This window comes from Ictalurus furcatus, chromosome 5 (assembly GCF_023375685.1).
Source record: "Ictalurus furcatus strain D&B chromosome 5, Billie_1.0, whole genome shotgun sequence".
Classification (NCBI taxonomy): Eukaryota; Metazoa; Chordata; class Actinopteri; order Siluriformes; family Ictaluridae; genus Ictalurus; species Ictalurus furcatus.
Window position 1 is genome coordinate 19,008,468 of NC_071259.1, and position 233,752 is coordinate 19,242,219.

General features: G+C 38.8%; 8 protein-coding genes and 1 pseudogene across 13 annotated transcripts; 4 read left to right on the top strand and 5 right to left on the bottom strand.

Annotated features, from left to right (window-relative positions):
• The first annotated feature begins 31,305 nt into the window (after positions 1-31,305).
• On the top strand, positions 31,306-47,964 carry smarcad1a (SWI/SNF-related, matrix-associated actin-dependent regulator of chromatin, subfamily a, containing DEAD/H box 1 a). Of its 3 annotated transcripts, XM_053625029.1 has the most exons (23): positions 31,306-31,758; positions 31,914-32,013; positions 33,924-34,053; positions 36,583-36,649; positions 36,845-36,921; positions 37,026-37,136; positions 37,220-37,301; positions 37,844-38,316; positions 38,479-38,675; positions 39,184-39,274; positions 39,612-39,711; positions 40,805-40,864; positions 41,011-41,086; positions 41,230-41,365; positions 41,530-41,661; positions 43,279-43,374; positions 43,472-43,589; positions 43,770-43,885; positions 45,175-45,363; positions 45,463-45,581; positions 45,698-45,880; positions 46,134-46,240; positions 46,323-47,964. In XM_053625029.1, exons 1-23 carry the CDS (start codon positions 31,620-31,622, stop codon positions 46,382-46,384), a joined length of 2,961 nt encoding a protein of 986 aa, XP_053481004.1. In that variant the 5' UTR covers positions 31,306-31,619; the 3' UTR covers positions 46,385-47,964. The 3 variants fall into 3 exon arrangements, with proteins under 3 accessions (XP_053481004.1, XP_053481006.1, XP_053481005.1); XM_053625031.1 differs by lacking the exons at positions 31,306-31,758; positions 31,914-32,013; positions 33,924-34,053 and adding an exon at positions 35,954-36,365; XM_053625030.1 differs by lacking the exons at positions 31,306-31,758; positions 31,914-32,013; positions 33,924-34,053 and adding an exon at positions 35,954-36,073 and having other exon boundaries at positions 36,304-36,649.
• A 5,746-nt stretch (positions 47,965-53,710) lies between these two features.
• On the bottom strand, positions 53,711-60,493 carry prf1.5 (perforin 1.5). Of its 2 annotated transcripts, none has more exons than XM_053625033.1 (3): positions 60,406-60,493; positions 59,439-59,982; positions 53,711-55,900 (listed from the first exon to the last, which is right to left on the bottom strand). In XM_053625033.1, exons 2-3 carry the CDS (start codon positions 59,972-59,974, stop codon positions 54,877-54,879), a joined length of 1,560 nt encoding a protein of 519 aa, XP_053481008.1. In that variant the 5' UTR covers positions 59,975-59,982; positions 60,406-60,493; the 3' UTR covers positions 53,711-54,876. The 2 variants fall into 2 exon arrangements, with proteins under 2 accessions (XP_053481008.1, XP_053481007.1); XM_053625032.1 differs by having other exon boundaries at positions 60,223-60,484.
• Positions 60,494-63,537: 3,044 nt separating this feature from the next.
• mpeg1.1 (macrophage expressed 1, tandem duplicate 1) lies at positions 63,538-66,341 on the bottom strand. Its single transcript, XM_053625034.1, has 2 exons — positions 65,855-66,341; positions 63,538-65,407 (listed from the first exon to the last, which is right to left on the bottom strand). The coding sequence occupies exons 1-2, from the start codon at positions 66,302-66,304 to the stop codon at positions 63,707-63,709; spliced, it is 2,151 nt and encodes a 716-aa protein (XP_053481009.1). The 5' UTR covers positions 66,305-66,341; the 3' UTR covers positions 63,538-63,706.
• Positions 66,342-82,552: 16,211 nt separating this feature from the next.
• tspan36 (tetraspanin 36) lies at positions 82,553-87,378 on the top strand. The gene is made up of 7 exons (XM_053625035.1): positions 82,553-82,697; positions 85,322-85,513; positions 85,656-85,730; positions 85,918-86,010; positions 86,131-86,277; positions 86,415-86,498; positions 86,638-87,378. The coding sequence occupies exons 1-7, from the start codon at positions 82,638-82,640 to the stop codon at positions 86,710-86,712; spliced, it is 726 nt and encodes a 241-aa protein (XP_053481010.1). The 5' UTR covers positions 82,553-82,637; the 3' UTR covers positions 86,713-87,378.
• Positions 87,379-92,391: 5,013 nt separating this feature from the next.
• On the top strand, positions 92,392-111,447 carry mapk4 (mitogen-activated protein kinase 4). 2 transcript variants are annotated; one of them, XM_053625036.1, is made up of 7 exons: positions 92,392-92,687; positions 95,290-95,361; positions 96,194-96,774; positions 100,152-100,296; positions 104,032-104,193; positions 104,305-104,491; positions 107,984-111,447. In XM_053625036.1, exons 3-7 carry the CDS (start codon positions 96,232-96,234, stop codon positions 108,909-108,911), a joined length of 1,965 nt encoding a protein of 654 aa, XP_053481011.1. In that variant the 5' UTR covers positions 92,392-92,687; positions 95,290-95,361; positions 96,194-96,231; the 3' UTR covers positions 108,912-111,447. The 2 variants fall into 2 exon arrangements, with proteins under 2 accessions (XP_053481011.1, XP_053481012.1); XM_053625037.1 differs by lacking the exons at positions 92,392-92,687; positions 95,290-95,361; positions 96,194-96,774; positions 100,152-100,296 and having other exon boundaries at positions 103,796-104,193.
• Positions 111,448-112,036: 589 nt separating this feature from the next.
• slc20a2 (solute carrier family 20 member 2) lies at positions 112,037-148,300 on the bottom strand. 2 transcript variants are annotated; one of them, XM_053625039.1, is made up of 11 exons: positions 147,981-148,299; positions 127,232-127,800; positions 126,624-126,764; positions 126,388-126,473; positions 125,420-125,516; positions 125,001-125,120; positions 123,149-123,358; positions 121,930-122,527; positions 121,097-121,282; positions 116,652-116,736; positions 112,037-113,649 (listed from the first exon to the last, which is right to left on the bottom strand). In XM_053625039.1, exons 2-11 carry the CDS (start codon positions 127,518-127,520, stop codon positions 113,485-113,487), a joined length of 1,977 nt encoding a protein of 658 aa, XP_053481014.1. In that variant the 5' UTR covers positions 127,521-127,800; positions 147,981-148,299; the 3' UTR covers positions 112,037-113,484. The 2 variants fall into 2 exon arrangements, with proteins under 2 accessions (XP_053481014.1, XP_053481015.1); XM_053625040.1 differs by lacking the exon at positions 116,652-116,736 and having other exon boundaries at positions 113,462-113,649; positions 147,981-148,300.
• Positions 148,301-166,875: 18,575 nt separating this feature from the next.
• Positions 166,876-177,381, top strand: hsd17b3 (hydroxysteroid (17-beta) dehydrogenase 3). Its single transcript, XM_053625041.1, has 11 exons — positions 166,876-167,468; positions 171,515-171,561; positions 171,693-171,768; positions 171,974-172,081; positions 172,208-172,275; positions 172,884-172,928; positions 173,080-173,114; positions 175,119-175,200; positions 175,903-175,968; positions 176,183-176,332; positions 176,544-177,381. Exons 1-11 carry the CDS (start codon positions 167,327-167,329, stop codon positions 176,637-176,639), a joined length of 915 nt encoding a protein of 304 aa, XP_053481016.1. The 5' UTR covers positions 166,876-167,326; the 3' UTR covers positions 176,640-177,381.
• A 7,657-nt stretch (positions 177,382-185,038) lies between these two features.
• Positions 185,039-202,325, bottom strand: ercc6l2 (excision repair cross-complementation group 6-like 2). Its single transcript, XM_053625042.1, has 18 exons — positions 202,263-202,325; positions 201,494-201,860; positions 201,287-201,403; positions 200,257-200,450; positions 199,867-200,028; positions 199,560-199,767; positions 199,097-199,354; positions 197,321-197,440; positions 196,759-196,830; positions 196,435-196,580; positions 195,319-195,414; positions 194,794-194,893; positions 194,395-194,547; positions 193,295-193,366; positions 191,155-191,896; positions 190,846-191,000; positions 188,986-189,152; positions 185,039-187,945 (listed from the first exon to the last, which is right to left on the bottom strand). Exons 2-18 carry the CDS (start codon positions 201,719-201,721, stop codon positions 187,078-187,080), a joined length of 3,858 nt encoding a protein of 1,285 aa, XP_053481017.1. The 5' UTR covers positions 201,722-201,860; positions 202,263-202,325; the 3' UTR covers positions 185,039-187,077.
• Positions 202,326-209,325: 7,000 nt separating this feature from the next.
• On the bottom strand, positions 209,326-211,579 carry LOC128608268 (crooked neck-like protein 1; annotated as a pseudogene).
• Between the last annotated feature and the right edge of the window lie 22,173 nt (positions 211,580-233,752).

Consider the following 233,752-nt stretch of genomic DNA (forward strand, 5'->3'; position numbering starts at 1 on the left):
CATTATCTGCTACAAGTTGTGTAGGCAACAGTTCTCAGATTAATTGCTTCGCTCGTTTATTACAGGGGTCCTCGCCGTCCATATGGTGCTACTGTATGTTTCAACATCATAAATATTCACAATCAGCCCCTTACCAACTTATTTATCTCTGCAGTTATTTGGCTTAGAAGTGACCGACAAATTCTCAGTATAGCCTGAAGTGAGTCTCAAAGCCGAGCTAAAAGTTTTGAACATAAAGAGTTGTGCGCGCGCGGCTGCTGTAGTGGTGTATATTAATTGGCGCGCGCACTGTTGGCAGGCTCGTGCGCGCGGTGTTGAATGTCTTTAGAGTAGCACGCGCTGTCAGCTGGTGAGCGCGCCACGTACTTACACACCGCGAGCTGCCGTGTCCCTCAGGACCTGACTCCAGAGACACACACACGCCCGCCAATACTCACCGGGTGCCCGTACACACACACACACACACACACACTGCAGTCTAGGTGCCCATGCACGCACTTACAAACCAGCAGACGCACGCCGTGCGTTCTCTCTCTCTCTCTCTCTCTCTCTCACACACACACACACACACATACACACACATTTACATAATTTAATTGTTTACTTTTTTACTTCCATGTAATATTCCGAAGTGTTTTCCCCCACGCTTTCACGCTTGCAAAAACATTTCACTGGAAAAGCTAACAAATTATTAACGACTATGCTCTCAGTCCTTGGCTTTATTTTACATTCCCGCCCCTTGTTTTGCCCAATCAGATTAGCATGTGGATAATAACAGGCAATATCATGTGCACCCTTGCCGTGATCAATTATTTACAACTTTTATTTTTATACCTTTATCTTCCCTTGAACGACCGAAGCCATCTGCATTGTTCCTGTTACATGCGACGCTTAAACGACAAATATTCTCAAATTTCTTTTTGGTGTTCTAAGAAAATAAAGGTCTAACCTGTAGAATCTTTAACGGTTCTTCAGTAGTGTCTCTAGAGGGAACTCCTAAATGTTCTCTGCAGTGTTTCAGCGAGGGTAACTCACTTTTACAAAGTTAATAACCCTTAACTATACAAAAAGAACTATTGAAGGACCCTCGAATAAGAATGTAGTCTTTGTAACACTGCAAGAAAAATGCCTTTGTGGGTTTATATGATTGTGATACTTGATTGAGTTAATTGATTTTAAATTTACTTTGGTTTACCTTAATTGCAATTTTCATTTCAGACGCATCTCAGACGACTATGACCTTTTAGTTTTATTTGTATGACTTGAAACAGGCATTTTTTTTTTTCAACCTGTTAACTAAACAACAAAGTCCTTGTTAACAAAACAGCAATAGGCTACTAATGCCCTTAGTAATTCAAGTAATTGCCCCCAGCCCCCACTGCACGCACCAAACTCCAAATGAAAATGCCCCGGCTGCATCGACGCTGTTGCTTCATTTTAATTGTGCAGTGTTCGTGGTAACAGCTGGGAGACTGCATAAGTTGAGGTTTCACTATTCATGAAATATTGAACAAGTATGAGCGTTGAAGGCAAAACGTAAACAGCACGCCCTTCCCTTCTTGCGCTCGCGCTGCGTGAGTGTGTGTGTGTGTGTGTGCGTGTGTGTGGAATGAGAGAGGCGGCACATTCTAACAGACTCTAGCCTATAAAACCATCAGCAGTTGTTCATTTCAATTGTTCAACTTCTTACTCACCGTTCACATGCTTTAAATGGTTATTCTTGGGCGTAAACACAGCGCGCATAAAGCGTAGCCGCTTCTCAGATATCTGATATCTCATAAAAAAATGATGTCCATAAAAATTAATAGAATTAATTCGTCATACATTTTAATCACCTTCCTTCTCTTTCAGACATCAGACTGAAAACTGCTACTTCCCTTATCTTGTATAATCTCAGTTATTTGGCAGCTAGTTGCTTTGACAAGACGTTATTTGGGCAGTTAGGTTCTTAGGCAGGGCAGTTAGATTTATAGCATGTCCCACTAAATGTAATGCGGGTAACAATGTTACAGTGACTTGTGCAACCGGTTCTAAACGAAGAATAAAATTCTGTACTGCATAATAAATTATTTATCAGGAAAGGCTGGACTGACTAGCCTTAAATATTAACCAAAATTACTAACACTTTAACAACTTGTAAATACAGTGTAAACATTAAAATATTGAACTTATTTAACCTTCTTATTCTAGAATATTATAATTGTATATTAGCATATAGCACGTGACCTATTAATCAAATAGAGTAGGTAAGAGAGGAATTTAAGATTAAGCCAAACTTTAACAACTAGTATGAGGCTTTACCTTTACCTCTTTTATTTATAGTGTTTCAAATTATTTCACCCTGCTTCATGCATTTATTCATTTGTTATCAGATCCTCGTTATGAATGCATAAATTGATACACATGCATTTGGATATTCTGGACAGTAAAAAAAAAAGAAGTCAGTATTTTTCAGGGAGCAAATGTGGACAGATACATGTTTGTTTCTGTGCTTTACCCTGCTGAAAAGCAAAGTCCCTGCATTTCATAAGAGATAAGGAGCGTAGGAGTCTGAAAAAAGGGCTTGGACTCTCTTGGGACATCAGAACAAAAGCTAAAACTAGGCCGTACTCTCCATCTGCTGCAAGTCTGAGCAACAAGCAGAGAGAGAGAGAGAGAGAGAGAGAGAGAGAGAGAGAGAGAGAGAGATCATGGTAGTGAGAGATAAGATGCACTGAAGGTGGAAGTCACACCACAGGAGGAGCAAGAAGTTTATCTTCACATATACTCTGACACATCTAAAACTAAGTCTTAAGCACCAGGTTCAGTGTATCATTCCCGGCCCAAACAGGTTTCATTGGGCATCTGTTGTTCTTCCAGTAACAAAAGGATTTGGATCTCAATTTGAAGAGGCTGCATAAAACTTTAATTTCATGTGGCATGAAAGCACACTATGTGTACCTGTGGATGAACCACAGAGGTAAAAAACAAAAAACAAAACAAAAAAAGAAGCTGGTGCCTTTTTAGGAAGATCATTATCTGAGCAAGCAGAGAAAATAATAGAAAATGTCACATGAGATGATGACATGAATAATGCATAAGCTTTTCACAGCAGTCTGTAGCCCTTGATGATGCATATCAGTGTAGAACAGTGAACAGTGTAACAGTGTAGCATATCAGTGTAGATGTCATCTTATATGAGATCTGGGCCAGTGTTTGCTGCAAAAATAATACATTTTATTTTTATCCACATAATATTCATTCCAAAATAATATGGATGGTTTATGATAATACATATTAACAAGTTTAGGAAAGTCACTAACACAACTCTTACTAGAAGTCATAAACTATAGCAGCAGCAGTCACAAGTTGCATAAAAGTGTGAAATTATTCTAATTGTATCTAAAATCTATTAAGTTACGAGTCTTTCCTAAACAAAGCCTTTGATTGTAGTGTAAATATTAGCCTGCACCATAAGGAAAAAGGAAGTATGAACTGTTTATTAGACAGCATTGTCCACTTGTCTTTCTTCACAGTGCCAAAGGAAAACTGAAAGAACACTGCAGAGCTCTCTCATCTTTGTTCCTCTCCAGGCTGACCTTTTGTGTCTGCAAAATGTTCAAAGCAAATGTACCTAGACCAACATGAGGCTTCTTGGGTAACCATCCCATTCAGAAGCTTACAATGGCGAGGCCAATTATAATGTCGTTCAATGGCCTCTGAGTCTCAGTTACATTCATTGCAAGGATTTGGATGTGTGTGTATATGTATAGGAAACACCTCAACTGTAGGGGTATTTACTCTTTACGGTGACTTCCTCACAGCTTGGATTACACCCAGCACGCTGTGCCACTTCTGAGGTGTGAGGAGTGTGGCCACTGATGGTGGGTCACTACTGTCAGAGTTTACTACAAGACACTTACACCTTAGAGCATGAAAGTGACTCTTTTGTTTTAAAGAGAAGTTATGTCAGGTATGAAGGTATACCAGAATAGGTGGCATATTAGATCATAAATCTGGAATAATCGGAGTTGGTAGGTATAAACTTGGAGAACAATTGACTCCTGCTCCACTTGTTGTCATGCACTTGAATATGGTCACACTCAGGTCTCCAGCAGTGAACAGTTGATCACTTCAACAAAATAGACTTCATGTTAAAACTAATTGAAATGAATTAGGAAATAGCTCTGATGTTCATATTCATAAGTTGCTCATACGTTCCTGGTTACACAATTGCACTTTTGACTATATGGTATACAGTTATAGAAGATAAATGATTTACAGCCGCTCTATTTATTGTCACCCAGATGAAGATGGGTTCCCTTTTGAGTCTGGTTCCTCTCAAGGTTTCTTCCTCATATCGTCTCAGGCAGTTTTTCATTGCCACCATCACCTATGGCTTGCTCATTAGGGATACATTCATAAATGTAAAATTTATATCCAGAATTTATATATTTCTGTAAAGCTGCTTTGAGACAATGTTAATTTTTAAACACGCCATACAAATAAATTTTAACTGAATTGAACTGAACTTTTGTGGTCCTTACACTATATGTGGGTGCAGATAGTAGTAGTATCAGACAGCAGCAGTAGTAGACAGCAACAAACATTATATAAATCTTTTAATATATCTCTCTTATATGAATTAGTATGTCAAAAACATTCAGAAGAACATGGATGATATGGATGCTTCACAATTCTGAGCCCTCTCTGGTCCTGCTGCTTGGAGCCTTGAACTCATTTAACTCCAACAAGATCGGAGAGTGCTGTCAGTCCCACCCACTCACCTGTGAAGGCCCCACATCTATTAAAGGACTCTTGCCCCCATTGTACAGTGACTGAGCAGATAATATTTCACCTGCTAGCCCCACTCTAGGGATGGATACTGTATATTGTTAAGATTTTTTCTACACTCGCTCTCTCTCTCTCTCTCTCTCTCTCTCTCTCTCTCTCTCTATCTCTCTCTCTCTCTCTCTCTCCTTTCACGGCCACTGAAAGCCTCGCCTGGTGCAGTTCCTGCAGTTCCCCTGAGACCCCCACTCTCAGGTATCGCGTGGGCGGAGTAAAGGGGAGCGGGTCAGGCTGGGAGAGACAAGGGTATCACTTTCAGGCCAGTGCAAGACAAGCAATTCTCCCCCCAAACCTTCCACCACCCACCCCTCACTCACACAATTAGGGGTACATGTCTGAGTCCAATTTCATTTCTCCTCTCTGTTCCCTTTGTTTAGCCCTGGACAAGTATCTCCAACAATGCAGAGTTGCAGAAAAGCAATTTTACAAATCGAAAAACCACAAGAGGGACATCAGTTGGAAGCTGCAATCTGATCTGTGATCAGTTTAGAGGTTTTCCTTACAGCAGTAAAGGTTGAGATTTGCATATAGAAAGTTGGTCACAGATCACTCTGAAATGGTACAAGAAGGTTCTGAGTCACTTCTGCACTCTCATGGTCTGTTTTTAAACACACCAAATTTTATATGGCAGATTTCAACAGCACATAGCCGTTGAGTAACAAGCAGCATTGAGTAGTATTGTGTATGTTTTTGTAAAGGTGACTCATGATTATCAGAGAGACTAATAGACAATAGAAAATAATTGCAGTCTCAGAAACTCAAAGGTATAAATGCTGTGTGGAAAATCCTTTTCAGTCTTATGATGACTCAGCTATGAGAAATTGTTACTTCAGTATTATTTATCCACAGAAGAGACCCAGAAATAGAGAGGTGAGTGTCAGTGCCTGGGGGTGTTCTTAAAATAAATGCTCCTCTCTCTGAACCAGTGTACACCATAACACCAACACAAAGCAGCTTCCTTTCTGCATTATCTTAGCTCATGGACACCAGGAAATATGAGTAATTTGTGCACAGAAATCAGAGTAATTAGTCAACAAGTCTGACTTCTCAGAACCAATTAATCAATCAGTCAATTACTCAACACTTTTCCACACACAACACCACAGTCAATTAGACATTTTATTGTGCAACAAATTCCAATGTGTTATTTTATAATAATTTCTATCATATTAAAAGACATTAAAAATGGCATAGAAAATGAAATTACAATGAAATGTAATTTAAATCTTTGCACAGATTTGGTCATGCTAAATGAAAAATGTTTAGGTACTGGGCTTTAATGTAATAAACTAAAAACTCACCTGGGAAAGCTCTTAGTGTTTCCCACACTTACTTGCTTATCTACCTTATCTAGCAGGTTAACTTTTGCATCCCTTGTTGTCATATCTTTAAGCCCATTCCACATCCTCCAGCTCCTTCCCAGACTAGTGCTGCTTCACTGCACCTGTCAATCAATCAAGACAGTTTAATACACAAATTCAAACACAGTGCCTAGGCAGAGTTGGGTTGCTGTATTCGAATTACTTTTTCTGTTAACGCAGTAATGTAACACGTTGCGTTTTAAATTTATATAATTTGATTACAATTACTGATGTCAATAAAATTACGTTACTTGCGTTACAAATTTACTGTTTAGAAAACAATATTAAGTAAAATGCATTTTTACAATAAATCACTTTTGGGGGGCTGCCAGGGGCGTAACCTGGCCTGGGCATTGGGGGAAGATTTTTTCTTTAGCCCTGAATAATTCTCCACTTGGAGCAGTTCGTCACTATGTAACTGAACGTCAGTGAAAGAAGACGGCCTGTAATTTTATAACTTCAGTGAACAGAAGCGAGACCAATCAGACAGGGTTGTGGATATACGGCGATTTTTGTTTTAAACCAGTAAAGGAGTTGAAACTGAAACAGTAACATCCTCTGATGCTGAGCAGGAAAACAAGGTGTGTAAATGTCTATGAGTTCCAGTTTACATGAATATGATATAAGCAGGGCATAAGGAAAGATAATGTACTTTGCATAGCACTGTAGCAGCTAAACACATACAGTGATAGCTTAGCAGTGCCTCCCCTTGGCTGGCGACACCAGACTAGCCAGTGTTATGAAAATGAAACTTTTTCTGATACATACAATGTCATACATTGACGTGCGCTATAATTAGCACTAAATGAGTTTCATTTCATAGTGTATTTTTGTAGGTTTGATAGGTTTTGAAAGTAACTTTAAAGTAAATTAATTAGTAATCCGATTACTTTTTACATGCAGTAATCAGTATTACAATTTTAAAGTTGTGGATTACTTTTTTTTGAGTAATTTACCCAACATTGCCCATAGGCTTCGTTACCTACCAAAAAGGCGCTTATGCTTCAAGAATTTGAAACAAATATAGTCAAAAGTTTTCATTTCCCTTTCTGAATGTAATATAAATATCCTTTAATAGCTTGTATTCCCATCATTTTGATTCTGCCAGATTTTTAGTCTTGAGACCAAGATGATAAAAAAAAACATTCAGGCTTCTGTTGACTTTTCTGTATGTTTTAGACTGCTGTCTTGTTGCAGATTCACTGTCCAGTTTTATCATGTTTTATCATAGAAGTAAACGTATTTCATTGATAAATTGGAAACTAAGCTACAATTTCCTTTTTTAACAGAAACCAGGGAAAATGTCTACCTTTGCATGCAACTATGTGTTCTCAACCAGTGAACTGTACACACTTTTTATTGCACTGTTTTGATTAATTTGAATATGCTTACAAAACATTTGCAGTGGAAAGAGGTTGTTTTGTTGCTCCCTCATGTCCCCTGATGCAAAGACACTCACTTGAATAATCCCTCTCTCTCACTCCTTGTCCCCCACCCCAATCTAAAAGTGTGCACTTTGGGGATGAGCATGTGATGCAAACACTCTGCACTCTGCCAGAGAGACAGGGGCAAAAAACAAAATGGCATGGCTAACAAAAGGGCCTGTATCCAGGCCGGGCCCGGCCATTGTCCCACACGGGGCCCGCCGTCGAACGTGAGACGATCAGGCTTCCCCCCTCCCACTAGGCTAGAGGAACCTAATAGGAAATCAAAGTTCTCGGGGAGAATGGGCCGAGCTCAGAGTTCCTCTCCCTTGGGTCCTGGTGAAAGAGGAGTGAAGAAAGAGCTCTTGCGGGCCTGCAGAAGGTTAATGCAGTGGATAGTCTTTCTGCTGCCTGCCTCTGTGAGTCCCTAAGTCTCCTTCTGTCTGTTGGGATGGACACCGTCCTACTATGTCATGAAAAATCGAATTCATCAGTACCTGTGCTCCTTTGCAAATAACCAAGTGTTGCATGTGTCATTTAAGTACTCGCTCAATGCTCATTCTAAAATGAATCTTTTTTTAGTAAACCTCAGACTACTACTCTTTAACATTTGACTGTGATATAACTACATATGCATGCATGCAAGTATGTGAGTGATGTATTGTAGTATGTGTGTAATGTGTATATTCTTCTTGGGGGTGATAAGTCAGAGGTCAAGGAGTAGAATAAGTTGAACATGTGAAAGAAGCAGATAATGTGGTGGATGTGGCTATGTTAACCATCTTAAACACTGGTTAAGCCCTGGGACACAGTGTTAAAAGTGAATCGCCAGAGGGGAACGTTTTCACCAAGACACAGGCTATTACAGTCTCTGGGCCCCCGAGTCTGTTTCTGGGTTAGCTGCTGGAGAACAAGAGCTTTTTACAGTTCAGATTCTTAGAAGGTGTTGGATGACTGCAGTGTCACAACCAACAAAACCATTTGAAAACAAAGTGGACCAGTGAATACAGTGCTGCAACGCGATCCCAGGTCTTTTATGTAGCTGGAGAAAATGTCCCCTCAGAAGCAATGGGGAGAGACACCATTTAATTCTGCAGATTTAGACCCTTTTAAGTGCATGCTTCAAAGGTGAACATGTTATCTGCATAGGAGCTCTGTTACCTCACAGACTGAGGTAGTCCCACCCTCAAATCTGATTGAGAAGTTCTGCCTTTTAGTATCTCATGAGACGAGTCACACTACTATGCAGCCCTCCCTGGCATACTTCAAACCTGTCTAAATCTCCATAGTAAATATGTAATATGAATGATTTTATTTAATATTTTTTCTATTTGGACAATTTACATAATTTTATGCAATTATTTGACAACTTTAAAGGAATGTTTCTAAATAAATTCTATATACATTCTTTAATTCATTCTAAAATTCTAAGTAGACAAAGAAGAAGGAGTTTTATGAACAAAAAAAGTAGTTGTGCTCTAATACTACAACCATAGGCATTGATTTATACATATATTTGTATATATTAGCTTATTCTGGCTTATATCATTCAGTGGTGATCTTGTATCCTACTGTTCTGTACTATTGAGACTGACAGTGATGTGACTGCTCCTTCCACTTTGCCTGTTGCCCTCAATTCCCTGTCAGTCAGCTAGTTAATTACTGCCTCTGCCACCGTGTGAAAGCCTGTGGTGGGATCCCTGACCCATGGGTTATGACTCCCATCTCTTTCAGTGGAGCCACTATGAGTGACACACAGCTACAGATCACTACTGACCACCTGCCAGAAAACACTGTTACACACACTCATCTCTATAAATGATGACTCTTACATGACTACATTTATATGTATGTGTGATAAGAGGTGTGTTTGTGCAGAAGTAACTACTGGTAGAGACTGAGGAGCTGGACCTCTGGGACAATAGTCTAACATCCAAACAATGGGGCTTCTTCAGTAGGGGGCCTTTGACTGCTTATGACTGAGGCATGGAGCGGAAAATAACACAGTGACATGTTTCATTAAGCTTGTTAAGGCTGTCTCACACACCCCTCTCTGTCACACAACTGCAATAATGTGAGTAAATTGACCATTTGGCTAGCCATTTTGACTTATTTATTCATTTATAATATTAAATAATGATTTTAGAAAAGCAACATAAAAATTGTAATAAGACTGAAATAATTATTTCAGTCTACTTAAAAAACAGCAGTGGCTTGATTAATTAAAATCACAGTAGACAACCCTAAAAAGCCATTTTGCAACAAAGCACACAATTGTTTCTCTCATCAGTTTCCATGACAGATACTCTTCTAAGCTAGTTACTGTACCAATCCTATAGGAGCGAAAAGGTACTAAAAGCTTAGGTTACAAGAATAGAAGCATATTTGTATTGATTCTACATTCAAATCCAACAGGCATTACACAAAATGCATCAGTTTTAGAGAAAAATATTGCAACTGCCCTGCAAGCAAGAAATGACCAAACCACCAACTATACAGTATACAGAAGCACTGCAACTCAATATTTTCAAATGAATAACAAACACATTTATTACTAGCTTGTCTCATCTATACAAGTTACTCCAAGAAGCAGGGAAATATCTGCAATAACATAATCCCACCAAAAAAACACGCTCCCTACAGTCCCTGGGAGAGCAGTAATGCCATTACCAATGACATAACCAACCTGTATCTATGTTGAAGGCGAGAAAAAGTGGCAGCTAACTAAATAAGTTATAATACAAGAATGAAAATTAAAATGCCATTGCTTCAAGCCAAGATGAAAGATAGACGGTAAAAGAAAGGCTTTAGAAATAGATTGAGTTAGGGTGACTGAAATCACATCACTAAAGACTTGCCCTCTCGCAGTAAATTTGATCCCAAGCAATAACTGCAGCTTAAGAGATTTCTTGGTGGGTATTCGGTAAAATTCAAAAGCCCACTGTGACTATGGGACAGGGCATGATTGGATTAGAGGGTAGAGCAGGAAGCTGACCACTGGGGAGGCATACTGATCAGAGAGGGAGAGAAAAGGGATGACTAGCAATTCCACAACCCTGGCTGGGACTGAACACAATGTCTCTCAGCAGGATCTCTAGATAAAACTCAGATAAATCTGAGAACATTTTAGACAGAAACAATCCCTTCAATATGGGATTGCTTCTATACAGTAACTATTTTGTGCTAATCTAAGTGTGAAGCATCATCATTTTATTTAAGAGGTAACCGACTGTGTCTAAGCATGTTTTCTTGAGTCATTTCAAAGTTTATTTAGGGATCTTCGGACAGATATTTGCTTAAGCTAAATTGTCAAATTTAGCGAGTGTTCGAACACTTAGGGTCTTGAAATCCAATTAAGACATCATAAGTTGTTTTAATTGTGTACAAATGAAAATTCTTCATATTCTATAATTTGTAAAACACATATATAATTTGTTAAACACAATATTAAAGCTTTTAAACATGGCTCTTTATGCCATTGTTCATGCCATTAACCACTTAAACATTCCTGCCTCATCAGTGGATCCAGACTTATATTCCAGACTTATATTTCTTAATAATATCCCCCCCTCCCCCCAATTATTCCAGTATATAATTCATAATGGTTGTCACTTAATATACTTTTAAGATACTTTAGGAGGTTTTAGAGATACATATTCAGATATACACTATATATGCAAAAGTTTGTGGACAACTGGTCATCCCAGCCATATGTGGATCTTCCCCAAACTGTTGCCACAAAGTTGTAGACATACTTGTATATGCTGTCTTTGTATGCTTTAGCATTACTATTTCCTCTCACTGGAATTAAGAGGCCCAAACTTGGTCCAGCATGACCAGCATGCTCACTGAACCAGCTTAAATCCCCACAGACATGTTTCAAAATCTAGTGGAAAGGCCTCCAGGAAGAGTGGAGGCAGTTATAGCTGCAAAGAGGGGGACTAAATCTGGAATGGAATGCTCAACAAGCACATGTGGGTGTGATGGTCAGGTGTCCACATACTTTTGGCCTTATAATGTATATCTTGCTTTTCAGAGGCTTGCCCCCAACTCCTTTTCGTTTTTGACTCTGTTTTGGAATTTTAATTTGACTCTTAAATATGAAATATATAGTTACAGTCACATACAGAAAATTTGTATACAGTTGTATAGGTTCTTATGAAAAGCTTACGTCTCAAATTGAGTATACATACTGACATAATAGTGAAAAACTCAAAATGACCTCAAAGGCAAGAAGGAGACATTTGAACTTTGTGAACTTAAATTACTTAAAATGTAAACTGATCAGCAGAGACTGATAGTATACAGAGGTGAGTGAGAATGAAAGGTGAAGTGCAGTGGGTCTCCAGTCTAGGGGCCTCCTTGAGCTCCCTGTGAACCCTAGTGTCCTAAGTCCCCTTCTCTGATTTCTTTCTGACAAATTGTCTTATCGGACCTGTGGCCGATTGGGTGAATAAAAACATGACCCCGGCTGGGATCATCCTGACATTCACACAGGCATCTCAGGAACAACTGATGGGACAGATAACGTGGATCAGTGCAGCCAGTGGAGTGGCTAACAAGCTGCCATTAGATGTTCTTTTCATGCACGCTACGGAAGGGAACTGACGGTCAGAAAGACACTTGGAGGTGTAGAAGGGGGAAATGCAGCAAAGTAACTTTTCAGGTCTGCATCATTGTTTGCCTTTAAGAGCCATGGCCTTTGTCCCAGGGAGCTGGAGGAGAGGAAGGTAAGGCAGGGAAGGCTGGAGATAAGTAATTCTGATTCATGCTCTACTACTCCTGCAGGAGCCAGTGGGGACAGAGGAAAACAGAGAGCAAGAGTGCGAAGGAGTCAGAGACACAGTGGCGGCTTTGTGACAGTAACGGCCCCCTGGTTAAGAGTGGAGAGAGAGAGAGAGAGAGAGAGAGAGAGAGAGAGCGCAAAAGCAATGAGAGCAGGAATCCATTGGTGGTGTAAGGGAAAACAAAAGTCTCAGCAAGGTGGACATGCTTGGGAAGATTCAAAGTGCACCTTGAGGATACTAAGATTGTTGGCAGAGAGACCTGAGCACTCAGAGGTGGAAAGAGATAGAGAAGGTCAGAGTAAAGGGGATGGGCAGAGTGGATGGGTGAAGGTACCAGGTCCAGCTAAATATGTGAACTTGAGTTACATGCAAGCAATTTATTTTTTGATGGTGCGTCAGATGGAGATAAAAGAGAGAGTAGATTTGCAATACTACCTGCTCTGTTCACTGAACTGATAATCACACCTCTCAACAAGGGCACTAAACTGATGCTGTCACTCTATATCCAGAGGCAGGATATGTACCATTTTATGTTTGAATGGGTCATCACAATATTCTTCCTTAATAACTATGTAGTTACATTTGTTATAAACATACATAAAAATATTTCATATATTGTCTTATCAGGTAGTCATGTCTTATGCAGGTATCTGTCTCATATCACTGTCTGAACCCAATAATGATCATCTGAGGTATATTGCATTTCATAAGGAGGTCATTGTTGCCACTGATGGACTTCAATTGAAACATCTATTGTGTGTTTATAAAGATAAATCAATCACTTTATAAACGTGTTATTGCATGCAGACTTCTTTGGCAGTGAAAGCAACTGACTGAGAGACAAAGATCGATCACACGCACAGGGGGAACTCTGGAAGCCATGATGGGAGGCCACACTGGGAGAGGTCATGTCAGACATCGGCCCCCACAGTGGGCTGAACCTCCTCTGCTGTGGCTGTCACCACCCCCCTACGGTGCTCATCCCACTATGACCAACCCCACCAGTCCGCACCAGTGGAAGGGGGGGTTGGGGGGGGGGGTTGGTGTTGAGGGGACTCATCTCTCATCACCCCCCTGTCTGTCTGTCTGCAGGTCTCATCCATCCCTGATCTTGTCAGAATTGTCTGCTTCACGCTCTCTTATGGCTGATTCATGGTTTGAATAGCTCTGAATGCACAAGCATGATCTTGTCATATTATTATCCAATTGCTTTTTTAAATCCCACTTGAATCAGTGTCTTTTGAAATTCAGAAAGTTTTCATTTTGAAATGGAGGCTATACTAAAATGTAGCTATTAAATAATGGCTCCTTATAAATGATACCTATTCCTGTCATGATGCTAATTTGAGTGTCACATGACTGAGTAGTCAGTCAAAATGAATGCATTCTCTGCTGAATAATGTGCTGCTAAAAGTAATGATCACCCTTTATATGTAGCCCTGCTTATGCATTTAATAAAATCACTTCCGAGTTAATTCACTTGCTCAATATAACTTATAAAGTCCCAAAACTTTTGTAATATAACCTTTACAACTAATATAATGATAATAACAGCAATTACTCATATATTGACGTCTTAGTTTTGATTCAAATCTTCCCATCTTTCATTCCTTGGGAATTCCCACAGTATATAAGCATCAGTATGACACAAAGAGGAGACCCAGTGAGGAGGTGCACATTCTCTTCCCACACTGCCTTTTACCCCTGGAGATTGTCAGATCCCCCACATCAACCATAGCAGCCCCCTCCCTCCTCCTGCTCTCCTTCATTTCTGGTTCATTGTGGTCTGATTTAATTAAAATCCCCAGCAGCACCATCCTGGGCCTCCACCCTGCCAGGGTACGACCCCTCACTGGACTGTAGGGAGTACCTTACTGTGTACACACATACAACATTCTCACACATGGGGTGGACTATCATGTTCTCACTGTCCTGACTGGACAACATGGAGTCTATATACATGCTCTTCTCACCTACACCGTTCCAAATTCTATATGTATATGAGTCATAGCATGTTATACTAATGCTTTTTACATGGACAAATATAATATAATATAATATAATATAATATAATAAAACATAATAAAAGTTCCAAAAAATCTTATCCTTACAAATAATCATCATGCTTGGTGAGTTTGGACTCTTAACTCTTAACACAGTGATTGTAACCTTATTTCATGCAGTTGTTACCACTTATATTGAATCAAAACAATAATTTTATTATCACGATCACTTATGTTTAATTGCTTAATTACACCAGCATGTCAACATTGTTCATTCACATCATCATTAGTATCTATTAGTATTATCCATCATCATTTTTAACCCTGCCTTGACAGCTGTTAGATAATGTATGATGGATGTATAGTGAGACAATAGCAATTAATTTTTTGATGATCTTGCTGCTGGATGGGGGCTGCATTGTGTTTTACAGAATGGGGGGGTGGATGACATCCCAGACATGTTGCCACGGTGATAAGGTAGTGCCCGCCGCCGTCGGGTCTCAGACATGGAGCCATGGAGACTGGATAGTGACACAACTGGCGACTGCAGACTGGCTAGTGACACACTTAGGGACAAGAATAGAGAAACAGCATTTAGCTCCCTTTTGCAAGCCTCCAAAACAATTCATATTATACTTTGCTCTTACTTGGTCCTGGTCCCACCTTGGTCCTGGAAGCACAACATTTCATTCCACCATGTAAATGTTTTTCAATGCAATGGCAATCATCCCTGGACTTATTATGGATCAATTTAACATGCATTCTCTACACTAAATGTTTTACAACTCTTTTTTTCTATTCACCTTGCTACTTTAGTATCCTGAGTAGCACTCTGTTGACTAGCTAACCGTAAGGACGAAAGTATCTTGCCCAAGATTATTTATTTCATTACATTACCCAACGTAATGTGAAATAACTTTCAATCATTTTCAAAACTACATGAATCTGGACACATTTTACACATGGAAACACGTGGTTGCATAGTGGAAGCATCATATTAAAAACTTTACTTCACTTTAGATATGCAAATAAATAGACTAAACAGTATTTACAACACTGATTTAAAACAGCATTTTAGTGGCACTTAGAAACTTTTGCAGATGTTTTTTTACATCTACATTTGTCAGAACTGCAGATGTTCACTGAATTAATTATTTTCATAAAAGTCTGTTATGTACATCCATAGCTCTCACAAAAAAACAGAATTAATTCTTTTCACAAAAGCCTTTTATGTACATCTATAGCTATCTGTATGCTCATTTGTATTTCTGTATATTTATTTAGATATATCAGTCTTGGGCTATAGCCTTCATTCTGAAGCTTATCTGGGGAAATAAGATGCAGAAAGGGGAGTCATGATTTGAAGACCTGCTGTGAGAGGTCAGAAGTCTGATCAACCTTAGTGTCAGAGTGTCCATTGTTTGCATGGCACTGGTGTAAGTTATAGGTGTCTCCATAGAGACAAGCAGGGGGCGACTGAGTGGCGGCAACATAGGCCAGTTAGCACAACTAAGAACTGTACACAGTGCTGAATATACTTTCTTGGCTCAAGTGCAGTTGGCCCTGTTGGTAATGCCAGTCATTGCTCCAAAGATTTATGCCAAAAAGAGTTTGATTCTATATTTGGGTTCAAGAGCAAACATAAAAAATAATATCAATCATAATTTACTTTGTAAAAGCATGAAAGCATTTAACAATTTGCTTGCTTTTTAATTAAGCTTATACAAGACTAACATTTAGCAGGGTTAATATGGACTTATATGGCTGTTATAATTGTATTCTTTATAATTATTTTCTTTATAATTATTATCACAACTTATTTTTCTCATGATCTTGGAAAAAGTCAAATCAAGTCAAGTGGCTTTTACTGTCATTTTGGTGTCATTTCAACCACATACAGCTGATACAGTACACAGTGAAACGAAACAACGTTCCTTCAGGACCCTGGTGCTACCTAAAACAACACACTAACCACATGAGACGACACAGAACTAAATAAGACCTACATGTTCTACATAAAGTGCACTTGTAAAGATGTGCAAACAACACAAGACAGCACAGTAACTACTAAAACAGGCCAATGGGCACAGTAAGTGACAGTGTAGCACCGACCAGTACACAGTTCTAGTGTGAAAGTGCCAGATATAACAGGTAGTGCAGAAAGAATAACCATATAATTAAAAAATGCTGTGAATATAATCATAACATATTATGACATAAAATTCAGCAGATTAGTTAATACCATATATGGACATAACATTTATTGTGGTAGCAGCCAGGTAAAGTGTATAATAGTGACAAGAATTTAAACATAATATTTTTATAAGTACCGTAGCAGCAAAAGTACAGGTAGTCAGTACAGAAATGTGCAAAAATTGCAAGGGGAGTGAAATGGTGTTCAGTTCAGTGTGTGTGTGTGTGTGTGTGTGTGTGTGTGTGTGCGTATGCGTGTGTGTGTGTGTCAGTCCAGTCTCTCAGTATTGAGGAATTTGATGGCTTGTGGGAAGAAGTTGTTACACAGTTTAGGCGTTCGGTACCTTTTTCTAGACGGCAGGAGGGTGAAGAGTTTGTGTGAGGTGTGTGTGGGGACATCCACAATGCTCGTGGCTTTGCAGATGCAGCGTGTGGTGTAAATATCTATGATAGAGGGTAGAGAGACCCAGATGATCTTCTCAGCTGACCTCACTATCCGGTCTTGCGATCTGATACGGTGCAATTTCCGAACCAGGCAGCAATATAGCTCCTCAAGATGATCTAAATGGTTCCTCTGTAGAATGTGGTGATGATGAGGGGTGGGAGATGGGCTTTTGTCAGCCTTCGCAGAAAGTAGAGACGCTGCTGGGCTTTCTTAGTTATGGAGCTGTTGTTGAGGGACCAGGTGAGGTTCTCCGCCAGGTGAATACCAAGGAATTTGGTGCTCTTTTCGATGTTCAGAGGAGAGTGGTCGCTCCATGCTCTCCTGAAGTCAACAACCATCTCTTTTGTTTTGTCCGCTTTCAGTATGCTGACTCATCATTCTTGCTGATGAGACCCACCACTGGCGAGCCGGATGATGAGACTGGAGCTGTGTATTGCTGAACAGCCGTGAGTCAGCAGAGCGAACAGCAGTGGACTGAGCATACAGCCCTGGGGGGGCCCAGTGCTCAGTGTGGTGGTGCTGGAGATGCGATGCTGTTTCCGATCCGGACTGACTGAGGTCTCCTGTTCAGGAAGTCCAGGATCCAGTTTCAGAGGGAGATGTTCAAGCCCAGTAGGTGTCCTTTTTGTCCAGGTGGGTGAGGGCCAGATGTAGGGTGGTGGCGATGGCATCATCTGTTGAGCGGTTGGGATGATATGCGAATTGCAGAGGGTCCAGTGAGGGGGGTAGCAGGGTCTTGATGTGCCTCATGATGAGCCTCTCAAAGCACTTCATGCTGATGGGTGTGAGTGCTATGGGACTGTAGTCGTTGAGGCAGAATACTGAAGAATTGTTCGGCACGGGGACAATGGTGGTGCCCTTGAAGCACGTTGGAACAACGGTGCTGCTCAGGGAGATGTTGAAGATGTGGAAGAACATCTGCCAGCTGGTCTGCACATTCTCTGAGAACTCTGCCAGGAATGTTGTCTGGTCCAGTGGTTTTCAGTGGGTTGACTCTGCATTGAGTTTTCCGCATATCAGCCGTGGTTAGACACATCACCTGATCGTTGGGAGGAGAGGTGGTCTTCCTCACTGTCACATTATTTTGCACCTCAAACCGAGTGTAGAAGTTGTTCAGTGCATCTGGAAGGGAGGCATCACTGTCATAGGTTGTCCACTCTGTGACGTTGTCCTGTAGTTGCTGATGGCCTGAATGCCCTGCCACATGCGCATTGTGTCACCGCTATCTGTGAAGTGACTGTGGATTTTCTGGGCGTGTGCACGCTTTGCCTCTCTGATGGCCCCAGTTGGGTTCTCACTGTTCTTAGGGCCACCCTGTCACCTGCCCTGAAGGCGTAGTGTTGGGTCCTCAGCAGTGAATGCGTCTCTGCAGTCATCCACTGCTTCTGGTTGGAGCGTGTGGTGATGGTCTTGAAGACAGTGACATCATCAATGCACTTGCTGATGCAGCTGGTCACTGATGCCGTGTATTCGGCCGAGTGATGCCATAATTGCCGAGTCATTGTCAGTTGCAGCCTTCCTGAACATGTGCCAGTCAGTGTGCTGAAAACAGTCCTGAAGAGCAGAGATGGCTCCTGCTGGCCAGGTTTTCACCTGCTTCAAAACCGGTTTGGAGCATCTGATGAGCGGTCTGTATGCTGGGATTAGCATAACAGAGATGTGGTCTGAGTAGCCAAGGTGGGAGCAGGGTTCTGTCAGTGATGAAATCTCCAGCGATGATAAACAGTCCATCAGGGTGTGTGTTCTGCAGTTCATTAATAGCCCCATACAGTTCACAGAGCTCCTCCTGAGCATTAGCACAGGGGGGAATTCCCCTGGTAAATAAAAAGATCTGCATCTAACAGTCACAAACTCCACCAGCAATGAGCAGTAACTAGAAACTATCACCGAGTTCTTGCACCGTTCAGTGTTGATGTAAACACATAAGCCACTCCATGAGCCTTACCAGATAGAGCTGCATTTCTGTCAGCACAAAACGAGGCGAGCCCGTCTAGCTGAATGGCAGTGTCCAGAACTCTGTTTCTGAGCCACGTCTCCATGAAAACAATGATGCAGCAGTCTCTAAACTCACGCCGTGTTGCCTGCTGGAGTAGGATGTAGTCCAATTTATTGTCCAAGGAGCAGACATTGGAGAGCAGGATAGACAAGAGAGCTGGCTGGCTAGGGTTTGTTTTTAGCCTAGCCTGGACCCCTGCCCTTTTGCCACTCTTCAGCTTCCTCACACACTGCTTACGACGTCCCCTCCCCTGGCCACCAGCATCAAGCGACACCATGGACTGGAGGCCTGGTCCAGGGATGCCGAGATCGCATAGCTTCTCATGCAGGTTGGTTATTGCATGATTTCTGTATTTTAGCAGTGTCTGGAGATGGTAGACAAGAACATAGATTGCTCCAATGTCCATGTGCTGTAAGAAGTCGAGCAAAGGAACAAAAATAGCACCCTTTTGGATCCAGATAGGCCGCTTCGTATTACTGCCATGCACCATCTTGCAAGTGGACAAATGTTCACGACAATAGTGGGCATTTTTGTTCATTCTTTTAAATAATTACATGAGTAATTAAGCTTGTAAATGCATCATAGATAAGCACAATTGACTTTACATCAATAACCTTTATGAAAATTGGTCAAAAGACTACATCTTAAGGTATAACAGCTTTTAAATGTTAGTCTATACATAGAACAGATAAAGATAAAAGCTGTTAAAGAATCCTAGTTTCACGAGTTTTGTCCTTCGATTACCTAATTTTTGGCCTAACTAGAAAGCTGAGTCCATTTTTCAAACTCCTTTTGCTGAGGTGATTGCTATCAAAAAGGCATAAACCAATGAATGAAACCCATTTCACTTCAGCATCCTGCATTAGTAGCAAATGAAGGTACCTTGTTCCCTTTAAAAACGCTCTGATAAATTTGAGAAACTATCCAGCGTCCTGTGATGTGCTGCAATGGCTACTACATACACCTTTGGTGCAGTCATTGTTTAGCAGGCTATCATACTAGGAACATGGCATGTGCACTATATTCAAATGTTGCAGTGCACAACAATAACAGAACAGCTTCCACCTGAGGCCCACATACTAGGGGCTCCTGCAATCAGGAGTGTTTCCTGGACTGAAGTCTGTACTTCATCCTGTACTTCACTCAGAACCAAACCCACAGGAACAGATAACCTGGCCAAGTGTCCCAGAAAGATGAGCTTCAGTTCCAGCTGGTTTATGTGTTCTGATCTCACACTAGGGTTTCACATGTGCCTCTGTGGCATTACACTGCACCCCAGCCAGTGAGGGAAGTCTCTGATGGGGCACCACTCAAGAGCCAAACCCATTCAGAAGATAAGCCTAACATCTCCAGCAAGGTAGAGCTTGTGCCCCTCTCACTGGATAAGAAATCACCTCTGTCTGGGGTATTTGGGGTTTAGCCTCAAGCTCATAATCCATTTCTGGAAGTCCATTAATTCCATCAGGTCCAATGTTACTACTGCTGCAGTTGCAATCAACAATCATAGTCTCATTAGCAGGGAGTGACCTCCATGAATTTTATCCATAAGTTTGATAATGTCTGCTGTTGGGATTCCAAAATGACTATAATTCCCAACAAATAGAATGTATGCCAAAGTTTTAGTGTCAGGAAGTTCACGTCACCATGAGACAAATACCCGAATGTGTGTGAGGGGGTGGATGAGTTTTGCTCTCTGGTGGAGGCACATAGGGGCTAGTCATTCAAATACGACAGCATCCAGATGCCTCTTCATATACACCTCGAGAACACTCATAGTGCTAGAGAGAGGCTGAAGGCTTTTTCAACCTGGGAAAATTTACATGGTGAAGTTTCCACCAAACTACAGAACATTGGTCTTCCTCAGTGGTGTCATAAAGATGTTGTACAGCTCTGTTTCCATGACTTGACAAAACTGAACAAAGAAGTCTGAAAACATGGAAGCACTCTTACATTTCCCAAAAAAAATGACATCTTAGCAAGTGAAAGCACCTTGAATATAGTCAAAGCCATACAGAATTTCAAGTTTAACTATTACAAGATTACAACAAACCAAATATAAGATTACTAAAACCTATTTCTAGACATTTTTTTACTGTTTCAAGGTCGAAATAGTCTTGCTCTAATAGCAGATAATGATTCTAATTTTATGCATTTATTTCTAAAATGAAGCAAAATTATTTGGCAATAGAACAAGAAACTGTGTGGGGAGAGAATGTCTCCTTTGATCAAAATCTGATGTTTTCGTCTTATATACAGTATCTCACAAAAGTGAGTACACCCCTCACATTTTTGTAAATATTTGATTATATCTTTTCATGTGACAACACTGAAGAAATGACACTTTGCTACAATGTAAAGTAGTGAGTGTACAGCTTGTGTAACAGTGTAAATTTGCTTTCCCCTCAAAATAACTCAACACACAGCCATTAATGTCTAAACCACTGGCAACAAAAGTGAGTACCCCTAAGTGAAAATGTCCAAATTGGGCCCAATTAGCCATTTTCCCTCCCCGGTGTCATGTGACTTGTTAATGTTACAAGGTTTCAGGTGTGAATGAGGAGCAGTTGTGTTAAATTTGGTGTCATCGCTCTCACACTCCCTCATACTGGTCACTGGACGTTCAACATGACACCTCATGGCAAAGAACTCTCTGAGGATCTGAAAAAAAGAATTGTTGCTCTACATATAGATGGCCTAGGCTATAAGAAGATTGCCAAGACCCTGACACTGAGCTGCAGCATGGTGGCCAAGACCATACAGCGATTTAACAGGACAGGTTCCACTCAGAACAGGCCTCGCCATGGTCAACCAAAGAAGTTGAGTGCATGTGCTCAGCGTCATATCCAGAGGTTGTCTTTGGGAAATAGATGTATGAGTGCTGCCAGCATTGCTGCAGAGGTTGAAGGGGTGGGGGGTCAGCCTGTCAGTGCTCAGACCATATGCCGCACACTGCATCAAATTGGTCTGCATGGCGGTCATCCCAGAAGGAAGCCTCTTCAAAAGATGATGCACAAGAAAGCCTGCAAACAGTTTGCTGAAGACAAGCAGACTAAGGACATGGATTACTGGAACCATGTCCTATGGTCTGATGAGACCAAGATAAACTTATTTGCTTCAGATGGTGTCAAACATGTGTGGCGGCAACCAGGTGAGGAGTACAAAGACAAGTGTGTCTTGCCTACAGTCAAGCATGGTGGTGGGAGTGTCATGGTCTGGGGCTGCATGAGTGCTGCCGGCACTGGGGAGCTACAGTTCATTGAGGGAACCATGAATGCCAACATGTACTGTGACATACTGAAGCAGAGCATGATCAGTATGCAGTATTCCAACATGATAACGACCCCAAACACACCTCCAAGACGACCACTGCCTTGCTAAAGAAGCTGAGGGTGAAGGTGATGGACTGGCCAAGCATGTCTCCAGACCTAAACCATATTGAGCATCTGTGGGGCATCCTCAAACGGAAGGTGGAGGAGCACAAGGTCTCTAACATCCACCAGCTCTGTGATGTCGTCATGGAGAAGTGGAAGAGGATCCAGTGGCAACCTGTGAAGCTCTGGTGAACTCCATGCCCAAGAGGGTTAAGGCAGTGATGGAAAATAATGGTGGCCACACAAAATATTGACACTTTGGGCCCAATTTGGAAATTTTCACTTAGAAGTGTACTCACTTTTGTTGCCAGTGATTTAGACATTAATTGCTGTGTGTTGAGTTATTTTGAGGGGACAGCAAATTTACACTGTTATACAAGCTGTACACTCACTACTTTACATTGTAGCAAAGTGTCATTTCTTCAGTGTTGTCACATTAAAAAATATAATCAAATATTTACAAAAATGTGAGGGCTGTACTCACCTTTGTGAGATACTGTATATGACTTATTTGAGTAATTTACTTCTATATTACAAGTCTATATATAAACACCACTTTAGCAGCTCTAACAATGCATTTCTGAACACCTTCTTGTGTATAAATAAACAAGATATGATGTTGACATATTTGTTTCTAATGTGGGATTTTTTACATTTTCAAAGGGTAAAAATAACCCTGAAAATGTTAACCCATTTATGAAATTAAATTAACCCAGCATTTTTGCAAAAATGAAACCATCCTTGGGGTTGGAAAAACAACCCATTTGCTGGGTTAAAATTAACAACCCAACTTGATGGGTTAGTTTAGCCCCAAATGTGTTCTGTCCTATATATTTACCCAGCCATTGGGCTAAAAATAACCCAATTTGGTTTGTTTTAACCCAATGTTTTTTTTATAATGTAAAGAAATACAATACAATACAATACAAAACATAAACCACATATTTACAGTGCATCCAGAAGGTGTTCACAGCGCTTCATTTTTTCCACATTTTGTTATGTTACAGCCTTATTCCAAAACGGATTAAATTCATTATTTTCCTCAAAATTCCACAAACAATACCCCATAATGACAACGTGAAAGAAGTATGTTTGAAATCTTTGCAAATTTATTAAAAATAAAAAACAAAAAAAGCACATGTGCATAAGTATTCACAGCCTTTGCTCAATACTTTGTTGAAGCACCTTTGGCACCAATTACAGCCTCAAATCTTTTTGATGCTACAAGCTTGGCATACCTATTTTTGGGCAGTTTCTCCCATTCTTCTTTGCAGGACCTCTCAAGCTCCATCAGGTTGTATGGGGAGCGGCGGTGCACAGCCATTTTCAGATCTCTCCAGAGATGTTCAATCAGGTTCAAGTCTGGGCTCTGACTGGGCCACTCAAGGACATTCACAGAGTTCTCCTGTAGCCACTCCTTTGTTATCTTGGCTGTGAGTTTAGGGTTGTTGTCCTGTTGGAAGATGAACCTTCACCCTAGTCTGAGGTCAAGAGCGCTCTGGAGCAGTTTTTCATCAAGGATGTCTCTGTACATTGCTGCATTCATCTTTCCCTCGATCCTGACTAGTCTCCCAGTTCCTGCTGCTGAAAAACATCCCTACAGCATGATGCTGCCACCACCATGCTTCACTGTAGGGATGGTATTGGCCAGGTGATGAGTGGTGCCTGGTTTCCTCCAGACATGCCGCTTGCAATTCAGGCCAAAGAGTTCAATCTTTGTTTCATCAGACCAAAGAATTTTGTTTCTCATAGTCCAAGAGTCCTTCAGGTGTCTTTTGGCAAACTCCAGGCGGGCTGTGGCTTCGGTCTGGCCACTCGATCATACAGGCCTGATTGGTGGAGTGCTGCAGAGATGGTTGTTCTTCTGGAAGGTTCTCCTCTCTCCACAGAGACACACTGGAACTCTGTCAGAGTGACCATCGGGTTTTTGGTCACCTCCATGACTAAGGCCCTTCTCCCCCGATTGCTCTGCTTGACAGGGGTCCAGGTCTAGGAATAGTCCTGCTGGTTCCAAACTTCTTCCATTTACGGATGATGGAGGCCACTGTGCTCATTGGGACCTTCAATGCTGCAAAAATGTTTCTATACCCTTCCCCAGATCTGTGCCTCGATGCAATCCTGTCTCGGAGGTCTTGGACTTCATGGCTTGGTTTGTGCTCTGACATGCATTGTTAACTGTGGGACCTTATATAGACAGGTGTGTGCCTTTCCATATCATGTCCAATCAACTGAATTTACCACAGGTGGACTCCAATCAAGTTGTAGAAACATCTCAAGGATGATCAGTGGAAACAGGATGCAGCTGAGCTCAATTTTGAGTGTCAAAATGCTGTTAATACTTATGTACATGTGCTTTTTTGTTTTTTATTTTTAATAAATTTGCAAAGATTTCAAACAAACTTCTTTCATGTTGTCATTATGGGGTATTGTTTGTAGAATTTTGAGGAAAATTTTGGAGTAAGGCTGTAACTTAACAAAAATGTGGAAAAAGTGAAGCACTGTGAATACTTTCCGGACGCACTGTATCTTATCTTCAAACCCGGGTCACAGCAGTGAGAGCACCACTTGCTAGCCACTTGTCCACCAGTGAACCGGTTAAATAATTAAGTTCACTTGACTTAGTTCCCTTACATAAAAGGTGTCCCAAAAGTCTCCATATACAGGAGAAATTAACACTTTTTAGCAAAATGTAACTTTACAAAACATCCTCTACATACTGCCATTTCTTTGTAAACACACACATAGTCATCCCTCCCAATCACGAAAGGACCACCTTTAGTAATTATCTACTAATCAGTATATTAGTTCTCTTGTTGCCAGGCAGAACTCCTTTCATGGCCAATCACAACAAAGACATACCAAAGTGAGCTATTTTAATAAATCATGATTTTGAGTTCATAACACTTGAAATCTTAAGTTTATATATTTTGTAGGTAAATAAGTTAAACAAACTTAGATTTTTGATTTATGGATCCAAAACGCAACATTTTAATGAATGTTTAGTCATGATTACTTGATTGTTTGAGTAAAGACAACATTAGGTTTTACAGTGTACTTCAACACATGCAAATTACTCACCTGCCATGCTCAAGCTTAAGGCACCCCATGACACGAGACCCGCTGGTCATCTGAGTACCCATCATCCACCTTTTTGGGCAGGCCCTAGACAGGTAAGGATACAAAACTAAAAAGACGATGAGGATACACGTCAAAGACAACAAACAAACAGGCTAAGATAAGAATAAAATAAGGGGCTAACAGTGAAATTAAGAATATCCTAAGAGGTGAGAATTGGTGGGTCTTAAGGTTGTTTCTGGAATGACAGAAAGAGGGCTTCTGTTTTTTTAAAAAAAATTATTAAAGTAATAAATATAAAAGTTATTAAAGTAGCTATAATAGTATTTAAATATATAGTATAATCGTATTCAATTAATCAGGAGATGCAGTGGACTGGGTGCATGTAGTTAGGAACAAAGATGCTCCAAAAAATAACTTGCTTATAAACATTGCAAATCGCTGCATTCATACACATTTAAGTTGTTGTTATCTGAATTTTACACTGTGGCACTTATTCCATAACAAGCACCTAATTTTAAATCTAAATATGTAAATATCAGGGCAGCCTGTTCTTAGTAATCAATGTTTTTGCCATACACAACCATATTTAAGTATAAGAAAAGTTTTTCTAAAATGTATTATTATTAAGCTTATAAGGTTGATAATAACTTGCACAGACAAGCTAACGATAATTAACTACAGAACATAACAAATAAATCATATAATAACAGGATTAACATTTCATGGTACCTCAACTGAGTTTGACTGATTACTTCTACCGAAAGAATAATTCCACACTAAACATTATTTATTTTATTTTTTTAAACAAAACAAACAAAAAAAAAAACACTGCTTTCCAGCTGGAAAGCATATTCCTCATAAGCCAAGTAGAAAGCTTATTCCTCATATCTTAGAAACACATCTGATGTACAGGCATGCTAAAGCTAAGGGCCCCAATCAGCACTTTAGAATGAAAGTGTGCCACCTAATGGACACCCTACTACTTTTTCCATCTTTCCACTGCATATACTTATGTTTCAAAATTAGTAATAGCAAATAAAATCTTGACCTAATAACACTGATAGCTTTAATCCATCTACAGAAGGTAAAGTTAATCTTATCACCTTCAGTTTTGGGAATGCACATGTTGTTGAAGGCATATGGTTGACACATTACAAATTTGCAATGCAATAGCACAATTCAGTAGCAAAATTGGTAAGTTTGTGGAGTAAATGATAGATGGACAAGCTTTCTTTAATTGCTTTCCTGCAAGCTTTCCTGTGTCATAAAAATAGACACGTCAGGAGATTGTGGGCATATTGAGAATATTACTCATACAAACACAGTAATGCATAATGGGGTCAGTGATGGCTTGGCGGTTAAGGTCAGGGGTTCAAGCCCCAGCACTGCCAAGCTGCCACTGTTGGGCCCTTGAGCAAGGCCCTTAACAATCTCTGCTCCAGGGGCGTTGTATCATGGCTGACCCTGCGCAATGACCCCAGCTTCCTGACATGCTGGAGAATGTGAAGAAAAGAATTTCACTGTGCACATGTATATGTGATCAATAACGACTCATTATCATTATAATATTTTGAAGAATGACATTCTAGAGCAATTTACCAACTTCCAAATCTGCCAGCTTTTATGTACTGCCAACATGGTGGCAAATCCAAAACAATCTATTTTACTGGGCACCATTTTCCTGTTTTACATGCCCTGTAGAGGGGGCTGTCAATTAAATTTCTTAATGGAGACATTTTCATTGGGAAGTGAGGCAGTTTTTATTTATTTATTTTTTTAATATTTCTAAATATTTGAATGGCTTACTCATTTACTCACTTCTGATATATTTGAATGGCTTTCTCATTTACACAATAAAATTGCAAACTGTGATAACAATAATCTATTACAATTTGTAATTGAACCATAACATTAACAACTATCATCCAGGATTTGACTTGTGGAGCCCTACTGAATAACCCCCTGATAAATTTGACATTTTGTAGTAATTTTCACTATTTAAATTAACAAAAAAAAAAAAAAAAAGTAAGTACACCTATTTATCACACCTTCAAATCCATAAAATGATAATCAGGTGTTCAAGATTGGGTGCCAGTGATTAGAACCTGCTTAGGACGTACAGGTGGAACCTGTCTTATTTAAACCCCTCTCATATCTAGTGTCTGGTGTTCCCTTTGCTATTGAGGTATGTGGTGTCATCATGCCAAGATCTAAAGAGTTCTGTAAGGCCTTCAGAATAAAGGTTATGGATGCCTATGAGTCTGAAAAGATATTTAAGAAGATCTACAAATGATTTGAAATACATCATTCCACTGTAAGAAAAATCATCTACAATTGGCAGAGTATTAGTCCAGGACTGGCCATCTCAGCAAATTCAGCCCAAGAGCAGACCGTCTGATGCAAAAACAAGTCTCCAAGAACCTCAAAATTTCAATCACAGGATCTGCTAGTAAGTCTTGCAACTGTTGTTGTCAAAGTGCATGCTTCTACAATCAGAAAGAAATTGCACAAATTTGACCTGCACGTGAGGCGTGCCAGGAAAAAGCCTTTGCAAGACTACAGTTTGCCAATGAGCATATAAGCAAAGACCAGGCCTTTTAGAATGTGCTCTGGACAGATGAATTAAAGTTAGAGTTGTTTGGCCACACCAACAGCAGACATGTTTGGTGCTGCCCAAGACAGATTTTCAGGAGAAGCACCTCATGCCAACTGTGAAGCATGATGGTGGAAATGTTATGGTTTGGGGTTGCTTCGCTGCCTCAGCGACTGGACAGCTTGCATTTGTTGATTCAACTAAGAATTCTGCATCATATCAAAGAGTGCTTGAAGAGAATGTGAGGCCATCTGTCCAAAACTTTAAGTTAAACAGAAAGTGGACCTTTCAACAGGATAATGATCCTAAGCACACTAGCAAATCCACCAAGGAATGGCTCAAAAACAAGAAATGGAGGTTTGTGGAATGGCCTAGTCAAAGCCAGGATTTGAATCCTATTGTTATGTTGTGGGGGGATTTGAAATGGGCAGTACATGCAAGAAAATCCTCAAGCATCTTGCAACTGAAAGAATATTGCACAGAACAGTGGTTAAAAATTTCAGCAAGCCGATGTCAGAGACTGGTGGACAATGATGCAAAACGCCTTCAAGAAGTTGTTCTGTTAAACTTTCTGCTTAAAGTACTTACTTTTACCACAGAAGAATATCACATCTATTGATATTTCTGTTGAATAAATGATTTAAAAAAAGCTATTTTCCCTTGTGGTTTTGTTAAAGTATATCAACCTACTATATCAACCTACAACCTATCAACTGTTTCAAAGATGATCAAATGTTTGCTTTTCGAAATAGGTCAAAAAAGCCAACAATTTCCATGGGGTGTAGTTATTTTTTTCATGTGAATGTGTGTGTGTATATACTGTGTATGTGTATATATATATATATATATATATATATATATATATATATATATATATATATATACACACACACAGTACAGCAAAATTCTTTTCTTCACATAACCCAGCCAGTCAAGGTCAGAGCACAGGGTCAGCCATGATACAGCACCCCTGGAGCAGAGAGGGTTAAGGACCTGACAGTGGCAGCTGGTGGTGCTGGGGCTTGAACCCCCAATCTTCTGATCAGTAACCCAGAACCTTTAACATTGCGTCACTAGAACAGGCAATGGCCTGCTAGCCCTGAGAACTGTCAATCTGTCATAGTGTTAAGATGCAAGCAGCTCAATTGTCTAAGCAGTCAGAGGCAGTCCCACTGGATGGGGGATGTCATCACCCTGGCTTATAGGCAGGATGGACACACAGCTCCGGCATGCTAGTCTACAAGGTGCGTCTCCTCCTCATGGGCATTACTTACACACAGTGCCTAAATTCTTTAAATGAGTAGGGAGTAGACCTACATGTATCTCTACTTAATTTTGACCATCAAAATAATATGTAAAATGATTGTGCAATGTGTAGTGTTGCCCCCTCGTAGTATCATGGTCCCCTGTTCAATCCTAATCTCAGGTTACTATCTGTGTGGAGTTTATGTGTATGTGCTCTTGGGTTTTGTTTTTGTGGGTTTTCTCTGGGTTCTTTCACTTTTCTCAGACATCCCAAAACATGCAAGTAGATGGATTGGCAACTCTAATGCTGCATTTCACTTACCTTGGAAGTGGGATGTCAGTTCAGTAACTGCTTTATATTGATCAGTATTGACCTATCTCAGGCACATATATCCTATCACTTATACTAAAGGTTTATATTAAATATTTTGTCACATAAATCATGGAAGTTGTCAACCCTTTCAGTGCCATTCAAACAATTATTTGATATTGAATCCAATGGATTTAAATTTTTTTTTTTTTACATTGTTTTGAAAATTAAGTCCTACTAATTATAATATTTTATTAAATAAATTCAATGTGAAAGTAGAGTTATCTAAAATTATGTTGAGTACCTTAAAAAGTTACTAAAAGTGAAAGGATTTCCCCTTTTATTGTCACCTCACAGCTCAGAGGTCCCCTGTGCAATCCTGAGATCAGGTCACTGTTTTCTTGGTGTTTCTGTGCATGTTCTCTTGGGTTTTGTTTACATGAGTTTCCTCTGGTTTCTCCAGTTTCTTCCCACCTTCCAAAAACATGCTAATAGATGGAGTAGAGGAGACCATCTAAAGTTCCAGAGAACTTCCGGTGAAATTGGCATACCTGCTTCTGTTTCAACTCCAAATGACAATATTTCATAGTTTAAGTCAAAAGTTGCATTCCTGAAAATGATCATATGCCATGTCTGCTGATGATGTCAGTAACACTACTGTAGTAACTGTTTCGAACAAGGAAGTGGAATTGTATGCAGTGAGCACAGACGACTGGAGTGATACACACAGTGAAGCATCCCAACCAATCATATTGATGCTTGTTTGGTTGGGGTTAGTTGGTTGGTGTGTGTGTGTGTGTGTGTGTGTGTCTTGTGATAGACTAGCATCCAATTTAGAGTCAAATCTTGCCTTGTGATGTGCACTACGTTAAAGTGGTTACTCATGTTGTATGAATGAAAACAATGAATATAAATTAATTTACCATGGCACAAAATGCGAACCTTACAGCAGTTAAATGCTATAAATTATTTAGCATTCAAAAGGATTTTATAAACGTATACATTCATTTATAATAACTTTAAAGCTGCAGTACTGAACGTTTGCCTCTCTATCCCCATCTCTGTTTGAAACATAAAACTGCAACTTGCTGAGTATTTTTTTTCTTGGTTTCGACAACAGCTGATTCCCAAGATGTCAGCCATGATTGCGTTTAGATCTATCCAGATTAAAGCAGCCATCTAGATGACAAGTTTAAATTCTAAGCAACTGCTGTAAGAGCAGTCTACAAAAACTCCACCATCCTCAGCTCCCACATGCAATATAGTAGCGTCTTTCTGCTTACAGATGTGATGTAACCATGAAAGAAGAATGATGTCAAGTAATATTTCTCCTGAAATCTGACTGACAGCCCAATTTATAAATCATTATTATAAGCTTACCGTTAGGAATCAGGGTAAGGTAAGGAGACAGTTTTAAACACTGATTTAAAAATATATATATATATATATATATATATATATATATATATATATATATATATATATATATATATATGTACTTGCTCAGTAATAGATTTTTTGTTCATTTAAAAAAATCGATACTGCAGCTTTAACTGTATCCTTTTATACAAGCGTTTCACTATTTCTTTGCAATCTGGCAACCTTCACAGGACTCACGCTCCTCTGATCTGGAATAGGGCTCTGACCGAGGTCTTTGTTCCTATTGGCTCGTGAGACGTGAAGAGGAAATGACGCAGGCTTATTAGTGGCGGGAAATAGCCACACTAACACTGCCGGGGAGGTTCTTCTCTTGGACTGTTGAATTTTACACCGGCGAGATATTGTGGTTTGTTTAGTATTCAGTTTAGTCATTTGTGGGGTTTTTTGTTACGGATATGCATAAGTGAAAAACTTTGTATTTTAGTAGAAACCCCTGTAGTATTTTACTTCTTCTTGTGAGCGCCAGAGTGGTATTATTTACCCGGTTAAATCTGTGTATAAGCTTCCCTACTGTCTAGTTAAGTAGCCGCTCGTTATACAGCGATGAGTTTGTTCAACCTCGAAAGGTTCCGTTATCAGAAAGAGAAGACGGTGGAAAATGTCTCGTCGTCGGGCAGTTCACTCAAACCAGAGCAGCGCAGGCTGGTGAATAAAAGTAGCTCTGAGAAAGAGAATTACCCAGGTAAGGGTTTACAGAGGCGGTGATGGAGCTCAGTTACACACCGAGCTGTGTAGCTGACTGTTAGCATCCGCGCAGCTGCTGTTCTTCACGATGCCCGTGACCACTTTATTGTGATATTATGTGGAGTAAGCCTTTATTTCTGTCTGTATCTGCAGAGCGCCCAGTGAAACCGGATGGCAGACGAGGAAGAGGAAAAATGCCACGCCATGCCCTGGAGGATGTGTCCTCTGATGATGAGGCCTGTAAGAAGGCAAGGTGAGGTGATGTAACATGCCTCACCAATGTACATAGGCTCGCAGTAAGATCATGTACAATGCGATAAACCTAACACGTTTTTTTTTATAGTAACAACAAGCACAACGTTTATTATGTTATTTCCTCGCCAACCAATTCCTTTGAACACTAAGTTTTTTTTCTAAGAATTTAAGATTCCAGTGACACAACTAAATGCTAAGCATGTTCTTGCATGTCCATGTCACGTGGACCAAAATCACTTCAGTCAGCAGTATAGGGTTTTATTTATTTATTTATTTATTTATTTATTTATTTATTTATTTGCCTCCTAGGAATTTACAGGCTTTCACTTCAACACTTGGAAATAGGGCTGCATGATTATGGCCAAAATGTATAATCATGATTATTTTGATCAATATTGAGATCACGATTGTTCATTATGATTATTCATTGATTTTAGGGACAACATATTTTTATTGTACTTTCACATTTAATAAACAGACCGCTGCTTTCACCTCCATGTTTTGCTACATTCCTGCTAATGTACAAATCTTTGCATCAAATTAGACTGGTGCTTAAAGTGCATCATCTCATAGAAGCAAAGTATAAATAAAATTGTAACCAAAAAATAATATAAGTAAAAATGCCATCAACCAAATGAAAATATGCAATCCAATATAACAATATGCAACCAAATGAAAACAACTCATGCGAATGCAGAAAAGGCAATAACAGTGTTTACAGGAAGAGAGATGCAGCCAAATCACCCAATAGAGTGGTGCAGGGATGACGTCATTTTGTACCGGAACCGGAAGTTAGCATCACACTGGTTCCCTCGACAAAAACCCACTAGGTTTTTCACATAGGCTTTTGGATTATTGCATAAAATAATCTCTGTGATCAACAGAAGTTTACAATACTGACACGTTTTGTCCATCAAGATAATTTTCACAAATGAACACAACTTTTATGCAGTTTGAAGCCTAGATACAATAGCCAGAAATAAAAAGCTAACCATATGCTATAAACAAACTACACCACAGTCACTCGACTTCACCGTCACCATCACCAAGCTTCCGACAACTTTTCCAAACATTTTCCATAATATAGTAGATGCTGTGGATGAATCTTCATCAATTATTTTTTGGGGGAATTGTGCACAGCACACCTGAACCAGTTTATCTGCGAAGTTTTTTCCTGTTTGGCATGATGTTTAATGTCTCTGACAACCTCTGTAGTCCCATTTAGCAGTTTGTTAGTGTCACGATTTCCCCTTACGCAAAGCACTGGAGCTTGCAGCTCGCTCTGAAACCCGAAGCGAAGCTTGCAGCGTGTGTTCCGGGTTTTCTTCAAAGACTTCGACAGTGGCAAACAAAACATTTAGTTAAATTAACTTAACGAAAATTACAGTGAAAGTTACAGTCAAAAATTAGTCAATGAAAATCAACCTCCTACACCCCCCCCTTCCCCTCCACCATATGTCCTACAGAGTCTTTTTTATTATTATTATTATTTATTTACTTATTTCATTTTTAACTTGGCAGTAATCAAACTTGGGTTTAGAATGTATATAAAATAACAGATTAAGTTGGATATGATCACTTGCATAATTTAAGTAATTACTTCATTTCCTAGTCTATCAACTGACTACACAGTTTTATACAGAGTTACTGCATGCAGTCTGCTGAATTCAACACATGATTTGAATTTGTCGCTGTAATCTGTTATGGTAATGGGATTGACAAAATGACTATAAACTTCATTTGTCTTGTACTTGGGCCACTAATGAAAAGAAACAGTGCTGTGTTTTATAACACTTTCTACAGAAATAATTTTGCTAAAACATCAAATGTTTTAATGGCCATGTCCAAAATCAAAAACAGTTTTAACATTGTCTGTTTGAAAGTGACTAAAATGAGCTTGTCGTTCAGGGTTCCTACAGTACAATCATCAGCCAGGAATGCCACAGAGTGTGAAAAGCAGAAAAGTCTCGAGATGGAAGAGAAACTGGCCAAGCTTCTGGAAATGTTCCCTCAGAGGAACAGAAGTGAATTGCTGGAGGTAACTGTGTTTTTGTTACTAACTCAGTTTTTGAAGAAAGACATTTTTGTAGCACTTTGTGTTTATTGTATTATTTGTACTTGGTATTACCTGATTCAGTTATGTGATCTACACAAAAATAGGATTTGACAAGGATCTTGGGAGTGGCATGAGGTAGTTACAGTCCAAGTGGTGATGTTATTTGCAAAGAAGTCTTTCCCAGAGTAAGAGAAATACAGATATTCAGTTTCTGCACAGAACTGAAATAAATAATCCATTCCGATGGGTTTCCGGCATACTTCAGCAGACTTATGCTGGGAAGAGAAACCATCATCCTTAATCACATCCCTGTTCTACTAGTAAGACCTTAGCATCAACAAGTTGCTCATCAAAGTTTGTCATTTCACCAAAAGTTCTTGTTGTTCTGCTGAAATGTGGGTTGTAGGAGGCAAAAGATTAATTTCAGGTGTGCTGCACAAGTGTGTTACCTGTGGAAGTTTGAGAGGGAAAATGGAAGGACACAAGAGATCCATCTTGCCTGCTGAAAGACTTCCCGTGGCTCCATTGTTTAGACTTTAGCCTGGACATCATTGGGCATAGTGTGTGCTGCTCTTGTACACAAACAAGTGAACATGATATCCCTGAGGTAATAGAATCTATGCCAACATCCAGCTTTGAGAAGATTGAGATTTGTACACCATGCCGTCCCACTGTTGATTATTTTACTGCAACAGCACAATTGTCTTCCTAATAGACCACAAACAAGTAGTACCACCACAAGCAACTTGTTTTTAACAAAGCAAAGAATATTGCAACTGTCATAGGACAAGACTGTAAACTAGTGGTTAGTCTGGAAGTTTTTTTTTTTTTTTTTTTTTTTTTCAGCAGAGCAGTTAATACAGTCATCATGTTTGGTAGGAAAAGGCAGATTGATTCATTGCATGCTGCACAGTCATTGTTAATTTTTCTTGCAAATATAGCCATTGATCCAACCTAGAAATATCTGCACCCAGCTTTCCTCAGGAGGAATTTCTCCAGTACACTGATTCACTGGCAAATGAAGTGGTATGAACTGGCATAGTTCACCCTCTAGCGGCAAGGATGGTTAAATGTGTGAATTGCACTACTTCTGGTGGAAAATGACAAATACTGTCTTCTTTTCTACCAAAAGACTGTGCTACTCGGTGGTCAGTTACAACTAGGTTACTGTAGTAGTGTGTGTAACAGCAGTATACTGTTCGAATAAATAAAAGCAATTATGAATCACGAAAGCTAGGGTGTCGATTCAATTAAAACTTGATACATTTTAAACTTTTACATAATTGATGCCCATTTTGTCATGTAGATGCCAACCAATTGTGCAGAGCAGTAAAATCCCAGTCTAATTCAAAAATCAGTTGAAAAATACATAGCCAGTCAGTTTTCAGTTTTTTAACAAAGTTGAAATGGCTAAACAAAAAAAAAGTAGTATCATTCTTTCCAGTCCAAATGGACAGACGAATTTACATTTGTGGAAGTTACTTTAATGGTAACTAGCGTGGTAATGGTAATTTACTCGTACTCATGTACTGCATCTTGTATTGATTCACCATTTGATGAAGCTATCATAGTTGGTTAAATGAAGTCTTTTTCCAAAGAAAAAAAAAATCATAACTTTTTTTTTTTTTTTTTTTTTTTTGCCTTTTATGGCTCTGCCAGTTGAAAAGATTCCTGACCTCTCGTCTGGAGTGTTCTGCTTACCACAGAAATTTGCCAATATTTAATTTCTTAATGTATGAAACGGCATGCATTTTAACAGTTTCTAGTTAGATTTAATGTTGTGTAACATCCAAGGCACAAGTTGGTTCCTGTACTCACTTATAGCCATGATAAACAGTTGTTCCCTCACCAGCCTGCCCCCCCCCTCTCTCTCTCTCTCTCTCTCTCTCTCTCTCTCTCTCTCTCTCTCTCTCGCACATCACTTTACAGAAAAACTGGAAAACAAACTCCTCTGTCCTGAAGGCTCTCCTGTGCTGATAATATTCTCAAAAGCACCATGACAGTGTGTACAACCATGACACCTTCCATAAATATCTCCTAACAAAAATCACATCAGCGATTACAAGTTTTACTTTATAAGTTAAAAACCAACACCTTTTTAAAAATACAAATCTAATCTTATTAGATTTGTGGAGCGATTGTTGTACAAGTCCCTGTGTATGTGGCGTTATTATAGAAACTGTAGTATATTTGAACAAGCACGTTAATATTAACTTATTGTTCATGTTACAGCCGGAACTACTTTCAGAGCCGTGCTGTTCTAGGAAAATAATGCACACCTTCTGACCAATCAGGTTTGATTATTCAATCATGCTGTGATGTAACTGGTGTTTATTGTAGTTTCTGGCATATTTAAAATTTCTGTATCAAAAAATTCAAAATGAATTTTATTACAGCTAAGCTGGACTTGTTGAAATGGCCCAGGACTAGACAGTTCTAGCATTCAGTTTGCAGATTTGGAACAGTGACATGACTGTTAATCTTTGTGCAACATTGTTTGGGGTTTCACAGGTGATTGAGAGTACCAGCACACTGGAGGGAGCTGTAGCATGTTGTTTGGTGGCCTACAAAGATAAAGGTATACCTTTTAATATATTAATTAGATCAGAATTTACATCAGCTGTCTCTGACGTTGGTTACAGCTGGCTGATTGTAAATTCTGATCTAATTCATACATTCTTCATGTTACAGTGTTGAAGTAGACTGACAAAAATACAAAAAATATTAATAATGTAATGCTGATATTATGGCTGGGGTTACTGATATCTGACAGATTTATCCAAGACAAAAGGTGGAGCAACACACAGTGATGATGATGAGATGCAGCCAAAGAAGTGGCGGAAAACCGTGGTAAGCTTTGTTTAAATAGTTTTTTGGGGTGATTTTTTGAATGAATAAATAAATAACTGAGATCTGTGGATGTGTGCTCTGACTCGGTTTGTGTTTTTGTTTAGGAGCCAGATTCTGAGCCAGGGTCTGAAGAGGAGAACCATGAGCCAAACAAAGAAAAGCAAGATGCTTTGGTGCACAAACTGAAAAAGAAATTTCCCAAAATGGACAGAGTGGTAGGTTAAAATTGTTGCTTCAGAAGGCAATGGAAAAGTCTGTGCTTGTGAATGAGCTGTGTATGATGAGTGGTGTTTTACAGGTACTGAGAGAAGTTCTGAGAGAGCATGAGTGGGATTTTGAAAATGCCTTGGGATCACTGCTCATGTTTTCATCAGAATCAGGTGAGGTTCAAATATTTCTGGACTATGTCGGTTAGGAGTGTTATGATGCAAAAAAAAATTCAAAATGTGATTCAGAACAACGTGGCAGTGTCCTGATGCAATATATTTTTTTTGATTCTGCAAAAATTAGCATTGCCTGAATGTGTCTTAGGTACATTTTATTAAAAACATTCAGCATTATAAAAGTACAATATTTGAGACTAGAATGACACTGTAGCCTCTCCGGATCCTAGATATCCAGGAAGTTACTTTTTCATAAGAGCAAGTGTGGGCTTAAGTAATTTTATTACACCTCAAGTAATAAGCAGTATTTTATGATGAATATCCTACTATGCAGTCTTTTGAGTGTTTATTTGATACCCAGAAGTTTCAAAATGAAAGCCTTGTGTCAAACAATATATTTCAATGTGCCATTGTCACAGGCTTAAAATGTTGGTTCTTGGGTTATCCTCAGAATTATTGAGACACAATTAAAATTGTAAGCATTGATATGTGAAAAGTTGTTTCTTTTTCTCTCTTTTATTTTTTTTAAACCCCTGTAGACTCTAACCCTAAAGAGATCGAGAAGATGTCAAAACCTTCAAGTAATTCAAAACCATCGAAGAGCAGGCAAGAGAGCAGTGGAGATGGGAAGCAAAAGCCAAATTCAAGTCTGACAAGATGGCTATCAGCTGTATCAAGTAAATCTCCTTCAAGACAACAGTCCCCCTCTAATAAATCAACCTCAAGAGGAAGCACAACAGTCAGTCATGAGCCTGAGAGAGCAAAAGCCGATAAGTTAAAGCCAGAACAATACGAAGACTCTGACTCAGAACTGGATAGTGAGGCCGAGGATGTTTCCGACGAATTTGACTCGGACAGTGAGGACGATAGCTTTGATCCCAGGGTCCAGGAGCAGATATTGCAATTTCTCCAGGAGGCGTCATTGGATGAACTGAGTTTGATATCTGGCTGCTCGTTGAAAAAAGCCCAGAAGATTATTTCACTGCGGCCATTCAACAGATGGAAAGATGTGGTAAGGGTTTTTGCAAGAAGTGCTTCTATAAGAGATTGTGTTGCCTGACCTATTGCCTGAAACTCAAATGTGCTCAGAATTTCATGAGGAAAAGCTGAACTATATGCATTTGGCAGTCGGTATTCTTTGCTTGGGTGAATTTGTTGCTATTTTCCCCCCCAGAACGAGCAGTTCTATAAGGATAATGGTTTGTCTATGGAGTTGGTGCATGGCTGTAGAAGTGTGCTGAAGAAAAGACAAGTACTGAAGCAGCTCATGAACAAGTGCGAGAGCATAGCCAGGAAGATGACCAAAGACATAACAAAGGTCATTGAAAACGGCATGGGCTCCATGAAACAACCCATCACCCTCAACAGCAAGTGAGCTATTATATTTACTACTTACCTCTTGTGAAAATATCACATTAAATTTGATTTGAATTTTGTCTCCTCTATGCATGCAGTAGACTGGGGTCACTAATTAATAGTGAAATTGGATTTCCAGGATTTCTGCAACAAACCCTGATGCATATGTAGAGAATTAAATAATCAATTAAAAAGATTCCAACACTGAGCTGTATTACGAGTTAGTAGTGAGCAGTTAATACTATAATTGTGCACGTTGGTTTTCAAACCTCCTACATGACTACAGACTTAAAATGAAACACCCTGTTCATAATGATTAAGTGTGAATGTTTCATGTATTAAGGCATAATCAGTTGCTGACTTTAAAAAAAGAAAAAAAAAATTCTAACCATCCACAACATGATGCGTTGCATCAAAGTTTCTCTCAGTAGTAGATTTATCGCAGATACTTTATTGTTCAATGTAATATGAAATCATTTACTTAGTTTGTGTGTAATTATTAATTACTTTTGAATTCACTCAGGTTGAAATTACAGCCATATCAGCTGATAGGTTTGAAGTGGCTTATCCTCTTACACCAGCACAATCTCAGTGGGATCTTGGCTGATGAGATGGTGAGTTTGAGTTTACTATAGTTTATAATTTCATGCAAGTATAAACTAGTTATCCAAGTCCATTGAGTGTTTAATTGACAATGTTAAATTTAAAGTCTCTGTTGGGTTTGCTAAAATTAGAACTGAAGACCATTGGGGATGAAGGTTGCATCGTGCTACTTGTTGAGAGTTTGAATAATACTTTAAGTGTACAAGTTGTGGTGATTGTTTTTTTTTTGTTGTTGTTGTTTTTGTTTTGAAAACTGGGAAATTGTTCTGTTGAATCACATGTCTCAAGTGTTCAGGCAATGATAAAAAAAGCCCTGTATTATATGCTAATATTTTTTTTCCTTTTCAGGGCTTAGGAAAAACAATTCAGGCAATTTCGTTTTTGGCTTACCTTTATCAGAAAGGGATTAAAGGCCCTCACCTCATCACTGTACCCTCTTCCACAGTGGGTAAGACCAATATATTGTTAGTTAAGCACACAATTGGCATTCATTTGTTTTCTATGCACATGTGTGACAGTGCTGATTTTCTCAGCTTATTGTAAATTAGATATGATATTAATGCAACAAAGCTGAATAATTGACTTGAGTCCTCAGACCAATCAAATGGTGCTCGTGGCACATTTTTTCATTCCCCTTCTCACAACCAGCAAGTTCCTACCAGCACTTAGTTCCTATATACTGCATGACTTGGGGGAAAAAATACAAGATAACACTAAGTTTTTAATCTTATCCTGTCATACAGCCATTAATTAAATATGTATAGACATTACAAAGAAAAAATAACTCTTGCCCAAGAATAGCAGTGATCATTGGAGAGTGTATAGCTTGGAAAGTTAGTTTGTGCTGCTAATCTGCTAATAAGAAGCCTGGCACTTATGTACAGTCGTGTGAAAGTACACCCTATGGAAATCATTGGCGTCTTGACATATTTGGACAAGCAAACCTTTGATCATCTTTGAAACAGGGCCTATTAATAAAGTTGATGTACTTGAACAAAACCACAAGGAAAATTAGCTTTTTCAATCATTTATTCAACAGAAATCTCGAAAGATGTGATATTCTTCTGTGCAAAAAGTAAATACACCCTTGGCCTCAGAAGCTAGTATTGCCCCTTTTAGCAGAAATAGCTTATTGTAGGTATTTTGCATAATTGTCCACCATTCTCTGGGGAAAAAAGGTCATCAGACTTTAGCACTTTTTCACAAGTACATTATAAAGGCAAATAAATCGTATATTGTAGTAAACTGTGAGCTGTACATTTCAGAGCGACAATAATGCTGCCTACAAGAGACAAAAATACTAATAAAATAATGTGACGCAATAACATGCTAACATTTTTCGGCCCAATTACAGAGGTCCCAAACTAATAAACTGTGGCTCTGGTTAAAAAAAAATACATATATAGCAAGGCATCTCGCAGCTGTAACAGAATTGTATGGTGTTATTTTTGTCCATCTTGTGCTGCCTTAAAGCAAATGTATTAGCTTGCATGCAATAGCTGTATCAGCACTTTTGAAGTAAACATTGTCTCTCCCCGAAGATAACTGGGTAAGGGAGCTAGAGCTGTGGTGTCCCAGCCTGAAAGTCATCGTCTATTATGGTGAGTGAATTACTCTCATTCTGGTGCTTTTAATAAGCAATACAACTAGACGCTGCTTACAAAAGGCCTTGTATTTCACAGTGGTGTTTAATATCAGTTATTAGCACTGTTTCACATTTACATCTTGTCTAATGCACACCATGTAGGCTCTGTAGAGGACCGGAAATACCTCCGTCATGATATTCTCAACAACCAAGTGGAATTCAATGTCATAGTGTCTACGTAAGTTTGGGGAATAAATTGTGATCACGTCACCTTTATTAGACACTATTTGTGACCTCAGTATTGTTGAGGAAATGTCTGTCTGGATTTACTTCTGTGTAAAGTGCTGTGTGTGGGTTTTTTTTTTCTTTCTCTCTCCCCAGATATAATTTAACAATAGGCAATGAAAGTGACCGCAGCCTTTTCCGCAAGTTGAAGCTGCAGTGTGCTGTGTTTGATGAGGGTCACATGTTGAAGAACATGAACTCACTACGCTACTGCCATCTCATGACCATTAATGTTAGTACAGTTTGATATTGCATAATGAATTGACATGACTTGTGTTAAATATTTTTCATCATCAGCATTTCATTTTTAGATAGAGGTAGTTTGATATGTGTAGACCTTGCTTGCAAATTCTGTTATTTGATTAAATTTTTTATTTTTTTTTGTATCTTCTCTAGGCTGAACAGAGATTGTTGCTCACTGGAACACCTTTACAAAACAACCTATTGGAACTCATATCTCTGCTCAACTTTATTATGCCTTCCATGTTCTCTAGCAGCACTTCACAGATTTCCAAGATGTTCTCTACGGTAGGGGACTTGGGAGAGGGTTTATTAATGGGTTTAGCAATCAGTTTTAGAAAATCAGAAATCTGTCTCATGGTAATGAAGGCCTTTTGGCTCTTTTTGAGCGAGAAGACATTTACTCCATGTGAGCGGCATTGAAACTGCAACTTTCTTGTTAACGGGAATGGAATAGGGATCTGAAGACAACCAGCACATTTTTGGGTTGAAGCAATGAGGATCTGAAAACTACTGATTCATTTAGATTAGTGGTTCTCAACAGAGGGGTGTGGAGAGATCGGAAGGGGGAGGCGCAAATTGTTTTCAAGAAAGAAAAAAAACACTGACCGGGCCTCATTTGGGTACTCCTGTATTTTATTGCTTTTCACATAGAATGTACATAAATGCCAAAACCCTGCGTTCCCGCTCCCTCTGCAATTTCTTTTTGCTGAGGAGAGGCAGAGCTTAGCCTGCCTTTTATCTAGCTGTCACTGCAGACCAGTGTTGCCAACTTAGTGACTTTTCAGACCCCTTTAGCGACTGAATGTCGCCGGTACTGTCCTGCAAGCGTGAGGTCTTGCTTTCCTGCTGCACTCGCACCTCTCTCTGCGTCTGTTCTTTTCAGTGAGTGGCCGAGAGCCGGAGCAGCACATCCCGGTGATCACATGGCAGCTGACAGACGTGAATGTAAAAAGAAGCAAGTGCAGGTGTCCCACTGATTGATTTAACAATGTCATGGATGACGAGACGCGTCCTTCACAATTTACATCATTCATATGCGAATGTTTTTTTAGAATGCAAGACGAATGTCATGTAACATGTTTTACATGTAAAATAGTACACGTTATTACAGCCTAGTTCTCTTGTTCAAAGTAGTCGTGTTCAGAAACATTTTTTGATCATGTTCCATACGTGTCCGTTATAGTTTAAGTTATATTAAATTTAATAAATTTTATGAAAAGTCATTTTAAAAGTTACAAAAACACAAAAGCATAAAAAATTTATCTATCAAAACAGATTATGGATTAGGTTATATTAAGATATAAAATCTATCTTTAACCATCCTGATGCCCTACCTCTGGATGGAGCTCTCATCAACTTGAGGCTACATTCTGCCACAAGTCGAACCCAAGCAGTGCAGCCTGGAGATTGCTTAGGATGGTACCGCTTGAAGTACCATGGAAATGGTTTTGGACCTCAATTCCACTTGGACATTCTCGCTGTGGTTGCTGGGATTACCGTTGCTGCTATGGCCTTAGGACTGCAATTACCACATATAATTTTGCACTCAAGTCTCCTTTAGTGAACAGTGGACTTAGTTCGACAAACAGACTTCATATAAAAGCCATAATTAACTTTTACTTGCACACCAGCCGTTGTTACTCAGATGAGGTTGGGTTCCCTTCTGAATCTGGTTCCTCTCAAGGTTTCTTGCTCATATCATGGGGGGGCTTTAGTTACAAAGGTTGAGAACCTCTGATTTAGATGATTAAAGGAGGAACGACTAATGTATTAAATGCATATTTTACTTTTTTTTTTTTTTGGCTGTTTTCCGTGTTTGTTGGCCTTTGTGCGTACTAATGTGCAAATTTGATTAATTAAGTAGTTATCAGTCATGCACAATATTAATCATGTCACTGTTAGAAATCATCAGAAGAGGAAAGTAGTTTCCATAAAGACCGAATTGCCCAAGCCAAGCTCATCATGAAGCCCTTCATCTTGAGACGAGTAAAGAGTGAGGTAATGACTGCTAAAAACTGAGTTTAAGATAATAATCTGCTGTTGCCAACACTTAAAGCATTTGAACGTTTAATAAGTAATCTATGTAATACCGTAGGTGCTGAAAGAACTACCACCCAAGGTGGAGAAGATTGAAATGTGTCCGATGAGTGATGCTCAGCAGCAACTCTATGATGGTCTCTTCAGTAGGCTCAAGAACACTGTTAATGGAGAGAGTATGTATAACACAAAATGTGCACATTTTACATAAACATCAACACAAAGTACTTATTCATATGCTATAAAATAGCTCATAGTTAACGTAATAATCATTTATCTGTCTGGTCCAAACCAGCACAAATAAAATAAACTATCAAAGAATATAAATAAACATACCTGCATCTGTGTGTTTTCAGAGCGAGAGCTCAGTAATGTGATGATGCAGCTAAGAAAGATGGCCAATCATCCATTGTTGCATCGGCAGTACTATACCACAGAGAAGCTTGCAGCCATGAGCCAAGCCATGCTGAAGGTTAGCACCTGGTGATTGGATTGGTTAGTGGTATTTGAATAGTGTAAAACTATGCTTATTGTATACTTGTGCTTATTTATTTCTTTAATTTCAATTAACCATTTAGGACTAACTTCATAGTGCAATTAGTAATAGTCATGTGAAAAAATAAGTACACCCTATGGAAATAGTTAGTGCATTTGACACATTTGGACAAGCACACATTTGATCATCTGTGATACAGTGCCTATTAATAAGTTGATGTACTTGAACAAAACCACAAGGGAAATTTGATTTTTAGATCATTTATTCAACAGGAATATCAATAGATATGATATTCTTCTGTGGAAAAAGTAAGTATACCCTTGGCCTCAGAAGTTAGTATTGCTTCCTTAAGCAGAAATACTGTCTGGTAGGCATTTTGTGTAATTGTCCACCAGGCTCACTGGAATTTTTGACCACTCTTCTGTGCAGTGTTATTTCATTTACTAAGATGTTTGAGGGTTTTCTTGTATGTACTGCCCATTTCAAATCCCCCCCCAACAACATTTCAATTGGTTTCAAATCCTGGCTTTGTCTAGGCTATTCCATAACCCTCCATTTCTTGTTTTTGAGCCATTCCTTGGTGGATTTGCTAGTTTGCTTAGGATCGTTATCCTGTTGAAAGGTCCACTTTCAGTTCAACTTAAATTTTTGGACAGCTCCATTTTAGAATAAGGCTGTAACATAACAAAATGTGGGAAAAGTGAAGCGCTGTGAATACTTTCCGGATGCACTGTATTTTGGCATGAGGACGCACCTCAATAACAAATGGAGCACCAGACACAAGATATGAGAGGGGTGTAAACAAGACAGGTTCCACCTGCACTCCCTAAGCAGGTTCTAATCACTGGCACCCAATCTTGCACATCTGATTCTCATTTTATGGATTTGAAGTTGTGATAAATGTAGGGGTGTACTTACTTTTTCCCATGTGACTGATTTTGTTTTGCTTGTTAATTTAAATTGTGTCCTTTAGTAGTATATCAACTTCTATTAATGTTTCAAAGTGGATCAAATATTTGCTTGTCCAAATATGTTGTTGTATTTGGTTTTTTTTTGTTGTTGTTTTTGTTTTTTGAACGTTTCCATGGGGTTCACTTGTTTTTTCACATGACTCTAGCTGTTTAAATTAATGGCAACACAATGCTAAACTTTTTAAGGCTTGAAAGACCTTGATTCAGCTACAAATCTGGTTAGGTGTGTGTGGTTGGGTTTGTTTTTTTTTTCTTTTTTTTTTTCTTCTAATTTTGAGTCACATTCTTTTATAGGAACCAACACATTTTGATGCAGACCCTGCACTAATTCAGGAAGACATGGAGGTGATGTCAGACTTTGAGCTGCATAACCTTTGTAAGGAATACAGCTCCATCTCCAGGTTTCAGCTGGAAAAAAAGCTCCTTCTGGACTCTGGAAAATTTTCCCTGCTTACAAAGTTATTAGCCAAGCTCAAAGAGAAGGTAATGAATGGCATTGGAATTTAATTGAGGTCCTCCTGATTTGTAGACGATATTTCATTTTAACTGTCCACTCTGAGATGTGACTTTTGTTCTGCTTAGGGTGACCGAGCAGTGCTCTTTAGCCAGTTCACCATGGTTCTGGACATTGTGGAGATTTTGCTGAAACACCTTGGTCACCAGTATGTTCGGCTGGATGGCTCCACACCTATGGCAGAAAGGTTAGCATATCACTATGGTGTGCAAATTCTTCTTTCTCCTCACAATGTAATTTTTGACATCTTTCCTCTTTTTTTTTTTTTTTTTTTTTTTTTTTTTTTTGGGGGGGGGGGTTTAGAATTGGCCTCATAGACAAATACAACACAGACCCTGAAATATTTGTCTTCCTTCTGTCAACTCGTGCTGGTGGCCAGGGGATCAACCTTGCCTCTGCTAATGTAGTGATCCTTCATGATATTGACTGCAATCCTTTCAATGATAAACAAGCAGAGGACCGCTGTCATCGAATGGGGCAGAGCAGGTTAGTAGAGTATCAATTACTTGCTGTAGTAGTTGTTTCTGACCTTGTTTAAGACTCACTATCCCTTGATAAATGCTGTAACTACTCATGATTGAGACAAATGCAAATGAGAATTGTTCTTAATTCAGGAAAACAGTAGAAGTAAATGTAAAAAAATTTTTACCATGTGCCAGGTTTTTCCAGGTTGCCACACAAAAATATCAGGAATGTTTAGAGCACTTTGTATTGATGATGCACTGTTGCCTATTTACAGGACCGTGCAGGTTATAAAACTGATTAGTAAAGATTCCATAGAGGCCTGCATGCTTCGTTTAGGGCAGGAGAAACTCAAACTTGAACAAGACATGACTACTGATGATGGTGAGTGCAAGCCACCCTGTGCAAACCTTTACCACTTGTTTCAGTGTATAGCAGAAATGAAGACTCTTTGTTTTCCTTCCAGGTGAAGAAGGCTCCATGTCAGAGGATGTGGCTGAGCTGTTGAAGGTATCACTGGGCCTTTGACCTAAAAGTGGTTAGTATAGATACACGCAACATGGCTAAATGACTATATTATTCTTATGAATGTGCACTTGCTAGCCATAGGTGGTAACAAGTAGGTCACTTCATGTCTGACTGAAAAAAATACTCACTTCATAATTCACTTAGTGTTTACTTGGGTATTGTTCATCATATCCTCATTTTGACTCAGGTTGAAAGTCTAGCACTGCCTAGGTGAATCCAACTTCAGGTTTAAGATCGCAATGCTTGTGCTAATAGCTTATTAGTTTCGTTTGTTTGTTTGTTTGTTTTTTTTTATATACTATTGTTGTAGTTGTCTGTTGTATTATAGACTGTTGTGTATGTTCCTGTCAAATAAAGATGATTTTATAGTCTATTTAAGTTGCTTCTTTGGTTAAGAACCAAGTCTAAAGTTATGTAGTTGGATAACAGTTGCCCTGTACATAAGGGTGGCCATTGAGTGGGAACAATGGAAAAGGGAAGCCAAAATGTTTTGAGTGCTCTAGTGGCTGGTTTCAGTGCAACCCTGCCCAATCCCATGTAAGTGAATCATTTAAATTTGCATTTCTGCAGTTATTTTTGGGAATAGTGCTCTTTCATTTTTTTTACAAGTTGAGCTTGATATCTTCCCCCAGTATTTTTCCTTATGAATAATGAATTTTATAGGAGTTATTTTATGATTAAAAGTTTTGCATTAAGCCATATGAACATGCACGCTATTCTAGCATGTTCAAAAATCTCTTGACAGTTTTGGAACAAAACCATGTCTTGTTCCTCACTTTCATTGTGCTGATATTACCAAGCAATATAAACCAAGGCAGCAAACACTAGCAAAACTTAACAATTTACTATTGATTGTATGACCTTAACTAATGCTCAAAGTAGCTTGGTTAGCCAGTCTCTCTTATTGATTTTTATTTATTTATTTATTCTTTTATTATTATTATTTTATAAATGTACTCCACCATTAGAATGAGAAGAGCATAAGAGCCCATTCTCTATTCAGATTGTGTCAGCTAGATTATAATCATGGACAACAGCAATTCTTTTCCTTAAGAAATTGAGTGCAAATGTTGACTGCTTTTTACCAGTGTATTTTTAGTTGCATTACATTTAGCTATTTACCTTCATGTTTGCCTTAATTTACATTTACCTTAAATGTACCTGCATTACATTTAATATTTATCTTCTATTAATCATGATGCACAGGGTCTGGCTCCAACTTTGACCTACTGCACAAACTCTGTTAAGATGGTCTGTATTTGTCAAGCTGGATATGAGTGGATTTATTCTTAACTTGTACGAGCGTTTAGTATTCATGAAAATCCCTTCATTTTGGAAGAGCATTCGTATCTTGAGTGTCTATATTTACCCATAAGAAGAGTAACTAATGTATTGATCAACTTCACATCCTATAATTTGCATGGATTACTGCACTTGTATATGTGGATTACATAGAGTTGTTTACATTGCTCATTAATTTCATTCACAGCATTTAGCAGACACCCTTACCCAGAGCAACTTGTAGAAGTGCAAAAGTATACTCTAGCAAAAGCTTGTGCTCCTTCACAAGATCAGGGACTAAAAACACCTTCGGGAACATTTGTGAAACTCATTTTTTATTTGTATGTGTGTGTGTGTGTGTGTAATAAATAAATAAATAAATATATATATATATATATATATATATATATATATATATATATATATATATATATATATATATATATATATTTTATTATTTTTTTTATTATTGGCATTAATTAAATAAAATGTAAAAATAAAGTGAGCCAACACATACCCAAAAATTATGACAAGTAAAACTAGTCATTTAACTTTGACCAAAAAAAAAGTGAGCATATAATAAGAGGACAGGCTGGTTTGTGCATAGCCGTAAGCTGTAAACGAATGCCTCAGCTCGCGGAAGATTTGGAGAAGGAAAGGGTGTTTAAAAATGAAAGCTGGCTTATAAATCGGTTCTCTTTGCCATGGCACCTTCTTTAAATTCTGTGCAACACATTAGATTCAGCATGTCGGCCAAAACAATTTAAATATAGCAGTTTCCTGTGATGCACTCGATGTTCATGATAACTTGTCCAATGTAGACCTTCTTTCATCTGTTTTAATGTCAAACCGTTTTCTTTTCACCTCATATTTCATATCTAATTCACCTTTTCTGTAATTCCCCTCCAGATTGGGACTTTTCAAGGTGTGGTCACACGGTGTTTATATATATATATATATATATATATATATATATATATATATATATATATATATATATATATATATATATAAATAACAGATTGAGTCAAAACTTTTCACTTCTACCTCTGAGGAAGTCTTTTTTTGGTGTTGACTCTCATTTTAACACTGTAAGCTTTGCCTTTTGTGGACCTCACTAAAGCTGTGCCATGCATGCTCCAGGTAATTTATGGGTGATTGGCATGCGTCAACATACACATGTGAGTATGGAGAAAATTGGCCCTTCCGAAACTTTGTAAAATCCCGTAGAAAGTTTTAATTTGGTTTGGGTTATTTACATAACATGTACATAGAGGCGCATGGTGGCTTAGTGGTTAGCACGTTCACCTTACACCTCCAGAGTTCAATTCCCGCTGCGGCCCTGTGTGTGCGGAGTTTGCATGTTCTCCATGTGCTGTGGGGGTTTCCTCCAGGTACTCAGGTGTCCTCCCCCAGTCCAAAGACATGCATGGTAGGCTGATTGGCATGTCCAAATTGTTGGTCAACCACTCCTGTGGAGGGTAACAGTGGTTTCGTCCATTTGTACATAATCTGTCTAACTGTGGATTGGTGGAGTTCAAACTCTTTTTAGAGATGGTTTTGTAACCTTTTCCAGCCTGATGAGCATCAATAACTCTTACTCAAAGTGCCTTTGTTCATGCCATGATGCACTTCCACAAACGTGTGCTGTGAAGATCAGACTTTGATAGGTCCCTGTTCTTTAAATAAAACGGAGCCCTCACTCACACCTGATTTTCAATCAATGTGATGACAAACACCTGACTCTAATTTCACCTTCAAATGAACTGCTAACCCAGAGGTTCACATACTTTTGCCACCCACAGATATGTAATAATGGATCATTTTCCTCAATAAATACATGACCAAGTATATTATTGTCGTCTAATTTGTTTAATTGAGTTCTCGTTGTCTACTTTTAGGACTTGTGTGAAAATCTGGTGTTTTATGTCATTTTTGCAGATATATAGAAAATTCTAAAGGGTTCAATACTTTCAAGCACCACTGTATATGGTAGGTTTAAATGATAATATGGGACCATGAAAGTATACTAGATATATGGTCAGGTCCATAAATATTTGGACATGGACAACTAAAACAATAACTGTCAAAGCATGTAGAAGTAAATCATAAATGTCCTCAAAGTGCAGATTTTCAGTTTTCATTTAATGGGACTTGCATCCAAATTAGGTGAAAACTCTAGGAATAACACCACATTCTATGTGCACAATCCCCCTGCCACCCCCTTTGTAAAGGACAAAAAGTAATTAGACAAACTAACAATCATATATTAGATTGTCATTTTTAATACTTGGTTGAAAATGTTTTGCACTCTGCAGGGCCTTTACTGCAGCTGTCTTCAGTTCCTGCTGGTTTTTGGAACATTTTGCCTTCAGCAAGTGAAATGCATGCTAAACTGGATTCAGATCAGGTGATTGACTTGGCAATTACATAACATTCCACCTCTTTGTTTTAAAGGTTGCTTTCAAAGTGTTCTTTGAATCATTATCCATGTGCACTGTGTGCTGTCCAAGGAGTTTTGAAGCATTTGGCCGAATCTGAACAGATAATATAGCCCTATGCACGTAAGAATTCATCCTGCTGCTATTATCAGCATTCACATCAATAAATACAAGGGAACAAGCCAAACATGCCCATGCCATAAGATGAGGTGGTATGCTTCAGAATATGAGCAGGTCCTTCCCTTCCCCATACTCTTCTCTTTCCAACATTCTGGTACAAGTTGACCTTTGTCTCATGTGTCCATAGGATGATGTTCCAAAGCTGTACATGTGTTTTGGCCAACTCTAAACTGGTCTTTCTATTTTTGAGAATTACCAGTGGTTTACAATCTTGTGGTAAAGTGCATCCGGAAAGTATTCACAGTGCTTCACTTTTTCCACATTTTATGTGCCATTTTCAGATCTCTCCAGAGATGTTCAATCAGGTTCAAGTCTGGACTCTGGCTGGGCCATTCAAGGACATTCACGGAGTTGTCCTGTAGCCACTCCTCTGTTGTCTTGGCTGTGTGCTTAGGGTCGTTGTCCTTTTGGAAGATGAACCTTCGCCCCAGTCTGAGGTCCAGAGCGCTCTTAAGCAGGTTTTCATCAAAGATGTCTCTGTACATTGCTGCATTCATCTTTCCCTCAATCCTGACTAGTCTCCCAGTTCCTGCCGCTGAAAGACATCCCCACAGCGTGATGCTGCCACCACCATGCTTCACTGTAGGGATGGTATTGGCCAGGTGATGACTGGTGCCTGGTTTCCTCCAGACATGACGCTTGCCATTCAGGCAAAAGAGTTCAATCTTTGTCTTGTCTTGGTCTGAGAGTCCTTCAGGTGCCTTTTGGCAAACCCCAGGCAGGCTGTGGCTTCCGTCTGGCCACTCGATCATACAGGCCTGATTGGTGGAGTGCTGCAGAGATGGTTGTTCTTCTGGAAGGTTCTCCTCTCTCCACAGTGTCATGCTGGAGCTCTGTCAGAGTGACCATCGGGTTTTTGGTCACCTCCATGACTAAGGCCCTTCTCCCCTGATCGCTCAGTTTGGCCAGGCAGCCAGCTCTAGGAAGAGTCCTGCTGGTTCCAAACTTCTTCCATTTACGGATGATGGAGACCACAGTGCTCGTTGGGACCTTCAATGCTGCAGAAATGTTTCTGTACCCTTCCCCAGATCTGTGCCTCGATGCAATCCTGTCTCGGAGGTCTACAGACAATTCCTTGGACTTCATGGCTTGGTTTGTGCTCTGACTTGCATTGTTAACTGTGGGACCTTTTTTATATAGACAGGTGTGTGCCTTTCCAAATCATGTCCAATCAACTGAATTTACCCCAGGTGGCCTCCAATCAAATTGTAGAAACATCTCAAGGATGATCAGTGGAAACAGGATGCACCTGAGCTCAATTTTGAGTGTCATGGCAAAGCCTGTGAATACTTCTGTACATGTGCGCTTTTTTTTTTTTTTTGCTTTCTTTTTTTTAAATAAATTTGCAAAGATTTCAAACAAACTTCTTTCATGTTGTCATTATGGGGTATTGTTTGTAGAATTTTGAGGAAAATAATTAATTTAATCCATTTTGGGATAAGGCTGTAACATAACATAAAATGTGGAAAAAGTGAAGCACTGTGAATACATTCTGGATGCACTGTAAATGCTCAAACCTTTATTTACTCTAGTGAAGCCTTCTTTTGACTGCTGACTTTGACACAGTTGTGTGTTCTTGATCTGACCAACTGTTGTGAAGGGTTTTTTCTTCAGCAGGAAAAGAATTCTTCTGTCATCAATCATAATTTTTTTCTGTGTTCTTCCGGGTTCTTGAGCTTACCAGTGCATTCTTTCTTTTTATGAAAGAATGTTTTGATTGTTCAGGCTAGTGAAGACTTGCTTCACTGCCAGTAACAGCTCATGGGAATTTATATTGAGAGGTAAGAGCAACAGATTCCAAATGTAAGTACCGCATTTAATATCAGCTGTAGACCACACAACACACTCAGGCCGTGGAACAGCTAAGCAGCCAAGTGTCTAATAATAGTGGGGGACTACATATAAAGTGCTGTAATTCCTGCACCATTCACCTGATTTGGATGTATATACACTCACATTAAAGATGAAAGTCTTTGAGCTCATATTTATTATATAATTTAAACTCCTATATACTGTTAGACAGCTAAAATAAAAATAATTTTCCAAATGTTTACAGACCTCACTGTGTAGCATACTATTAAGCAGTACAAAGTAAACCAACCCTATAATTTATTTTAATCCCGAACAAGGGTGTAGGAGCCATTATACAGGGGGTAGGATATGAGGACATGTACCACCCCCCACACACACACATTTCAAAATCTAGGTTTTGTCTCCCCCACTTTTTCCTAATCTCAAATTTTATTTTGCATTGCCTGCCTGTCTCAGAATTTCTGAGTTGGACAGTCTCCAAATGAATCCATTCCACAACTTTTAGAAACATACTTCAATAAAAAAAATTTTTAAAAAACTTTCACTATAATGAATTCAGGGGTCAGACTCTAGTAGCTAGGGCTTGCTGAACTGTTTGCCTCTTGTCAAGCATAAGAGCAAGGAAACAAGCAAGACCTGGTATGGATTTTCAGAGAGGTGGCTACTCTTACACAATGAAAGCGGAATGGATTCATTTGAAGATGACTTGAATATTCTGTGACCATCCAAGGAAAAAAAAAAACTTGCATCCTGAGGTCACGGTTACGACACAGCATAGAGTGGTGCAGGGATGACGTCATTTTGTACCGGAACCCGGAAGTTATCATCACACTGGTTCCCTCGACAGGAACCCAATAGGATTTTCCCATAAACTTTCGGATTATCACAAAAAATAAGCTCTGTGATCAACAAAAGTTTACAATACTAATATGTTTTGTCCATCAAGATAATTTTCACAAATGAACACAACTTTTATGAAGTTTGAAGTCTAAGTACAATCGCCAGAAATTAAAAGCTAACCGTATGCTATAAACAAACTACACCGCAGTCGCTCGACTTCAAGGTCACCATCACCAAGTTTTTGACAAATTTTCCAAACTTGATTTAAAAACATTTTTCATAATACAGATTTACTCTGTTGGGTATAACAGGTAACCTTGACATAAACAGTAAACAAGAAATTTATTTTTGTTGACTCTGAGTATTCTGCTGAAGCTAGCGGTGTCACATTACGTTTAATGTCCCCGACAACGTCTATAGTCCCATTTAGCAACTTGTTAACAACCAACTTTTTTAATACACCTAAAAGCTTTCAAAAATCATGAGTGGGGTTTTACTGGTGTATTTAATGTCGTAGAATAAAACGTGAAAATATTTTGAGCTTGTGTTTACCACAGTCATTATTTCAGGCTTTTAAACAAAAACCCATTCAAAAACACATTGACTTCAGGACGATGGAAGCGGAAGGGCTAAAATGCTAAATCGTTTCCAGGTTTTGGTATACAAAATGACGTCATTCCTGCACCACCCTATTCAGATGCTCTTGAGCACACTAACGTATACATGAAAGATTTACCACTTTGTATTTGAGGCAGGATATTGTAGCTATTTCAGTCCATGAAATTGTTGAATGTTTGCTGGTTTTGATCGACAATTTTGTTGTCAAAATAATTATTTAGCCTATGAAACCATCAAATATGCACAAGTCTGCAAGCTAGCTAGCACAGCAAAATTGTGTGTATGTGCCATTGGTATGTGTTCATAAACGATTTAATGGTAACATTAGTCAAAAGATTCACACAGAGAGGAGTATCCTACAATATTTTAAGAGGAAGAGGACCGAGGAGGATGAAAAATAGGAGTAGAAAATACTGAGGAGGACAAGCTTGTAAGTTGTATGGATAGCTACCAGTTAGCCAGCTAGTTGGATGTTTGGGATGGGGGCGCCATCATGTGAGGATCACTCCCACTGTTGGTGAGTTGGAGACTGTGTGTTTTCATTTTCTTCATTCTGGAAAACGTTGCCATGGTAGGGCAGTTCTGCTGCACCAAGAACTGCCATAGTAGTTCACACTGTCATCCAGCGAAAAAACTGGGCAATGGAGTGTTTTTTTTTCTATAGCAAAATACAACTCCTCCAACTCATACTCATAGCTTCAGCTCACCAACAGAAACAGAAACCCAAGTCTCAACATGTACTGTGTCTAGCTACATTAACTAGCAGCTGTTCTTAATGATTATAGTAGCTAGTGTTTTAAATGAACAATTCTCTGTTTGGAGTAATATTAATGAATAAATTGAGCTTCATTCAGTGACATACATCAGAACTCGTATCTCCATATTTTGTCATTTTTATTTTTTTGCATAGATGAATGCTATTGGTCAGCCTTTACGTCTGTCTGTGTGTTTTACAAATATTTAACCAGTGAAAAGACATTAGAAATGAGGATTTAAGTGCTTTATTTAAAAAAATAAACCCTGCTAGCATTTCAGACCACCCACCCCCAAATCGCTCCTACGTTACTAATCCAGAAATATTTCTACAAAAGCAACAGTTAGGTTTTCCTGTAGCCATGATTCCATTTAGAAAGTGGTGACACTAATGAACAAACTAAAACTGATATTTTGCACGTTTATATTTAATGGTCATTTCAAATTATATTTGATGTATAGATAAATGGAAAAGCTAGAGGGAAAAGTAAAACAAAAATTCGAAATTATTCATATTTTCATAGTTCGAAAAAAAAAATCATCTCTGTGACTGCCTGATCGAGGTACTCAGGCTTTTGGGGAGTATCGTCCGCACCTATGGCCAGCCAGGTGAGCGTCACATTGGGCGCTGTAAGTGAAATAAAAAACTCCCTTTTTTAATTTGCAACTATGTGAGTGAATTCCACGTTCAGGATAGACGACACACCTTCCCACCATGTCGTTATACATTACATCACTGTCCCACACCTCAAATATTAACTCATGACCTAATTCTATTGAACCAAAATTGTAACTAATGTTCCATTCTGGGTTGTTCTCATCCATCACTATGTCTGTCTCCTCATACATGTTATTGTACCACACTTTGACAAACCCATCCGTTTTAGTAAACATGTCTGCCTTAAGACCTGTGGCCCGCTGCACCACTACTCTCAAGGTGCCATGACCTACTCGCAGAGGGCAGCAGTTGTGGTCCAAGTTCGGTGTTGGGTTGCATTCATGGTTCTGATTCTGCTCCGAAGGAAGCATGTTCTCTTCAATGTATTCAGTCACAGCCCTCCTTAGGCTGGCACTTAGCTCTGGGTCAACTACCAGATGATGGAGAGGAAAAATGGCATAAGAAATTATATCTGGGTTCTCACGCAAGCTGTTCATCCAGTTTGCATAAGCTTCGGCTGGGCTCTGATGAAACACAAGGTCTGGGAAGTAACTTTCACCACCCAAGACCTCCAACTTCTGTGTCAAGAAGCCCTGATAGAAGCCCATGCTCATATTATCCTTGAGAATATTGGAGCATTTGTTAGAAAGTGATGCGTTTGCAGGCAGAAATCCTAGAGACATTTTTAACTCAATGTTCAGACAGTTCTTTATATCAGACTCCAAAAAGCCCTTTAGGGTTGCAAGGCAGGTTCGGAAGGCGGTGACTTGTCTCACGCGTCCTCCTAAATAGACATGACGGATGTAATGGGTGCCATATGTATCAATAATCCTCTGATACTGGGATTTAGTTTTCTCACTGTAGTGTCTAGGTAGTTGAAGTAAACGTTTAGTAAATTCCATACTGAGCTCTGGTTGATCCATTACCCTGTAACTGAAACAGATGAGAGGTGAGATGTTTTTGTTGCCCTTGACTTTGCTACTTAATTTAGCTTATGACTCAATGTTTCTGCCTGGACAATGTGGACACGAGTTATGAAAAAAAAACAACTTTCCTGTTTTAAGATGAATGATTCAAAGAAGAAATTCTATAAAGTCAAGGATTTCTACTTTCCTGGCCTAGTACTAATAGCATAGTCATGTCACCCCATGAACTCACATGTATAGCCAATAAAAGGCGCTCTCTACATCATTTGCCCTGCGTCAAATTCTCGTCTCGCCGTGGAGTGAAATAAGCAGATTCAGTTTGTGACCTAGTAAGAGGATGGATAATGGCTGCAATGCCAGTTTCAGAAACCAATTGACTAAAATTAATTTTGTTAGTAGAGAAGATTGGTAGCATCACTAGACCTAAATGCAGTCAAAGTATAGTGGGCAAATGTGCACTGCACAAAAAACAAATATAAAAGATCAGATGCAACAGTATGATACACTTGGACATAATGCCCATTACTGGAGATTCAAAGAAAGATCATGCCCACTTCCAGTTTAATTGTGGTTTGTGCTTCATGGCCATATATATGCACACAGCACGCCGGTAACTCTTGATGCTATCTACAGAATCCAGCTTTTCAGTTTGTTTCAATTGTCAGTATGATGGGAAACATCTGTCTAGTTCTACAGCCACAGTATAAGGAAATTTTTACCACTCAAAGTGCCATGACCTGCTCTCAATCCAGTCTCACTCCAGCTAAGTGTGCTTTTCATGTTTTAGCATGGCTATGTGCCATGGGCATTTCACTATTGCACATTTTTTCATGGCCCTCAAGGAGATTGTCATGACTAGAGATTCAAAGAAAACAAAATCCAGTTTAGGCGACACCCACTTGCAATTTAAATAAAGATAGCACACTCCTAGTATATTGCCAAAACGAGAGGGCAACTTTGGCTTGCTCAAATGCCATTGCCAGAGGCTGGTTAAAAAAATTGCCACTGGTGCTTGGATAGATCTTTGGCACACAGGTTCAGAAGGCACAAGATAATTGAAATACAAATTAAGCATCTGGAACACTGGGCTACCAGTGGGAGCCTTTACCTACAGTCACATTCAGTAGCATAGCTAGCAATTAATTTCAATTACAGATGACGAAATATATTAAATAAAATTCACTATGGGATCTATACAATTAAATTAAGATACATGACACACTCTTGCATTTTGGGTGGATGCATGACACTAATAGGAGCAGTGATCGCATGTGGTCGATGGTGACCTGGTTTAACGGTCTGCAATTAAACCATTGTAGGTGGTTAACATTAGCTCAACGGTTACTGAGATAATTTACAGTTTCACCACCGAACACAGAGGTCTACCCCACAGACATGTAAGACCAAAGCCAACTGGTCATATTGATTACTGAATACAGTTACTGCTACAGAAACAGGCAATAAAAAAATTATACAAGACAGAGTTCCTTTTTTCAAGATTCTGATCTCTAATTTTAAAAAATCTGCTACAGAATATTCTACTTTTGAGAGACCTAAATGCTTTCTTAAATCAGGTGCCATTCCACATGATGCACATAGCAGATAAACAACAATAGTTGTTTTGTAACTATAAATCTGGAAGATCCTATTTCCACATTTCAAATGCTGTGGCTGATTTCTCCACTTCCACATAAGTGGAACTAGGTGATTGGCTGTGGACAGCAGCAAGTGATGATACCGACTAACCATCAGATTTCACATGTGGAAGCTCTGGTGCTAAAAGTCAGTCACTAATGAAGCCCCTTTTCTGAATCTGTTGGGAATGTTGCTAGCAGCAACCCCAGTTATGAAATTTAGAGTTCTGCATCCCAGACCATTTCGGTGTTGGGTAAATGCTCAGCACTTATCAGACATATCACAAAAGCATATATCAGTAGTAGTGACAATGCCCCACAGAAAAGCTGTGGGATTTTTTTTTTAATAGAAAAATTTAAAGGATGAAGATGGAAAAACGAGACTCGATATCAGCATATCAACATTCACAAATGAAAGATGTGTGACTAGTGCTGCAACATTTCCAGGAACTAATAAAGGGAGTCACATACCAGTGCAAACTGACATTTTATGTCAAACACCAAGAGGGCACATAAAGCAAAACAATGTTGAGGTGGGAAGACAAGCTCTGGAACTGAGCAGTTGCACACTTTCTGTCTTGGAGAGGTATCTACGTACCCAGGGCATTGCAATCAGGATGCACAATCACAGCTCACCTGTGTGTAGAGATCAGGGAATTCGAGAATTTGTTCAGATAATTTGGATCACCTATGCCAGAGAAGGTGTCAAGCTGGTGGTGAACAGACAGACAACTCGCTGTCCAATGTGGTTCACAGACAGGACTGAAACATGGGCTCCGGACCATAATGTGTTCTCACACATGACTGGTCAAATCAAAGAATATATTTTCCACTGCTGTCACTGTTATGGATGTTATAAATGAATGTGCAGCTGGTATTGTTGATAGCTGCATTTTGGACAAGCAGACAATTGCTCTACCTGTTATTGAGGTTCTAGATGGATCTTCTGTGCCCACTACCCATCAGAAAGGACCTACTATCCCACGCACAACAATCCCTACACCCTGAGCGGGGATGACACCTGTGAGCAAGCCCAGGGTATTAGCATGCATGCAAGGAGTCAGATACACTATTATGAGCATGCATGCATGTGTCAGTTGTATGTACCCAAGTGAGTTTTTTAGAGTCAGCTAGTAGCAGGAATATTCTTATTCTCTGCAGAAAACAGCTGGTGGCATGCTAACACAGTGGGTACCATTGCTGCCTTACAGCTCCAGGGTCATGGGTTCAATCCTGAGCTTGGGTTACTATCTGTCTTTGCATGTTCTCCCCATGTTTGCATGGGTTTCCTCTGGGCTAGCTTTTTTCCTCCCACAGTCCAAAAACATGTTGGTAGCTATGTTAAATTGCCCCTAGGTATAAGTGAGTGTGTGAATGTGAGTGTATGAATGTGTGTGCATAGTGCCCTGTGACCTATGATGGACTGGCATCCCATTTAAGGTGAAATCTCCCACCTTGCTATGAGCGTTATTAGGATTTTCATAAATGGTCTACACCGGAAGGAAACTTACTTAAGATTGATAAGATTGGCCAGACAATGAGCATGACATACTGATCAGCTTTATAGGCTAAACATGTGAGATCACATTCAGGTAGTGACTTCATTAACAGGCGACTTTGGTAGTAGTAGTAGTCGTCACTAAACTGCACTAGTTCTAGAAGGAAAATGCCCTAGCAGGCCTCCATTTAGTCATATAACTACAGTTACTTACATAACCCACCATTTTCAAATGTGATTACAAGAAATAAAATAGCGATTTGGATTTAACAGGCCAGCTCTGTACTTTTGATGAACCCTTTGCAATTTAGCTTACTAAGATCAAGTTGTGATAAAATACCCACATGTTTTTTGCTTAGCTAAGGAATCATGTGTTAAATACCACAATGAAAACATGTGTCATCTGTGTTTACCTGTAATAAGTGCAGCTGATCTCATGCAGAGCAAAAGTCGCCTTGTCCATCATGTGCTGCGATTGGGCAAACTTGGCTATATCTGACTGGCTCCCTCCCAAAACAGCCTTGCCCAAATCATCCAAACTAAGGTCTATCCCCCAGTTATTGTTGACTAGCGATGTGGAGCTTTTGATAAGTGAATCAATGGAATGGTGAATAGCACTTGAGAGCTGTTTGCTACAGCGGCTGAAAGGACGCCAGTCCACAATGGCCAAGGGAAGTTTCTGCAGCTGTCCTCCTTGGAAGCGGTTCTTGCACACAGTACATGTGCAGTTCTCAAAACTGTGGGATTTAACATTTATCAAATAGGCACCTTTGCGTTGCAGCCTGACTACATCAAATCCTTCTCCTGCGAGGTTGTAGCCAGGCACAAAGGGTGCTTTCTCACATTCTGTCTCTGTTCCCCGGCGGCAGGCTGAGCTTTGATGAAAGAGGATCAGAATTGTGCTGATACAGAGTAACAAGTGGAGACCAGTGCATGTATGATGGCCCATGGCTGCTTCTAAAGAGAGATAATACATGGTTGACATAAGCACGCCATTCCCCGCATCTGGAAATTTCACCATTGCTTATTCTATGTTGTAATTACAGGTCTTATTGAGACCAAAAAGACAAAAGCTTATTCCAGATGGACATAGTGTCTCTTTACAGAATACGTAATGGCTACTTTTATAGCATTGACAGTTGAAATACCAGTTCTTTTTCAGTACTGTACTATTATTACAAATGAAATCACACCCACCTTCCAACAGAGCAAACTTTTGCCACACATTTAGATCTTTCGAACAAAACCGCTTCATGCAATGTTAACTACAAATTGGCTACAATTCAGCTATATCACATTAAGCTTGCATTTCTCCTACATATAATGATCTCTTTTTAAAATGAAAATTCATTTAAAAGTTGGTGATAAATAACCACATACTGTTACGGTGTCACTTTGCCTCAGTTCTAGGAGTGCTCCAGTTGAAAAAGTCTCCCGGTGAATGGCTGAGGCATTTGCAGGGAGTGTTTTCCTTTCTCTCAGTTTTTGCCAAAGTCAACAGAATTCATCTGCTAACTGTTTTTTTCTTGATATTTTTAGTGCGTCCCAGCTGTAGGAGCTTTTTGTGGGAGGGAGCTTTTGGAGATTGTTGCATGTGAGGAGGAGTCACATTCTCGGGAATGAGACAGGATTATGTAGAGGGAGAAGGCATGTCGATATCATAACATGATTCATGTGGTGTTTCCTCATGCAGCAGGGATTTATTTTTTGTTTTTTAAATTATGAAATGGTTAAAGTAGAAGCATTGATACTCTATGGAACATAAATGCATTCTCTTATTTTAAAATTATACAGTCCCCTCCGAAAGTATTGAAATTGCAAGGACAATTTATTTTTGTTTTTGCTATACACTGAAGACATTTGGGTTTAAAATGATAGAAAGATCAAAACATGAATATGAGACGATAGGTGCGAATTTCAGCTTTCATTTCCTGATATTTACATGTACATTTGTTAAACAATTTAGAGCATGGCACCTTTTGTATGAACCCACCAATTTTTCGAGTGATCAAAAATATTGGAACATGTGACTGACGTGTTTCTTGTTGCCCAGGTGTGCCACGTTAGATTGAGTGTTTAAACAGTTAATAACTCTGAATGTCTGCTCTTTGTGTGAGCTCTGGTTTTCACCTGTGAACACTGCATTTAATGAAGCCCTTGATTAGTTGCATCAGGTGTGCTTGAGACAACACCTGTTTTGCATATTTGTGTTGTTGTGAGGGATTCTATTCAGGGGGTTGTATAATTTTGCAATTGGAGAAATCATTATGAGTTCATCAAGAAATCATTATAAGCATTTTCAATTAAATTTGGGGAAACCACTTGAAGCATTCGTTGTGTTGAACTATTTCAATTGCTTTTGTTTGATTTGTTCATTGCAAACAGCTGAAAGTCTATCAATTTTGACAATAAACCTGATTTGCAAGGGGGGTTGAATAGTTTTAATTGCAACGGAAGCAAAGACAAAAATACTGGCCTTGTCATTCCAATACTTTTGGAAGGGACTGTATATACAGGAAGTAACTGGGAGAAGGTGTGTTTATCTTCATGTGGGTGTAGATAATAGATCAGCATGCATCATCTAAATTCTGCACAGCTACTAAGATATTGGAAATTGACACACTTCTCCTGGGTCACCAGTTGGATCATGACCCCATGTTTGTTTCTGTGTTTCACTTGCTGTTCCTGTGTTCTTGCAGGTTTTCTTCAGGTTCTCCGGTTTCCTCCCAGTAACCAAAAACTATGTCTGTAGGTGGATTAGCTACCTCTTGTTTAAGAATTTAATGCAATGATTAGGTCCTGTATTGAACTTGCTGTAAAATATCATGTGGTTAGCATTAAGTAAATTAGTCAACACTATTACTTGCATTTATTTCTGTACTATTGCTCTAACATTTATTCATTTAGCATACATTTGAATCCAATGGGATTTAGTTAGACAGTTAGAAAGAATAAAATTTTAGATTGTTTTTGGAGTTTATTGCTCTTAAATGAAAGAAACACAATACAAATGCAGCCAAAAAAGTACAGTCTGTAATGTAGCAGAGTGGAAATAGCATTTGCATGACTGGAAATCATCTCTCTTCTATTAAAAATATGACTGTTCCACTCTGAAAATATTATTGTACATACTGACAGGTTTGAGTAGTCAAATATGCCATAATTGTCATGTCATTTAAACAATATCAAAACCAGTCTGGCTTTAGACAAATTTTGTATGCCACCTTGTTTTTAAGTTGAAGGTTAAATGTAGTACCATTAATGGTTCTGTCTGAGGAAACCCTTAAATCTAGAGCTCTATGACTGAACATTTCTCTATCAGAAAGGGTGCCAAATAGATTTTATGTAGGCTGAGTCAATGTTATATGCCTTCTTAGAAAGATACAATTTGTAGATTTAAGTAGTGTCTTTAGTCCTATGATCGCCATGTCATTTCAAAGATAATATTGATATTTCTTGGATATCGTTAGTGTCCCACTAGCTGATCATGTAGTATTTGCAGTATAGGCAGAGAGAATAGAAAACAAGACCAAAGTCAGTTTTATATTTGCCTGTAAAACTGTGTAATGCAATAAGCAAAAAATAAAAATAAAGCCAATATACTGTAGGCCTTGCATGTAAACAATGAAAGTAGTAAAAAATAGTATGTAGTGATGTTTTGTAAAAATAATTAGTAATATTTTTTGTGACCAGCTGTTATTATAACTATTAGAGATCACTAAGTGCTGTTTGCTGTTAAATATAGTTTATGTTGCTTCATTATACCTTTAGTGAGCTTCTCATTAGCTGTAAAGAGCATGTTAAGATATAGTTAGGGAACTAATAAAAGGTTTGCTTCTTTATCCATAGCTTACCTAATGTATACATTACAGAGTATGTACTAGGGTTAACTAGCTGTTGGTCTACTGTAGCTAGTTAAACTATGATACATTTATATTACTCTTGCATTACCTCTATTTTCCTCTACTCATCATTATAAAAGGTACTCGTCTCCAACTATATCCTGGGAGATGAGGGCAAGGTGACAAGGTTTTATTTTGTTTTAATTGCAAATTCTGCATTTTATTAATGTTAAGCTGGGCCCTCTGAAAAGCAAGTTAAAGTGAACTAGATATGTTTGATTATAAATCACAAGCATTTCTGTGTTCAAAGGTAAGTATTTATTTATACAGATGCCTTAGAAACTGATACTGCCTTGTGTGAAACTATTATGTGATGTTGGAACTTCCTGGTACTTTCCAGCTTCCTCATTCTACTAGATTGATTTTTATGGCTTAAGTGTATGGGTTTAAACATGTTTACTTCAGTATCATATACCACATTCATATGCTTTTCAGCAATGTACAAATGAAAAGATGTGCTCTTATTTTTCTAGAGAATTTTTAATAAAAACAAACCACTGTCAAAAAGTTTGTAATTTAAGGTGCATCATAATTTCTCTACATGATAAAGGTACACAGCCACTGTAATTCAAATTAAACAAAATGTAAAAAATGTATTACAGCACTTCACTGTTATTATTTCAATTATCTGCTTTTATGTATAAATGTATTACAGGTAAAAGTACAACAAACAAACAAAATATTCTGCTTAATACAGTGTAGAAAATGAATAGCTAAAAGCAGTTAAAGGTTTTAGTTATTAGATAATGGTGCATTGCTGTAAATCACTTCACAAGTATTTATTGCATAGGAACAGTATGATCATCAGTCAGACTCTGTTGCTCTGTCTGGCTTTCTACAGTAGTCTCACACAGTCCTTCACTTTGAATCTCCTCATAGCCTTGGCCTCTTCTGAGAAGAAGAATCTTCTTCCTCTTTCTCACCACTAACACTGCTACCACCACTACAAGAGCAATCAAGGCTAGAGCTCCAAATGCAATGCCAACCGTTTTTCTTTGTGACTGAGAGGAATCATCCTCAAACATTTGGGACATTTTTGCAATGTCCTCAGGCTTGGCCACCTTCCACATCATTGTGTCTTTGATTCTCACCCAGGCCCGGTCTCCTTCAGTCATCACAGCTACAGTGTTTGTAGCTATCATATTAATCACTGGAGGTCTTGTGAAGGGTGGGAGGTGGATGGGAAGTAACTCACCTCCAGTGAAATTGCCTGACTGAACACAGTATAGTACCTGACATCCATCGCTTATGGCAACAAGATGTTGGCTAAACTGTGGTGGGCAGTGAGATTGTCTACCTGCAAGCGGATTGGTAGACTGGCAGCTAAAGAAACCTCCAAAGGGCACAGAGAATCTTGTTGCTGCCTCATAGTCATTGCTTAGACAAATCATAATGCCACTGGATAAAAATTGTAGGGCAAAGAAATTTAGAGGACAGGATCTGGATTTGGTTATTGGATTTTGTAAAGAAGGGCCAAATAGACCACCAAAGAGATATCCACTGAATTCTGGAGCTGTCTCATTAGTGGAACACCAATAAGTGTCAACCTGTGCCCGTCGAACATAATACACATTTCCACATACATCTTTACAACAATGAAATAACAACCAGCATGAATGACATCGCCGGTGGCACTCATAATTATTATATGGTCTTTCCTGCACTTCAGAGCGCAATAGTGTAGCAGTGTATGGCTGTTGACAGGTATACGAGCCAGTGGCTGGGTTTTTCACAGCAAGTTCCTGGCAGATTGCATCTCCATCTGAAGTCAGTGGAGCACACTGTTGGTAAACACCACCAAAGCTAAGGTTGGTGCTTGGACCATCGCAGGATGCATCATCCACATTTGCCTGGTAGTTGAAATTTTCTGAGTCTGGTTTAACACACCCAGGATAGGTGTTAATTTTATAGTAACTCTCTATAGCCTTACTCACAGTCAGAGCAAGTTTATTTACAGTTGGAAGTGGGAGGTCTGGAAATGTTGATGGGTTGAGAAAATAATGTAGTGGTAATCCACTACGGTCAATAGCAATTAAATTGTTTAAAGTGCTCTCCTGCCATTTTTGTAAAGTGATGCCGGGATAAAACAAAGCCCCACCATGACTCAGTGTTATGGAGTATGTAATATTACCCTGGTAGGCCGTAGTTTCAGATGTTTCTGTTGACACTTTACTGCCAATATCAAATTGAACTTTGTTAAAAAAGTTGACACCAGCTGATGCTGTGACAGAGGACTGAGAGGACTGTGCATCAGAAACATAAGATGATTTTAAATAGTCCTCCTCCACCAAAGTAGCACCAGCATCCACACTTGTGATGACATGTGTACCATAATCAAGCACCATCTTTTCAGACAGATAGGTTGCCTGGCGAGTTTGGTTGTTCTCAATGGCATCTGCAATTTCCTCTGCTTGTCGGGCAAATCGTGCATCCAGAGTGAAATCAGGATATGCCTTTACTGTGTACAGATGGTTACGCACCTGCGGAAAGCAAAAAGAAGAAGGAATATGGAATTGAAATGTCTGAAACTGCTGCATTTGCTGCTTCCACTCACCACAGCCTCAGGAGCATTCTGCTTACACAGCTGACAAGCGGCTTTTGTCCAAAATGTTTTGTTTCACACACACACACACACACACACACACACACACACACACATCTTCAAAGTAGACATCTTCTTAGCATTTTCTAAACCAATTTCTTGAGGAATCACCCTGAAATGCTTTTTAAACAGTATTAAAGGAGTTCCCACCGATGCTGGACAGTTATTGGATGCTTTTCAGAATATTTCGCTCCAAGTCATCCATTTAAAAAAATATATTTTTGTAAATAAATTACTTTTCTAATGAAAGAAATTAATAGGTATATATACATACACACACACACACACACACACACACACACACACACCCCTTACTGAACCTTACCTGTACCCGAGCTGTGACTGAATTATCCTTCACTTGATGGGTTTTCATGCGTTTGCTCTCAGCAGAGAATTTGCCATTCACCACTTTGAAGAAGGAAGCCTCAACATTGATTGAGCTCGAAGTGGAGCTTTTCTGCTCAAGCCATGAGCTGATGATCTCAGAGTTCATCTCTACTGAGCTCACCTTCTGCGGAATGACAAATGTCTCATCTGGAATGAGGTAGATGCCATCCTCTGTGGTCTGGCATTGTGAATAGCTTAGGTTCATCACTCGACCCATATCCAAGTTGCGCAGGTTGTCCCATCCTCCACCAGGGAGAACCTCAAGTGCTGGTGCGCTAAGGTTTTTGCGGCACTCACGAAGCCCATTGCTTGAACGAATAAGTGGATGAAAATCAGCAGTACTGATACATGCAATGATAGCCAACAGAGAGAGGCATTCTGAGCCCATGATTATCAGGAGAGACTGCTTTGAGTCATTAAAGAGAGATATAGCAGCATTATATAATCTTGTTCTCACGTGATAGGCGGGTCTTACTTTCCTCTGTGGACTTTCAAATAGCATTTCTTTTAGTTTCATTTCCGTAAAAAAAAAAAAGTCATAGGATCTTTAACCACATCCTCTTTATAACAAAGTTCTGGATATTTGTAACTTCATGTTTTGGAAGTTCTGTCTAGGTCTTTGTTAGCTTTAACCGAACAAAATCACTTAAAATATGTGATCACAGTGTTTTTAAAATTAGTAGAATGAGGAAATATTGATATTAAAAACAAAAGAAGAAATCCTCATGGACAAAGGCAGTATGCTAACAACAATATAGGCTTCTGCAGGATTTAGCAAAATATAACAGTTTGATTTGCCAAAATTGTTTATTAAATCTTGTATTTGTGTTTAAAAGATTTGAGAGTAACTGATATTGAAAAATGTAATGGAATGTAGGCACAGAGAAATATAATGGAATATAACTGTTTGACTCACAAGTGCTTATTATTATTTGAAGAGTCAATATTCAGACTAATATTCTATTCTTTAAAGATGAGGTGTTAAATCTTAGTTGTTTGCCACTGCATAACAACGTAGAACCAGTTCTAGACAGACTTGTTAAGACATGTTTGACTCTCATACTGTATGTTTAATTACATCTGAGTCTGTGCTAGATATGTATTTGGATAACATTTCAATCTTCAAGCCAGTTATCAGCTCCAGTTATCAGGGGCTGACCCAGAAAATTTGCCACCAAGGTACATTAATGAGCATTTAGATATTGTGGGTTTTTCCCAAATCTTCAAATGTACTGTACTTTTTATTTATGACATTATTTTAGAAAGCTAAATTGTAGTAATATTTAACACAGCGGTAATGAATTTTGACTTTGGCATGAAAACTGACTAGTTTTCAGAAGTGAAAAGTAACAAACTGTTAGTTGGTGGGGTTTTTTTGTTTGTTTTCTTAAGTACAATATTCAGCTTCACCACATATATTTTTCATCACCCTTACAAAGTCAAAGTCCATTTTATTGGAAATGGATAAACATGAAACACAGATCCTTCCAGAAATTACAATGCAATATGTAATAGACATTGATGAGGACTAAAAGACAAAAGTAAATATGGACAGTAATTACAGTGTCAAGAAATAATATTGCATTTAAGAAGACTATAAGCCATTTATTTGGAAAACTATAAGCCAATTAAAAGACAGTATTGGCCTTTCCGTTCCAATAGTTTCAGAGTTTTGAATTGTTCAAAAATGCATTCCTCAGAAATGGAAGGTCTACTTTAGCACTTCCTTGCCATGTTGAGAGATTTTTTTTGGTAACAAATTAAGTCTTTAATATGTTTAAAAAAGCTGAGTAGTATTTTCTATATTCTACTTTCTAGATAATACATTTGTAAATTTTCTAGTCACAAAATAAAGGTTTAAAGGTTTATAGTCAGGTATTTATTGTTATTATAGAACAAGAAAAATAGTTTTCTAGAATCAGAAAAAATCTGATTAGTTGTGTCAATTGAAGCCAGATGAAAAAGTATTTTGTAAAGTAATTACTCAAGTATTTTTTCAACAGACAACTTATATTATACTATTATTATATTATATTAATTACTGTGTGTGTGTGTGTGTGTGTGTGTGTGTATAATACTGATGTAAATTTTAGTAAATGTCAAACATTATCAAGAGTCTCACATAATTTCACCTTGCAAATATACTTGACATTAAGACACAGTTTTCATAATGTTTGTGCTTGCTTAGTTTCTGGAATTTTATGGTGTAACTGTTGTACTGTGTAACTGCACTTGGCTCTAAGTTTCTAAAGTTTCCTAACCAGACCAACAAGATCTACCACTTTCATACAGAGCACATAATCTAGAACTTGATCTGTTATATGTCTAACATGCAATAATAATTGCAAATGTCTAAGGAAATGAGAAATCCTCTAAAATAATCAATAATATCCTTCACAGGTTTTGAATACTGATTATCAGCTCTGATTTGTCCCCAGGCCAAGTGCCACAGGTATTGACAGCCGTGCTGATTTTCTTGTGTGTGTGTGTGTGTGTGTGTGTGTGTGTGTGTGTGTGTGTGTGTGTGCAAGTGTGCGCACACACGTGCGTGTGTGTGCAAATGGTGTGCACTGCCAGGTTGAAGGTAAATGTTGCAGCCACTGCAGCACATTACAGCATTATGGATAGTGCTGCGCTGCAGACTCATACAGTTTTTCTGAAGATGTTCAGCCCATGTTAACCAGTGTGGGATCTCACCCTTGTACTAGAGTCTGTTAAGACCTCATCTTATGTTATTCAGGAAATGGGTCTCTCTGAAGACTGCCTTTGTTGTTAGTGAGCTATAAAATTGCATGCCATGAGTTTAGTGGTTGTCTAAGCAGAGACTGACAGCCAAACATGCCACTCCATGAAATCTGTTCTGCTGCTACCTAGGTATCACCTTCTTCAGGTTCTACAACTTTAACCTCCAGTCTTATTTTGTCCTGAAAGCATAAAAATGGTGGCTTCTATAGAGAGGAAAAAGTTAGAACATGGGATGCCTATACAACACAAAACTATACAAAATACAATGTACACTAAATGGCCAAAAGATTGTGGACACCTGACCATCACACACATACAGTCATGACAACAAGAAAGTACACCCTCCTTCAATTCTGTATTTTTATTTAGCAGGGCCTAAATAACAATTATGTGGTCCTCACCAAATTCTATTAAAAAAAAAAAAGATGACCTCAGGTGACAAAAAAAAACACAACAGGTTTCAGTATGGAGTCAGCCAGTCCCGCCCCAGCCCCCTCTAAGTAATTAGCAGCCAGGTGTTACTAATGAAATCCACAAGATTAATTAATCATCAGGAAGTGTGACTACCTCTATAAAGGCAGAACATTTGGCAGTTTGGTGTTCTGAAGGACTCAGGTGTGTGTCAGTGCTTAATTTCACTGTTCCCTATATAGCAAATGATATTTGAGTCCACTAAAAGGGGAAGAAGTGAAGGAAAATGAGTGAGCGAATTCGGACGCTGATACTGCCTCAGATAGCAGTCTGTCGTGGATGTTATTGTTATTGCATCATAAAACAGTAAAGTTAATTTTCTCACTGTTCATTTGTCACGTTTATGGTACTAGTTGATAAAGAACAAAAACAACTGCTTGTCATGTTTATTTAGGCTACTATCAGGCTTATTTATTATATTTAAAAAATAAAAAGAGAACAAAAACACTACTATCTATCACTTATTTTATTTGTTTACTTTAAAAAAGTAGAAAACTATTTTCGCTGGGTTTCATTTTCGCAGGGTTTCCTGTCAGTGTCTTCAAGCTGACTCCTGAGGTAAACCTGCCATAAAATCTACTCCATCTGACTAGTTCTGGTTTTGACGAAGCTACTTTTTCCTGAGGAGAAGGAAAAGGCGGATTTCAGAAAAAATAACAACATTAAGGCGTGCTCTGTTAGCTCGAAGATGCCACCTATCGATAAGAAGACATTGGACAAAATACAAAGAGCTGTTAACTAAATAGCTGATGACTAGATCCTTCCAACTCTTGTAAGAAACAAATGCAACTAATATATATATATAAGTGTTTCATTCCCCATCCATCCTTAACTTAATTAAAAAGTCGTCAATACATTCTTTTCTAATATGTATGTGAATACTGTACTGTGAATGTGTTAACTTTTAAATGACCAATTGTACATGTAACGGGTATGGAAAACATTCCATAAACTAAATGTGTAGAATTACACAAAAGGGATGTGTACCTTTGCAAAACCGAGAGCACGGATTGAAAAACCGAGGGCACGGATTACACACGGCTGTTTTTTTTTGTTTTGTTTTTTGTTTTTTTTTCTTCGTGCGACATCGCAGGACAAATTGTTGAATCTTAAAGGAACGGTAAAGAGTTTAATTTACTTCGACTTTGACCTTTTCTTCTCCGGAGTACTTTCGTTCGTCGTTGGTGCATATTAACTTGGAGAGACTTTGTGATAAGCACACCAGGACGCTTCAGTGACCTTCGAGCATCGTATCCTTTATCTGAACAGTATATAATAAATGACTGTAGGTGCATTTTAAATAAGAAACAGTGCCTACTAACTTATGTATGTGTGAGAAAAAAATAGTTTTTGTCAAGAAAAGGAGAGTTTCAGTTTTTTTTTATTGATGTCCTCATTCTGATAGTGAACTGTTTTGAGCTAACTTTGTTTCATATATTTCCCTGCGTGTATGAAGTGTATTTGAACATTTGCCAGTTGGTTAAGGTTTTGCTGTTTGGGGCATATTCATTTGCAGTCATTTTTACATTTTTATGTGTTTTCACTTTACCTTTGAAACATGTTTGAGGATATTGGCCAATGTCACTTTCCCATTGGGCAGGGGTGGTGGACCCGAAATATATCGCAATGAGGCAGTGTCTGAAATTACTACTCGTTGTTATGGAAGAGGGAGAGCCAAAGCTAATGTGGGACTTGACCATGTGCATGCAGTAGCTTCAGTGATTGGTGCTTCTCTAGGTCCAGCAGCTAGCTCTACCCCAACCACGTGCCCAGATACTGAACGTGTCGTTACTCCTGAGTCATTAGGGGCATCATTTCAGATCTGGCTCAGAAAATAGGGGAGAGTATTTCAGCCAGCCTTAACCTTGTGCACCAGCCCAGCCCAGTACAGCCTAATCCACCTTGCCAGTCTCAGCACTCCAGTGAGTGCATTGATGCATCCGGGCTGAAGGTGATAGTACAGCAAGATCCGGCACCTCCACCATTCTTCAGGGGCGATAAGAGTGATTCATTTACTGTGCATGAGTGGGAAGATATGATGTGCAGTTATTTAAACAGAATGAAATGCAGAACGCGAACTGATGTCTCTGATCTCATCATGAGCAGATTGGCTGGCAAAGCGAGGGATGTGGTTAAGGTGTCTCTGTGAAGCCACCCTGAACTGAGTGCCAGTGAGCTTCCAAGTGCAGTGTTTGACATACTGAAATGCAACTTCAGTGAGTTGGCTTACTCAAACATGCCTATGGCTGACTTCTACAATACTTTCCCAAGAGCGGATGAAAGTCCCATGGATTACTGGATATGGCTTAACAAAGCCATAGATGTTGCTGAGGAACGCTTGCGCAGACGTAATAAGAGTGTTGAGGATCCCACTGCTGAAGCTGTGATGATGTTTATTTCACATTGCCCAGACCCAAGTCTAGCTATGTCTTTTCAGTTTAAGCCAGCTGAGCAGTGGAGCGCTGCTGAGGTCCAGGAGCAGCTGGATAGTCATCAGAGGGATCTAAAGAGAGTCTCTCCGAGAACACAGCACATGATGTCTTTGTCAGCTTGCAGCCAGTGCGCTGTTAGGGCATGTCCCAGTTCTGTGTCCAGTTCTCCTCAGCAGCCTGTTCCAATGCCAGCCCAGTCGCTGCCTCCTGTAAATCAACTTAATCCTAATGCTGTTCCATTCTCTCCAGGCACCAGTCTTCAACATATGGTTGGCATGATGGATAGAGCCCTGTCATTGTGCACTGCCTCCTTAACTTCATCAAGTCCGGTTCATGCAGGCAAAATTTCAGACTTCAAAAGCAACTTAGGCTATGCATGTAGGCTCTGTAGATCCAAGGAACACACTACGTACTCACATTGTAGACGTCAGAGGCTATGTCGTCACTGTCTCAGTCCTGGCCACTTTAAGAGTGACTGTCCTAAAGTAGCATGCCCTGTGTCATGTGATGGGAGGGGTAGCATGGGCAATTTTACTAAAACCCTCGCAGAAGAGACAGATGTGCAAAATATTTTTGTGAGCAGCTGCAAGCAATTGCCAGAAGACAAAACTGTGTTATATGTGGGGTCTCAGAGAGTTGATGGTGCGAGTGAGTTGTTTTATGCTCCTGTGATAGTTTGCGACCGTTACACATTAAAGGGATTACTGGATTCTTCTAGTATGTCCTGCATGCTCAGTGAGGAGGGTGAGTCCAAGTTGCAAGCTGATGGTCTCCTTCCACAACCTCAAGCGATTCCCAGTAATGTGGTTTTAGTTGGCTGTGGTGGCCTTACAACTGTGCCAAAGTGTACATACGACTTGGAGATTGAAGTCTATGGATTTAAGTTTGTCGTTCCAACTCTTGTGGTGCCTGGACAAAGAGACGAGTTCATAGTTGGAAGCAATGTGATCAAATGTGTTCTGCAGAAGATGAAGTCGCATGACAAGTACTGGGATCAAGTGACAAGTACTGTTTCCTGCGATAACAATAATCCTGAGTGTGAGCAATTCCTTGAACTTTTGAGTGGCATCTCCCGATGGTCTGGGCCTCAACAGCCCAATAAACTTGGCACTGTGAACCTCTGTCAGGCAATAACTCTACTTCCCAAATGTGAGTATCTCGTTTGGGGCAAATTGCCAGCTAATGTACTTGTTTCCCCAGGAAGCACTATAACTGTTGAGCCAACCACTGCACGTTCGGCACCTAGAGACATCCTTGTCAGACGTGTAGTAACACCAATGTGGGGCAATCGATGGGTGCCGATGAAAATATTAAACCCTAATCCAACATCAGAGATTCTTCGCCGTAACACTAAACTGGCCGACGTTTCTTCCTGTCTAGCTGTGGAGGATCTCACTGTTATGCAGGGTTTAAGTAGAACCCATTGTCACGTTCCTGATTCGGACCCCTTCAAAACTGCTTAATCCTCTGATCCAGAACGATTGCTGAGAGACTATGGTCTGAAGGATATTGACATGGACGGATGTGAGGTTTCTGAGGTGTGGAAGAGAAAATTGGCGAATCTTATTGTGTCCTACCATGATGGATAAGTTGGATTGTGGATGGATGGATAAGTTGGATCTCCAAGGATAAGTTGGATTGTGGAGAGGCAAAGGATTTTGTGCACAGGATATACCTTTATGATGAGCGCCCATTCCGTCTGCCTTATCGCCATATCCCTCCTGCCCACTACCAAAAATTGAGAGAGGTGTTGTCTGAGATGGAGGAGAAAGGCATTATCAGCAAATCTCTGAGTGAGTATGCATCACCTTTAGTGATGGTCTGGAAAAAAGATGGTAATCTGAGGGTCTGCACTGATTTTCGCTGGCTCAATGATAAAACCACTAAAGATGCCCACCCTCTACCCCATCAAGCTGACTGCCTCCAAGCCTTGGGAGGTAATGCGCTTTTCAGCACCATGGACTTAACTTCAGGATTTTACAACATCCCGCTCCATGAGTCTGACCGACGATACACTGCCTTCACAACGCCAATGGGCTTGTATGAGTATAATCATCTTCCTCAAGGCCTTTGCAATAGCCCCGCGTCTTTCATGCGCATGATGCTCAGCATTTTTGGTGACCTTAACTTTTCCAGTCTTCTCTGCTATCTTGATGACTTGTTGGTCTTTGCACCTTCTGAACAGGAGGCATTAACGCGTTTGGAGATTGTGTTTTCTCGATTGAGAACCAGCAACCTGAAGCTAGCACCTAAAAAGTGTTACTTTCTAAGAAAATCTGTAAAGTTTCTGGGCCATGTGATAGATGGTTCTGTTGTCTCAGTTGATGAGGGGAAGGTGAAAGTCATCTCTGCTTTCAAAAGGGAGGATCTAATGAAGGAAGACGGGATCACACCTTCACAAAAAAAAATCAGATCGTTTCTTGGCATGGTCCTGTACTAACAAGCCTTCATTCCAGGTTGCTCACATGTTGCTAGACCCTTATTTGGTTTAACAGCTGGCCAGAAATGCTCAGTGAAAGCTGCTGGTTGTCACAAGAGACCGGGCACTTTTCGGGAGTTGAAGCCCCAGGATTGGACCCCAGGATTGGACCCCAGGTTGTGATGTGGCCTTTGAGGAGTTAAAAAGGGCCCTTGTTGACAGTGTGGTACTGGCTCATCCAAATTTTGAGTGTCCTTTTCTTCTTTGTACTGACGCTTCATTAGATGGCCTAGGTGCAGTACTCTCTCAGATCCCTGCTGGTGAGTACAAGGCGAGACCAATAGCGTTTGCTAGTAAGGCTTTGAGCCACAGCCAATCTAAATATCCTGCGCACAGATTGGAATTCTTGGCTCTTAAGTGGGCAGTGTGTGACAAGTTCAGTCACTGGCTTAAAGGCCATAAGTTTAATGTGTGGACAGATAATAATCCGCTAACATATATTACGACCAAGCCAAAATTGGATGCATGCAAGCAGCGTTGGGTCTCGAAAATTGCTCCATATTCTTTTGAGATCAAATACATTCCTGGAAAACTCAACGTGGTGGCGGACGCACTCAGTAGGGATCCGTTTGTCAGGCCAATGAGTCAACTGCTTTTGTCAGAGCCTTATTCTGAATTGTTGGGACAAGTACGCAGTGTAGAAGATGGAAAAGTGCAAGATGTGTTCCAACTTACCTGCCAACCACAAAAATTAGGATCAGGTCCACTTGATGTTGGGCTGGATACATCAATGTCTGTTGGTGACGTGTCTTCCATTCTGTCCTCCTGTGAGGAATGGGAAACAGGAAGTGAATGTAAAGCAACATCATTTGCTGAACATCTGATCTCTTTAATCAGTGGTGATGAAGAAGTGTTTCATTCCTTTTCATTGACAGACTTGCAAGAACATCATCACAAAGACCCTGTCATTGCTAGAGTGTCTTATTATGTTGGCAGGAAGCGCAGACCATCGAGACGTGAACGTGAATACCTATGCGTGTTGCAGATTCTGAAGCAGTGGGACAAACTTTCATTGCTTAATGCAATCCTGTACAGAGCCATTAAAGACCCACTCACCAGGCACAAGTAGTTCCAACTTGTTTTACCTAAATCCTTAAAATCTCAGGCACTTTCGGGTGTTCACGACCTGGCCGGTCATCAAGGGCAGCCGCGCACTTTGTCTTTAGCCCGTCTGAGGTTTTTCTGGCTCGATATGGAGCGTGATGTGCGGGATTATGTAAGGAAATGTCCCAGGTGTGTCCTCAGCAAAACTCCGGAACCTGCAGCGAGAGCCACTTTGGAGAGTATTAAAACCACAGCCCCGATGGAGCTTGTATGCATCGACTTCTGGTCTGCTGAGGATCGGAACATCAAATCTTTGGATGTTTTGGTGATCACAGATCACTTCACAAAGCTAGCACATGCGTTTCCGTGTCAGGACCAGTCGGCGAAAAGAGTGGCTAAGAAACTGTGGGATGTTTTTTTCTGTGTCTATGGATTTCCCCAATGCATCCATTCTGACCAGGGGGCTACCTTTAAGCTGGCTGGCACCACCCGATGGGGAATGGTGGTACCAAACGTTTCAATAGGACATTAGGAAACATGTTGAGGTCCCTTCCACCTAGGTCTAAGCAGAAGTGGCCGCAGTTGGTACAGACCATGACTTTTGTGTACAACTGTACAGCACACAAAACAACAGGTTTTGCCCCTTTTTACCTAATGTTCGGTACAGTGCCAAGGTTGCCAGTTGACCTCATGTTCCAAAGTCTTTTGCAGGATAAGTCTGTTTGTGACTATAACGAGTATGTGAAATCGTTAGTCAGCGACCTCCAGTCTGCCATGATGTTAGCGCAAAAGAATTCTGTTGTGGAGCAAAGACACCAGTCCAGCCAGTACAACAAAAGAGTTAAAGGCCTACCTCTAGCCGTTGGTGACCAAGTGCTTCTGGCTAACAAGGGTTGTAGAGGGAAACAAAAGCTTGCTGACAAATGGGAGCCAGTCATGTACACTGTTGTTGCCTCAAAGCCTTCCACACACGTCTACAAGATCCATGACAGGGCTGGTAATGAGAGAATAGTGCATCGGAATCTTCTTCTGCAAGTGAACTTCCTCCCTTTGCCTGAAACAGAAATTGTTAGTTTTGATCATGGGGATGCTGAGACACTTAACCGCAGTGTACCTTCACAGATGTCTGATGCAGCACGCTGTTTTGGTCTAACTGGGTAGACACGCAGTGGTGAGTCCTCCAACGTTGCCGAGATTGAGTCTGCTGAACACGCAGATTATGGGCAGGATGAGGCTGAGGCACTCTCACATGCAGGCTCTATGTCGAACATCTCCAATGTGGCTACTTGCGATGATGACCGCACTTCATCGTGGGTGCATTCTCAGTTGCGCAATCAAGAGCAGCCAAATGCACAAGTTGCTGCGCCAGTGACTGATGATAATACTGTGGCTGGTGCTGGTGCTAGCCATTCATCCCAAAATCCTGTCTCTGCCAGTATACCCTGTAGTCAAGATCCTGTAGCTGATTTAAATACAGGTGATCATTTAACTAGCAGGTTTGGGAGAGTCATCAAACCACTATGCAGACTTATTGAATCTATGGTTCAAATTGAAACTCTGTTAAGTTTTGATTCTGGGTCTTCAGTTATTCATGTCTGAATTCAGTTTGTCTATCGGTACATGTGGTTTTTGAAACTTGCCTTGTTCATTTGTTTTTTTTCTACTGAAAACCTGCCTTATTTGAGTACTTGGTCTAAGTGTTTGAGGTGTAATGGGCAACTTAATAATGTCTATAGAATGTGTTGAAGTTTGGCCAATTTCAAACCATTTTTATCCTTTCATTGGGTAGCTTTCAGTGCTGACTGTCTTCACTGATTGTTTTGTGTGTGGACCATATGCTTATGACCTGTGTACAAATTTTTTTTTCCAGTGTTCTCTAGATTTTGTGTAATTCTATGGGGGTGAATGTAACGGGTATGGAAAACATTCCATAAATTTAATGTGTAGAATTACACAAAAAGGATGTGTACCTGATGTGGCTGTCTGTTTGTCTGAGTATTTTCCTTTTGGTTGTTGTGATGTCATTGGTTTGTGTAATTTCCTGTTTTGGCTCCTCCTCTTCCTTTTCGCGTTATGGTTGAATGGGAGAGGTAGGTTTTATTTTGAGTTCTCAGTAATCTTGTTTCATCTTTATTTAAATCATCATTTATATACTTATGTACTCATTTTAATTTGTGTGTATAATGTTATTTTATTTATCTGTGTGATTATTTTTGTTGTTTTACCCTTCTTTTGAGTGATTTTTTATTTATTTTTTTTTGTATTTTGTTTCAACATGTGCCCTTTCGTGTTATGGTTGAATGGGAGAGAGAGGAGAGAGAATAAACAAAGAGTCAACCCAGTTGCCGTCCTCCTATTTTTCTTTGAAAAAAAAAAAAAAAGTACAACGCAGACTACAACCAGTTACATACACATCAAATGATAGTTTGGTGGATTGTTCACTTTTATTAGTTAAGTTAAATCTCAAACTAAGTGGCTGAAAATAAATACTGTTTCCAATCAATCAGTAATCTATCATTTCGCGTCTAAATATCTTGATACAGATGTATTTTAATTAATAAAAGTTACACTCGTATTTGTTAAAGTTGCCGCCACGGATCTTCCCATCCGCCATGTTTCTTTTTCTTTTGTGTTTTATCGCCGTCTCGCGTTGGATTATGGGAAATAGTGCATGTGCAAGTGTACATCGGATGTACACTCGAAATCAGAGTGCATTGTGGGTATAAATGAGTGAACGAATGTAGGGAATGAAGTTGTTCACTCAGAATTCGGACACCACTACAAAATGGCCGACACTCTATATAGTGCACTATATAGGAGATAGGGAGCGGTTTTAGACACAGCATAAGAGGGTAGTGATCTGGCAAGTCAGATGGCACACGAAAGGTGCCAGTCCCTGAACTTACAGACACACAAAACTGCTTCTAGAATCTCACAAAACCAACGATATTCAATGCTGATTGGTAGGCTTATGTAATTGCTCACACTTGGTACAGAGACATAACAAGTTTATAGCAGTGAGCATTCTCGATACAAAGGGAAACCTTTATAGATTGCACATTCTATCAGCTTATAGAAGGCCTACTGTGCTGTCACCTCAGAGCACACAAAGCACATTTGCCCAAAACACTTAGAAAACAAAGCTGTTTCATACAGTAGGACTACTTACAATAAATGAACATTAACTGCACAATAATCAAGAAAAAAACCGTCTTACCTAACACAAATTATTCCACAAAGCTGTCATGTCAGTTGTAATGATCGGCTATGATGATGTCATGTGGGGTCAAGGGGCGTGGTCACCGCCCTGCTCTCTCACTCTGTGTGACCTCCACATCAAGTGCTGACACGCAGTTTCATGTTAAGGTACCATTTGTGGGATGTTTTACTCAGTTAATCCTCTTCTAATGCCCATCCTGTAACCATGCATAAGCCTATGGTATCCTGCAGTGTAATAAACGAAGAACAGCACTTTTATTTTGTGTCCGGCTGAGTTATGTTAACTTTCCTGAGAAACCCATGAGGATCTAGCCAGCTCCTTACACAGTGTCCTCTTCCTCTTCCCTGTCCTGTGTCCCTTACATATCCATAAGCACAAAAATGGCTAGGGATTGAACTTTGTAAAGGGTGGACCCACGATGTTCAAAGTTCAAAAACATCAGAGACGAGATGGTGGAGATGAGAAGGGATGCACGCTGTGAGGTACAAATGAGATTGATTTTGGGGAAACCCTGCTCGCACTCTACTCGAGATATGGTATGGTGTTCACAGTAGTCAACAACTGCCTCAGTCCTTTTGGAATTTTTTGTGTATTTGAGTCCCTGTACTCCCTAAAAGCTTGAATGACTCTACGTGGGCTGTTAACTCTATTTAATTCCCAGCAGTCAATCTAACTTTCAAAGCCATGTACAATGACAATGTTTAGCCTCGTAAGCACTTCTAAAAACCTTCCACAATCAGGTTAGTGTTATCGCTAGTCGTGTGAACAGTCATCAGTGACCTGCTGCCACTCCTCTCTTGGACTCTTGTCTTTTTAGTATGTTGTTTGTGTTCTTAAAAAATTCTGTTAATGATAACTGCTGTCTTTTCGCCATGACACACGTATAATGATTTAATAGCTGGTCATCAAATCATGGCTTGTTTATTATTATCATTATTATTATTAATTTGATCGACTATTTGATTGACTAATTTGATCGCCCTTATTCATCTTAATTTATTTTCACTATCATAGCTTGCTAACTATTATATCCTTGACCTACATATTTACTAATTCTCTCCAAGTAGAGATCCTTTTGAATGAACTGTGTTTGTTTTGTTCCACACATAATTCTTGAATGTTGTTCATTGGCCTTTTATGTACCTGTCTTGATACTTAAATGTTGCTTGGACGAGACATGATATAAGTGTAATGTTATATATTATATTTTATTATATTTATAATATGTTTATATTTATATTATATTTAAACGCATTTCCACCACTGGTTATCTCATATCCGTTCTCTTATCTAGGTGTGTTATCTTAAGATGCATGTTGTCTAAGTGAATTGGGCTACTTCTTCTCGTGGGTTTTTTATTATTATTATTATTATTATTATTATTATTATTATTATTATTCAATTTACATTATAAGTCATTTAAAACCATGGTGAAATGTTTATTCTGGGTCATTTCCATGGTCATAATGTTGAACTTTTAAAGCGTGTTCAGCTTAGGGAGACATTGCATGGATTTGGGCGTGTGTGTGAGCGGGGTGGTTTCCTGAACAGGCCTGGCAAACCTGAATGCCAAACAAGCGTCGATATAGAGGCGTGCAGAGGCTGGGTCTTTTTAGAGAGTAGCGCACATTATTTAGATAGGCATAAACATTGGTCAAATGGGGACATGAAGTCTCATAAAGCACTGAGGTTTTCCCTTGACTGTTCCGGGAAAAGATTCAAAGCTTCGAGCATGTCGAAAACAGCGCCTTCTGGTGGTTGGTAAAAAAATAAAGCTGTCAAAACCTTTGGAAGAAGCTCCGTCGGAGGAAGCAGCAATCACAGAATACATAGATAGAGTAGTTTCAATGTTATGTGCACAACTAAAAGCCTAACGCCTTCTGATAAATTAATTTACCCATTAAAGTGTGGCAATAAATGCCAGTATGAACTAATATAATTCCATGTGATGTAATAGAAGAATAATGTAAACTGTAGTGTTGTTGTGTAGGGTTAAATCCTGGTAAGCATTAAGAGTCGCTTGTAAATTTCAGAGATTTGTTTTTAATAACTACAGTCAAGGAGAACAAGCAACAGCATATCACATTAATGGCAGCAGTCACTTGTTCTCCGCCTTTTATAGGTACAAGCCTATATAGACCCACAGTGCCATCACCTGGACAATACTTGTTATACAAGAACACAACATACACATACACGCTTTTATTATATTATTATTATTATTATTATTATTATTATTAATAATAAAATAAAAGTAGGGGAATACAAAGTCATACAAAAACACTTGAATCTATAAAGCAGTCAAATCAAAATTCTGCATCTCATATAAAAAATCAATCATACATCTAATACATCAAGTATCCTTTTCAACAGCCGAGATGTCTTAATAGCTTTACGATTGTTCTGTATTGACATTAGAGAATCGTAAAAAAAAAAATCTTTAAGTCAGTGGAAAATAGTCTACCATTTGGTACAGTTAACATATACTTTGCTTTATGTATATGATATTTCCCCAAAAGAATTTTAATTATATTGTTCACTTCCAATAAACCAATATCACACTCCATAAACAAAACCCTTATATCAGTTATAGTGACAAACTTGTTAAACAACTCAAAAAGAAACAAAGAAATTTGGGACCAGAATAGTTTGGTATAAAAACAACTGAAAAATAAATGTAAGATTGTTTCCGATTCCTCTTTACAAAAACAGTATAATGGCGAAACCCCTTCTTTAAACTTATTAATAAAGTCATTACATGGACAATATCTATTTATTATTTTAAAGTGAGTTTCTTTGTCTTTATTAGGAATTACATATTTATTTATATCTGATGACAGATTATACACATACACTCGGCTGCGTCCGAAATCGCATTCTATGACAGTACGTATGTGTGTGTATTATGACTACTATGCCGGACATAACACATCCACCATGTTAACATTGCCATGTGACATTCGACGTCAAAACTTCGAAATTAACAAGTATTGTTAACCAAGGTTTAATGCTTAAAAAGAGCCGACGCTGTCTTCCACGTTTTTTTCTGAGCTCGTTCGCACTAGTCCCGTTGCATCATGGGATTGTTTGACTCGCATAGGGTGCATCGGTTGCATAATCTCTGCAAAATCTCACCGGAAGCAGTACACCATCCGGGTATTTCTCGCCTACTGAGAATACGGATATACTACCCCTCTGGCGTACTGCTTTTCGCCTACTATACAGTAGGTAAGGACGCAGCTATACAGTATATGAATAACAGAGTTGCATAAGGCAAGTATTTTGCCTGAAATTATTTGTACTCTTCATATTTCTTGTGCGACTGCGTATTTAAAAATGTAATTGAATGTTTGAATGAAAATAATTAATTTTGGACAAAACTGTCCATTCATAAATGTATATAAATTGTGGGATTAAAAAGTTAATAATTTAAAATCATGAATAAACTTGTTATGGAAGAAACAATCCTACTACCTTGTGTGCATATAGGATTGTTCTCGGGCTGTGCATTCTCATGAAAAGCTCTGAAATGCCTTAGCATGGATGAAATGTTGTTTCCATACACAAGCTCCTTGTCACACACCAAGCATATCCCCTTCTGGATAAAGTTATACGAAATTAAGATATTAAATATAATAATAACATGAATTAATGAAAGCAAATACATGGCAAAAATTGTGATATGTAAATATATATTTTTTCTTTGAAAATACCATACATACATTGGAAGTTGTAAGCTGAAAATGTTCCCAAACAGGGGAAGACTTTCTTTATTTTTATTTATTTTTATGTTTTTTGGCTGATGCCATTGTTTATATACTGTAAGTAAATAATAAATGTTAAGCTTTTGTTAAAGCTTAACATTCCCCTCTTCACCAAATACCAACCCCTAACCCCTATCCCTAATACCAACACCAAATTACCAAAACAAAACCAAAAATTCATAAATTCACCAAGAAGAAAAAAACAACAACAACAACAACAAATAATAATTTTGTGCCAAATAAATAGTGATAATTTTAATATGACGTGTTGATTATCCAACTTTCAAAGTACAGTACTTCTCACAAACCAACCAATCAGACTGAGCCGAAGAGGGCTCGTAAAGGAAGTTCTGGGGTCCGAACATTCTGACACGCAAAGCGAACCAAGCACCTGATTGGACAGAAAGTCAGGCTTCGGTTGTTGTCGGTCACGTGGCTTTGTGCCCCCCCCCCCCCCCCCCCCCCCCCCCCCCCCCCAGGACACGCCTCAGTGGAGATTGTGTTGTTTGCTCGATACGCGCCTCGAAACTTCAGTACCACACGTAGCACCGCCACCTACAGCAGACATGGACTGCGGCATTATAGCTTCGAAAACCGTCCTTTTGTTGCTCAGTTTAATATTTTGGGTGAGTATCTTCTCGTAAAGCTATTAGCAAGCGAAACCGTAGCTAATACCATGCTCCTAAAATGTTTAACGTTTTACCGATTAATCTCAATGCTGATTAAATCTGTGGGCTAAATTTGGAGAATATTTTCTCAAATTGTCCTTTAATTCATATCACGTTTGGGTGAATTTTTCGTGTGAGTTCGCAAAACTCGATACAGCGGTCTGGCTAATAACAAACATTTGCTTAGTGGCACCCTTATAGTGAAGAGTTTTTGTTTTGTTAGCAAAAGCGAAGAACGAGTTCTGACAATACATCGATTTTAGCTTATTCAGTCATGCTTTGGTTTATTAGTTATTATTATAAGTTATTATAAGTTTGGTTTGGTCTTGTTTAATTGTAAATGTAATGACGTAATGGTAAAGCACAGTAGGCTACTTAAGGGCCATGATAACATTGTGAAAAGGTTTCAGGTACTTTTTGTTTGCCTCAGTGTGATACCCTACCTACCAGTGTGATAGCCTCTAAGAAAGAACTGATGTATGAAGAGTGAGTATTAGTTCTCATGGTCAGCTTCTTTCAGGCAGAACTGCCCATTGTTTTTCTTTAATCAGTGGGCTGAAAGTGCAACTTTGTACAATAACATTTTGTACAAATGTTACACTCTTTAAAAAAACAACAACACTACCTTAATAGTATATGATGACAAAAAAAAAATCAAAACTAACAAGGAATACCAATAAAGATCAAATTGTATTAACATCCCCTAAGGCCTTTAGGGCTTTACGCTGATATCTGAGGCACAAGACCAGAGTTCCATTGAAGATTAGCGGAGCAACGTTACTTTCAGTCTCATGACCAAGATCTGGGACTTGCTGTAAAAGGACTGCGTCATGTGGTGTTTGGATGAACCACACATTTCAGGCAAAATAGCAACTCTTGCATTATTATTATTATTATTATTCTAGATGACTCATTTACTCAGAGATGACACTGGAACATACAGTCATGTGAAAAAATAACTATACCCCATAGAATGTTTTTCAATACATATTTGGACAAGCAAACTTTTGATCCTCTTTGAAACAGTGCCTATTAATAAAGTTGATACGCTCTATTAGGTGACACATAAAATTGACATTTTAAATCAGATCAGTCACATGGAAAAAGTAAGTACACCCCTACATTTATCACACCTTCAAATCCATACAATTAGGTGTTGAAGATGTGTGGCAGTGATTAGAACCAGCCTATCGAGTGCAGGTGGAACCTGTCTTATTTATACCCCTCTCATATGTAGTGTCTGGTGTTCCCTTTATTATTGAGTTGTGTGGTGTCATCATGCCAAGATCTAATGAGTTCTATAAGGCCTTAAGAAAAAAGGTTGTTGATTCCTAGGAGTCTGGCAAGGGATTTAAAAAGATCTCCAAATGATTTGAAATCATTCCACTGTAAGGAAAATCATCTACAAATGGCGCAGATTTCAAATGACTGCCAATTAATCCAGCACTTACCGTCCCAGCAAATTCAGCCCAAGAGCAGACCGTCTGATGCAAAAAGAAGTCTCCAAGAACCCCGAAATTTCATCACAGGATCTGCTAGTAAGCCTTGCATCTGTTGGTGTCAAAGTGCATGCTTCTACAATCAGAAAGAGATTTGACTTGCATGGGAGGTGTGCCAGGAAAAAGCCTTTGCAAGACTACAGTTTGCTAATGAGTATATAAGCAAAGACTAGGCCTTTTGTAATAATGGGCTCTGGACAGAAGAATCAAAGACAGAGTTGGTTGACCACAGTAACAGCAGACATGTTTGGTGCAGACCAAAGACAGCTTTTCAGGAGAAGCACCTCATACCAATTGTGAAGCACGGTGGTGGAAATGTTACGGTTTGGGGTTGCTTTGCTGCCTCAGGGACTGGACAGCTTACATTCATTCATTCAATTATGAATTCTGCATCACATCAAAGAGTGTTTGAAGATAATCTGAGGCCATCTGTCTGAAAGTTAAAGTTGAACTGAAAGTGGACTTTTCAACAGAATAATGATCCTAAGCACACTAGCAAATCCATCAAGGAATGGCTCAAAAAGAAGAAATGGAGGGTTATGGAATGGCCTAGACAAAGCCCGGATTTGAATTCCATTGAAATGTTGTGGGGGGATTTGAAATGGGCAGTACATGTAAGAAAACCTTCAAACATCTTGCATCTGAAAGAATATTTCATAGAAGAGTGGTCAAAAATTCCAGCAAACCTGGTGGACAATTATGCAAGAAGTCATTTCTGCTAAAGGGGGCAACACTAGCTTTTGAGGCCAAGGGTGTACTTACTTTTTCCACAGAAGAATCTCACCTATATTTATATATCTGTTGAATAAATGATTGAAAAATGCTAATTTTCCTTGTGGTTTTGTTCAAGTATATCAACTTTATTAATAGGCCCTTTTTCAAAGATGATCAAATGTTTGCTTGTCCAAATATGTCAAAAAAGCCAACAATTTCCATAGGGTGTACTTGTTTTTGTTCACATGACTGTATTCAGGTCAGGGCATGCGTGTGTGTTTGTCACACAGCCATGATCAACATGTGATGATCATGTGTTTCATAGAAGTTGCTCACAAGTTCTCTTTTTAATGTTGTGTCTTCCTCCAGGCTGCAGGATCGGCTCTTGCATATGTCGGTGCTTATGTCATAAGCAGCTACAAGAACTTTGACGACTTCAGGGTTGACAAATACTCCGTTATCCCTGCAGCCATCATTATTGCCGTGGCTGTGGTTATGTTCATCATAGGCATAATTGGATGCTGTGCAACTCTGAGGGAGTCTAAAGTTGGCCTAGGCTTTGTAAGTATGGGACTTTCCAGTAGCACATCTCTGACAGGATATAAATAATAAACACAGTGCTTTGAGTTTCAGTTTTAAAATAAAATGGAGAAGTATTGTTTTAATGCTACCTAGGTTCATGTGCATTTTGTTTTGCATGCAGTTCCTACTCCTCATTTTACTGATGTTTGCTGCGGAGGTCACTGCCTTTGTGTTTGGCATCATCTACAAAGGCAGGGTGAGTTTTCCTGTTTTGGTAGTTGCTGTTATATAAGATCTGTACTTTTGTGGTTTTGGTTTGGCATTTTGTGACCTTTAGTATTATAAGGTTTTATCTCATATTCATTCCTAACCCAGGTAGAACCTTGAAATACTAAGGTCACAATTTCTCTCTGGATGATTTATGACTGTAAATATACTGACAGATAAATGGAGACTTGGAAAAGACAATGAATGAAGTTTTCGATAAGTACGGTGATGAGTCAGAAACCCGGGCAGTGGATTACTTGCAGACTCAGGTAAACAATTGTTATAATTGGGTGTAATCCATAATTAGAAAACAACAGAATGGCTGCACATTTTTCTCATTGATGTCATTTATCATTGTTATTATATCACTGTTCTCTCTTTTCTTACAGCTGGAATGTTGTGGGGTGCTGAACTACACTGACTGGTTGAGTAGGCCCTGGTTTAGCTCTCATAACAATTCTGTGCCTCATTCATGCTGCAAAGCAAACACCACCTGCACTGGACAGTTCAACCATCCAGAAGTGCTGAATACACACGTAAGGAGAACTCCTCAGAAGGCATTATTTTACACATTAAATTATTATGATCTTAACAATTACGGTGTTTTTATGTTTTGGTGAGAAGTTAAGTTCTTTGTTCTCAACTCTGCAGTTAATTCTCTGTATATTTATAGGGGTGTAAAACTAAATTGGAGGAGCTGCTGCAGAATGTGCTGACTTATGCCATGTTTGTCATTATGGGATTTGCCATCATAAAGGTATGTTAGGCCTATAATTTGTACCCCACCTTTGCCCAGTCTATGTTCAGTTCACAGTTACTAGTAATGGTGTAGTACTTTGTGTGGGTTTAATGTGGATGCGGCTGCATTTGTATTGATTTCTTTCTTTTTTCTTCAGTTCTTTGGCATGATCAGCATTTGTGTGATCGCCTGCCGAAGCTCCAGAAATGACTACCAGCCACTGTATTCATAAAAAGGTCCTGTAAAGCACTTCAGCTTCTTCATTATCAGTATAGAAAAAAAGTCTGACATTTCTCACAACCTCAGCGGTGACAGTACTTCACACATGCTTGTTGTTTTTTTGTTATTTTTTTTGTCCCTTTTACTGGTACATTATTTTGATTTTTACTATAGTCTATGAGTACAAAAGCGAGAATCTCACTAAAGTACCAACTATTTGATAAAGGCCAAAAATGCAGCAGTTTTTTTTTTTAAGGTGAATACTATTGACTATTGTGCCTTAGACAGTGCACCTTAGTATGTGTTTTTCCCTTAACTTTTCTGAATCACACACTTGCATGTATTGCCTATGATTTTTAAATTCAAACAGTAAAGGGAGTTCTACAAGTTGCCTGTACTGACTTCTTATAATATAATTTCTGAATGGATCGTGATTTGAAGTTTAAGTGGGAAATGTTTTAGTCTGTAGGTGTTGTTTATGTAAATGTCCAAGTGTACACTGTATGTAATGATGAATTTTTCATGTTTAATTGTTAATTGGCAATTATGATTTTGCTGAAAATATTTTTGCTGCAAAAGCTCTTAAGCATCAGAGATCACATGTTAAATGCCAAATTGCTGAGTTTTATTTGCATTGACAATTAAATAATAAATAATATAAAAGTCTTAAATTAAATAAGTGTGTGAGACAATTTTAAACTTCTTCCTTTTTTTTCTTTTTTTTTAATTAGCACTTTTCAGGTTAACTTCTGTGGAAGTTTGAGCATTCAGATAAATTCTTGGACAAACTTTAGGTGTTATCTATGTCATAATGGAAATTTGAACATCTGGTCACTGAGAATGTGTCGCAAGAAATCAGAAGTTAATTAAGCCTTAATTGCTGCTCAATTCAGTAGATATCTGTTGGAGAGATTGTCAATATGCAACAGAATGCAGATGACCACTTTTTCTTTCTAGAATACTGTTATTTCCAATGAAAACAGATGACAAAAGGATGTTCAAGCTGTCTTTTTTTTATAACCATAATATCCAGTGTGCATTTGATAGAAATAATCTAAGCATAATAATTAATACAAGGTAAAAGTATGCATTGTTCATCTGAATAAGAACAAATGTGCAAAGAATCTCACATGTGTATTTAAGTCTAGTAACCCTTAAACATGTACAATATTGTATATGCATTTCTTTTTATAAGTAGAATGACCAGTGGATGGTGGAATTTGTTTATACATATGCAGAAATGTGTTCATACAGGTGAAATGGGTTGAAGATGTGATGGTGTATAGAACAAATTTTAGATATACAGACCCCTCTGAAAGTATTGGAACAGCAAGGCCAATTCTTTTGCATTTGTTGTACAATTAAGACATTTGGGTTTTAATGAAAAATTTGGGGGTATTAATTGTTTAAACAGTCAGTTTAACAGGGCACACCTGGGCAGCAAGAAACACCCATCAGTCACATGTTTTTGGAGAAATCACTTGAAAAAATGGGTGGGTTCAAACAAAAGGCTTGATGTTCCAAGTTGTTTAACACATCTAGATGTAAATTTGAGGAAATGAAAGCTGAAATTCTGATCTGTTGTCTCATTTTCATCTTTTGATCTCAAACACAAATGTCTTCAATGTATTACAACAAAACCATCGAATTGGCCTTGCTGATACAATACTTTTAGAAGGGACTGTGTATGTATTTATGTATTGTTTTGTTGTAATACATTGAAGATATTTGGGTTTGAGATCAAAAGATGAATGACAACAGATCAGAATTTCAGTTTACACACACAGACACACACCTTTCTGTGTTCTCTAGTTTCCTCACACTACAGGTTCCCATCCCTGATCCCTGCCTTTCTGCTAATTAGCTGAGTAATTGAATAAGGTGTGTTGGGAGCAGGCAAAACACTAAAATATGCAGGACAGGGCATACACTAGGACTAGGGTTGGGAACCTTTGCCTCACACTGTGTGTGTATGAGTGAGCGAGCGAGCTGTCCATCTGTCTGTCCGGTGAGGACCTGCCATCCTACTGATGGTGGATTCCCACTTCCAGGATAGGCTTCACAGATCCATCACAACCCTGACCAGGAAGTGGTTACAGAAGGTGAATGAATGAAAACATTCCAATTAATTCAACTTGATTAAAAGATGTTTCTAGAAGTTAATTTCACAGCAATGTGAGCAAAAACTATTTTATTACTCAATTAATTTTTTTATTTACATAAAATGAAAGCTTTTTATTTAAGCATCCTATCCAAACCATATCTAGATTTTGATTCCCAGGCATCGCCTACATGTATATCAAGTACACACATGTTTGTGTACTGAATAAAAGCATTCCATGGCATAACATGGCCCCTATCTTGTTGCACCCTGCACTGTGAAACCATGTAATAGATTCTCTGTACAGTTGTGGCCCAGTCGCCGGAAAGCTTGAAAGTCTCTCCATTGCAGGTCACTCCCACAGAGAGCATAGTAAGCAGTTTGAAGGAGGAACATTCAGATCAGTTCTTCATTTATTTATTCCTTCTTGGTATCCCACAGTGCAGTAACCTGACCCTTCTGATGATGAGTCACTGAGAGGGCAGCCAGTCCTCCTGCTGCCCACTCCACATACTCTGCATCCATGCAGGAGAGCATAGCTGATCCATCAGTGTCCTGACTGACTTCTCACTCTGACTAATCTTGGGCATTATTCCTTTGGAATGACTGTATTGGAAAAAGGCAGCCTTAATATTAGCAGGGATTTCTGGGAAAGGCTTTGGCAAGTAATTTCAGAACAGGGTTTCATTAATGAATTCTCTTGCTAAGACACCTTAATGGCTGATGAATAGGTTTTATATATATATATATTAGGAACCTGTCCTTTTCTGGGTGACAGGTTCTTTGTTGTACAAAGAAAAGATAAACAGCACGAAGTGTGCTGAATTTATGTTTGTTATGACTGAATAGGAGCCCTGAGATGTGCACAGGACATCATTATGATTAAAGCAGCAGATCTTAGTAAGTACAAGTCTATGGTATCCAGGAAAGATTATTATTATTATTATATTATTATTATTTCATTATAATCAGAAAATTTTGGGAAATCTAGTTTAGAGTAAAACATTGACTCTAAGCATTCAGTCACTTGATCAAGTTCTGTGGGGTCAGAGGGTGAATCAATCAAAGTCAATGTATCTGTGAAATTTCAATAAATAAACTGAAAGTTTTCTATATCTATGCTAAATGAAGGTCGGCATTAGATCAAGGGTGTGCCTCTATAAGTGAGTAGGCCAAATCATCCATCTCTATACCGCTTAATCCTTTTCAGGGTCACGGGGAAACCTGGAGCCAGGGAGCATCGGGCACAAGGCAGGGTACACCCTGGACAGGGTGTCAATCCATCGCAGGGCACACAAACACACATTCACACACCCATTCATACACTATGGACACGCCAATCAGCCTACCATGCATCTCTTTGGACTGGGGGAGGAAACCCCCGCAGCACAGAGAACATGCAAACTCCGCACACACGGTGCACACACACTCTGGAATCGAACCCCCGACCCTGGAGGTGTGAGGCGAACATGCTAACCACTAAGCCCCGAGGCCAAATCAAGTAATGCCCAGTTTATCTAATATAGATTCAAATGCTGTTCTCAGAGGGCCATGTTTGTTTTCAAGTTTACTTTAGGTTTACAATAATTACTGCTTTTTCAACTGAAACAACTAGGCTCTAGTTGTGGACAGTGGTAGCTCAGGAGTTAAGACATTGGACTACTGATTGGAAGGTTGAGTTCAAATTTCATCACTGTGAAGCTGCCACTGCTGGGCCGTTGAGCAAGGGTTGTATAAATGAGATAAATGTAAGTCGCTCTTGGTAAGGGCGTCTGCCAAATGTCATAAATGTAGATTCTACCGAAAGTCAGCAAATTCCTAGGAATACGCTCACTCATTCACTGTCAGGTCCTGGTCAAGGTAGAGGTGGATATCCCAGCCCACCTACAAAGATTTTTTTAGAGGTGCAAGGAAACCAGAGGAAACCCGTGCTGACATGGGGAGAACATGTACAGAAACTCCACACAGACAGCAACCTGAGCACAGGATTGAACCAGGGTCCATTCAGTACTAATTGTCTAATGTCTCTATCAGCTGGGCCCTGATATTTTTTTGCCAATTCTTCTTGTCAAAATAGCTCAACATCTGTTAGGTTAAATAGAGACTATTGAACAGCAATTTCCAAGTCTTGCCACAGGTTTTCAATAGCACTGGGGTTTGATTGGGCCATTCTAACAAGTTTAGGTTCTTGGTTTTGGACCACTCTAGTGTAGCTTTGGCAGTATGTTTAATGTTGTCCTGTTGGAAGGTGAACCTCTGGGGCTTGAGATGGTTCCAGTCTCAAGTCTCTTACAGACTGGTAAAGGTTTTCTTATATACAGTAATTGCCCTGTATTTGGCCTCATCCATCTTGCCCTCAACCCTGAACAGTTTCCAAGTTTTTGTTGATGAAAAGCATGCCCTCAACATGATGCTACCACCATCATGCTTCACCATGAGAATGGTTTCTCAAGGTGATGAACAGTGTGGGTTGCTGCCAAATGAAACACTTTGTGCCAAGAACAAAAAGTTTCCAAGTTTACAAAGAGTCTCCAACACACCATGTTACAAACTCCAAACAGGATTTCATATTGTGTTTTTTCCCCCTCAAATAATGACTTTTTCATAAAGCTAAGCTTTGTGGCGTGTCCTGTACATGTAATGTCCAGTGAACAGTTTATCCCATGTGAGTTCTGGTCTCCAGCTCCTTCAGAGTTATTATTGCGTCTTGGTTGCTGCTCAGACTAATATACTCCTTAACCCATCACTGACTTTTAGTGGAAGGCCTGGTTGTGTCCCATATTCTTTCCATTATTAATACTTATGGAGATTTGGTCTAACTGTCATGACCTTCTCTGTCTATAGACCTGATTTCAAGAAAGTAGTGCATGACATTTGGCAATGTTATATACGTGAAGAATGCTAAAAGGTTGGCTTAACAACCTGGGAGGCTTAGAACAGACCTGTTAGGAAGAAGGCGGGTGTTGTTGAGGGTGGAGTATTACAACTGAAAGACTCTACAAGCTTATAAAAGAATATGCAAAGTGGTTGTAGGCCGTGATAAAGGATGGGCAAGCAAGTTGGAAAAGAATTATATCACATTTAGTATTTCTGTCACTTCGGATAATGGAAGGAACATCTGGTAGGACAGTCTGTCAATATAATCTCTTTGTTTTCTTCATTTTGTCCTAAAACCGTGCAAAATTTGTACTCCATGTAAACTTTTTAATCCGGATTATTCAAATCTTCCGCATTTTTATCTTTTAGCAAGTGTTTTATCTCTATATCTATATCTAGTAGATCAGTTCGCTGCATCTTTCCTGTGGCAGGACCACTAATTTTGATTACCAGTCTCTCAAGTGCGCTTTACTGAGAGAAGCAAATGCTGCTTTGTAAATTAACGGCCAGAGCAGCAGCCAATCACAGCGCTCGCGCCTCTTGTCTCTCAGTCACTATTGGTCACTGGACTCGGCTGCTCGCGAGCAGCTTTTGGTTTCCTGTCGGCGCGAGCAGGTGTCCAGATCAACGGGCGGAACGTGACGTCACACCGGGGGTTACCAGCAGCGAGTTTGGAGAAAGAGAAGCTTTGAGAAAACTCAGTGTGGAAGACAATGCGGGGGGAAAAAAGAAACGGCTTGGAGATGAGTTTTCCCAACACGAGGCTCGCAGGCAGTCTTATCATACAGGGGAAGATGTAATATGATGATTTGATAGGCGGAAAATTCCTGACGCAGAAGCAGAGCTGATAACAGGGCGCATACTCTGACCGCGATATCTCAGACTACATCGGTGCTACACAATAACTGATGAGATATTGTGGGGAATATGAATAGATTAAACCCGTGACAACAATCTGTTCTTTACACAGAGAAGCGTAGGAGCCATGAAGAAGCCTGAAGTGTAGTACGGTAAGCTCGCGCATCGTTCCCTTTGTACTTCTGTCACTGGATGCTGGGCCGAAACACGGATTTTACAGTCTTATTATATCACCTCACTCTGCCGTCTGAGCAGGACGTTTTCATATCAGTGAACTGTCCTGTCGACTTCCGTCACTTTTGGCTTTCATTCATTCATTTATCATAAGCGGTATACTCTAATATATGATAGGCGGTATAATGTTGCCATGCACACAAAGGGAGAGAAGAAAGACAACAGCCTGTAATTGTGTGACGAGTTTGTCCTGGGCGGTCGTCTGGACATTTTCACTTCGTACCTCAAACACTGAGGCACACTTAGCTGTCATAATGTTTTCTTTAGTCTCTTTTTTTTTGTAGCCCTTGAACTGTTATGCAACCTACTTATCTTACAGAAGAGATGCTCAAAACCTCTTACACCCATGTTGTTATATTTCTGCTGCAGCACAGGTCCACCACTGAAACAGCAGCAGTCAGTGAGCCACAGCAGTGTACATTATTTATGAAGTTGGAGGACTGGAATGCAGAACTGGAAAGTGTGTGTGTGTGTGTGTGTGTGTGTGAGAGAGAGAGAGAGAGTGGAGAGTGGAGAGGGGTCTTTAGACTGTTTTACAATTAAAAGTGTGTTCTGGAATGTGAAATATTGACACATACAAGCATTTTACCAGAATCAACCCTTTTATATAACTAAACTTTAGAGTCTAGCAGTCTCTGTCACTTAGGAGTTTCTATGACCAGAGAGCACCAGGTGAGGATCTATATTAAAGTTCATTCAGTCATCTTCAGTAACCATGATATCCTGGTCAGGGTGAATCCAGAGCATATCCCAGGAACACTAGACACAAGACAGGAGAATGTGCTCTGGATGTACCCTCCGTTGGGAAACACTTTGAGCTGCATTTTATGATGAAAGGTGCTATATAAATAAAGTTGTTATTGTTATTATTATTATTATTATTATTATTATTATTATTATTATTATTATGGGATGCTAGTCCATCACAGCATTCCATGCGCACACACGCACGTGCACACACACACACACACACACACACACACTCACACACACACACACACTTACACCTAGGGATGATTTACAGTAGTATAGCCTACCTGCATGTTTTGGACAGTGGGAGGACAGAGGAAACATACAAACACGGGAAGAACATTCAAAATGCCACACAGTATCATGAGTTCTTGATCGAACTAGGGACCCTGGACCTCTGAGGCAGAAATGCTATACACACTGTCGGCCAGTATCAAAGTTGCAGTTTGTTTTTAGATCTAGATTAATCACATAGATATCCTCGGGGAGAAAATGATATTGCCGTGCAACTGATCTTGCTAGGTTTTTAAAAATTTTTTATTTCAGGTTACTGTTTACTTTATCAGGGTCCAGATATTAGTTTTGCCCTCAGCTGGAACATGGCTCCTCAGCTTTAAAAAACAAAAAAACAAATGAAGGATAGGTTGTTTCAACAGAGAGGGTTGGGGTCAGTTAGATGAAGGCTTTTCAGTTGTTTCACTGCAATTGCACTTCATCTTACACATAGGAGAAGGCTCTAAAAATGTTTTAAAAACTGCTACTTTAAAACAGGAAACACACCTTTTAAGGTTGTATTACCTTTAGGTGCTTTCGTATCAGAAAAATGGAGCGTTGTCTGGAGCAACTTTTTCGTTATATCCAATTGTACTGACAGATGATCTAGTTTATCTGTCAAGATTAGATTTTTCTTATTAGGAAACAATAAAATAAGATTTACTTCCAAAATTTCGTATAAAAACTATTATAAGGAGGATTCTTTGACGATATTTAGGCTGCTGTATGAAGCAAATATCAGATTCCAATTAATGTCCCAGAGCTGTTAATGCTAGTTATCGTTAGTTACATTGCAACATTGAAGTAACAGCATCGAATTATATTCAACTTGATGTCATGTAAATCTCCTTCAATTTGTTTACAAAAGCTACAGTGTGAAGAATTTTTTTTGTTTAAAATGAAAAAAAAAAAAGATTGAGTTAGAGCAGAAAAATATACCAGACTGTGTTACTCCCATTTGTTTACACTGTTATATGCTCTCTTTCTCTCTTTTCATTGATTGGCTGCTGACTCCTGCCAATTAAAATGGAGTCAGACTTCTTTCATGCCTGAAGCTACACAGTGTTTACAAAACGCTACACACTGTAACTTCAGCAATGCTGTTTCTTGGTTGTTTTTCGATTGACCTCCAAGATGTGACCTGACTGGCAAGCTAATAAAAAAAGTGATTGCTGATACTCAAAACCATGGGAGGCAGTGCTTTTTATACATGAACACATTCTGACTTATAGGATTGCAAGAACACATGTGATTAGCGAAGGAACAGATATTGAGTTCATAGCCTATGAGCAATACACAGAGTTTCAATATGATGTGTTATTTAGTAACCTGAAAAGAGTTTCAATATGATGTCTCATTTATGAATGTCACAATTTCTGACAAACTTCAAAAATGGGCAAAACCAATAACTGTTTGGTACAGTTACCAGCTCTTTCAGCCTTCTGTTTGAGTATAACTGGTTGTGTTTGATTCAACCTTTCTCTCTCTTTCTCTCAGCAGTGAATGCACGGAAACTTTGACAGATAACTGCAAGCATGCAGCTGAAAAGCCAATGCAGAGCCCAAGATGGTATGTAGAAGCTCTTAGATTACACCATGATCATCTTCAGTTCATGATCAGTTCAGTATCAGACAGAAACCAGCTTCAGCTCAGCATCTAGTGTGAGGCTAATGTGCAGCTGCAACAGTATAAGCAATCCAGAGCTTCTGCAAGAGTTTAACTCAATTTGAGTGAGAGGTGGAGGGGCTTTTGGAATAAGAGCTCACAGCCCGGGAGAAACTATGTGCTGTACATGTGTATTAGGCCACATCAGGCTGTGGGGTGTTGCTATGGAAATACTTACCCTGTACCAAGACAGTGTTGCATTCTACCTACTGCTTTTTGCTTTAATATGGCTATGTGCATTGAAACACTCCCTCATTTTTGGACTTCACTCAGAGTAGAAATCAGTCCAGCAGATGCTAATTAAAGATGACTGTAATGATCAACAGTTTTGGCTTCATACTCGAACCTTTTTATAAATACATTTAACAGCTCCTCGCCATCTGTTGTAGCAGTATTAGAGCAAATTAGAGCATTTGGTCAAATAGGTACATGATTTAAGTAATTCCACTTAGTTAATATTTAGTGTTAAAAATACTTTATTTAAAACTGAGTCAAATTAGTTTTGAACTCTTTAACAAATCCTTGTATAGAATTTAGTACACTTGAATGTCCCTTTCACACATTTGCTTCAGTTGACAAAAAAAGGCCATTAAAATGGCCAAATCAAATGTATTCAAAAATGTAATCCTAACACAATGTTAATTATCACGTCTTATTAACTAACATATGACATTTATTCAGTTAGTGTGGTCCTCTTTTTGGACATGTCCTTAATTAAGTTTTCCTCTTTCCTCAGCCTCACTCAGGCAGCACCATGCAACTCCTCTGTGAACAATGGCCAGGTGGAGCTCTTTTGCATTCAGATATGGCTTTGACCTGGGCAGTTACTTCCATGACCTTCGACCCCTGGGCACGGGTGCATCCGGCCTGGTGTTGTCTGCCATTGATAGACGAAGTGGGCAACAAGTGGCAATTAAGAAGCTGGCACTGCGTGATGCCATGAGCATTAAACATGCATTGCGTGAAGTAAAAATCACATGCCGTCTCCAGCATGAGAACATAGTAAGGGTGTATGAGGCACTGGGCCCATGTGGCCAGACTTTACCCCAGAACCTAGCCCAACTCACAGAGATCTACATCGTGCAAGAGCTTATGGAGACAGATCTGGCCCGGATATTGGAGCAGGGCCCATTGCCTGTGGCCCATGCCACTTTGCTTTTTTACCAGCTTCTGCGAGGCCTCAAGTTCATCCACTCAGCCAATGTGCTGCACCGTGACCTGAAGCCAGCCAACATCTTCATCAACACTGAGCAGATGCTGCTAAAGATAGGAGACTTTGGCTTGGCACGTATTGTTGACCCACACTACTCACACAAGGTAAAACAATAATTTTCAGATTTTAGAATGTACTGCAAAACACAGCTAGATTTATGGGCGTGAAGTGAACTAACATGCAGGGGTGGTGCTAAGGGGCGACCACAATGGCTACTCCAGAGCTGACAGGTAGTTGTCTAATTTGAATTTTACCGAAAAAACTTTGTGACACAAAAGGATCATACGATTCCAGGCATTGTTCCAGCACAACCTTGACCAGGATAAAATGCTTACTAAAGATGACTGAATGTATTGTATGCTATTATTTAAAAACTATTAACACTACAAACATTACAATTGGTTCCAACCCAGATATTGATTTTAGCATATTAGGCTGTAATTTGCAAAGTTTCAAACTATTCTCATTAAGTCTTGTTTTGCTTTGGTGTGACCACTACTAATGTCTTAAAAATGATGCCATATATCCAATCAGCTCTAATGTTATTCTGGGGGTGAGCTTTACAAAAATTGTCCTCTGATGAATACGTCTCAGAAACTGCTTCACTTTCAGTCTCTTAGATTTTAAGGCAAGTGACACCCGACCCTTGTCTTGCCACTTTCCTTTCTAAAAATCAGAGTCTGCCCTCATGTGGGTACAATTATAGCTTATTTTCACACTTTCTGATGAAACAGATTCCCACTGTGCATCCACTACAATGATTCCCTCTAGTTTTCAAGTTAAAGTGGCTTAAGACAGGATGAATAGATCTGTGTGTTTAGCTACAAGCTTTGACATTCTAAAACCTATGTCTCTACAATATGTTTATGGTGGACTGATACTCTCTATGTACTACATTTTAAAAGCTTTCTGACAAAATTATGACCTCAACTGCTTCAGGATTAGGGCTGTGAAAGATTAATGTAGTTTCTCCCACCAACATTGTCCTGCTTTACTGTAATATCTGCAGGCTGTATAAGACCAAAATGAATAGAGACTTGCGTGAGATGAGCCAAGTGAGAGTCAACTATTGCTACAGGAGGAAAGGAAAGGTGCTAGGTTCCAGTTGGAAAGGATCACAGTGCAAGCTCAATATGAAACCAGTCCTTGTTCTACACAGATTGAATGAACAATAAAACTTTTGTAAGTAATAACTGAGTCAGTCTGAAGTAGGGTGACATGTCCGAACCCCTGCTGTTTTCCAAAATTAGTCTATTGGCCACCAAGGACTCATATTTCATACTGTCACGATGCCATGTTCTTTTGTGAATGACTCTGGAAAGGGTGACACATAGCTTTATTATGGACCAATGGCACCTGGTTACGAGTGAGAGTGAAATGAAAACATTAAACATGTCAAAGATTAGCAACTATATATTTTTTCCCCTCGAGGAATCCATACACTCGTTAAGCACTCGAACACTTGCACTGAACAAAATGGAGATTATGTAGAAAAATTATACACTTTTGTGACACCAATTTGCAATAAGCACTGCAGCAATAACAGCAAAAAAATCTGATTACCCATGGCTACTTACCTTTATAGAAACAAATGCCAATGTTTTGGTTGCCCGGAAGCCTAACTGAATAGGCTAAAAAGTGGTAACCAATGTGACATAATAATGTATGGCCAGCTAGTTAAGGCGAGCAGGAGAGGAATACTATGACAGCTTTGCACTTCACTTTATTTGTTCAGGTTCTTCAGTGTTTACACCTTCCTGCATGCTTCTGATTCTGGAAAGATTGCATGTCATCCATGCATGCTAATTTATTTTGCTAGTAAATATCATTCACCTGTTAACCAGATGTGCATCGGCTGAATTGTGTAGTGCCATAGACTGTGGAATTAAGTACAATTAGTGGGTGCTATACTACTCTAGTTATACTGTAGTAGTGATGTGTGGCACACCACTGTAAAGTGCATAATTTTAAATAAAGCTACATACTAAATGAAAACCTTTCATTTGTAAATGTCAAATAGGAATAGGGTCACCCCCAACCCCCTGTGCTTTTTTTTTTTTTTTTTTTTTTGGTTATTGACCATACTTGTCCGTTAGTTATCTAGGAATAAAAATGAATAGCCCAGACATAAACTTTGTTAGTCCTGGGCAACTGAGCAACTAATTAATGATTTGTCCACTCCTCAGAGAGATATTTCTTGTACGATATGTAGCATCAAATAATTTACCTTGCTAAATAATTTTATAATGGTAAGTGATTTTTGTAAAATGGTTGGTCAGTATTTGTTATTTCATTTTGTAATACTTGTTTTTTTTACACTGCAGTGGTTGCAGATTTAATTGATTTGTGTGTCAATTGAAGGGCTTTAGCTGTTAGGTAGGGCACAGGGGTATTCAGAATGGCCAGGGTACGTGAATGGCATCTCTGTTTGTGTCCCCATCACGACCCACCTCACTCTGAGGAATCTGCCTGGTATGATCTCGTCAATGATTCATCACCTCCTCTCAAGAGAAGCTGGGAGGTGGAAAAGAAAAGATGGGGGTCTGTTAGAGGCCATGTGGCTACATCAGCTGTTTCTCATTAAAGATTGAAGACATGCTGGGCCATTTATTCTTCTGGAAAGCACGGGGCTGTAGTGGAGGCATTCTGGCAGAAGCAGAGAAGTGTTTTGTGTCTTAAGCTTATGAGAGTTCCTGTAAGCAGTGCAGTTCCTGTAATCACTGATTTGCAGATATTTTAGATTTCTGTATACCAGTACAGTTGGGGGGAAATGGCATAAATAAAAACTACATAAAATTTTATGTAATGACACCTCTTTATGTGTCCCATTCCCCATAAAGACAATAGGTTCATTTTAATCTAACTACCATATTTTAAGCACGGAATAATATAGGTTGGGGCATGCTAATATAGGGGGGGAAAATTCCACTCCAAAGTTGATTATTTTCTTATGATAACACTTTCCAGACTGTTTTATGCCTCATATACCACAGCAGTCTCCCAGCAATTACATTTTTCTCATTAATGTCATGTCATAGTTTTTGTTAGTTTAGTTTATATAATTTCATGTATTGGAACACCAGTGAAATTAGTTAGCTCCTGCAACACTTACATGCAGCTTGGCATGTTACAGAGAAACAAGAAAGCTCTCCTGTGGTGCAAAATCGTACTTACTGTTACAAAGCACCGACACCCGAGAGTCCTTCCACAAATGTTAAATAAACATCTCCAAACAGAAAATTTCAACATATCAATGTTTAGGCCTACATGAAGGGTTTTGTTCAGGATCACTATGACTAAGGTTGCCTGACTGATGAGATGAAGCTTGTTTTTGACATGAATGAAGCCTGATGTATTTCAGAGACAAAAAGTAAGTGGTGCACCATTGTTTTTGGACATGGAGAATCTCTTATGTGTCACCACAAGCTGCCCATATGTTTTGCCAGTAGGTAGCAGCAGTGTCTTTTATGTGTGCAAACAGGGCTACCTCTCAGAAGGAATGGTGACTAAATGGTATCGCTCCCCTCGTCTGCTGCTCTCTCCGAACAACTACACCAAGGCCATCGACATGTGGGCCGCAGGTTGCATACTGGCTGAGATGCTAACAGGCCGAATGCTTTTCGCAGGTTAGAGCTGTAAAATATGTGCAATTAGATAAGTGTTGGCATCAAATTGATGCCCATTATGTGATAGTTATAACAGACTGCACTGAGATTTAAAACTAAAAACACAATATATAAATGATACCCTCTTATCTTATTAAAGCTCATCTTTTAATGTTGTTCGCCAGGACATGGTAGCAAGAAATGCATTACGATATGAAAACCTGTGTAAACCATATACACTCACCTTCTACTTAAATAGGAACACCCGTACACCTACAGTTATCCAATCAGCCAATTATATGGCAGCAGCACAGTGCATAAAATCATGCAGATGCAGGTCAAGAGCTTCAGTTACTGTTCACATCAAACATTAGAATGGGGAAAAAGTTTTATCTCTGTGATTTTAACTGTGGCATGGTTGTTGCTGCCAGACAGGCTGGTTTGAGTATTTCAGACACTGCTGATCTCCTGGGAATTTCACATACAACAGTCTTTATAAGAGTTTATACAGAATGGTGCAAAAAACAAAAAACATTGAGTGAGTGACAGTTCTGTGAGTGGAAACGCTTTGTTGATACGAGAGGTCAGAGGAAAATGGCCAGATTAGTTCGAGCTGCCAAGAAGGATATAGTAACTCATCTAAGCATTCTTTACAAACGTGGTGAGTGGAAAAGCATCTCAGCATGCACAAAACATCAAACCTTGTGTTAGATGGGCTACAGAAAACCACACTAGGTTCCACTCCTGTCACAGGCTCACCCAAACTGGACAGTTCAGGGTTTAAAAAAAAAAAAAAATCACCTGGTTTTTTTCCAGTCTTCAGCTGTCCAGTTTCGATGAGCCTGTGCCCATAATAACTTCAGATTCTTGTTCTTGGCTGACAGGAGTGGAATCTGATGTGGTATTCTGCTGTTGTAGCTCATCCACCTCAAGGTTTGATGTGCTGTGCATTTTGAGATGCTTTTCTGTTCATCATGGTTGTAAATGGTGCTTACTTGAGTTACTATAGACTTTCTGTCAGCTCAAATCAACCTGGCGATTCACCTCTGATCGCGCTCATCAACAGGTGTTCCATCCCTCCACTCACAGGATGTTTTTTGTTTTTCGCACCATTCTCTGTGAATTCTGTGTAAATTCTAGACTCATGTATGTGAAAATCTCAGGAGGTCAGCAGTTTCTGAAATACGCATACCAGACCAGGTGGTACCAATATCCATTCCTCGATCAAAGTCACAGCTGATTTTTGATGTGAACATTATCTGAAGCTCTTGACCTGTATTGGCAGGATTTATTTCATGTGCCACATGATTGGCTGGTTAGATAACTGCATGAATGTGCAGGTGTTCCTAATAAAGTGGATGGTGTGTGTATAGCTTTTACCAAATAAGGCTACCAAAGCAATTACCTACCATAAGAGTCAGGGAGACATTTTATAAAGCTAAGCTTCCTTGAAGGGGCTTTGCCTAACATCCCCCAAATACAACCCCTGGCAAAAATTTGGAATCACCACACTTAGAGGATGTTCACTCAGCTGTTTTACTTTGTAGCAAATAAACAAATTACAGATATGAAACAAAACAATTTTTGTTTAATACCCAAACATTCTTTCTTTGTGAAATATACCTCAAACAAATGAAATTAAATTAGTTTAATTAATGGCATATTTTTCCCCAGATCAAATTGAGGGGAAAAATGTGCAATCACTCATTGATGAGGGAAAAAAGACATGGAATTACCTTGTAATTTTCATTTCTAAAACGAATACCAGCACTAAAAACCAGTCTAAAAATGCTAATTATTCTGCAGTTAAAAGAGAGTACATACAGACCTTAACCTTGGAATTTTTGAAAGGAAACATGGACCCAGCAAGAGAGTTGTCACTTGAAACAATGGAAAGGATTATAAAACTCCTTCAAGAAGGAAATCCAATAGGAAGTGTGCCAAAAGATGTTGGTTGTTCCGAGTGAGCTGTATCTAAAATTTTAGTGCAAGTATAAACAACATGGGTATATAAGGCTATAAAAGGAAAACATGCGGGCAGACAAAGGAAGACTTTAAACGTCAGGACAGAAAACTCAAAGCGATATGCCTTGAAAATAGAAAATGCACAACAAAACAAATGAAAAACAAATGGGCGGAAACAAGAGTCAGCTTTCGTGACAGAACTGTTAGAAATCGGCCGAATGAAATGGGCTTTGCATATAGAAAAGCCAAATGAAAACCAACACCTAAACAGAGGAAAACAAGGTTACAGTGGGCTAAAGAGACGCAATGATGGACTGTGGATGATTGGATGAAAGTAATATTTGGTGATGAATCATGAATCTGCATTGGCCAAGGAGATGATGCTGGTACTTTTGTCTGGTGCTGTTTAATGAAACATATAAAGATGACTGCCTAAAGAAAACAGTCAAATTTCCCTACTCATTTATGATATAGGGTTACATGTCAGCTAAAGGACCAGGGGAGACCTCAACAGTCAACGCACAGGTGTACACTGAAATTTTAGACACTTTTCTCATTCCATCTATATAAAATAGGTTAGTTGATGATGAAGTCATTTTTCAGGATGATAATGCATCTTGCCACAGAGCAAAGAGTGGTAAAGCTTTTCTTCAGGAAAGGCAGTTCAACTCAATGACATGGCCAGCAAACAACATGGATCTTAATCCGATTGAAAATTTATGGTGGAAATTGGTCCATGACAAGGCTCCATCCTGCAAATCTGATCTGTCAACCATTATTTGAGAAAGTTTGAACCAGCTTGATGGAGAATATTGTTTTCCATTAGTGAGGTCCATGCCTCAAAGAATTCAGACCGTCATAAAAGCCAGAGGAGGAGCAACAAAGTACTAATTGTGATATTTTTTTCCTCAACATTGAGTGATTCCATCATTTTTCCTCTATCTGATCTGGGAAAAAATATGGCATTAATTAAAACAATTTAATTGAATTTGTTTGAAGGATGTTTCACAAAGTCAGAATGTTCAGCTAGTAAAAAACCAAAAAATTGGTTTGGGTCATATCTGTGATTTGTTCATTTGTTACAAAGTAAAAAAGCCGGGTGAACATCCTCTAAGTGTGGTGATTCAATCATTTAGCCAGAGGGTGTATATGAAATGTATTATATTTTGGAAAAATCCCTATAACAGAAAAATTTAGTTTTGGGATAGGTATAACTACTCTATATGACCAAAATTATGTGGGCACCTGACCATCATATGTGACCCAGATGTGCCATTCCAAAACCATGGTCATTAACACAAAGTTGGTCCCCTCTTCGCTGGTATAATAATCTCCACTCTTCTGGGAAGGCTTTCTACTAGAATTTGGAGCATGGCTGTAGGGATTGGTGCTCATTCAGACACAAGATTATTGGGGAGGTCAGCCACTAATGTCAAGTGAGAAAGCCTCACTTGAGGTCAGGGCTCAAGCCACTCGAGTTCTTCTACTCCAGCCTTGGCAAACCATGTCTTTATGGACCTGTCTTTGTGCACAGGGGCATGGTCCTGCTGGAATAGGTTTAGGACCCTTAGTTCCAGTGAAGGGAAATATTAATGCTACAGCATACAAAACAAAATGGTTTTGAACACAATTGTGTTTTTCAAAGTTTGTGACAAGTTTGGGGATATGAATGTGAAGGTCAAGTGTCCACATACGTTTGGCATAGTGTATGTTCAGGAAAATGCATCTCTGCACTTTTCTATTTTTAAAAGTAAGACAACCACTGTCTAACATCAGAATGCTATGCTCTAGGTGCACATGAGCTGGAGCAGATGCAGCTAATTCTGGACACTGTGCCAGTGCTTAGGGAGGAGGACCAGCAGGAGCTGATGAGGGTCATGCCGTCCTATGTCAACCACAACTGGGAGGTCAGGAGATCGCTACAAGAGCTGCTTCCTGAGGTGGAGTATGAAGGTGAGAGAGAATCATGACTGAAAATAACAAGCAAAAGAATGATCCAGTAAAATTATTTGTGCCGTATTTAAACGAGTATCAGTGAGTCTTCTTTTCCATTCTACCTCTCAGCCATAGACTTCCTGGAGAAGATCTTGACCTTTAACCCAGTGGACCGGCTGACAGCAGAAGCAGCTCTGTCTCATTCATTTCTCAGACAATATTCCTGTCCTCAGGATGAGCCTGTGTCCCTCCAGCCCTTCCGCATAGAGGATGAGCTGGAGGACAGTCTGGTGAGCGAACATGGCCACTGGGACAGGTACAGTACCCAAATCCTTCTCTTGTTTTTGCATTTTAACAGCCTCCAATACAGAAGTAGAGTGTGTTCCCTGAAAAGGTCCCAATTTAAGCTTTTGCAGACCTAGGTAGGTGTTGTGGTGAATTAAGTGAGGCTTGTTTTTTATGTATTTCACTGCCTTACACATATACTGAAGCTTGAGTGTTCTTGAGTCATTTTAAAAATGAATTTCAGTAAATTTGGCAATATTAAAAAAAGCAAAATATTCTAGTTAGAATTTCATTATGTACACTGAATGTAACACCTTTGTGTTGCATTGTCTTCCAGTGAAAGAGACAGTTACAGAGTTACAATGTTCATGTAAAATATAGGCTGTTTTGATTTTGTTTTACAATCAAATTATTTCTACATTTTACATCTCCTAGAGAAAACAAGCAACTTTTAATAAATCAGTGAATAAGAGAACACACTATGGAACATACACATTCATGTGAAAAAATTAATGGAAATTAATTTTTTTTTTTTTTTTTTTACAAATTTGGAAAAGCAAACATTTCATCCTCTTTGAAACAGTGTCTATTAATAAAGGTGATACACTACCAAATGACACATAAAATTGACATTTTGTTGTCATTTTCATAATTTAAATGAACAAAAAACAGATCAGTCACATAGAAAAGTAAGTACACCCCTGTATTTATCACACGTTAAAATCCATAAAATTAGAATCAGGTGTTCAAGATTGGGTGCCAGTGATTATAACCTGCTTAGGGACTGCAGGTGGAAGATTATTGAGGTGTGTGGTGTCTAAAGAGTTTTATAAGGCCTTCAGAAAAAAAAGGTTGTGGATGCCTATGAGTCTGGCAAGGGATTTAAAATTCAAATTCAGCCCAAGAGCAAACCTCTGATGTAAAAACAAGTCTCCAAGAACCCCAAAATTTCATCACAGGATCTGCTAGTAAGTCTTGCAACTGATGGTGTCAAAGTGCATGCTTCTACAATCAGAAAGAGACAAATTTGACCTGCATGGGAGGCATGCCAAGAAGAAGCCTTTACAAGACTACAGTTTGCCAATGAGCATATAAGCAAAGACCAGGCCTTTTAGAATAGATAAGAGTTGTTTGGCCATAGTAACAGCAGACACGTTTGGCGCAGACCAAACACAGCTTTTCAGGAGAAGCACCTCATACCAATTGTGAAGCACAGTGGTGGAAATGTTACGGTTTGGGGCTGCTTTGCTGCCTCAGGGACTGGACAGCTTGCATTCATTGATTCAACTATGAATTCTGCATTATATCAAAGAGTGCTTGAAGATAATGTGAAGGACATTTGTCCAAAAGTTGAAGTTGAACTGAAACTGGACCTTTCAACAGGATAATGATCAAGGAATGGCTCAAAAATAAGCAATGGAGGGTTATGGAATGGCCTAATCAAAGCCCAGATTTGAATCCCACTGAAATGTTGTGGTTGGATTTGAAACTGGCAGCACATGCAAGAAAACTCTCAAACATCTTGCACCTGAAAGAATATTGCATGGAAGAGTGGTCAAAAATTCCAGCAAGCTGATGTCAGAGACTGGTGGACAATTATGCAAAATGCCTACAAGAAGTTATTTCTGCTAAAGGGGACAATACTAGCTTCTGAGGCCAAGGGTGTACATCTTTTTCCACAGAAGAATATCACATCTAATGATATTTCTGTTGAATAAATGATTGAAAAAAATATTTTTCCTTGTGGTTTTGTTCAAGTAACATTATTAATAGGCACTGTTTCATAGATGATCAAATGTTTGCTTGTCCAAATATTTCAAAAAAGCCAACAATTGCCAGAGGGTGTACTTGTTTTTTCACATGACTGTATTTAGTATTCCTGATTGTCAAATATTTACTCTAGCCCTAAATAAGATTACTAAAAGACAGCATGCAGTAACAATATTTATTATGCAGTAAAATTAAGCCAAGATTACAACAGAGAGAAATCAAGTCAAATGACTTTAGGGCTCTGTGACATAAAGGGCTGGTTAAATATAGCTGCTCATAAATTATTCTCTTAATTAAATCTCTTACAATATCATACTGTCCTTGCTGAAGCCAGATGGCATGATGTAAGGTGAAGGCCAATATTTACTGCTTAGAGAATAAGCAGGTGGAGGTTAATCAGGTTGGGTCTACAATGTTTCTCAAAGAAAGATGTCTGAAGGCCATAATTAGGTTTTTACTTAGAAGGACAGACAAAGACCAAAGTAGAACTTTAGTAGTTTGAGATCCAAGTGACTTGTCAGAAACATATAATTCATTAAGCTCATTCTGAATGTCTAACAGTACTAAATGAAGAGAAGTGGACTTAATTAAGACAATTAACACAAGATTAAATATAATTATTTGTTTCTGAGGTATATTTAATGAACTTACTTTTTAACTGCTTTTTCTTTGTTTTAAACTTGATAGGGGGAAGGTTTCAGATTTAAAAAAAAAAAAAAAACAACAACAGAAACCAGTGGTTTCAGATATTAAAAATTCAGAATCCTAAATATAAATCCCAGAAATTCAAATGTCAAAAATACAGATTTAATGTAAATTAGGTCAAAAGTGAATCATCCCGGTGATTTCAGAGTGGTCATATAGTCAATAATAGTTCCCTGTGCTGCGGGGGTTTCCTCCGGGTACTCCGGTTTCCTCCCCCAGTCCAAAGACATGCATGGTAGGCTGATTGGTGTGTCTAAAGTGTCCGTAGTGTATGAATTGGTGTCTGAATGTGTATGTGATTGTGCCCTGCGATGGATTGGCACCCTATCCAGGGTGTACCCCGCCTTGTGCCCGATGCTCCCTGGGATAGGCTCCAGGTTCTCTGTGACCTTGAAAAGGATAAGCGGTATAGAGGATGGATGGATTTGTAAAATTCTGAAAGCTTTCACCTAGCAAGTTTAAGCAGTACACTGAATACAGAAAAAAAAAGAATTTTAGTTAATGTGACTACAATCATGTATAGAATTCAAATATACAAAATTCATATTCAAATACTTTTTTCTGCTTCCAAGCTCTGTAAAGAGTTGTAGTGCATTCAGAGGTGTGTCTGTATTTAGCTGTGCTAAAGTGAAAAAATAGGTTGTCTAATAAATGGCCAAACAGCAACTGCAACATTTTCTTTTGTCAACAAAAATGTCACCATGCATGTTAGCGTTCACATTTGTTCTGAAATGTTTATCCTTTCATCAGTTCATTGTTTATCCAAAACTGTAGGCCTCTAAAGTTATTGTAGTGGATTTCGCTGGCCTACAATAGCCAACAAAGACAAAAAACGACAGCCATCACTTATTAACCTAAACATTTTACCAAAGTGGCCTATGTTATGTAGATACAGGATCAGGAGTATTTAATCCATTCTTATATCAAAATATTCAAAACACTCCTCAGTAACAAAATGTCTTCCAGATGTCTTTAACCTAAATCCAATTAGTCATTCAGACTCACTAGATTTCTAGATTAACTAATAACCTTCTCTCCGTGCGTGCAGTCTTTCATCGGATCTGTGCTGGAAGCAGCAGGAGCAGTGTGGCTGCATACAGAGTGTGTCAGAAATGGGAGAGACTGAGGAGGATGAGGTCCAGAGAGATCCTCGAGCCAATTCCTCTGCCCACATTGAGGAAGCTCTGGTGGATCCTGGTAAGCACTCTCACAGCAGCTCGGCAGAGCGCTTTCTTGAGCAGTCGCACTCGTCTTTGGACAGGCTCTGCGGCCACTATATGGAACTGGACTGTGGGCGCTCCTGTGACTACAAAGTGGGTTCTCCTTCATATTTGGATAAAATAGCATGGAGGGATGGAAAGCCCCAACACTATTCTGAGCCAAAGCTGATTCTGGACTTGTCTCATTGGAAGCGCAACACTCTCCCATCTCCCAAAGAGGGGGATGCTGAGCAGCTTCATGCTGAGGAACCTGCTGATTTGTTCCAGGAGATTTCACGCTGGGCAGCAAGCACACAACTGGGTCTTCACTCTCCCAGTTCACCTCAGGAGCCTCCAGCCTCACCAGGGTCACCCCCTTTACCCATTTCTCCTACTCTGCTTCCTCACTCACTCGCACAAACGCAGGCACCTTCTCTACTGTACACTTCCAACGTTCTTCCGCATGGCAGGAGAAGTCCAGCTTCTTTCTTTTCCTCTCCTCCCCCCCTGTTGCCTTCCTCTCCCTCCTCCCCTACTCCAGGTTCATTAACCCCTTTTCAGGACAATAACGAAGTCTCGCCAATAGCTAGCAGAGAGGAACATTCTCACTTTGACCTGGATGTGTTCATCTCACAAGTAAAACGTGAGAGCAGTGTTACTTCTAAGCAGGGTAACGTTAGCTGTACCTCTAGGATCTCAGAGCACAAACCTTACAGAACTCAAAATTCAACTCCAGATGAGGTCAAATCTCAAAGCTTTCACGAAGAACAATGGTAGAACTAGTGGAGAGTCGAGACTTACCTAGAACTGGGTGACTGAATACCTGATGACTTAGTGCTGCTCTTGCAAGGTTGTGTAGTTTAATTTATGTTTGACATATAATATACAACATTTTAGTCTGATTTTGTCGGTTTCTAACGGATCCTAAACTGTGGTCATATCTCAGAGGAAAAATTGAAAGGGGAGAAAAAATTATGATATTTTGCCGTTCTCCCTAGGTCTAAATATCTTACAAATCAGTGCAAGGTCATACTGCAGAATCCTCAAGCAGATGTTAGATCGAACAAGTTTTCATTTTGTGCTCATTTTGGAGCCATTTATGCAGAAATCCATAGAGTTCCAAAGTGTACACAAACATTTATGTATAACAGAAACATTACTGAATGTAGTTTTACGGTTCTTCCAACAGTATTTAAATGCAGAAGAAATTGACTGTTTTTTAAATGGCAATTCATGCACTCTGCATAGGAGCTGCTTTTTATACCACTGTAATCTACACCTTTGCAATAGTAGACAGTAATGGTATGCTTGATTACTGTTTCCAAAGCTTTCACCTAATAAACTTATTCCTTGTAATATACAAATTGTTTTTGTACTTGTCTTATTTTAGTTCTAGGCTCCTTTTCCCCATTATTTTCAATTAAACAGTCCATAATTTGGCTTCATTAAACTGTTGATGCTGGAGCTGCAGGTAGAGTTGCTACCTGACAGCTACAGGGTTGATTGCCTAAGCTCAGGTTATCACCTGCATGCAGTTTTGCATGTTCTCCCCATGTCCTTCAGGTTCTCTGGTTTCAACCCATCTCTCAAAAAAAAATCTTGCCGGAAGTTGGATTGCAGACTCCATATTGCCCCTAGGTGCGAATGAATGTGTGAATATGTGTGAATAGTGCCCTGTGATTGACTGGTGTCCCATCCAGTGTGTATCCCTGCCTCACACTTAAGTGTTCCCAGGACAGGCTTGTAAATCCATCGTGACCCTTGACCAGCACAAAGTGGTTACTGAAGATGAACGAATGAGTGCGCACTTACACAAACCCGTAAAAGTTGCAGCACAGGGTAAATGAAACAGATATGCACATTGGTGTTATTCTTTGTCATTTTAATTCCCATAATTTAATTAATTCAAAATGCAGACAACTCTCACAAAAATTCCAAAAAGAAATAGAAACTGCAATACAGTACATATGCAGATAAGGGTAGTATTTTAGGTCTATGGCCCTGTTTTAAGAGGGCACTAGACAGCTTACAGCATGGCAGCACAGGGAAAACACGTAGCAGGCATCAGCAGGGGAGCAGGCTACATTCGCTCTAGGTTTCAATGCGAATGAGAAGACAAAAAAGAAATGCAATCAGTACACCCACTAAAGGAAAATGCTGATATGATGCCAAGCAAAACTGGAAAGTTATCTACATAGTTAACTTTACTTTGCAAATCGTCCAATTTCTCAGATATGATACTGTACACCGAATTCATATTAGGTTCATAAAGATAATGGCTAAATCAATTCAGAGATTTAATGAGTTATCCATAAAGCTTTATGAAATACAGCAATTGGCACTTGTCCTAAATGAAGGACGTTTACAATAGTTAAATGCTACCATCCTGTGGCCACACAGGCTACTGCATCCCCAAAGTAACATGGGTCACATGAGGTTTGACTGCTCCCGTGGTAATATCTTAACAATAGAAAGAGGACAAGTGCTGAAAATGACATCATCTGCTGCTTGTAAAAGAAATTAGTCAAAGACAGCCTTGTCTAAACAATGGTATCACTACTTCTGTTCAAGTACGTTGCTAAAAATCATCTTTAGCATTGTTGAGTTTGAACAATAAGCCACCACACTTATAAACAGAATTCTGGTGATAACGGGCATGTGGAATCTCTCCAAGACCATTTTTAAAAGTATATTAAACCCTTACCTGAATGATACTGTTACATACTGCATTAATGAGAGAACTTTGTATTAGTACATACTGTATTTAGATTCATTTCTCAATATAACAAATTTCTACTAGGTCTCATTTTAGCCCAGTTCTCTCTCCAAAATTCAGCACTCAAGGTAAAACTCAGATATGTAGAAAAATATAGTTTGAATGAAATTTATATATCTAATGATTTTTTTTTTTAATTCACACCCACCTTTACAGTTTTATTTGTTTTTTTTTTAACTGCAGTGTAAAAGCAACATATGATCATAATTCACACTGCTACAAACTAAAACATGAAATGACATGAGACACCTCACACTATTCCTGTATATCTTATACATCATTTTGTAGTAAATAATTTGTCATTTTTAGGCAACATAATGAGTTATTTCTACCTATGTGTGATAATGTAAACACCACAGTACTGACGTTACTGTATTCGGCAAACAGTAAAGCACAATATTACAAGGCAAATGGGCACCGAAGCATAGATTTGTTCATGATGAAAGATATAAACAAACAAACAAACAAACAAACAAAAAAGTACAATACACTCACGAGGAAAAATAAAGTTAACACTTTGCATTGGTTCAAAGCCACATTCTGTAGGTAGAGCATTAAGGTGTTATTCAGACCAGCACCAAACACTCATGACCATCATATTTTGTAAATGAGTAACTAGTAACCTGACACTGACCTCACATGGCCAGATTCTAGACAGGTTGTGGATTAAATTGAGTGACACTATAATGAATGAGAGTCATCATATTTTCTCACTAGTAGTCGGGTCTATCCTTGCTCGATTTCTAACACTGTCTTTCCCAAACAGTATGCACAAATGCTGGTGTGTATATAGGTGTGCGTGTGTGTGCGTATTTGTGTATGTACTGTTAAAGATTTTGGCTGTCTGCACATTTAGGCATTATCTTGGCATTTTTGTTGGGCTCTATTGGCATGCCTTGTTATAGTGAATATAAATACTGTATACAGATACTTTGTGTTTGGCTTTTCAAATAACGAATGAGAGACTAAAGACAAAATGATTTAATGCCTTTAAGCGTAACTGGGAATACATAAAATCGGAGTTAATCTTTGGTAAATATTTTACCAAAGATTAACTCCGATTTTATGTATTCCCAGTTATATTTATACACACATTTTATATATATATATATATATATATATATATATATATATATATTTTCAATGTGTGTATGTGTATTATATATATAATTAATGAAAACACTTGCAAGTGCCTAAACTTACAGTATTTTTTCTTCTCCTATTCTAGTGATTTAGTAATGAAATGTGATTAATTATCAAGAGAGTGGTATATTTTGGTGTGCATCAGCCTTCGCCTTTTACAAATTACTGTGCAGGGATTGATTCTTAGCTCAAATTTGAAATCCAATATAAAAATAACTGGGCTGGATTAAAATCTTATCTAAAGCATATCTAAAAATCATATAAACTGGTGTTTTAGTGTTGCAGCTCTTGATTTGTTAGAAATCTTATGTCCTTGATGCATTTATTTTTCTTTAGTAATCTTCAGTAGCTTGCTCTGTCCAAGCTGCCTAGAGATTTTATAAATAAAAGAGCTTATCCAAAGTCTATTGCGGAATATATCTACAGAAGAAATGTTAGCACGCGCTGTTAAAAGTAAAGATAGCGTTTTGTTGTTTACGTTATATTTTTAAAAACTTTTATGAAAAATAATCTGAATAAATATGGTTAGGCGCTTTTTTTTTAACCCAACAATGACAATTATATCAGATTTATAGTGTTTTACTCCATCCATCCTTATATTTTGACTCACTAGCTTTATTTAAATGGCAGAGACTTGAGGTATGGTGAATAACACAATATTTACATGTAGCTGATTTTAGGGACCCTAAATCAATCAAAGTTCCAAGAGATACAGCAGTTATTGCAGTGCAGACCTCGTACGGCCTCCAACGTTTAACAGTTTACCAACATTTACATCACCAGTTTTTCCATTTGAGTGGACATAGTATATTGCAGCTGTTATATAATCATACAGTGTATATTTCATATTAAATAAAGCCCCATATAGCCATTTAGCGAAGTAGGTCAATGAAGCTTTGTGCTTTCAAAATTATGCTAAATTGTGCTATACGGTGCTTTATGAAACACCTTCTTGTCATATCTCAGTATGGTGTGTACTAATTGAAGAATGAATGTGTCTCTGTGTGTGCGTGTGTATATACTGTATATATTTATATATAAGTTCATATGTGCTGATCTGAGCTTTTGCTCATGTAGTCACACCTTTGAGGATTAGCAAATTTTGTTGGCATGATTACTTTTTTTATGAGAAACTCTTGTGTTACTGCTTCATTGTGTTACAGATGAAACATGAGACCTACAGTGTTCAGTAACATTACAACAGCTAAAACAGGAAGAAAAAAAAAGAGGATACATTTGTAAAGATAACAAAGGACAGTTAATCAGAAGATTCTAGATGTATCCCAGTCAGCTTTTGAGCACCCTCTCTATGGCCATTCCCCCCATTAACTATTTTTCAATCTGTCCTTTCATCTTACCATCTCCTGGTCTATAAAATTTTTTCCCCTCGCCTTCCCAACCACCTTACTATAATTCTCTCTATCTCTGCCCTCATACGAAAGGCATGATGCCGTAGACAAGCAGGGCCATGACAGCGGCACTGAACAGGCCTGCTACAGGAACCGTGACGAACCAAGCCAGGAAAATGTTCCGGAAGAGATGCCAATCTACGGCCTTCCGTGAACGCAGCCAGCCAACAGCCACCACTGAACCCACCTGCACACACACACACACACGATCAGCAGCAGCATTGAACACAAATCATACGCTCAAAATATTGCAGGGGAATCTAGGTTAGTAAAATGACTAAATTGGGCCAATTTATGGAACTACTTCACAGGGATGTTTACTATCTGTGTTACTGCAATGTAGTGGAGCAGAAAAAGAGAGAACTCCTTTATACGTTAATTTATACATGTTTATTTCTATTTAATCTAGAAATATATCAAGATACGTTTCAGAGCCCTTTCTTTCCTGACCCTTTGTTTTCTCTCTCTAGTTCAGCAGGAACATCGGGGAAGTGTAATGAAGACAGAGTGAGGAGGAACATCTCCATACATGCTGCAAGTGTCAGGTTCCTGATAGAATTCTGAGCTGCTAGTCGAGGAAGCGATCTGCCTGTTCTTATACGGTCACTGTAACCTAAGCTGCCTGGCAGCGGGAGGGGTGGCGGGCAGGGGGGGCTAGTAGGTTGAGGGGACTAAATCTGGAGTTAAGTCAAACAACAGAAAGTCAACAACAGGCAGGACGTTCATCATTATAGACACTGCAGGATAAATGTGATTTAAGGGGAACTTATCTGATGCTCTCAGGCTGAAAGAGTTCAATATGCATGAATAGATGGTGGAGCCTCGATTTATGAGTTCAAATTTACAGAGGCATATTACTGGCTTAATCATTGATAAAGTACATGTCACTGGCACATAATGTTATGGAAATGTAACCCTCAGGCTCCTTACAGGTGCAGGTTAGTTCCTTTTTATACCACAGTGCTGCTGATTTCTGAAATCTGATTGGTCAGAAGGTGTTAGTGTTCTAAAACAGCAAACAGATCTGACAGCGGTGACGGGTTTATATTAATGCGTTCATTCTAATGTTATTGTTTCTAGAACAACTCCTCAATCATAGGGACTTGGCAGACAACCTACATAAGTCTAATAATAAACTGGCTATGTAAAAAAAAAAAAAAAAAAAAAAAAGTTATTTAACAAAGTAAAATGTTTAATTGTTGATCTGGTGTAAGGAGGTATTTATTTAGAGTCTTCAGAACTTTGTGCTTTCCAGTAAGTTATGAACTTTAATAAAGAGGAAGATGTTTATATGGGATGACTGTTTATAACTGCTATAATGTGAGTGATAACAAGAACTAACTTGTTTTGAAGACTCAAAAACAACATTAAATGTAATTATGTAAATTATATCTGGTTAAAAATGTATGACGTGTTGTTCATTAATAAATTAGAAATTGTAATCGTTGGCAAATCGCTGTGGTATAAGTAGAGGAGAACACTTTGGGACATGCTGTTATGGACAGAGAATCCTCTCTGGGCTGTATCGCACCAACCCAATGTGGAATGTTTTCCTAGAACAGCACATCCCATCATGTTTTATTCCTTACTTATTAAATAGTGGATAAATCTGTACTGTATTCATCACCACTAATGACAAGTCATACTGCCATTCTGGGGGCTTTGAGTAGTCATGAACTGTACATGCTATTCATTCATGAAAGGTCAGGTCATTCTGATAAGGTTCCACAAACAGCCAAGCATCTGCATGTGGAGTCTCCATTCAGACCTGCCAAAATCTTGATGGTTCCTAGTACTGTGAGAGGAAAATGGCATAACGACAGCCTCAGCTCTGCCACAAGAGTCTTGAGGGTAGAAGTACTGTTTGGAACTAGACATACTGTTCTAATCACCCATGTTTGCGGCTGAAAAACCGTTAAAGAAAAAAAAGAAAGAGAAAACAAAAAAACAAAACAAAACAAAACAAAAAAAACGCACACACACACACTCCACTTTGTATCAGCCTATTCCACAATACGGAACTAAATGTGAAGAAGCCCCCAGAAAACATTTCTACTCAAAGAGGAATAGATGAATTTGCATTTTTGTATTTTTCCATAAATTCAAATATGAAAAACAAACAAAAAAAGGTTTTAATCGGAGTTATGAATACGGTTAATAGCATAGTTATCCTTAATGCTAAGTCTGACATTCTAATTAAATGAATGTAGTTATATTCAAAGCAGATGTTCAGAGTAGTTTTATGTAGTTTTAGTTCAAAATGCTGCAAATTTCAGTCTCTGGAATTTAATCGCAAGAGTAATGATTAATCTTACAATTATGATTTCACATAGCAAGTAGCTAGGCATGTAAGCGAGGTGTGATTAGCGCTTAGGTGATTACACTAATGAGGGGCTGAACTCTACCAAAGCTTCCCTATGACAGCTTCGGTACCTTGCAGTGGGTGGAGCTTATGGGAATGCCCACATTTGAAGCAATAAGCACTGTTAGAGCACTCATTACTTCAAGACAAAATCCACTGTGAATAGACAAAGACAGAAGGAGACAGAAAACAGACAGAGAGATAAATGAGACACAGAATGGAGCAACACACTGCATGACCCCAAGCAAACAGACACCACAAAAACAGAGGAACTTGCCACAGAGACAGAAAGGGGGAGAAGATGCCAAGTTCTCGTTGACCCTGGAGGCATGGAGTCTTGGGTTAAGACAAGCGCAAGGAGCTCTTGTCCTCTTTTCCAGAGAGTCTGAGAGTGCTGCATTGCCCCAGCCGAGAAGCTGCATTCAATTATGTGGAACGTGACTCTGTTCAATTGATATTTGTGTGCAATTGAGAAGGCTGGCGGTTATCGGAAACCATTTCCAGGCACACGGTGCCAGGATTGGGACAGTGTTGATTATATAAAGATCAGAGAACCTGATTGTTGGCCATGTGCCTTAGGCTCATAAAAAGCCCTACCATGTCTGATGAGAACATGCTACATTTCCATATTTCTACAAGTCTATTCATGCTGTATATGAATCCTGATGTTTATACTAAGTCAGGTAACGTGCATCTCTTTTATGGTTTACAACAATCACCTATGGCAGCCTGATAAGTTTGGAGATTTTGCAGCAGCTCTGTATCCCTCTGAAAACGTGGTCACTCCTTTTCTTTTTTTTTTAGCCATCACCTGAACCAGTGTTTACCTTGCAGTGCGTGGTACTGATAGGGAGTCCAATATTGGACGCCAGCACAACAGTCACCGCTGAAGCCAGCTCAATAGTGAATCCACTGCGGGGAGGGCAACAAAAGATCATTTTATATGGTCATACCTGTACTGAGACCAGTATCACCAATGCATGCACAGTCCAGGCGGACATGCATTCAGAAAGAAATGATTGGTTTAGTTCATGCAAAACTACGGGCAGAAAATATCATGCGAAAGTGTGAAAAATATCATGAGAAAATGTAGGAGATGTCTTTTGTGTGTGTGTATATATATATATATACATATACATATATATATATATATATATATATAATGAATGGTTGAATTGCCAGATTAGTTATGTGTTAAGAATGCGAGATGTGTCGTTTTAATTAAGTCTTATTCTGTCCCATGAACAAACGCATGCACACACACACATATACAAAAACACAAACACAGATGGAGGGAGTGCAAAATTTATGCCTTGTTCAAAATGTGTTTCTGTTGGTTTCCTGAAGCAGCTTTACTTAAAAACCTCCATTTTTAGTGGTGTGGTGGCTCAGTTGTCACCTTACAGCTCCAGGGTCTCTGGTTTGATCCACAGCTCAGGTTACTATCCATTTCTCCCTGTGCTCATGTAGGTTTCCTCCCACCTCCAAAAAATATGCTGGTAGGTGGATTGGCTACTCTAAATTGCCCCTAGGTATGAATGTGTGTGTGTGTGTGTGTGTGTGTGTGTGTGTGTGTGTGTGTGTGTGCACGCACACATGGTGCCCTGCAAAGAACTGGCATTCTATCCAGGGTGAATAATCCTGCCTTGTGCCCATACAGACATTTTAACCAACCTACATTAGACAAACTTATTTATTTGCTGTCTTTTAAAAACACAAGTACTTCAGACAATAACTGCTCATGTCAGAATAATTATGAGCTGACATCAGGCCACAGCAACAGTTAAATCTCTATGAATGTATTTTTGAGATATTTTGACAGATTTAGATATTAGTTTATAATAATTTATTCAGTTCCGGTCCAGTAACTTGATTGGTCAAGCAATGTTCCAAGAGTGCTTATATTTCCTAAAATTGTACTGGGACGTTTGACTGTGTGCATCACTGCATTAGTCCGTGTTTGAAACATAAAATCCCATTTCCTAGTTCGAAACCACTGCTACAGCAGTGTTAGCGACATCATCAGCATACATGCCAAATGACATTTTTCATGATATAACTTTTGACTTACAACATGCCAGATGAAGATGGAAAAAGAAGCAGCAATGGCAATTTCACTGGAAGCACCTTTAACAGGAATGTACCATGTAGCCCAGAGGTCAGGAATCTTTTCAGCTGGCAGAGCCATAAAAGGCAGAAAGTTATGTTTTTTCTTTAAAAAGCCAGAGAAATGTGAACATATTTTTCATGTTTTTATATGCTTATTATTATTATTATTATTATTATTATTATTATTATCTTTACTATTATTGCATAGTTATAAAAAGTGGTAATGTAATAAAAGCCATTTCACATTTTGCGAGTTCTTGACGCAACAGCCTGCACTTCACCTAATAGGCCTGTTGGTGGCACTTGGACTTCATTTAACCAACTATGATAGCTTGTAAATCAATACAAGATGCCGTACGCAAGTAAGAGAAAATTGAACACTACTTACCATTTATGCAACTTCCACAAATGTAAATTTGTCTGTCCATTTGAACTGGAAAGAACTATACTAGTCATCTTTTGTTTTTTCTCCTTTTAGCCATTTCATCTTTGTTAAAAAACTGAAAACTGACTGGCTATGTAGTTTTCGACCGATTTACGAATTAGACTGGGAAATCACTGCTCTGCTCCACATTGTTGTGCCACATCACGATTGGTTGGTGTCTACATAAACAGGCATCGATTATGACTTATGTAATATTTTAAAATATGTAAAGTTTTAGTTGAATCAACACCCTAGCTTTCATGATAGTAATTGCTTTTATTTATTTATTCCTACCGTCGAGCCATTGGCAATCACAGAAAGAGACATTTATGGCTTACGAGCCCTAGGTTCCCCACCCCTGATGTAGCAGGTTAATATTAACTGGCTCTAATTCAGTGTTCTTGGTCCACAAATATCTGTTTATTGTACTACAGGTCCAGGCCTCAATATTGACAATATGACGTCTATAATGATTTAAATCTCAGAATTACCTTGGATGCTGCTGAGTTAAAAGATAGACAGCGCACTGGTCATGGGATCACGTTCTTCTATGGAGAGCCTGACACCATTACCAGAACGGGAATCATCCACAACTGAAGTGCTAATACCCAGATACGGTGCCAGATCACAACAATCGGTATGCTCTACTTTGTAACTGTTAATAAGAGCTCTTCAATAGCTTTTAAATAACAGCATCACCACCTCTGCGATCTATGGTGCCCAAGATAGAGAGCAAGGGAGTCAGGCATTTTAGCCATTTTGGAGCTCTATTTCTGGCTGCGACAAAGCTCATTATGTTTCAATCGATCATATACTAAAGTCTCCAGTTCATAGACTTTGTTTATTCAGATCAACTGAACTGCAGGAGCCTGGCTGCAGTGTCCATCCGGTATGCTCTACTGGGCTTGCCCTCTCACCTCATCCTCACTGGACCAGTGCTCAGCAGCAGCTACCACTTCTAATGCAAGTCTGAAGCTCTTATAACATATACAGGACACATAGAGTGTAAAAATGCTTATTTTTATTAAGCTGTCTAGTCTACAAAATGGCAGAGGTTATTGTTTCCTGTTCTGGCACCACAACGATGATGATGTATTGTATAATACACTGATCAACCATAACATTAAAACCACTGAAGGGTGAAGAGAATAACATTGACTATGTCGTTACAATGGCACTGGTTACAACCTGTCTAGGGGATATATTAGACAGCAAATGAACAGTCAGGTCTCAAAGTGGATGTGTTGGAAGCAGGAAAAACGGGCAAGCTTAAAGGATATGAGCGACTTTAACAAGGGCCAAATTGTGATGGCTAGACGACTGGGTCAGAGCATCTCCAAAACGGAAGGTCTTGTGGGGTGTTCCCGGTATGTAGTGATTAGTACCTACCAAAAAGGCACCAGGATGCACTATGGGAAGAAGGCAAGCCAGTGGAAGTTTGTTTGTTTGTTTTTTAATGCCATACCAGCTTCTATTGCTGTTTTCATAGCGAGAAATGTCTAACGGACTCTATATAAAGGTTTTTAAAATCTATTTTTCTTAAAAACTCTCAAATTGCATTAGGTTTGAATTTGTTAAAAATTTCTTCCGGAGTGTTGACTGAATAAAAAAGATTTCTCACAGGGTTAAGACCAGTACAGTCTAATAAAACATGTTTCAAGGATAATGGATCCTGGCAGAAGGTACATGTTGGTGAGTCTTCTCCCAATATTAAAAACTTGTGTCATCCTGGAGTGACCTATTTGACAGCGGGTGTAGACGGTCTGGTCCCAGTGATTTAAAAACAGAGAAACGTTTCTTTTGCCAACAACAGGGCTGATTTCATGGAGTTTGTTCATGGTGCATTGGTCCCACTCAGTTTTCCATTTATTGTTAATGTATGCAAGCCGGTGGAAGCAGTGTGATGTTCTCCTGGGAAACCGTGGGTCCTGCCATTCATGTGGATCTTACTTTGAAATGCACTGCATGACCACACCATGACCAATTAAAATATTCACCCAGTATGATGATATATTTCAACCTATATTTACTAGGTACGTAGTGTTGTATACAGCTTAAGAAGTGAAGTTTAATATCCCATATGAAAAAAAGAAGCTTTTTAATACACAAGTGGTTCATTTTATTTTAATTGTACTGTGTTCCAGTTATAAAGTCAAGTGGTTGCTGTTCGACAGAGGGGTGTTTTGTTTTGACGTGTTTTTCTTGTCACCATAAGAGCACAAGGTCATAATGGTTCTGTGTTCAAGTGTAACGCTAAATTTAGCAGATGTACACAGTTTGATGAGGAGGGCACAAATAGTGATAATAGTTGTCCTTTCTCAAACATTCCATCTTTAAAAAAAACTTGTACTCATTCCACAGCTGCATGTAGCCTAATGTGTGAGCGACAAAGCTGAAGCTTTACTGTCCTAATCTACTTAGATTTTAATAGGACAAACAGCCATGACCTACTTGGTGAGGCAAATTCTTTGGATCCTAACTGAGCATAATGACTGGAAAAATGCTGCTTTTGTAAGTGAATGTGGCGGCTTGCATAAAACAATTTCAATATTAACCCAGAAAAGGAAAGTAGGAACCTTTTAAAACAAAAGGCAGTTTAAAAAAAAACAAAAAAAACAAAAAAAACAGAAGAAATTCATGCATATAGAGAGTTAAATTCATATGTTGTGAAAAATAGAACGAAAAACATAACGCTCATGCACCAGATCGGCCATGCAGACAGGAGGGGTGTGATCTCACCTGGAAGGCGTGATGGGCGTGAGGTCCTTGCCCATGGTCTGGATTACACGGCGTCCCCACACCCACAGGCCAGTGCAGATGCCGATGCCACCATACAACAGCAGCCATACAGGTGTGGCTGCATCCTGCATTACCCCACCCTGTTCATAGATCATCCACAGTGCCACCAGTGGGCCGATGGCATTACTGCCAGGTAGAAAAAGCATTCTTATGCTTAGAAACATCACAACTCCGCACCAAACATAGATATTAAGTCAACAATAAGGTCTTTCTGGGTATGGCTAAAAGCATGCTTAATTATGTTCAATCATATTTCATCAAGGACTGGCGTTCCATCCAGACTACAGTATATTCCCGCCTCACACCCAGTGTTCCTGGGATAGGCTCCGGATCCACCACAACCCTGATCAGGATAAAGCAGTTACTGAAGATGAATGAAGGATGAATCAGTGCTTCATCATTTATGAGTCAAACTGATATTTATCACGTAAGAAAATAATCTTCTTCTAAATGCATTAATTAATTTAAAACTTTCAATCACTAAATTAATGATCAGACAGTGATTCACTCAGTGATTTGTTCAGACAGTGACTCACGGAAATTACCTTTTTTTTGCTTCAGGTTTACCCAGACCATTCATTATCAGTGTACTTTCATTTCATAGTGTTAGACTCCGAATGGATGACATAATTATCTAATCTCTGTAATAAAGTGATTTTCACGTCCATCAAGCACATAATGGAAAACGTATTTTTTATTAATATAGTAATTTGTAGTAATAATAATTTCCAATAAAACAGGACATAAAGGTTACCTTATGACAAGCAGCCTACCTGACATCATTGCCACCGTGTGCAAAGGACCCAAAGCAGGCAGTGAGGATCTGAAGAAAGTGGAAGAGCAGAAAAACCTGGGGCTTGTCCTTCTCTTCTTTGTCCTCATCAACACAGTCCTCCAGCACCACTCCTGCACCTTGAGCCTCATGCTTCTCGGATCCCAGTTTTACATCCACGCCCCCCTCGTCTGCCTCGATTTCAGCCTCGGCCACGGCGTTGCAGTAGCTAGAGTAGCTGTCATAACGGACACGCTTCTTAGAATAGGAGACTGTGTCACCCACCAGCTTCTCACTGTCCTCAGGTGGCGCTGCGGCATTTGACTCGGAGCGCAACAGGGGCTGTACGGCCAAGCCGCAGATGGCCGCTGTGTAGCACGTGTAGCTGTTGTTGCGGCGTAGGACCCGGTGGCTGACGTCAGGCCGCTCTTCCTCCAGCCGGCCCACATGGATCTTGTGTAGCAGATCCTTGTAGAGACCAGAATCCTTGTGCACAGTGTGGTACACCTGGCCGTCACTGCGCATATGTCCATCAAAAGCAAAGCTTCCATTGGACACTGGCGATTTCAAACAGCCATTTGTCATGGAGTGAGTGCGACCTGGTGGGATATGATGAGCAGTTTGCAAGTCAAGCATCACCATGTTTATTTTAGATCATTTTGTTTTTTAATAATAATAATAATAATAATAATAATAATAATAGCACATTTCATAACTTAAGCACAAATGGTTTTACATGAGATTATAACAAATTAACGTAGTAACATAAAACATGCTGAAGACAATATAATAACTGTTACTAAATACAAAATTTCCCATACACGTGGGAAATCTTGGACTGAATGTGGCGGAGAGCGTTGTGTAACACACAAATTCATGGTTTCATGAATTTCCAAAGACTTGCGGAATCTATGCAAAGCTGTTCTGGCGGCTTGCGGTGGCCCAGCACCTTACACATTATGCTGTTTACTTGGGTTTTTTTCCATTTAATTTGTCATCCGTTTGTACATATAATTTACCGTGTGTTTCTAGCACAATTCTTGTGGTAAAATGAATGGTGTCCCATTAAATTCCCATTAAATCACAACAGTTAATAAAAATCTCATTAAATAATATTCGAATAAAAACTTAAATAAATAGAAGATGCACAGACATAGGGGCTAAGTCAAACAGCTAAGCAAAATCAATAACTCATGAAAAATACATGGCTATAAACTCACCATACACCCGGCCATTAGGAAGGACGGTGCCACCATTGGCCAGGCTATTTAGCTCCCCAGTGGATTCCCCAGCCAAGGGCAGTTCAGAATCGTCATTCCCCTTTGCCCCTGGAAGCTCTTTAAACACTGGAGCCTCCTCTTCTTCCTCGGGAATCTTATCTAGACTCTCATCAGAGATGCGTGAGAGAACATGTTCTTTTTTCAAACGACCTGGACATGGACAAAAGGAGGACGTGTGATTTTCTGAGCTGAAAAACCTACAGTCTTTGTTCTAGATGGGTATAAAGGAATCATTGCTTTTGCATTAGTCTCACCAGTCGAAACACTTTGCAGTATGTACAACTCCATTAGGCAAGGAGAATCGCCACGAAATGAACCATAGTGTTAGATAGCAAGGCATCTAAATAACGTGGCTACGAAAACAAATATTGAGTGTTTCTTTAATTTATCATTTAGTATTTAGCAAAGTCATGAAATGTCTTATTAATTATTATTATATAAATAATTTTTATATATAATGCTGCATAAAATTATCAATAACAATGTAGCACTGCTACCTGTTTTTTTGCAACATCAGCCAACACGTACGTAAAATTCTACACTATGTATATTTATTACTATTTGTTGCTCACCCTCTACTGTGAAATATTCCATTTGTCACTTATCTGTATATAAACGAGGTGTTATTCATCTGTATATTCATATTCTTATTCATCTGTACATAATTTGAGGTGTTCATTGTGCTCATATTACAGTTACTATTTTTTTTTTACTATTATTCTTATTTTTCAATTACTATTTTTTAAAATAATCTTTCATTTATCATTTTTCTATTCTATTCCTATTTAATGTGTATTCTTTCTTATCTGTTTTGTGTAAATGAGCTGCTGTAACAAGGGAATTTCCCCAGCATGGGATCAATTAAGTTTATCTTATCTTAATATTATATTGTATTATAAACCCAGCCTTTTACTTCAAACATAATGTTCATGCATTAGCTAAGTCAATTACCGTGCTGCTTGAAACATGACCAAACAACACAACTAAATATTAAATCCCACTCATTTCAAAGCTGCAGCCAGAGTACAACGCGCCTGTGATCAATTTACCATGAGAAATCCGTGCGATTTTAAAACTCAGAACACAGTGAAATGGCCAAATAAACAGCTGCAGAGTTTATTTTCATTGTGATCATTTTGACACAGGTTAAGCAAAAACATGAGGCTACAAGCCACAGCCAGCAAAAAGGACGCTCCACTGTGCAGCTTCCCGGCGGTGCAACAGATGGTAACCACCAGGTTCTGTTCATTACTTAACAATGCATTTCCTATTAACCTCTGCCATTTGACTTGATAGCATTACAGCTGTAATTTTGCTTTAAATACCTAATGCCTCTCAAATATTACAATCCGTTTAATGGTAGATGTGAGTATTAATAAGAGATAAAGGAATGTGATCATGGACAAAAATAAAATAAAGTGAATAAGTTTTTTGTTGATTAATTCATTCATTAACAAAGTCTTAAATCATTTTTTCTTAAATTAAATTCAGCCACCAAATACTTCAGCTTTATTCTACCTCTTATTTTACTTTTCTAGATTCCCTAGACTTATTCTACCTCCTCTCCTACTTATTTTACCCTCCTTCCTACTGAGCTAAAGCTCTGTAATTTTGAAAAAGCTAGATTATTAATAAGAACACATTCATAAAAGCAAAACTTCTGTTATGCATAAACTTGACTTATGACTTTGCAAAAAATCTGGGGATAATTAAACTAAACCACCGTTTGGAAACGAAGCCAAACATGGTTTGTGGAGTGCTTGTAAATCACTATCTTAGCATGTGAACCTACTTGCTATTTTCCTTCTCATCCAGGGGCAGACAAAGATCCAGACCACAGCAGCACACACCAGAGAGCCGGCCAGGGTGATGAGGGCGATGGCCCACACTGGGAGCATCTCCAAGCCTAACACTGCAGGGGTACAGACACACAGTTCAGAACGACAGGGAACAGAGTGCACACCTGGCAGATTAACAAATCGCCTTGGGTTAAACAGATGGTCTTCCAATAAACTAGACTTTGTCCTTTTTCAGGTTTATATAAAACTATCTGAAGCACATCTGCAAACGCAAACAAAGCGTTTTACATAAAAAGCATGATACAATTACAAGAATGAGCAGTGTTAACCACAGTGTCTGCAGCATTTTGCACTGAATGTGATAAAGCACATTTATTCGATTAGCTGTCCCTTTAAGGGAGCGATGACTCACAGGGAGCTCCTGTGTACATGATGGAGAATGTGTTGATGCCGATAGTTGATGCATAGAAGAGGGGCAAAGCACGGAGGCCATTTGGAACAGGATCATCCTACAACAAGAAACAAAATACTGATCAACAGTGACAAACAATGAGGAAATATTTATTTACAGGTGTAATGTATCTTTTCCTGCTGTAACTCCATTTTACTGGGAAGGTCATTAGGCCCCTAGGGTGGGTCTAAACAAGTGTATGTCTTTATAAAAAAAATTAAATAAAAATAAATAAATAAATAAATAGACTGCTGCAACATTAGAAAACAATACTGGTCCAAGTACAAAGACTGAATCACAAATGGAATGTATCTTATAAGTACGCTCAATCTGAGGAAATATATCTGACTGACAAAGTGTATGGCTACGGGCAATTACAACCCCGATTCCAAAAAGTTGGGACACTGTGTAAAATGTAAATAAAAACAGAATGCAATGTTTTGCAAATCTCATAAACCCATATGTTATTCACAATAGAACAGAAAACATATCAAATGTTTAAAATGACTTTGCCTCTCTAAGATACTCTTTTTATACCCAATCATGTTACTGACCTGTTGCCAATTAACCTAATTAGTTGCAAAATGTTCCTTCAGCTGTTTCTGTTTAGTAACACTTACTTTTGCCCCCGTACCAACTTTTTTGAGATATGTTGCGGCCATCAAATTCAAAATTACCTTGTTTTTTCCTTAAAATGGTACATTTCCTTAAACACTTGGTATCTTTCTATGTTCTATTGTGAGTAACATATGGGTTTATGAGATTTGCAAATCATTACACTCTGTTTCATTTTCATTTATTTTACCCAGCATCCCAACTTTTTCAGAATTGGGGTTGTATATTACAAACGCAAAATGCAATACATACAAAATAGACAAGTATCTACACAGCATAGAGATCATTCTGAAAACATGCGACTTTAAACTTACTTTATTAAGAATGAAAAATCTGATGACATAGAAGAGTAGGCCAGACATGAGGCCTGACAGCAGAGGAGAGATGAACCATGAGGCAACTGAAGCACACAGAAATTATTTCGGTTATTTCATAACAATAAGGCAAATGGTATGCTGATATGAACAATGTAATACAATGTATATAGTGGTTAATAGAGTTTAAAAGTTATTTAGTTCTCAAGTTAATACTGCTCAGTTTAAAAACATACCAATTTTGACTAGCTGCATCCACTGTACTCCTTTGGTGCCAATGGCCACCATAGAGAAGCCAATAGTAGACCCCACTATACAATGGGTTCCAGAAATTGGCAACTTAAGGAACGAGGCAATGAGCTGCCAAACCGCAGACCCTGAGAAAGAAGGTGAAACACATAACTCACACAGGCAGGGAGTCTTTTAGCCACATGCTTCCCCTCTTGTTTCTTAGGTTTATACTCTATACTGCCATTATTATTAAAAAGATTTAAAACACTAAAAGAAAAAACTTGGAAGGAAAGCAAACAAAGAATCATGCTGCGTACTCCTTAACACATTCTCTCTGAGCACTTTCATTCCTGGATCCATTAGTCTACATTTTCTGGGAAAATAAAGACCCCATTCAGGAACTTGGCATCTGTAAGGAGTATCAGTCAGCCCTCAAACAACATGTGACCATATGTTTACTCTACCACTGTGGACCTAGTATTGGCAGTTCACAGTTGAATAGGAAAAGGAAAAAAAATAAACCCGAATTAACAGTTGCTTTACATTTTCACATTTAATCCCAGTTCATAAATTTAAGCTGTCATAAATTAGTTTAAATCAAAATATAACTTACCAACCATGGCGCTGACCTCGCCTGCCATCAGTATAGGTACAGTATCATTGTACAAGTTGACATCTATAATCCCCTTCCGAATGGTCTCACCCACTTTTGCGCCAAGGAGTATGGAGCCCAGCGTTTCAAAAATGGAGGCCAGGATACAGGCCTGGCGTAACGTGACAACCCCCGAGCCCACCGCTGTGCCGAATGAGTTTGCTACATCGTTGGCTCCCACTGAAAATGCCAGGATGAAGGCGATGATGAACCCAATTACAACCAGCCATAGATACGACGATAAATCCATTATGGTGTCTGTTCTTAAATTTGATTCAAATAAAATTAAACAACTCTGGAGCGATAAATTAAACAAAAGTAAGGTGCTTTGTTTTTAAAGGAAAAAAAATCCCCTTCTTTTTTCGTTAGACGCTCTTCTTCCCCTGGCCGAGTGTGTTCTAGGGGGAGAAGGTACACTGCTAACTAAGCCGTTTAACCTCTGAAGTCTCTGAAGCTGTGAGCAATGCAGGCAGGAGAGGGCATTCCATTGTTTGGCGCTCTTCGTGTCTTGTTGACCAAGAAGTCCTCAGCTGTCAAAACAATAAATAAAGAAATTATTGCAGAGCACTCTCCTCCTGTTTGTGCATGCAGCAGAATTACACAGACAGACAAAAATTAAAAATAAATAAAAAAAACTGTAGGAGAGCAAAAAGGCCAGAAAGGTGGAGAAACATGTGGGGGGAGAAGAGAGAAAAGCTTCAAATGACAATCATCCCAGTACAAACCTAACAGCTTTAGAATGTCCCTTTCAAGCAAAACTGAACTTCTTATAAAAACACAAATCATATTCATATAAGAATGTTAGATCCTTAATGGAGATTTGCCATCAACAGAGAAAGAATGTACTAAATCCGCACCTCAGGTTGGATTCTCAGCAGGGTTTCAGGGCTTGCATTCAAACTCAGCAGCAGACTAGTTATGCTCAAGCCTAAGCAAAAATGTGGCGTATCAGTCCCCAATACCCATTTGCACTAATACGGCTTCCTGCTTTGCTGCTTTCAACAGGATTAGATTGTTGTTGAGTCACATTCGCTGGAACATGGGAGGTCTGTAAATGTGCCACTACATGTCGGCTGCAATGCTGACCATGTTCATGGAAATCAGAAATGTACAGGGGTTTTTTTCAGTTTTACTCATTTTTGTGTCTGATCATCATTGGGAAAGCCACTAATTGTAACTCAGCAATATGTGATGCTGCAATGCATTTTTAGCATAGTGTGATAAACATTATATAAACACTATACTGCACTTTGATAAATCAGTGCTGCTCTTTCATTTAAGATCTATTGCAAAGTTAAAACTGTTGCTCTCTAGAAAAGGCCTAGAAACCGTGATCCATGCTCTTGTTACATCAAGGTTGGACTACCGTAATTCTTTGTACGCTGGCCTTTCTCAATCTGCCTTATCTCATCTGCAGCTTGTGGAAAATGCAGCAGGTAGATTTTTAACAGGGCTCAAAAGGAATCATATTTCCCCTATTCTGACATCTATTCTCTAGCTTCCAGTCAAGTTCAGAATTGATTTTAAAATTCTAACTTATGTATGCAAAGCTCTTTCTGGTTCTGCTCCACAGTACATCACTGACCATCTTCACCTTTACTCTCCTACTAGAGCATTAAGATAATGTAATCAACTCCTTTTGTCTGTCCCCCATTGTCAAACTTTTCCGTGGTTGGTCCCAAACTTTTTAACGGTCTCCCTTTTCACGTGGGGGTCCACTCCATCTTCAGCCATTTTAAAATCTTTGGTGTTATAATGTTATTTCAATGTGATGAATTTGAATGTTTTGTACAGAACTTTGGATCAACTGCTTCAAATGTGCTTTATAAATAAATTTGACTTGACGTGAACACAAAGTTTGTCGTAGTTACAGGTGTTGCGCAATAAATTATAGCACAGAATTATTTGTCTATATTAGTTTTAAGTCTACATCTAACAATTGTTATTTATATGCTTTGTAATGTCTTCAAAAGATGATCAATGAACAGATTCAAATATACATTAAATTCTCACAGATTTATTCTCTGTGTCTGACCTAAACCCATGTTTCTACCTAGGGTGAAAGGAAAAAATGGTGGCATTTTTCTAGCATGGTTTAGGTCTGCTTGTCTCCTTAGAGAGGGTATGGTCACTACAAAATCAATAAAGTTCATCCTGACTGATCACATTAATGTTGAAACATTTATATCCCGATAGGAGTTGTCTCTTCAGTGTTCCCATACATGGGTCATACAATTTGACTCGTTTGGCGAGTAACCAAAACCCAAACCTATGGACGAGTTTGAAAAATGTGTTAGACAGCACTCTCCTCCACCACCATCATCCTCATCCTCCTCCTCCTCCTCATCATCAAACCAATTGAGGGATCTGAGTCTGATGACTGAATTGAAATGCTTCAACTGAAAATTTAACTGAAAATATACACCTCAATAATTTGTTCAAACGTGAAATAATGGCAACATGAAACTAACTGCCAAATGAAAAAAATACGCTTTGTATATTAACTGCTGTTAATATATAACATTTTATGTAAACACTTTTGTATGCTGTAACTAGTTTGTGTTTTGTAGGCAGGATACTCAAGAATAAATGTTCTAATGGCAGCAATAAACAAAGATGATGTAAGACATTTGTGTAACGTACCTGATATCTGAATAGTTCGATATAATACATCTGTGCTTTGATTTGGTCTGTGGAAAGGGTCAGTGGCTGTAGAAGGTTTCCAAACCTCTGATCTAGACCTACTAACAAATTGTAGTCAAGGCAGCCTTCATGAAGGCACATGTCTTTTTTTTATGCTCTTACAATTTTACTTAAATTTTACTTAAAGGTGTATAAATGAAGTCCAAAATACTAAATTATAATACTAAAAAGATTGTGTATACAGTATATTATAATTGTACTATACAAAATGACCTGTAGCAAGCCCTGATTTTCAGCACTTCCTTTAACAACCTGTTAAACCTCAAATACAATTCATGTAAATCTCATGTCAGCTTGATGTTGTGGATACAAATCCATAAAAGATAATCAAGGAGCTGAAAGATTATTGTACCAAAAAGGTCATTCTTGGTGTTCCTGAATGAAATGTTAATTCTATATTCAGAAAAATCCTCAAAGATATGTGCACTGAATGCAACAGTAATTACTGCACTCCTTCTACTTTCCTTAAAGTGCACCTATTATGGTTTTGAAACATGCCTAATTTTGTTTTAAAGCTCTCATACAATAGATTTACATGCATCCACGGTCAAAAAACACTTTAATGTGTTTAAATTACATACTTTAAATTACCCCGTTAAATGATCGTTAAATGATCCATTCTATAGGATTCATTTTAAACTCCTTCTATCAGACAGCATACTCTGCTCTGATTGGTCAGATGTCCCAATCTGTTGTGATTGGTCTACCGCTGTCAGCGTGTGTCAGGAAAAGGAAACGCCCACTACCACAACGAGTTTCAGCTCTATCTGTTCGCCAGCAGTCGATGAAGACCAGAGGTGGGGCTTTTTGTTACAAACCTATGAAGGTTAATTCAGGAAGTAAGTCTGGAATTACTAACGATTCGTTTCAGCTGATCAGAATTGGTTCCTTCTTTTGGGAATCAATAACACTGTTTGTCGTGTGCTTTGATTTTTGAAACTTTGCACACTTTTTACATTCACAAGCAGCTACATAACACTACATGAAAGGTAATATTTGAAAAACCATAATAGATGCACTTTACCTCAGGCAGGAACTACAGCACATTCTTGTGAAACACTAAACCTTTTGGTTAAAGGGAATTAAATGTAAAGAGAGCAAGAGCCAGGTTAAGACATTCTCTAGGCATTAACATTTCGCATGCAGAAGTCAGGTGAGCTACAGAATCTGTCATGTAAACATCACATGGCTGGTTGAGACACCAAACATGCTTGCAAAGGATCAGATAGTTCGGTGACATTCCCACGTTCACGCTGCAGAGTCATCAAAACTGCTCATTCATAAACACACAAATGCAGTGCACAAAATAACCAATCCACACGCAGTCTATGCCTTAGAATACACAATGTCCTGTCACAATGGCACAATGATCTTTTCATGGCACAAGTCCTGGGTGTTAAAAGCGCTATCGATATATGCCCAGATTCACTGACAGTGCTGTATTTTTCAGTATGATTAACAGAAATATCAGCCCAAAGTTTAGTAGTGTTTGATGTAATAAGAGGATGCTTTAACTTTTTTTTTTAAATGTACATTTTCAGGTTTGTCACACATTGTACTTCAAATGGTGGTGGACAAGTATATTTTTTTGTCAGTAATTGTTTTAATATAGAATACCTCTGTACACCTAAACCTGGCAAAAACAGGGCAAGATTTTTATGACTTAAACAGATACAAGAGTCCAACAGATGTCTCTAGTACATTCCCGGGGAAAAACATTCAATTAACGTGCTATCTAGTGAGAACTGTTTTATAAATAAAGATGCAAAACTGTATAAATAACGCTATTAGTCATCACAGCACAGCTAATGTAACTTATAACGTTGGCTTATTTGTTCGTTTGATTGACAGGCATGTTATGACCAGTTCAACACATACCATACCTTACTGCAAATAAAAAAGAAAAAGGCATGAATTACTTAGTCCATGCTAGGCATGAAAGTGAAACTATACTCTTAAAAAAGAAAAAAGAAAAAAGACGGCATTCCTCAAGGGTGTTTTGGGTAATTTTGAATGTTCTTAGCATCCCAAAGGGGTTCTACTTGCAAGCCCTTTACTGGGGTTACTGTTTAGGTGTCATGTATCAGGAAACTCTGGACTCCAGTTCCCATCAGCCACTGCACTGCACTACATGTCACATGACCACCTGCACCTGATTCACGTTCTGTTAATGAGCACTCTTGTGTATATACGGTCATTGTCTGCACTGTTTCTCTGTCTTTCGTTGTCTTAGACTTCCATCTTTCATGTCACTGTGTTTTGTTTCTTGCCATAGAGTTTTGCCTAGTTGTCTTAGTGTCTTTATTTTGTTGTTTAAGTGTTTAATAAACGTTAATATATCTGTGATTGCTTCCGAACCAATCCTTGATTCGTGACAGAACGAAAGACCTTCAATTGGAAGCAGCAGATCGCTAGGATGGAGAACTGGGGCATTAGGATGCCACGCCAAAAGGAGGGGGAGTCTGTGGTCGGGGCTAATACCATCTCCCACCCTCCCTCCCCTATTATGGATCTCGTTCAGCCTACCCGCTCGTCTGAGGATGTTGCTCCGTCTCCTGCTGGACTCAAGAATTCCCCTCTGTTCAACAACCTCGCGCTCAATGCCGCTCTGCCTTCCGGCTCGGCTGAGGACGTCGCTCGGCCTTCCGGCTCGGCTGAGGACGTCGCTCGGCCTTCCGGCTCGGCTTAGGTCGTCGCTCGGCCTTCCTGCTCGGCTGAGGTCGTCGCTCGGCCTTCCTGCTCGGCTGAGGTCGTCTCTCTGCCTCTATGTTCCGCTGAAGACGTCGTTCCTCTTCTTTGCCGCGCACAGTATGTCACTCCCCCTTCCTGTTCCACGGAGGACATCGTTCCCCCCTCATGCTCTGCGGAGAGCATCGTTCCTCCGTTGGGCCTCGCGGAGAACCTCGTTCCTCTCCCTGGCCTCGCGGAGAACCTCGTTCCTCTCCCTGGGCTTGCGGAGAACCTCGCTCCCGCCTTGGGCCTCGCGGAGAACCTCGCCCCCGCCTTGGGCCTCGCGGAGAACCTCGCTCCCCTCTATTGCCTTGTGGAGAACATTGCTTCCCTCTCCTGTCCTGCGGAGGAAGTTGTCCCGCTGTTCTGTCACGCAGACATCGCTCCGCTTTCATGCTCCGCCGAGGACGTCGCTCCGCTTTCATGCTCCGCCGAGGACATCGCTCCGCTTTCATGCTCCGCAGGGACGTCCCACTGCTTTCCTGCACTGCTGAGTACGTCCTTCTGCCTCCCTGCTCCGTTGGGGGTTCCCATCAGCCACTGCACTGCACTACATGTCACATGACCACCTGCACTGGATTCACGTTCTGTTAATGAGCACTCTTGTGTGTATATATAGTCATTGTCTGCACTGTTTCTGTCTTTCGTTGTCTTAGACTTCCGTCTTTCATGTCACTGTGTTTTGTTTCTTGCCATAGAGTTTTGCCTAGTTGTCTTAGTGTCTTTGTTTTGTTGTTTAATTGTTTAATAAACGTTAATAAATCTGCGATTTGCTTCCGAACCAATCCTTGATTCGTGACAAGTGCTTTTTAAACAGAGGGACAAACCAAAGAACATTCAGTATACAGTAAACTACATACAGAATAAATCAATCCCGAAGACTTTCCCACATTGCAAAACTTGAAGGAAGAGTAGTCATTCAGATATGTTAAATAAATGTCTCCATACATAAAGCTTCACAAGGACAACACTTACAAGTTTTTCCTTGTTAAATAATTAAATTATGGGGGTTTTTTAAAATTAAGTTGTTAGCATCTGCTATACGAGTCTAGGCGAATAACATTAGAAAAAGCGGATTAATGCATGTCTGTAATCTGCTTTGCAGTTGATACTACCGTGCTGAAAATTACAATGAGACAAAGAATTCAAGAATACAACAATGCTGTGGTACTGTACGAAGTACAACGTAGCCTAACACTTTGCTCAACTGCTCACTGGGTACAAATCAAAAACCCAAAGGCTATTACAAAGTCATTTTAATACAAACACCAACATTTTGTTGACAGTGGACATAGTTATTCTACTCTGAAGTGGAATTGAAGCGCCAGGGTGATGCTAATCATGCCGAGACCCATGTCAAGATGCCAAAGTGACCATCCATCCATCTTCTATACCGCTTATCCTTCAGGGTCATGGGGAACCTGGCGCCTTTCCCAGGGAGTATGGGGCATAAGGCGGGGTACACCCTGTATGTGGTGCCAGTCCATACACATTCACACCACCATTCATACATTACAGACACCTTGGACATGTCAATCAGCCTACCATGCATGTCTTTGGACTGGGGGAGGAAACTGGTGTACCCGGAGGAAACCCCCACAGCACGGGGAGAACATGCAAACTACGCACACCCAGGGCAACAGCTGGAATCAATCTCCCAACCTTGGAGGTGCGAGGCAAATGCACTAACCACTAAGCCACCGAGCACCCGTTTTTTCATCAGTCCTAATAACAAGAATGCACTGCATCAATCTGGGAGATTTTATGGATCATTCAATCCTATATATAACTGCAAATGAGTAACAAGTGCTTTGCACATTCGTTACTTACAAAGCTTAAAGATGCACACGTGGACACATGCAAATAAACTGTCCCTTTGAACATGACCCTGAGAATACTGCAATTCATTATGCACTGTGCAGATTTAGTCAGATAAATCTAAAAACCTTTTAACACCCTCTCTGATATTGGAAAGAAGCAAATTCCAAATAATAACTAAATAAACACGCAGGTAATTAATGTAGCCAGATAACACTGTATGTAGAAAAACTCTAATCAATAATAAAAAGTCCATTGACTTTGCTGGGACAGATTAAACCTTGGTAGCTCTGAAATACAAGTCATACTCAAACTCTACATGATACACACACACACACACACACTCACACACACACACCTGCACTTCATCTACTGTTTCACATGTTTACACACACATCCGGAAGGCAAAAAGAGTACCTGTTGCACTGCAGGGAGAAAAAAAATGGAATGAGGAAAAAGGTAAGTGCGACGAAACGGAGAAAAACTGCCGCACTGACTGCAGTAAACTCTGATCCGCTCTACTCACCTTCACACTATGCAGTATTGAGTGAACCTTTTTGAAAAGGGAGGGGGTGGATGGATAATGGGTTGAAAAATGACAGACTGAGTGATGGACAGATTAAATATGACCTGGGAAGAATGAGGAAAATGGCATGATGCGATGATGAGAATGACAAAGCATCAAGGCGATCAGATCAGATAATCCATTTTAAAAAAAAAGTGTCCGGCAGAGAGAGAGAGAGGAGATCGAGAGAAAGGGGGGGGGGGACACTTTAACAGAAAGAATAGAAAATCGTGAGGTCGAGAGTTAGATGTGACGTGTGATCCTGCAGCACCCTCCTCATGAAACGCCTGTCACTGCAGTCTAGACTGCCTCTTAAATGAAAGCATCGGCATCAAGAGAAGGCTGACCAATCCTGTTGCACTTCAGGCAGCCAGCACCTCTGACTGGACAGTTCTGCGTGGGAAGAAAGCATGATGGTGGTGACTGAGCCAATGACAGAAGCACTTGGTAAAGGGGGGTTGGGGGGGATGCAAATTTCCAAACCAGGAAAGGTATGTCAGCAACCAAGGACATTCAATGGTGTTTACAGTGCGGACACTGCTACAGTCGCATTACGTCTCTCTTAAGACAAACCAGCACAGAACAATAACTAATAAAAGCATTTGTATCCATTAGGAAATGCATGATCCCTTAAGGGCACAAGAGAGAGGGGTTTTTCACCCCCTTCACAGCACAATGAGCACACATGAGCATTATGAAATAACTCTCACGGCATGACTGATTAATCAGATTAGCACCATGGTGGCATTATTTGTGAGGAATGAAATATGTAAAATAGCAAAGCCAAAAGCAGAGCTGTCCCAAAAAATAGGAACCATTAAACAATTACACAATTGTATCACAATATATGTACCACAGACAACTTCTATCAACAGGCCAATTACATCAGATTGATTACAAATTCATTTGTGTTATGCTAGCACATTCCCCATTTTCTTTCAGCGCTTGGAACAATTGTTCCTTTCACAAGGATGATCTCATTATCATGTGCCCCCTCTTTCACTGCCCACCACTTCAAACCAAAACAACTGTTGCCACATGAGAGACATGAACTGGGATGACTTCCTCTCACCAGGGGATCACACGCCGCTCAAACCAGAGCTGGTGTGTCGGTGCAGTCTCACGCAAGACACATCTATCTAAAATAGCCGAACCTGAGGAAACAAAGAGATCCACTCAGCTGGCACTGGGGTTGCCTCTAGCAATCGCAGTGTTTCTTGTGACACTAGCTGTCAAAGCAGCAATGTTAGCAGCAGTCCATCAGACACTGTCACACTGATTCAGGGTCATATCTTTCACAATGATTCATTGGTTTTGACTCAAAGAGCACAACTGCCCCAAGTGGCTTCGAGAACATTCTGTGAAACTTCTATTCAGAAAGAGTTGTATAGTCACCAGATTATATAGATTTCTTTCAAATCAAATGTATTACCCCGAGATGTCACTTACAAAAGTGTGCCAAATATGGTGTGGGTGGGCTGTCTGACTCAACTACTCCCCTCACATGGTTTTGTCAGCGTTTATAAAAGGCACACCTTGTGATCATCAGCTATCGTGGCTCTGACTTTTCCTCCTGAACGCCTGCCTCTTTCACAGCAGAGGCAGTAACGTGAGAAGACCAACAATTAACATTACTCACCCTAACCCTAGGCAGAAGTGAGCATGGCCCCTGGAACTTCATTTGTTAAAAGAAAAGAAAAAGAAAAAAAAAAGTGCCTTCGCCTTAAACACACAGACAGTTAATCAACCTCGTTGTCAGTACCAATTAAAAACTCCATTTCAGTACGCCCATTTCACAGATATCAGAGTACTTTATAGATTTTAAACAGTCGTTTAAACTGGCATTCAGGTACCTTCCTAAAAAAAAAAAAAATGTGTGGAATATATAGATTAGCAAGCATTTAAAACTTCTCACGTTCCGTAAAAATTTAATTCATAGTTCAAACTTGTCAAATTACATGTTTGCCCCATCAGGACGGTTTGTATTTTTCTTTAAGCAAAACAATTGGAAAAAAGAATTTCAATTTGATCAAATTTATACCATAATTAACTAAATCCAAAATCCTACACGAGGATGGATTTCTGTTTTTCTTCTGTTTGCTCTCAGTGTATTTTTTGCGCAACTTCCCTAGTGACAGATCACGAGTTTGAATCCTAACAATGCCACAGAAATCTATGGGATTCAAAGACACCTATCGGATTCATCTAAGTGAGCAAAATTGGTTGTGCTCACTGGGTGGGAGGGATGGCATACACACTCTCCTCTGCCAATCACAGTGATCCTAGACAGTCACAGGCATTTATGAGCTCATGTATGTGGAAGAGGGTAGACTGCGACACTGCGGATGAGGACGGAGTGTTATGCCGCCCTGTGATGCAGCATGAGCAGCAGTTCGAAAAGAAGACGCTGGCTGGCTTCATGGGTCTCAATGGAGCATGTATTAGCCTTCACCCTCCCCAGTTGGAAGCTGTTGTATGATAGAGGAGAGCTGGTAGGAATTAGCAGGGTGACCAAATTGAGCAGAAAAAGAGGGGAAAGGTTTCTTCTTTATGCCATCTCAGTTTCTCTCATCATTGCTGCATTTTGCTTGATTAGAAATCTAGGTCCAGATCTATGTAAATCTGCTTTGTGACAAAGTCTGTTAAAATAAATCTGATTTGAAATAAATTGCATTGAATTCTCCAAAGTAGTATGAAGGCACATTAGACATATTCAAGAATAAATTCCTTGGTAACTACACAAATGTATTTTGACATCCATGTACACTCTTTGGCGGCTAACGTTTGGAATCTATTCTACTTAATATCCATATATTAATTAACAAAATAAACACAAGATATGCAATGATGCTGGTCCAGCCAAGCCACTACACCAAACTGGCCTTTTCAAACAAGCACACAAGACGTGATACACACCATCAAATATCATTCCACCGAGAACAAAGCTCTAAAGCTAACTTGACTGCATTTGAATCTTCTTTGCTGAAATGTCAAGAAGAATGCATGTCATTTGGGTAAGAACACATCAGGTGAGCTGAACAGCATGACATTGCATAATGCATTTTCATTGAGTCTCCTTTCAAAAATATTCTTTCCTTCAGGGGAAAACAAAGAAGGTCCTTTCTACTCCCTACTGCTCTGTCCTACTTTCAAACTCTGAAAGTGCACCTTGTGAAAGGTAAACAAAAAAAGCACCTAAAAAAAAAAGAATGTTACAAAGAAGAGCTACAACTCTGACAGCAGCAACAGTAGCTACACAACAAAGCAAATAAGGTTTTATAATTCCATGCCAATTACTTATAACCTAGTGACACCACAATTCAAATAATAAGACCAAGGAATTGTGGCCAATCATATAGCCTGGGTAGCCAGTGTTTTAGTCCTCTCAATTTTTAGTCCTTTTAATAGCATTTTATTTTTGTACACTTCCCTTTTGAGAGCCTTGGCTCAGATTACAGAACAATAGAAAACAAAGTTATAACAGTCATCTCCACCCTGTCTCTAAAGGAGGTAAAGCTCAACAACTATGAGTATAGCAATCTTTACGGTTGTTAAAATAAAGTGGTTGAATAGACGATGCATATAATGGTGAAGTTTCCTCTTTAATATATAGCTATATCAGTCTGAAGCAAGAACTCTGGACTGGATAGTCAAAAATAAAGATATTTGCAAACAAAGAGTATGTAGTGATATTTGTATATTATACAGTTCCTTAATAAATCTGGCTGACTTATCAGAGTTGTAAAAAACAAACAAACAAAAAAAAAACACAGCAATAATAAAATAAAATAAAAAATATGGATGGTGATTGCTGTTATAGACAGCAACCATTAAGGGTATGAGGAGCTCACCCATATCAACAAGAAAAAAATAAATATAAGTATTAAAAATAAAATGATTATATTGAGCCTTTTGAGCAGAACTCAGGAGGCAAATGGGACAAGTCAGCTAATTAGGCAAGTTCTTACAGTAAACTGATAGCCCATTGTAAGAGCACTAGAAATTTATGAATTTGGACTTTAACACATGCTTTCATATTGTAAATTCTCAGAACAAGGGATATTAATGTATAATTTTCTAGTTGCTAACCCCAGCAACTAGAAAAAAGTTACCTATTACTATCCTTTGTTCTGAGAATTTACAGTACCTTGATCTTTTCTACCTCTTTTGTAGAACACATCTTTTACCTGGAAGTGTGAATAGTTTAACGGTACATAAATGGACCGTAATTACTGTTTAGAGAAAAGCTTTACAGGTACACTACATGCACTATTCTAAGTAAAAAGACACATATTAAAATGTACAAAAAGGTGCACACTTTATACCTCCCCAGTGACAATGAATGGAAGTGTTTAGTTCCTTTTGTCTGAGAATGAATACAGTAAAAGATTGCATTTTGTTTGCCTGGGGTTAGAAAATTTGTTGACAAAAATAAAATTTTTAGTTAATCAAATTTTAACCACTGTCATTGGAGGTGAGGCTCCACCTCTTTAAGGAGAAAGGAGGAAAAACTTAACAGCGTTGAATTTCAATGTGAAAGGTCACACTACCTCTGTATTAAAAAAATCTTATTCATGTCTTAACAGGTGTCCCTGTCAAATGAGTGGTCACCAGTTCCAGTTAAGCTCGTCACTCTAAACTGAGCCCAGACTATTCGTCATGTCATTCCAAATTAAAGTGTCATGTAGTGCTACAGAAAGAGCTGTGCAATGTGTTAAATAAACACATTTGGCCTGTTTCACATTTTAATAAAAAAACATTCTGTATTTTACAGTATCTGTTAATGGTTGGAGAAGATCATTGTCAGATTTAAACACCGTACCATTAAAACCACTGACAGATGAAGTGAATAAGATTTATTATCTAGTTACAACAGTATCTGTCAAAGGGTGGGAAATATTAGGCAAGTGAACAGTCAGTTCTCAAAGTTGATGCGTGGGAAGCAGAAAAAAAAAAATGGGCAAGAGCTATGATCGGAGTGACTTTGACAAGCGCCAAATTGTGTTGGCTAAACAACTGGGTCAGAGCATGTCCAAAACAACAGCTCTTGTAGGGTTTTCCCAGTATGCAGTGGTCAGTACCTTCCAAAAGTGGTCCAAGGAAGGAAAACTAGTGAACCAGCAACAGGGTCATGGGCGTCCGATGCTCCCTGACGTGCTTGGGGAGCGAAGGCTAGCCCATCTGGTTCAATCCCACAGAAGGGCTACTGTAACAAATTGCTGAAAAAGTTAATGCTGGCTATAACAGAAAGGTGTCAGAACACACAGTGCATCGCAGCTTGCTGTGTATAGGGCCGAATAGCCACAGACCGGTCAGAATGCCCATGCTGACCCCTGTCTACCGCCAGAAGCGCCTACAATGGGCACATGAACATCAGAACTGAAAAAGTGGCCTGGTCTGATGACTCACGTTTTCTTTTATGTGGATGGCCAGATGCATGTGCGTTGCTTACCTGGGTATGGGAAGAAGGCAAGCCAGGGGAGGCAGTGTGATGCTCTGGGCAATGTTCTACTGGGAAACCTTGGGTTCTGGCATTCATGTGGATGTTACTTTGACACGTAACACATACCTAGACATTGTTGCAGACTAAGTACACCTCTAGGAATTCCCTAATGGCAGTGGCCTCTTTCAGCAGGATAATGCACCCTGCCAAACTACAAAAATTGTTCAAGGATGGTTTGAGGAACATGACAAAGAGTTCAAGTTGTTGACTTGACCTCCAAATTCCCTAGATCTCATCTGTGGGATGTACTGGACAAACAAGTCCGATCCATGGGGCCCCCACCTCGCAACTTACAGGACTTAAAGGATCTGCTGCTAAGCTCTTGGGGCCAGATACCACAGCACACCTTCAGAGGTCTTGTGGAGTCCATCCCTCAAGGGGTCAGAGCTGTTTTGGCAGCAGAAGAGGGACCTACTCAATATTAGGCATGTGGTTTTAATGTTATGGCAGATCAGTGTGTGTGTGTGTGTGTGTGTGTGTGTGTGTGTGTATATATATATATATATATATAATATATATATATATATATATATATATATATATATATATATATATATATATATATATATACACACACACACACACACACACACACACACACACACACACACACAACACCTGACCGAACCACGAGATGAGTGCTGACTGGCGTACAAACTTCAGTGAAACAGCAGAGATCGAAAAGGGTTAGTCACAGACTGGAATGGAAAGTCACAATAAGCTACACAACCCACTGCATACTCCATCAAACATCTTTGCGTCATGAGCCTACAATATGTTTTTTTTCCCTTTGGCTAAAATGCACCACCCACAAACCTCACATTTGGCAAAATGTCAGCAGTATGACAGATTCAGCTTTTAACATAATATGAATGAGACAGACAGTTCTGTCTCACTACTCAAGTTAGAGATCAGGAATTAATCTGATTTTCACAGTATTCACCAGCACCATCATAACGGTCAAAGAGAGCACTTAAAGTTATTAAATATCATATTATCAAATTTCTGCTTAAGGGAAACCAAAGCTAAACATATAAAGCGTGCATCATTATTATAACTACATAATTGGGATGCAAGATGAAAAAACTGAGGCTGACATTTTCCTTAGGGCAACAACTTTACTTTCTGAACCCAGAGAATCTCCATGACCACTCATTATCTTAAATGAAGTGAGGTAAAGTCTATATAGGGAAGTGAGTTAGTCACTTCCTGACTTCAACCTGAACATCATTCTTCACTATAGGGTGTATTGAATTTCTCTGCAGTGTAGCACTATATTCGTATCCGTGTATCTGCTCAAAGCAGCCAAATTGACATTGTTTTAATGTGCTTAAATCCACAGAAATCTATGTTGGGGGATTTTGCAAATTTTTTCCCCCAGACTTAGCCACTGATGGAATCCGTTCACTCCCATGCCATCTATCCACACGTCTCACCAAAGCAACACCAACACACGCAGTGTGCAATGGAACATCAGATCCAGAATGCCAGTGAGGGTGGAGGGTTTTGATACACACAAGCACTTACCCACCTGACTTCAGCTGAATTGAACCGTCTACGATCCCAACTGCCCCCGTCCCAACTTTTTTGAGACATGTTGCGGCCATCAAATTCAAAATGACCTTTTTTATTTGCAATGGTACGTTTCCTCAGTTCAAACATTTGTACTGTTTTCTATGTTCTATTGTGAATAACATGGGTTTATGAGATTTGCAAATCATTGCATTCTGTTTTTATTTACATTTTACACAGTGTCCAAACTTTTTTGGAATTGGGTTGTACAAATGTCTACGTTGCTTAAATTAATTGAATTAGCTAGTTGTGCAAGACTAAAGTTGAATCAAAAGTCTGCTGTTTTTACAGGACATACTATATAATGGTAATTGACTACATTTGCATTTGTTGGGAAAGACAGAAATAACAACAGGTTAACAAAATGGTGGTAAACATTACAATAGCCTATTATCCTGTGGAAAAGAGTTTCTTTTCTACCATCTCCAGCCAAAACCAGAACAAAGCCAGGTATTGGCCAGGTTTTACATTTCAAACAATAAAACATAGACAATATTTAAAATGACTTAGAGAAGTGACACTTCTAGGTAAGTTACAGAGTTCCTAGCACAGGTACATTCTACCTAATTGGTATGGTCATACCACTACTACTACTACTACTACTACTACTAGCAATAATCAAGCACAACTTGTGCAATCACAAGCCCTACACCAAGCATATATTACAAAAGGTCAATGCAAGCAGTTTGCATTCACATGAGAAATACTTAGTATGCATGAAATTTTTATTGGTACAGCCATGCATACATCATGAAGACACTTCCACGGCTGTAATTTATATAAAGATTGTTTATCCTATGTGAATCGATCAGAATTACTATACACGTCCTTTGGCAACATTACCCAACAGACATATGTCCAGAAAACTCGTCCCGTCTGATTAGTACAGTAATTATGTTGGATAATATATTACAGAAAAACCTCCTACGTGAAATAATTACCTTGCAAGCAGCAAAGCAAGTTTGGAATCAGTTTTCAAAGCCCTCAAATCTTTTCAGCAATGAACATTATGTTCAGTCTTGTCCACATTCTCGCTTGGGCAATTCCTTTCTTGACTCTTTTTTTCCCCCCTCCCTGTGTGTTCTTCATTTTATGTTAGCTACAGTGGAACTGGAACATTTGGCAAACAAACATTTTCTACCATTTCTTCCATATGATACATTAATATCTCTACCATAATCCATGGCTTGTCCTCTACTTTGTCAAGTCTGTCTTTCACTTCCTGTTCATTCATAGCTTATGATTGTATGTCCTGCCCATTCAATTCATAGGCAGTTTAGCCAAATTGTTCTGAATCTTTGGTTTCAGAGAAGTTCAGATTTTAATTCTGTCTCAATTCATATCATTATGGATTTACACTGTTAAAAAAAGCTCACTTTTAAGAGGCTCTATAGCTCAATATATTTGCCAGATACAGTGCTATCGGGGTGTTATCTTCCCTAGTGGCAACGTGACCCGTGGGCACTGGAAATAGTCCTGTCACAGGCTATCCAGAGGAAAGCCCAGCCAGCTGTCCATGCACATACTCACCTCTTGACTGTAATTCATAGACTCTGCCAAGAACACACACACTCTCAGCAAAAAATACACTCGCACACCACACACTGCACCTCTTGAGCCCACCTATCACCTTTGCTCTAATCAAATTCCAAGGAGCAATTTGATATTTTTGGATGAGCACTTGGTTGCCTCATCATGGTGATTGTGCTATACAGAGACTAAAAGTGTGCTTGAGGATTTCAAGCATTAGCTAGAGGTTTACAGAAAATATACATGCACATGCCACCTGTCATCACAAGAGCAGGTGCCGATTATTGCCTAACCAAACACTGTGGTATCAAAACTTAAACAATGCATGCATTTGTAATAAACCTAAAGTAAACAACTATATGTTTATATGCTTTGGGCCATAGCCTCATCACACAGCACAATCATACCAAATAATGGTTGTCTTTAAACAGAATTTCACTGTGGTTCTGCGGTTGTCCAACAAGTTCTAAAGCAGGTTTTTTTTGTAGTATTGTATATTATGAGCAAATGCTCTTGCTGATCCATTATTGTTCCACACGAAAGGATGTTCACCAAAGTGTATCTATTACCATACATACAAATGTCATTAGTTATATGTAAACTTTCTCAGCTATATGACTCATGCTGAAATAAATATAATAGTATTACTATGATCTTATATTTTGATCAAAAGTGAAATCTCATCTTATACTCAGCAACAAATGGTTTTTGGTTTATGGTACATTAGGATTTACCCTATAACCACTAACTATCCAGTCATATTGCTCTTCAGCATCACCAGATGGCCTTAAAGTACAACAGTCACACAGAAAATAGACATGACATAATCATGATATTACAGTATAACACATAAGTTGTTACATGCGGGCCAATAGTAGTTTGAATTATTCCTGTAGAGGGTCTCGTCACGCAAGCACTCACGCCACATGAAGACTTCCCATGCTCTCTCACTGTTGAAGGAAACAAATCAATTCACACACAACAACCAAGCTATTAAGATGACTATAAACGCTTGACATCTAATCTAGTAAGATCAATGTCACCGCCCTGGTATGAGAACATGACAGATACTCCTTAACAACAAGGCTGCACAGGGTCATCCCATAGTTAAAACACGGTCAGAACAGTAAACATACATTCACAAGAACCAGAGTGATGCATACAATATTATACTTCATTTACCATATACTGTAAATAGTCTGAATTAGTACTGCAGCTGTAATAACCACCAAAATATTTCCAAAAAAAAAATTACAATTTAAAAGGAGCAGTTAATTGGTAAACTACAACAACATTGGAATAATTCGACATAATCTTAGCTGTCTAATTCACGATATAGTGACATCCCTTTTTTTTAGCCTACATTAATTCATTCGGTTAATGTCACAGCCTTTGCTAGCTTTTCTGTTAGCGTCACAGCCTTTGCTATGTTACTTCAGATCACTTGTCTAATTTTAGCCACCCACATTATTCTGAGCTTACAAGCACAGTTAGCTGCAGTTATCACATACAATATATGAAGGTAATTCATCCAAAATAATAGTTAGTTAATTAATAAGGTATCAGCTAATTATGGATGTAAAGGCAGCCACTGATCCAAGCAGTTACAATGCTACTGATCACATTACCACTCCATGAGGAACATTGTTATGCAGGTGTCTCATTAAATTCCCTTTAACCCAGTTCGAAGATATACTTTCCTTTTAGTTCTGGTGTTCTATATATCCTTCCCAGGTTATTTATTTAGTTTTGGTTGCCTGTCCATCGGTAGTCTCACAGTGCCTAGTGTGGATAATATCTATTTGGATAATACACATTTGGAGACAGTCTTTGCAACACACTTGCTGCAAAAATGATCACAACACTACGTCCACAGGCTTTCCCTCGAAATCCATTTGGGATTTGAATTAGGGGGGAAGAAATGTAAGATCAAGCTAAATAGGGATAAGAAAATGCTACTGTGGGTAAAAAAATTATTTGAAAAAAATAATTTACTGTTTAAAACTGATTAAAATCATTACACTGCTGACCTCTTAAATTCACCAGCAAAAAAATATAAATAAATAAATAAAAATAATCAGAGAAGCAATTCTAGCCAGCAACATTAATCAGGACAATTCTGTGACTAGTGTGTTTGATCAATCGACCATGTGCAGTATTTTCATTTTCAGCCATATGTTGATTTGCATAGTACTAGGGCAATAAAAGCACATTTAAATTCAGATTCAAATTCAACTATTAATTCAACATGGGTAGATAAATATGACACTTCACCTGGCAATGGAAAATATCCACCAGGATGATTATATCTCATTTGCAGAGCTAAGCCATGGCACGGTTTCGAGGAGAAAGGGGTTATTAATGGCAACTTTTCAGCTAATTTGGCTTACATACATGGTTGTGTATGCTTGTTTTCGGTCAATGCCATTCTTACTTCTTTCTGAAATTATAAGGCATTGGTTTAGCTTAGAAATATTATCATATATATATATATAAAGAAGAGTCCATTGCCTAGTACATCCAAAAGTAAAATTTCTCACTAGTGGCTTCTCTTTAGAGATCATGTCTGGTCCTGTGAGAGTAGTCCATCACTAGAAAGTAATTAAGCCCTATATTCTCAGCCTTTTAAGGCATTTTTCTATGTTTAGAGTCATTGAGTCATTTTAACCAGAACATTTGTGGTTAGTAAATTAATCATTATGGCCGCTCATAAATTTTTTTTTTTTTTTTTGCTCACAAAATGCTTCTATAAACTGCATTTCCTCTGATGTTATTGTCCTTGACAAAAGTATACATTTGGACTGTATTTACCAGAGCACTCATCAATGAACTACCAGACTTACAGTGCAGCAAAAGATCGGTGGGGAAAATGGGCAGATTGCGGGAAAGAGACTGTGGGAAAGCCACATTGACAGAAAAGTGTTGTCAGGGATACACACAAGGCCTTGGTGAGACCACTGGTATTCAGAGCATAGCCAGAGTATTATGGAAAGCGCAGGGGCCTGAGTGACGGGTCTGTGGGTGATGACTCACAATCCATATTATGGAAAACCTTGTCTCATCCTATATTAGAAGTATAACTCATTTTTGGATTGGTCCAAACTTTATACACAAGAGAGAAGCAGCTGTGCAAAGGCTTTAATTAACATAAACTCCCTACAGCAGAATCACGCCAATTCTGGCCAACCGAATCCTGCTTGTACTTGTGACTGGATAAGTTCTGACTCTTACACCTGTGCCAAGACATATCCCAGTTCTTATTTGAGCACAGCCCTGCCATATAAACAGTAGCTGAATAACATGTATAGACCCTGCTACAGGTATGTAAGTGCTAGTACTCATTTCCACGAGGGATTCTTTTGTGTGGAGTGCAAATGAGATGGTCAAGCTCTGACACGTTGGGTTTAAGTAGAAGGCAAATATTATATTTGTTCATTTATTCTACAACCTGCTGCTCGTCTGTGAGAATTAAAACAGAGGAAGACATTTGCCAATCTCTCGCACAGGTCTAAACCAGCCAGCTGTAGCATGTATCCTGCATTCTTCATATAGTAAGCCTTTCTGTTAGGAAGATATCATTTCACTCAGTAGCATGGGAAAGAGTATCGACGCGTTTATTTAAACGCAAACTTCCGGTCAACAAACAAACAAAAAACCCCCGCTGTCTTGTCTATCTCAGAAGATGATCCAAGCTATAGCGTTTACGATGTGCGACAGTCGCGCGCGCGGTTCTATAAACTATAAACTGAGAAGAAAAGGAGCCATGTTTTGTTCAAACCGCTTTAAGGGCACTGTAAGCGACGCAGGTCTTAACTGCTCAGTGTCTCGGTTAATAATATCGTTATCAGACTATAAACATCAACAGTGTGTCCACGCGCTTCCCGTAACGTGGACTGAGCAGTCAATTCTCACTTCCAGACCATTTATACGAAAATATCTCGCCCGGTCCGTGTAACCCAGTTCAGTCCTGCTCCATCCGATTCCCGTGCAATCTCAGTGACGACAATACTGTCAAATACAATCCGGGTAAAATAATAATAATAATAATAATAATAATAATAATAATAATAATAATAATAATAACCCCACGGACTACTTGAACACACTCGTGCTCACGTTGTTCTGCTGTTTCTAAGCACGCAGTCTTTTCCCCAAAGACAGGACTGATATTATAAAGCATTGTCATACCAAGAGGCTTCGTTACTTCTTAAACATGTGCTGAATTTCAATACGGTCTGGGTTATTTAAACATCGACGACTTAACGACATCCAAATCGGCTCTTACTTACCTAGAAATGAGACGGTAGTCCAAAATGATTCGCTAAGCTAGAAATCTGAGGGAGAAAAGGTCAGGTTTTCTGTAGCAGCTACCCGCTGAGATTCCAGCAGGCTTCTTTAACACACTGCTCAGTCAAGCAACCATGTTGTGCTGACTGGAGCTGCGGGTTCACATCCGGGCGCTTATGGAGCTGGAGGAGAGGAGGAGGAGGAGAGAGGGAGAGAGGAGGAGAGAGAGAGAGGAGGAGAGAGGGCTGAGCTCAAATAGAAAAATACACTGGGAACGGAAGACGGAATCGCTGTAAAAATGTAACCATCTTGTTATGGGAGAATGTCCCTGAAACACCTTGAGCTTTTTTTTTGTACTATTATTGTGGGTTTGTTTTATTGTCTTTGTTCATCTTTTCAGAACGCCTTTGCTTGTGCTTCTTGTTATATGTAACCTATACCATGTATATAGACCATGCATCCTGGTTTTTTTCTTTCTTTCTGTGATTGCATTATTTCCTGTTTAAACCAAGGTCTTTATTGTCAACACGTGCGCTGTATCAGTATGGAGCCACTTGGGATGCACCGAAGTACGCGCTATTGCGCTAACGTTACATAACACGTGATATTTATGGGCAGAGTTCACGTGCGAACCGAAAGACGCGCGTTAGCGTATACATATCACTCAATACAGCAGCTTCCGATTGACTGTGACTCACATGGAGATACTATCTGACAGCATGGGATGAGTCAGTGCGAAGTAATGCGTTGTGGTTTTTGTGGCAGACATTTAAAAGATCTCTAAAAACCAACGGGTTTTTTTTTTTGGAAGACAGCTATATAAAATATAACTGATCCACATCCACATTTCCACATTGTGTAACACTTTCCCACGTACTGTGCTCATTAGAAGCATTAGGGATTAACTGAAGTCTTGCTGGTCTGTCAGGTCAGCATGACCTTCACTGAGTTTCTAACCCACTGGTAAGATTTTTAAGGGAAATAAATCATTTTTGTTTCATCATTCTTTGTCAGTGTACTCTGTACATTTTTAAGAGTGCAGTTAATCATGATTCTACTGTCTAACATGAACAGTGATGGAAAGGGTACAAAACACACTTGAGTAAACGTGTTACTACTGTACTAATAATTCACTTGAGTAGTGATCAAGAAAATTAATCAAGTATGGGTGAATAAGTAATGTGATGAAAAAATAACTGAGCAATTACTTTATAATTTATGTTTTTTTTATATGTCTACAATTGACAAATAAATAAACTAACTAATTCAAGTGAGCAACGCTGAACTGAACACCACTTGTTAGTGAAACAACCACTTGTTTCACTAGCTTGTTAGGTTCATTAGATAGCTCATGTTAATTCATACACTTCTACTGTAGCTACACAGTCAGCTGTGTTACCTATAGACTCTTGCAGCAGTTATATATATTTTAAACAATGGGCAATCTTAAGTTTAATACAGAGTTTTCATTCTGTAAAACATCAAAAGGTCTGGCTAGCTAGTTTAGCTCACTCCTTAGGGGAGAGTGGGGCACAACCTAACGCTTTTTGTTTTCACAAGTTTGTGGAAAAGTACTTAGGGTTTAAAGCATTTTTCTTTTTTCACATTAATTTTTACAAATGTCTGGTACAAATATGTGGTGTTGTTTCCTGAATAAATTATATACATTTTTCATTTATTTAACCAGAAAGAAGAGAAGTGAACTGTGAGAATGTGTAACATGTGAGGGGTACGTTGTAACATGACCATATGACAGCTTAAAAACCCCCTCTAACAATTTAATCTGATTTAATTAAAAAACACAAGATAAACTATGATATTATGTCAGTAAAACATTTATTAATTTATGAAATCAAAGTCATATGAAATAATGTCAAATTACATACAACAAATTTTAATGCTTGACAATGAGCACAGAACAAAGCCAACATAATGAAGACAAAGAGATAACACATACACAGGTACACCCCTGTCTGTCTTGGTTTGTTTCTCATGCTGCAGTAAATAAAACCATAAAAGTGTACTGTGAAAATTTGCATAGCTAACTGCACAGAATAGTATAGTTTCTTGTAATAGTGGGGCAAGTTTTAACACAGCGTTACAATGTGACCCCTGTGCGCAACTGAGATTCGGCCCTTTATATTCAATTCAGCAGGTTATATAAGCATTTAGAGACTATGTAGGATTGTAACTGAGAGATTAAAGATTAAAATGATACTACATTTGCCTCATTTTGCATTAACACTAAACACAGAGCTGAAAATTAACGTCTTTGTGAAATTCGACTTCCGCTATGGTAAAATGATCTTCCCTTGATATCTTCCAAAGTCGTTTGAGCTTGGGTGCGATTTGTTTTTTACACAGTGCTGGTATGGCAACCAATAAAGACAGGAAGGTTCGCCATACCAGTGGAATCTACTAAATAAAACCTGTTAGAACGTGCCCCGTGTTAGGTTGTGCCCCGCTCTCCCCTACAAATGTGTTTCCACAGGTTGGATGATGTTTATTATTTAACATTTTGTAATATTTTAATATTTTGCATATATATATATATATATATATATATATATATATATATATATATATATATATATATATATATATATAAAAACATTTAGATGTAATCTTAAAATATTCCTGTCAAACTTTATATGCATACATTAGTACACATACAGTATTTACCTTTACACAGGGGAGTCAATTCTGGAAAGAATGCACCTCTAAATATATTTGTTGTTTAATAGATAGACATATTTCCTGCTGCTGCTATTTCCAACAGCATTGCTGGTAATAGCATGCTGATTACCAAGCAGCATAACAGTTTATCATTGTTTATACTTGTTCTATGTTTTCGCTAGATAATAATAATAATAATAGCAATAATACTACTATTAATAATAATGCACCCTAAACAGTACATCGCATTAATTAAAATAAATCAGGAAACGGATTTAAACTCAAAACTAACACCATTATAATAGCTATAAATATTTTATTTACTTTTGTTCCGGACTGCCAGATATCAATATCAAGGTCATCTCCTTGAGACCATGATCACATGTCTATAAAAGGTCCCCACTATATACTATATTTTGTTAATGTGCACTGCAGGTGATGTTATTTTTAGTATTTAACATATTACTATTTTTGCCATGGTTGACTACTGAACAGACACGTGGCCTATTGTTTGTGTTGGCATCTAGCAATGCGTCCATAAATTCATAAATGAGTTTTGCCAACTTTCCCAAACTGTTTTCAGGGCAGGATGGCAAGGTGTTTGTTCTGACAATCCCCAATGAAGTTAGATGATGGACATGATCAGTGCCCAAATTGTTTAGGACCAGAAAAGAAATTGGCAGATGACTCAGCTGATGGTTCTCATGGAAGACAAACATTGCATTAAAATACTGCAATGAAGTATAGAGCTTGGGTAAGCTTAGTGCAGCTACCTCACATGCACAGACAGATCTTGATGTGCTTTCAGTGGCTTTGCCTCTTTTTCTAAACTTGAGGCCCACTTTGGTGGAGAGTGCTGGTACCCCAACTTTGGAGCAGTCTGAAAATAAAGTATAATGCAGTACCATAATGTCACGTAATCCACTTAATGAAGGTTAGGACAGATGCAAGTGCAGATAAAAGTTTATTTAGAGAGAGACAGGCAGACAAATCCAAAACAGGAGACAATGGCGAGGTCAAGAAACAAGCAATGGGTCCGGCAATTGGCAAACAGGCATAAACTGGGCAAGGCTAGAATCAAGAACGAGAAACAAGGTCAAAGACCATGAAACTAAACGAGGAACAGGGTACTAACGCTTGGTACGGTGATAACACTCAATACCGCACGAAGTGCAAAGAGACACGAGGGGTTTAAATGACAAACGTAATCAGGGGTGAAAAACAAGACAGCTGAAAACAATGATGGCACACATACGGGAAACAACCAATGACAATACGGGGCGGAGACAGGACATAAACCATAACAAAGCACGAGTCCAAAGCAAACAAAGTCAAGGTCACTGAAGACCCAAAAGCATGCGTTCTCTAAGAGCTTGCGAATCAGTCTCACGCTTCTAGCTCACACAACGAACTCGCGAAACGAGCTGCCGCTTCGGGTTTCCAAGCACGCTGCAATACAGCAGTGCTAGCTCAAGGTGCAATCGTGACAGAACGACCCCCCATGGTGGTCCTGGTCCACTGGGCAAAATGTCTTCAGCTGAACCAGAAGATTGTGCTGTATCCTCAGCTGAGCAGGAAAGCGGAGCATCATCCTCCATTGACTCTGCAGGCTGAACTTTGTTGGCGGTTCAATTCAATTCAATTTTATTTATATAGTGCTTTTTTTCAAGATATTGTCTCAAAGCAGCTTTACAGAAATATATAAACACGGTAGCATTTTATCATCAATGTGAGATGTCACTGGGAGCCAATGCAGTGTTGATAAGATCGGGGTGATGTGGTGGTATCTTCTGGTTCTAGTTAGGACTCTAGCAGCTGCATTCTGGACTAACTGGAGTTTGTTTATGCACCTACTGGAACATCCAGACAGTAAGGCATTACGGTAATCTAGTCTAGAGGTGACGAAAGCATGAACTAATATTTCTGCATCATGTAGTGACAATATATTTCTTATCTTAGAAATATTTCTGAGATGAAAGAAGGTTATCCTAGTAATATTATCTACATGAGCATCAAATGATAGACTGGAGTCAATAATTACTCCAAGGTCTTTTACTGCTGTACATGATGAAACAGAAAGTCCATCCAGAGTTACTATGAGATCAGAAAGCTTACTTCTAGCTACATGTGGTCCTAATACAAGTACTTCTGCGTTATCAGAATTAAGTAAAAGGAAGTTAGTTAGCATCCAATGTCTAATGTCCTTTACACATTCCTCAACTTTATTAAGCTGCTGTCTGTCCTCTGGCTTCGCTGAAAACAGCTGTGTATCATCAGCATAACAGTGGAAGCTAATTCCATGTTTACGAATAATTTGACCTAGAGGTAGCATATATAAAGTAAAAAGCAGTGGGCCTAAAACAGAACCTTGTGGAACACCAAATTTAACCTCGTATGCGTGGAGAAGTCTCCATTTACATCTACGAACTGATAACATTCAGTCAAATAAGACCTGAGCCAGGAGAGGACTGTTCCCTTGATGCCAACAAAATTTTCTAATCTATCAAGGAGAATAGTAAGTTCAAGGTCAAGTAACACAAGCAGCTTGCACTAAGGTCAAGTAACACAAGCAGCGAGACACAGCCCTGATCAGAGGCCAGTAGTAGGTCATTTACTACTTTAACTAACGCTGTCTCTGTGCTATGATGAGGTCTAAATCCTGACTGATACATTTCATGACTGTTATTCCTATGCAAGTATGAGCATAACTGCTGTGCTACAACCTTTTCTAAGATCTTGGAGATGAAGGGGAGATTTGATTGATGTCTATAGCTGGACAGTTGAGGGGTCAAGGTCAGGTTATTTAATCATGGGTTTAATAACTGCTAATTTAAGTGATTTAGGTACACAGCCAGTGCTAAGGGAAGAATTTATTATATTTAAAAGCGGTTCAATTACTCCAGGACAAATCTGTTTAAAGAAACATGTAGGTTTACAGGATCTAGTATGCAAGTTGATGAATTCACTGAAGAGATTATTGTAGCTAGTTCGGTCTCTCTAAGGGGAGTAAAATATTCTAAACGTTGATCTGATATTTCTATATTATCATCTATAGGGTTAGTTATAATACTGTCCAGTTTTAATTTAATAGCCTGAATTTCACATCTAATATTTTCAATCTTACCAATGAAAATTGTCATGAAATCTTCACTGCTATGTAATGATTGAGTGCTTCTTTCTGTAGTGGTTTTATTCCTAGTTAATTTTGCTACTGTGTTGAATAGAAATCTCGAATTGTTTTTGTTATCTCCTATTAAGGTGGAGAGATAGACTTTTCTAGCATCACTAAGAGATTTTCTATAGTTCAGTAGGCTCTCCTTCCATGCTGTTTGAAATATTACCAATTTGGTTTGACGCCATTTACATTCTAATTGTCAAGTGGTCTGTTTTAAGGTACGCGTTTTATCGTTATACCAGGGTGCTAGTTTTTTCTCTGTAATTAATTTTCTTTTGAGTGGAGCCACTCTATCTAGCGTGTAGCGGAGTGTTGACTCTAAGCATTCGCCTGATCGAGTTCTATCGGATCAGACGGTGATCCAAATCTAATTGATGTCTCTGGGAGGTTATTTATGAAGCTCAGTGCAGTAGCTGATGTGAAAGTATGTTTTATGCGGTAGCGAGGCGAGGTGGAAATATTATGATGAATACGTATTATGAACGAGATAAGATAATGGTCTGAGACAACTTCAGTCTGCAGAAAAATTATAATATTTTCTATATTTAATCTGTATGTTAGTATGAGGTCAAGAGTGTGACCACCATTATGAGTAGGTCCGATCACGTTCTGATTAACCCCTACTGAATCTTAGATGGACATAACCGCTGTTCTCAGAGGGTCTTCCGGGTTATCAAAATGAATATTAAAATCACTGACGATTAATGCTTTATCTACAGAAACAACCAGGTTTGAGATAAAGTCTGCAAATTCAGTAAGAAAGTCAGTACATGGCCCTGGGGGTCTATAAATAATAATTAGAGGAATTGGCTTATTTTTTGTGGCTACATAAGCTATACTGGTATAAAGAATTTCAAAAGAATTAAATTTATGACTAGGTTTTTGTGTGACACCTAGATTTTGACTATGGATTAGACCAACACCTCCTCTACCAGTTGAATGAGGCTGATGTACATAACTGTATCCAGGAGTACTGGATTCATTTAATGCTATGTACTCGTTTGGTTTAATCCAAGTTTCTGTTAAACACATTAAATTACATTCCTGATCAGTAATGATTTCGTTAACAATAAGAGCCTTAGACGCAAGAGATCTAATGTTTAATAGTCCTAGCTTCAGATTAAAGGTGCTGGATGTGCATTCACTATGATCTAATTTTATGTTAATTAGGTTACTAAAACAAACTTTCCAAAATTTTGTATGTATTTGTATAGCTCGGGGAACAGACACAGTCTCTATAGTATGTACTACAAGTGTTGAACTATTAATTGAACATTGCTTATGATGAACGTTGTTATTGTAGGAAGATGTACTTACGGTAGGCAGTCACTTGGTGTGTAGCGCCTTGGAGATGTTGTCTGACAGCAGTTCCGCTCCGAGGCTGCTGGGGTGCAGGCCATCAGGACGAAACAACCTAGGACACTCCCAGAACAGATTCCAGTTATTAACAAACAGCAGATTCTGTTCATTACACCAAGAAACTAAAGTCTACTGAACTTTTCAGCTCCACGTCTGTATGTGGAAAGAGGTCTCCGTGGTGGGTGATCTGCCTCATTCCTTCTCGATCAGGCTGGCAAAGTCCCTCTTCAGAACCTCTGTCTTCCGCAGCCTGATGTCGTTTGCCCCCGCGTGCAGCACAACTGCTCCAATGCACTCGTCCTTCTTCAGGATCCTGGGTACCTGCGCAGCGACATCAAGGACACGAGCACCAGAAAAACAATGTGTGTGCACCTTACCCTTTGTTGAAGCCTCACGGACGTTTCACATAAGGGAGTCCCCGACGTTTGCAGCATTTGGTCTGGTCTGACAGAGGGGTGAAGCGGTTCCTGGTTGGGATCTTGAATACCAGAGGTGGAGAGGTCCTCACCCAGGGTATGGCTCTCGGCTTTCACTGCTGGTGCACCCAAGGTCCGTGGTGAGTCGGCGCCAGTGTGACGGAGACCTCGGCTGGAAAAGTCTTGGATGCACGGTCCCTGTGTAGGCAGAAACACAAGATGTTTCCAGCGAGGTTCTTCGCTCCAGCAGCTAGGCCTGTGTGTCGAGTAGGCCGTGGATCTGTTTCTCCACATCCTCCAGTTCCAGCAGCACCATGTGCAGCTTGAGCGAGTCCTCATCTGCACTCAAAAGTGGAGAAACAACCAACATATTTGCTTTAAAAAACAGCGGTAAATGAGATAAATCTGAAATGTAAACAAGGCTAGCGGTAAGGTGATGCTAGCGGGCTACAAGCTAGTCATGGATGTTTGTAAGGACCAATAAAACTTAGCAACAGCACAACGTTATGATTGTTTTATCTAAAGTAGTATCAGAGATATTTGTAAATGTTATAAAGGTAAAAAAAAAGTATCATTTTAAAGTATAGAGATTAGAAGAAAATAGTGTCAGCTCGAGGGACACTGCTTCCTGGCGGTGTCAACAGACTTGGGCTTGAACAGAAGTTGGTTATTCGTGTCAGCAGACTCGGGCCTGAGCAGAACTTGGTTGTCCCTGTCAGCAGACTCGGGTGTGAGCAGAACATGGTTGTCTGTGTCAGCAGACTCGGGGTTGATCAGAACTTTGTTGTCCGTGTCAGCAGACTCGGGTGTGAGCAGAACTTGGTTGTCCGTGTCAGCAGACTCGGGCGTGATCAGAACGTATTTGTTCGTGACGTCAGCTTCAGGCGTAAGCAGAACCTGGTTGGTCGTGATGTCGGCTTCAGGCGTGAACAGAAACTGGTTGGTCGTGTCAACAGACTCTGGCATCAGCATAACTTGGTTGGTCATGACGTCAGTTTCAGGCATAAGGAGAACTTGGTTGATCGTATCAACAGACTGTGGCATGAGCATAATTTGGTTGGTTGTGACGTTGACTTCAGGTGTGAGCAGAACCTGGTTGGTCGTGATGTATGTTTCAGGCATGACGACTTGGTTGTCTGTGTCAGCAGACTCGGGTGTGATCAGAACTTGGTTGTTTGTGACGTCAGCTTCAAGCATGAGCAGAACCTGGTTGGTCATGACGTTGATTTCAGGCGTGAGCAGAACCTGGTTGGTTGTGACGTCAGTTTCAGGCATGAGGACTTGTTTGTCCATGTCAGCAGACTCGGGTGTGATCAGAACTTGGTTGTCCGTGACGTCAGCTTCAGACATGAGCAGAACCTGGTTGGTTGTGACGTCAGCTTCAGGCATGAGCAGATCCTGGTTGGTCGTGACATCGGTTTCAGGCATGAGGAGATCTTGGTTGGTCGTGTCAACAGACTCTGGCATGAGCACAACTTGGTTGGTCGTGACATCGGCTTCAGTTGTGAGCAGAACCTGGTTGGTTGTGACGTCAGCTTCAGGCATGAGCAGATCCTGGTTGGTCGTGACATCGGTTTCAGGCATGAGGAGATCTTGGTTGGTCGTGTCAACAGACTCTGGCATGAGTACAACTTGGTTGGTTGTGACATCGGCTTCAGTTGTGAGCAGAACCTGGTTGGTTGTGACGTCAGCTTCAGGCATGAGCAGAACCTGGTTGTTTGTGACGTCAGTTTCAGGCATGAGGACTTGTTTGTCCATGTCAGCAGACTCGGGTGTGATCAGAACTTGGTTGTCCGTGACACCAGCTTCAGACATGAGCAGAACCTGGTTAGTCATGACGTCGGCTTCAGGCATGAGCAGATCCTGGTTGGTCGTGACATCGGTTTCAGGCATGAGCACAACTTGGTTGGTCGTGACATCGGCTTCAGTTGTGAGCAGAACCTGGTTGGTCGTGACGTCGGTTTCAGGCATGAGCAGAAACTGGTTGGTCGTGTCAACAAACTCTGGTGTGAGCATAACTTGGTTGGTCGTGACGTCGGTTTCAGACTGGAACTTGGCGTGGAAGGTCACATCGTCGATCTCAGACTGGAACGTGGTGTGGAAGGTCACATCGTCGATCTCAAACTGGAACTTGGCATCGGAGATCACCTCGTTGACCTTTAGCAGGGACTTGGCGTGGGAGATTGCTTCGCCGACCTCAGACAGGAATTTGACGTGGGAGGTTACCTTTACAACCTCCGACAGGAACGTGTTTTGGGAGGCCGTCTCTTTGACCTCGGAGAGGAACTTGGCGTGAGAGGCCATCTCTTCAACCTCAGACAGGAACTTGGCATGGGAGGTCGCCTCGTCGACATCAGCATCAGACAGGAACGTGTTTTGGAAGGCTGTCTCTTCAACATCGGACAGAAACTTGGTTTGGGAGGCTGTCTCTTCGACCTCGGACAGGAACTTGGCTTGAGAGGCCGTCGCTTCATCCTCGGACAGAAAGTTGGCTTGAGAGGCCCTTTTTCTACCTCGGACAGGAACTTGGCATGAGTGGTCGTCTCTTCAACCTCGGACAGGAACATGGCTTGGGAGGCCGTCTCGTCAGCCTCAGACAGGAACTTGCTTGGGAGGCCGTCTCTTCGACCTCGGACAGGAAATTGGCTTGAGCGGTCCTCTCTTCGACCTCAGACTGGAACTTGGCTTGAGAGGTCGTCTCTTCGACCTCAGACCAGAACTTGGCTTGAGAGGTCGTCTATTCGACCTCGGACAGGAACTTGGCTTGAGGGGTTGTCTCTTCAACCGTGGACAGGAACTTGGCTTGAGAGGTCGTCTCTTTGACCTCAGACAGGAACTTGGCTAGAGAGATCATCTCTTCGACCTGTGACAGGAACATGGCTTGGGAGGTCACCTCTTGGGAGGTCATCAGGCAGTGATGTCGGGTGAGGAGGCCTGGTGTGTAGTAGGCATTCCAATTTATTCTGAATGTGTTTGGTGGCATAGGGGTCAGGGCTCGGGCTACTTGGAAAACCATGTCTTTGTCGACCTTAGTTTGTGAGGTCATTGGGCATTGTCATGATGAAACAGGTTTGGACCCTTTAGTTCCAGTGAAGAGAAATCTGAAGGAGCTATGCAAGATACACCATGGCCCACATTGGTTTCTCCATGGCAGCCTAGAACAGATAGTTTTGTGGCAGTTTGGTAAGCTAGCCTCTAAACCATGTTTTACTGAGACTGCCAGGGGATCCCAGCATTGGTTTTGAAATATCCAAAGCTAAACCTGAGGCCAGAGAACCTGACTGGGCTTTTTTTTTTTTTTTCGACACACCAGAAAATGAAAGGAAGAAAAAACAAGCCTTCATGTCAGCATCCTAGAAATGAAAACAGTATAGCAACCCCAATTTCAAAAAAGTTGGGACAAATCTCATAAACCCATATGTTGTTCACAATAGAACATAGAAAACATTTCAAATGTATAAACTGAGGAAATGTACCATTTTAAGAAAAAAATAAGGTAATTTTGAATTTGATGGCCTCAACACGTTTCAAAAAACTTTGGATGGGGGCAACAAAAGGCTGGAAAAGTAAATGTTACTAAAAAGAAACAGCTGGAGATTAATTGGCAACAGGTCAGTAACATGATTGGTATAAAAAGAGTATCTTAAAGAGGCAGAGTCTTTCAGAAGTAAAAATGGGCAGAGGTTCACCAATATGTGAAAAAACTGTCTACAATTTGTGGAGCAAGTTTAGAATAATGTTCCTCAACGAAAAATTGCATAGACTATGAATATCTCATCATCTACATTACATAATATCATCAACAGATTCCAAGAGTCTGGAGAGATCTCTGTGTGCAAGGGATAATCAAAGTGTGAAAATCAATATTGCATGCCCGTGATCTTCAGGCCCTCAGGAGGCACTGCAGTAAAAACAGGCATGATTCTGTAATGGAAATCACTGCATGAGCTCAGAAACACCTCCAGAACTCCATGCCATCCACAAATGCTGGTTAAAGCTCTATCATGCAAAGAAAAAAACATATGTGAACATGATCCAGAGACGCTGCCATCTTCTCTGGGCCAAAGCTCATTTAAAATGGACTGAGGCAAAGTGGAAAACTCTTCTGTGGTCAGACAAATCGAAATTTGAAATTCTTTTTGGAAGCCATGGACGCTGCATCCTCTAAACTAAAGAGGACTAAAGAGCTCAGAGAGCTTTTTATCAGCGCTCAGTTCAAAAGCCTGCATCTCTGATGGAATGGGGGTGCATTAGTGCATAAGGAATGGGCAGCTTGCAAATCTGGAAAGGCACCATCAATGCCAACCTTTTGTTGCCCCGACCCAAGTTTTTTGAGACGTGTTGCATTCATCAAATTCAAAATTACCTTAATTTTTCCTTAAAATGGTACATCTCAGTTTAAACATTTGATATGCCTGCTATGTTCTATTGTGGATAACATATGGGTTTATGAGATTTGCACATCATTGCATTCTGTTTTTATTTATATTTTACACAGTGTCCCAATTTTTTTGGAATTGGGGTTGTAGTACTGCAACATTTTCAGGAATCCTTTAAAAGTTTACTAATATGGAACAACCACTCTACAGTAGTATTGTACTACAACCACCAGGGGGGGCACAAAATCACAAGCAGTGTTGAGGTGTGCAAACAACATGCACACCTCTATCTTTGAGGGCTGCTTACCTACCAGGCTGAAAAATCAGATAGTAGACATGCTGTCTTGCAGCAAGCCTAAATCTAGGGTTTGGCAAATCCACAAGAATGTGAATCAGTTCATTTCAAACATCTACAGCAAAGGTGAAATCTGCCTGCAAACAGTCAGGCACTTTGTTGCCCAATGTGGTACACAGATAGGGCAGAGACAGTGGCTTTGGTAAGAATGTGTTGGCCTATGATTAACAAAATCTATGGCTACAGTATATGTTTTCTCAACAGTGTCACTGTTATAGATGACACTGCAGCTCATTCATCAGACTATGCAAGTGATGGTTACTGATGAGCACTCCATGCCCTTTATCCATCAGATCAAGCCTGTTTCCAGTGAGGGTGCTAGTGCTGAGAATGCTAGATAGGCCAGCCCTGTGTCCAGTTAGTGCTATGTGGACATGATTGCCAACTGGCAGGTCAATGACCAGTTGTTTGTGTGCTTTCTGGGAGCACAAAAAGGGGGATCTGTTGTCTAAAAACCTATGGGGTCACTGTCACAGGATTACAAGTTTGCTCTTTGTACTTTGCAAGTAAATGAGCAAACAGTAAAACTATACTAGTTCTGAAGGAAATTGGAACAAACTCCACTGATTAAGATAATATTGTAAAATTCATCCAGCCTGAAGCTTTATAATAATGATAACTTGTGCTTCTACACAAAACCTATATGTGGAGCTGTTAATAAGAAACCTGCACTAATTAGCAGAAAAATAACAGCAATATTTGTCACATATACTGTACCTGTCAGCAAATAGCAACACGAACAATTAGTCACTGCTGAAATACACCTTAAATGTCATAACTAATAGCAGTAGACAGTATTATAGCAATTACTGTAGCATTTAATTATCTGAAAGTGATCTGAAAGTATGAAGATGGAGACTAGCTAGTAGGTGTCTGCTCTTTATATAATTAAAGACTTCCCACTCATTATGCACTGTGATTTGACTGTGGTTCTGCCTTAATTTTGCTTTTAAGCAAAAATTACTTTTATGAAGACGAGTTTAATTACTTTAATTATTTTCACCAAACATATGGCACAGCTATGTTTAACAGAATAAAATAAGAAATAAATAATAAATAAGTACATAAATTAGGCCACTGTCTTTATGATTTATTACTTCTTATACAATGTACTGTACATGCAAGAGAATGTGGTAACTGACCTTGTGGAGACAACTATCACAATATGAATAACACAACCATTTTCTGAATTGACATGGTTCTTTATACAACTTGTAGTTCTGATTCAATAATCTGATTGAAGGAGCAGCATTCCAAGTGAGCTTATATTTAGTATGTCTGTACTGGGACATTTCACTGTATGAAATGCCATGCAAATGTTGCCATGCAGAATTACAATTCTAGTTATGGTTAACTGAACTCATTATTATAGCAGAGCTAGCGACATCATCAACAGACCAGGCAAACGATACATTTTTCATGAATATAACTTTTGACTTGAAGACAGCTCAGCAAATGAAGATGAAAAGGAAGAAGCTGTAAGGGTCTGTGACTTATATGGTTTGAACCAACCATAACTGGACAATATGTACACACATTCACACCTAGGAGCAATTTAGTGTAGCCAATTTGTCTATCTGCATGTTTTAGACAGTGTTAGGAAAGCAGATACCCCAAAGGAAACCCACATGAACACATAGATTATGAAAACTCCACACAGACCGTAATCCAAGCTCAGGATTAAACCAGAGACCCTGGAGTTGTGTGACTGCAGTGCTCACCACTGCATCACTGTGCCTCTACATGTTAATTTATTTATGTATAAATTTGTAATCCATTCGTTAAATATGTAGTTAATTTTTTAAGTGTTTCTAAACCACTAAAATCATGCAATTTAAAAAAAAAAAACACCTTAAAAATCTGATTCAAAATATTGTCATGCAATGGATCTTTCTAGTTTCAGTTACAGACATTCATATTTACTTGCTTCTAAATAACTTCTAAGCAGAACTTTTTTTATTTGTCTGCCTAGGTTTCATTAAAAAAAACGCTTAACTGCAACTGCATCCGTTTCATGATGACCCGGCTCTTAAAGCCGAGGTCTGAACCCAAGTCTGAACACCAAGGTCTGAACCCAGAGATCCAAGATCTTAGAAAAGGTTGTAGCACAGCAGCTATGCTCATACCTACATAGGAATAACAATCATGAAATGAATCAGTCAGGATTTAGGCCTCATTATAGCACAGAGACAGCGCTGGTTAATGACCAGTGGTAAATTACCTAATACTGGCCTCTGATCAGGGTTGTGTCTCCTTGCTTGTGTTGCTTGACTGTAGCACAGCTTTTTATACTATAGATCATATTATTCTCCTTGATAGACTAGAAAACGTTGTTGGCAACGTTTGGCAACAAGAGGGAACGGCCCTCTCCTGGCTCAGGTCTTATTTGACCGATCGCTATCAGTTTGTAGTTATAAATGGCAACTAGAGTTCTAGAGAAGGTGAAAGTGTGTGTGTGTGGGGGGGTTGTAGGGGAGAGGAGGGGTAGGAGGGGTTGTAGTCCATGGCGGCCATGTTTGTAGGCCGCTGTGCTGGATGGGAAATGTAGTCACTGGTTTGCTGTAACATGAGAGACATAGACAGACTCGGGTGTGAGCAGAACTTGGTCATCCTTGTCAGCAGACTCGGGCGTGTTTGCCATTGATAAACAATACATTTTAATGTTGATTAACCTGTACACTTTTTATTTAATCTCACTAATTCTAGACAGCTACAATCAGCTAGAGCTGATCTAAAGATGGTTAGCAGCTATTCTTAGAAGCCAGCTAGAAGGCTTTAAGTTAAAGTTGCAGTACGTAACTTTTTTGACTGAAAATGATCAAAAATCAATTATTCAGCAAATACATTTTAAAAATCAGTGTTCAAAACTGCCTCTTTACCTTACCGTGATTCGCAATGGTAAGCTTATAATAATTATTTATAAATTGAGCTGTTGGTCAGATTTCGCAAGAAATGTCACTTGATGTCATTCGTCTTTGCATGGTTACATCACATCCGTAAACAGAAAGAAGACCCGGCTACTATATTGCATGTGGGGGCTGAGGACGGTGGAGTTTTCGTAGCTTGCTCTTACAACAGTTGCTTAGAATTTAAACTTGATGGCTGCTTTAATCTGGATAGATCTAAACACAATCATGGCTGACATCTGGGGAATCAGCTGTTGTCAAAACCAAGAAAGCAAGAAAAAAAACTCAGCAAGTTGCATTTTTATGTTTCAAACAGAGATGGCGATAGAGAGGCAAACGTTCAGTACTGCAGCTTTAAAGTTATTATAAATGAATGTATACGTTCATAAAATCCTTTTGAATGCTAAATAATTTATAGCATTTAACTGCTGTAAGGTTCGCATTTTGTGCCATGGTAAATTAATTTATAGTCATTGTTTTCATTCATACAGCATGAAAAACCACTTTAACACACGTGCACATCACAAGGCAAGATTTGACTCTAAATTGGACGCTAGTCTATTGCAAGACACACACACGCACACACACACACACACACACACACACACACACGCCAACCCCAACCAAGAAAGCATCAATTTATGCTGTATTATACAACAGTTAGTGTTGGTTCACTAATATGATTTGTTGGAATGTTTCACTGTGTGTATCACTCCAGTTGTCTGTGCTCACTGCATAAAATTCCACTTCCTTGTTCGAAACAGTTACTACAGTAGTGTGAGTGACATCATCAACAGACATGGCATGTGATAATTTTCAGGAATGTAACTTTTGACTTAAAATATGAAAGATCATCATTTGAAGATGAAACAGAAGCAGGGATGCCAATTTCACTGGAAGCACCTTTAATGTACAAATCAAGCAAGTGTGGGTTCTTCATGATCTATTTCTAGTAGTGGTGCAAAAAGAACCAGAACATTTGGCCATATTGTGTCTAAAATGCGACTTACTTTATAATATTTTTGAGTAATCCATGGAGTTTTAAGGAAAGAAATATTATTATTGATATTATATATATATATATATATATATATATATATATATATATATATATATATATATATATATATATATATATATATATATATTTATTTTTTTTTTTTTTTTTTTTTAAATACTATGTTAGTTTCCATAGGATATGTATATGGTTAATTTTTAATCCACTTTATGAAGACTTGAGGCTTAGATTTAATATGAAAACGAACATTTTTATTGATAAAATATTTCAGAAATCATACCCTGTGGCATTGCTGCTCCCATGACCTGTGGTGTTGTTTGTTGCTTATTTGACCTGTGGTCATGATGACCTAAAAATTTCTTCTTGCAATTTAAAAAAAAGCTAAGGTATTTATGTTTTTTCTCATTAGTCTAACCCCCCCTTTTGTGAAAGTTTAGACATTTCTCAATATGATGTGAGGCAAATTTGATGAAGATTTGTAGGAGTAGCAAAAGTGGCAGTTAGATGGAAGAATTTTCAGCATATTTTTGACCAGAACATGCTGCTGTCACAAAAAAAAATTGCATAGCCTGGAGGTATACCAAGATTTGTGTCACTGCGCAAAGTCGTTGCTGAGATACAAGTTCGCATCCAGCTTGGAAGCTTCACTGTCAGATTCGTAAGCTGATAGAAACAAAAGTGAAAGTGAGGTTGAGAATGAGTCTGAACTTGAGAAGGTATTCTCCAACCTCATCAGGCATTATAGCAGAAGACTCAGAGCTGTTATCTTGGCAAAGTGAGGTAGCTCAAAGTATTGACTAAGAGGGTGCCAATAATTGTTGCAGACCTATATTTAACAAAGATATGTTTTTTTGATAAACCTGTTTTTTGTTTGCAGCTGATTGATACCCATGAGAGCAGACTATTTTTGTGAATTGCTTTTAACAAAATATCAAAAGGTTAACCAATACAGACAATTTTCCACAGCTTTCTTTGCTCATATTTACCAAGGGTGCCAATATTAGTGGAGGTCACTGTAGATTTTCATAACCAGTAGGCCAGTAAGTAATGCCAAAACATGATATATGAAGCAAATTCGAAAACAACATAAACTCAAATGTTGTGATTCAACACAAATGACACACATTGTGACTCCCCATCTTGTTAGTAGATTGTTAGTCTTAACTTCAAAAATCAAAAAGCCCCAATAAGTACCTCCCAAAAATATATTTCTGAACATTTTTTTAAATACTGTTTAATTGACCTATTTTTTTTTTTTACCCTTTGGCATCATAATGAGTGTTATACAGTGTTAACAGTGTTAATACAGGCAGTTGAGTGTCCAGTTAAGATAAAATCACCATTATCTATTTTTTCCTGGAGTCCTATTTAAGGAATCTACTGTTTTAGCATAAAATAACTTGAAGCAATAGTATACCTCTCCTTGTACAAAAAATTAGGATGTTTTAATAGCTTTGACAGATTACATGCGGAAGGATAGATTCCCAGCTTTTGTCTAAATATCACATGTTTCTTTGAACTGGAAGCACCCTGTAAAACCTTGTTATCAGTTTAGTTATCAGGCTTCTTGTTGGTTATAATTTTTTTCAAGAAGGGAGACTGCCCTGCTACCAAGAGAAAGTCTATGACAAGAGATTTCAAAGTTGCTCAGCTATAGGAACTTTTAAAAACAAGAATATCATTTATTTTTTAAAAGGATCAAATGACAAAACAGATTTATTTTCTATTAAGTCCCCAGTTGTCCTAATTATCTAACCATAGTGAATAAGATATAGAGTATGCTCAAGACCAGGGGAAAATCAGGATTAGACCATGAATGTGTTGACAATTTGCCCTCTGACCCATCCATTCTTCTAGATTCTTCCAGACTTTAAGAGAGTTTTATTGAAGAAAGTTGCCCTTACTGCTGAGCAGAGCCAGTGGACTCACAATAAATTCCACAGTGGTATAGGGGCCAAAGGTGCTGATTCAGTATTAAGCTATGTACATTCTGGTTGTCCTCTCACTCCTTTTTCTAACTGTGCCACAGGGGTGTGAATGAATATGTCAAGGCTTCTTTCACATGCTGTCTCTGGGAGTATTTCCTTCCCACTCTTGGCTATTGTTAAAAGTGCTATACAAATAAAACTGAATCAAATTGAAGTGAATTAATCATTGATATTATAACTATCATTATCATTAACAAAAATCTGTGGCAAAGTGTTACAAAAAAATTAAAAAAATGACTACTAACACAACAGTGATTTTTTTTTTGTTAGACAGACTAGCTAGCTTACATTAGCTAACTGGCTAAAACATCTATGCAGTTGGGTAAATCAGCAGAGAATGAACATACTAACTAGCAAGGATTGTAATATATAAACAATAGATATGTGGTCCACACAAAATAATAATTCCAAACAATTACACTTTAAGCTACATTTTTATTTTTGAATGTTTTTAGAACTTAACTATAACAATAATCAGAAATTCTTTATCCATAACCCTCAGGAACACCAAGGTTAAAATTAAATAAAAGTAGATTTGTTGTTGGAAAAATAGCAGTTATCTTACAGTGCCCTGAAAAATGTCCACACGAACCCACATGATCAGATCCTGACAAGGACAGAAAAACAAGGACATGCAAATAAAATGAAGAATAACATATTTGTCACAATGTGCATGAGGTGATCAGTTCATTGAACTTGGCATGTCTTTTGAATATCACTACCATAAGGAATGACACATGGTAGCATTGTTCTCTAATCTTGTTTTCAAATCTTGTACTGTAAGCACTTTTTTTTTTTTTACCAATACCACATATTTCACTTTGCCTATACACGATAACATTATTTTAAGGAGAACAGCCAGACTACTAGTGAAAAATTCCCACAAGCCAGTGTAATTGGGAATGTGAAACTTGTTGGGCCTGATTGGATGAGTCTGCCATCAGTCAGTGGGAGTGTGTGTAAGCTGGAGGGTTGTATTTGAGAAGCCAACGGAGGAGAAGAGCAGTACTAAAGTGACCGGGCTTGCTGTCAGGATACATTCAGCTCCTGTCCTAAAGGACGCCTGTGGTTCTGGAATGGCACTGATTGAGCTTATCTTTATCTTGAGTGGCGCCTGCATTGTCCTCTTTTGGCTGGCACGCGGGTTTATGATGCTTGCTCTGAAGGTCTGCTGGCCGATTCCTGGGAATTTCTTTACCTCCATGGGAAAATGGGCAGGTGAGGTATTCTTTACTCAGTAAAATCAGTGCACAGAAATCTTTACATAGCATGTTTTTATATTTCTGTCGATTTATGCTTCCTTTCATTTCAATTGGGCTGCCAAATGTTTGCATTGGTGTTGGTTCTTAAAAAAAGATCTTAAAAGTCTTGGTTGTGCTTGACAGCTTTCAGAAGAACCCCTGAAACCATAATAGGGAAACCAAAGGGACATTGGAAAGAAGGTGGCGACACTTGATTAATTCTGAGGAGGGATACCTCAAGACTTATTCTTGGCAATATCTTACACTAATTGAAATCCACTGCCGAAATGACTTACTATATGATACAGGCGAGAAAATAACAAGTGATCAGACACCTTATGTGCCCTGTGACTCATTGTTCTGCGGTTAGGAACTCATTAACCCCACCCCCAAACCCCCCACCCCCACCCTGTTCCCCCCACCCCCCGCTGACTATTGTTAGCCAAAACAATTTTAAGTGAGTTAATGTCATATGTTTGGAATTACACTTACTTAATTTCAAAAAGAGACACCCTCCATCAATGTGGGATTCCACATTGAAAATGCAAAACTTGTTCCCAAGCTTTGTCCCGTCTCCATTCTTGTTTTACAAGAGGCAAAGGAAAAAGCAATTAGAACGCTATGTTCCAGGGTGTATTATTACACGATTTCCTTCCCCTTGAGTTTGACAAGATCAAGTTGGCATGTGTGAATGAATGGTCATTCACAAACTGCCTGAACTGTCATTTTGTGTGTGTGTGTGTGTGTGTGTGTGTGTGATTGTGTACCCACTTTAATACACTACTCTGGTTTAATTTTTTTCCCCACTTGCTTGAATTGTTACAGGAAAGGTTGAGAAGCCCATTTAAAAAAAAACAACTAAAAAAAAAACCTCAAACAAACAAACAGGGCGTGCTTTTGGAGAACATGCTGAACAGCTCCTGGCTGCAGTGCTCCCTGATTCTTTATCAAGCATCTGGGCACACACTGTCTTCTCAAGTACACACTGTTAAAACAAACACACACACACACACACACACACACAGAGTCTATCCTCTATCTTGTTCTGCCTGTATGTGTGTTTATGTCAGTGTGGTGAAATGCTGACTGATAAATGCTTATTATGTTCTGAATACTTATAAATTGAAGATGCTTCAAAGAAAATTGGATACTGTCTACATGCCAAATCATTAAGCCATCAACAATACTAGTGAACTAAAAAAAAAGACACATGGCATTCATTTGTTTCTAATTGTACCAATCAGACTGTGTTTTTCATACAGAATATAATGTGACTTACATTTACAGTGGCGGTTATACTGTATGTTTTTGAAATGTCTATATTTCTGCATAAATATGACCTAAAACATCATCAGATTTTCACCCAAGTCCTAAAAGTAGACTAAGAGAACAAGATTAAACAAATGAGACAAAAACATTAAACTTGGTCATTTATTTATTGAGGAAAATGATACAATATTACATATCTTTGAGTGGCAAAGGTATGTGAACCTTTCTTGTCAGTATCTGGTGTGACCCCCTTGTGCAGCCATAACTGCGATTAAACATTTCCGGTAACTGTTGATCAGTCCTGCACATCGGCTTGGGGAAATTTTAGCCCATTCCTCAGTACGGAACAACTTCAGCTCTGGGATGTTGGTGGGTTTCCTCACGTGAACTGCTTGCTTCAGGCATTTAAAGGTCAAGACTTTGACTTGGCCATTCCAAAATATTAACTTTATTCTTCTTTAACCATTCTTTGGTAGAACAACTTGTGTGTTTAGGGCCATTGTCTTGGTGCATGAACCACTTTCTCTTGAGATTCAGTTCATTGGCAGATATCCTGACATTGTCCTGTAGAATTTGCTGGTATAATTCACAATTCATTGTTCTGTTAATGATGGAAAGTTGTCATTTCCCAGATGCAGCAAAACTCTCCCAAACCATGATACTACCACCAGCATATGTCACAGATGGGATAAGGTCCTTATGCTGGAATGCAGTGTTTTCCTTTCTCCAAACATAATGCTTCTCATTTAAACCACAAATTCTATTTTGGTCTCATCAGTCCACAAAATATTTTTCCAGTAGCCTTCTGGCTTGTCCATGTGACCTTTAACAAATTGCAGAGGGGCAGCATTGCTCTTTTTGGCGAGCAGTGATTTTCTACTTGCATCCGTAACTGTTGTTCAGTGTTCTGCTGATGGTGGACTCATGAACGTTAACATTATCCAATGTGAGAGAGGCCTTTACTTACTTAGAAGTTACGCTGGGTTCCTTTGTGAACTCATGGACTATTACACATCTTGCTCTTGGAGTGATCTTTGTTGGTCAACACTCCTGGGGAGTGTAACGGTGGTCTTAAATTTTGTACACAATCTGTCTGACTGTGGATTGGTGGAGTCCAAACTCTTCAGAAATGGTTTTGTAACCTTTTTGAGCCTCATGAGCTTCAACAACTCTTTATCTGAGGTCCTAAAAAATCTCATTTGTTCATGCCATGATTCACTTCCACAAACATGTGTTGTGAAGATCAGATTTTTGACAGACTTTGACAGACTTTCCCTGCTCTTTAAATAAAACATGGTGCTTACTCACCTGATTGTCATCCCATTTATTAAAAACACCTCACTCTAATTTCACCTTCAAATTAGACTGCTAATCCTAGAGGTTCACCTACTTTCGCCACTCACAGTTATGTAATACTGGATAATTTTCCTCAATAAATGAATGACCAAGTATAATATTTTTTTCTCATTTGTTTAATTGGGTTCTCTTTGTCTACTTTTAAGACTGGTGTGAAAATCATGTGAAAAATTTTAGGTCATATTTATGGAGATGAAATTGTGGCTCTGTGGTTGAGGCTTTGAGTTACTAATTCATTTTAATTTATTTATTCATTTTCATATGATACATTTACATGTGATTCATATTCATGTGATTCATTTACATGTGATTCATTTTCATGTGATTCATATTCGTGTGATTCATATTCATGTGATTAATTTACATGTGATTCATTTTCATGTGATTCATTTTCATGTGATTCATTTACCGATTTGCTTCTCTTTAAATCCAGTTTTAGACTGTGATATTACAAAGGTCTTTCCAGATTATTACTTGCCACACTGTATGAGATAACCCCAGTAAAACTGCCTGAATTCTATAATATAATTTGTTCACCATGTTAGGTTTAAATCCTCTAAAAACAGATTCGCAATTGAGTAACATTACTCCGTTCCAGTTCACATCCTTCAAAGCACTGGCATGTTTTGTTTATTCTCACAATCCCCCAAACACACACACACCCAAAGTCTCCATAAAAAAAATGAGACAGCAGTGTTTCCCACAATAACCAAACAATTCAAAACAACTAATTCAAAGGCTGTGAGCTCAAATTCCAGCTAGTTACCACAGTTGCATCCTTGAGCAAGACCCTTAACCCTCAACTGCTCAGTTGCATCCTATTTCCACTTTAAGTCTCTTTTGGAAATTCATCAACCAAATAAGCAAATGTACAGTAAGTATATTGTATATTAGAGCATTTGAGTGTTAATGGCATTACTCAAGGGACCAATAATTCTGTTGTAGTCCTGGGATATAAACTAATTACTAGCACAGTCTCTTAACTGCTACACTACTTGTATAAATAGGAACACATACTAATACAAGTCATTGGCTTGTATTTGGAAACTTATAATAAATTTGTGGTTCGGTTACCACTTAGACATCATTGTCTGGCAACACAATATAAACAGAAAATGATGTAGTATTATGAGAGGGACATCGCATGTATGGGGTGGTGGTGGCTTAGTGGTTAAGACCTTCAAATCCCAACCCTGCCAAGCTGCCACTGATGGGCCCCTGAGCAAAGAATTAACCCTTAACTGATCAGTTGTATAAATGAGATAAAATGTAAGTCACTCTGGATAAGAGCATCTGTCAAATGCATTGTTGGAATGTAATGTTTAGTATATTATTATTATTATTATTATTATTATTATTATTATTATTATTATATAATCCTAATTATCTCTGTTGCAGTCATCACTGGTGGATCAGAAGGAATAGGAAAAGCTTATGCAGAAGAGGTATCTGAACCACTCTGAATTTTACAGTACAGTTTGTTTAAATGCTCTACTGCACTACATTGCACACACACTGTATTGATGATCACTGTTCCAAATAATTTTCCTACTAATGTTACTAAATTTCTTCCCAGTTTGCAAGACTTGGGCTGAATGTGGTAATCATTAGCAGGAGTAAAGAGAAGCTTGACAGAGCTGCAAGAGACATAGGTTGAGTGCATGTGACGGTTTTCAAATGTATAGATCATGTCTTATGTCCACTAGTGATACCTAAATAAATGTGACTGGACATGGATCATAATCTTGAAAATCTTTTGTGACTTTTGCCAATTCATGAGTGACTCAGGACATTACAATCTAGTACACATGGGTGGAGTGTCTGGCCTCATACTGACTTCTTTCCTTTTCCCAACAGAGGTTAAAATGGACAGAAAGGTCATGGTCATAGCCGCCGATTTTACCAAGGATGACATTTATGGACACATTAAGGAAAATATTCAGGGTTTGGATATTGCTGTTTTAGGTTTGTTGGCTTCAACCTAATATGCAAATCACACTAGGAGAACTTGATGTGTAAAATGTTAGTGTGAAATAGTCAAAGGTCTAATCTGATCTAATCTGATCTAATAATTTTCTATATGTGTTACAGTTAACAATGTGGGAATTCTGCCAAGTAAAGTACCCTACAAATTCCTTGAAACAGTTCATCTGGAAGAGGTGAACAAAGTATTTTTTAGATTCTTTACTATAATTTTAGTATAGTATCACATTTTTTCATACATCTGCAGCATTTTTCATGTAAAGTATCAGAAAATGTGTGGCTTTAACTTTTATAGTTCATACACAAAATATTTATTTTGCATAGATGTTGTCTGGGCTCTAGTTAGACTGAGACTGAAATAGGTCTAAAAATGTATAATGAATTTGAGTGGTGTGTAGTAAAAAAAAAATAGGCTGGAAGGGGAAGAAAGAAAACACAAAATGTATGAAACAAACAAATTACATTGATAGCATCGCAGTGAATCACAACATTAAATAAGAAATGTAATGTTTTTCAGCAGTGAAAAATATACATTTAAATTTTCACCAATTTTCCTCCATGCTGTTGTACAATGATCCGCTAAATAAAATGCACTTAAAATGTTTACATTTTGGCACAGTGGTTTATCATCTTGACTTATTTTAGTCAGCTGCAATGACGTGCAATAAAAAAAAATTTAAGGGTCAATGTGCACTAGCGTGTGTGTGTGTGTGTGTGTGTGAGAGAGAGAGAGAGAGAGAGAGAGAAGCTGCTAACATTAATTTTACTTTTAATACTCTCACAGAAAGTTCATCAAATGATCAACTGTAATGTCAAAGCAGTGGTCAAGGTATGATGACTCAAGTCAGTTTAAGTCAGTTATTTTATACAGGAACTATATGTTCATATAGTTATAAATAATAGGCAAATTATTTTCTGCTGGTACTGCATGTTTAAAGGACATTTTATATTTTCATATTGCATTATTTTTTTCAATACAGATGTGCCACATTGTCCTTCCTGGAATGGTGGAAAGGTTAGAGGACTATAAGCAGTAACAGGTTCTACAGATCTACAGTGCCCTCCACTAATATTGGCACCCTTGGTAAATATGAGCAAAGGCTGTCTTTATTGTATAACTTTTGATATTTTGTTTAAAAAAATTCACAGAAATACTCTGCGCTCATGGATATCAAACAATTGCAAACAAAACACAGGTTTATCAAACAAATCTTTGTTAAATATATGTGTGCAACAATTATTGGCACCCTTTTAGTCAATACTTTGTGCTACCTCCTTTTGCCAAGATAACAGCTCTGAGTCTTCTCCTATAATGCATGATGAGGTTGGAGAATACATGGCAAGGATCTGAGACCATTCCTCCATACAGAATCTCTCCAGACCCTTCAAATTTCAAGGTTCATGCTGGTGGATTCTCCTCTTCAGTTCAGCCCACAGGTTTTCTATGGGTTTCAAGTCAGGGGACTGGGATGGCCATGACAGGACCTTGATTTTGTGGTCAGTAAACCATTTTTGTGTTGATTTTGATGTATGTTTTAGATCATTGTCCTGCAAAGCTTTCTGGCAGAAGCAGTCAGCTTTTCATTTAATATTTTTTGTTATTTGATAGAGTCCATGATGCCATGTGTCCTATTAAAATGTCCAGGTCCTCTGGCAGAAAAACAGACCCAAAACATTAAAGAGCCACCACCATATATAACAGTGGGCATGAGGTACTTTTCCATATGGCTACCTCTCTGTGTGCTCCAAAACCACCTCTGGTGGTTATTGCCAAAAAGCTCTATTTTGGCTTCATCTGACCATAGAACCCAATCTCATTTGAAGTTCCAGTAGTGTCTGGCAAACTGAAGATGCTTGTGGGTTTTTTTGGATGAGAGGATTTTTTCTTTAAACCCCTCCAAACAATTTGTGGTGATGTAGGTCAGTGATTTTCAAAGTGGGGGCCACCAGGGGGCGCCTGGGGGGCCTCAACAATTTGGTCGGCGCCACCAAGCCCATCCCTCCCACTAGTGTGTTTTCTCTTTCTCACGCTCAGACAACCACACATACACACAATCAATTCCTAATGTAATGTAATGTAAAGATGTAAGATGTAATTATTAATAATAAAAAAAAGGGGGATGTATTCAGAAGTCTGTATTTTTAATGTGTTTTAAAGACATCTTGCAAAAGGGGGGCCTTGGTCAAATGTTAATGCCATTTGGGGGGTCTTGCCCTGGAAAAGTTTGGGAACCCCTGATGTAGGTGACTTCAGATTGTAGTTTTGGAGATTTTCTGACCCCAAGATGCAACTAATTTCTGCAATTCTCCAGCTGTGATCCTTGGAGTTTTTTTGGCCACTCAAACCATACTTTTCAGAGTGCATTGAGACAATATTGACAGATGTCCAATTCCAGGTTGATTCATAACATTTCCAGTTGACTGGAACTCTTAATTATTGCCCTGATGGTGGAAATGGGCATTTTCAATGCTTGTGCTATTTTCTTATAGCCACTTTCCAATTTGTGAAGCTCAACAACCTTTTGCTGCACATCACAGCTATATATATTCTTTGGTCTTATCCATTGTTATAAATGACTAGGGGAATTTGGCCTATGTGTTACCTAATATTTATACTCCTGCGAAACAGGAGTCATGATCAAAGTCACAATCAAACAATTTCATGTTCCCAGTCACCCAGGTATACTAAAAAAAATTAAATGTCAATGGGAATATACTTTTATACAAATACAATATACAAATATATTTTTCTCATACGACTTCATATGGGTACCAATAATTGTGGCACAGACATATTTAAGAAAGATATTTTTTGATAAACCTGTGTTGTGTTTGCAATTGTTTGATATCCAGTATTTGTGAATTTTTTTAACAAAAGTTCCAAGGTTAAACAATAAAGACAGTTTTTCACAGCCTTCTTTTCTCATATTTACCAAGGGTGCCAATATTTGTGTCGGGCATTGTATATTTATGGTTATGCTCCATTATTGACAGCTTCATTGTGTCTGTGTTTCCACAGACAACGGGGTATCATCCTGAACATTTCATCTGGCATTTCTAAAATTCCCTTCCCCTTGTACACTTTATATTCATCTACAAAGGTCAGTAAATTATTGCAAGAAAAAAAGCTGAAATATTTGATTCTCTACTCTCTGTTATTTGTATAATAAGCTGTTTTGATTATATTGGTTTATACACTTTATAGCATTTTAAGTATCTTTTTTAGGCATCTAATCTCTTATTTAATCTCAATTTCAAACTTGAATTATATCTACTAATGTATTTCCCCATTAAGAAGCCCTAGTTAGACAGCAGTTTAATACACGTATGGATTCATAGACCATGTGATTACATTTGCAAGATGTATTCAAAGCACTTTATAAACTCTAACTAAGGAAACACATTTATATCCACATTGTTGTCTTGAGCCAACAGAACTGTTAACATCTTACATTGATTTGGGTTCATCTAGGCATAACAGAACACTTAATTAAATGTCACAATGCAGTGTTTACAATAGTAAACACTGGTAATTTCAGTTCAGATCATAATGGAGAGATCTGTTGTTTTAACATTTGATCTGAATCTACAAACCTGTAAGATGCACATTGCTGTTAATGCAATGTCATACAAACAGTTTAACAGTTCAAGCAATAGTTATCTTACCACAGGTAGTTGAGTTTCATTTTCATATAAACAAATTATGTTTATATAAAAAGAGGAAGGATTGATTGCTTTCATTTTTACAGCACTTGCATTTGTGATCACCTGGACAATTTCAATAAAGGTTTCATCTCCCTCAGGTGTTTACTGAGATATTCTCACGAGGGCTTCAAGCTGAATACAAATCCAGTGGAATTCTTATTCAGGTAGATTTCAGCATCAATGAATGTTAGTGCATTTCCTCAGTTGTATCTGAAATAGCTACTGTGTCAGGAGAACTATATATAGAAGAAGACATAATCCATTTTTGTTTCTTTTTTGGGGGGGAGGGGGGTAATATTTAAGATAAGAGCTTATTTTCGAGCAAATGAACCCCATGTTAAATATTTAGTAATCTCATCAAGGACCTGGCTCTTTCAGAGTGTGTCTCCTTTTGGGGTCTCCACTGCAATGACGGGCTTTCAGAAACCAAGCATTATTACATTCACTCCTGAGGGGTTTGTGAGCGGCTCCCTGATGCATCTGAAAGCTGGAGAGCAAACCTATGGGAGTGTCAGCCATGCAATTCTGGTAATGAAATACATTTTTTTAAAAACCTTTTTGCCTAAAAGTGAGGAAGAATACATGCCAAGAAAGCTAAGGTTGTGCCTCAACCAAGTACAAAGTAAACTCCTTACAGTTAGTACCACTTAAATCGTACTTTATCTACCAGTCATGACATGTTATGCCAAACCGGTACTTGTGTCTTAATTTATACTAACACGTTTCCTTTATCCTGAAGGGCTGGATCATCCAGGCAATCCCCAACTGGGTTCTGAGAAGAGAAGCATTTCAGAATAACTTTCAGGAGTATATAAAGAAGCAAGTGGACAGCTGAGTGCTTTGTTTATAGCCGAGCATTTTGCTAGTGCATATTATTTTTTGATGACTCTAGTAATTGTTGTTTATATGTCACCATCTGAAAACCACTGGATGTCTGGGTCATACTAAATACTTTTCCAGCACTCTAAGATAGCAGAATCTCGGCATTTACTTGACTTTACTTCCCATGCTGAAAGACATAGGAGCAGGGTCAGCCTGCATCTTAACTGCAGACAGTCTGCCTCCTAATTGGTCTCTAGATAAAGGAGAAAAGCAATAAAATTATACAGCAGGTAATTTTTTTTACTGTCCGTTTCAAGGCAAATTGCTTTTAAATGAATTATCAGGCACATTTATCAAGTGCACATCATTTTGTCCACAAGTAACCCCTACATGAAAACAGTGTGGGGATGAGAAAAATGTTTAGAATACATGGCTCCATCTAGTGGGCATAAGAGTCCTGTATGTAACAACTTAATTTAGAGTTAAGATCGCAGCAGGAGTTAGGGGTTTTGTAATTATTTTGGCAACCATGTGTAAATATTAGTGGTCCTACACAAGAACAATACTCCATTTGTAGTTGTACACTAGGTTTCATACTATCTTCAGTAACTGCTTTATCTTCAGTAACTGCTTTATCCTGGTCAGGGTTGAAGTAGATCAGGAGTATATCTGAAGAACATGGAGCCTGAGGTTGGAATACACCCTGAATGCCCTGAATAGCAGAATATTCACACCTAGCAGAATTTTAGCGTAGCCAGTTCACACAATTATATATATATATATATATATATATATATATATATATATATATATATATATATATTTTGGAGATGAAAGGAACCCAAAGGTCCCAGAAAAAAACCCACAGATAGAACAGCTGAAATTCCTCACAAACGGTAAACTGAGTTCAGGATCGAACCTTGGAGCTGTGAGGCAGCATTGCTATCTGCTATGCCACCATGCTGTCCTCCGATGCTAAAATGAGGGGGGAAACTGTTCAGTTTTAATAACTGGAAATGACCAACCTAAAGTTTTGCATATTGGTACACTGATAAGATAAGGTGGAAAATATTGTAAACTTAATTCATTAATTGATGCAATAAGGTGAACCTAGCTAAAATGAAACAAATGTTTGAATGATCTTTTACGGAAGAACATATAGAGATATCGCAAATAATGTAATTTTGCTGAATGTCTGTTGATCATGACTTACTGTATTTATTTCACTGTATAATATGTCACATACCAGGGGAAGTAGGTGAATATTAACATTCAAACACCATGTTTGGTGTCTAAATATGTTTGTATTATAACAACTGGCTAGAGCTAGCTACAGAAGATAGCTAGCAACTATTCCTATAAGCCAGCTAAGGCATGCTTAGTTAGTAAAACTTACTAATAAAGGTTTTATCTGTTGACTCCTGCTTGCTCCTCCTTGCATAGGCACTGAAGCTTACATGTGGAGATCCTAATAATATTGTAAGCATATTCTTTGGGCTTCCTCTGTTATATATTCAAGAACTAACAAGACAAGATGTTTAGATCCAGATGAGGCCAGAGGAGAAGTTATGCTAATAACTTGCCAAAATCTCTGTTAGCTAGGTACTTAGCTTGTTACTTTCTAGTATTTTTACATTATGTAAAGTTTAGCTGTTGTCCTTTGAAAGTGTGCAGTTTGAGACAGAGAGGTAATCGACTAGTTATATATAGCCACCTGCCTAATATTGTGTAGGTCCCCCTTGTGCTGCCAAAACAGCTTGGATTCCACAAGACCTCTGAAGGTGTGTTAGGGACCTGTGAATAAAGGCTGGTATTTGCTCCAAGACGTAGACAGCAGATACTTTAAGTCCTGTAAGTTTTGAGGTTTGTCCAGAATATCCCACAGATGCTCGATAGGACTGAGATCTGGTGAATTTGGAGGCCAAGTCAACACCTTGAACTATTTGTCATGTTCCCCAAACCATTCCTGAACAATTTTTGCAGTGTGTCAGGGCGCATTATCCTGCTGAAAGAAGCCACAGCCATTAGGGAATACCATTGCCATGAAGGGGTGTACTTGATCTGCAACAATGTTTAGGTAGGTAGTACGTTTCAAAGTAACATCCACATGAATGCCAGGGCCCAAGGTTTCCCAGTAGAACTTTGCCCAGAGCATCACACTCTCAGCTGCCTTGCCTTCTTCCCATAGTGCATCCTGGTGTCATGTCTTTCCCAGGTAAGCGATACACACGCACCTGGCCATCCACATGATGTAAAAGAAAACATGATTCATCAGACCAGGCCACCTTCTTCCATTGCTCCATGGTCCAGTTCTGATGCTCACATGTCCATTGTAGGCACTTTTGGCAGTGGACAGGGGTCAGCATGGGCACTCTGACTGGTCTCCGGCTATACAACCCCATACATGGCAAGCTGCAGTGCATTGTGTGTTCTGACACCTGTCTATCATAACCAGCATTAACTTTTTCAGAACTTTGTGCTACAGTAGCTCTTCTGTGGGATTCGACCAGATGGGCTAGCCTTCACTTCCCAAGCACATCAGTGAGCCATGGGCGCCCATGACCCTGTCGCTGATTCACCGGTTGTCCTCCTTGGACCACTTTTGGTAGGTACTGACCACTGACCCACAAGACCTGCCGTTTTGGAGATGCTCTGACCCAGTCATCAAAATTTGGCCTTTGTTAAAGAACACTTGCCCCTTTTTCCTGCTTCCAACACATCAACTTTGAGAACTGACAGTTCACTTTCTGCTTAATATATCCCACCCCTTGACAGGTGCCACTATAACAATATAATCCATGTCAATTAGTCCAAATGTCAGTGGTTTGAATGGCTGAGATATATATATATATATATATATATATATATATATATATATATATATATATATATATATATATATATATATATATATATATATACACACATATATCCATCCCAATATGTGGACAATTTATATTCCCCTTGACCTGTGAAAAAAAAAGTGGGTATATGGACACACTCATTACAATATGCAAAAAAAAAAAAACAAAAAAAAACACCCACAAAAGGATTACAATTTTGGTGTTTAGTGAAAGGTTCTAAATAAATAAAAGAGTAATTCCAAAGCAAGTTTCTAGCTTGCTTTGTGAACATTTGTCCTGTAGAGGACACCCATCAGCTGCTTTTCAAAGCAGCTCAAACCTTTAGACTGATAAGGGAATTTATAAAGCAGGCACTTCCCCTCATAAAGCTGTTCATTCTTGAGTGGTTAATTTATTTGATAAGGAAAATACTACCCTTAAATGATAGGGGCTTGGGCTTTACTACAAGGAATTTCAAGTGCTCGTCTAACACAGTGAAGATTTTATTCACATTAAACAAATATAAATAAGCTATCTGCTAGAGAAACACTGATCTACATTGATATTGTAATAGTTGGTTATTTTTAGCAAAAAAACAGAAATTTTAACTGAAATTTTGACATGATAAAAAGACAAGATTTTAAACAAAAGTTCAAATGAAATGTATCTGAAGACGCATTCGTGTCCTTCTGTTAAACCAACAATGTGGAGGTTGTACAATTCTGTGAATAGAAGTCTTACTAATAATAATATTTGACACCATAGTAATATATGAAACCATGAAGAACACAGGTAACATTATAATTAATGAGGGCACAGCGCAAAAGGTATGAATGATTTTGCATTACCAAGTGTTAAAGCCCTCTTTTTTAAAATTTTCTTATGTTTAATTTATGAAGGTGCTGAATCAGGGATTACACTGTGGGCAAAAGCCTATTTTCTACAATGGAGCTATGGAGATCTATTTTGAAACATGTTTTTTTGCCTAAAAAAAAAACAACACAAAACAAAGAAAGTGGTAAGAAACTTGCCTTGACTTTTGCTTGCATCAGACTGCTTACAATCTCAATAAGCTTTGCTTGTGTGGCCTGACTTCAAGGACTGCAAATCCTTACACATATAAACAGCAGGCTAATGAGGGAGGAATGATTGTTTACTGAAACTTCAATTCCCTAAACAACTGCTCAACTGAGTCCGAACTCTGGCAACCTAACACAGGGATTATGCTGCTCTCCCACCGGTAAATATTTAGTCTAATAAAAAAAGTCATGGTTATGTTTTCCATGGACAAAGACATCATATACACAATCAGGAATCAAATGAGCCTTTAGCTATCAATTTGTTCTGCTGTCCGCTTGGTTATTGAAAATGCTTTCAAGCACAAAATGGAGAAATCTAAATACAAACTGTCTCACACTGCCTTCAAGAAACACCCTCACCCCGTCTCTATGAGAATGTGTGCATGTACACCCTTAAAGAAAAGTCACGACTCTCACAATTGTAGTTTAAACACTTCCTTTCATGTTACGTTTCCCACATTTTTCACAAGCAGACTTTTCATTTGTCCTGTAGGACGTGTTTATATTTTCCACGTGATTTTTCTCAGGATTTGTTGATTTCAACATGATTCATTTGTTGTCGCGTATCTTCACGTTTTCTTCACACCATGCAAATGTTTTCATGTGATTTCTACTGTACACATTATTCAGTTCTTCTCACATGATTCATTTTTCACATTCACATGATTTCTACACACAATTCATTTATCGCCACGTGATTTATACACGCAGTATATTTATTTCATGTGATTTCTACACATGATTTTTAAATATATATATATATATATATATATATATATATATATATATATATATATATATATATATTATTAAAACATATGGTCATGTGTCATTTTTTCATGTCTTAGATGGTATTGTGTATTGGAATTCTCATTCTCCATTTAACGACATGCATTCCTAACAGTTATGCAGAAACTTTGGCTAGCACTTTTACCCTTACTATATATATATATATATATATATATATATATATATATATATATATATATATATATATATATATATATATATATATATATATATATATTACTAGCACTCCTGAATACTACTAGTATCGTCTCAGTCCCTGTGTTCACCTGTGGCTCTCTCTGTCCTTCCTATAACTGAAATACAACTTTTTATGATCAGTTAGTGGAATTTACACTCATAACACTTCTATTACTGTTGGCTCCTTTAGCAGTTCTATGCTTGGATTGTATTTTGCCTTAAAAGCTTCAGTCAAATGAATAAATGTACCATCTACATAAATAGAGCTTGAGCCTAGAGGAGAGTAAGCAAGCTGTCACAGCATGAGAGTCTAGAAAAAAATAAACTTGAGCTTTGATTTCATTTGGTAATTGTAACCGTCCAGCTAAGAACTGAGGATACACGAGTGTCAGCAGTGGGCGAGAGGGGTTTATTGTCAGGCTTGTGGTAATCATTTAAAACTAAAGTGAGCAGCTGGAAAAGTGATCTCAGCCTGGAGGCCACTCTTCTTGGTAGGCGGAAGGAGAATTAACCATGATGCCCTGATCTGAATAGTTTTGTGTTTATAAGACTGAATGGGGAAGTTCCACATTGGTACTGAAAAATCAATAACTGCAACCTGTGCCTGAGGGCCCTTCTTAATTAAGCTACACACCTTCTTCGCGAACCATTCTCGTAATTTCCTAACCAAAGAAAAGCAGAGATATTTTCCAAATTGTCTCAAAATGTTATAATTGTGAACCTTCAGTACACTCTTCTCCCACACACACACACGCCTGCTAAATGAGTCATTCTTACTTCCATCTAAATTCTGTCTAATTTTTTTTGTTGTTGATTTAAGTGGGAGGTTATCAGCATGACAAGCTCATGCTTTTCATTTCCATATGCTGGAGCACAGGATTACTCATGAGGTCCTTTTGCTAGCACACCCAGCTATTATTACTTTTATAACCTTTATTACTTAGTAATATTATATTATCTAATACACTTAGGAACATTTTCATTCTTTTTACACACGCAAATGAATGCCACTGTTTTACCCCAGGTATGAAAAAAGTGAACAAAAAATGAGTGGGCAGGACAGAATCTCCAAAAATAGAATTGTTCAGAATCTATTGAGAAAAAATGTACATGGGCTAATAATGAGTTTTACTTGATTCAACAAATTCAAACGGACAATTTCTTTTCAAATGAAGGGCAGTTATTATTTTCAGGCAGCTGTTATTCATGTATAATTATTACAACAAAGCTACTCCTAACACGCAATTTAGTCATGTATAAAGGTAGATGTAGCAAATATTCTTTGAGAAATAGAAAGGGGATCATAAAGCTTGTAATTTAAAAGGTAATCATTCGAAAAGTGGTTGGATAAATTATTTTTATTTTGCCACTCATTTTATACACTATTGCAAATTCTGTTTAATTTACCAACTGGCATGTCTATAGTTTGTTTGTTTCACCTCGTTTATTGTAGTAGTTTTTTATTTGTTGTTTATATAAGTGAAAAGATCAAATAATTATACAAAATAATTGAGTAAAAACATGATTCAGTAATGGTTAAATGACACTCGTGTATGACTTAGGAAAGTTCACCCGTCTCCTCAGATCCTGGTCAATTTCTACCAGTGTATCAAACTGCATCGCAGTGTGGTATGGCAGCTGCTCTGTCATTGACCAAAATGTCTTGTAATGAGTCACTCCGTGCTCTGGGCGCATTATCTGCACCCACCTCCCTACCATTAAGGACATTCAGCACAAGCGATGCCTTCAGAGCACGGAATGTCTTAAAGGACACGAGCCATGGACTGTTTACCTATCCTGGCAGACTCCTGTACCGTCTACCTGAGGGTACTCCCTCAGGTAGACGGTACAGAAGTCTGCCAGGATCAACAGGCTCAGGGCCTGCAATAACCACTACAGTAACTCATTTCAACAGTGGTGAGTGGAAAAGCATCTCAGAGCACACAAAACAACAACAGAAGTCCACACTGGGCTCTACTCCAAGAAGTAGAATGGGCACAGGTTCACCAAAACTCAACAAAAACACTGCCTCGGCTTTTTCAATCTGTAATTTTGGTTTAAAGAACTATGATACCTTAGACCAGGGCTGTCCAATCTTATCCGGAAAGGGCCAGTGTGGGTGCAGGTTTTCATTCCAACCAAGCAGAAGCCAAAGCTGAGTCTATTGAAAGCCAAGATCAACTGATTAAATGGGTGGAATCAGGTGTGGCTCCTACTTGGTTGGAATGAAAACCTGCACCCATACCAGCCCTTTCTGGATAAGTTCGGACACCCCTGGCCTTAGACTATTTGTTAAATTCTAAAGTGAATGTCATTGCCCTGTGCTTACTTACATCCATCCATCCATCCTTGTGATTTATTTTTCATTTTTTTTAATAAAATCTGCCATTTCAAAACAAATCCATTTTTTATCAATGAATTTTTATCACCTCCACCTCTCTTAGTTACTTGGTGATGTGTAAATAAATGGAGTGCTGTGACTGACACTCAGTTATCGATGTAGGCCAGAGAAACTAAACAACTCAGCTCTATTATGGACTCACAGAAAGACTATAGATTTACTATTGAGAGGGTTACAAAACACACATACGAAATGAGTACAACACATTTTTGAGTTTTTAAGTGCCTTTAAGTCTTTATTTGTGACCTTTATTATCTATGGGGTGTCCACAAAGTCTCCATATATAGGGTCTTATGTTTGCCAGCACCATGTCGGTTGTGCCTTCGTCAGTGGATGAAAAGTGGACATCCACTTATCAGTTGGTCTACTACACTTCCAGTCCTTTTGAATTTGGTAATAAGTTTGCCAACAGTGTCGTGTGTGATGTCCTGTTCAAGTATATCACACCTTGTGACAGTTTCCTGAGTCAGCCATGAGAATAATTTCAATACTTTCTTTTTTTTTTGTCAAAGGCTTTCTGAAAAAAAAAAAATAATAATAATAAATTATACACACACACACACACACACACACACACACACACACACACACACACACACAGAGTGGGGGGAAATAAGTATTGAACGTGCCAACATTTTTTTCAGTAAATATATTTCCAATGAGGCAAGTCATATGAAATTTTCACATCAGTATTAACTCAAAAAATCAGGAAATACAAAGAATTCACAACATTAACGTCGATACATAAAGTTATGTGTAATGAAGTGGAATGACACAGGAAAAAAGTACTGAACATACTAAGAAAAAGCAGTTCTCCAAGGCAAGGAACCAGCTAAAAGCCGTAAGTAATTATATCCCCTATCTGAGCAAATTAATATCAGCTGGGTTTGTGAGTTGATGATCTAAATAAAGGCTTTTCGTTACCAAGCTGTCACACAAAAAAACAAATCATGATGGGTAAAAGCAAAGCGCTCTCCCAAGACCTTTGCAACCTTATTGTTGCTGAAAAAAATGTTGACGTCCAATACGCATTTTTATATATATATATATATATATATATATATATATATATATATATATATATATATATATATATACACACACACACACACACACACACACACACACATACATACATACATACATACACACACACACACATATATATATATATACACACACACGAAGTATGAAAAATTTTGGAAGACATTTTGCTAAAACGTGTTAATTTCCCCTACATATGGAAACTTTTGGGAGACCCTGTGTTACAAAGTTCCCTTTGGCATTGTCTTCACCCAAAGACTACATTATTAGTCACAACAGTAAAATGCAAAAGATAAAAAAAAAAATCTAAATACAATCTTTTAATACATTCTGAACCAGGGAAACAATGGGTAGGTCGGGCGAAGCTAAACCTGCTAAACAAGTAGATTTAAAAGTACAGGGTGTCTGAAAAGTCAGGAATCAATGAGCGTAAAACTACAATTACTTAATATTATATGTACTATTTACAACATTTGCTCTACATGTCCACCCTTATACTCTACACATTTTCCCAGCTGCTGTATCTTGTTTTTGTGGATTTTGCTCAACATATTCCCATCGGTTCCTGACTTTTTGGACACTCTGTAGAAACAAGTGTAATACAAATTTATATATCAAACCCTCTGAAATCATTTTTTGAGAAACATCCTGCCACAAGTTATGGTGGCACCAATGCTGACCCCGGAAAAGTTTAATTTCAGAAGAAATATTGGATATAACAAATTATCAAATTCTTACATCAAATTTCTCCATACATCAATTTTTCATTAGAAAGTAAATGAGTTCATCAGAATATCAGTGGTTAAATCTGCCATGGTTACTTCAATCTTTACGAAACCGCTTGATGACCAACAGTTTTTGATGCTTCTGTGTTTTGCACAATAGCGCTTGTGTTCTCCAGTTTGTGAGCTGCCCCATGAACACGTACGATAGAAACAGAGACTCCCATTCTACCACCCAAATTGTGTTTGGGAATCGTCACAGCATGCACTGGTCTCCTGTTTATTGATAACCATCAACACTTTCCCATTTCGTGCTGGGGGAAAAAACAGCTCGTCCTCCTCCTCAGGCTCTTTGCTTACTTCAACCTAACATCAGGCGCAGCTGTGTCACTAAACTGACACACACACACGCCGGAACTCTTACTCTGTCCCCACCCAGCATGGACAAATATACAACATAAACCAGTGCAAAAAGGGTCTTTATCCCAGTCAAGTTTAGCTTACTTTTTTCGCAACACGCTCGTACAGTGTGGTAACGGAATAATTCCCAGAAACACCATCATACACATAGCACAATATCAAGTTCAGTCAGGCTGGACCAGAGCCACACTGTAAGAGCCACATGGCTGCCCGCCATTTTTAATAAACTTTTTCACATTGGCTGTGGTGATGTGAGTGGCTGTTATGGAGGGAGGTTTGATTCATATTTCATTAGTCATCAGTCATTAATGATCATTATTTAGGCTGTTGAAATGGGGGACTGTGCATGTATAGATGGTATGACCTTAAGCACACTATTCCTTTGACACATTTACACTATTCATGCTACCATGACTTTGTGGGCATCTTGTGCTAAAGTGAAGGTTCGATGGCACGGACGAGTGTTATGCATTTCGAGAAAAGCAGCGAAAGCAAAGCAGTGCTTGCGAGAGTAAAACAATAAGCAGAGAGTTGAAACTACTACACCAAAAACGTCACTTTAAGACTTTGGCATCAAAGACTCTTCCGGCATCAACTTCTACCATTTCAAGCCCAACTTGGGGTGTATGTTTTGACCACACTTGTATTTGAATGGCAATGTAACAATTCCAGAGGTGTCTCACGTGATTCCAGAATGAGAACAGAGACAGAAACAGATCTCCTCTTTCAAATGGGCTGTAGTGTTTTCTCACACATTAACAGCAATGATTTAGAAAAGCAGGTAAAAAGTTAAGCCTTAAAATACTAGTATGGACTAGTAGCAGTTCTATAATAATCAATAATCAAATAAAACCAAATGCAATTAAATAAAACAATGTAAAAAAATGAGAATATTGTGTAAACCATCCATTGTAATTTCACATTTCACAAAAAAAAATGCTTCTAGCTTCTTCCATCATTTCCAAAGGAATTTCTCATTCTTCTTCCACAGCTGAGAGCTTTCAAGTTGGCTTTCACTTTTGGACTTTGCACACACATTAACACTCCTGCAAAACTTCTCCACCTGAGATAGATCTGTTAGCTTATTGATGCTCTCCTCGTTCCCCTCATCCAAAATGTCCCAGAAGTCTTTACCCCTGTTCTTCATCCTCTCAGCGGGTGAGGGAATGGGTGCTGTTGCTGACTTTGGCCGATCCGCACTTCTCTTTTGCTTGAAAAGGTCATCTAGAATGGAGGTGTCACCTATGAGATCACTAATAAGGGTTGTGTTTGAGTTTTTGTCTGCTCGGTCATCTCTAGAGCAAGGTGACAATTCAGTAAAGGAAGCAGTTGTGGCAGAATTGCATGTATTAGTGTTTTTTTCAGAGTGAGGATGAATGTCTGTAGAAGTTTTAAAAGACTTCTCTCTTGGAATTGGTCCTGAGTCTGGCAAAGGCAAACAGTTATTTTTAAGCTCAGTCTGACCAACACAATGATGATGGACATCTTTAGCACTTTGTGCCTTAGTTCTTCTCTTCTTCAGTGAGGTTCCTGTTTCTCCTTCATCATGAGGTCTCTGAACTGAGTTTAAGGAGGTTCTTTTTGAGGTAGGCCTTTGTCTAGACATACTGCATGTAGCAGTGATAGGTGAAATACTTGGCTTTAGCTTAATCACAGGTTTAGGAAAGGTCTTTTGGATAATGTCAGTAAGCTCAGGGCTGCTGTGGCTATAGAACTCACATAGCCTGCTCAGTCGCTGTGCTGAACTGTTCTTCACAAGCTCTTCTGCAAACTCTTGCACAGACTTCGCTCTAAAGAACTTTGCCATTTCTTCTAGCTGCTGCCTGTGTGTGTAAAAACAATTAATAGTAAAGAGCATACCAGAGATACTGTGCAACTAGGTATAATGTTTATATTTCATAGGGATTTTTTGTAGCATTATTCATTTTATACAATTTGTATGAGTAAATATTTTAGGTGGTGTTTTTAGCAAAAGTCACATTCAGCATTAAAAAACTCAGCTGAGGTGACATTTGAAACACTACATTGCATTGTTAGACATGTTATCAACCCCTCTTGAGAAATCCATTACTCTTCACTTATATTTCAAATCATAAAAGCATTTAGAAACATGTACACTATTAATAAAACAAAACTAAAAAAAAAAAACAAGCTGTCTCTGGTTTCTTAGGAGAATCTGCTACCAATGGAAGAGTAAAAAAGGCTATGAATTAAAATCATTAGAAGACTCAATTATGGGGAAAATCTGTATAAATAAACACATTTTCCCTTATTACATAGACAAACACTATATGGGTTTGGAGATGGGTGGGTGCATCCTTGGGCTTGTGGTAAAATCTAAGGCTTTCAAAGAGGAGTTTTGCTCATAGCTCAATGTGTTTTGGCCCTTCATGGGAAAGGGGTGGGTGAGAGTGCTCTGGGGTGGTGTTACCCCTCCCACAGGGGCTATGTGAGGGCGCAGAACACCATAGCTGTGGCCAGAACTGGCACACAACCCCATGCTATAAGGACTTTCCTCTCTCTGCTTCTTGTGGGTTTTTTTTTCAGCCTACCCAACACTATTAACTGCTATAGAGATGCCTGCTTTTAAAAACCTTCTGAACTGCAAAACTGGAGTCTTTTGAGTTATAGAAACCGTTTAAGTGTCCTATTATGTAACCTATTTATAAAGTAGTAAGCCTATAATTAGACAACAACTAGTAAACAGCCGACATTTATTTGTTGGAAGAACATCACTGGACAAAACATCAATGCAAGCCCCTTACTGTATACTTTTATAAAACATTTTGTCAAACAAAATTTAAAAAACAAATGGGGGGAAAAATGAATACAAAAGGTATTAAAAAAAGGAGCTCAGCCTTACTTGCGGACAGCAGCGGGCGTCGCCCCAACATTAACGGTTGCAGTTTTGGTACGGAGGGAAGTTTCTATGGTGTGGGTGACCTGATGTTTCAGACAAGTCTTGTCATGACCTTCTGGCGTATCCTGCTCTCCACCGTTTATGGGCTCAGATAACTGGGGGATTCCAGACTAGGTTTACAACACAAAAAATTCACAATGCATAACAACTATCTGTGCTATTGTGTTAGTCTGGGCATATAAACCATATGAAGAAATTGCATAGCCATACTGATGACCCCAGAATAATTCTGTGCTCGAAATACTGTTATACAACAGTTAGTTCGGGACCACTAATATGACTGGTCACATGGGATTCCCAGAGTGCTTATATTTCCTATAATTGGAACATTTCAATGTGTGTATCACTCCACTCGTATGTGTTTTTTCCATGTAAAATTCCACTTCCTAGATAGAAATCATTACTACAATAGTGGAAGCAACATCATAAGCTGACATGGAAAGCTCTATCAGATGAAAGCTCATCAGATCAAGATGAAAAGGAAGAAGGGGCATAATTTTCTTAATTGAAACATGGCTATGTTCTAGTAAATGGTCTGCACTTATATAGCGCTTTTATCCAAAGCGCTTTACACTGGTTCTCATTCACCCATTCACACACACACTCAGGCACGCACCAATGGTAGCAGAGCTGCCATGCAAGGCGCTAACTTGCCATCGGGAGCAACTTGGGGTTCAGTGTCTTACCCAAGGACACTTCAGCATGTGGAGTCACGTGGGCCAGGAATCGAACCGGCAACCCTACGATTAGTGGACAACCCGCCCCACCAACTGAGCGACAGCCGCCCCGGCTACATTTAAGCAATATCACAGTATAACTACTCTCTTGCTTATGCGATATTGCTCAAATATAGCCATGTTTCAATCAAGAAAATGAAATGATCTGAACCATGAGCTGCTGATAAATGCATACTCTCAAAATTAAACAATGTGTAATGTGAATAAAATAATACATAAATACTTAATGTTATGCAGGGCTTCTGCATGTTTCAACAAGATAAATATGAGACTTTTAAGACATTTTTAAGACCATTATGAATGCAATTTAACACCTATTTCATGACCTAGATCCAAACGCTGTCTGGAGGTCACTTACCGGAGTTGCAGGAGTTAACGCTGTTAGTGCAGAGTTGGTCACGCTGGTGCCGGACTTTGGTGATGCTCCCGATGTGGATACAGAACAATACTGGGTGGTGCAGGCGTTTGCTCGTGGCTTTTAATTTGTGGCTTTATGCTTTTTTGACTTGCTATGCAACTCTAATACCTTTATACCCAAAGTTATACCCAGCAGGCTTCAAATTCATTATTTTCAACAGACTTCAACCAAGCATTAAATGCACTGTTCTCGAGCCAGATCTTGTTGAACTTACACTTACCCATATTAGATGAAAGTAACGTTAACAGAAACTATTTTAAATGATTACTTCTAGAAGTAGCTATGTTTTTTTTGACGGGAGGAGGTGCCACATTAGCGAACACACTACATCGCAACACGCTGGGCATGCTCTGATAAATTCTGTCCGGGTTGCACAGTTTGCATGAGTGGTTATTGGTTCCATTTTGTGATGGCATGATCAATACAAATTTTCCCCAAAAACACATTTAAAAGCGAGACTAAAGTTTTGAATGTTGCAAAACTAACATTAACTTCATAATCCAAACAATTTTAAGACCTGTCAAAATCGTATTTAAGACATTTTAAGGCCTAAAATTCGGATGATTGCATTTGAGACATTTTTAAGACTTTTTAAGGACCCACGGAAACCCTGTTATGATAATGTTTCACTGTCATAACTGTACATACCTCAGATATGTAATGGAAATGGTTTGCTGGGAGCTGCGAGTGCTTGTTCAGTTCAAACACATCCCGTAATGCAGCACGGCTGAGGCGGTTCTCTGCCCTGCTCGAGCCGACCACTTTCTGATTGGAGTGGGTGTAGCTCACTTCCTGAAGCCCACCTACAAGTACAAAACAAAGAAAGAAAGTAAAAGGCCTCTTATTTTGCAAAATCACAGCACAATCTAAAAATCCCAATATATTGTGCAGCCATTTTGAAATTACCTCAAATTCAGTCATTACAATTCACTGAATGCTTTATTTTAAAAAAATTACCTAATAATGTATCTATGGTGCCGTTGCTGGTACCCTCTATGATTTGTGGTTTTTTGGAATGCACGCTTGGACATTTTAAACCTGTGAACTGAACTGATTTTTGAGCTGAATTCTGTGCACTAAAGGGGTGTCGAAGACTTTTCTTAAACTTCACCCTTCTCTCTGGAAATTCATCTTCAGATGAGTCTAAACTCTCAACCTCCTCAGTATATCTCTTTCTTTGTACTGCCCAATCTGGCCTCCGTTTCTTGTTAGTATTGTCTCGACCTCTCTGTTGTGCTTTAGTATAGCGGTGGTGAAGAACCTCTAAGTCTTCTGACTCCTCCATGCAGACATGATCACAGGTCTTTTGTGCTTCATTCTTCTCTTCCTCTGAGTCACTGGACAGGAACCATTCGGTTTTCCCCTTAGCTACCTTGGCATCCTCTAGGTTCAAGCCCTTGGAGTCTGTATCACACTGACTGTCTTCAGTGCTCTCTGAGCTCCTTTGCAACCCACTAGTCATATGTTTCATCAGCAGAGCAGATAGATTCATATTTGCAGCAGACCCAGTGCTAGGTCCAAAAACCTCTCCTGCATTTGGGTATGTGGCTTTCGATCTGGAGCCACAGGGATCCTCATCCTCACTAGTGCTGCTAAAGTCCAGAACTTCAGCATTAGAGAACCTGGTACTGGTACCACATGCCACTGCTGGTCTATTTTCCTGTTGTGCGGAGGTATCTGCTGATACACACACTGGAACCTGCGGTGGCACACAGGTAACACAGATTATAACAAACAACAACAATTGTTAACAAAAGTTTTTTAATAACACTGCAAATATATGCAATTGCATCATCAATCAATCAATCATGCAAAATACACATAAAAATGACTTTGCAGAGGCTGCAATTCATTAGCTAGCTTACCAGGCAATTAAAAGATCCAATGTCCTGGCCAACTTCATGTTTTCGCTGCCCACTGCTAAAGTTAAGCGAATTAATACAGACTAAGGAAACGACTGATTATATGAATTCCTGTGGAGAGGGCAATTGTGTAGCAGGTCCTTATCCTCCTCTGATAAAGTTTAATGTAGACAAAAAAATAATTGGTGAAAGGGCTTATTTCTCACAAGTACAAATATTTTTTAACCCTGACTATAATGTTTTGTGCGTTGGATATGTTTAACTGTGTCCGGGTACTCCGGTCTCCTCCCCCAGTCCAAACACATGCATGGTAGGCTGATTGGCATGTCTAAAGTGTCCGTAGTATGTGAATGGGTGTGTGAATGTGTATGTGATTGTGCCCTGCGATGGATTGGCACCCCGTCCAGGGTGTACCCCACCTTGTGCCCCATGCTCTCTGGGATAGGCTCCAGGTTCCCAGCAACCCTGAAATATAAGCGGTATAGAAGATGGATGGATGGATGTTTAACTGCGAGTTGACATGCTGTGCTAGCAGGAGAGTTTACAATGTACTTTATTTTGCTTGAATCTGATTCAGAAAAGATTGTCTACATGCTAATTAATCCACTTAGTATCAAGTTGTGTCACGCCACTGAGAAATGGATTATGTTTACACATACATATCAAATCTATTGTTTTGCAAAAGTCAATAGGAAGTAAGATTTATTTTCTTTCTCTGGTTGTTAAACCTATTTGTATGCTGGGCAACTATGAATAATTAATTAATTGATACAATTAAATAATTAATAATCAGGACACAAAACCTTTTTTTCTCAGGAGCCTGAGCTACTGATTTGTCGACCCCAGCTCTGTAACCACCCTGTTTAAAAATAAAGTTGCTTCTTTATGACTTGCCCACCAACACTTTGTTTATGATCAGTTAATGTCTGGGTTTAAACTGAGAATTTTCTTTTTTTTTAAACCCCTAATGAGACCTACATGTGAGAAGCTCCTGAAGAATGGACAGTTAGATAAGTTCTGCTGGGTAAATAAACTCGCTAAAGATAACACATGCTTCCGTGTGGTCTTCACCAGTGGGCTGGGGAGGGGGTTAATTACAGCCATGTGTTGGCCTTCGGTACCCATCTTTACCGTGGGAATGAAGGGACGGAGAGATGTCTTGGAAAGAGGAGAGGAGAGATGGATGGGGAATAGGAGCATTCCCGTGACGGGTCTAGGGAAGGCCGGCTACTCACCAGCTTTTGCACCCTCTCATCCGTTGCCTGTGTGCTGGCTGTCATGATCCCCACCTCAACACGGCCCTCCCTCTGCGACACACATGCATTTTCCATCAACTCAGTGAGAAAGAATTCATAGTCATGGCTCACTGAGGACATCAACCATCTGACTTCTTCAGTATGCAGCTGAAAGTTCAAGCTACAATCTAGTAGACCTGCCATACATAAGCAGTTTATGCACACCCCAATGCTTGATTTAAAAATTAAAATAATCAATCAATAATTCAAAATAAAATAATCAATAATTAATTAAAGCTCTAGTAACAGCTCTAAAGCATCTGCCAAATCACAAAATGTCAGCACATTCTATAAGTTCTGCAAGCATTTTGACCTTGAAATTAGTTAAAATTGAAAGTTCGCTTTTAAATTTGCACCAGAGACTGATCCACATGTTTTCTAAAAAATGTCAGTTTTAGCCCTAATCATGGTATTATTTTCACAATAAATAAAATAATTTTCTATGTTATTTATAATTACAGTATATACATGCCAAATGAAACATTGTTTTGTGAAAGTCAATAAGGAGTAGGGTTTTTTTGGTTTTCGTTTACTTGGAATATGCTCACCCTGGGTGCCCGGGCTACTGGTATCCACCAGAGTTCTTTATACCAACAGTACCTGTCCAATTTAATCAGCTTGCATGACTGCGCTCTTTATTTTCTGTTTTTATTATAACAAACTTCAAGTGAAGACAATGTCAGTGATGTAAACCATATATATGTCTTCAAAAAACTTTTCCAAAGCATCCATGATTACTGGAAGTGTTTAAACAGTGGTATAACTGGAATAGTACTTGATGCAGATGAGGAAAAAGCCCTTTCAGATAGGCTTTTGATACAAACTGGCCTGATTCTCAGTTGTTTTTAATCATCATGCTTGTCCCAGGCACTTTTAAAAACACAGTTACACCCATGGCTGAGTGATAGATATTCAAGATTAGACCACAAGTTCAGTCGCGTTGATTGACCACTCCTAGTCATTTCAAAATAACCAGTATGGCTGAACGGACAAGTGAACATAGACATAGCTGAACTGATGAAGAGATTGAGTGCACTAACCTCCAGGATGCGGCGTGTCAGACAAGTTCCATCAGTCTGGAGGCGGAAGAGGTTCCTGATCCCAAATAGCTCTCCTGCTTGGCCATCTGCTCCTTGCACTGCCTCAAAGTAGCGTCTTGCATTTTCATTTCCAATCACTGAGGATTGCAACTGCTATATTACCCAGTGAAACAGAGAAAGCCAATCAGGTCCAACTCATTTTACAATGGAATAATCTTTTTTTAAAATTGGTATTCATTCGTTACAGTTTTTTTAATATGTTGCATCATATCAAATATTAGTACATGTACAAGAAGGTTTCAGACAAAGGACTTCTGAGAATGTAACAGTGAGTGAAAATGACTTTGGTGTGTTACTAGAAACTGGTTAGTACCTCAGCACATTTCATGAGTGATATACCTGTTTGTAAATCTGGCGCAGATAGATGATCTCCTCTACAGTGCCCAGAGAGATGAGCCTAAAAACTTTTACATCCTTACACTGCCCAATGCGATATGCCCTGCATATTGAACAATAAAACTGTGAAGTATCTAAACAGAACAATGCATGCAAAATTGTTTACTCCCAGATTAGCTGTATCAGAACCCAGCTGTAATATGTAGTCTGCCAACAATGGCCATGCAGGATTGCCAAGTGATTCAATTTCTTTTGCAGGAGAAGACTAAAAATGCCAGTCGGATGGTTTGCTATGTGGCAATGAGGAAGTGATGACTTGGGAGTTGTATTATAAAAGACTCAGCCATAGAGACACATAGCATAGCTGCATCTCAGTGCCAATGCTTCTAACACAGAGAGCCTACTTGGATGGCATTAGGATACAGAGGAATATACAGCATTCCTTACAGATTTGTACAATTTTGAGGAAAAAAAAAAAACAACAACAACAAAAAAAAACACCTCCCTCATGTAGCTGTGCTGCCTCACCTGTCTATAGCCTGAAGGTCATTTGCTGGATTCCATGTTGGATCAAATAGGACAACAACATTAGCCCCAACAAAATTGAGTCCAAGACCACCAGCCCTTGAGGAAAACAATAATTCAATTACAGTCAATAAATCACATAAATGACATTTTCACATCGTCACATATTTTGTACTTAAACATATGACACTAGACTCTTTTTTTTTTCCCCAAACATAAAACGTTTTCTTAAGTGGTGTCATTTTTCTGTGAACCACTAGTCTGTAGCCACTTGTAGATGGAGCTTCGGCCTTGGCGACCAGGTTTAGGGCTGAAATAACCAAGCGTTTAGAAGAACTCATGAGGTCATTCATTTTCCAAAACAGCCCCAAAGTATTAATGATCCACCAGAATTCCCATTGGATATGCAGATTTCTGAGTATCCACCCCCGATTTTTCACCGAACATGCTGATGAGGTGCATTGCCAAGAAGTTTGATTTTGGTCTCATCTGACCATAAAACATGACGCCAATTTTATTTCCAGTGACTCCTGCTGGAGTTCTGATGATACGTACAACAGGTACAGCTTATGCCTTTCTTGTTATAGAGGTTTAGTCTAATTTAGATTTTGAAATTGACAACCAAACATGAATCAACCAAACCATGCAATTTTGAAACTGTGATCAATTTTTAGCTTCCCGACCGTTTTCACCTGGGTCAAATGCAGAATCAGAACTGATACTGAGCGCAATTAGAAAAAATAAATTTTATTCCAAATTTTCTTTCAATTGAAATATTCTTTAGATGGGGGTTAATAGTTTGGCACATGTGATTTTGTGAGAAAGTGCTATAAATTAAAGTAAATTTTATTATCTTGATTTTTTTTGCTAAGCGAAAAAGTAGTATCTTTAATTTGGAAAAATCTGGATAGTCTCTGACAGTGACCAGGATAAAGTGTTTACTGAAGATAAATGAATGAAATAAACAAATAAATCATATCATTATGTTTGCCCAATTTCTTGAAGAGTACATTCTGGCAGTATGCTTTCACTTGATAAAAACAATAGATAGTATATTACCAGTAGAAAATTAAATATAATGTGAAATTACAAATCTTATTGTGCAATAGCAGCACTCACATGGTAGACACAAGGCACATGTTAATATCATTGGTGCTGTTGAATTCCTTGACAATGTGGATGCGTTCTTTAGACTTGGTGCTTCCATCCAGCCTGCGGTACTCCAGACCTTCAGCCATGCAATAGCTCTCCAAAACATCCAGGAGCTAGGAAACATTCAGATAATGCTCCATATTAGCAAAGAAAAACCTAAAGTCCATTTAATTGCCACAGGCTTGATATGTCTCTCAATCATATAGTAAACGCCTAAGACGTTGCATCATTTTTAACAAAGACTTCGGAAAAACTGCAGAAAGAATCAACCCTCCAAAATAAACACTTCACCTTTGTGGAAAGTGAAAAAAGGAGAACTTTGTCTTTCCTTTCGATAAAGTGAGTAAGCAGCCTTTGCAGCACCTGGAACACAAAAGATGACTCTAAATGAGTTCTTAAACAAGAATGATAATCAAATAGCTCTCAGTTAAGTGGTAAGAAAAAGTCGGATCAAGCAGTTCACATTAAACACTGGCTCTACTGTCATTCTTCATTTGGTATCTGACATAGGAGAATGTGCAGAGTATTTACAGTACTGAGAGCACCAGAAATGGAGCATCTGCCAATGACAGCACCCGTACGGCTCTGCACATGGGAGGAGAAGACTCTCTGGACAGATTTTAAGAACGACTAAATACTCCCTTGTTATTTCCCAAAGAAGTGTGTCCATAGCTAGTGAGGCAAAGCCACGTTGGGCCAAAGGCTGGAATATTCACGCCCTCAACACCAGAACAAAATCTGGAGTGCATGAGAACTCAGATTTACAGTTCTGTGGTTTAGTGGATTGGGTGGTGAAGGTCATAAAACATGCACACCCCTGGCATATTAAATAAGTAAAATATAAAGAGCTAACCTTCATTTTTCCACTGTAGATGGGGTCTGACATGGCCTCAAATGCAGCCTGCTTGCATCTTTCTGTGAAGTCTGGAAACTTCTTGAAGACTTGCTCACAGACAGCAGTCACATATTTCTCCTGATAAAAAGAGAACGAGCAATATAAGAGAATAATCCTTGCCTTGCATGAAAAAAATGATTAATTTCACTAACAACCTAGTTTTTCACTCTGAAAATGCAAAGGGATACATGATGATACCATTTCAATCTTTCAGTCAAGATAACAGATTAAACACAATGCAGTTAAAGGTTTAAGTGATTTTAATGCTTTTATGGCTAATAAGCTCTCATGTCACTCCATCACTCAGCAGACTCGTACTCAAAGCTATGCGCTGAAGGCCGGTTATTTTCTGTGGGCTCTGGGTTACTGATCAGGAGGTTGGGGATTCAAGCCCCAGCACCACCAAGCTACCACTGTTGGGCCCTTTAGCAAGGCCCTTAACCCTCTCTGCTCCGGGGGTGCTGTATCATGGCTGACCCTGTGCTCTAACCCCAGCTTCCTAACAAGTTGGGATATGTGAAGAAAGAATTTCACTGTGCTGTGATGTACAGTATATGTGACAATTAAAGCCTTCTTCTTCTAGTTCTATTCAAATGTTAATGTATAATGTTATTTTACTTTTGTTTTCGATCTATCATTTATGCTTTGATCTTGATGTCTATTTTTGCACCACAAAAATGTCATTTGTGAGGTTTAAATAATTAGAAAAACAAGTAGGGATGGCGCCACCACCAACAAGCCTAGTACTTCGTGTAACTTATTTGTGTGCATCAAATACCCTTAAAATATACTTCAAACAGGAAGAACGCTATTGAGGATAAACTACTACAGACATCAGACTGTGCTGTAACCTCAACCCGGTTTGGATCAATTCCAAAATGCAATTGGTTCATGTGCTGGTTAAAATCAGAATCCCATTTCAATTCTACAAACCAATCGTTCTCATTTGGACGCACGGTTGGACGCGTAGACAACAATCCTTCCACTGCCTAGTGCTGGAGGCATAAAAAACAGGTGTTGATTTTTCTGTGTAAATCTAAAATGTGCTGTATGTGCATCGATATCTTCCTACAGACACTTAGGGTGGGTTGCACCAATAAGGATTAAATTAAGCACAGTTTAGAGCTAATCTAGGATTTGTTAATCTGGGCTTTATTTTAAATCAAGTTGTGTTGCACCACTTAATTTTAAACACAGATTAACAAATCGGGGATTAGAATTCTAACGTGATTAAAACCTTCATTTACGATTCATTTTCTCCATCATGATGGATTCGCCATTGACAACATTGCGGCAGTGCATGTGGATTTCATAAACGTGGAAATATATGAATTCTCCAGTGTAACTAAACAGCAACAAATGCAAGGGATCGTTAACTTTAAACTTTGGATTAAAAAAAATTCAACTGAAGTTATTAACCGCTCATTCTCATAACCGATACAGGTTGAGAAAATGAAAAAATTTAAATAAAATAAAATTAAAAATCTGAGTTTAAAGTGATGGAGCCACAAGATTATAGTTAATCCAGGTTTATTGTGAAATTAAATCCAGAATTAACGTGATGGTTTGAATGTAAGCCTGCTTATTCTTAAACAAGGTTTAAAGTTTGGAGCAACAGAATTATTAGACAAACCTTGATTTAATCTAGATTTAAGCTTAATCCTTATTGGTGCAACCCATCCTTAAAGTAGAAAATGGAATTTCAGCACTTCTCCAGCATTCACAAACACGTGCCTGTTTTTTACTGGTTCCTTCTTTAGACTGCAGCAGGGCTACATGATTGGCGACCTTCCTCAGTATAGCCAGATAACTGAAGTACATGTGTCTGACAGGGACACCGTCTGAATTGAGCTTGTAGCAGCACTTCCTCCTGGAGTGTCCGCTGCTGCATGGACATTTCTCTGAGCTCTGCAACAGCAACCTCACATCATCTGTGTCCAGCACAGCACGGTATAACGCCTGCTGGAAATCTGTCATGGAACAGTACACCACCTACACAGACACAAATGAAGTGTAGTCATTGGGAGTAGGTGAGAGATAGGACATAATGTTTGAGCCGGTCGAACACCAAATTTGGTCATGACTCCTAAACTTGGTCATGCTTTTGGTCATGCTTTAGAAACATGCATTTGCTTGTTTCCTAAAGAAACAGACATCTGAAAATAATTGAACAGTTGAGGAAAAATCTCAGACTCACCCTGTCATCTTTCTTTGGTAACTGGTCGCTAATGAGTGCTTTGGTTCTCCTGAGGAACCAGCGGCATAGAATTTTAGCCAGAGCTTGGATGGCCTCACGGCCCTCGGCCAGTGCTCTCTTTGTTGCATTGTGTTTCTGTCCCTGTTCGATAGGTTCAGAGAACCTGTTCTTAAAACTACTCAGTGACCCGAGGCATCCCGGGTTGGCCCTGAAACCACAAAACAAGGCAATAAACATATGAACACCTTTTAAAACTCAAACTGGAGGTAAAAAATTATGACAAAGAGAGGTTCTGTCCATGACTCACCAATCCATGACACACCAGAGTTCCTCCAGGTTGTTCTGCAAGATTGTACCAGTCAGTCCCACACGCACTTTGCATTTCAGATCTTTCATTGCCTGAGTGATCTGAGCTTTGAAATTCTTAAGCTTGTGAACTTCATCCACAATGACAGCGGTCCACTCAAGACTATGGTGAGATAAGAAATCAAAATGTAGATAAAATATTGGTGAATATTGATGTGAAATCAAATAGTCTCTTTTGCAGAAAGCTCAAACAGCTAATATATTCTGTATGGAGCAAATACACGATTGTTCCAAAGAACCAGATCAGACCTGTTTTTAATCAAAGATGTCATCTTTGTGATAATTCTGGGAGCAGAGAAAGATAAATATGATCGCTGATGTTATTGTGTACCTGTTGAACTCATTTAGACAGAGTCTTAGAGTCTCAAATGTTGTCAGGACAATCTCACATCTTCCTCTGTTCACACGGGCCAATTCCTCCTCCTTCCTCACACCATGGACAATCACTGTTTTGAAATGGCCCCATGTGTCCAGCTCATCTTTCCAGTTGTAGAGCACAGACAGGGGAGCCACAATGAGGAAAACCTATTTATTAAGTTTAAATGAATCACCTGATTACAGTGAGACAATGGCACAAGTTGCTAAATGATAAGGAGGCCTGTCACAGCTATTAGAAAATGGTCTATTAACAATTATTTGAGGTGATCGTAACAGATCATTAGCCACAATCACAGATTTCCAAATACATACACTACTTGTCAAAAGTTTGGAGACACTCGACTGAAATGTTTCTCATGATCTTAAAAATCTTTTGGTCTGAAGGTGTATGATTACATGTTTGAAATCGGTGTTGTAGACAAAAATATAATTGTGCCAACATATTAATTTCTTTCCTTAGAACTAACATTTTATTTACAAAAATTATATTTTTAAATGGATGACTTGGAACGAAATATTCCGAAAAGCAGCCAATAAGTGTCCAGCGTAGGTGGGAACTCCTTTAATACAGTTTAAAAAGCATCTCAGGGGAATTCCTCAAGAACTCGGTTGAAATGCCAAGCATACATTTCTGGAAATTCTAGACAAAAAGGCTGTCTACATTGAAGATGCTAAAATACTAAATTATTTTGATTTATTTTGTATTTTTATCATCACAACATTATTCCCATAGTTCCATTTGTGTTACTCCAGAGTTTTGATTGTCTTACTTTTGATTTTTCTATTCCTTTTTACTTATTATTATTCTAAAATGTGCTGCAATTTTACAGCTTAACCAGCCAACAGAATTTTAATTCACTTACATGTTTCGTGTTGATAAATTAACTTTGGCTGTGCATTATTACAATAAGACATATCACTAGTTGCAATTACATGTAAGATAATTATGACAGGCCTAATGACAAGAAGCTTTATTACAGCACCTTCTTAACTTTGGATATTGTTGATGGTGCCTGTGACTGCAGAAACTCTGGCCTGTTATTTTCAACATCCTGCCATGTCCCAGTTTTCTGCAAAATGGCAGCCAAGCAGCTGATAACCTATCAAACAGAAATAGATTAAGTGTTACAATAATCAAGGCAACATTTATTTCTGCTTGCCTTGTATGCATGAAGTATGTACAGGCCTACCTGAATGGTCTTTCCTAGGCCCATGTCATCACCCAGGATGCAACCTCTGGATTTCAAATAGTTCTCATAGATAAATCGAACCCCCTCTCGCTGGTAGTCTCGTAGGTATCTGTTAATGGTGTATGGCACTTGAATGGTTCCTGACAGAACAAATGGTTCTGAGGGACCAGGGGGCTTCTGGTTCGAATGAAAGGCGGGTTTCTCATCTTCAAACGGGACCTTAAACATTGTGTCTTTTGGGTACAGGGATTAATCCATCACCTTCGACTTTCACGCGAGTACAAAAGATAACACAGTGGTGGATCCATCTTCAAAGACACTGACGGACATGTAGCCACCATCATGGTACCAGAGGATACACTGCACACTATTTTCAATACAAAAGAAACAAACAGCTCTTAATATGCGATTTGCTAGTTAGCTAGATAAAAATGCAAGTGCCACAACTTCTGGTCAGATGGCTAGCTATCTGCCTGAACTTTTGTTTCATTTCGATGATGCTTTTGTTGCACCACAAACAGACAAATACGCAGCTTAAGGCAAGATCATTCTGATCATCTATAACATGTCCTCTTTTAAACTGTAGTAATACAATTCTTAAACTTTGATGAAGGCTTTAATATCCACCCATGTCATGTCATGTTATGTTATGTTGTATTGTATTTCCCCACAAAAGCTTGTTGTATATACACTATACGGATAAAGTTTGTGGACACCTGATCACCACAACCATATGTGTTTGTTGAACATCCCACGCTGTTATAATAACCTCCACTCTTCTGGAAAGGCTTTCCATAAGATTCAGCAGATTTGCTCATACAGCCCCAAGAGCATTTGTGAAGAAAAGCACTGATGTTGGGTGAGAAGGCCAGGCACGTAGTGGTTGTTCCAACTCATCCCAAAGGTTTGAGGGCCACTGAAGTTCTTCTACACCAGCCTTGGCAAACCATTTTGTCACAGACCTCACGTTGTGCCCAGGGGCACTGTTACGCTGGAACAGGTTTGGGTTGGGCTCCTTAGTTCCAGTGTAGGGAAACTGTAACGTTACAACATACAAAGACCTCAGATACTATTGCGTCCTTCTAATTGTGTGGCAACAGTTTAGGGCAGACCCGCAAATGGGTGTGATGGTCGGGTGTCCACAAACTTTTTTGTTTGTCACACCGCGTATTTGTCAGATAATGAGTCATTATTATATGCGTGTCAATTTCCTTCATAAACCCCACTTACTACAGTCGAAACACGTGAATTAACATTTTTAAATAACATACATTTTTAAGCTGTTTTCCTCGAAATCCTTTTTTTTCCATATTCAGAACCAAAAGGTTGATATTTGTAGGACTTACATTACATATTATTCAAAAAATAATAATAATCATTATAAGAAAAGTGCACTGACGTAGCTCTCGCGCAATTCTGTTGATATCTAGTAATAAAAATATAACGTTTAAATGATCTCTAATATCTCATTTTGAGTCACTTAGCTGAGTAGCATCTAGCACTGGTACTTGCTAAAGTTAAATAGCTTGCAGCAGCATCCTGTAGAAACATTAGAGTCAATGCAGGTCGATGGAAGAATCACTGCTCCTCATATTCGCCCTCTTAAACACCAGTCCAGCACGTTTTTGGAGCACAGAATTCAGTTTTACTGGTTAGCATTTAGCTTGGTCCATCAAGGTAAAAGGTACCAAAGAGAGAAATCCGGCGTTTTGTTTGTGCATCTGCGCAACCGGAGCAGCACTTTCACCAAAATCTTTCTCGTTGCTTTTAAAGTACATAATTATCATAATTTATATTTTCAATGTAATGTTTTAAATTAAAGTAATACAATGTATTCAGCGCAGCATAGTTAAAGACACGCACTTTTCCTAAACAGTTTTTGTTTGTTTGTTTGTTTTTTGTTTTTTGTTTTTTTTACCAAACCTGGCGACACTGGGAATAATTCCTAGGATATTAAGTAGGACAATTGCAATTTTTTTAAATTGATCATTTCATTGCGTGAAATTGCACCCCCAACGCAAAACGTCGGAAAAATAGTCTCAATTGTTTGTGCTGGTTTGTGCCACTAAAAGTTTCGTTTGTGCTGCTTTCGTTTTAAAAAATATTAGACATTGAATTATGGTGCGGTGACGTCACCAGCCCGCACACGCTCCAAGTTCACTCCAAATAGGCTCGTTTGTTTGTGCTCCGTTTGTGCTACTTCGTATTTGGAGATATTAAAAGAATATTTATAGGTCATTATGAGGTCACTCAGCCCCCCACATGCTCCAGATTCATCCCAGATAGTCTCAATCGTTTGTGCTCCGTTTGTGCTGCTTCCGTTTTTTAAAATAATAGACATTACGTTCTAGGCGATTACGTCATGCTTTGTGAAAGCCTTTTGTTCAAACCCCTATACAAATTGTGTTAGGAATGTCTGTGCTGAAAGCTTTCCATAGAACACTGACATTTAAAATACTTATTTACTCATTACAGTTTGTCGTTTTATAACATATCTAACAAAACTGGGTCATCTATTAGCTCTATTTTATACATATGCAATGTAGTAGAGGAAGTCTGTATAAGAGATATGACAAGGAGGTGCTTTCAGAATGAAAATGTGACCCCGAATCTCTTAATAGCATTGAGCACAAAGGCGGACTTTAGGCGCAGTTTCCATCTTTTATATAACCATTAGGTGGCACTGCTTCGAAAAGAAAGTTGTTTCATATGGACCTGTGTCATTTTCATGACATTCTGATAGGTACTGTAGTTCATAATTAAGCAGGCATGATTTACTTTTGTGAAAAGAAGTCTACAAAAATTCTACAAATGGTACTTAAGTATTTGATGTCATATAAAACTACAGTCATATACTATATACTATATTCAGAGACAAACACATACAGTATATCTGTGTGTAATACGGTCCCCTCTGAATGTGTTGGCATTCTTTAATTTTTTGCTGTACACTGAAGACATTTGGGTTTGAGATCAAAAGATGAATATGAAACGATAGATCAGAATTTCAGCTTTCATTTCCTGATATTTACATCTAGATGTGTTAAACAACTTAGAACATGGCACCTTTGGTGGCAGACCACCCAAACTTTAGATGAGGAAAACTATTGGAACAAATAGTCTTAAAGTAAATTAAAGTAAATAACACTTAATATTTGGTTGCATATCACTTGCTATCAAACCAGCGACCCACTGACCACCACACTGTTGCATTCTTCTTTTGTGTTGCTTGTACTGCAGCTTCTTTCAGTTGTTGATTGTTTCGGGTGGTTTCTCCCTTCAGTCTCCTCTTCAGGAGGTGAAATGCATACGCAACTGGATTAAGGTCTGGTGATTGACTTGGCCAGTATAAAACCTTCCAGTTTTTCCCCCTGATGAAGTCCTTTGTTGTATTGACAGTGAGTTTTGGGTCACTGTCTTTCTGCATGATGAACTTCATCCCAATTAGACGGTTAGGATGCATTTCTCTGTAAATTGGCTCACAATGTTTATGTAGATTTCTGAATTCATTCTGCTGCTAGGTAAATCATCAATAAAGACTAGTTAGCCTGTTCCAGAAGCAGACATGCATGCCCTAGCCATCACACTTCCTCAACCATGCTTGACCAATGAGCTTGTATGCATTGGATCATGAGCAGATCCTTTCTTTCTCAACACTTTGGCCTTTCCATCACTTTGGTAGAGGTTAATCTTGGTTGCAAAATTTTTATGACTTCCAATTTGGCTTTCTGATTGTTACTGCTGATGAGTGGTTTGCATCTTGTGGTATGGCCTCTACATTTCTGCTCTCAAAGTCTTCTTTGAACGGTGGATTGTGATACCTTCACCCCTGCCTTGTGGAGATTGTTGGTGATGTCACTGAGTGTTGTTATTGGTATTGGGTTGGTTTTTTTCTTCACAGCTCTCACAATGATTCTATCATAAACTGCTGTTGTTTTCCTTGGCCGACCTGTTTAATGTCTATTTGTTAGCACACTAGTGGTTTATTTCTTTTCCAAATTTTCGTATTGGCCATGCCCAATGCTTGTGCGATGGCTCTGATTGATTTGCCCTCTTTTCTCAACTTCAAAAAATGTTGTGCCACATATCTTGGGCACTGCTGTAGACCTTTATGCATGTGTAAATTAAAATCATGTACAGTATAATAATACACTATTGCAGTACATTGTCAGTACAATAACCATTCAAAATCTGCTATATGTATTATACATAAATGCATGTTTCAAATGTGTTTTGCCATCCTCAATATTATTGGTGGCTTTTCTGTTTCCATTATAACCACGATTGAGCAAACGTTACTTCAAAACAGAAATACACCCAACATTTTAACCAGTAACATATTGTCATACATACAGTAGTATATATGTTACTTTACCTTGCTATTTCTTGCAAGAACTGTTTGATTGATGAATAGTGTTAGGTACTGGTGATCTTTGAAAGCTCAGCTGAAAAACTAAATAAATGCTACGTAAAACGAATACCATTTATTTGTTCCACTAGTAGATATTTACTGTCAATAACTGAGATGTAACACTTTTAAATGCTCATTTTTCCCCATCCACATGGAAGTTAGCCACTGCTACAGAGGTAGCACAGCCACACACCCCACATTTAACTGATATTATGCACGTACAGTCTATAACATGGTAAGTAAGCAATCAGAGTGAGGTTGAGGGTCAAAGACTAGCACAATGAGAAGACTGTTTAAAGGATCTGGACTGTACTGCAGGACTGCTCTGGGAATTCTGGGGCCTGCAGAGCTGTCCCTGTGGAACTTGGTAATGCTTCCAGATTGTAGGGATATAACAGACGTGTGTGTGTGTATGTGTGTGTGTTTGTGTGTGTGTGTGTGTGTGAGTGTGTGTGTGTGTGGGCGTGTGTGTCTGTGCGTTCTGTTTTTGGGTGGGGGGTGGAGGGTGACTGCATGGGGGTTGGGTGGTCTTGCTTTTATATTTTGGTGTGGACCAAATGTGCGGACAAGGATATGTCTGACAGTTCAAATCACAGGTTTATATTAATGTGCTTGCTCTAACATGTTATTCTTTGCCACAAAATTCTCTGCCACAAAAGAGTCTTCAGGACAAAGGACGTTGCACTTTCCATGCTGGTGAAGGAACAACTATAGCTGCTATAATATCAGTGATAACAGGAACTAACTTGTCTCATGGACATTCCACATCATTAAATGTAACTATAAACAGTTAAAAAGCATCTTGTGTGGTTCAGTAATAAATAAATAAAAACAATTATTTGCAAATCACTTTGATATAACACAAATAAAGAACTTTGGAACATTTTTATAGAATAATAATTCTCTAATAATCCAGATAAAATGTTTCTTTCCTTACATAAAAAAACAACACCATTATATGATGTATCAAATTATATACATTATATATAATACATTTTAATATCTTGTGATACACACAATAAAATAAATTTTTAACTTTAAGCTGAAAAGTGAACTAACCTATATTTTACTCAAATTCTAGCAACAAAGCCTAGATAATATACTGTTTAATCAATGGCATTATAACATCCAACCTGGACATTTTCCCTCCAGACTGCCAGACGGCGCCCGCTCCTGAATTTTGAACTCCGCCTTTGGTTACTCCATTCATTTCCTGTTTGCATACTATAAAAAGCACATTGACTTGTTTATCTTTTGTGAAGCCATACAGTTTTCCAGCTTTGTGAGTTCTGAGCCATTTACTTTTGGATAGTTATTTTGTGTATGCCTTTTACCTCTGTCCGGCCCTTTTGACTTTGATGGTATTTTGAGCTCTGGTATTTTGACTGTGTGTTGCCTCTTGATTACATCTTGGATCTTGGATCTTGTTTGGATTTGTCTGTCTGTCAAGTGTCTTTTGGTAGTGACCTGGACTGCTTTGACTGGGATTTTCCTGCCAATAAATGTGGCTCCTTACTCTGCCTTACAGAGATGTAATGCATTTTATTTCTAAACACATCACGTCTAAACTAGCAAACAATGAATGATGGATCTATTTAGCTAGCTCTGACTTTAACCACTCTTACACTGTTTTTTTTCACACTGTCTTTTAAAAACCACTGAACTCAGCTCAAGACCCAAGAATTCTTTTATGATGTGTAATTTTTGTCTGCAACAGGAAAATCCAGCCAAAAATCATACAGTAGAAAGCCAGCTTAGCTTTCGAATTCTTTGTTTGTGAGCAGTCAGCGGTCTTAGAATGTATGATGTGAGATGCTCACAGGTGGCAGATGTAATGCCATTGAGACCAGAGACAGCCAACAACAAAGTTCTGGCAGTGTTGGAAATTTTGATAAAAAGTCTCTGCTGCTACAACCACCAATATGAGGAAGACATTAGATTATGTGAAACTCACTGGGACAGCTACCAATACTATAGTGGCAATGGTGAAACGTAAACAAAACATACTAATGTACAGAAGTATATCCTTAATGCCTCAAGCTTATTTTCAAGAATGTTTCTTTAGGGAACCCAGTTTTCTGCAAAATCCTGTATCACACTGATTGATGTAAGCAGAATGTAGTAATTTTCTTTCACTAGATATATAATCTAACATGGAGAGCATGTTATTGTACAATTTGTTATAGATTTTGACCAAAATTTGGGGTCATCTATAACAGTAAAACCAGCTTTACAACAAATTCGTAATGGATGCGTCACATAAACATCATGAGCAATGCGGGATGACTTATCCCTTGAGTTCACACTGATTATTACGTAGTATATGCATCACTTACATGCATGAGAATACAGAAACTGATGAACTGATAAAGGGAGTGTGCATTAACAAAAAAAATCTCCAGGAAGGGGTGTGCTGCGAGTTGGCTTTTAGGCTAGGTGGCATACAGCTCTATTGCATGAATTCTTAAAAGGGTGTTTAATACTATATACAATATGACCGCATTCATACAGTTTAACTAATAAACTCACCACACTCACATTGTTAATTGGAGTGCAACTCTAGGGTCATGCTGATCACACGATCAGCATTGCCATTATGGACATCAATGGGCAAAGCAGCAGGTGTCCTACCCCTGGTTAGGTGTAAGTGTAGGCAGTATTAAGTAGCCACAGTGTACAGAAATCAATGCAAGGAATTCACAAAGGCCAAACTAACCTATATGTGTGTGTGTGTTTGCATGTGTGTTTTCAAAAATAGATATATAATTTTTAACCCCACCTATTCCCATGTTAGTGAATGGGACAGATGGCAATCTTTCATTTTTAGTTACATCTCCAGAAATTATTTTCGCATATAGTGTTCTGTCATTTTCATGCCAGTCAGACCACCTGGCCAAGCAGAAGCCGACAAATCAACCTGTGGATGGAACAACCATCATGCACAGATAATCCCCTCAGAATCAGGAACACACAGCCACATGGAAACACAGAAGAAAATGAACTCCAGCACACAACTGTATACAGTGCCCTCCAATAATATTGGCACCCTTGGTAAATATGAGTAAATAAGGTTGTGAAAAATTGTCTTTGTTGTTTAACATTTCAACCTTTTTGTTAAAAAAAATTCACAAAAATACTCTGCTCTCGTGGATATCAAACAATTGCAAACACAACACAGGTTTATCAAAATAAAAGTCTTTTAAATAAAATATATAGGTGTGCAACAATGATTGGCACATTTTAGTCGATATTTAATGCTACCTCCCTTTGCTAAGATAACAGATCTGAGTCTTCTATAATGCCTGATGAGTTTGGAGAATACATGACAAGGGATCTGAGACCGTTCCTCCATACAAATCTCTCCAGATCCTTCAAGTTTCGAGATTAATTTAACAAAAGATCAAAAGTAAGTAAATTTTATTTATAAAACACATTCTGTCTCTTGTTCCTTCTGAGGCTTGTCCTGTTGCTGCTGCTGCTTCTTCCACATCTTGGCCATGGCATCCTCCGGGAAGATGTAGTCGTAATATTCTTCCCATCCTGCGTCCGACCCATCCTCTGCCGTGAGCTTCCTCCTCTTCTTCACCTTCTCGGGCATGAGATTCCTTACTTGGTCCTTGTTGGCCACGGTGCCGAACTCCTGCTCGAAATCATTCCATGCCTCGAGCAGCATGAGCCTCTCCTCCTTCTCCTCACACATGCGCAGGCCGCGGTTAGCTTCCTCGTAGACCTGCCTGCACCGCTGCAGTCGCTCCTCACCTTCAATCGACAGCTCAAACTGTGCATAACTGATCCATACCTTGATGTGCTGTGTGCGCTGCAAGAGCCCCTTATAAAGCCCACGCGTGTTCTCATACTCCTCCTGCTCAATTTCAAAGTCCATATAAGATTTCCAGAGCAGCTCTGGCATGTCGAGGCGAGGCTGACCGATAGCCAGCTCGAATATGGCACTCTTTCGATCTCTCCCAGGATCGTCTCCAGCTTGGCAAACTTGATCCAGGCGGTGCAGTTCTCCGGGCTGAACTATTGGTACTTCTTGTAGAGCTTCCTGCAACGGTTGAACTCTCTGAGCTGCAGCTCCTACTCGATGTAGCCCTTAAACAACTTGTTTTTTGGGCATTTCCCAATGCCTGTGCCCAGGCATCTTCTGGCATTCTGCAGGTTCTTCCGGCGGAATTCGAACTGGCCGTAGAGCAGCCAGATTTTAGCAAAGGTAAACTTTTTATGAGGGATGAGCTCCAGACACGCCTGATACACCTGTCTCGTCCTTTCAGGGTCCTTGACCTCCAGCTTCTCAAAGAGAGCGTAGGTGGTCCACAGGTAAATGTAGCGTCTCTAGTGTCTCTTCTCTGTGATGGGGGACCGTTGGCGATTGCTCGTTCGTACACCTCTCGGACCGTGTCGACATCGCTCTCCACCAGCCGCAGGTAATCGAACCAGCTGTCGTAGTTGTGTGGGTTTGCCTTAACTTACTCCTCATACTGAAATCTCCTCTTGCTGACGATGACGTCCTTGATTCCTCTCCTGTCTCCGAACCTCTTCTCAAACACTGTGTAGTTCTTGAAAAGCTCCTGGGCCTGCTGTTGGGGATTCTGTCCAGGGCATACTTATAGATCACCCGAATACCCTCAAACTCTTTCTGTTTTTCCTCGAATTTAGCGAAAGCCACGAAGAGGTTTTCATCCATATATTCCTTGCCGAAGAACTCGACAGCCCTCTTGTACACTTTTCTCGCATGCGCAATGTGTTGATCTTCGAAGCAGACGTATTTGATCCAGTTCTTCACTTCGGGGTGGACCATCACAAATCTCTCATAAATGCAGCAGGCTTTCTGCACTTCCTTATAGCGCAGCAAAAAGTTGATGTAAGAGTGCCATGCCTGCTCCTCCGGCACCCACTCCATCCAGCACTCAAACACCTGCCTGCAGCCTGCTATGTTCCTCAGCTTCTCCTCCATGTAGGTGTATTTATATCAGAACTGGTTGACTCAAGGCAGGATGGTTATGGCTCAGTCCCAGATGTTGCAGGCGTGATTGACCTGTCGGTTCTTCATCTCCATCTCGGTGTATTTCAGCCACAGTATGATATTCTGGTAATCCACGTCCAACACTCGCTCGTAGATAGAACAAGCTCTCTGCACTTCCTTCAGACTCTCCTCCCATTGTGTGTACTTGATCCAGTTTCTTATGACAGTCCTGTTCTTTCTGATATGGTCTTCAAATCCCTTGAGTTTTCGTAATTTGTAATCGTTTAACTCCTCTTCATCAGTGATCTTCTGTTTGGGTAGGGGGGGAGTAGACCAAGTTCTCGTTCCTTGGCTTCTCGGAGCAGCTGCTTGGCTGTGATCTGCACCTCAGCCAGGGCTTTATTCTTCACCTTTGCCACTTTCGGTACTCTCTGCTTCCCTGCCGCAGTGAACGCCATGACTCAAAAATATTATCTTACCACACACAAAAAATGAAGATAAAATGAGTTTACAGCATTCGATTTGTTAACGCAAACACAAAACACTCAACGCTATTTTATCAAAACAAAGTATTCTGCCATAATTTTTTGGTGGGGGGCCAACTTCACGCAGGTTAGTTTAAACTGTATGTAGACTAAGCATCTCGTTACCATGGTTATCAAACATCATGACGTCTGTGACGTAAACGGTTACCGTGCAACAGTTACGTTCGATGTTCGATTTCTATTATGCAATCTTTTGTGAGCAGCCAACCATAGCGAAGAAGGCAGGACTTGACGTAATACGGGTGGGGAAAATCATCCATGGAGAAAAGTTATGGCACAAATGGAGTACAAACAATTGAGACTGTTTGGGGTGAATTTGGAGCATGTGGGGGGCTGAGTGACCCCAGAATGACCTATAAATATTCTTTTAATATCTCCAGAACCAAAGCAGCACAAACGAAATTTTTTACGGCACAAACCAGCACAAACGATTGTGACTATTTTGCCGACGTTTTGCGTTGGGTGGGGGGCCAACTTCTTGCAGGTTATTTAGAGCTCTGGTATTTTGACTGTGCTTTGCCTCTTGATTACATCTTGGATCTTGTTTTGGATTTGTCTGTCTGTCAAGTGTCTTTTGGTAGTGACCTGGACTGCTTTGACTGGGATTTGCCTGACAATAAATGTGGCTCCTTACTCTGCCTTATAGACATGGAATGCATTTTATTTCTAAACACATCACGTCTAAACTAACAAACAATGAATGATGGATCTATTAAGCTAGCTCTGCCTTTAACCACTCTTACACTGTTTTTTTCACACTGTCTTTAAAAAACCACTGAACTCAACTCACGACCCAAGAATTCTTTTATGATGTGTAATTTTTGTCTGCAACAGGAAAATCCAGCCAAAAATCATACAGTAGAAAGTCAGTTTAGCTTTCGAATTCTTTGTTTGTGAGCAGTCAGCGGTCTTAGAATGTATGATGTGAGATGCTCACAGGTGGCAGATGTAATGCCATTGAGACCAGAGACAGCCAACAACAAAGTTCTGGCAGTGTTGGAAATTTTGATAAAAGTCTCTGCTGCTACAACCACCAATATGAGGAAGACATTAGATTATGTGAAACTCACTGGGACAGCTACCAATACTATAGTGGCAATGGTGAAACGTAAACAAAACATACTAATGGACAGAAGTATATCCTTAATGCCTCAAGCTTATTTTCAAGAATGTTTCTTTAGGGAACCCAGTTTTCTGCAAAATCCTGTATCACACTGATTGACGTAAGCAGAATGTAGTAATTTCTTTCACTAGATGTATAATCTAACATGGAGAGCATGTTATTGTACAATTTGCTATAGATTTTGACCAAAATTTGGGGTCATCTATAACAGTAAAACCAGCTTTACAAGAAATTCGTAATGGATGCGTCACATAAACATCAGGAGCAATGCGGGATGACTTATCCCTTGAGTCCACACTGATTATTACGTAGTATATGCAACACTTACATGCATGAGAAAACAGAAACCGATGAACCGGTAAATATATATATATATATATATATATATATATATATATATATATATATATTTGTGTTACAGTAAATGCGAACATTGCAACGATACCTGCGTGGCGTTGGCCAACTTCACACAGGTATTGTTGAAATGTTCTCATTTGCTGTAACACTATATATATATATATATATATATATATATATATATATATATATATATATATATATATATATATATATTAGCTTTTTAGTTATAATAATATTATACCATAACACTGTTGAATACTCGAATCTGACTGGTTTTAAAGCGTTGATATATTTCCTGTAACAGCAGCTCTGATGGTGCCGGTGTGGTGATGTGAACGATTGGTTTATATAAATGTGCTCATTCCAATACATTTTCGGTTCTATAGTAACCACTATTTCTATAGTATTTATAGCACATACAACATAAGTGGTTTCATTAACTTCCCTGGTGAAAGAAAAAAAAAACTATAGAAACCCTCATACAATTTGTAATGGTTATAATGGGAATTGTATTGGCTTTAATGGAAAATGTAATGGTCCCTGTGGGTCTCTACTGGTAATTCGTTGCCTTCTATTGGTGGCATGTTATGTCTAGTGGGTACCATTAAGCAACAATAATTATAATGGTAATTGTTTTAATGGCTAGCTGATTGTTTGTAATGGTATTTGTAATGGAAACCATTAGAATGTCTGGAGGGTTTTCAGCAGGGTGGTCTTGGTTAAAAAGCATGACGTGTCATTCATTACTAAATAAACAATTGTAACCATTGGCAGATCACTATAGTATAAGAGGAATAAAAACATAAAATGACTCTTTGCCATCATGGATTATTTTCCTATAACAGCATGCCCTGTAGTGTTTTATTCCTTACTTCAAGTAAAACAGAAAGACAGTTGAAAAATAAATGAGAACAAAATTTTAAACAGACTAAATAAGTAACTTAAAAGTCTGAACACAGTCTTGCATGCACAATTGGGCCACATGTGGCTGCTATCTGGTACGCTCCTGCACCGTGTATGTCTTGCTATACCTTGAAAATATGTAGACTTTTTCTTCAGGATCACCTCTAACATTGAGGTATATGGCTCAGATAAGAACACAGGTGTGGGCCACATGTGGAGCAGATATGGCACACCATAGAAAGTGTTTACATGTGGACATTAATTGGGTGACTTTCAAAATCCACACTTAGACTGTTGCTGAGTGTGCGAATCATGAGGCAGTCCAAACTTCATTCGCATTAAAGAAAAAGAAGTTGATGGCTGTTATTTCTCAGCTATTTCTCACTGAATTCATTCCTGAAAAAATGTTTTTGGTTATGTGGTTGGTTTTGGACGAAAAAAAACTTGCCTGCCTCAACTCACCTGAGAAGACAATCAATGGATAAACTGAGGTAGATCCATCCATCTTCTATACCGCTTATCCTTCAGGGTCGCAGGGAACCTGGAGCCTATCCCATGGAGCATTGGGCACAAGGCGGGGTACACCCTGGTACACCAATCACATACACATTCACACACTATGGACACTTTGGACATACCAATCAGCCTACCAGGCATGTCTTTGGACTGGGGGAGGAAACCAGAGTACTTGGAGGAAGCCCCTGCAGCACGGGGAGAACATGCAAACTCCACGCACACAGGGAAGCAGTAGGAATCGAACCCCCAACCCTGGCGGTGTGAGGCGAACATGCTAACCAATAAGCCACCATGCGCCCATGAACATCCCATTCCAGATTTAGTCCCCCTTTGCTGTTACAATAACCTCCACTTTTCTGGGAAGGTTTTCCACTAGATTTTGGAGCATGGCTGTGGGGATTTGCTCAATCAGCCACAAGAGCATTAATAAGGTTAGGCACTGATGTTGGGTGAGGAGACCTGGGGTGTAGTCAGCGTTCCAGTTCATCCCAAAGGTGTTGAATGGTTTTGAGTTCTGGGTTCTGTACAGGCTATTCGAGTTCTTCGACTCCAACCTTGGCAAACTATGTCTTTATGTTTGGGCTGGGTCTTTGTGCCAGTGAAAGGAAATCTTAACGCTACAGTATACAAAGACATTCTAGACAGTTGTGTTTTTTCAGCTTTGTTTCAACAATTTGGCGAAGACCCACATACTATATGGGTGTGATGGTTAGGTGTCCACAAATATTTGGTCATATAGTGTATCTTGCCACAGCACACTCCAGTCAAGGCAGTCCAGTCTTCCAGCCAGGTAGTTAACATAAACTAACTTGACAGGATTGTTGACTGGATTTTTAGCTGTAAAATGTATGCACATTTCAATCATATTAACTTTCAGCTAGTTTGTGATAGCTTGTTCACTCAGGCTAACCAGTTGGTATATAATACTGTACATATGTATGTGTACATACTGTTGTTGTATTAAAAATGGTGCATTGAAACAGTAATAATAAGCAGTTCTTCCATGTTAATACGAAATAACTGAGCTAAATGACCCCACCTTCTCAGCCCAGTGACTGGGTCAAGCAAATAACTGAGCCTATAATTATATGTAGATCACTGAAACTTGTAGCTATAGTTATAAAACTGTGTCTGGCTTGGCACCAACACGAACGAAGGAAAAACAATTGAAAATCCATCTACCAATTTTTCAGGAAACAACTAAAACATCTCCGAATCCATTAAAATGATGTTGTCATTTATTGTAAATTCATAAAATTTGCAATTCCTATAAACTTTTGCTCTTAAAAACTTTTGCTGTTTGATTTCCTTCATTTGGGACATTCCATAAAATAGCTGACTATAACAATTGTGTTTTCAGTTATGATTCAGAGACTACAAAGACCCAGAGAGATGACTCTCTCTCTCTCTCTCTCTCTCTCTCTCTCTCTCTCTCTCTCTCTCTCTCTCACACACACACACACACTCTCTCTCTCTCTCTCTCTCTCTCTCTCACACACACACACACACACATGACTGCAATTGGATAATGAGGGTGTTACTGGGAAACATCCGAGCAAAAATGTCAACCTTTCAAACGGAAATGCTCTCATAGCATAATGACAAAAAGAAGAATTTGTTTTTTAGCTGTTGAAAGCTTGGGTGGTCCTTGCATTCATTTGGACTGACCTCACTATTGCCACCCATCTTGGGTCCTTCTTCTTCCTTCAGGGGCCAGCGCTGACCCTTGCCGTTCAGTGAAGGAGCAAGCCTAGCACTCTATGTAAACAGTCTGACATGAATGTTTGGGCTGCTTTATAGGAACATCTGCAGCAGCTGCCCTATAAATTCCCAGTGTTGAGAGAGCAGGGACAGAAAGTTCCATTTTTGTATTGCAGTGTACCATAGCGAAGCAGACATCTCAGGAAACCTCCAGATCACTCCATTTTCTCTAAGGGGTTGGGGGGGTGGGGGTGGGGGGGAAAGGTGTTTGTTTGTAAGACAAGGAAAATAACATAGACAGAGATTTTCTAAAATGGCAGCTCTGTATCAGGGCCAAAGCTTGATATTAAGTTGGAACAGCATGCAATGCTCTTCACACATTAATTTCATATACAGCCTTTCTAAAGTTTATGCTAGTAAACTGTGTGTTTATGAAGCAGCTTTCAAATAAACCAGGCCTGTTTTGTGAGTGTGGTCTGGTTCTCACAGCCTGTTTTGTCAGTGTGGTCCAGTTCTCAGATGGTAGAATTTCAGCAGATTTGCTATACATTTAACCTTTTACAATCTGACGACCAATTTTAGCAATGTAATGGAAATAAAAGCTGTGCATTAGAATGTAACACAATATGACATGGCCAGGTGCAGACTGCACCTTCTCTGCACCACCGGCCATGGGTTTTTTCTTTCTATCCATATTTCAGCAATGAGTGCTATATGCTTTCATCGAGTGCTACACTTATTTTTTCTACCCAAATGCTGGGTTGAGCCTTTTGGGTCATTTAATTGGGTTATTTTCTCAGTCTTGGGTAGTTTTGGGTAGTTTTGTGTAACCAACCGCTGGGTTATTGGCTGGGTAAGTTTCACTGACAATTGAATCAATGCACCCTTCCTCCACCCTGACGCCTCAGTCCAGCTCACTGGGTCAAATCAACTCTGTTTGAATTCGCCTCAGGTGGAGGTAGCGGTTTTCACACGAACAGACTGTTAGATTTATTTGGAGAAATAATGTTTATATTAATATATTATATATCCGTAAAACCATTACTGTACACTACAAAAAACTAAAATGTGCAATAACAGTCAAGTTTACATGACATTAAATGCACCGCTGTCTTCGTTAGCTTTGGCTTACTTGTTTGTAATGTCCACTGCATCGTAAGTTGGTTACTCAGTTTTTTTTATGTTTTAAATGTGTCCTATGATCAAAATCTGACGTTTTTGTCTTAAATATATGACTTATTTAAGTAATTTACTTCAAATTGTATAGACAAACACCACTTTAGCAGCTCTAGCAATACATTTCTGAACACCTTCTTGTGTATAAATAAAGGAGATACCATGATACCAAAATATTAACCCATTTATGAAATAAGATTAATCCAGAATTTTTGTAAAAATGAAACCATCCTTTGGGTTGCTGGATTAAAATGAACAAACCAACCTGATGGGTTAGTTTAGCCCAAAATATGTCCTGTCCTATATTTACCCAGCCAGTGTTTTATAGAGTGTAGATACTAACTGCCCAAGTGCTAGATACTTTCAGTTGTGATGGCAACTTCTACCTGCTATTACAGATTGTACCAGCCGTGCCACTGCAGATAAGATGACCTCTTGAATATTTGTATATAGGCTATATAATGCCGGGGTTGGGGAAAAAAAGACCGGCCCACCGGGAAAATTCCCGACTTCCCAATGGCCAGTCTGCACCTGAACATGGCTAGCTTTCACTTGTGTGACTCTGTTATGTGGCATGTCTGAAACTTGGGGCTTTTCTTATTCTGCTGTTTGATCCTTGTGCTCTCAGAAACATAGGTCTCTGTAATATAAGTGGTATTTTACCACAAATTGCCTACTTTGAAATGCAACTTGTTGAATGTATTGTTTGATATGCAGATGTACCAACTAGTAAGAGCCTGGTATTGAATGAAACAATATGATACACTGTATTGTTACATTCCTACAGCACTTGCATCTCAAAGGTCATTTGTATTTGTGATGTTTCATAATTCTACAAGCTACAATTCTAAAGTATTTCATTGCATTTTTTTTATCCAAAGCAACTTACAAGTGAGGCAGAATAAAGTCCAAGAACATAGCTGAGGAGTTGAGATTTACAGGCCCAGCAATGGCTCTGTGGTTGTCCTAGAAGTTGATCTCTTACATTCTGGTCACTATCACAATCCCTAAATGGCTGGTCCTAATTCACCCCAAATATCTCTGGGTAAAAGCATTTACAGAATGCACAAGGGGCATTTTTCATGATAGGATTCCAGGCAGAGGTGAATGAAGCATGAACGGCTGAAGCTTCTTCGTCCATGCTGAATGGGAGGTTTGTCTTCTCCGCCCCGAATTTAGGAAACGTTCCATATGTGTTCCACAGACTTTCTCCCATGAGTCACCCGAACATAAGGAGCCAAAACCAATTACAGCCATGCCAAAAATGACAGTTTCAGCTTCATAAGCATTGATTGCAGAAATGGAAAATGAGGATGATATTTCTTGTGTAGCTTTTTCAAACGTCTATTAGCCAAGTGTTGGTGGAATGCCGTGCTGGAGCATTAATACAAGTCACTCTGTCACTGTCTTTGTCACTTGCCAATTCATCAATCCAGTAATAACAAACCGATAAGTGGTACTTGAGCAAATTTGAGAAATTTTCTTTAAAACGACTATTAATTTGCTCCTATTACCACATTTGTACTAAGATTGCATTACATCCCATCTATTCTTCACAATAATGGGAGACATCTGTGTGCAAGATATTTTATTCACTAATGAGTATCTTAATGAGTATCGGAATTTCAGTGAACACCACTGAAAATATTCCATTAATAAATTAGTATTTAAATCTACTGTAATTACGAGTGTGGTCTGCAATATAATAGCTCAAATGAATGTTTCACATCCAGTGCTAAGTGATGCTCCTGATAGGATCACAATCTCTTTCTTGACTCCAATGCAAATAGGCTTTGTTTGGCTGCTAGACGGAAACGTTGTCAATTTAAATAAAACACTTTAAGAAAGAATCTTGTTAAAAAAAAATGTATATAAACTGATTGCTATTTCATTTTGGTTATTTGGAAATTTGGTTAAATCATGACAGTAATCTTTGCATGATTGAACTTTTACAGATCAGTTAAGTTTGAATCCATTTCCTCAAATTACTCTACAAAATTACATTCAAAATATTATTTAATATTACGGTACTGTGCACCACAAAGACACTTGTATACTGTAGATGCAATGCTGACCAGATAGAACATGAGTTTATTAACAGTAAATTGCACTACACACATTTAGCAGTTCATTTAGCAAACTTGTTACTGTGACCATCCTCAGCAAGGACAAGGACAAATAGGGTGCAAGCATGCCTTTTAATTAAGTTGTACAATTCTTGAATGTCTTCCCAGCAGCTTTGAATTTCATCCAGCTCCACTCTCAATTATACAGCCACAAGCACGTATTGGAAAAGCGCTCACAGAGCACATCAAAGTCAGCTTTGTCACGGAAAAGCACAAAACTCTGAATTGATGGGAATGAGAAATTACAAAAAAAAAATCTCAGAATTTGGACAGCATGTAATGCAGCTTTAATTATTCTCTACTTGACAGCGTATTTGAGCTAGCCATGGTGACAAATTATTTAGCTCAGTGAGCTACAACGCTGAATTCAAGCCTGCCCTGAATTGCTAGGGCTCTTACCTTTTGTCCTGCACTGTGATGGAAACACAGAGAGGGGAAAGAAAGCATGTTTACTACTGAACAGCTCATTGTATAAAGACCCCACAGAGAGAGCTTTTTTATGTTGAGCTCATCAGGCATCCACCATAACGTTTTTGTCATAAGTCTTGATGGGCCTCTTCTTTGCCCAGATCTGAACAAGATTTGAGTGAATGAATAACTGAATGACTGAATGAACCCAGGGCAGATTGGTGGCACAGCAGGTAGCCTTGCCACCTCAAAGCTCCAGGGTTCCCAGTTCAATCTTATGCTGCATTCGAATGAACTCGTAACTTGGTCCTCCGTCTAAGAGAAAAAAACAACAACAACAAAAAATCACATCCTCAACTCGAAATTCCTACTCAGAAACTCAGGATAGTCTACTCAATCCCAAATTCAGCAAGTAACCAAATCAGCATGGCTGCTCACAGCATCAAAAGTAAGAAAAGTAGCACTTCTTAACTTTAAATGTGTTATATATATACACTAAAATTTGCTTTAGATCAATCAACACAGACATATTAACTTGTTATATTCATTTTGACTTTGTATCTCAAACACACAGAGATCAAAATTGATGTAATTACAAGTTCTGACTTCCCACTTCTAAGGTAATTTGAAAGCAGCATTTGGCTTGGGTCTCTGTCTGTGTCCATGTCCATGTGGCTTTCCTCTGTGCTCTCTGGTCACCACCAATGTCCCTCACACATCCCAGTAGGTGGACTGACTGTGCTAGATTGCCCCTAATTGTGTGTGTGTGTTTCCTGCAATGGGTTGGCATTCCCATGCAGGTTGTATTCCTGCCTCACACCTAGTATTCCCATGATAGGCTTTGCATCCACCCCAACCCTGACCAGGATAAAGCATTTACTGAAGTTGAGTGAATGAAATAAACCAACTGAGCAAAACCCCTACTACTCTTGTATTTTGCCCTAATAGAGTGAGATTGGGCCGTCCAGGATACAAGCTTTTGTCTGTAATGGCCCACACTCACATTTGGGTTGGAATGGCTGGTTTAACATGTGTGCCGTAGACAGCCAGTCGTCTCTCCCCAATCCACCATGAAATACAAGAACTGCATGATTGAGCAGATCAACAAAGACTTGCTGAAAAGTCCCAGCTCAGCAAAAGCCAACAACTGAGGCACGCAATGGCCAATTGAACACACCGCCAAACAGAGAACAGAGCTGAAGTAAAATCTCTGTTTTTAACAAATGTGTGTAAATAACAACTTGCAACATTTCAATGGCATCTCAGTGGTACTACTGCTGGTGGTAAGGATTTTTTTTTTTTAATCAGAAAAATCAGTAAGTGACTGATCACAGTTAGGTATATATATGTGGGCTCTTCAATGCACCCTTCAACTAATGGTTTCAAAGCACTGCACTATTAATGTGTTCACACCCCATTGCCACATAAGGGAATTTTCCTAAATGTAATCATGTTCTCTCTCTCTCTCTCTCTCTCTCTCTCTCACACACACACACACACACACACACTCTCTCTCTCTCTCTCTCTCTCTCTCTCTGTCAAGTCAAACAAATATTAGTGTCCACAAAGAAATTTCACATTCGCTTTCTCAGCGTTGACAGCTAGATCTTAAAGCATGATATCCTTATCTAATTCTACAAAACAAAAGTAACAAAAACATGGACCTGCACATTCATATGCAATGTCCATGACCTGGGGCTGCATGCAATTATCCACTGGGTGGTCATAAAGAAACACATACTGTACTTTGTGCTTGTAGAGGTGTACTGTGCTTGTAGAGGTTCATTGCAACGAGTTCAAACATATATAGGACACATTTAAGTAGTGATACAAGAGTGCTAGCTGGCCACAGCAGTGCTCTGTTTTAGCATGGTGTAAACTAAACACCCCATGGTGTGTGGTCTTCTACCTCCCAGGCTTGTTTTCTGTTCTGTTCTTGGGCTTCCAGAACAACTGAATGACTCTATTATTTCAGCAATCATGCCAACACAAAAATATCTACTCATCTGAGTACTGGCAGTCATTATGATATCATTTTGCCCAGTCTTGTTTCCTCTTGTTTCCACATATTGAAACAATGCAGTATCAATATAATAATAACCATTTATTATGTAAAGAATAAAATGCAACATGCTGTTATAGGAAAATAATCAAGAACCAGGTGATGCAGTGCAGTCTTTACCTGACTCATAACCCTGAAGTTTCTAATCTGATTATTTTCCAATAACAGCACGTTTGAAAGTGTTTTACTCCTCTTACCACGGCCACTGAAATTTAATTCATTGAAGAATGACATGACATATGTTTTATCCATTTATAATTACATTTAATATCATGGAACATCCACAAAACAAGTTAGAAAAACCTGTTATCACTTACATTAAAATCAAAAGTATTTCTCTTAATAAATTTGAATTCTAAGTTCTGTATTTGTGTTAATGAAGTTGGTGTATTTATCCAGTATAAGACATTCAAGATTTTGGCAGGGGAAAAAATAGGGATTGAAGAAGAAGAAGAAGCCTTTTTTTGTCATTTATACATTACAGCACAGTGAAATTCTTCTTTCTTGGCATATCCCAGCTTGTTAGGTAGCAAGGGTCAGAGCACAGGTTCAACCATGATGCAGTGTCCCTGGAGCAGAGAGGGTTAAGGGCCTTTCTCAAGCAGGAACCGTGACCTTCTGATCAGTAAACCAAAGTCTTAACCATCAAACGTTGGTTTGAAATACTGATATATTCCACATCTGAGAACATTTGTGTATCTTTAGTAAGCATAGTTGAAAATTTGATGGGATACTGTATTTTTCTGATTATAGTATTTCTTCAATTGTAATGCAAAATATTCTTATTCAAATCAATGGTCTTAGTCCCACACTTATAATGGTAATTATATCACCATTTATTAGATTTTTTTTTTTTTAAAAAAACAACAAAAAAAACATAAGTGTATCATGATGCATAGACATGATGATGGTGATACATGTCAATCTTGGAACACTATTACAAAAATATTAAATAAAATGTGCTCTCATTATGCAGAAGTATGCACAACGTTTAGTGCAAATAAGAAAAATGACTGCACACATCAATGAATATTGAAATCCGCTAAATCCAGGTTTCCAACCAACTTCCAGTAGGAGTAGGCTTATTGACACTAATGTGTGGAAGAAATGAGCAGGCACATGTTTTGGAGTAGAGGCAAGAAGAACACTAGTTAAGACAGATGTTTGCTTGTAACAGCCTAGAACTAGAAGCTTGATTGAAAAAATGTGTGATGGCCCTCACAGAAATTTGAAAGGAGGGGACAGTTTGAATAGAAAAATGCAGTAAAAACAGAAATAAAGTAGCACGTGCAAACGCTGTTAACCACATGAATCAACTCTATAAGCCATTGATTTGTTGTTGTTGATGTTGAAAATGTGACAAAACGATATTTCATAATTGAATTGAATTATTATGAGTTCAGAATGAAAGAAAGAAGTTATGGTAAAGCCTTCTGCTTAATGAATTAGATTTGTATGAACCCATCGCATATTTTTGCCAATTAATGTTGCTCGATCAGCAACATTTTAAGCAACATTTTAAGGAAAGGTTCACATCAAATACACCTTCCCAGACCAAACAGCACTCACAGATTTCTCAGATGATGCCTGACCTTGCAGATGTGAACTGTTAGTTTAAGTTAGAAATGGTGGTTATGTTTACTAGATAAATTACTGGATTCATAGCTTGGAGTGGTATAGCAGCATATTTATATCTGTGTATGAACTGATATAAAAATTTTAAATTGTCATATTGCCGGAATTACACTATAGTATATTATGTATGAGTAATGACATAGCAAAATAATTAGTATTTTTAGTTGCAGCACAAGTCTTGAATTACAACCCCAATTCCAAAAAAGTTGGGACGCTGTGTAAAATGTCAATAAAAACAGAATGCAATGATTTGCAAATCTCATAACCCCATATGATATTCACAGTAGAACATAGAAAACATATCAAATGTTTAAACTGAGGAAATGTACCATTTTAAGGGGGAAAAAAATGTAATTTTGAATTTGATGGCCGCAACACGTCTCAAAAAAGTTGGGGGGGGCGGGGCAACAGAAGGCTGGAAAAGTAAGTGTTACTAAACAGAAACAGCTGGAGGAACATTTTCCAACTAATTAGGTTAATTGGCGACAGGTCAGTAAATTGATTGGGTATAAAAAAAAAAAAGAATATCTTAGAGCAACAGAGTGTCTCAGAAGTAAAGATGTGATGGAATCTGGATGGAAGCATATGTTGCTCTAAAACCTTTATATACCTTTCAGCATTGATGGTGCCCATTTCATAGGCGCTAATGCACCCCCATACCATCAGAGATGCAGGCTTTTGAACTGGGCACTGATAAAAAGCCAGACGGTCCCTCTCCTTTTTAGTCCTCTTTAGTTTAGAGGACATGGCGTCCATGGTTTCCAAAAAGAATTTTCAATTTCGATTCGTCTGACCACAGAAGAGTTTTCTACTTTGCCTCAGTCCATTTTAAATGAGCTTTGGCCCAGAGAAGATGGGAGCGTTTCTGGATCAAGTTCACATGTGGCTTCTTCTTTGCATGATAGAGTTTTAACCAGAATTTGTGGATGGCACGGCAAACTGTGTTCACAGACCATGTGTTCTGGAGGTGTTCCTGAGCCCATGCAGTGATATGCATTACAGAATCATGCCTGTTTTTAATGCAGTGCCGCCTGAGGGCCCGAAGATCACGTGCATGCAATACTGATTTTCACCCTTGTCCCTCGCACACAGAGATTTCTCCAGATTCTCTGAATCTTTTGATGATATTATATATGATGAGATATTCATAGTCTTCTCAATTTTACATTGAGGAACATTATTCTGGAATTGTTCCACAAATTGTAGATGCAGTTTTTCACAGATTGGTGAACCTCTGCCCAGCTTTACTTCTCTAAGATACTCTTTTTATACCCAATCATGTTACTGACCTGTTGCCAATTAACCTCCAGCTGCTTCTTTTTAGTAACACTTACCTTTCCAGCCTTTTGTTGCCCTTTTTTGAGACGTGTTGTGGCCACCAAATTTAAAGTTACCTTATTGTTTTTTTCTTAAAAAAAACATTTTAAACATTTGATATGTTTTCTATCTTCTATTGTGAATAACATATGGGTTTATGAGATATGCAAATCATTGCATTCTGTTTTTATTTACATTTTACACAGCTTCCCAACTTTTTTGGACTTAGTTGTATACAATATTTTTGTATTTGTATTTATAATTGTAAAAAATAAAAAAATAAAAACAGTTATTATAAATCACAGAAAATATAACAGTGTATAAATATTACGACAATAGTATTACAGTGTTCAAATCAATTTGCTGAGCACCTCGCTAATATGTCAGTAGTCGTATTAAAACTTTTATATTATTTTTATGTGTATATTAACCATACCATGATCTTGTCATCACTCCCTCTTTTCTACACCTTTGGCTAAGGGTAAGTTCACTATGAAGGATGTAAACCAGCCATTTGTAAAAATTGTTTTTTGTGTGCAGTTTTGAACTCTTTATGCTGTTGTTGTTTCGCAGGACCTGAAATGGCCTATGCCTATGTGGAACTACATTTCATATCCATATTTCCTGTCCCGTTCATGAAAAAGATGTTTGGAATAGAACACAGAGATTTTAGGTTAAACCTTTTCATTTCAGCAGAACTGTGATAATACCATAGTATCTGAAATTGGAGTTTTAAAAATATGGTTTCAGCAAAATCCTCACTGATATAACATAGGGTAGTAGAAAAAAAAGTTGATTTCTACAATAGAAGTTATTTGGGCAAGTGGAAGAACAGCAAATAGAACTTCATGAAATACAAATCTTATTGTGCTTACAGAATGAAAAACGACAGGCATCTGCTTAACAAATACAAATGTAAGAAGTGTTTATTTTCCCAAGATTCTCCTCTCCGTTGCTGCACATGTGGGCTGCTGAAGCACATGTGGCCGTAGGTCTTCCTGAATGCTGTGTTTGACATATAGAAATAATCACTTTTATAATACAAACACTTTCTGGCACCAGCTTGCTGTCTGTGTGAAGGTTCTGGACGAAAGACAAAGGATGCCTTCTGCAGTGAGGCTTTCCAGGTTTTCCATTTGTTCGTGAGCAGAGCAGAAGAATCTGTGTCCGATTTTGTAGCTATGATTTGGGCAGAGATGATGAAAAACAGTGGAAAATGTGAGAAGTAAAACTCAGAATCATATGCCATTCTTAGACATTACTTGAATGTTTAATTGCACCCTCAAGTGGATTGTACAGTGTGTGTGTGTGTGTGTGTGTGTGCGTGTGTGTGTGTGTGCATGTGTGTGTTACAGAAAGAAAGAAAAAGAGAGAAGTGACATTTTATTATGTGATGCTGTCACATAAGTCTTTTGCTGTCACAAAAGATCACCAGTGTTTCCTGAACATTAGAAAGTCTTTGCTGTATTCCAGTGCAATACAGATCATTACTGTTTCACGATTTTGAAATCCCCATTCAAAAGTGTTCAAGTGTATTCTTTGGCCATGCGTCACAATTGGGGTAAAGTTTTTTGTGTTAGTAAGCAAAGCTATTTTCCTTTAAACATAACATTATGCATTTTGTCCAATATGTCACCTCAACTGTGAGGTATTATATTATTAAATGCAAGGGTTCACATATTTTTTTCCAGCATGGATCGTGAATTAGTATTCATTATGTTCAATGTACTTTTCAAGTCATGAAAAGTAATAGTTGTTGTGGTATTAGTTTAAACTGAATGTTTCTCTATGAGCAAATCATGCAGAAATCATTTCAAACGCTTCACAACCTTTTTCTTGCAATTGTAGTTATAAGGTAATCATTAATGTAAATCAGCTCATGTCTTCACCAAACAATGCTCATTCGTGGCATCAGTGTGGTCGACGTGAGAGACAAAGAAATGACATCTCACCTGCACTTCTAATGATTGTGTATATTGCTGTTGTTCAAATGTGTCAATTACAGTGGCTTCCAGAATTATTGGCATCCTTGTGAAGATAAGAAGTGATAAATAGCTTAACAAACGGCAGTGAAAATATTACAGAAATCAAAAAATCTATAAATTATAATTTATATATAATTTACAATAATATATAATAATGTTGATTTAATGCGTTAATATAGCGTGATTAATTATGGAACAAGTAACACGTTAAAATGATTAACGCGTTTAACGCACCCTGCCCCGTCCTTCCCCAGACCTGTATGTCAGCTTACATTGCATGCAGTTGCTTAGTGACCAGCATGATGCAAGGCGACTAACAAACTCTGCTTGGTCCTCTGAAAGGAAACGTTAAATTCAAATCACATCAAGATGGAAGCACTGATAAGACCAAAGTCTTTTGCACTATCTGCAATAAGAAATTTACATACCATCGACGCAATTCTAGCCTGAACTCTACAGTTAGCACAACCCAGCTGCTACAGTCAACACGATCTGCCAAACCACAATCACGTCTACATCGGAAAAACTAACAAATGCGATAGCTAAATGGATTGCTGTGGACTCTAGGCCTGTTAAAATGGTGGAAGACAAGGGGTTGAAGGAAGCATTTTGAATTGCGTCCTCCGATACAACCAGAAGTTTATGTGTAATAAATTCTATGTAGAATCAAGTAAAATAATATGTTTCTTTCTAAAGCTTTCTCATCTAACACAATAAAGACTTTAAGTGATCTTTTGGGGGTCAGTTCTCAGCCAAAATAGATGTGCGATTAATTGCGTTCATGTAATTAATTTGATTTTAAAAAAATAAATAAAAAATAAAATTATTTGGCAGCTTATGTAAAGTTATCTATAAAATAAAATGCAGTTTTCTCAAACATGCTGTATGTGAGCATATTTTAACTCTTAAATGGCCATTCTTTCTGCTTTTCTGGGAATTATGTAACAGGCAAACTCAGTGTCCTTGAGATATTCAGCAATATGAAGAACATCAGAGAATATACTGTGATCTTGAAATATAATGAAACAAATGGTTGTTGACCTTCATAAATCAAACATGGTGAAAGCCAAACCACATAAACTCCTTTTAATAAAATAAAATATGAAAATATCACATTTGTAGCTGTGGTCAAGCTATATGGCTTTCTGTTTACATTGTTTTGCTTTCTCTTTCCTGTGCACTGTTTTCTAGTTCCTGTCTTCCCACTTCCATCTCTGCACTGGTCATTGTCTCCACCAATCTCAGATCATTCCTCTCGTTATTGCCCGTTAGTCAGTGTACTCGTAATCCTGAGATGTCTGTATGCTTTCCTAGAGTTCTATTCTCATAGTGTACAAGTATCTAGTGTCCTTAGTGCTCTTAGTCCAGTTTTTTTGTGTGTGTGTTAACCTAAAAAAGAGGATGCTGAAAGATCTGGAGAGGATGCAGAAATGGTCTCAGTTTTTTTTAATGTTCCTCCAGTCGATTACCACTGAAAACCTAATGAAATGTTGGAAAGCCATCTTTTCAGTGCATTTTTGTGCAATTTCAACATGGGCAATAATCCTTCATGGAACAACATATATTCACTATTTGAATAGTCATTGGGCAGGTAGGATTTTCTTACACTGTTGGTATGAGACAAAACTAATAAAATACATTTTTGTATTATATTCTGAAAACTGTCATTGTGAAGGTTTAGTCTACAACACTGTGTATTGTTCCAGATACTAATTACCACATCAGCATGTGCACAATTCCTCTTTTCACACACTCCCTCAATTAGCTGATCGACGATGAATGAAGTCCGCTTAGCCCAAATGGTTTCATGTGTTAACAGGCACTAAATGTCATCAGCCATTATATTCACTGAGGACATGCTGTAATTAGCCATTCATCTTTTAAACAGAGACTGAAAAGAAGTTGTTGCACGAAATGCCATGTTGCAGATACTTGAATAATCAAGAAGACGTTTTGTGTTCACCCTATCACTGGGAGATCACACGCATGGAGCCGTATGATCCTACAGCCACCTATGTCAAGTCAAGATAACATAATTATCCCTGCTCTTTGTATAGTATACTCTTATATGTATAGTATATTACTGTTTATTGCTTCTTACAGTAGTTTTTTAAATGTAAAAAACATTGAATTTTTTAATTAAACGTTTAATTAATTTCATTATTTTTCAAAGTATCACCATCCTTTCAATAGCTTTTTAAAGAGCATAGTTATATATTAAACCATTTCAGATATATATATATATATATTTTAATGATTTTTAAAATAAATCATATTTTTAAGCTTTCCATAAAGGTTCACTGGGCATCTGGTTGACAGAAGTGTATTGGAACTGAGATCCTATGAGAAAATTTGCTCAGGTCCTCTGTGATTTAGACTACTAGTTTTTCTTATATTTTGGGAAATAGAATCAGCTAAATTTGTATTAGAAAATATCATGGCCTGCATGAGCAGATCTCTAAACCTATTAAGGTCTCTAGTGATGTAGCTGAGGTTGAGGAACAGTTACAGCAAGAATGCACAGACAATGCTGACAGTGCTGGAATTTCTTTGTGTGTATCCCCCCCCGTGTTTTCCAGCGTTTCTGGGGAAAGAGTGGTAAGGTGCATATTTAATAAACCCTCCAATTCAGGTCACACCCACTGCAGGTTTAAATATGAAAACAGATACAGATATGTGGACCACTAACCAGATATATACAGATACAAATACAGATACAGACAGTGGCACTGCACACCCCTAGTTGGCAGATAGTTTAGGCAAGATTAAAAACTAAATAAGCTAAATAAATAGAAATAAATTTTCCATATGGTTTTGTTAAATACAGGCATGGCTGCTTAAAGTAGAAGCATAAGAGTATGTTATAAGCAGAAAGAACTGAGTTACAGTGACATCTGACAGGTTTTCCCAGGCTGCCACACATTTCTGGGCTGTTGAATTGAAGTAAAGTCAATAATTCTGATGTAGCCAGTGACTTTCACTTATTTTGCCACCCAGCTGTGTTTAGATTGTAATTGCCAGTCTGAAATTGTCATGAGGTTTGAGGAACAGAACAGCTGAAGTGAGTTTCCCAAAAGCATCGTTAAAGATCATCATTAAAGAGTAGAGTGAGGCTGCGTTCATGCCACGTCGGAATTACTGTAATTACTAGATGACAACACGGATGTTTTACTCGGAGCTGTTCACGTCCTCAAACTCAGAATTAAATTAATCTGAGTGAGATGATGTTGACAACTGCAAAATTACATCAAACTGTATTGTCTTTTGTGTCTTTTCAGATTAATCTTGCATTATTAACACAGTAGTAATAATCAATTATACGAATGATTACACAGAAATATTATAAGATAACTACTTAACTACATTTTACTGCTGAAGCCGCCGCTGATTTGAATGTTTCCGCATGATGTTGTAGCAGTAAGGTGGTACAACTCGGAGCTCTCAGAAAATTCCTAGTTCACAAGTCGCAATTACGACTTCTATGAGGACGTGAACGCTTTTTACAATTCGGAATCTCATAATTACGGTAATTATGACATGGCGTAAACTATTATGACAGCTTTTGTGTCACACTGAACCTTCTCCCTCCCACTTAAGATGATCTTAACTTTGCAATGCTTTTGAGAAACACCGCAAATATGGCATTATGCTGAGGGTCAATACAGTACCAAAATGGAGATATTAATATAAATATGCATAAAAGTTTTGGTAAATTAGAATACTATAGGACAGCTTGACGAGTTTATGGTTGTGCTGATATACTGATATATATGTTTATTATATATGTTGATATATGAGGCATTTTGGCAACTCATTTTTCTTACTTTCTTTTCACTTCATTATTTAACAAGACTTCCAAAAGGCCCCTTGTAACTCATAACTATGGTGCATGAAGACGTGGATAAGTTGTGCAGATTTGGAAAAGAACACGTGTTAATCATACATTTCTGTGATTGAACATTTCCAGTTTGAGAACTAAACTAAATAGCTCTTTTTTTTTTTCAGCAGATCCTTCCACTCTCCCCAGTGTCACAGTGATTATACAAGAACAGCATGATCACTGAGGAAATTGGAGAGTGTAAACATTGGCAGGGCAGTGCTCATAGCTGTCAAACACATCCACATGATTGAACACAACCTTATGCAGCAGAGTAAACAGAAGAGGAGGCAAGGGTGCGACGCCATGATGGACCCGGTGGAGCGCTAGGAGTAACGGGGTAAGAAGGAGTGTTTAAAGATTGTATAACTCAAAGAAAGGCTATCAATGCAGCTATTTTAAATGGATGATGAACAATGATTCAAAACGAAACATTAGTAGTCTTGCTTTGTATAGTGTTAATAAACTTTATATTGTATATATGATTTTTTTTTTTTTTTTGCAAACAGGTGAAGGTGGATTTATAGACCTGGAAATCTTTTGGTTAAGCATGTGCTAAGTAATCAAGGTTTTAGACTAGTGACAAGAAAGTTGTCAGTTCAAATCCCTGCCAGACAGGCATTGTTGGACCACTTATCCTTACCTGTAAAAAGTGTGGATTGAATGTACCATTTTCATGATCTAAAAGATTATTTATCTACAGGCATATGAGTGAATCTACCATGGGCACAGGTTCACTAAACCTGGACAGTTCTGATGAGACTGCGCTCAAAGTAGCCTCTGATTACTTCTCTTGGCTGACAAGAGTGGAACCTTATGTGGTCTTCTACTATAGTACATCTGCCTCCAGGATTGACCAGTTGTGCATACTGAGCTGCATTTCAGCTCACCCTGGTTGTAAAGAGTGGTTATGTAAGTTCCCATAGACTTTGTGTGTGCTTGAACAAGGATAGCCATTTTCCTCTGACCACTCATCAACATGGTATTTCCACCTGCAGAACTGTTACTCACTGGATATTTTTGGGGTTTTTTTTGTGCCATTCTCTGTAAATTCTAGAGACTGTTGTGAGTGAAAATCCCAGGATATCACCAGTTTCTTAAATACTCAAACCAGCCAGTCTGGCGTCACAGTCGACCACGCCACAGTCAATGTCACCTGTATCGTCAAGAGCAACAGTGATTTTATGCAATTTTGCTGCTGCCACATGACTGGCTGATTGGATAACTGCATGAATTGATAGGTGTACAGAATACAGGAGTTTGCTGAGGGTTTTTTTTTTACGTGATTGTTGCAGCCAAAAATGCTTGATTTTGCTAGAATTTTTGTGCTTTTTTTGTGGAAAACTACTTGAATTGGCGAAATTGCATGAAGTTATATTGTACAGTCTTTCGCAGTGATGTTTGTTGGTAAATGAGACCTTTTAGTTGTACTTATCTTTGACGCATGTGAATCAAAGAGGGCTTACAAATGTATACTGTGATGACGTCAAATGACGCATCTTCGCGCAAATATGTGGAAAATCTGCATTAATTTTAAAAATTGCAAGCTCCTACGAATATTGCAGTTTGCTTGATTTTGCTTTAATTTCTGCGATTGAAAAATCCTGCGGTTGGCTGTTATATTATGTACTGTCTATCTACAGGGCTGTTTCAAACTTTATGCTGTAAAATGCTGAAGAAATTAAATGATCATTTGAATTCTGAAGAGGGTGCTAGGTGAAGCATGCCTATGGCGACAAGTATTTTAGGGCTAACCATGAGTATATGACTATAAAGGATAGTAAGTGATAGACTACATCATACAATACTGGTATTAGCTCACTAATGTTGACCTACATGATACCATACTCTTATTTTGAAATTGTAATTTACTTCAGCCAAAGCGAGCCTTCCCCTTACAATTTAATGGCTAGACTTGGCTTCTTATATCTATATTTATACTGAGGTGTTTTTGAGGTCAGTTACATCTGGCCTTGACTGTCAGCAAGCATAGCAGGTAGCAGTCTGAGGACGAACTGAAAAAACACTGAAGTTGGGCAGTAATTCTGCCCCTGGCCAAAACCATGAGCTGCGGTCAATCTCATGGAAAAATTAGCCTACCATACGAATGTAAAAAAAACCCTCTGTTTTCATGAATAATAATTTTCTTGTACATAAATATGGAACATGAGTTTTATATGTAATGATAAACATAAACACTGTGTATTTTAGTAGGCCTAATATGTTAATCATAGTAGAATGAATAATAACAATAGCAACATTATTACATTATAATAATAATATTTTATCCATTTTTAACACACGACTACGGTCTCTTTTCATGCAAACATACAATTTAATTATGGTTATCTGAAAAGACATTGCGGCCTACTGTTTGACTGTATAACATGATTAATACGCTTTATCAAATATTGAATGAAATTAAAAATAATAATACTCATTTAGAAATGTAAGGTGTTTAGAAGCAACAAGCAATCAGAAAAACATGTGTCATCATCAACTCAACTCCAAGCTCCTGCCATCAGTGGAAAGCAAACAGTGCCTGGTTGTGAAAACTCATCACTTTTCAGATTAAAACATCTTTCAGGCTGTCCTGAGTAATCTGCAAAAACAGAGGCAAGTCAGGCAAAGTCTACAAAATAACTATTGCAAGTTCTACAAAGATGGCTAAAAAACCTACCAGCAGATTTCCTTTTAAAACTACATGACAATACACCTAAGAGAATTTGTGCAGTTTTAAAACGCAATAAATGATCATGCCAAATATTGATATTTATGTCATTTTTACTGTTCACTGCTATTTATAGTTATTTATTAGAAATACACGGTATGGCCACAAGTATGTGAACACATGACCATCATATCCATATGTGGGCCTTCTCCAAACTGTTGCCACAAAGTTTGAAGCACACAATTGTCTAGAATGACTTTGTATGCCGTAGAATTAAGATTGGCCTTCACTGCAACTGACAGGCCTAAACCTGTTTCATCATGACAATACCCAAGTCATGTTTAAAAATCTAGTGGAAAGCCATCCCAGAAGAGTGGAGGATATTTATAACAGCTAAGGGGAACCAACTCTGTGTTAATGCCCATGGGTTTGAAATGGGCACATATGGGTTTGATGGTCAGGTATCCACATACAGTA

Bases quoted from the DNA above. Each gene is read 5' to 3' on its own strand.
- prf1.5 (XM_053625032.1), bottom strand. From the start codon at position 60,280: ATGAAGCGGTTTTGTTCGAAAGATCTAAATGTGTGGCAAAAGTTTGCT. The intron at 59,983-60,222 runs GTGGGTGTGATT...ATCTCTCTTTAG, and splicing joins AAAGTTTGCTCTGTTGGAAG to AAGCAGCCATGGGCCATCAT. The intron at 55,901-59,438 runs GTAAACACAGAT...CATCTGTTTCAG, and splicing joins ATCAGCTGCACTTATTACAG to TTACAGGGTAATGGATCAAC.
- tspan36 (XM_053625035.1), top strand. From the start codon at position 82,638: ATGGACTGCGGCATTATAGCTTCGAAAACCGTCCTTTTGTTGCTCAGT. The intron at 85,514-85,655 runs GTAAGTATGGGA...TTTTGCATGCAG, and splicing joins CTAAAGTTGGCCTAGGCTTT to TTCCTACTCCTCATTTTACT. The intron at 86,011-86,130 runs GTAAACAATTGT...CTTTTCTTACAG, and splicing joins TGGATTACTTGCAGACTCAG to CTGGAATGTTGTGGGGTGCT.
- mapk4 (XM_053625036.1), top strand. From the start codon at position 96,232: ATGGCCAGGTGGAGCTCTTTTGCATTCAGATATGGCTTTGACCTGGGC. The intron at 96,775-100,151 runs GTAAAACAATAA...GTGTGCAAACAG, and splicing joins ACCCACACTACTCACACAAG to GGCTACCTCTCAGAAGGAAT. The intron at 104,492-107,983 runs GTACAGTACCCA...CCGTGCGTGCAG, and splicing joins GAACATGGCCACTGGGACAG to TCTTTCATCGGATCTGTGCT.
- ercc6l2 (XM_053625042.1), bottom strand. From the start codon at position 201,721: ATGTTTAAGGTCCCGTTTGAAGATGAGAAACCCGCCTTTCATTCGAAC. The intron at 201,404-201,493 runs GTAGGCCTGTAC...TCTGTTTGATAG, and splicing joins GCCTAGGAAAGACCATTCAG to GTTATCAGCTGCTTGGCTGC. The intron at 199,355-199,559 runs GTGAGTCTGAGA...GTGTCTGTGTAG, and splicing joins TACCAAAGAAAGATGACAGG to GTGGTGTACTGTTCCATGAC.
- smarcad1a (XM_053625029.1), top strand. From the start codon at position 31,620: ATGAGTTTGTTCAACCTCGAAAGGTTCCGTTATCAGAAAGAGAAGACG. The intron at 31,759-31,913 runs GTAAGGGTTTAC...CTGTATCTGCAG, and splicing joins TGAGAAAGAGAATTACCCAG to AGCGCCCAGTGAAACCGGAT. The intron at 45,881-46,133 runs GTTAGTAGAGTA...GCCTATTTACAG, and splicing joins CATCGAATGGGGCAGAGCAG to GACCGTGCAGGTTATAAAAC.
- hsd17b3 (XM_053625041.1), top strand. From the start codon at position 167,327: ATGGCACTGATTGAGCTTATCTTTATCTTGAGTGGCGCCTGCATTGTC. The intron at 175,201-175,902 runs GTCAGTAAATTA...CATCTCCCTCAG, and splicing joins CTTTATATTCATCTACAAAG to GTGTTTACTGAGATATTCTC. The intron at 175,969-176,182 runs GTAGATTTCAGC...TGGCTCTTTCAG, and splicing joins CCAGTGGAATTCTTATTCAG to AGTGTGTCTCCTTTTGGGGT.
- slc20a2 (XM_053625039.1), bottom strand. From the start codon at position 127,520: ATGGATTTATCGTCGTATCTATGGCTGGTTGTAATTGGGTTCATCATC. The intron at 126,765-127,231 runs GTAAGTTATATT...CTTCTTTCTCAG, and splicing joins CGAGGTCAGCGCCATGGTTG to GGTCTGCGGTTTGGCAGCTC. The intron at 125,121-125,419 runs GTGAGTCATCGC...GTACCCCTGCAG, and splicing joins CATGTACACAGGAGCTCCCT to TGTTAGGCTTGGAGATGCTC.
- mpeg1.1 (XM_053625034.1), bottom strand. From the start codon at position 66,304: ATGGGCTCAGAATGCCTCTCTCTGTTGGCTATCATTGCATGTATCAGT. The intron at 65,408-65,854 runs GTAAGGTTCAGT...TGCTTTCCGCAG, and splicing joins CAGTCACAGCTCGGGTACAG to GTGCGTAACCATCTGTACAC.